The sequence below is a fragment of the Myodes glareolus genome, chromosome 5, assembly GCF_982192425.1.
Source record: "Myodes glareolus chromosome 5, mMyoGla1.1, whole genome shotgun sequence".
Taxonomy (NCBI): domain Eukaryota; kingdom Metazoa; phylum Chordata; class Mammalia; order Rodentia; family Cricetidae; genus Myodes; species Myodes glareolus.
The window spans coordinates 34,474,728-34,686,200 of NC_142030.1; the positions used below are offsets into that span (position 1 = coordinate 34,474,728).

Sequence of the window (211,473 nt, forward strand, 5' to 3'; positions counted from 1 at the left end):
TCTGAGTTTCTATTGAGTTACACGCAGGCAGACCTTTTGAGCCGTGTGCTGTGACTTATCAGCCTTTGTGACTTTTCAAAGATTCCAGAAGATGCTTTTGGGAGAAACTAGTCTTGGACTGTAGACTCTAGAGCAAGAAAGCATGAGAAACAGCCTCAGAGGTAGGTTGAGTGAAGCCTGGGCCTCACTCTACAGCCAACGGAAGTCTAGGGACAAAAACTTGATTCCATACAGTGGAAGATAGAAATCTCCTCCCTGCTTTCATCTCTGCCTGTGACTCTGTTTCCAGTTTCTACACTCCTGAAATAGGTACTGGTCACCTGTGTCACAGGTCTTTCCCAGAGCTGGGGATGCCTCTCTCTAGACTAGGAGCCACCGAGTAGAAGAGTGACCTTCCGTGTGTGTCTGCTTTCCTTCCCATTCATCTAGTGAGTTCTCCACACTGGGCCTGTGATGTGAGCTTTGTATGCATAGTTGGATTTAATTCCCTAAATTACAGAATGCCCTTCCCTTCCTTTCTGTAAAGATGAGGACGCATGGGGGTCGTTTTGACATTAAGGGAATCCCTAGGTGTGTTTACACACCCCTCTCCTTCACAGAAAGATATGAAATCTCACATGGTCTGAGAAGTCAGTAACATTTGCCATATTTGTGACAGGCATTAAATCAATGGGGTAATGGGAAATCAGTTATTGATTGACGAATGACTAGCTCTGGGCCGAAAAGACATTTCTAAAGTAGAGTGAGCACACAATTGAGCCTGGGTACCAAGATCAGACAATAGGGGAAGGCTGGGTTGGAGAACGTGAGGAGGATTGCAGAATGGGCAAGAGCCTAGGAATTCCTGTAGGATGTGGTCCAGGGTCAAAGGCAGCACATGCGTCTGGGGCCTGAACTGTCTGCAGGGCTCGCGTGCTGAGCTAGGAGTTTACTCTAGGCCTCTCCTGCTCTGTGACAGACACTGCTGGGTTGGCCAGACATGAGCTCCTGAGTTCAGTGTGTGCTCACTGTCCTAAAAACGCCCCTTCCTCTTGCCCATAACCTTCAAAAGACACCAATAACCACCACACAGTGCCTCCCACATTCTTCACGGTGATATTTGGTTAGTCTTTAGGCGAGGTAAACTCTCCCAGTCCCACCCAAGACACTACTTCTCTCCTACATCACTTCCTCCTCGCCTGGCCACTGGGTCTGTTCAATCTTAGGTTTCTCTCAGCAAGGAGCTGGTCTGGATGGTTGTCATGTATAAGTGGCCCTGAGTGTTCAAGCCAGGGCTGGAAGTAAGGATTTACTATCTTGAAGAAAGTGAGTAGCTCCGGGAAATGGGAGGACAGTTCCCAAGACTATGAACCTTTTTTTAGGGACACATGAGGAGTGGTTAAACAAATGGCCATACTGGGGAGCAGGAAAGGAGAGCAAGGCAAGGGGATTCCCAAGGGTGTTCACAAGGAGTCTGGATGCTCAGGTGGAACAGGGCAAGCACCAGGCCACCCCAGGACTTGACTTCCCAGATGACCCCCATCAAACCCCTTGGTGCTTCCCCACAGCCCTGCCATGAACAAGCATTCCCACTTCCTACCCAAGGCAAGCACCACACACGTACCTCAGGAAGACAGCAGCAGAGCCGGGCCCTGCAGTCTGCTTCACAGGTCCCAGAAGAGAGAGGTAGCTCAGGTTGTTCCCAGAAGCTCTGGAATTCCCCTAAAAACTAAGTAAGTGGGTCACCCTTGCCTGGAACCTGTTGGGTCGACAGAAACTTTGAAACACTGAGGACTTCCTTTTTCTAATCCCAGGCCATAAAGCGCTCAAGGCTAGCACACACACCTCTGTGGTTTTTGCAACAGCAACTGAACACAGGAACTTTTCATACCCTGCAGAAGGAGCTACTTTTGTATCTTGCTTGGTGTGTGAACCAACTTCCACATTGCAAAAATGGCCAAGGAGTGCTTCCTCTGCCTGAGACCCTAACGCTAAGCTATGGCAAATGCCAGGAACAGCTCAATGACAAGAGGTTCAGCTCCAGCCACACGCCCCTCCACCATGGAAGCTGACATGTGACTTAGCCTCACTGAGACTTAGGAAAGGTTGCCGCAGAAAGCCTGGTCACACATAGACGACATCTTCCAGCAGAGAGACACGTGTTTTCTAAACACAGAAAATCTACTAGCTGAGGGTCATCACTCCCATGTGTGTGATTGGGCCTTGGAAGACTGAGAATCCCAGATCCCAGAGAGGAAGTGATAGACCCAAAACCAAACTGCTAACAAGCATCGGGATCGAGGGCAAACCCTCCCATTCCTCACTGCAGCCTGGCTTGACACCGTGTCAACCGTGGAAAGAATATGACAGAGACCTCCTTGGACGCTCTTGCCAGATGAATTGCAGGGTTTCCCAGACTAAACTTGCTAAGTTTTTACCAAATGCTGTTGACCCCAGATAGCACCACAGTCAACCAGGATCTGAGCAGGAACCCCACCCACCCCAGAGGCACCAGAACATCTAGCATAGGCCCCTGTCTTGCAGCCTAAGTCAATGGACTAAACTCTACTTGCCAGGCCCTGTATTGGATTATTGGTCATAGAAAGAGAACAATCATCTAAATCCACACCATGGACCTCAACACTCGCTGCAGGGAAGTCAGGGAAACAGCTGAACAGATGTTGAGCAAAAAGGTACCTATCTGAGGACATGGAGAGTACCTGTGGCCCAACCTATGGACGGCCTGGGGATCTGGAAAGGCTGCTCTGAGAGCCATGATGGGCACTGTGAGATTGGAGTGAGCAGCTAGGACAAGGAAACCGGCAATCCAGGCAGCATAAGCGTTTGAGGACATATTCTGTTTCTCAAGAGAAACCAGAGCAGAGGAAGCCAAGATTGGAGAGGTTCATGCATGTGACAGGGCTGAGAATGTCTAGTTGACAGGTCCTGGTGACCTAGCTGACCTCCTCTGGGGTGATCTCAGAAGACAATGAGATTCTGGGTTTCTAACAGCAACCTGCTGCTGGCTTCTGTTGGCTTCTCCTGGCTTCTGTTGGTTTCTGCTGGCTTCTGTGGACCCAAGCCTATTCTCCAGTTGCTCACAGCCTCAAGAACAAGAGTCAGGGAAAATGATACTCGAGTACAAAGACTGAAGTAGCCTTGGGAGGAGAACAGAGTCAACTATGGGGAGCCCAGAGAAGGAGTTGTCTGTCTGGGATGATGTGGAGTTGGTAAGACAGTGGGAGATAGCCAGGCGGTGGTGGCTCATGCCTTTAATCCCAGCACTCAGGAGGCAGAGGCAGGTGGATCTCTGTGAGTTCGAAGCCAACCTGGTCTACAAGAGCTCGTTCCAAGACAAGTTCCAAAGCGACAGAGAAATCCTGTCTCAAAACAACAACAACAACAACAAAAAGACAGTGGGAGATAGAAGAAGCTCTGCAGAATCAGGAGCAGAAGTAAGCCACATGGAAGTGTGTCGGGGAAACTGAAGGTGTGTGGGTGGTTTGAAATTGAATGCCCCCATAGGTTTATATGTCTGAATGGTTTCCCTGTTGGTGGAACTGTTTGGGAAAGATTATGAACTGTGGTCTTGTTGGAGGAGGCATGTCCTTGCAAGTGAGCTTTGAGATCTCAAAAGTAATCAGTCTCTCTCTCTCTCTCTCTCTCTCTCTCTCTCTCTCTCTCTCTCTCTCTCTGTGTGTGTGTGTGTGTGTGTGTGTGTGTGTGTGTGTGTGTGTGTGTGTATGTGTGTGTACCGCATGTCTTTCCCTGGCACTCTCAGCTTCTGCCCCAGTGCCATACCTGCCTGCCTGCTGCCACGCTCCCCTCCATGATCATCATGGACCATCACCCTCTAAAACTTTTAGGAAGCCCCAGTTAAATGTTTTCTTTTATACGTTGCCTGGGTCACGGTGTCTCTTTGCAGCACTAGAGCAGTACCTAAGGCATCATGGGACAGGCTGAGCTGAGGCATAGCTGCTTCTGTGCAGCTGGAAGGGTGCTGGGTCTGTGTGGGGCAGAAAGCAGGGGCAGGTCACACAGGTCTCAGGACTCAGCTCCCGCCACCTCGTTTGTCACCTTTATACCTCTGATGTCACTGGATTAGATTAGGAAGATCTGTGACCTTCCTAGACAGCTTGGATGGTTGCACAACCATTCTGTTTAGCTAATTCAATATCTCATATAACTTGTTCAGAATATAGGAAAAAAGATTCAATTGTAAGGCATGTCTGGAAATTCACATGCTTGACCTTTAAAGAATTCAGTACCTCTCAGGGCTGGAAAGATGGCTCAGCAGTTAAGAGCACTGGCTGCTCTTCCAGAATACCTGGGTTCAATTCCCAGCATCCAAATGCCAGCCCCAAACTATTTATAACTTCAGTTCCAAGGGATCTGACACCCTCACACAGACAAGCATGCAGGAAAAGCACCAATGCACAAACAATAAAAATAAGTAAATCTTTTAAAAGAGAGAGAGAAAGAGAGAATTGAGTACCTCTCAATTCTCGGAGATCATGAAACCCTGCAAAATGAGGGCCAAACCACCTTGGAGATCATCAGACGCATCACAAAACAAGAGCCAAGTCCTCAGTCGCTGGGAGTTCTAGTTCCCATGCTGTAAGAGAATTCCTCTTCTCTGCACCAGGGGACTCTGGGCCTGAGAACACTGCTTTTTGAAAAGCTCCACTCTCTCACTGTGGAGAAACAGACCCTTCCTGATGCATCTCTTACCCAAGATGCTTCTCTCGCCATGTAAGAAGGAAATAAGCCTCGGGCAGAGTCTCCCTACCTCTGCAACTCAGGCTCCTACCTACAACCCCGGGTGCTTGAATCGAAGCTCTCTAAGGAGCTATGCAGGTCTGCTTCGCTAAGAAGTTCAATCTGTTCACAGACTATAGCCCTCTCCTCTGAGAGCTGGATGCTTCTTTAACCAGAATGACTTCTCCAGAACTTGTTAATGTGCCAGGGATATTTCTTAAGCCAGACCTAAGCATTCCATGTGTCCAAGAGGGGCGAGAGTGGGACCCATGAGAAACGGGAAGTGCCAAGGGAACCAGTAACGCTATGCAAGCGGGTGAAAGACTGACCGGGTGCCTGTTTTCTCTGGGGCGTCCCCAGGCAGCTGGGGGCAGAGGCCACACTGCCCATCCCTGCTTCACAGCCCTTTGTCCACCTTACCATGGCAAGCCTGGCTGCCTACAGCCTTCCACTCCACCCTACGCTGTCAGACTTAGACACGTGGATCCATAACGCTACTGCCCCTTCTGTCAGATAACTACCCAGCTCCCATATCCTCCGGGGACAGTGCCAAGCTCCAAGCCTAAAGCAATATCGACCCATTGTCTTCCTTGCCTAGTTTCCCACTGCGTCCCCAATGGGATCTGGCCAAGGTGACTGTTCACGTCCTTCCATCTTGACCCTCTGCCCTTACTCAGCCTCTGCAAAGCAGAGACTGCACACACCAAATCGCACAGCCTTCCAGACTGTTCTTAGCAGTCCCCTAGACACCTCCTCAGCCCCCAGTTCCTCAAGTGTGGGGTCCCCTCACGGCCTGTGATACCAGGGGCTCTCTCAATTTCTTCCCTACTTCTCATGACTCATGAACAGAATTCTTTCTAGGGCTCATATTTCCTCAAATAGGTTTCTATTAATTACGAAATGTCACAATGAGTTCATTAACATGTTTTGGGGATGAGTCATATTAAGCCAATCAAAAATCAATCTATTCAGGGATGTTAAATCATGTGAGCAAAGACATATTCTTTAGGTGGGAAAGCCCTGTTTGGGGCACACAATTAGGATAACCTTCTTGCCAGGAGCAGAGGCACAATCATTCCGAAGGGCATAGATCTCTCTTCCCCTCTGCCCTGCACTGCCTGGACACTCAGCTAGAGTAAGTGTCGCAGCCCACTGGCCTATGAAAGGAACAGCCCTGCATTCTGGTAACTGGGGAGTGGCTCTGAAGGCCCTACTCCACCCACTACCCTTGATTGAAGGACATCTTCCATCTGAAGATGGAGGAGCTCCTCATCATTGCTACCCAGGCCCAGGCAGCCCTTCCCACTTTCTTCAGGGCTGCGGCTCAGGCACAGATCCACACACACACACCTTTATTCCCCACTCCTGCCCCGTCCTGAGGGGAAGCCAGTGCTCAGTCAGGACACACTCCAAAGCATCCCTGGCTGGAGCTGCCAAAGGCTATCTTTTTCCTCTTTGAAAAGGCACATAAGACACAGGGGACAGAGCAGTAAAACCTTTGACCCTACCTTGGTCACATCAGTCTCACCTCACCTGCTGCATCTGGGGCCTCTCTCCTAGATTCTATTTACAATTCCAGGGAGCCAGGGGCAGAGATGTCGGCTCTCTGCGACACTATGACACTAACAGACATTTCAGCCAGCCTCCAGGACGGTTTTCTCTCTCTCTCTTTTTTTCATTTATTGTTTACTGAATATCTCAATGTCTTTGCAGATATATTTTAATATATTTTATTAATTCTCTGAGAATTTCATACATGTACTTTTATTATGTTCACACCCCATCTCACTGCAATTGCCTGTCCTTTTATGTTTTTATTACTCTTTCAGTCCAGTTTATGTCGCCCATATGCTCCTGGGTGTGGGACCGCCACTGGAGAGTGACAGGTTTATCAGGAGCCACGCCCTTAAAGAAACTTGACGCTGCTCCTCCCGGAACCATCAGCTGTCCATAGCTACTCGGGTCAGAGCTTGGGGACATCATACACACACACACACACACACACACACACACACCATACTAAACTGTTGACTGCCTCCATCTTGTGCAGACTCCTACACAGCTGCCATGAACTAGTAAGTGCAGCTGTTCTGTTGTTTCAAGAAGACCCTGTTCCGCTCTGGTTCTCCCAGATCTCTGACACTTACGATCTTTCTGCCATGATCCCTGAGCCTAGCAGCAGCAGAGTGGGTGTGTGATGCATTTATGACTGAGCCCTTGAACCAGGTGTGAGTTTCTGCCTTAACCACAATCCACAGCACAAAGAACTTTCTCTAATGAGAGCTTAACGTTTATATAGAAGCATAAAAGACCTCAAATCCCCCCCCAAACAATCCTGAGCAATAAAAGCACTGCTGGACAAACCCTTGTTATCAAGTTGTTCTGCAAAACAATGGTAACATCATAAAAACAAACTCAAAGATCCATGGGATGGAAGAGAGGACCCATACATAGCTCTGTGTAACTACAGATACCAGGAGCTGGCAAAGATGCCAAAAATATGCATGGGAGAAAAGACAGCATCTTCAACAAATGGTGCGGGGAAACCTGGAATTCAACCAGCAGAAAAAATGAAACCAGATCCTTACCTCTCGCCCGGCGCAATTCCAAATGAATCAGAGGTCTCAGTGTGAGACCCGAACCTCTAACACTTCTAGAAAAAAGAGCAGAGAGTGTATTTCAGGATATAAGGTCAGAGGAGGACTCTGGATAAGATCCCAACCGACCAGGAAATGAGACCAGCAATCAGCAAGTGGAACTATAAGGGGTTAAAAGGCTTCCCTGCTAAAACAGTTCACTGCCTGAAAAGGCAGCCTAGAGAGCGTGAGAAAAACTTTGTCAGATACATAGCTGACAATGGATTAGTGTCTAGAATGCACAGGAACGAAAATAGATAGGTAGGTATGTAGGTAGATAGATAGACAGACAGACAGATAAACAAACAACTAAAGAGTGGGCTATGAAACTGAGCAAAGGGTCCTTGGACAAAATATCAATGGCTAAGGAATATTTTTAAATGTTTGCAATCCTTAACAATACACCATGGAAACACAAATTAAAACTACTGTGAGCTTCATCTGACCCTAGTCAGAATGGCTGATATTAAGAAAGCAAAATCCAACAAGTGCTGGCAGAGGTGTGGGGGGAGGGGAACTCATATTCACTGTTGATGGGGATGCAAATTTCTGCGACCATCGTGAAAATCAGTGTGGAAGTTCCCCAAAAACTAGAATAGATCTACCACGTGACCCAGCTGTACAACTTCCGGGCAGATACACAAGACTGCTTCCTGCCACAGAGACACGGGCTCATCCATGTCCGTTACTGCACTGTTCACAGTAGCAAGGATGGGAACACAGCCTAGAAGCCCACCAGCTGACAACTGGATGCCAAAGATGTTGTGCCTACGCACGAGAAAATTTGCTTCAAATGTAATGAAAAACAAAATTCTGAAATTCGCAGGTAAATGATTGAGCTGGAAAACATTACACTAAGCGAAGTCACCCAGACCCAGAAAGACAAACATCATACAGTCTCACTCCTATGTGGACCTCAGGGGCAGGTCCTTCGATTTGGGCATTTGATTTGAAGCATTCGAGAAACCCAAGGAACCAGAAAGGGACCATGGGTGGTGGAGAGAGGACCACAGTAGAGCCCTGCAGGTGCGGGAGGGAAGATGGGTAGTTGAGTGTTGTGTGAGATGTTTTACTCTTTTGGTTTTGGGGGGGCCACAACTGCACTTAAATCACACACGAAGGCTTATTCTTATTTATGATTGCCTGGCCTTAGATTGCCTTGTTTCTTGTCAGCCTTTCTTAACTTAAATTAACCCGATTGTCTTTTGCCTCTGGGCTTTTATCTTTCTCTATTTCTGTATACCTTTCTTTGCTTCTTTCTCCCTGGCTGGGCAACTGAGTGGCTGGCCCCCGATTTCCTCCTCTCCTTGTTCTCTTTCTCCTCCCTTCCTCGGTTCTCCTTCTACTTATGATCACTGCCTGCCAGCCCTACCTACCCTTGCTCCTGCCTCACTATTGACCGTTCAGCTCTTTATTAGACCATCAGGTGTTTTAGACAAGCACAGTACCACAGCTTCACAGCGTTAACAAATGCAGTATAAACAAAAGTCACACCCCTGAAAATAATATTTCCCAACAGAAGAGGGGGGTTTAAGCGGAGGGAGGGATGGGAGAGGAAGGTGGAAGGTGGGGTGAGGAGGAATGACTAGCATCAAGGATGTTTTATATATTTTAAAGCTGGTATTAGAGTATTATTTGGGCAGTTTTTCTAATTTTAAAAAAAATAGTCAATGTGCATTTAGAAAGTTTTCTTATTGTGTTGAATAGGAAACATGACAAAATGTATTTTGCATGCTCTATTCTCATCCAAGCATGCTGTATAATTGATGGATAAGTTGACTTAATTATGTAACCGCCCACATTCTTTCATAAACTTATGGTATGTTGACATTTTTCTTACATTATCAGCCTGAATCACCCTCTTTCTTGACCTGAGTTGCCTCCACCATGGCCCAGTGTCAGTCACCACCATTTTTATGAGGGCTGCTGGCAGAGGACCCTTGCCACAGTGATTCTGTTTCCTTTGCACCGTGTGAGACTGAATTCTGAAGGGATGGTCTAGTTAACCATTTGGCCGAGGTGAAGAGAAACATCGTAGTTCTGCCGCACAGTGACGGTCCTCTGGAGTCCTAGTCCTTTGCCGCCTTAGTGGTTGTGGTGTCCAATGCCTAGGGCATGGTATGACCAGGATCAGCTCCCAGCTCACTCACCATCTGTGAGCCTTTGTAGAATAGGGTGATGCTAGTCTCACCCTGAGGTTTAGATGAACTCCGCCTGGTCACTGTGGGCCCTACTCCATTCTCCTTAGCATCGATACGCCCTTCTTAGAATTAGGTGGGCAAGCAGCCTTTCACTTCTCTGGCTTCTCATCCTTCTTGAATCACGTCCCTCATGGAAATCACCGAACAAAAATGACCCTGCCTCTGACGGACACTATGCAATACAAACATCAATACAAACATAAAGCCAGCCATGAGCTCAAGCTATGGATATAGCCTGTATTGTACGATAGCCGCCCTAAAAGTAAATAGATTAAATCCATTTGAAAATATGTTTCCCAGTAGACTCTCTACATCTTCAGGTTCTATACTTGAAACACAAAATATTACGGGAAAATTTGCATCTGCAAATAGGCTCATATAGACTTCCTGATCATTGATCCCTATCAATACAGCACAACTGCTTCATCTCATTTGCATTGCATTAGATAAGTTAAGTATTTTTAAATCATTTAAAGTATAAGGGAGGTGTGAATAGGTTGTATGCAATATTATGGCATTTTATGTAAATGATTTAAACGTCCTTGGATTTTGGTATGAGCGGTGACTCCTAGGACCTTGCAGATTCTTGGTTCCAGGGGTCTCATGTGCAAAATAGTTCCATTTTATTAGCTACCAATATTTTTAAGTGTTAGTGAAACACTTCAGATTTTAATATTAATTCATAATATCCTTGAACTTTGGTATGCTTTTCAAATTCACAGTGCATCTCAATTTGGACTGCCCAAATTTCAAAGGCTTAGCAATATTGTCTGGAAACATCATTCCATTCCATCTGGACATTTGTGGTGCGAAACACTTGCAGGGAGATAACAAATGCAAAGGCCTCACTGTAAGTGCAATGAGAGATGGCCCCACCATGACGTAGTCAGTGAACCTGGTAGCGTCTTCTTCTTCCCTCCACAGTTGGCCAAACTGCCTTGTTCGCTTAATACAAACTAGGTCTGGGGAAGGGGTGGTACCAACACTTGGTTTTCAGATCCATGTCTATCTCCACCTTCATGACCCTGAACCACCACTTCCCAAATCTGCATCTATGCCCTCAGCCCTGCTCTGTGCATAGCAGCCCAGGAGTCTTGACATTCTGGGCTTGTCATCCGTTTGCCTTTTCTAGAATGTGTTAAAACCCCACTCTCAAAATAGGGTTTAAAGTCTAACCAACCTGCACTATCGCTGACCCTATCTCTTTGTGGCAAGCCACTATCACCCCAGTCTCCATGATGGCACAAGCTCCAAAGCCTTGCTCATATTTTCTTCTTCTTCTTTTTAATTAATCTTTTTTCATTTATTTTACATCCTGACCACAGTTTTCCTTCCCTCCTCTCCTCCCATCCTCCCAACACACACCATCTATTCCTCTTTGCTTCTGTTCAGAATAGGCAGGTCTCCCATGCTTATCAACAAAGCAGGGCATATCAAGTTGAGGTAGGACTAAGCTCCTCTCTTGCTCTTTCTTTTGCTTCCCACAACCTCTTCTCCAGATAAGAACCCAAAGAACCCCATTGTAACAAAGGCTCATCAACAATGATACAAAACTTCTTGTTTAACAAACCTTAAAATGATATAAAATAAAAACCACTTAGAAGTCAATCTGAACAAAATGTATGCTCCTTTTAATGTATGATGCCTTTTTAAAATTTGATAAAGCATCAAATTTTACTGGAATATTTTCAAATACCTGCTTAAATAGGGAGACAAACTGTGTTCATGAACTGGATGAGTTATCTTCATAAAGACAAGACTTCCCCCTGAATTCTCTTTTCATTCAAACATAAGCATTGCTTTTCTGTTGAGCTCAATATGCTGATTCTGAAATCTACATGAAAGAGCAAAGTACTGAAAAAGAAGGAAGAAAATAGCAAGATTCTTTCCAGACACGAAGATTTATAATAAAGTCCAGTGAACAACATTACTTGGTGTTGGCAATGATAGTCAAACGGTAGTGTTGGGAATGGTGGATAAAACAGCCATAAACAGAGCCGTGAGTGGATGGTGACCTAACTTACTGCAGGGCTGTTACGTAATGGTGACCTTCATAATAAATGCAGCTGAGACCCTTGACTATCCGTGTGAGAAAACCAATGATCGTGCATAAATGATCTGAAAGTAGACGTGAGAGAATCTGGAAAAAAAAGAAAATTGTGGGGAAAATGGGGTGGTCTCAGGATGTGGATGTGGTGAAGGTCATGATGGACTTGAAAGAAAGCATCCTTAACACACCATGAAAAGGAGAAAAGGGTACAGGCGCAACACTGCAACACCGAGTAGATGCACATCTAGAATTTTAAATAAAGATAAAAAACAACTAAATGGGCAAGAGAGATGGCTCAGGGGTTAAGAGCATTGCCTGCTCTTCCAAAGGTCCTGAGTTCAATTCCCAGCAACCACATGGTGTCTCACAACCATCTGTAATGAGATCTGGTGCCCTCTTCTGGCCTGCAGGCAGACACACAGACAGAATATTGTATACATAATAAATAAATAAATATTTTTAAAAAAAACGGCTAAACTGCTGTCATTTTCTTGAACCAATATGACTTCTAACTGCATCCTAAATGCTTCTATGTACACACACAGATACGTGCAGTTCTTACCCCTCATCAAGGGAGCTCCTTTTTGCAGCAGAGATCATTATAAAAAAGCCACCCCTGCTCACAATGGAGAGAATAAGGGACTGCGGAGTGCCCCACACAAATGCATGCTTCAGTAATGCAATCCCTACACTGAAGTCTTAGGGAACGTCATGGAAGGAGGTGGGAAGATTGTAAAAGCCAGAGGCCAGGATGCCTGTGCTGAATGAATAGTGTCCCCCAGGCACGACAGGGAAAACACGCTCATGAATTTCAGCAATACAGTTGCCTGGACAAGACCAGAAAAATGGCAACACCAGCTGACATGCCAATATAGACGGAGAAAACTCCACAGGGTTCCAACCCTACAAGAGGAGCAGCAGTGGTCAAAGGCTCTGAGAGAGAACATAAGAGAACAGTTTCTCCCATGGATGAGCTCACTCCTAGGATGTCAGATCCCAAGTCTCAGTACAGGACACATGCACATATGAGCAACATTAAATGGACTAAGCAGGTTGTATATACATGTGTGCATAGTTATATACATATATAAATGCATGTATATGTAGCAATAATAAAGAGGCCATAGATTTGGGGAAGGGAGACCCAGAAGGGGTTTGATGGGAAGATGGGAATGATATAAACATGGCATTCACATACAAAATCTCAGAAGATAAAGTTGAAGAACAAGAACAACCAAAAAAAAAAAAACCATTTTAACTCCTACTTCACAGTGAGTAGGGAAAATTGATTTCCAACTGGATAAAAGACTGAAAAACGAAAGGCTAAAGTACTTTGTAAAACTGTTGCTACCGTCAATTCTTGGCGGGAATGTGGACCAGAGCTGCATTGCTGGTGGTGAGGTAAAATGGGCCACACTGTACATCTGCAGGCTCCAGGCCTATGGATCCAGCCATACATAGGGCAGGAGGAGGGTAATATGGAGGTAACATGCAAATATTGTACAAATTTTCAGAATTGTCTTGAATATCTACAGATCTACATGTGAGGGGAGCTGTGGAAATGATCTTCAAAGTACACACCAAGACTAAAGGTATGCTTACCTATGGTCCATTCCATTTCTAGAATCTACAGGTTAGAGCAATTCTTACATATAACCTAGTATATTTTGTTTCTCACTGTTAAAAATAACAGAAATATGTCACATGCCTGTGAGCAGAATCTCAAAGAACAAAGTTCATAGGATAGAATGCTACACAGAACTAGATATTAACAAATTAAAGAGGTATGCAGCAATACAAACACATTTCAAAAACAGCTTTGAGACAAGTAAGTCTTCAAAATATTTAACTCAGGCTGAAGAGATTGATGGTTCAGAGGGTAAAAGTGACTGCTGTGTAAACAAGCTGACCCAAGTTCAGTTCCCTAGCTCCCATATAAAGGCTATCACAGCAGTAGAGATCTGTACCCTGTATCTGGGAGATAGAGGTAGACAGATCTCCTGGGCTTGCTGGTCAACCAGTCTATTCAAAAGGGCGTCTCTGGTCCGGAGACCTTGTCTTAATGATTGAGATGGAGAGCAATAGAGAAAGACACATGATGTCAAAGTCTTCCCATCATATGTACATGCTCAGGGAAGTGCACCTGCACACATGCGCGCACACACACACACAATATACTTCAGGCTAATGAACTTCAAGAATGTTTAAAACAAAACCACATACTGTCTTTGTTCCTTTTCTGCTGCTCTGATAAAGCACCACGACCAAGGAGACTCATAAAAAAAAGCAGCTAATTTGGGGGTTCCAGTTCCAGAGGGTTACAGTCCATGATGTCAGAGCAAAGGAATGAAGGAATGGCAGCAGGAATAGTGGAGAGCTTAGGATGCATCTTAAGATGCAGCCAGGAGGCAGAGAGAGACACACACACCTGAAACAGAGTGAGACTTTCGAAACCTCAAAATCCACCCCCAGTAACTCACCTCCTCCAACAAGGCCACACCTCCTAATCCTTCCCAAACAGTTCCACTAACTGGGACCAAGTATTAAAATATATGAGCCTATGGAGGGCATTCTCATTCAAACACCACACATTATTAAACAATGCAGAGATTGTGGGAAACCAGAAATAGAAGCAAGGGAACAACGGGACAGTCATGCCCATCCTGGGACAACAGCTGCCTCTGAAGGAAAAGGATGAATGCCCAAAGGGCCTCAAAGAAGTGGTGGCTTTTAAACACAGAACTCAGGGCTCAGAGGTGTTCTTAACCCTCTGGCCTCTAGACTTTGTCTAAGCTGTTCCTCCATCTACTCAATGTTGAAAATGCTCCTAGAGGTGGGGAATGGCTCAGCTGTCAGGAGCACTGGCTGCTCTTCTAGAGGACTAGGATCCGGTTCCTAGCACTGGCATGGTAGCACACAACCATCTGTAACTCGGATCCCAAGAGGTCTAATACTCTCTTCTGACTTCTGTGTGTACTGCATGCAGGTGCTGTACAGACATGCATGCAGTCTGCGCAAAATAGTAAAATATTTTTTAAAAAAATTTTTCCAGGCCCATAGAAGTTCATACCAGACATCCAGGATGGACAGACAGGAAGGTCTTCCCGCACTTGAACCCTGGTTAGTTCCCAGCATGCACCTCACCCCAAGTTGGGCCCAAAGGCTTCTAAGAGCAATTCTCAGAAACCACAGTGCAGGCTTGGGCTCCTCCAGCGTCCTTTCGGCAGGTGTGAGCCCTGCCTGTCCTTCCTGCTCACTGACCTCCAACCTACTTCACATCACTGCACAGAGTACCACAGGCCTCTGTCCGTGAATTGTCGCTTTGCCAGCTTTGAGTGTTCACTGAACAATTAAGTGGATGGAGACACATAGACAATTATATTGACATGCAAATATTCCCTGGAAAGGTAGTACGCAATGCCTTAGTTATCAGTTCAGAGAGACTGGGACAAAGGCCCGAGAAGGCTGGGTTTTGAAGAAGGAGAATCAGTCCTCAATCAGAGAACTGTTCCTGTTTCTACAGAAAAGTTGCCATTCAAAGGTTGGGTGTGACAATTCAGGTGAGGAAATGAGGCCTAAAGGAACTTCTACTTACCAGATCCTGGGGCAGGCGAGGGTAGGGCCAGCTAAGGGCAGGACAGGGTCTGCCCAGCTGTGCTGAAGGCCAGCGTGGATGGTCACAGGGACAAGGAGGGGGAGTGCTGCAGGCAGTGCCCCCCTCTATGTCTTGACACCTGGCACAGGCCAGACCTAGTTTTCCCCAGCTGTGGCAGACTCCCACCCCGCCCCAGCAGACCCCAAAGAGGAGACTTAACCTATGCCCAGAGAGTTAAGAATGAGCTGCTGCCTGGTCAGCTTGGCAAAGCCCACAAGTGACAAAACCAGGGACACAGTCACTGCGTAGAGCTAATCACAGCAGCCTCCCTTGCCACCCACTTCCTGCCACTCAGCTCTCCTCCCCTCTACCACCCCAAACTCAGACTAGGTACCCATGGTCACCCATGTGCCCCACAGTTGGCTTTTCAGGAGGCATTGAGGTACCCACCACAACAAACAGCCCCCAACAGGCTGACCTATCTTGTCCAAGAGCAGGAAGTTATACCTGGATGGATGGCAGTCAACGTCTGCTGATGTCACATGGTGTGGGCCCTTCCATCCCCAGCCTCCAATGGCTCAGCTCAGGGGAAGGGAAGACCTGGCCTCATACGGCAGCCATCAACAGTGTTTCATTATGAATCACTTGGACTGAGTTTCTCTTCATTTCCTGGAGAAAGCAGAAGTGGGAAGTCTGCAGATGCCTGCCCTGCTCGCCCAGCCAATGACAGAGCTGCTTCACTGGTGACGGGCAGAGCAACTTGGGTTTCACAAAAGGGCCCTGTGGGACTGTGTGCTCAGTGGTCAAGCAGAGGCAGGTGAGACTGAAGACCCGAAGGGAAAGGAGAGCTGACTGCCACATCTGGATTCTATCTGTGCCCAGCAGGCTTAGGTCCACGTGGCTCCCAGTCCTAACCCTCACCTCCCTGAGACTCAATTTCAAATCCTAGGAACTGAAGTTGAATAGTTTCCTTTCTCCAAATGGTTACAGTATGGGAGCAGGCATGTGGAGTACCAATATGGAAAAATGGCTTTCTAAGACCCCAGCAGAGCTCTTGGAGTCTCCACTGGAAGGGGAAGACTGGGTTGAAGCAGAGGCTTAGAAAAAAGTCAGTAATACCCCTAAGCTAGGCACTCGGGGAGAAGGAGAGGCAAAGCCAAGGGCTGACAGGGGCAGGAGTGTGAGGTTCAGAACCACACCAGGAGAAAGTGCACATTCTCCTGACAGGGTCTTCACTCGTTTGGTTGATGTTTGCCCAGGTGACCCACAGGATGGTGTGGGTTAGTGGAGAAAGAGCCGAGCCGGGACACTTACAGAGGCTAAGCGGTGTCTTTAATTTTGACGCTGCTGCTTCATGTGCTTAGAATACACAAGCTCTGATAACCCCACCTTTTCCGGGAGGGTGGGGGGGGATGGTTATGCAGTGGTTCACAGCTGTGCTCAGCAAATAACTCAGGCCCAACGCAGAAGCCACCCACTAGGGAGCAGAGTGACTCCTTCCAGAGGTGGACACACGGAAGGAAAACACACTTGGATTCTTCATGGTCAAAGTCCTGAAAGTCAAAAATAACGTCACCAAAAGAGCAATGGGTGAGAAAAGAATCGCTCCAGGGAACAACTTGATCCACCTGAAGCTGAGGTTATAACAGAAACAACAGAGGTCAGAAGACAATGGCGGCTCGCGTGGGCCTCCCCATCTGTGTCGGACTGTTGACCGGCTTGATCTTGGGCAAGTCTTAGACAGGCAGTCACACCTGCCGTGAGCTAAGGAGTAGAGTCCTGTCTTGCCTAAAGGCACTGTTTGACCCCTGTTCTCCATGACCTCTGACTCTTACGATCTTTCTACCCTTCTCCCATGGTGTTCCCTGAGCTATTGACAGTCCATGGTGGCTGCTACAGGAAGTGAGAGTCCGCTTTCCCCGGAGGGAAGGTCCCTGGTAGGTTGGCTGTGCTCTGGTGGATGACCCCACAGCGAGGAGTACACGGGCAGCACTTTCCAATCTCAGGGATTAAAACTGAGACAGAAAGACAAAAGAAAAGGAGAAATGGCGTGACCATGGGAAGAAAACGTGGACTCCAGGAGAAGCTGGAGGGGATGGAGACGATGGAGGTACCTCACATGCACATATGAAATTCTGAAAAGTAAATGTTTTAAATGTAGGAAAATAAAAACTTTGAAGACGGTAGAAGGATATCTTTAACCTCCTTTAAGAAAAATAGCAAGAAAACATTAGTCCATTTACATATTTCTATAGCCAGTGAAGAAAATTGAGCATAAAATAGTTATTTCAGACAAATGAGAGCTGGGACCACTCATATCCAGAAGGCTTTGCAGTAAGAATTCCAAGAACATTCTCGAAGCTAAAGGAAAATGTCTCTACCAAGGGCAGCAACCAGAGCACTGCTGGCCATCAACACGTGAGGGGATTTTGCTCTCTCCCTGATTTCTCTAAAACAGTATGAGCATTTAAAGGAAAAAATTGCATCATGCACTTTAGAGTTTACGTCACGTCTAGATTATGTGTAGATGGTTCTCAACTTTATGCTCCAGCCTACAACTGTGCTGCTTTACAATGATGCAAAACCTCTGTGTGTTCAACAGAAACCTTATAGCAGATTAAGGCTTAAATCCTGTCCCAGACTGGAGATGTGTGCTCCAGTCCTCTCCCATGATTCTGGGCGGCAACAGGAAGTGGAGCTCCCCTCAGTCATGAGGGGGCGACGCAGGTCGGGGTGCATTGTGATACGAGCATTTTCAGATGCAGATACTGGATCACCTCATGAGCTGCTCAGTTCTCCAGTGTCCACAGGCTCTGGGGGCGAGCGCTCCGCACTAATGTTGTGCTCTGAGCCTGGGAAACGGGCCTCCATGCTGGGGGCTGGGGACACGGTGCAGTGGGGTGCTTGGTGTACAAGCATAAGCGTTTGAGCTGGGATCCCCAGAACCCACGTGAAAACTGGGTGCAGCAGAACCCATCTGCAGCCTCAGCTGACTTATAAAATAAAACATGTTAATTCTACACATTATGTAATAATGGAAAGGCTGGGGAATGAGATCTAAAGTTGCTGCCCTGCTGACGGCTGCCAGGTGTCTGAGGGCACTGCAGTACTTTCTCCTGGGTTTGCCATAGCATATGTTTCTGTCTCGTTATTATAGTTTGTGAAAGTCTTGGAGTCACAAAACTTTCTGAAGTGGCGAAAACATGTCTACCTCTCAGTCTCAGAGCCGCTCAGACTCTACACATGAAGCAACTTGCCAAGATCAGAGGCAAGGGCTAGAGGGTGAGAGCTGTGTAGTTCAGCTCCGCCCTGTGAGCGGCCCCTGAGGGAAACCCAGCTGCGGTACACAGACCAGAACACCCAACTGAAAGCTCCAAGAAACCTGGGGGAGGAGGGAGAGGGTAGGCGGCCAGAGCATTTCTCATCAGGGATCCCTTGGGGACCAGAGGCCAGAGTCCTCATGGCAGACCTTGTGTGACATCATCACTCAACGCTCCAGTGACTTGTCTTGCTGACAGTTGAAAGAGACGAATCAGACATTTTGAGTAGCTTGGCTTTGGAGAAAGGTGGAGGGAACCAACAGCCACAGTCAGTGACTCTGGGAGGCGGGAGTTAATAGGGACAAGGTACCCTGTGCGGTCAGCAGCCCTCTCGGGAGCAGCGTGTTGTGGGTGATAGAGCAGAAAGAACAAGTGCATTCCCGGTCTTGGATGTGAGCTTGGTCGAGATTGGAAGCCTCTCTGAGACGACATCTCCCTCGAGACTATGTGAAGGCAGATGAAATGGCCAAAGGAAGGGACTTGCCTATCCCCTGCCTCAGGGGAAACCTCTGTTGCAGGGACAGAATTCGCCTGGGACTTCTGCTGGGCACAACCCTCTGTCCAGGGACATTTGCTAGGAAGGGAAGCTGCGACACCATGGGTGGGGCCAGCTCCAGGGAATATCTCTCGTGCCAACAGCGTAGCTTCCCAACAAGCCTACCCCCAAAATTCTTGCCCCAAGCTCAGCACCGTCAGTTCCTTCCGGATGTCCGGCACCTGTGCTGAAGAGGGTAACAGGAGGCCTGGAGCAGGAGGGACAGGAGCTGGCCCACACCCTCACCCTAGCTTGGGTGAGGTGCGTACTCTCACCAAGGCCTGCGCACTTAACCACACTGAGGCTGTTTCCTCATCTGAAACGGAGGAACTCATCACTGGTCCATACATATTTTGTGTCTGTGCAATCAAAACTAGCGGCTGCCCTGGACCAGGCACCTACTCAGGAGCACATCAGAGACTTTCTGTAGAGCGCATTTCCGGAGCCTACAAGGGCCCAGCAAGAGGGAACCATCTCCCTGGTCCAGGTCCTTTGCTCCAGGCCCTCCCTCTGAACTTCCTGGCCAGACCCTCTGCTCCGTTCAGGTCATCTCGTTCTCCTTTTTATGGTTGCAGCATTCACAAGTGAGAGGACACTTGTGAGACCTGTCTTTGTGTATCCAGCGTGCCTTGACTGACGTGATATCAGCTACCTCCATGGGTGTCTTGCTCGGAGGGAGTGTGGGGTAGTGGGCCACAATGTGCTGGCCAACACTAGTTTATCCCTTTCAACCCTTTACTGCTGAGAAGAGGAAGCTGCCTTCCTGGCTAAGCCACTACACTGCAGGACCCTGACCATCAACTTCACAATCTAAATCTGGAGTCTCAGAGATAAAAATAAGAACAAGGCATATTGCCAAAGGCAGTGTTCAGCACACTGTGTGTGTCTGTGATGCTGACAGGTACCTGGTGTAATCAATCCAGTCCCTCCTGCCTGGTAGGGGGCGGGAGAGGGCCAAGAGACGGATTAATTATTACTTTGAGCCATTCAGAACAACGGTACATGTGGTCAAAGCAAAAGACTCTGTGGATGAGATCAGTGTAAAGCAGACAGGATCCAGGCTGAAGGAAGTAAAAGTTGTTGTTTTAAACAGTGCAGTTTTTCCTGTTTTGCAGTTTTCATGAAGTTATTCCTCCACGTGTCAAACAAAATTCCATTTATGAGAACGTAAGGAAGGGCTTTACCTTGTCCTGTGACCTTTCTCCACTTGGACAAATGGTCACTAGGCATGAATGACTTTAGAGTGTGGTGTTTGCTGTGAGTCTTGTAACCCAATTCTCCTCTAGGGTTTATGCATGTCAAGCAATGCCTTAAATATAAAAGCTAAGGAAACTGGCCTGGAGTGAGGCTTAGTGGGAGAACAGGTTCTTCATGTGTGCAAGGCCTTGGGGCAGATCTTCAACCCTGGAAAGAAGGAATGGGAAGAGAGGGGAATGGAGGGGAAGGGAGGGGAAAAGAGGGGAAAAGAGAAGAGGCAAGGAAAAACGAACCTAAAAACCTTCGGGTTTGCACAGTCTTCTCCCTTTCCCTGGCTCCTGAGTGGTCTGTAATACTTTATTTCACTTTTCTCATAACTGACTTTATGATTTTGTTAGATATATTTATTTGGCTTTTCAGTAATTTTCTCTGTGAAATTAAGTAGTTGCATTCTTTCTTGCAGATACCCAGTTAAGACAACATTTGTTCTATGAAGAGCAAAGACTTCAGCATAGCTGCTCCCCTTCCCTCTTCCCCCTCTCGTCTTACTTTGTTTACTGTGTTTATATCACCATGGTTAAAACTATTTATGTTAACTACTTGTTCTGCATATAGGTCCTTTTTGGGGAACTAGTGTTTTGCCTGCGTGTCCGTACATGCACCAAGTGAGCGCAGTGCCCCCAGAGGCCAGAAGAGGGCATCACATCCCTCGGAACTGGAGTGACAAGCTTCCATGGGGATGCTGGGTTCTCTGGAAGAAGAGCGAGTGCTCTGAACTGTTGGACCATCTCTCCAGCCCATATCCATGGAATTGAATTCTGTATAATTGATCCAATTCCTGTGCCATTCACACTTTAAATTGTGGGAACGTATAACTAAGTGATATAGACTAAAGCAAAGGCAGCGCATAGCAATTATTTATTGGTTAGGTCTAGCCACGGGGGACAAGTTCCAGGTGTTGTCATGAGTCTTCCCTGCTCCGCGTGTGGCGATGTCAGTGGGCAGCTTAAAATTGGCCATGCTGGGAGAATTTACGCTGTAGGAATTGGGAAATGCTGCAAACAAGGGCTTGGTTTATTGTTTTGGTCACTAAACTTTTAAAACATGGATAAAGAATTGGATTCTGTTTGTTTCAGTTCTTTTTCTTCTCATTTTTACCACTTCTTCGAGAATTGTGTGTACAATATATTTCGATCATATTCCCTCTTCCCCCCCTCCCAGATTCCTTCCCTTTCCCAACTCACAAAACTGTGCACACCCTGTTTTTTAAACAAATCAAATTTGTGCCGCTCACATACTCTCCGGTTTGTAGTCTTTGCGGAAGGATGGTCAACCCACCATAGGCCTCTCCCTTCAAAAAGCTAAACAAAGAAAAAAACAAAACAAAACCCTGACCCTCCCTCTCCCAGCAGCTATCATTCACCAAAAACAGCTCCTCAGCTGGGGGTGGAACTTGGTGCCTGCCTTCCCCCTCCACGCTGGTTTTGTCTGGCTCCAGCGCTCCCAAATCTTGTGAAAGCTGTCACAGTTCACAAGCGTAAATGTCCTGCTGTGTCCAGAAAACAAACACCCCAGTCTCTTGCGATCATTTCTCCCCTTCCACAATGATCCCTGAGCCTTGGGGAACAGGGAAGGTAGCAGGAATATGCTAATAAAGTCGATGAAACTCAAATTGCTCTGCATCGATAAACTTTATAATGTGAAAGCCACAGGAAACTGGGGGAGTATTCTCCAGTGTTTGAAACTGTGACCCCAAATCAGCAAAGCAACTTGTACCATGGAGAAACGAGTGAAAACCAACTCACCCAGAGCTGGAGGTGAGAGTGCCTTCCATCTGAGAGCTGTAACGTGTGTGAGAACGCCAGATCATCACCAACAGATTGTAGGTCAGGCTTTATGCCTATGACTATAGTGGGTAAGCTGTGTGGATTGGGATGTAGGCCTATCTGTCAAATCATGGGTAAATTAAGACATAGTTTAACTTAGACACAAGAGTTGGGCAAAAATAAATGAAAGCATTAAGAATCAATCAGCCGTGCAGGATTTCTAATGAGGAGCACCGCATGCTCCATTGTTTGTGGAGAATTGCCGCCTATCTTTTATATTAGCACATTTATTTCAATTTATTTGTATTTATTCTTTTTCTGTCAGGGAATGAGCCCACAGCCTTGTGTGTGCTAGATGATCATTTTACACCCAGCCACATTTCCAGCTCTCTCAGTAAGTTTATGAGAAGCTGAGCTGTTGTGGACACGCAGACAGACAGATTTGTCCCTCGGCTTCCTTGGTGGTTGGATCTGGAAGCCCAAGTCGTCACCACGACCTGCATATGTCATAGTCCCTTCTGAAAGTCACTTGCATAGAACTGTACCCACAGCCTCGGATATTTGAAACCCCCTCCAGACGACTTTCCTACCTAACGCGATGTAAACACGACGTGAATCGTTCCTACGCAGCCTCTCATCTAGAGGAATGCCAAGAAGATTGTGCATCTGTGCTCAGTACAGGCAGGTACACATGCCTCTGGGTACTTTTTATCTGAATAAAGGGTATAAACCTGCAAAAACAGATGGTAAGCTACCACCAAAAATCCTGAGCCCTGACCAGATACCACTTTCTCAGGGACTTCTCCGACCCTCCCATCACATCACCTAAGAAAGCAGAAGGAAGTGAACAGAAATGCCCTTCCTCTTTTTCCCAGAGCCAACATGGTCCAAAGGTGACAGGACCGTCCGAGAGGACTACAGAAGCAGAGGCTGGGAGGCTGGAGCGAGCCACCCCCTACGACCTTCTACCCTCAAAGGACTGGTGCCTGTAGCTCTCTCAGCCTCTCGGCGTGCTTGTGAGACTTAAAACAATATCATAACTGTGGATGAGGAAACACAGGCCCAGAGGAAGGCAGAGTGGTAATAATTCTGCTCCCAAGAGGATTCACCATCCCCACTACCAGTCCGCCATAGAGTAAGTGACTCACGACAATATGGCCACTCATGGGAGGCCGGCCCCATTGGGAGATGCTGGGCCATAGCCAGCCTAAACCCAGTTCTGAAGGATGAGGAGGGGACAGAGACGCAAAGCCACTTCTGCTTTCTGTTCGGGGCCACCGAGGCACCAGCCCAAGGAGCAAATTTGAATTCTCAGACCTCAGCACAGGTTCACTTCAAGTTCTGAGGGGAAATGTGGGTGCTTTCATGGTAGCTGTCTTGACTTTCTGCAAAAAGACCCCTTCACCACTTCCAGAGGAGCTGTGGACTCAGCGTGACCCTGTCACTATCAGCTCGGACACTGATAGCCTTTTGCTTCTAGACATGTCTGAGAAGAAGAAAAAAAAAACCACCCTTATTTTTCCTGGTGTAAATCCATCCTGGCGACATGAGCCAGTAGCAGTGGGGATTTTTGGATATGCCTCAAGCGCTTGTCAGTGGTGGGAAATCGAGGCTACTATTGTATCGGAAAGCAGATTATTCCTATGTGGAGCGGTGTTCTCCAAGTGTGGGAGACAAGCTAAAGGGGACCGGTTCAGGAGACTTTAAAATTGCGCTCCTGGCCGTCATTCGGGCTCCACAGTAGATGTTACAGTCGCAACTCGGTTTGCAGCACTCTGGTACAGAGCGCAGCGTGGCTGTGCGCACGCGCTCTGGGTTCGGAGGGCCAGGTCTGAGTAGCCTCTGTCCCTCCTCAGCTCGGCCCTGGGTGCCTCACTTCAGCTGTTTACCCTCCACCGTCCCCACTGAAACGTGAAGACTACCACATCCTTCTCTCCCAGCTGTTCTGTGGGGAGGACACTGAAGGGCAGGCTACCTGAGACCACAGCTCCCTAGCCCAGGAGCCTTGAGTCCAGAAGTCCTCAGCAGAGAGTTTGTGTCCCTTACACACTGTGACCACAGAGCTGCAAAGAAACCTTCTCATTCGATTCCCCAAGGACCCTAAGCTGGTTCCCATGGGCCGTGCCCTATAGGTGGAGACCAGTGTAAGCAGGACGGACAACCACACTCTTCAGGAACCTCGCATGCTCTCTAGGCATGAACCTGGCAGTGCCTTGCTAGAAATACCGGTGTCTGTTTGGCCCCAGAAGTACTGGAACAAACTGCCACCTGCCCAGGAGAGCAAAGACTGTCCCATCTAAAGCTTCGAGCTGCAGAGGACCATGGGACCCCAACACAGCACACAGGGTGCAATCTTCTGCCCTTCAGGGTGTGGGCCCAGTGCTGCTCTGGCCTAATACAGGCCGCTGACCCAAATGTCTGCATGGTTGACAAGTGTGTCCTTCATCTTGCTCTGTGCGTGCCCTCCAGAGGAGAAATGACTAGATTCTAGTGCTCTGGATTTGGATCAGGTTCAGCAGTGGGAAGCAGGTTCTGCTGCAGGTGGGGCAGTGCTTCTGTCTCCAGGGGAAATTAAATACGGAAGCGAAGCCCTCCAAGCCTTCCTCTCAGATCGGCTGAGTTTCGCAGGCTTTCCACAGGTAAGTCTCACTTTCCGATTACAGTAGACCCCACGTTCGAATTCACATGTGACAGGCATGTACAGCCAACAAGTCTGTGCATGGGACAGGTGCATACATGTCACAGCAGTGTTGACAAGGCTCAGTCCTTCACGGCAGCCTCATTCGACTGAGTGAACAGCTCACTTCCTCTCTCAACAGAGAGGCCCTTTACACTGGCTACTGGAGGGAGAATAATCAGTAGATTAATCCACACCATGTGCATTCATTTTATATTCATTTTATATTTTAAAATAGAAGCTTTATTTTCTTAAAAATAATTTTACTTACATTTTTACATTAACCATCACATATTAGTAATCTTTGATTTATTTGTTTTTATTTCCTGTGTGGGTGTTTGCCCACAGGTACTAATGCACCCCATGTCTATGTGCCCGAGACTTCCAGAAGAGAGCATCAGCTCCCCCAGAAGTGGAGTTAGAGGTGATCATGAGCCACCTAATGTAGGTGCTGGGAGCTTAATCTGGGCCCTCTGTAAAGGCAGGGTCTGTTGTCATGGTGAAACACCAGGGCCAAAGGCAACTGGGGAGCAAATGATTACTTCATTTTCCACTCCCAGTCACACTGCGTCCTGGAGGGAAATCGGGGTGGGAACCCGGAGACCAGCACTGTGGCAGAGACTGTGGAGGGAGGGCGATGCCTACTGGCCTGCTACCCACTAATTGCCAAGCCTGATTCCTTATACCACCTGAGACCACGAGCCCAGGGCGGCACTGTCCACAGTCATCTGGACCCTCCAACATGATCTTTAGGAAAGAAATGCCTGCAGACTTCCCGGACGACATGGTGTGGGCATTTTCTCAGCTGAGGTTCTTCTTTGCAGGCAACTCTGGCCAAGCTGACAGATCAAGAATGAGGACAGGACAGGCAGTAAGTGTTCTCAACTGCTGAACCATCTCCAGTTCCTACATTTACCTTCTGACTTTTGTGGAAATATTTTTAAATATAACAGTAACGGTGGCATGACAGCTCCCCCGACGTGCACACAGTAGGTTAGAGTAGACGGCAGGGCAGCTGGTGAGCATTCACTCTGTAAGATCTGTGCTGAACCCTTGCTTTAAAAGTGTTCATAACTGCCCAGCATGGCAGTAATTACTCTTGTGATCTCGCTACATACGAGGCTAAGGCAGGAGATCGGAAGCCTGTGTATCCCTGTGCACATGTGTTTATGCACATGCTCTCTGTGTGTGAGCATGTCTGTGCACTAGTGTTGGACCCTGGCAGGTCCCACATCGCTGGTGGGGACCGCAGTGGGTGACAGAATACACCGTGCAGGGAGCGCTTGAGTGTGGAGTTTTACTGAGAAGAAGGTATTGAGAGGGGAAAGGGGAGGCAGGGGGGAGGGAAGGAAGGGAAGACACAGAGACAGAGACAAAGAGACAGAGAAAGAGAGGAGGGAGAGAGAGAGAGAGAGAGAGAGAGAGAGAGAGAGAGAGAGAGAGAGGAAGGAAAGAGAAACCAAGATGAGCTAGCTGTCTCTGCAGAAGACAGAGACCAGGAGTGGGCAGAGCTTATCTCTTTAAGAGACCTTTGCACCTGCCTACAGTCGGAACTGCTTGCCATAAGCAGAGGGGTTACTGTGCCAGGTTTCCAAGGGGCGCCAAGATATTAACAAGTATGTCTGTACATTTGTGCACGTCGTTTAGTTGTTTGTTTGTTTTTTTAGCACATATGTAGACTTACTCATGTTTGTCCGGTAACACATACATGCAGTATCCACAGGAGCCAGAAGAGGGCATTGAGTACCCTTGAATTGTAATCACAAGCAATTGTGAGCCTTCCCTGGGCACTGGAACCCAAAACCCGGTCCTGTGCAAGAACAGAGAGCTCTTAACCACTGGGCTGGTTCTCCAACCCCAGACTCGAGTAACTTTGTATGCTTAAAACAAGGGCAAGCCTTCTCTCTCACTTCAAAATCATGTGAGAGCTAATTAGAGATAAGAGATTTTCCATGGAAATTTAGCATACAAATTGAATGAACATAAAATACGCCCCAGAGTTTGAATATGTAGTATACGGATGATATAATACGCCTCAATCAATAGTATTTTTACTAATGACATGTTGAGGTGACATTTTGCAAGTGTTGTGTCACGTGGATCCATTAGGAAACTGAATTCTCCTGCCTCTTTTTACGTGGTTAGTAGCAAGCCTCACCCCCACATGGCACGTATATCTCTATTACAGTTCTCTAGGCACTGTTTGGGGCTTATGGTAAAGCACCTGTCTCCCGTGTGCCAGGCCCCGGGTGCCACCCTCAACCCTTCAAAACGTGAAGCCTGTCTGGGGCACCAGAAGCATCCTGCATCCCATGTCCTGCTCTATGGCCCTAAGCAGCATTGGTCATCGCGGTGTGATTGCGGTTCAGTCTTGTCTGATCACACTTTGTCTCGTCCACATTAAGATGTTTCTGATTTACCAGGCTCACTCGGGACCTCCTGGCACTGTGCAGGTCAGCCTGAGCGGAGACGGGACCATCCAAGGTGTACATCGTTCAGCCTCCACCTCTACCGGCTGCCTGAGATTGGCCATGCCCACCATAACCTCTGAGGCCCAGTGGGAATGGAGACAGGACAGGACAGCTCTTCGCCAGTCCCCCTTGAGTCCCCCCTACCCCAGATGTTCTTCTCATCATCCTACCACAGCCTATTTTAGAGTTTCTGCTGTGAAGCACTACCTGACTACAGCTGAGGCCAAAGTTGCTGCCTGGACCAGGGTGGGACAAGGGAGGAGCTGATTGCGTCTCAAGTGTGCGTCCTCCGTGACTTATCCTGCCCTTAGCCTTTCCCGTGCAGGAATATGGGCTTCACCTAGTTGTTTTTCCAGCTAGTCCCCTGCGCCACTTGGAGAACACGAGCCTGTCCTACTGAGAACTCCTAGTGCCCCTTGTCAAAGCACTGGGGTGGGGGTGGAGGGCACAGAGGGGGGGGGCGGCACGAAAGACCACGTACACCCTAAACAGCGTGCTTAGAGCGCCATCTTGTGGTCATTATTGTCATTACAGTCAGAAATGTTTAGTATGTCCTTTTTCCTCCCCCCTCCCAAATCCATGCACACTTTGTTAGATACCATTATGATGATATTTAATAAAGGTTGCCTTTGTGATTCTTTTCCCCCATCCCTCCACCCCTCTGGAGTCCCTGTTCCCTCGTCATAGGCTCTCTCTGATACTGCCACTTATACGTCCCCTGTGTCCTTTTGTCCCCTCCCATCCTTCACCAAGGAACATCACTCCCTGATGGTCTCGTTTCTGGGTTTTTAGGTTTCACCCAGGCTTACACCTGTTACATACAAACACTTCGTGGGCAAGGATCCTCACACAGGGAGCACATACAGGTTGTTGTTGTTGGTGGTGGTTTTTCTTTCTGAGTTTTGGTCGACTTACACTTTGCAGATCCAACCATTTCCTGAAAATTCATGATTACAATTTTCTTCACAGGTGAATAATACTGCTTTTAGATAGCATGCAAAACCTGATGTCTTATGCATGTATCCATCAAATCTTTTCCTTTCTCATGCCAAATAGCCTCCTTTCCACGCAAGGAGAATAGAAACTACATTATTTGTAGTTAATACACTCGGCACATCAGGGGGGAAAGTGTCATATTTTGCCGCCCCCCCCCCACTTCTCATTCCTTCTTTTGCATTTATACTATGGGTCATATGTAAATGCAATATGAATATGTGAATATTCATATATATACATATGCATAAAAGAGAAAACACGTGCTATTTGTCTGAGTCTGTCTTATACTTAACATGATTTCCAGATCTAACCATTTTCCTGCAATGCTGTAATTTTGGTTTTTATTTTATTATTGTTTATTATCATTATTATTATTATTATTATTATTATTTGTGTGTGAGTGTGTGTGTGTGTGTGTGTGATGTGTAGGGGTGAGACCTGTGTGAGCCATGACTGAACATGTGGAAGTCGGAGGACTCCTTGCTGAAACGGCCTCTCTTGTGCCTGCCATGCTGGTAGCCCAGTTTAGCTGCCCACCATCCCCAGGCTACATTCCCGTCTCCAACCCCATTTTTGACACGGGAGAGCTGAAATTACAGATGAAAACTGAAACCACGGCACCTGACCATAAGTCCCAGAGGTCAAACTCGTGTCTTCAGGCCGCCAGAGCCCTCTCTCCCCAGTCCAGAGTCCCATTTTAGAGCAGAATCAAATTCCATTGTATATACAGACCACATTTTCTTTATTCCTTCGTCTGTTGATGGACATCTAGACTGGCTCCATATTGGACACTTTCCCTATTACTGCCATAAAACGCCAGACAAGGGGCAGTTTAAAGAAAGAAGGACTCATTTTGTCAGCTTGAAAGTCAGGGAGGGGTGAGGCAGCCAGTCACTTTGCACACATCGTTAGGGCGCAGAAAGAGATAAATGCTGGCCCTGAGCAGAAAGAGATAAATGCTGGCCTTCCACTTCTTACTCCTGAGTTAAAACCTCTGGGGATGTCCTCGCTGACAGCTGTGTCTCCTGGGCCTATTCCCAATTCAGTCAGGTGGCAACAAGGCTAACTATGGCCCACATTTTGGCTACAGCGAGCGGTGTCTCAGTTAACACATTTGGGTGTTTCAGGGGAATGGCTGGGCTGGGTGGTACCTTCAGCAGTTTTTGACAGAAAACTCCATGTTGGTTTCCATAGTGACTGCACCACTTTTAGCTCCCGCCAATGGTCAATGGGACTCTTGCTTCCCTGCGTCCTCATCAATAGTTATTTTTGTCAAGTTTTTTTCCTTTTTTTAAAGATTTATTTATTTATTATGTATACAGTGTCCTGTCTGTCTGTATGCTTGCTGGCCAGAAGAGGGCACGAGATCTCATTACAAATGGCTGTGAGCCACCATGTGGTTGCTGGGAATTGAACTCAGGACCTCTGGAAGAACAGTCAGTGTTCTTAACCTCTGAGCCATCTCTCCAGCCCTCAAGTTTTTTTTCTTTCTGATGATGATGATAACTTTCTGACTAAGGTGAATTAGAATCTCAAAACAGGATCTTCTGAAGATTTATTTTATTGATTCTATATAGTGTTCTGTCAGCATGTTTGCTTGCACGCCCTAAAGAGTTCATCAGATCTCGTTAAAATGGTTGAGTCACCATGTGGTTGCTGGGAATTGAACTCAGGACCTCAGGAAGAACAGTTAATGCTCTTAACCACTGAGTCATCTCTCCAGCCCCTTAAAACTGTTTTAATTTGGGTTTCTCTGGTATCTAAGGATGTTGACCATTTTTCAAATGGTTATCAGCTGTTTGCTTTTCTCCTTTTGAAAATTACCTATTGCGTTCACCTGTCCACTTACTGACCGGGTGATTTGGTGTTTTGTTGACTCCCTGCTAAGTGCGTGGCTGGGACGGACTTTCTGCTCTGCAGGCTGTCTCTTTGCTCTGCTGATGACTTCCTCCTCTGTGCAGAAGCTTTAGATAATAAACTCCCGTAGCTCGTCCTCAGCTCTGGGGACCATCTCCTGTGCCGCCGTGTTCCCTATGCTCTGTTTGGAACGCCCTCACCACGCCTACACTGAAATGTTTTCCCTGCTTTCCTCTAGCAGTTTCAGGATTTGGAATGTTTTGAGTGTAGGGCAGGGGATGTATATCTACCTTCATTCTTCTTAGGACCGATGTCCAGGCTTGCTGGTGTCCCTACACGAAAATGCCAGTGGGCGTGGTTTGGGGGAGACACCAGATGACTGGATCATAGTCTTCCCTTCACCAGATGGTCCCTACTACGTCGGCACGTTATATCCACTTGTATTTATAGTTATTATTGAGAGAGTTTGCTTGTTCCTATGACTTTGTTGCTTGGTTTGGGTTGAATTCTGGCTGGGTTATTTGTTGCTTTCTTTCTTTCCTATTCGCGTTAGGGTTTTGCTGGTTTACTGTGTTGGACACAATGAATTCCTTCTTAGTCCATCATCCCGTTCACCATCCCACTTAGGAAGTGTTTTCTTTGTTGGGATTTTCTTCCTCCTCTGTGTTTATAGTTCCGAGATGTCTTCAGCAATGCTGGTTTTGTGGCTGTTAACTGCTTTGTGTCATGTTCATCTTGATATGTCTTGATGTGTACATGAATGCTAAAAGATAACATTGTTCATCCCTGTTGCTGGCTGTCTTCTTGGGGCCATGGGTTGAGTCCTTGCTTCATGTGTCTGCTTATATATATATATTCCCTTTGTAGTCGTTGATTTTTTTTTTATAAGTAACTCTCGAATTCCTCGTCTGGCATCTACAGTAGCTCTGTGTCTTCACACTTGGCAGCTGAGTTATCCTGTGGAGCGGCGACATCGCTGTCCTTTGTCATGTCCCTTACCATCCTTCCCTTTGCCCCTTGTGTTTCCGCATTATAACTCGCACCACTGTTGATTTGGGTCCCTTCCTGGTCTCAAAGGGATCCCCTCAGTGAGTGACCTTCTCTTGGGGGCTTCCTTTTCAGAACCATGGAGAGCGGAAAAGCAGATGCTGTGACAGCCACAAGACAGAGAAACACACTTAAACCTGATGAGAGCCCACGGATGCACCACCAATGCCTGGGGAGAAAAATACGCAACAAAAAAACCCAAACAAACAAACAAAAAAAACAGAATGAGATAAAAGAGAGGCAGCAAAGTGGAAAATGGAGGGAAATCAAGTTCAATAAAGACTGGCGAAGGATGAAAGAACAAGGGATTAAAATAATAATTCATGATTTTGGATAATTAAAAATCATAAACATAAAAATTTCATAAATGAAAAAAGAGTGATGGAATTTAAAAACATGAAGGATGGTAAAAATACAAAGAGAGTCAAACTGTTACAAAGAACATAGGAAAAGCAGAGGCAAGGATCAGAAAAAATGTCTGCCCACCGGGTGGCGGTAGCGCACACCTTTAATCCCAGCACTCAGGAGGCAGAGGCAGGTGGATCTCTGTGAGTTTGAGACCAACCTGGTCTACAAGAGCTGGTTCCATGACAGGCACCAAAGCTACAGAGAAACCCTGTCTTTAAAAAAAAAAAAGCTGCCCAATAATGGAAAATCGTGAAAAGGAAACGATGTAACTACATTATAATCTCAAAAATCAAAAGAAATAGTTTGAAAATAAGGTGAAGTAAAAGTTAAAAATAAAACTGAGGGGATCAGAAGGAATCAGAAAATAAAAGTATAAAGAATCAGAACAAACTCCTGGGCTCTCAAACCTTGAGTTTTCTGTTGAAGAAAACTGATTTTCCCTTTGTCAGTGGGTGTCAGAACATCTTGGTTGGGAGTGAACTAGTCACTTAGCAAACTGCCCGATGTGGCCTTTGGTCCTCTAGAAGATCCACGGGGTTAGTTATATCCCTACCAGCACTTCACAGACAAGGAAGGGGGCTCAGGGAGGCTGGGACACTACCCGGTGCCCACCACGGAAGTCAATTTTGCTTCAGACCCCTCCTCCTTCGGACTGCAACCCCAGCCACCTTTTCCAGCAGGCTGAAAGACTTGAGTTCCTTCCCCAGCGTGCACAAAGGAGACCTGATGTGGGTGTCTTCCAGGGAGGTTCCCAGTAGCGTGGGGGCTGATGAGAGATCCAAGAACAGTGTTTCACATCCTTGCCTTTTAGCATGTTAGCTAAATCAGAGGCTCAGAGGTGATTCCTGGCTGTGCCTTTGCTGAGCCCTGGTGAGTGGGAGGCTGGCACATCAGTGTGAGCATCTCTCCACTTCTTTCCTGGGCCTTGGTTTTTAATCTCCTCTGCTACCCAAGCAAGCTCTTCTTGCTGCAGTTTTTTTTTTTAAATAAAGATTGAGTGATGGATGGATTGATTGATTATGTATACAGTGTTCTGTATGCCTGCAAGCCAGAAGAGGGCACCAGATCTCATTACAGATGGCATGTAGTTTCTGGGGGTTGAACTCAGGACCTCTGGAAGAACAGCCAGTGTGCTCTTAACTGCTGAGCTATCTCTCCGGCCGTTGTTGCAATTCTTAGGGCCTAACCGTGAAGCAAGGCGGAAGGATTGATCTGATGAGAACAAGAATCTAAGCCAGTTCCAGGAACCGCACACAACTCGCTAGCAGTTCCTGGAGGCCACAGGGGAGCACAGACCAGCTCAAGCTGCCTCCAGACCCTGGAAGGAAAGCAAAACTCAGCAGTCAGGAACAAAGCCAGCGTCTCGGTGCATGGGCGACAGCGCCTCAAATGAGCACCAGAGGGCGCTCCAAACCAGCCAACCCAGACCCTCCTCAGCGAGGCACTTCGCAGAGGTCAGCCTTCCGCCAGAACACTTTCCGAACCGCCGCTGAGGCTGCTGCAGCCTTAAGAGGCCAGCCAAGGATTGCCGTCAGAGCATCATCCCCAGAGGCACCGAGGAGACAGGAAACCTGCATCCTGCCTGATGATGTTCAGCCTGGGTTGCATCCCCTGGTCCTGCCAGCGGGCTCATCCCATGGGAGTCCGGGGCAGGGCCAAAGGCAGGGCGCCCACGGGGTGAGAAGAGGGGCCACAATCCGAGTTCTCCCTCCAAGCGCCGAAGAAGTCCCCGGAGGATCAGGCAGAGGCAGATCTGCTCTCCAGATTCAGGTGAACAGAGGTGAGGTCCAGGTGAGCCAGGACTCTCGCACACATAGCAGGGCTCCCACCCAGCGGCGACCCTGAGCAGGTTGAGTGGACAGCCGGGGCTGCACACATTTCCAGACTATGGGGCTGGGAGTTCATACTTTAAAAATAGATTTAAAAGCCCTTTCTAGGCCTCATTAAATTTCTGCGTGGCTCGGAGCACCACACTTCCACAATGAGACCCTTGCCCAGGTGCTGGCGGGTGTCATGTGAATGTCTTTGGTTGGTATACAGTCCTGTGGCAGTTGTAATTAACGCCCACAAGTGGAGCGCTGTAGGCCACAGGGGCCCTGGCCTGAATCCAGGGCAAACTGATTTGTTGTGAGCGTGGTGCAGAGCCATAGCTAGAGCTGAGTCACGTTCAGAGAGGCGTCCAGCACACCCTCTGAAGGCAGGCCTCCTGCTGTACTTGGCTTGGCTGGGTGTGGCCTGCTCTTGACCTAGCTTAGAAAGGTGGGTTGGGGAAGGCTGAGCTGGAGGGTCGAGGGCAGATTCTTTCTCTTTCACAGAGGTGGCCTCTCTCTACCGCATCCCCACAGTAGCATAGGGGTCTTGGAGCCCCACCCCCACCCCATTACCAGGGTCTGTTCTAGCATCCACTGCTCTCCTCTGCAAAGGAAAAGCAGCCCTGCCCAGCCCCTCAACTCCAACCCGAGGCCAGGCTGACTTTAGCCAATCAGCATGTCCCACTGGTTTGGATGACCCTAATCTTAGGTGGGTTGGTTAGTGTCCCTAAACAAGCCCTGAGGGAAGAAAGGTTTAACACTGGTTGGGAGAGGCCCCTTGGTTCTTCTTCTTTCCTTCTGCTGGATGGGAGAGAAAAAAATATCAGCTCCTGAAACTGATCCCACCCAGACGAAGGAGTGGGAGGGAGGAGGAAGGAAGAGGGGAGGAGACCCTAGAAGCAAACAGAAGGGGAGAGAAACCCCCAGGCTTGGTTGACAGAGTCAGCTTGCTGGATTCAGCCATGCCTGCCACCCGGGTTATGAGGATCTTCCTCCTAATGGAGCCAATACGGAAATTTCAACTTTGACTTTAGTCTTTTGTTTCATTTTTTAAAAACAGAGTCTCATGTAGCCCAGGCAGGCTCTGAATTTACTATGTAGCTGAGGGTAGCCTTGAACTTCTGATCCTCTGCCTCTACCTCCTGAGTGCTGGGATTATAGAGATACACCACCCTTGACTTTGTGTCCTGCTAGGGACTACCCAGGTATGGACCCAGAACTTTCATGCTAAGCCTTGCTACAATAGGTTTGGGGGTGCCCCACCCCATCCCAGTCCACTGTGTTTTTAAGCCCTGCATGCTTCTAGGACAGAAGGAAGGTGTCACTTCAGACCCATCAGTGTCTCTGAGATCCGTACCAGCTCCAGGGCCCTTATTTCTCAGCCCCAGCTCTGTCTCTGCCTAACCCTGGAGGCTTCCAGCTCTCGGCTGTGCACTCTGGGCTGTCTGTGCTCCTCGGCCCAAAGTCATGCTGGCATCTTGGGCCTGGGCGGGCCCTTGCAGATTTACTACCTACCCACCCGTTTCCTCCTCCCGGCTATCCCAAAGACAGTCTGCCCTCTCCACTCCAAGAGGAGACCAGTCAGTGACAGGAACTGTGCCCAAATGCTTAAGCATGTGCCAGAGGCACTTTGACCCAGCACAACCCACAGAATGCCAGCCACTAGTCCAGAGCCCCAAGCTCCCGTTGCCTGTGGCGTTGTGATGAACTGATGACAGCCCACATCCCTATCTCCCCCACATTCCGGCATCCCCAGGCCCTGCCTGGAAAGATCTGCCAGGGCTCACTTTGTAACTTCAGGCCTGATACAAGCACAGCTTATAGAGGTTAGCGGAGTAGCGACAAGGTGGGTAGGGGAAGAACGTTCTGGGCTTGTTCTTCCAGGCTCCATCTGCAGGTGCATCAGCTGTACTAAGACAGGTGACATGTGCCTGCCACCTCAGAGCCCAGCTTTGCCTGGGGTGGGCTGCTGTGTGGAGAGTGTTGATGGCTGCACAAACACCACTTGGCTCATTATAACCAAGTTCGTTTGTGTGTTTGTTTTTTTTTATCAGTTTTCCACAGCTTTAAATGATATAAAGATGACAAATTTTCTAAAAATACAATGGGGAAATGGCACCCCTAGCTTTCCTGGGTTCTACCCCTGCACCTGGATCATAAGCCCCAGAAGCCATGGCGCAAACCAGAAGTCGCCCACGTGTTCAGAGAAATTTGCACGTTTCTTTGTGCAAAAGGCTCCTTGGAAAAATCGAATCCAGCTGCTGGAGCCCTCTGGCTCTCAAAGCCCTTGCTTCCGCCGACGCGTCTGGCGTCTGCTCCCTCTGCAAGGCAGTTGTTACTGCTGGTCCCATTTTACAGATTTGAGGAACTGATACTCTGACTTCCCCAAGTTTGCTCTCAGATCCCCCAAGGTACATGCTCCACAGAGAAACTCATCCCTCATAGCAGGCTTCACGCTGGAAATCCAGGCAAATGCCTTAAAGGGCATTCTAAATATATTTCTTTACTATAGATGCTGATCGCCTGCTACTGAAACCAGGAATTAGCTTGTCTGCCTGAGGACGTGGCTGCTGCCTTCGAAAGAAGGCACGGGAGAAATCTACAGACTGCCAGCTGGCCTAGCGATGCTGCCGACGGCTTCCAGCAAAAGAAGAACCTTCGCTGCGAAATACTTCAGTAAGGATTTGATTCTGTGTGGAGAATGACTGTGTGTTTGACTCCTTGCTTGAGGGTGGGGTTGCTCGGGGCCACTGAAAGAGGCTTCTTGGTCCTGTGGGCACCATGCAGTCAGGGCTCAATCTTCCTTCAGCTTTCAGAACTGACTGGTGGCCCAGCACTCAGCCGGGTACCCCAGCATCTGCTCTGTGTCTGCCTGAAAAACGGGCTCCAACGTGACAGAAAGTGTCAGGGGTCCTGGGCTCCAGTGGCTGAGGACTCTAATGACATTTAATGTCCGTGAGGACCACCATGCCCATAGCCTGCTTGGACACTAGGTAAACCCCCACAGGGAGAGCTGTGTGACCCAAGGCTCCCCTGTCTGCACCAAGAAACAACCCAGCCTGGCAGTGAGCTGAAAGATGTGGAGGATGGTTGAGCCTGGAAAGGGGTGGGGGAGGAAGCTATTAGCCACAGTGGGACTATTGTCTGTTTGAGTCACAGGCAGATGCTGGCCGGGTGTGCCCTGAAGGTGCTGGTCCCTCCAAGAGCCAAGCCTTGTAGGTGCTGGGTCACACGGATGCAGGTCCAGACGGTGCTAGGTCATACAAGCGTTGAGCCTAGCAGGTGCTGGGTCGCATAGGTGTTAAGCCTTGCAGGTGCTGGCTAGATGTACCCCTCGGATGCTAAGCCCTTCTCAAAGGGATGCTATGCCCTACTCAAATCTGTGGGCACTGTCTGGACTCCAGACAGGAAGGAGATGGTTGTGTTTGTAACTGGGTGATGTTCTCTGGTTGTAAGAACCTGAGAGCTGGATCCTAGAAACAGGTGCCGTCTGTGGCACCCTCGGGGCCTCTCGTCCTGCGTTAGAAACTGAGGGGGCTCTTCAAACTCCCCAGCCTCCTCTGGAGACGTCTGCAGATGTCTCAGGTGGAACCTCAGGATTCAGGACTTTTTTATGTCGCTGTTAGCCTGGGGAGAAAGTAAGCAGAACCACAGGGCTTGGACTCCAGCTGTGTGGCTGCTGTGCCCCAAGTCGGCATGTGTGGGGTAAGGAGAAAAATTTCTCTTTCACAGAGGCAGGTTTGGGTGGACTGGAAGCCTGGATTGGGCTCTGAGTCTGGGCTAGAGTCTAGGTGGAAGTTCCACCGGAATCAATGCACAGAGATCAGGGAGAAATCGGGCTGGGGTGTTGAGGTCACGGCAGCTGATACTCTCCTCCAACTGGGGTCACAATGTCATTCAGCTCCAAATGAAAACCCCTGGCTTCTGTTTGAGGGTCAGCCGCCAGATCTGTCTGATATGATGGTTTGTACCCCTACCTCCAGAGGGCATGTGCCAACCTACTGAGAAAGGGCAATGGAGATGCTACAAGAGAATTTATTGAATAACATTACATTGATTTTTATATGAAAGTGAAACTCACGTGGCAGAGAGTGAGCCGTTTTGGAGTGTAAAATACAGAGGCAGTCCATGCATGCACCACGCTGTGTGGTACAGCATCAGACTAACTGATACACACTGTCATCGTCCATGGCGTCCTGCACAGGCTAGCAGTCCCTGCGCACAGCCAGTATGTCTGCATGTGGTGACTTAGCTGATGCACAGGTCTGATAAGTGTGCGTGAGTCCCTCTGTGCCAGCCCTTTGCACTCAGCATGCTCTCATCCAGGCTTGTGTGTGATGGAGCAGGTGTCTGTGCTGTCTTCCTCGTGACCACGCTGGTTTTAAGTAATGATCATCTCAGACTTAGACAACTTTGAAGAAAATGTTAATGTCTCTGCACAGAAGGGTTCAGACAGGGACGGTATTATTGGAACAGTGGGGACAACTTCTCTCCCCCCAGCCTTGATCGAGTTATCTGGTTCTGTCTCTCTCTCCTCTTCTCTCCCTCCCTCCATCTCTCCCTCCCTCTCACCCTCTCCCTCCCCACCCTCTCTCTCTGTCTCTCCTGGTTTAGTCAGGGGATTCTTTTGTTTTTATTTTTAAGATTTATTTATTTATTATGTATACAGTGTTCTGCCTGTAGGCCAGAAGAGGGCACCAGATCTCATCATCCATGGTTGTGAGCCACCATGTGGTTGGTTGCTGGGAATTAAACTCAAGAAACTCGGAAAAGCAGACAGTGCTCTTAACTGCTGAACAATCTCTCCAGTTTCCTTAGTCAGGATTTTTTTGCGGGGAGGGGTTTGTTGTTGTTGTTTTAAATTGTTTTATTTCCATCTTTAACACCAGTAAGAGTTCAAAACAGACTGATATTCATAAGCATAATTTAAAAGTAACAAAGAAGGGTTAAACTATATACATTCAGGAAAGAGGAAAGATGTATTTTTTCTATAACAACCTTTTCCTATTAATTCATTTTCTGATTATTAGAACTAAACACATCTTAATTTAATTTAGGATGAAATAATAGAACTTTTAAGATCTACTTCATAAACTGTCTTTAAAAAGAAGAAACCAAAATTTTAAGTGGGTATCACTAGATTCACTGGTGAACTGGCTGCATGGTCACCTGGGCTCCCTGAAGCCTGGCTATCGTTAGAACTAACCAGAGCAAATCCATGAGGCCCACAGGGAACTCAATGGCTGTGATGAGAGCTAATGCTCCTACCCTCTGAGTCCACATAAAAAACATCATTTCTCTCATTCGAACTAACTGGAAGTCAAACAATTTAAAAAGTTAAAATGAAGACTAAACCTATTTTCTTTCACACGAAGGAGGGCTCTCCTTCAGCTCCATTCAAAGTGAGTTCTGTGCTGAGTCCCTGCTCCTGCAGAACAGCAAACTGAAAGTAGCCAGGGTTTTTTTTACAGGAAGAATATATACAGGATTTACTAATGACTTGTAGACTGTGGTCCAGTAGTCCTTCAACACCTGTCTCCCAAAGAAAGGCCAAGACTCTGGTAGTCAGGCAGTCTATGAGTCTGGATGTCTCTGCTGGTTTCTGGAGACATCCCAAAGAAGTGGGTTCTAAACCCAGCAAGGTATCAGAATACTCTCCTGCATGCCCCAGCAGGCGGATGGGAGAACTTGCCAGTGAGGGTGAGGGCAAGCAGGCAAAAAGCAAGAGCTTCCTCCTTGGTCGCCCTTTCGTGTGGACAGCCACCAGAAGGTGTGGCCCAGGTTTAGGGTGGGTCTTCTGACCTCGAATGATCCAGTTAAGAGACCTCTCTCAGAGACACAGACTTGCCCAGCTGCTGGGGTTTAGTTGATTCCAGATGTGGTCGAGCTGGCAGCCAAGATGAGTCATCACACCTGGAGAATATGACTAAGGGACATGAGTTTCCCCTTGGCAGATGTTTGCAGGGATTCGGGACAAATGTGCAGTTCTTGGGGATTAAATCCCTCTGCTGGACCTCACATCCACCTCTTTGGGCATCATTCTGCCAGACGACCTACTGGGACTTCCCTTGTAGTAGGAAGCCAGAGCTACTTGACTCTGCCAGATGCTTTAGTGCCTTGCGGAAGGGTCACATAGCTTATTCCTGGATTCTATTGATGTTAGACGAACAGACATACAGGTCCTGCCTCTCTCAGGTGTCAAACTTAGGTTGAGTTCCTGGAATGAACTCTACTTACAACTGGTTTATGTTTTACATCTTACTGGGATTGACTTTGCTGGCATTGCTGCTAGCACTGTTGTGTGTGTCCCCGGGGAATGGTGGGCAGCAGTCTGTATTTGTAAAATTCTTTGTCTTCTACATAAGCACAGCGGCTTCAAAGAGTGGCTTGGGAAGCAATCCCCTGCCTTTGTCTGCCCTAATGAGGGTGACTCTTGCTGTGGTAAAACACCATGACCCAAAGCAAACTGGGGAGGAAGGGGCTTGAAGCTTACAGTTCCATATCACTGTTCATCATCAAAGGAAGTCAGGACAGGAACTCCTAAAGGCAGGAACTGAGGCAGAAGCCATGGGGAATGCGCTTCCTGACTTGCTCATCATGGCTTGTTCAGCCTGCTTTCTTATTGCACCCAGGACCACCAGCCCAGGGAGGACGCCACCCACACTGGGACCTCTGACACTGATCACTAATTCAGACAATGCCCTACAGTGGGATCTTGTGGAGGCTTCTTCTTAATTGAGATGTCTTCCTTTCAGATGTCTCTAGTTTATGTTGAGTTGACATAAAATGTACGTCCAAGTTTGCTTTCTGTGGCCGTGATAAATGCCATGACCAAAATCAATTTCCTTGGGAAGGAAAGGATTTATTTGGCTCACACTTTGAGTCATAGTTCATCCCTGGGGGAAGTTAGGCCAGGAGCTGAAGCAGAAGTCGTGGAGGAAGGCTGTTTACTGCCTCATCCTCTGCCTCATGTAGAGTGAGTTTTCTTACAGAGCCCAGGACCAACTTCCCACAGATGGCTTGGCCCTGCAAGGGCAATCTAATCTAGGTAATTCTTCAGCTGAGGTTTCTGCTTTCTGGGGGATGCTAGTCCAGTGGTTCTCAACCTGTGGGTTGCGACCCCTTTAGGAGTCACATATTAGGCATCCTGCCTATCAGATATTAACATTAACAGTAGTGAAATTTCAGTTATGAAGTAGCAGCAAAATAATTTTATGGTTGGGGGTCACCACAACATGAGGAACTGTGTTAAAGGGCCACAGCATCAGGAAGGCTGAGACGCAGTTCTAGGCTGTGTCGAGTTTACAGTAAAGCTAACCAGCGCAGTCCTTTAGGACAGACTTTGGGAAGCATCACTGTCCAGGACACCGGATAATTGTCATCCTGGGCTTCTGTCTGCTTTTTAGGGGCCCCACAGCGTTCTCAACATAATTTGCTCCCGGCGTTCCTTTACAAGCCTCTGTACTTCCTGTGGTGTGGATGCAATATTTCCTTTCCAGTCCTGGTACTTCTTATTATTATTGGTCAGTCTGGTTAAAGGTTTGCCGAGTTTTTTAAGTCCTTTGAAAGAATTGGGTTTTTTTGCTTTCTTGTCTTTTTGGTTTTTTGTTTTTGTTTTGTTTTTTTTTTGCTTCATTGATTTTTCTCTCCTGTTTTGCTTTTTCTGTGTTGTTGGGTCTCTGAATATGCTCATCTCTATGAATTCCTCCTCATTTCCTTTGGACATGGCTTGATTTTTACCAGTTTCTCAAGGCAGAAATGTGTGTTATTGAAATCTTAAGGGTGGCACTTGGAGTTAAAGTTGTGCTCCACTTTCAAGTATTTGACAATTTCCCAGTTTTCTTTCTGTTGTTGTTTTTTTTTTAATTTAAGTCCAGTATAGTCCGATCATGTATTTTGTATCATTTCCATTTTCAAGTTCATCAGACTTTCTTTATGGCCCAGCATATAATCCACCCTGAATAACATTCCAAACATCCCTGTGAATAAAACCCCTCCGCATCTGTGTGAGGTGTGTTTTGTGTGCCCATCAACTCACATGGGCGATCTGCCACGCCTTTTATGAAGCTACTGGTGGTTTGTCTAAATATTCCTCAGTTATTGAGACTGGGGCATGAAAACCCTAGTATTTAACTCTCAGGTCTTATCATTTTGTTGCCTTTTCCCAGGAGTGCCAGTGTTTGATTCTTAGACATATATACGGTGATGTCTATTGCCCCTTCTGGGTTAGTCTCCTACCCCTGTAACAAAATGCCTGATTAAATCAACTCGCTAGGGTTTTGGAGATGGTACAGTAGGTAAAGGCTATTGTCTTGCAAGCCCGAGTACCCAAGTTCAAATCCCCAGAAGGTATGTAAAAGCTGGACACATAGCCCAAGCTTCTGAAATCCTAGTGCCGCTATAGGAAGATGGGAGGTGGAGACAGGGACGATCCTCAGATCTTCATCCAACTAGCCTGGTGTCCTCAGTGAGGAAAATAAACAAAGACCCTGTCTGAAACAAAGCGAGGCGGGTGGAGTGGGTGATAGCTAACATCCCAGATTGCCTCTGATCTCCACACTTACATCGTGACACACAGGTACCCACATTGACACACACACACAATACACATGCATGTACATGCTCATGCTTATACACACACACACACACACACAGAGAGAGAGAGAGAGAGAAAGAGAGAGAGAGAGAGAGAGAGAGAGAGAGAGAGAGAGAGTCAGTTTGCAAGCTGGCATGGTGACTCAGTGGGTAAAACCACTTGCTGAATTCATTCCTTAAAACTGACTCCTGAAGCTGGCCTCTGGCACCCACGTGAGCCTGTGATACATCCACACGAGCCCTGTGGCCAGTCCACACTCACATTCACACATAACAATAATAAAGTTTTTAAATCAATTTACTAAAAGAGAAGATCATAGTCGCTTGTCCTTTTCTTGTGAGTCCCTGGCAGCCCAGTACCACTCCAGGAACATAGGACAGAAGGGGGACACCCACTGTCTCCTTCAAAACATGCCCCCAGTGACCCACCTCTTACCAAAGACCCAGTAGCCACGCAGGCTGGAAACTGAGACTTTTGCTCTTTAAGCCTCTGGAGTAGTGGTCCTCAACCTGTGGGTCGTGACCCCTTTCACAGGGGTCACATATCAGATATCCCGCATATCAGATATTTGCATTGTGATTCATAGCAGTGGAAAAGCAATGAAAGGAGCAATGAAAATACTTTTATGGGTCACCACAGCGTGAGGAATGGTACTAAAGGGTCACAGTGTTAGGAGGGTTGAGAAGCACGGGTCCAGAGTCTCCAGAACAAACCGCAGCAGCTTGCTGATGTGCTCAGGGGTTAGTCCCCGTGAACAACCCTGACATAATGGCTCTGCCCTCCGTGTGGCACCTGTTTGTGGAGTGGCATGGTCAGCTCCAGCTCTCTCACCAGCTTTGATGAGACACATCTTCTCCTGTCTTTTTCCTTCCCGTTTGTGACGTTGCACCGTGATTACTCTGTTACAGAGAACAGGTGACTAGATCTCACTGCCGTAACGAAAAATGTAGATTCGCGTCTGCTCTCCCCTGGATTCCCATGGGAGTTTCTCCCCCAAAGTCACACAATAGTGGTGTGAGAAGGTTGCATCTTAATCTGGCTGTGGAAGGAGATGAGTATCTTTAACGTGTAGAACTTTGGTGTATCTGTTAAAATAGAGTAAGAAGAAAATGATACAAAACAAAACCATGGATTTGAAGAATATTCCCACGAATCCTTGTTTCTGTCATCCCTGGTCTTCCTCAGTTCTTCCGGGGCTGCTGTCCTGTGAGTGGACATTTCTTCAGTGTTTCCTTTCACACAGATCCACTGGCCAGGACCTCTCTGTCTCTATACCTCAGAGGATAATGCCATTTTGCCTTTCTCATTTCTGACAGTCAGCATTCACATAGGTTGGCATTGGTTAACAGTTTCCAGTTTCTCTATTTCTAGCTGGCATTGGTGAGAGATGCTGTCAACTGCTAATTACATGGCGCTCCTCCGCGTCACCAGGCTACTCGTTCCCGCTATTTTCAAGCCTTAATTTTTTTCTTCTGTCTTTCAACAGTGTGATTGAAAATTCTCTCATCTCATTTCCCCATAACACCAACCCGGGCACTAAACTGTCCGTCTGTCCACATCCACCTCTGTGCTAGAATGTACTTCTCTTTGTCTTTATCCTCCTTGTATTTATTATATGTGAAAAAGAGGCTTTCCATCCATTGGAAAGTTCCAGTTTTCTTGTTTAGTTCTCCAAATAATGTTTCTGCTCCTGTCTCTCCTGTCTCCATCTGCCTGGGGCGTGCATTACAAGCAATTTGGCAGAAATGATTTCCACTATTTTCCATATCTCTGCCCTCTGTTCCTTTTCCTTCATCTCTTCTGTACCCTCTGAGTCCCCTGCCTCAGCCGAGTACCTGGGGGTGCAGGCCGGCTCCACCAGCCCCAGCCATATTGGATTATGTCCATATCTCTACTTCCAACTACACTTACTCTTCCTTCTATTCCCCTGCACAGGTTTCCGTGCTCGCCCTCCGGCTCGGGGATCTCTGTCCTCTGTTTCTGTCTTGCTGAAATTCTTCCCCCATCACCTTCCCGTCTCCTGCACTTCTTTACATTTTTATTTTAGTTTCTTGAGTTCACCGGTGGGGATTTTCTTTTTTAAGTAGTTATCCGTCAAACCCTGAGGAACTCAGAATTCCTGAGGGTGTAGCATCCTCTCTCCCCCTTGGGTTTTAGACAGCTCTTAGCATCGTTAAGAACCGACATTTTACCTACTTACAATATGACTTTTAGCAAACCCCTGACCAGAAGCAACTTAAGGGAGCTGGGTCTGTCTGCTTCGACATCTCACCACGGAAGGAAGGTGGGAGGCCAGGGGTCTGTCCTGTGAGGTGGGAACTTAACTAGTCTTGTCTCAAACAATCAGGAAGTAGAGCACTTGGGCTAGAAGCAGAGCTAGTCTGGGCACTCAACCTGGCTCCCAATGGTCCAACATCTGCCAGAAACAGTTGCTGTTCGAAAGGCTCCACAGCCTGACAGAGCAGCACCCCCAGCGGCGGAACAACGCTCAAACACTGCACAAATGGGGCCTTTTCATGTTTAACTGTAATGTTTGTTTTTATTAGGTTTTGTTGTTGTTGTTGTTTTGTTTTGTTTTGCTTTAAGACAGGGTCTCACAGGCTGGTCTCCAACTTGTGATCCTCCTGCCTCAGCATCTGGAATGCTGATATTACAGACAGAAGTGAGCCACCACACCTGCTAAAAGTGGACACTTTAGATAAGAGGTTGAATCCTTTGCCTGCTCTGAATCCTTAAATCCTGTCCCTCACATTTGCTGCCTCTAATGTCTCTGTTATGTTTGCATTTTATTCTTGCTTTTACTTTTCAGTGCAGCTTCTAAGATTCACCCTGTTCCAGTGCCATTTAACCGTCAGCTGGTAGTTGGCCCCGCCCTCTGCCAGGAGCTCTGTGAGAGGACAGGGGAGTCTCTCAATTCAAGTAGTCCTTAAGCTCTCTCTAGCTCTACGTTCCCGCTGAGCCTCCATGTCAGCAACTGGTTCAGGCCCAGGACTGGCAAGAGCGCATGGGACCAGGGCCCTCCCTAGCCTCCCCTGTACATGCACGCAGTCCCTGCACAAATGTAAGTCCCAAGCAAGGGTGGTAGTCTTCCTAATCCCGGCTGCCAAGACAACAGAGGCTGCTTGCTTTCCACTGAGTGGGGCTGTTGCTGATTGCTCACAACTGAATGAACCATTCCTGCCTTGTCCCTGGTCTCCATAGTGGCCCCATCCTGACACAACCTCTCTGAGAACTGAGCTGGAGGTCTTGGGCAAAGAGCAGCCCTAAGCAGGAAAACCACAGACTTGTACTGACCTGTCTCAAAAGTCCAGCCGTTAAGTCAATGAGAAGCATTTTCTGGTGTTTTTCCCGTATTTGATCAGCTTCTGAAATTCAAACATAGTTAGGTTTGTCAGTTTTGTTTAGCTTAGTAGTTGCATCTCTCCACTGTAGCTGAGAGTACTTTTGTGTTTCGGGTTTCTTGCAGTCTGTTCTCCCCTTAGGATAGTGGCCCCATCTTCTGGCTTTGTTGCTACCCCTTAGGGGCTCATGAAAGCATTACTTTGAATGAGGAAGGGAGGAGGAAGAGCCGGTTAGAGCTGTTTGCACAGTGATTGGTCACTGAAGTTATACCTGACATATAATGTGTATTTAATTACTCTTGAGTAAATGTGTGACTATATGAATGAATGAATGAATGAATGAATGAATAGCATAAGAAAGACAGTGCAGGTCAGATGACCTTGCAGAGGCCCTGAGTAAGATTAAAAATACTGGGACTAAAAACATTGCACAACGCTTGGCAGTGCTGAACCGGGAGGTGGGGAGGCAAGCATCTGGGGCATCTGGATGGATGATGGAACGGTTCTTTTGAGTGATGCAAGATCATCCTACAGAAGCCAGCACCCTCCATAATGATGGTGAGCAAACACACAGACATGACCACACACGCACGTACACTCGCACACACGGCGTCCCTGGGTTAGAGACACCTCGTGAAGACCCACAGAACTAGAGCAATGCCAGATAACAGGCCTGGCTGCTACTTTATGCTCTTTAGGAGAACTGGCTGCGAGAGAGGGAGAGGAGGTGTCAGTAGCACTTGGCACGCCTTGGGGACAATTAAGCTTGTTTTTTTGAAACAGGGTCTCTCACTGGGAGTGGTACCCAGTAACTAGGCTGGTTGGCTAGTCAGCTCCTGAGAACACCACCAAACTCATGCTACCGTACCCAGCTTTCAAAACAACAAACAAACAAACACTGAGTCTGGGAATCAGCATTAGGTGCAACAGTTTGCTACCTTGGCTGCCTCCCCAGCCTCTGATAACTCTCTATAGGAGACCACACACGTTCTGGGGCTGTGTGGGGAGGTGGACAGGGCAGGGCACTGTCAGTAACCCCTTAGTTCCAGATAATCACCTGGTTAGAAATGAGTCAGAAGGCAATTTTTTTCTCCTTTCCCTTCTTTTCTACATTTTATTCTACAACCAAACTAAAAATGATTAATAATTGCACCGAGATCACCTTGTCCTGTGTCCAGTTCCCTTCAGCAGATGAACTTGGCTCTAAGGTGAAGGAACCAGAGCCCTGGACGGGAAACAGTGAAACTATGTATAAATGTGGGTGCCCCAAAACACATCTTAAACAAGGGTCAAGGTGGAGGTGGAAACTGGGGAGACGAGCCAGGAAGCAGGACTGTGGCTGGAAAATGACAGAAGTGGGGAAGTCCGCCATTGGGGGACGGGGAGCCCACGTCTGCAGCCAACAGTCCCCTTGCAGGGACTCCAGGGAAGACTTGAAAGCCTCTATACAAGGGCCATGGCCACTCAGCGTCTCCTCCCCAGTGTACTGAATCCATTTGCACGGGCTCAGAAGGAGCCGGAAACTGGAAGCCAGCAGTCAGCTCACCCAACAGGGCACTCATAACGGCAGCTGAAGCCAGAAATCACCGAAGGCACAGACATGAATATTTAAGCTTTGCAGAAACTATTCTCTTCACCCAGTGTAGGACACTAGGTGAACTAGATACCCCAGGAAACATTGAAGGAAGGCTCATGGGAACCCTGGCCTGGTGCAAAAGTGAGAGGAAGTGGTGAGCAGAGAGGGGTCCAGAAGCAGGGTAAAGTCTGGCCTAAGCCTGGAAGTCCCTTGTTGGAGGCCAGGAGAGAGATGTAAGAGTGTGCCTGGAGAGGAACTTACTTCCTCACAATTCTGGAAGCTAGAAGTTCACGGTAAAGGTATTGGCAGGCATGTTTGCTCCTTCAGCCCCTCTCCTTGGCTTCAGGTTCCATCCTCTCCCCGTGTCTCATGTGATCATCCCTCTGTCTGTAGCTGTGTTCTCTTTCTTTCCTTTTTTCTTTCTTTCTTTCTTTTTTTTTTCTTTTTTTTTTGAGGCAGTATTTCTCTGTGTAACAGCCCCTGACTGTCCTGGAACTCAGTCTGTAGACCAAGCTGGCCTCAAATTCACAGAGATTCACCTGCCTCTGCCTTCCAAGTGCTGAGATCAAAGGCGTGCGCCCCCACTGCCACCTGGCCTTATGACTGTGTTCTTACATGCTCCTCTTACAAGGACACCAGTATTTAACCACCTCTGCAAAGGCCCAGTCCCCAGCAGACACATTCTGGGACACTGGGGCTCATAGTCCCATCCTGAGCATTTGAAGGGGACTCGGGCCAACACTCTTGTTCGCCTCAGTTCTGAAGAGCCATGAAGAACCTGTGCCCAAGAAACAGTGTGGACAGAGCCCTCAGCAAATGTCTAGACAGATACTGTGCCAGGCACACTGTCCTCTGGGGAGCCAACAGAGGGCTGAGTCAGCAGCTTTCTCAGAGAGCCAGCTTCCTGTGGTAACCTCTGTTCCTGCCCAGCTGGGGAAACAACATCCCTGAGGTGGGTGGAGAATACAAACCACAGCAGGCCCTTGGCCTTCTGCCCTCTACCCTCTGCATCTGCCCCACTTCTGCCGGCTCACTGATGCCTGCTCCATCAACTTATTCTGTCCATTTGGTGTGAACAAGGACTCCACACCAGGCCATTCCTTAGAGGTCTGGGGCAGGACTAGAATACCAAATAAAAAGCAAAGCTTACAGAGGGCTCAGAGTCAGTCCAGAATTCATAGGAGTTTCTTCCCGAGAATAAGACGCTGAGACGATCTCTGAGAACCCTAATGTGGGGTGTGCATGTGCGTGTGTGTGTGTGTGTGTGTGTGTGTACATGTGTGCGTGTACTTGTGTGTGCATGTGTGTGTGCGCATGCATGTGTGAGTGTGTGTGTTGCTCCATGTACAGAACAACCTCTGGTGTCCTTCTTTAAAAGCCACCCACTTTTTTTTGAGGCAAAGTCTCTCTTGTTCCAAATAGGCTAATTTAAATGGCCGGAAAACCCCAAAGATCTGCCTGTCTCCACTTCCCAGCATGCATCACCATGGTCCACTTGATAGTAAGCCAAGCACTTTAAGAGCTGAGCTCCTCCTCCCACCAAGTCCTTTTGCAAATCTAAAAAAAAAAAAGCAGAGTAGAATAGTGGAGCCTTGGACACAGGAAACCCTATCTGGAGCCTGGCATGCCATCTGCCAGCTGTGGTGGGCTCAGGGCAAGAATTCAGGCAGCGTAGAGGAATATCGAGCACTCCAAACTCCCCTCCCAGGAGACAAAAACAGCTCTCACCATCTCCTGAGGACCCTGACCACACATGCTTCTCCTCTTCGACGAGGGACACCAGTGAACGGTGGCGTGCTGGGATGAAGAACCAGCTCAAGCCCTGGGCATGGTATTTGTCACTGTGCCCACTCCTCAGCAGCACCCTGGTGCTAAGCCTGCAGGCTTTTGCAGGGCTGGGCCTTGAAAGTGGACTGAGGTGGGCATCATAGGAGACCGGGCACTGTGCACAGGGAGGAGTTGGATGGAAACGTAGGCATCCAGCGGCCTCAGTTGACCAGTTGTAGCCCTGTGGCCAGATGGGCTTGTCATGACTGTCCTGTGTTGAGGAACGAAGGACAGGGCTCTACAGCCCTGGTAAGACCAGCCATCAGTCTTGAGGATGTATCTTAAGTAAGAATTTCCTATGGAAGAATGTCTCCCCATAGGGTTAGGTCAGCATCATGGAGCCAGAGACCTTGTCCTCCTGGTGGAGACAGACAGGAGCCACCTAGTATTGCTTAAAATGGCAGACTGAGTTTGAGATGCCAGCTTAGCCACCTCCTAGGCAATGATTTCTCATGCAGCATGCCCCTTCCTTGGGCACCATTGTTCTCTATAACATGAAGTATAAAAGCAGTGTGTTACATGTGTAATGAAGGACAGTAGCTCCTACCGTGTGGCATGTACTCAGCAAATACTAACTCCTAACAACTGTGGTATGTGTTAAGGGCAGACACTATTACTCGGGCACAATGCACACCCGGCCGTGTGCAGAGTTAGAAGGCAGGGACGTCATGGGTCTAGGGATAATTAGGAGCTGCTGCCCCAGGACCCTCCAGAATGGCCGGCTTTCCCATTGCAAGGAAGAGAGAAGAACCAATGTCCAGCTGCAGCCCCTGCTCCCTTCCCTGTGTCCCTCCTTTCCCTAAGGCTGACCCTCCACATAATTCACATGCAGGACCTGCACCCCAAGTCTAGACAGTGCCTCTTGTAGGGACAAGGTGCTCTTCTTCCTCCTCCCAGGCTGAGCCAACCTTGTGCCCAGTCCTACAACTTGCTGATCAGTGATACTGGTGGCCTGAATGATGTCCCAGCTACCATCTCAGCTGTTCGCACTGTAGACGGGAACAACAGAATCCACCCCTCACCCACAGTTCATGCTAGTATGTGCTCACAATGGTTAGATCAGAAGTTATCATGTGTCCTTTGGCATATCAGAGGACACTGACACCCAGAATTAAACTTCTGAAGCAGATGGAGCTGCCATGGCAGGAGCCAGCCAGCATGACTCCTCTGCGTCCAGCTCTCCACAGTCCTGCGTTCCTGCTCCACACACAGCGCTTGCTTACTCCAAACCCCGCTGTGGTCCCTGGCTCCATCACCAAGAGCCAGTTTCTTTGAAGCATGGCCGCTGTCTCTGGACCTCTGTCTTGCTCTCTCAGATTCTCCAGTATCGATAGGATATCTCAGCAATTCAGTTCAGTTCTAGCATGAACGGCCCAGAGTGAGCTCACAGCCTACGAGACTGCAGACTGTAGACTCACTCACAAAAGTGCCTCCACTTCAGAGCCCGTCACAAACGGGTGCCTAGGCCACCACCCTTCTGTCCTCTCAGCTCCTTAGTCGAGGTTCCCACTGCTCTCCTCAGATGCAGTAGCTCCCTAGATGACTCACAAACTCAAGAACACACCCAGTTACTGGAAGAGATACACCTCTGAAGAGCCTGACGGAAGAGCAAGGGCTAAGGGACAGGGAGGAGTTGCCACACGGCTCAGGATGTACCCTATACCCAGAACCTCCATGGTTCACCAACTCAAAAACTCCCTGAAGCCCCTCATCGAGGGACTTTATGGCGGCACATGGATGGGCCTGATCGGCCAGAACAAGCCACTCACCATTGGTGGTTCAATGTGATCTCCATCCCCACCCCTCAGCTAGTCACCTGGTTGGTCCATCTGACAACCTGACCCTATTTGCCCAGAATTGCTGCATTAACAGAGACTCGGGTGCTAGGCCACCACACAATCCTGATGACCTGAATTAGGTCCCCAAAGCCCAAATAAAGGTGGACAATGAGAACCAATGCCACAAAGTTGTCCTCTGACCTCTACAGGCTGTGTATCAGCACCCCACACACACCCTCACACACACACTAATAATAATAAACAGAATAAAATTTAAAAGCTCAGAAGCTTTTGAAAAGCAAAAGAGGCTCCTCTCACTCCTCCCACGCGGGAGCCTCTGAGGAACACCGTGCTAGGGATCAAGTGTATAGATTCATCTTGAGCCGCTCCCGGTAGAGCAATCGTTGCCTGGGTAATGATGGGCACAGCTGCTTCCGTTTGATCCTCACGCATGGCGGGTGGTATCTCACCTCCCCATCTTAAAAAAGGACCAGGAGACAGGGACAGGGTCCAGCCATGCTCGGCAGTGACCTCGCTGATATTGGATGTCAGCAATGACTCGGGGTGAGTAACTGAGAGCTACTCACACGGCCCAACGCTGAAACAATCTTGTTTCATGTGGAGAAAGAGAAAAAAAAAAAAAAAACCCGAGCCACTAATAGTTTCAGGAAGTGGTATTTTGCGATCCATTTGACTTCCTCTGAGCAGTATGAGAGATGAGTCCCAGGGTGCTGGCTTCCTCTTCAGGACTAAGTGCCTGTGGACACTGTGGCGGTGGCTGTGTGAAGCCAAACCCACCCTGGTGACAAGGCAAGGATTCCTGTTAACCAGGAATTTATTTTTATGGCCCAGATCTCTTAAACATCCAGGTCACTCCCTTACTTCTAAGTACTGTGAAGGGAGAGAGGTGTCCCGGACTTGAACCCACACACCTGGCATGCTGTATTTGGAGGGGAATACACAGCTATTCAGAGCCACTTCGGTCTCTGACCTCAGTCCAGGCTCCCTTGACGTTCACCTGATGTGATGTAATTGCTCACTTAATCCGTAGGCATTATGGTTATTAAAGACATAGGTGTACAAGAGGCTGCATCTTTTCCTAGGAGATCTTCCTAAGTGGAAGACCTGGGCATACAACGACCGCCCTTAAAGTTGCTCGTTGCCATGCAACACCCCAGGTCTCTGTGCTCCTTGCTAGCTGAGTAGGCAGGAGAGCCACAGCCCCACCCAAACGAGTATCAGAGCATCCATCCACCCAAAGCTGGTTGGGTACAGAAGGGGAATGCCAGACTCATTGCTAGGGACCAAACAGGACCCCAGTCAGTCCCCAGAGGTGATGAGACAATGTCACCCAGTTGGAGGTCCCTTGATCAGGTCACTGAGACACATTTTGTAAGTAGCCACCCGAGGACTAACAACTTTTCTTCTTTTAAAGATGAGGTTAGCTCTTGCCCTCTACTGGAATTTGACCATGGGTCAACATCTCCAAAATGGACTGGAATGGGTCTTTTGTCTCCCTTACTAAAATCAGGAACAAGAAGGATGCTCATTCTCTTCTGTTCAACATGGTGTGTGAAGCCTCTTTATTTTCTCCTTTTCTCAATATGGCCACATTGAGTAAATCTTTCTCTACTTTCTACTTAAAAATTTAATAAAATAAAAACATAGAGAGGGGACTGGCACTTTTGACCTAGGCCAGATTTAGGAAGACATGGATAGTCTGGCAGCATTTCAGCTTCTAGGCCCCAAGTGTATGACATCTTCTGTGTCCCCAGGCACCCTGGGGCCCCAGGGCCTGGGCATGCTAAAGAGTGTTCTACCATAAACTGAATCCCCATGGCCCCATCTTGATTTAGATGAGTCTCTGATCATGTCTTGCCTAAGCCATTCCCACCCTCTTGCTCACCATTCTCTTACCCCCTGTGGAGTCATCTTGCCTGTGTGGGAGCCATGCTGAAATAGGAACTCAGCCTGGGTTGGAAAGATGAAACCCTGTGGCAGGAGAGGGATGCTGACTTCCTCAGAGAGGCGATGAACCAAGTTTGAGAAATGCATTAGAGAGCCATCTCCTGCCCACAGACATACTGACAAAGCTGGGTGTTGTCACTCACATTTACAGCAAGATGGCATCCGTGATGCCATCCGTGATGCCATCCGTGATGCCATCCATGCTCTGTCGCAGCCACCACCTCCCTGTGGCAAGTCAGGAAGTGGGATTTTCCTTTCCCCCCTGGAATTTGTGGATGCTGCTCACTCTAACTGCTCCTGTTCGTTGGTCTCATAGCTTTGCTCAGCAACTTTGGTTACCTACATATTTCTTGTCACGTGTTGAAGTTTACCCTATTATCTCAAAGGCTAGTAGGTAATGGAACAGAGATATTTTTTTTTAGATTTATTTATTTATTATGTATACAGTGTTCTGTCTGTATGTATGCTTGCTAGCCAGAAGAGGGCACCTGATCTCATTACAGATGACTGTGAGCCACCATGTGGTTGCTGGGAATTGAACTCAGGACCTCCAGAAGAGCAGTCAGTGCTCTTAACCTCTGAGCCATCTCTCCAGCCCTTGAACAGAGATTTTAAACACTGCATGGAAAAAAAAATCTCCTAGCCTCTGTGGTGTCTTGTACACGCCTTCCACACTCAGCCCTCCGCTGGCAGCTCTGCCTTGCTCTTTACCTCATGCCGAGAAGAGCTTGAAGACCACAGGGAAGTGAGGGCTCGGGGACTCGTTGAGCGTGTCGTTATGATCCGAGGCATTCTCCACAGGCTTGTTTTCAATGTTTGTTCCCCAGTTCACAGCACTTTCTCGAAGGCCATCATGGCTTTCGAGGGTAGAGTCTGGCAGGTAGGAGTAGGTGGATTTGAAATTATACCTTCGTTCCATCTGTGGTCTCTGCTTCTGGATCCCCTCTATGTGAACATCCACTGCCTCATGCCCCACTGACTTGCCTTCCCCACTGCAGACTGAGATCACTTTGAAACCAGTAGCCAAAATAAACCTTTCTTCCCTTAAGTTGTCTCTATTGGGTATTTTGGTTACAAGGCACAAATACCAATACCGTGGACTTTGTTTCTATTCTTTCTCTCCAGAATATCCCATCTCCAAAGTTTTATGTCAGGCTAATTTTTTTCCCATTATCTACTACCTGGGAGCTCCAGTGACTAAAACATTTGCCTCTGACAGTTTTTGAGGGGAAGCCCCTGCTCCCTGATGTGTGTGGGAGAGCCCTGAGTTAGTGAGATCAAGGCAAGGCCCTGGGCAGAGTTTCAACACTCCCTGCAGCGGCGATGCTGGCATGGAGGCTGAGGTTTCTGTAAGATTTTTGCTGACCTACAGAATTGGGACAGGCCTGAGTGTGGCTGGACCAAGTGTTGCAAAGCCATGATGATCTCTAACTCAGGCTTCTAATTAAAGATTTCCCCCATCTATACTTCGTGTTTCCCCTGCCCCATCAAGGCCAATTTGTGCTGCCCAAATGTTCTGGGATGTGTAAACTTCCCTTGGAGCATGGTAAATTTATCAGAAGCTACATTCTTGAAGATAACTGGCCTTCCCCTCCCAGCGATTAAGACTTGCCATCCTCATGAATTTTTAAAGTTCTAAAATGTGTTATCAGCGCTTGTCAGCTTTTGTTGTTGTTACTGCTGCTGGTGGAAGGGGGAAGGCTTTGGAAACCCCTCTGTCGCTTCATTTCTCCGTCATCTGTTTACTTTCTCTGTTTTAATTGGTTATGGCCATTGTAGAAAGTGATGCTTCCTACATGTAGATCACATGGTTTTATCTTACACCCGCATCGTGACTCCACCTCCACTGTTCATTTTTAAACATGCATTTGTGTATGTTCTATTCAAGAGTTTTAGTTGGAAGTCTTTGTGTCTTGTCTTGATTTGTCCGTGAGATGGCTAAAGAGTAGGAAAGTCATAATATTTCCAGAATTTGAAATTCCTGGTCATTGTAAATTTTCGCCTCCTCCTTCACTCCTACAGGGAATCTGCTCTTGGGTCATACACAGCATCATAGGCCAAATCGCCTGCACGCTGTCCTCTTCCACTGCCAGCCTTTCCTCAGCGACCACACAGTGAGCCATCACACATGAATGCTTGTGACGCCAGCCTCTCCTGCCTGGGATCTCCCACCCACCCCCCGGCTCTGCCTATGCTGTTAGAAGGCTCTTAACTAAACTTCTCTCTTCCTTCTACCAATGTGGAGGTGCTGCGGTTCTTTCTCTGAGTTTGGTTTGGCTTCTTTTACTATTCACGTTCTTAGCAGTGTTCTGTCACAGTTAGGTGCCCAACCAAGACTCTCCTCTGAATGACATTTTTTAAAGATTTATTTTATTATGTATGCAGTGTTCTGCCTGCATGTATGTCTGCAGGCCCGAAGAAGACACCAGATCTCATATAAGATGGCTGTGAGCCACCATGTGGTTGCTGGGAATTGAACTCAAGACCTCTGGAAGAGCATCCAGTGCTCTTAACTACTGAGTCATCTCTCCAGTCCTCTGAATGACATTCTTATATCCATATCTCTAATCAGTGTCTCCACCTAATGTTCCTCTGTGGTTAAGACCAGACCCCACGAACATGACTCTCTGAGACTGGTTTCATTCTAAGGACTAGCAGGAATGATGCTTATATTTGGCTGAAGTTGCCTTATTGCCTCCAATAATGAGAAAATCCGAACAGTTGGGAAAGTGGGTGGGGAACCATGCAGAACTGTGCTGGGCTTGAGTTCAGAGCTAAGGCTATGAACTTACCATTCCAGGAATCTGCTGCTGCAGGTTTTGCTAACAAAATGGGTACTCACAGAACTCATTAGCTAGATGCCTATCGATGACCTGCAAGAAAATCATTGAGTCACATGTCAGTGGTAGCGGTCGCAGACTGTGTAGCGGTGTTGGGTACAAACTATGCCTTGGAGAGAGAATACTGACTGATGACCAGGGAGCCTGATAGTCCCTGGAAGCCAGCTGAGGGGGAGCGGTTTGCAAACCCTGGACTCTGGCAGAGATGAGGGGCAGCTAGCTAAGCCCCAGTTAGGTTTTGAAACAGATTAGGATAAAATAAAGACTGGGAGGAAAGTAGGTTGGTAGTAGGACCTCACCCAGAGGCATCCATTAGGCAAACAGAAGTTGAGTCAGTACTGTCCAGCAAGAACCTCCCGAGGAAACAGGACAAAGCATTGGAGGGGAACCAGGTCTGGAAAGATGACCTTTGGTTTCTAGACCGAGAAGAAGTTGGTAGCACAACCAGGAAAATAGGGAAGGAAATGACTTCAGTTGAGAATGGACAAGGGGGAGACTGTGTGTCTGTGTTGGTTTCGGGAGATAGCAAGGCCAGAGGAATGAGGACCAGTCAAACTTGGGTCGAGGGGTATCACGCAGGTTTCAGTTTCAATGAAAAGGCAACCAAGGCAGCTGAAGGAAATAAGGGGAAATTGCTGGAAGTTTACAAGACTCTTTGGGAGTCGAAACCTGTTTGGAAAATGAACAGAAATGACAGTGCACAGCGGGCCTTCATTCTAGCAGCACAGGCAGGATCCTGCTGCAGGACACCTCCCATTGCTACAGAGTCCTGTTGTCCCTGCAGAACAATGTCTCTGCTGCAGACTGTAAAGTTGACTCTGTCCAGGTTAGCCAGGCCCGAGTTATATAGCCGTGTCTGACTGCCTCCTGGGGATCAAGCAGATCAGTTCTTTATGGTTGCCAGAGAGGCACCTGGGAAGTTTCTCCGAGTCAGCAATGGGCTGGATAGTGTCCAGCAAGCGCCCAAGTTCTAACTAGGAGAGGAAAAGACTGGGCTGTCTGTGGCCTTAGAGAAAAGACCCAGCAAGGGAAGGACAACAAGAGTAAAAGGCAGGGAGATGAACGGGAGCAGGCAGAGATGACAGGTGAGGAGCTTCCTCTTGGAAGATCTGAGTGGGGAGATGGGGCTGTAGGAGGGACGTGAACACAGAAGAGGACACTGGACAATCTACTCTTGCCTTCTGATCGGGGTCTCTCCTCTGCAGGTAAGTGTTTACTAGGGATCAGGCTTGCTAATGGACACTGCAAAACTGACCAGAACAGTGGATCTTTATTTTCTCAAACATAACCTTTGACCTCCTTTTGAAGCCTTTTTTTTTAAATTTATTATTATTATTTTATGTTCATTGGTGTGAGAGCAAATGCCCTGGAACTGGAGTTACAGACAGTTGTGAGTTGCCATGTGGGTACTGGGAATTGAACTCGGGACCTCTGGAAGAGCAGCCAGTGCTCTTAGCCACTGAGCCATCTGTCCAGCCCCTGAAACCTTTACTTTCAGGGAGGAGAAGTCACTTCAGACTGTCACTGAACCCCTGTGAGATCAGAGGTGCTCTTAGCAACTGGGCAGCCCATCTTAATGGCAGCCCTCCCCGATCTCTGCCACACACCGTGCATGGGTGATGACAATACCTGGACACTCGGTGCATCCTTATTCCATGAAGAGGAACACCTTGTTCAGGGGGAAAGATCTTGTGCCCCTCTTTTCTCTCAGACTGATAGAAGCTGAGGACTCTGCTTGACCAATAGTGTAAGCCAGTCATGGGTTCCTACAAAAACAGCCATTCCTTCCCCGCCTTGCTTAGGGACCCAGTCTCATACTTGCTCTGATAGAAGCCTTCTCTCTGCAAAAGAATTTTCAGCTGAATAATTTCATTCTTAATCTGAAGGCTCCTCAGAGCCACCAAGCCCCAGGCACTTGTCCAGGTTAGACAAAGGCTCTTACATGAGCAGTATTTGTCCTGAACTTGACATTGGCCAAGTTTTAAAAGTGACACACATGAGGTCTACAGTAGAGCTCATGTAGAGACAGAGCACCCTTCAAGAAAGAACCTGCTGCCCTGCGAGCAGGAGTTAGGTGAACCAACAGCCACTAGATATTTTCTCTCTTGGGGTGAGCCTCAGAGATTTAGTTACCTTTCTGCTGCTTTAAGAAAGAGTTATTGGGAACTTGAGTTTCAGAGTGAGTCCATGGTCATCATGGTGGAAAGCTGGCAGCAGGCAGGCAGGCATGGGACTGGAGCAGTAGCTGGGAGCTTAGATCCTTACTCACAAGTAGAAGGCAGAGAGAGCTAACTTGGAATGACTGCATTTGAAACCTCCAAACCCTACCCCCACCACCCAACAGTGACACAAACACAAGGCCACATCTACTAATCCTTCCAAAACAGTTTCACTAGCTGAAGACCAGTATTCAAACACATGAGCCTAGGGGTTGTTCAAATTTAAACAACCACACTCAGGTTTCCGGTCAACTTCAGCTTTTCTCTTCTTTGGAGGCCCCAGTCAATGACCGTGCAAAGTTCTAGCAACCAAAGCTACGTATTTCTTGAGGAAGCCCTAGGATATTACAACATGGGGCCATGGAACACAGGACTAACCTCCCTTTCCCAGAGCCAGACCTATCCAATTGCCCAGTTCTTGGAGGTTCCTAGCAGGCAGAGATCTGAAAATGAAGTTGACATATGACAGACTATTGTGTCTCAACTAGACTAATGCACCTACACCTCCTCTCCCAGAGAATAAAGCTACAGGACCCACAAGGACACAGGCCATAGTTACTTCTCAGGGACAAAGTACCTGATGAAAGACAATTTAAGGTAGAGAAGGTTTGTTTTGACTCACAACTTGTAGATATAGTTTATTGTGCCAAGGAAGCCATGATTTTAAGAGGTGGTCTGCTTACATCTGGGGAGGGGGTTCAGGTAGCAGAGACAAATGAATGTTAATGTGTGGCACAAATAATAAAAACCCCAAGACAAATATTGGGGTTCGACCTGAAAACCAGAAAGCAAAGCAGCCAACCACTAGAGAATTCATACATCTACCAAGGCTAGGCAACCACAGACTAAGCAGACTAAGCCTCTCTCTCCTCTCATTTTGTATTCTCTCTAGGGCTGGGATTAAAGGCATATGACTCCCTAGTACTGGGATTAAATGTGTGAGTGACCATCACCGGATTTCTTTCTGCATTGATCTTGTGTAGCTCAGGGTGACATTGAACTCAAAAAGATTCATCTTCCTCTGTCTCCCAAATCTTGAGACTAAAGATGTGTGCCATCACTACCTGATCTCTAGTGACTTAGCTTTGCCCTTCTGATCTTTAGGCGAGCTTTATTTATTAAAGCATAAATAAAATATCACTATGTTTCCCGTTTTGTCTAAAATTTTAAAAGGCTATAATTAATATAAAAAACTATATATAGTAAGTCCAATAACTATATAATATATATATATATATGTAATAAGTACATCAACAATGTCTAGTCTATTTGCATTTGGCAAATTCAAAGAAAACACTCCATCTCTATTCTATCTTGGTGAGTCCAAAGTCTTGTACCTAATTTCCTTTTTATCATAACTTGCTTTCTGCATCTGATAAACAAGGAAAACTATAACTATATAATCTTCAATTCCCTCAGAGACCCAAGAAAGAAATAATATTAACTGAATAAGCAGGAAGTGCAAGCAGGTGACTTCCAAAAAATATGAGAAATGACAGAAACAGCTGGCTGCCTGGACAGTCACCCAAAGTTCCTCTGAAACATTGAGGTATCTTCTTAGGCCTACAGTCTACCATATCCAACAGACTTTTCTGTGAAATAGGATATTCTGAAGGGCTGTCTCTCCTTGTCTTGACAATGTTTAGCAGTCACTTTCTTTTGTGTCCTGCTTGTCCAATTAGGGCAGCATACTGTCAGCACTTGAGGCAAGGGCATCTTCTTGCCCCATGTCTTACTTTTGCCACAAAGAAAGTAAGAAAGTAAACTCCATGTCGAGTTTCTTCGATGCCCATTATCTTCTCTGAAATAGATTGGTGCTGACAGGAGTAGACATGTCTCATTATCAAAAAGAGAGAAAGAGGAGAGAGAGAGAGAGAGAGAGAGAGAGAGAGAGAGAGAGAGAGAGAAGACCCTAGTTTATTAAAATATCTTAAATGCCATGTTCTGTAGATCTCTGACGTGTTTGAAGATGGCCTATCTAAAATATATCTTTGTTTGACCTTGAAAATATACTTAATGTGACTACAAGTTTGATTAAACTAGGTTATTAGCTACTAACCTACATTTACTTATTATCCTAAACAGTTGGTAATAATAATGTTCAAGGACTACAAATTTGTATTACATTGTTAAATGAGTTATATAGATACAATACCTTGAACAAGAGAAGATATGTATGTACAGCATGTTCTAACAAAATTGATCTCAATATACAAAATTTGTATACAATATACAAAAATCCAATCCAATGTAAAACATTTAAGCTAGTAGTTGCATTTTAAAGGTAGATTCAATAATCTACTTTTTTATCTTTTTATATCTATATCTCCCCTTTTTTCTTTTCAGAGTAGAATCAACAATCTACCCTTTTATCCTATCATATCTATATTTCCTTTTTTCTTTTTAAACCAAAACCTTTGAATCTAACTTCCTTTATCTTTTTTCTTGACCATTACCAACAATAACTTGTAACTAATCCCTTAAACAATGACAAATATCCATAATCCATTGAACAACTACCCAACCTACATGTAGATATCACATTCTTAAATTTACTTCCTGTTGTCTGGAGGTGATGGCATTTTTAGGGGATCCTGAAAAGAAAAATTTGGGTTAATTGTCAAGTCCTGGAAGAGGTAGCTGTATCTTTTTGTTGTTGTTGTTCAGTCTCTGTGTAATGGGAAATTGCAGAGCTTGTCTCAAGTCCTAGCTAGAATAGTCTGTTGGGCTGGATCATCTCAGCTAGCCACTTTAACATTATTCTGAGCAGTTTGTAGTCCAAAGTCGATCCTCAGGTGCTGTTTTCCAGCTTAGCAGTGTTATCTTGGTCCTGGAGGAGTTGTTCTTGTGAGACCCGATTCTCCTTATGGAGACTTCAAAGATCGCATTGTTAGATGTGCTGCTGGTTCACTGCAGAAAACCAATAGAGACTCCAACTGAAATCATGTACAGGAAGGTAGATGAAACCTTTTTCTAGAATTAGTTAATACTCTATATGACCATTAATATTGTGACAAAAATTTAAAATATATATGCATATATATACATATATACATAAATCTTATAAGCCTTATACCTTAAGAAAAACTGTCGAGGGTTTGGTCCACCCACTGAGACAGTGTGCCTGATCCAAATCCAGCTGGATCTGGACTGAATGAGCACGTGATCAAACCAGACTCTGAATGTGGCTGCCAATGGGGGCGGTCTGAGAAGCCATCGATAATGGCACTGGGACCTGTTTCAACTGCATGTACTGGCTTTTTGGGACCCTAGTCTATTTGGAGGCTCACCTTCCTAGACCTGAAGGGAGGGGGGAGGGCCTTGGACTTCCCACAGGGCAGGGTATCCTGCCTTCTCTTAAGGAGGGAGGGGGAGAGAGGAGGGGGAGTGGGGGAGTGGAAGGGAAATGGGAGGAGGGGAGGAAGTGTAAATTTTTGAATGGAAAAATAAAAAAAAGAAAAACTGTCAAGGGCTCAATATAAAATCAAAGGATTATGAGATTAGTAGCAATAAAATATTCCTTAAATATTTGTTTTTCCTCTGTCCCATATCAGTGGCTCTTGTGATAGGAGACAGAGATTTTGAATTTCATTTTAATACAGATGCTTGGGTTTAGAGAAGGAGAGAGCCACACTCCAAATCCAAAGCCAGCTTTAATCTTAATTTAATCTTAATTGGACTGGGACTACAAAAAGGCCATTTGCAGTATATGTCTGTAGAGAACAGCAGAAACAAACATTTGGAAACATTTGGAAAGATTTATAAAGTTTTATCCTGTTGGAAATGTGATGCACCAATAGGCCAATTTACTCTTCTTCTAAGACATCTTTTTCTGGTTAATTTTCCTTTTTCTTCAGATGTCTCAGTAGTCTTCAGATTCCTTAGCTGGAATTTTTATTCTCCTGAAAAGACAGAAACAAAGCCCTTCCCCAACCCTAACTTTGGGGAGATTCTGTTTTGGCAAGTTATATCTAATCAAATGAAAAACATTTGTTAGTTTTATAGGTTAGTACAGATTAATAGGCCATGATGTTTGATGAACTATCATCTTTTCTAATTAAGAGGTATCTCTTGCTCAAATCAAATCTTTATCAATTTTGATGGTACCCATAGCTTTTTCCCTCTGGAAACAAAAGCAAAATCCCTTCCCCAATGTAACACATGTCCTAGTTTCCATTCTGAGGTCAGTATGTCTTTAAAGTATACTGGCTGATTTAATTCTGTAATTTTTTTCTACTATCCAGTGTCTCTCTGCAGCTGTTGTTCCTTTCTCATTAGCATTTAGAAAATTTAAAGTTAATAATGCATTATGCAATCTATGAGGGTCTTAATTATCCCTTTCTGTTTATTTAATATATCCTTTAGGGTTTGATTTGCTCTTTCAATAGCTGCCTGTCCTGTAGGATTATGTGGTATACTTATAATATGATTTGTATTACAATAAACAAGAAAACTGTTTCACTTTCTTAGAGACATATGCTGTACCATTGTCTGCCTGTATTTGTGTAGGTATACCCATAATGGCAAGTTTGTTTCCTGAATGTTTGTTTACTGAATCAGCCTCTTCTGAACTCAAAACATTTGCTTATTGAAAACCTGAATAGATATCAATAGTGTGATATACATATTTTAATTGTCCAAATTATACAAAATGGAACACATCCATCTGCCAGATTTCATTCCTTTGAGTACCCTTTGGGTTACTTCTTGCAGGTAGTGGTATTTGCTTGTATAAAGAACAAGCAGGACATTTCCTTATAATCTTCTTGGCTTATTGCCATGTAATAAAAAAGTCCTTTTTTTAACCTTTGCTATTGATGTGATGCTTTTTTATGAAATTCTGAGGCCTTCAGCACATTTCCAATCAATAATTGATCAATTTCTGCATTACCTTGTGCTAGAGGACCTAGTATACACGTATGGGATTGTATGTGTGTTATATTTTGAACCTGAATAAATGATGAAGTCAATTCTGCATCATCTGGTATAAATTAAACAATTTCAATATGCAAAGCAACTCTTTCTGCATATTGTGAATCAGTAACTATGAGAGAGGTTCTTTAAAATCCCTTAGCACCATGAGAATAGCATACAATTCTGACTTTGTTCATACTCATAAGGGCTTTGCTCTATTTCGCTTAATTTTTCTGATTTGTAACCTGCCTTTTCTGATTTATTTACACCAGTTTAGAATGTTGGTGTTCCAGTTATTGGTGTAGTTCTTACAATGTGAAGAAGAATCCAATTAACACTCTTTATAAGTCAAATTTTCTTGCTTTTGGAGAGTTTTTGCTAATTTCTCACAAAGGATTACTGTAAGCTCTTTGCCAGGGTTCACTTTCCTCCCATGATTTGTCAAGTTCATCATTAGTGAACAGTGCTACAATTTCTGCAGGATCTATTCCTATTAATTAACAAAGTCTCAATTTTCTTTTTAGAATTAACTCAGAGACCTTATCTACATAAGTTTTACATTTTTTGCTCAGTTTATGTGGTAAAAAGACTCATTCTAAGATAATATCTTCCTTCTGCATTAAAATTCCTGTAGGGGAATGTTTGGAGGGTAATATGACCAGAATTCAATTAAGATTTGGATCCACATGATCCACATGTGCCTCCTGTAATTTCTCTTCAAGAAAGCCAATTTTCTCTCAGCTTCAGCTGATAATTCCCTGGTCTATTTAAGACCTTGTCAACATCTAAGTTTTCCTTTAATCAGGTCATCAGATTTTATTCCAATAATGGGCTGGGAAATGTCTCCTAGCAATCTTTGGAAGTCATTAAGAATTTGCAATTGATCTCTCATAATTTCTATCTTTTGGGGTCTAATTTTCTATAACCCTATTTTATAACCTAAATAATTAACAGAATTTTCTCTTTGTATTTTTTCATGAGCAAGTTGTAATCCCCAACAAGGCAAAATTTTCTTTACTTCTTCAAAATTCTAAAGGATCAACTTTTGAATTAGATATCAAAATATCATCTATGTAATGTATAGATTCAGGAAATTACTTATGTATCATTTCCAATGGCTGACTTACAAAATATTGGCACAGGGTAGGGCTATTCCATTGATAGATTTTAGCAGGCTGAGAACTATTACAAGTATGCACTGTGAAGACAAATTTCCTGTTCTTTTCTTGTAAAGGTATAGTGAAGAAATAATCTTTTAAATCAATAACTATAAGAGGCTGTCTTTTAGGCAATAGAGAAGGCAAAGAAATGTCAGACCGTAGAGAGCCAATTGGCTGAATCACCTTTTAATAGCTTTTAGATCTCTTACTGTTCTCCATTTTACAGGAAAATGCCAAAGGCTGGCTGATTCTTCAATATGCTGAGTATCTATTCTCTCCTGTACTAGCTGTTCTAAAACCTACAGTTTCTCTGTTGTTAAAGACCATAATCCATACAGGTTTGTCTGTCAGCCGTTTTAAAGGTTGGACTGTTGGTGCCTTTGAAATATCAGCAGCTGTGTGCCCTATTCTTGTGCAACCTGAATGGCTGGTGATTGTTCTTTATAAAAACCTTCTAATATTCTTCCAAGAAACAGACGTTAATTTATGGTTTATTTCTAAGATTGGAGGGATTTTATTCTGAGTATTTCATTGCTGTAACAAATCACATCCCCCAAAACTCATTGCTATGTTAATGAGCTACATATGGTTTTAATGTTAATCTCTGACCTGGTCCTATTCTTTTGACCCATCTCTCACTCTGCTTTACCCGAGATAAAGTTCATATCCCTAAAAACTGAACATTTACATCCTGAAGTGGCAAATTTGGAAGCCAAGATTCTGATGAAATTATTGTTACAATTTCACCTGTGTCTACCAGACCTTCAATGACAATGTCATTTATTCGTATTTTTAATTTTGATCTTTGTTCATTTATAGAAGTTTGCCAAAATACTTACTTTATGGTTTCTCCTGAATTTTTTGTTATCTCTTCTATAGCTGAGCTATTATCCAGAGTAGTATGATTTCTTACAATAGACATTAGATTCTTTAATTGCTCTGGGAAGGAGTTTCCTCTATGATGGTAGGAAATGACTGAACCAGATTTGGCACAGGGGCCTGCAAGAGGTCCCTCACAGAGTTTCCCAATGGCAAAGGATTACCATGAATATTCCTCATTGACCTACATTCATTAGTCCAATGCCTGCCTTTGCTGCATCTTCCAAATAATCCAGAATGTAGGGACATTCTTACTGGATTATTTTTAGAGAGAAAAAAAGCATTGTTTCTAGAAATGCCTTGCCTACAATCCCTTTTAAAATGACTATTTTGCCACAATTATAGTGTTTGATAATAGGATTTTTCCTCAAATCTCTGGAAATCACCTCTCCTATCCATTTATCATCATGTTCACGAGATTCAATATTAATTGTGTCTCTAATTCATTCCTCCAAAGGTGCTGACCTTGCCTTTAATGGCATAATTATCCTTTTGAATAGAGAATTGACATTCTCAAAAGCCAGAGTTTCAACTATTATTTGTCTATCTTCTGAATTTGGTATCATTCTATTTACTGCTGAAATCAATCTTGGTAATAAATCCTTAAAGGCTTTCTTTGGGTCCTGCATGACTTTAGTCAGTGATACAATTTTCTTTCCTATTTCTCCAATCCTATCCCAAGCATTTAAAGCCACTGCATAGCATAAATCCAGGGTGTGGTCTTTGTATACAGTCTGCCTTTCTATAATAGCATAGTCTCCTCCAAGAATTTGATCTTGGGAGATTTCCCTATCTCTAACTCCATTGTTCAATAATTTCAACCTCTTCTCTGAACCAGGTACTCCATTGTAATTGTGGACCAGTCTCTCAAACACCTTTAACCAAATCTTCCCAGTCATTAGGGATAATTCTATTACAAATTGACCACGAGTTTAACATTTATTTCACAAAAGGTGAAAATGTTTCACATGCCATATGAGACTATTGCTTCCTTGAATCTCCTAAAATCTAACAATGGCCCAGGAGTCCAGTTAGCTATAACAGAGCCTCTGCCACTTGGCAATTGCTGTAAGGTTACTGAATATATTAAGGTTGGTTGTCTGAAAACCTTAGGCTGTTCCCCTCTGTTCTTACGATGAAATACTGAAACTGGCTCTCCATTAAGTTCTTCTGTCTGGATTTGAATCTCTCTGTGATCTACTTTATTAGATTTTTCCAAGGCCTGTATCTTAACACTCAGACTAATCAGCTTTTTCAGTAATAAGACAAAAAACGTAATGCTGATAAAGTTTACAATTGACATTACATAAATCCCATATAAATTAGATATACTCTCATTTAATCATTCCATTTTCAAACTGTCTAACATATCGTCATACAAAATCCTTCCATTATAATAGTTTTTCCCATTTTTTAATGTGGGGGGGAAACTCTCTCTTTTAACTAATTCCTCCCTTTAAGAATTCCCAATTCAAAGGACTTATGAAATCTCCCAATGATGTTGATGAAGACATGAGGCTGACTGCTGCTGCAGAAAACAGGAAAAGCCTGACTGGATTTCAAGGCAGCTACCTAGTTTGGCAGCCACCTGAGAAGGGGGTTCAGGGAGAGCCCACAAACCAAGGTGGAGAGAGAGCAAGAGAGAGACAGTCAGAGAGGCAGAGACAGAGAGAGACAGAGAGATAGAGAGACAGGAACAGAGAGAGAGAGAGAGAGAGAGAGAGAGAGAGAGAGAGAGAGAGAGAGAGAGAGAGAAAGCTTAGCCAGTTGGGACTGGATTCCAAGTGCAGCCCTGGCCTGTATTGGTGGTTAAAAAGCCTCAGGCAAACAGCTTTTTCATGAATACATACCTCAAATGTTGAGCACCACATGTAGCAGGGATAATAAAAACCCTGAGACAGATACTGGGGTTCAACCCAAAAACCAGGAAAGCAAAGCATCTAAGCCACTAGAGGAGTCTCATCTCTACCAAGGCTGGGCGGCTGCAGACCAAGCAGACTAAGCCTCTCTCTCCTCTCATTTTATGTTCCCTCTAGGGCTGGGATTAAAAGCATGTGGCTCCCTAGTACTGGGATTAAAGGTGTAGGCCACCACCACCTGGATTTGTTTCTACATTGATCTTGTGTGGCCTTGAACTCACAGAGGCCCATCTGCCTGTTTCTCCCAAATCCTGGGACTAAAGGTGTGTGCCACCACTGTCTGATCTCTAGTGTCTTAGCTTTGCCCTTCTGATCTTTAGGCAAGCTTTATTTGTAAAAGCATAAATAAAATATCACTATAATAACACACAGCTGGCCTCCTACTTTTTCCCTTTTTATTTAGTCTGGGATCCCAGCCTATGGGATAGTGTTGCCCACAATTGGAGGCTGTCTTCCTCTCTCAGGTTTTCCTCTCTTGAAACATAATCATAGGCATGCCCAGAGCTCTGTCTCCTAGGAATTTACAAACTGACAGTATCGACTGACCATCATAATTAGGGGCTCCGTAATCAAACCTCCATGCTTTGGGCTTGTCTCTCTTGTCCTAGTCTAGTGTGTCTGGGTGGTTTTTCAGTGTGTGATTTCGGATATTGCATTTTGTCCTGACTTGGGTACCAAGACACTAAATAGATCACTCCCGGAAAAGTGGGAATCTAAGACCCAGGACCTTTTAAAGCGCCTGGCCATGACAGTGAGTACCATGGGAGGCAACACAGAGACAGCCAACTAAAGGCCAGTGATGACAGAATAAGGGTCAGAGGGAGGAGGCAGGGAGGAAAGCCTGCCCTCAGGAGTCCTGAAGCCTCCACCCTCTCAGTGCTGACACAGACAGAAGACATGCCCATAGCACCAACAAAGCAAGACCACCAAAGCGGCCAAAAGTTCACCCACTCCCACACAATTTTGCAATTTTAAAATCTAGAAAGAGTACTTCAGTCCAACCTGATGATTTATGTGAAATTAGTATTTAAATTATGGGAGTCAACAGGAGCTCATGCTCTCCCCAGTCTCTATCTATCTATCTATCTATCTATCTATCTATCTATCTATCTATCTATCTATCTATCTATCCAGATATAGATCTAGATATAGATATTACTCTCCTTGTAGAAGAAGGTCCCCAGAGTCTCAGGGTTGACTCATTCCAACCATGGAGATGAACAGGGAGCTGACACTGGATGTTACAAAAATCTCACGGGCAGAGGACAGGTGAAACAAGACCCAGTGGAAAGTCAGCTGTGGTGACAAAGAGGACTAGCCATGTAACAAATCTCACCATGTGCATTCATTCTGCTTTTCATATGCACGTAGAGTGCTTCCGGGCTGGCAGGGAGGGCTCAGCTCCACATAGCCATTCAGGACTTAGGCGGCATGGCTCTTACCACCTTAACAAAGGACTTCCAAAGTGTCCCTATCCTAATTGACCATACAGCAGGCTGTCAGGAGCCAGAGTGCTGTATCCCAGGCCTGGGAATGACCACATCCCTTCTACTCATATACTCTGGCCAGAACTCAACCACACTTAACTGTAGGTGGCTGACAATACAGCACATCCATGAGGAAGGAGGGACTGATTCCGATACAGATCTGGCATTCTCTGCTCAGATCAGGAGCTCCACATATTGACTTGGGCACACAGTTAAGGTGGCAGAGAAGGGCATGGAGATGGGCTGGTAAATGGGCAGGAGGAACACATTCCCCTACCTTGTAGAGGGTTCCTGGGGTCTCTGGCATGGGTCAGAGGGAGATGAAAAGAGAGAAGGGGTTCCTATGCTCTGAATTACAGGGTTGCCAGATTTCCACGCTGTGAATTCTCCCAGCGTGATAGCGCTGAACTAGGGGGGATCAGCATGGCAGCGGAAACATATTGTATTTTCCATGTGGATGACTCAAATGGATTAGGAAGTAATGAATTTTGAAACACTGTTTACTCAATTACAGGTTTATATTGTTCAATTTCTGACGGTGCCCGTCATAAACTAGCGGCTTTGCAAACTTACTGAAAATATAACCATCAGCTCCTTAGGGATTAACACCAGCTGGCTGGCGGGGAACCTCACTGGATAGGCAGTGGGAAAGGCAGAAATGATGACCTTGAGGGCCAGGCTAAGGAGAGGGCAGCGGCCTCTTCGCAGCAGGGAACAGTGGTGCTGGTGACTGGGGGCAGGCTCTGGAGAGCCAGGTCAGCGCTGTTTGCACACTGACCTCTGCAAGGATGCGCTTTTATCTAAAATCCAGAAGTGTCTGGAAAAGGGAAGCAGGGATCCACTGTCTATGTGGCATCTTTGTGAAAATAAAAAGTTTTTCATCCTAGGTGCCACTTTCAATGCTTGCTGGTCCAGCCCAAACCCAACCCTCCCACTCCCCTTTGTCTATTTTTCTGCACAGATTATGCAATAGAACCAGTGGCTCTACATTCAATTTTGTTTTTCATTAGAGTTCTTTCTAGCTGGATGAAGGTTTGACACAGACACCTATCCATAAGAAGGCATCTCTCTCGGGATGGCAGCAGGCAAAGGTCACCTCGGGAGCCCTAGCCCCAGGCATGTGAAGCTGTCTTCTAAGGCAGTGGGTCCTTGCCCTGGCTGCATGTAGGTCGCAATTCCACAAGCCCCAGGATGATTGTGTATGTGCACTGGTTAAGAAGAGCTGCAGTATGGTGTGTAGGTACTCTTCTGCAAAGTCTCCAGGGTTCGGCCAAGGGGGAGAGTCACAATAGTGAAAGCACCCTGGCTCTGGGCTGACTGTTGATGGGCAGGTATTCCATCAACAGATGTGTATTTTAACAGGGGACTCTGGAGACTTCTGTCCTTCTCAGTCCCCTCACGCCTTTCAGTGCCTGTTCCTGAGCAGCCCTTAGAAAATGGTGAAGGATGTGAGGCAGGAGAGTAGCAGGTAGAGCAGAGCCACTGGAATTGCAGTGCTGGGGTAGGGGTGAGGGTGAGGGCTACACTGTGAAACAGGCAGAGGAAGTGGGTACTCTCAGTGTCTGCTGCCATACTGACCAGTAACCCCATTTTCTGTTCTTGGTGTTCAACTTACACCTGGAGGAATAGCACAGTTTCTTCAAATACAAGCTATTTGAAGTCTTCACATTCAACAAACTCCATAGCCTTGCTCTTGTCCCCACTGTCACTCGAAAGCTCTGGAAGGATCTGGAGGCTTCCAACATCCACTGCTGCATGGTGGGGGCGTACTATAGCCCTTCGAGGTGCTGCCACAAATCCTGCATCAGAAGGACTAGGAACAGAATCTGGGGCCAGGACAAGAAAACGGAAGAGTCAGTTTGCCCTCCACCCACTGACCCTGTGGTCCCAACCAGATTAGCTCCAGCCCTCTCCAGGCTTGCTTCTGAGACTGAACCCAGAGCCTGTGGTTTTGTTTCTCCTTCTCTAATGGCCAGAAAAGCAGGCAGATGAGAGCAATCACTTCAAGTCCTCGGGAAGCAGCTGCACAGGAACAGCTCCCGGAGGTGGTTTCTGAAGAAAAACAACCGTGAGTAGCGCTAGACCCAGGCTCTGGCACTCACTGGCCCTTAGCTCAGGGGAACACTGGCCAGGCTGCATTACTCACAGATGGTTTCCGGATTGCTCAAGATGCTGTCACCAGCCACGGGACTTGCCCCGTGACCCTGGTGTCAACATGTGAGTTGTCCGGCTTCATATTCTGTCATCCTTCCTGGATGGGCTCTGTCCTAGCCTGGTCTGGATTGTGCTTGGCCTGAAAGGAGAGGGACCATGCAATGGTGTTTCTGATCTGTCCATACAATGTGTTGGTGTGTGTTTAGTGTATATATGTGTGTTCCCATAGATGTGGGTACACATGTATGTACCTGGGTGTGGAGGACAGAGGTTAACGTGGAGCATCGATCCTCTCCACCTAGTATATTGAGGCAGGGTCTCTCACTTGATCCCAGAGCTTGCCAACAGAGCTAGTCTAGCAAAGCAGCTTGCTCGCAGGAGCCCGTTTCCGTCCCCCAAGTATTAGAACTATAGACGAGCTGCCATGTTCACCCAGGATTTATGTGGGCTCTAAGGGTCTGGATTTTTATTCTTGTGATTCCACAGTGGCATTTTACCCACCGGGCCATCTCCCCATCCTCTGTGCACACCGTCCTTCACAGAGCATTTCATGAAGCCCTTTGGGGCTCACAGCTGGGAGGACAAGATTAGGAAAGTGTGTGTGGGCGCTCGGGAAAAGTGCTTAATGTCGCCCCCAACCGGCAGAATCAGGGCAGTTTTCACGACGGCGGTGGGGGAGGGGGGATTAAAAGCATGGCAAGACAAGACCTCTGAAGCTAAAACAATGTAGGGAAGGTTTCCAGAGGCGGGGTACTGTCTGTACAGAGGCACAGGCCATGGGAGCGGGGCCGCATATGAAAGCGAACATACAGGGACCTCGTATATCCTGCAAGGAGAACCACAGGAGCGACAGGCAGGGGACAGAGGGGAAGGAAGGAAGGCCTGAAGAAGGCTTTGGTGTCATGTCAGGATCCCTACTCCTCCATCTGAGGAGGAACCTAAGATCAGAAGTACTGGCTTGAAGCTGAATGAGTCTGCCCTGTGTGTATTCTCCCTCCTGTTGACTGGTTGTGGGGTTTGCTACCTCCTGTAGACCTCCCTCTCACTCTTAGTCCCCCACACACACTGAGGTTGGACTCTCCCACCTTTTCTGGATTGCTTCAGAGGTCTCCCTGCTTCCCTTGCAGCTGCTGAAGTTGATTAAGTGTCAGTGGGACATTTGAGACTCAGCGAACATGAGGTACATAGAAATATTAAAGCGGGGGGGAGGGGTGTCACAATCTTAAAGGTTCATGGGACACTCTCAAAGTGAGAGCTCTTACCGTACAGTGGTCATAACTGGAGTGTTTTGAGAAACAGTCTTCATAGAATAGCGTGAGTTTATAGTCAGGGTATAAAAAGACCCGTGTGTAATTCAGCACTCAAGAGGATGAGGCAGAAGTATCAAAAGTTTAAAACCAGCCTGGGCTACATAGTAAGACTCTGCCCTTCCGCACCCTACCTCCCCCCCACAAAAAAAATGGGCAACAGCAACAACTACCAAAAAAAAAAAAAAGCAACAGGGAAAAGAGTAAAACACATGGTTGTGACTGCATTTGTACAGCAATTTTTAGAGGGTTGAGGTGGGGCCCAATAAAGTGCCCAGTATGCACCTGTTAGAATTATGCTGGTCTTAGGAGAGATCTGTTACTCAACTCGGGCAGTTTTCTGACCCTGTTCAGGCACTGGTTTCTCTCCCCTTGCTACGGAGGTGGTCGATAGCCTCAGCAGGACTCTTTCTGATAGCGGAGTAGCTGAGGATGCGAGCAATGGCAGAATGCCTGCTCCTTCCAAGAAAGGCAGTGAGCTGAGGTGCCTGGCCCCTTGGGCGGGTCTGGAGGGGTCTCACCACTCCCTAATCTGAAGTAGGGCGTGCTAGCCCAGCCAACCGTGGTGCTGTGTGTCCTCCGCCCTCTTAGCTGCAGGCCGGCTGGCGCACTCTAGTGCTTGGGGACCTGTAGCCAGCTGCCAGCTGCAGTCTCCACTGGGCTTCAGATGACCCCACCCACCTGCCCGCCCCTGGAGCCCAAGACTCCGCCTCCTCCTTCAGGAATGGATAGCCCGGAGAACACGATAGCCGGGCGGGCCCCGCCCTGGCCAGTGATTGATTACCAAACATCACTGTGACTTTAATGGTCCGCTTGGATGGAAATTAATTCGGGAATGGATAAATAATGCATCAGGATTTATGTAGTCCAAGGCAAACCGGAGCCAGGAGCGGGAGCCGAAGGGGTGTCGCCAGTGGCCCCCGGGGTCTCGAAGAAGCTAGGCATGAAGGGCTATTGGCCAAAAAGAAGAGCAAAGGAAAACGGATGGCAGCATGATCGGCCCAGCAAGTCTGGCCAGGCGTCTGCAGCATGCTGAGCCCAAAGATCAGACAGGCCAGGCGGGGTGAGTACAAATTCCTGTGGATTTCGGATTTCTAGGCACACAGCGTGTTTCCCCTGGCAAACGCGAGGACACTCAAGGAGCTGTCCTGCCCGGGTACAGGTGGGGGAAGGCACCCTGGGTCTGCGGCACCTGGGCAGTGAGTGTCTGCGGAAGCCTATGTGCCTGTAGTTCTGATGAGATTCGGGGGTAGGGGGTGTGTGTGTCAGACCCGAGATCGTACAGGGCAGTAACTATTTAAAGTGTGTAGGTGGTGAGCACCTCCACCCTACATTTTATGTTTTACAGCCACCCTGTCGTTATGGGTAAACAGGTGGCAACTGGAGGAAAACTTTACTTTTCACTCACAGTAAAAGTTGAAATGACCCTACCAGGGTTAGCCAAACCCAGGCTTCCTCAGTCTGAGGCCAGCCTGCTGGGAGCAGCCCCACCCCCACTTCCACCCCCAGCCAACCGGGAGGCAGAGGTAGAGCGTGTCTCAGGCCCGCCTACCTTCTACTAGAGTAAAACCGAAGGAGCGCACTGTTGGGAAGGCGGTCGGGGTGGGGGTGGGGGTAGGGCGGGTACTAAAGTCAAATAAAGCAAGAGATTACAATCTGTAGTTCAGGACTGGGCCATCAGCTAGTATCCCAGCGATGTAGCCTCCTGATCCAGCCACTAGACGGGAAAAGAGACTAGCATTTTCCCCAGGCAGCAACTGCTTGGCCAGGAATGAGGTTACCTCTGATGGAAATATCTGTCTTTAAAGTGCAAGCAAGGTGGTGGTGGCACATGCCTTTAATCCCAGCACTGGGAGGCAGAGGCAGGCGGATCTCTGTGAGTTCAAGGCCAACCTGGTCTGCACAGTTCTAGGATAGGCTCCAAAGCTACAGAGAAACCTCTTCCTTCCCCTCCCCCAAAATAAACAAACAAACAAAAAGGTGGAACAGCTTTTCAGAGGACCAGCACTTGCTAGTGCTTGGGGGACAACCCGCCTTCTTAGCACAGAGGATAAAGATGGATCTTTGGAGACGGGTGGGGCATGGGAGTGCTTCTTGGAGGCTGTTGTGTGGGGAGGGTGGGGCACTGGGGATCCTTGTACCTCCTCAGGGGTGCCCATTTCTTTAGCAGATTGGAGGCACTTGGTGACTTTGCCAGTGTGTTCAGTGCCATCCAGACTCTCCTGGAGGTTGTTGGGATGTAGGGTAAGTGGGAATCAAATGAGGAAGGACAGACTTGCCTGGCTCTGCTGAGAGGTGAAGGCATGGTCTGAAGATGAGCTGGGCTGGACCCCTCTCAGCAAACCATCTTCTTCTGTCCAAAGATACAGCCAGTAGTCACATGAGGCTCATGAGCACTTGGCATGTGTTGGTCCTAAGAGAAAAATACACACAGGCTTTTGATGACTCCATTAATAATTTTATCGCCTGCTGAAATGACAATGCTTTTGGTGGGTTAGAGAAGCATATTGTTAAAATTAATCTCTGGCTTTGAGAACAGCTATTGGATTAGTTCCGTGACCTACATGTTCATGATAGACCTTTTATCTTTCTGTAGAGTCTTGTTGGTCTGGAAAGAGACCAGTGCTATAGCAAAGGAGCCTGTCTGTGGAATCCCAAACTTCACTACTGCATGTGCGTGTGTGTGTGTGTGTGTGTGCACATGTGCATGCGTACATGCCTGTGGAGGCGAGAGACCGACTTTGGGTGTCTTCTGTTCTTCATTTTATTCTTTGAGACAGAGTCTCCTACTAAACCCAGAACTCTACCGGTTAACCAGAGGTCTGCCTCTTTCCCCCACCCTCAGCACACAGACTGCACCACTGTGGCCAGCTTTGTATACAGTATTAGGGATCTGACCTCAGATCTTGATATCTGCATGGCCAGCACTTTAGTGCCGCCGAGCCACCTCCCAGCCCCGCCAAACCTCTTTTATATATTTGCTTTCAGTGGCTTTCCATGAAGAGCAGCCCTTCCTCCCTTCAGGAACAGGAGTGTCTGGGGCATCTGTTGACCGTTCTAACCAAGGGAGCTACTGACATCCTGTAGGTAGTGGCCAAGGACGCTGCTGAACACCACAGTGCCCAGGATAAGGCCTAGCACACAGAATTATCTGATCTCAAATGCCTGCAGTGCCAAGGTTGAGGATCATGTGACAAGTTTAAATTTCTAGTGTAGTTTTTTTATGATTTATTTATCTTTTTATTTTATGTGCATTGGTGTGAAGGTGTCAGATCCCCTGGAACTGGATTTTCAGACAGTTGTGAGCTGCCCTGTGGGTGCTGGGAATTGAACCCGGGTCCTCTGGAAGACCAGTCAGTGCTCTTAACTGCTGAGCCATTTCTCCAGCCCTCTAGTGTAGTTTTTCAGGCATTAATATAGGAATCACTCGCCTACAACACTGTCTGACCATAAGTCCTGAGAGAGACATTCAGAGAGCATGAGTTACACAGAGGTTGCTGTGCACAGGGTGCCAAGAGGTGCTCAGAGTGAGCTATGATTCTTGATCTGTAAGCTGAGGAATGACAGGGGACTGAGCAGGGACAGAATGACAGAGGGAGGCTGAGCAGCTGCCTGGGAGCATCACATGTAGTTCTCCCAGTGTCATATGTATGGTGTGGTGTGTGTGTGTGTGTGTGTGTGTGTGTGTGTAGTATGTATGCGTGTATGTAGTATGTATGTATGTATGTATTTGTGTATGCATGTATGTATATATGAACCAGGTTAGACTTGCAGCATGTTAGGAAATAAACATCTGTGTGCTTCAAAGAAATTGGACTCTGGCAGATGGAAGAATTTTCATCAAAATTCACCCCTATTTAAAACTTGCAGTTCCAGAACAAGGTCTCCGTGACCACTTGAGAGCCTTCGCATCACAAACCCCAAGCCCTGCTGTCCAGTCTCCATCTGAACTAGACTCTTGCAGGCCACGCCTATGTGGACATATGCCCGAGTGTGTGTCACTTGGAAATGATCAGGCTTCCTCTGTAGAAGAGTTCATAGACTCAGACCTGGACAACAGGCTCCCAGGGCTTTGGGGCCTGACTGAAAAGCAGCTCCCCTGGGATGTTGATACCTCCTGGGCTCCTGGGGTCCCTCCTCAGAAGCCACATTGGCTGCTAACGTTTTAGCAAATTTCAACCAGGCCAACCCTGAAGGAGTAGGTGGAGGTACCCAGGCCCATGGAGAATGTCCTCGTCATCTCTTTATAGGGACAGGAGGAGGTGTGAGGATTAAGAATTTCCCAGAAGCCACACTGTCAGTTACCCACTGCAGAACTGTCTTACTCTGTTGCTATAACAGAATACCTAAGGCTGTAGTGACAATGAAGCAAGGCAGGGATAACAAGTAAAGGCACTTGCTGCCAAGCCTGGCAATCTGAGTTTAACTCCCCAAACACACATGGCAGAAAGGAAGAAGCAGTTTCCTCAAAGCCAATCACTACCCTCTGCATACACCCTTATAAAAAATAAAAATAAATATATTTTAAAGGAGACAATGTTTAAAAGGCTGTTGGACTTACGGCTTGGAAGGCTAAGAACATGGTACTAGCGTGTTCTAGGCTTCCAGTGAGAACTCCATGGCAAAAAGCAGAAGGCTGGAGTGAACGCGTGTGGAAACAGGATGTGAGAGAGAGTCTGAGTGGAGGTGCTAGGTGCGTTGTAACCTGCTTTCACCGGAGCTAACCCACTCTTTGGGAAGCACATCAATCTCTTCACTATGAGATAGCCTCGGCGACTGTTAGCACTTAAAACCATCACCTTTAGAATTGTCACATGGGGAAATTGGGCTTCACCATGTGTTTCGATAGAAACCATATCCAAATCACAGCATGAAGTAGGCCAACTGTCCTTCCCTGGGTGGATTCAACTTCCAAAAAGTTAACGGCAGATGGGGCAGACAGACAGACAGACAGACACACACACACACACACACACACACACACACACACAGGTGAAGCTCTGACCAGTGAAAGCAGGTGGTACTGTCCCTGCATCTAAGCTCCCTGGGAAGAGGGGGTGCCTTTCCTGATACCCTGTCCCCAGCAGACTCATCTCCCCTTGACCCGTGTTCCTGCTACTGCCCTGTTCCCAGGTTAGGAAAGGACGACACAGCTCACCCTGTCTCTGCCAGTTTTCACAGGGGAAAAACCGGTTGCATTTACTAACCCTCCACAGCAGGGCACAGGACCACGCGCTGTTTGGCACAGATAGAATAGCTATTTCTTTTCAAGACAGAAAAACAAAACGCAAGGTAGGGCCCCCTCTCCTCGGAGTTATGGGGTGGTTTCGAACAGTCAGGAGGAAGCTCGGAGACCAGGCTGCACATTCACGCTCACTGTGACACTTGCCACCCTTGTGCCCTTCAGCTTGCACCATGCAAGTACTAGATGCCAGCAGCTCTGGGACCAGGCCCTTCTCTGAGCAAACACCGGGCCTGCTTCACCCCCATCCTCTAGGCCTTGTGGTTCTTGGGCTGATCCCGTTAGGATTACTGCATCTCTACAACCCTGGAGTCATGGGCTTGTCATAATGGTTTTGACAGTCTTGATGCAGCTTCCTCGAGGCCCATGAACACCATCTCACATTAATGGTTACTGCTGTGGCCTGCCCCACTGCACAGGTCTGAAGCAAGCCTTTCAACGCGCTCTCCTCTCTGCACATCCCACTTGTCTCAGGCTAAGTCCCCTGTAGCCATTCTTACCTCTAACCTGGTCAAAACCATCACCCCAAATGTAAATCATACCCTGTACCCTTCTTCATCCGTACCCCCACTTCAACTGGGAATCCTTCAGCAGTCTCCACTGCTTTTATTAATTAAACCCCACACTTCTGACAATGGTTCTGAGTGTCCCTGCACGGCCCAGCTCACTTCCAGCCACTTCTCACACACTACGTCCCAGATATGCTGACCTTCTCCCCGTTTCTCTGTGTTCCACAAGTTCCCTCTGGACTTCCTTTTACATTCCATTTCACATATAAACACACTTCTTTGACTGCTGTTCGCCCTCCAGCCCTCAGCTCCTCCCACCAGGAAAATCCTGCCCCACCCTACTTCGGTTTGGGGCCTTGCCCCACGCTCCGTTCACCTTTGTTCCTCAGTCTTTCCTTCTGGTGGCAGTGACGTATTTCTGAGAGTGGCTTTTAAATATGTCACCTGCACTGGACTATAAGCTCATGAGGGTGGCGACCGTATTTCTTTTTGAACAATATTAGGTATGCCCTTGGTGCCTAGTAAGCACTCCGGACATACTTTTAAATGGATGAATAATCAATCAGTCATGGGGAGGCGTTCTCTTAGGAGGCTTGGCTCTTGTCTCTGTTTTAACTCATTGAGGTTCTTCGGAAAACCTATCCTTACCTTGACCGTATGTTACAAATATTTACCCGTTCTACAATTGTCCTGTTGTTGGTTGGATATTAAAGTTGTTTTTTTTTTTAATTTGAGGCATCTGTAAATTTTTATTTCGTGTCACCAATTCTGCAGTCATTTTCCTATGGAACTTCTGCCTTTGTTTGGAATAGTTCAGAGTAAATTTGTGTCTATTGTGGCGGCTCCTTCGGATGAAATCTACAGAGCGAGGCTGAAGTAGCTGTGGCTCACTTCCCGGGGCCTCCACGAGCGGGGAGCCCTGCTACTGCAGGGCAGCAAGAGAGTCCCGGTGGGTGGGATGGAGTCTTTTCTGTGGCTTTGTTCTTAGGACTTTTCCCCACAAGAGAGTAAACGTCTTTGTTAAATTCCCTCAATGAGGAAGGCATTTTTGCTGTAATTCCTCAATTCTCATGGCTACACTAAAATGAAGCACCTTTGATGTCATTTTGAAAGGTATGAGAAGAAAATCATTGAGTGTCCTGAGCAAACATGGTAGAAGTGACATTCATGTTTGTCTAATGTTAAATCCTTTGCTTGTCCTTAGCCCAAACTACTTACAGATCTCTGTCAATTACCCTGCAGGCCTCCAGCGATAGGGTTACAAAATGCAATGACTGGACAAACATTGAATGGAGGCAATTGGTGCAGTGTTTAAGACTGGAAAAACATCACCTAACAGAGAACTAAGCAAATGGAAAAGCAAGACCAGACCAACTCCAGGAAAACAAAGAGTAGTATCCAAACGGAGAAAAACAGTAATGGCAGAGTACAGTGCTCATAGGGGCCCAGCAATCACATGGCACTAATGATGGGAGTTCTGTATATTGATCTAATGCAACTTACGATATAATTGTATGGGAACGATGAGGAGGATACTTATGTGGGGGAATGTGTGGGTGGGGATCCTCTTCCATAGCTAAAAAGTCAATAGATAGCACTTAAAAAGGAAAAATCGATACATGTCAATACACGAATACTATTTTAACATGTGATAACCACTGGGGGAAAAGTGTAGTCCTGTGTCACCGTGGCAGGGATACGTCCTGAGAAATTCACCATTGGGTGATGCCGTCATTCTGCCAACACCACATACTCACATGCCACTCGGTGGGCATCTACGCTGCATGGCTCGCCCTGCTTCTCCTGGGCTACAATATTATGTCACGTTTTACGTACGATTGAAGGCAATTGCAATACGGAACTCATTTAAACTATAATAAAATATAATGTGAAAGGCAAATATTTACAGCTGTTCGGGGCACTCTCTGTGTCTGCCATGCGGGTTGTCATGACCGGAAGTTGCCCTGGGTGAGTCAGTGAGTGACTGGGGAGACCGTGCAGACACCCAGGACACCACTGCACATCACAGGGCACTAGATTTCAATGAAAAGTGCTTTTCCTTCTTCAACAGTTTGTTAACGTTAACTTGCTGTGACATTTTTACTTTGTCAACCTCTTAAATTTAACCTTTTGCCCCTTGTTTGACAGATTTAAACACAGACACGTTCCGAAACCATACAAATGATCCCTCACACCCTTGTCACGTGAGCTTTTTTCTGGTTTTAGTTTCTGCATACTCTAGATTTTCTCTTAAAAACTAACATACCAGGCTAGAGAGATAGCTGGCCATTAAAGACTAGATTCACGATCAAACACTAATGCAGTCACACACATATCAGCCTACACTGCATGGGCTCATTAACATCACTGACTACCTGATTTACAAAATAGTTTGTACAATACATTGTACATACATGGATCTATGTACAATACATGTGTACATTGCCCGCAGAGGCCAGGAAAGGGTGCTGGATCTCTTGGAAATGTTTCTATAGGTGTTTGTGAGCTGCCATGTGAGTGCTGGGAACTGAACCCAGGTCTTCTGCAAGAGCAGCAAATTCTATCTAGTTAACTGCTTTGAAAAATAAGTTGTAGTATACTCTAAAATAATGTTTAGAAATATGGATACGAATTGCACAAACACAGTGCGTTTTAATGTTTATCAAACATTATGTACCGGACATAGTTGCGTGTTCTATACCTTTATACAACTGATCACAAAGTTGGTTTGTTAATACTGGCATCACTACAAATACATAACCAATGTGTTTTATACAACCTTGTGACCATTACTGTGCCACTAGCTTTGACAATTTTTCATCTTTATAATAATATTATGGCACCATGACTACATTGTAGCCCCTTGTGACCAAACTATTGTTATGCATCACAGGACTGTACAAAGATAAAATGTGGCTTCCTCTAGAGGTAAGGACAGAAAGTGGGGAATGCAGGCTCTGGAGTTACGTCCGAGGCTTGTGGGATTACTTGAGATGTTACCAGGGAATAATAACTCAGAAGCCAGCTGACTCATCCCAGCTGACGAGGGAACTGTTCAGAATCCTGGAGGTTTCTGTTCTTAAGGCATCATGGGCTCCACAGCCTTCTCTGATTGCTTAGTTCAGAGTGGTGTGTCTTTGCAGAATATGCCCGTGGTGACCCGATGTTGCCTATGCCCACAAAGGCCAAATACACTGAGGATTTCCTAGAAGAGATCACATCCAGACTTGAGTGGAGAGCCATAAAGAAATGTAATCAGATAGGTGATGTGTCTTCTGGCTTTGCCTGTATCTCACTCAGAGAGGGGCTCGGAGACAGCAGAGGGTTTCCTAAGCCATGCCAAGGAGGAGTGCATGGTAGCTAAGGCAGGAGCTCGAGGCAGGACCCTGAGGGCACAACTACATGCTATCCCCATGTAGCCTTAGCTCTGACCTGGGAGCCCACTCGCAGGCAAGGGAAATAATGGAAACCATGAGTGAGCTGCTTGGGGGCTCACTCTGACTTGTTCATGCTTAGATAGCTTTCTTATATAGCCCAGGATCACCCACCTACCTTGGGATGCAACTACACACAGTGAGCTAGGACCTCCTTAATAGTAAGTACCCACGACTTTCCCCACAGACTGGCGCACAGGCCCATCTGATCTCGGTAATTCTTCAGTCAGCTTTCCTCTCGGGTGACTCTAGGCTGTGTCAGGTTAAAGCTAAGTAGGACACAGGATACAGGACAGAATTCAGTCAAGTGTAGAAACCTCAAAGCTGGAATCCTAAAGGAAAGAAGGGAACTCACAGGTCTCCTTCACCTGGCTGTGTCCTTACACCAGGCCATGCCCCAGCACTGCTGCTGATAGCTAACTCTACCCTGATGACAGACATGCCCAAGCCTACATGCCTTACGTTGATGCCCAGACCCTCTACCTCACACAGAGAATGCACTGATTCCCAAATGTGCCTTCCAGAACTAATATGAAATTATAGAAGTGCTCAGATCATCAAAGGACTCTGGACAAGCCCAGGGAATCTAATTAGAGGAGATAAAAGCTCCCAATTTGAGGATCTTTGAATGACAGCAGCCTCAAAGTACAAATGGATTTTTAATCTGTTGTTTAGGGTTGTGTTGTTTATTTCTATTTTTTTATTTGTTTCTACTGAGACATAATTTCCATACATGGTTCCCCTTTCTGTGAGATTTCAGTTACCTATGATCTACCATGTTCCAAATTAAATTTTAAAAAATCCAGAAGTCGCCAGGTGTGGCAGTGCATGCCGTTAGTCCCAGCATTGGTAGGCAGAGGTATGTGGATCTCTGTGAGTTCGAGGCCCAGCCTGGTCTACAAAGAGAGCCAGGGCAGTTACAGAGAGCAGCCCTGTCTCGAAAAACAAGACCAAACAAACAAACAAACAAAATCCAGAAGTAAAGAATTGATACATTTTGAATTGTGGCTGCTGTCTGATTCCAACTGTGGCTTCTGATTTCTGGTGTAGCATGGCTCAGTCTCGCAGCTTGTCACTGTGCCCACCTGGGACACGAATCATCCCTCTGCCCGGTGTGTCCACTCTGGATGTACCATCTCGCCACTTGTCACTCAGAAGGCATCTTGGGCATCAGATTGGCGACCATGGGAACACAACAATTGTATTTAAACAATCCTTATTTTGTTTAATAATGACTCCAAGGCACAAGAATACTTACTGATACTGAACAAGTTAGAATGACAGAGAAAGGCTGTGTGAGAAGGTAGACATTACTAACTTTATTGTAGAGATCTGTACATAAAGTAGAAAACAGAGCTTCTCTAGGATTCATAGTACTGATGTTTTAAGGTATCCTCTGGGGGAATCTTAGAGCCATTCCCTGAGGATAAAGAGCCATCAATAGACAATAAAATGTTTATCTTAAATGTCTCCCCATTATCTGCCATCCAGATCAACACACACTGTATTTTCCTTAACTCCAGGAAGTACCTTCCTATGTCCTCCCAAGGTGACTCTATTTTTATCCCTGTGGAGTGTTCCTCTTTAGTCACTTTAAGTTTTGTATGCCTGGCATCATGGGTTTGACTAGCATCATGGGTTTGACTGGCATCACGGGTGTGACTGGCATCATGAGTATGACTGGCATCATGGGTATGCCTGGCATCATGGGTATGACTGGCACCGTGGGTATGATTGGCACCATGGGTATGATTGGCACAATGGATATGACTGGCATCATGGGTATGACTAGCATCATGACTATGCCTGGCATCGTGGGTATGACTGACGTCATGGGTATGACTGGCACCATGAGTATGATTGGCATCATGGGTATGCCTGGCATTGTGGGTGTAACTGGCATCATGGGTATGCCTGGCATCATGGGTATGACTGACGTCATGGGTATGACTGGCACCATGAGTATGATTGGCATCATTGGTATGCCTGGCATTGTGGGTGTAACTGGCATCATGGGTATGCCTGGCATTGTGGGTATGACTAATGTCATGGGCATGACTGGCACCATGAGTATGATTGTCATCGTTGGTATGCCTGGCATTGTGGGTATGACTGGCACCATGGGTATGACTGGCATCATGGGTATGACTGGCATTATGGGTGCCACCCCACTGTCCACACCGCTGCACTCCATCATCTTTCTTCTTTCTTTTATGGAAAGTGGGGAATACTTGGAGGTTTGGAATGCGCTTGGCAGATTTGAGCTTTCCATTCATGTGAAAATCTCTGACTTCACTCCTGTCTCCAGCTGTAGTTAGGAAAGAGAACAAGGAGCTAAGCGCTCAATGTGAAGGCACACAGATCGTCTTGAGCTTCAGTCCAGGAGGTGAAGTCCAAGCAGGTTCTTCCCAAATCCAGCTGTGTCTGTGACTGGTGGGGGTCATCGTCTCTCAGCAGCTGCTGGTTCAAATCCACCAAGCACCCACACCCTCCCATAGGGCCCTAGGATGCCATCAGCAGTGCAGGAAACAAAAGGCTAGGTGAGGTCTATGCCATCCGCTCTGACCTGGCCTTCTCAGCTGGGCTTTACTGGAAGGCACACCCACTGAACCACGGGCTAGGAAGAGCCAGGGTTAGGATTGGTTACTGCTTCCCAGGTAGCAATGAGGGCAGATTCTAGCAGTGTTGGCCATGGGTACAAAAATGTGTACCCTCTGCAAGCAGGCCTGTTGTTGTCTACCTGGTGATGTGGAGGAATTCCAAATTTGGTTCTGTTTTATATTGACTTCCATATTTTGGGAATGTGTGGCTATAGCCTTCTTAGGTGGTACAGACTCAGGAAACTTCCCCTCCTACCTGCATTTGGGGTTGGATACGTCTTTGAGAGTTCCAGCACTTTCAATGCTTACAGTGATAGTAATACCCACTGTTGGTGCTTGGCAAACTTGCATGACTAGAAAGCTGGCATATCTCAGGAAGTGACTTCAGTCATGCCCTCTATGTCCTGGGAATAGGCCTCCCCTGTCCATGCCTGCTAGGCCCCATGCCAACTATGAGCACTCTGGGATAACGAGTTTCCAAAGAACAGGCCACTGTTCCCACTATTTCTTTAAGGAGCAATGGTGCTTTCCATACACAAAGAATGAAGGATCAAAGGGCCACTATCAGAGCAGGCTTGCCCAGAGTCCTCAGCCTTGACCTCAGCTGGCCAGCTTCGTCTTTATCTGGACACTGTCCTGGGTACCACCTGCAGGGCTGGAAGCCACTAACCAGCTCTCCATACACATGCACAGTCTCTAAGGACCAGAGTATTTAAGTACGTAGGTTAAAAACATAAACTCTTCTCTGTTCCCTACCCCAGCCTGTGGCCTTTGGACTACTGCTGCCCAAGGCCCATGTACCAAGAGGGAAGGCTGCTGTTGTATCCAGGAGATAGGCACTGGAGACTCAAGCCCCTCCCCGCTCTTGCTCTCTTTCCGAGATATATCAGTTAGTCTGACAGGCAAAGAGGCTTCTCTCCTACACGGAAGATACCAATGTCTGTAACATCATTAGTCACTCAGGGTATAAGTACTGCCAGACGAGGGCCAGAAGAAAACTGGGCTGGGCTTGAGGTCCCAGACAACCTGATCGCTGGCCATGACCTTGTTTGCAGAGGACAGTAATTGATTTGCAAACTAGGCCTGAACTGGCTCAGGCCTGGTCCAGGATGCTGCCCTGTCTCCCTGACCCAGGCAGCTTGGGACCATGCTCTACATCTGCTGAAATCAACAAGCTCGGCGGTTGCTTAACCAAGGGTAGAGACTGTATTGATTGAAGCTAATGGCTTGTAGGCCGGCAGAAAATGAAATTTATAATTGCTATTGAGTCCCATCGACTCACCGACTGTAGGCTTTTGGTGAATGGGAATATGGGAGCAATCAGCACGGATGGCCCCTGGGCCAGCAGTTCCCGGACCGGGTTCAGGGGAGGGAAGGAAGCTTCAAGAGGCTCGGCCTGCAGAGCAGAGATTCGGCACTAAGCACACCGCTGCTTTGTGCCTTGTGCACATGCTGTTTGCTCCTCCTACGCTTGCCAGTCTAGGAGGTGACCAGTTAGCGTTTGCTCCTTTGTACGAGTGAAAGCCTGGAGCTTCTCATTGAGCTACCGAGCTAGGAGATCCTAGCAAACTGTAGTGCCGTGTCTCTAGGCTCCTGTTGAGTCTCCAGCGGCACGCACATCATCACCAACCTCACTGTGCCCTTGACTTCTATATTGTATGGACAGAGGCTGTTGGTGGAAGTCCAACTGAGAATCCTGATGGGGGCTCAGGAATGGTTTCTCCAAGATCAAGGTTAAGAGCCTTACCCCTGCCCCATGTCAACTCATTCTCCTGCTGGGCAATTCCCTTCGCTCCCTGGCCCTCCCTGGATACAGCTTCTTCATTTCATCCACCTATTCTGCCTTGGCCTCGCTATGGCCTTCCTGCCTCCTCCAACTGCCTCGTCCCCCTAGCCTGACCTCGGCGTTGCCTGCTTCATGCGCCCCTTTCCTCTGTGTGTGCCGAGACCCTGGCTCTGCCTTACAGTCGTCCTCCCCCAGAGTCTCCCAATGCTGAACACAGAGAAGGCCCCTAAATTCAAAGACTGGATAAAATGAAAATGGCGGCTGTATGCAGTTGGATCTTGGGGTGCACTTGCATGGAAGTAAAGAGAAAGAAATCCAAGTATCCCCTAGCCTTTGTATCACACATCCTAGCAAAAAGATAGGCCAAAAAAATAAATAAAATAAAAAAATAGATAGGCCAACTTTTAAGAATGTAAGTTAAGAGGCTAACTTTTAAGAATGTAATCTTTTATATTGACTCTTTAAATCTTTAAAACAATCTTTATGAAAAGCCGCCAGAGTTTTCAGACTACCTCATTACTATTTTAAAAGTTAAGATTTCCATTGATGGGCTTAGATTGTAGGTTTATACATTGTTGCCTTGAAGTTCTCCTGGCAGGGAAGAAGGGAAGACAGTCTTATTCTGAGGGCCCAGCTGGATCTCAGGACCTTGGGTAGATGAAGAACTCAGGGAAGAACAGATGTCCAAACAGAGCTCAGACAGAACACTAACAGTCCAAAAGGAAAAAAAAAAAAAAAACAAAACAGTAGAGGCGCTCAGGGCCACTGTACCATAAATCATCTGCTGCGGCAGCTCACTCCTGGGACAGCACAGGACCTCAGCAGAGCCCCTCAACCTTGCCTACAAATCGCATTAAGTTTCTAAAACATCCCATTGACCCCTCCCCCGTGCCCTTCCATTACCTCACCCCTCTCCTCCCAATCAATCTCTTGACCTCAGTGCTTACCCTTTAAATCAGTTCAGCTCTGAGATTCATCTTGCCATTTCCCCGGCCGCTTTAAAAAGTCACCGACTTTTCATAAATCACTTTCTGCTCCCCTTCTCCTCCTGCCCTGTACTCCGTACTCCGCCGCTGCCGCTCAGACACAGCTGCAGACACAGACAGCCGCAGGCGTGCTGCAGGGCGCCCAACCCCAGCCTGTGGTGCTGAGGGGCAAATGGGTCAGTGGCTGCTGCAGCTGGACTGCCTCAAGCCTTCCCAAAGCTCCTGAAAGTTATTGAACGTGTCCAGTGAGGGTCTCTAAAGTAGACCTTAAAAATAGGACTCCCGCGCACTTTTCCTTAGAGAGGTTCCCTGGCTGGTGGAGAAGTGAGGGGGGTGGGTCAGAGAACAGGACCGATTCTAGAGGAGGTTATGGGACACAAGCCATAAAAGGAGGTCTCTGTCGAAGCCTCAGGGAACTCGGCTCTGACCAAGGGTTACCTGCTGAGGATGACATAAATTCCCAGGCACTCCTGGTTCTCCCAGTTCAGGCTAAACCAGACTCTAGCAGTCAAAGGGCTCTCTGAAACAATCTGGCCATCCTGAGAATCCTCCTGGGAATGAATTGTGTCTAATCTGAAGCCTCCTGGAAGAGAGGGAGCATGAAGATCCGAAAAGGGACCCAAGAGAATCTGGGCAGGGCTGCCGTGCAACACGATTTGAAAAGCGTCTTTGACCATTCTCAGAAGAATTCCTTAGCATCAATAGTGGCCCCAGGTAAGTGATTGTTGGCCCACACTGCACACCTCCACAGGCTGAAGGAAACCCCAGCACACCAAGGATTCACCTACAGGGAGATCCATACAACAGGCAGTCCCTAACTGTGGTCCTTGGAAGGTCTGTAGAGAGGCCAGGCCCAGGCTTCCTCCAGCCCAGCGACGTATGTGATGTTAGCCTGTCCCCTGTCTAGTGCGGCCCACAGACAGGGACTGGGATTTACACTCTTACTTATGGTAGCAACCATCTATGGTGCTTGTCACAGGAAAAGCTCAAACATCTCACAAATTGGCATTATATTTGTTATTGTTTTAGACACCCCAAGGGATTCAGTTCCCTTCCAAGCAGCTTTCAGTTAAAATGCTTCCGTAGGTCTTACCTAAATGGTTTGAATGCATCAGTATCAGAACTCCCTTCTTCCCCTCACACACATGACCCGTTAGGTGGGAGATGTCCCTCACAGACCCTGTTCTGTACAAAATCCTATAGCTACCAAAACCCGATTGTGATGTCTTCTGTTTGAGGCTGGTGTTTTTTTCCCCCTTTCGAGGAGTTTATGTTTCCTGCAATGTTGTACAGCTTGCTTTCCTTGAGGTCCATCACAGTATTTAAACACACATCCCTCCATGTTTATGAGCCCTGTAGCCACAGATACAACCGACGCCAGGCTGAGGAAAATAGCTTTATGTGCGTTGAATGGGTATAAACGTTGTCTTATCATTGTTTCCTAAAGGATGTGGTGTGATAGCTGTTGATGTCACATTGTACCAGGTTCTATGGGTTACTAGGGAAGAAGGAAAGTATCTGGGAGGGTTGTGTAAGCCATGGATAAATATTGTCGTTTTATGTGAGGGGATTGAGCCTCTGAGACTCCGAAGGGTTTGAAATACCCATAGGGGGTGGTCCCAGAATCAGTCCCAGGTGTGACAATAATGTCGCAGGGAAATTGAAAGGTGGAAATGTGAGGTAAGGAGTTTGTGAATAATTGTTGACCTCAGGGGGGAAAAAAGGCATTTATGGGAGAAATGGAGTGAGCTGAGACATTGAGGAAGTTCTAATGGTATCAAGAGAGGACACAGGGCTGAGCACACCCATATCTGCAGAGGACATTGTGGCAGGGGCTGGGCTCTGAGAAGGACTGTAAAGTCACAAGACTGGGTCTCTAAGCCAGCGATGGTGGGATCCTACAGGGTTTCCAATGAGCATCTTGTTCTAACCCCCTCTGTGAAAACTCCCTGCCTGGCCACTGCAAGAGATGACTACAGAATGAGGAGGCATGGTGGACAGGAAAGGATGGACAGCAGTGACTTAGGAGGGATGGTGGGACCCAAGAAATGGGTTTCTACTGACTGAGATGGGGAGCCTATGAAACAGGTGCCAGGACAGGAAAAGACAGAATTTAACTCCCATTTGTGATACTGGAACTGTTGGGACAGTATGACATTTGACCTCAGGTTCAGAGTTGAACTGCACATGGATGGCTTGTAAATCCATGAGACTCTGTAAACAGAAGTGGCAGCACGTGCCACCCAGTGAGGAAAAGGCAAGAGGGTGCTGTTGGGACCCCAGTGGAGCAAGTGCTGTCTGAGAGGGCAGGGTCAACATGACTCCTGTTGCCATCTGGCTTCAGCCCTGGCAGTCACAGACACCTATGCTCACCCTCCTTCTCCTCCCCCCACCCCAGAACTAATCACACATTGGTGTTCTTCTCTCTCCCATCTCAGACAGGCAGGGAGCCTTGTCTCCCCTGTCAACCTCTCAGGAAAACCTGGACCAGAACTAGTATAAGTAGAGTGCCCCATGCTTCCTCACCAGACTGTGGAGTGTGCAGCACAGTCTGTGCCCGGCTTCCCTGGCTTCAGGAAACTCCAGGCAGTCGTGGGATGGGGTACAGTCAGGTCTGAGCACAGAGAACTGTAAAGACACAGGTGGTTGCTGGGACCTTCAAGTGGAGGGCCTGGTCACTGCTGTAAGACTGCCCCGACCCACTGACACTTCTTTGCCTCTGTCACAATCTGGGATGGCTTCCCACTAGCCCAGGCAAACCATCCCCAAGCCTTACCTGAGTTCAGACTCCCATGCTAGTGCTTTTGGAAACTACCTCTCTGAATCCTTAGCCATGCACTTAGCTGAGGGCATATAGATCCTTCCCCTTCTTCCTGTTCATACAAGGAGAATGTCAGAAAGGTTTCCCTATGTTCTTTTAAGACTCACGTGTATTTGTGTGTGTTCATGCATGTACATGTGTGCACATGTGTGTGGGGGAGGTGTATGCATGTATTCATGCATGTGTATGTGTGGACATGTGAGTGCAGTGTGTGTGTGTATGCATGTCTATGTGTGCTATTGTCACATACAGGTCCTACCGTTCTAAACCCTTCAGCCCCTCCATCTTCATCTTGCTCCCTCCTCTCCCACTCCTTCACCCAGGGAGGTCCGTATTTCTCTCTATAGGGTCTTTCTCGCTGCGTCATCCAACAGGAAGCCAGAGGCTTTCATTGAGCTTGTCCTTCCTGCATTCTTCAGCCTTTCCCTCAGGGCTCGAGGGGTACGCCACCTCTCCTGCATACTGCACCACCCCTTCCTTCCACTGTAAGAGTTCTTGGGACTCTGCTCACAGTCCCTTCTTTCCCCCTGCACAGGCTTCCTGGAGAGGTCATCAGGGCCCACAGCAGTTCCTTGAGGAGTTGGGACACTGGCCCTGAAGCCAGCAATTGCAGACTCCAGAGCAAAGTGCATGACCTGCCTGTGCTGGGACTTCAGGCGACTGAGGTCTCAGCCTCTGCAGGCCTCTGCTTGCACACATGCAAAATGGAAGTAGTGAGGAGACTTGTGTAAAAAAAAATAATAATAATCCAGATAGAAAATGAAGGCCCATGCATAGCATGCAATGTCTAAGTCCACGTGAACTGCAGCTATTGCTACTATTATAACAATTATTATTGAACACGTCTTGCATAATCTATAATCTAGTATTTGCAACCTTTCTCCAATCTCTTTGTGTGTTTCTCTATCTCTCTGTCTCTCTGTCTCTATGCCTCTCTGTGTGTCCGTCTCTCTGTCTTTGTCTTTCTGTCTCCCTCTCTCTCTCTCTCTCTCTCTCTTTCTCTCTCCCTCTCCCCCCCCCCACAACACATAAAGCTCCCCATGAGAGTGCTGGATATCTCCTAGCTCCGTTTCTGGTCCCCTCCCTGCTCCCCCCACCCGCTTCCAGCCTACTTCCCTCTGCTCCAGGCCCCATCATTCCTTGGACTGAAAGATATCCTCTGGCCAGCTCCAGGTGCAGAGGTGACTACACCATTCTTGTGCCCCCAGGGAGCAGCTAGCTGAGCAGACAGCAATATCACACGGAAGACAGTTATTCATAGGATGTCAAAGGTGAAGTGGGAAAAGGTGACATTGTGGAGGACCACATGGAGGTCCTGGGGTGGAAGATCAGACCCCTGCAGTGTGATGAGCCCAGGGCAGTAACCATACTGCAGGTACCTTAGCGGCTTGTAAATCCAGATTCGAAACCATTTGCCCAGAAGTTTGGGTTGAGCAGATGAGGAGATGGGTGCCTAAGCACTCGGGTGCATGCACATGTCATGAGACCGTTCAGCAGTTGTTAGCTGAGCAGCTGGGTCTGGTGGTAGATATGTGATCATGTTGGTTGTACTGTGACTCATGGTTCAGGGCAGGAATGGGGCTGACTCTGGGGACCGCAAGATCATAACTGCATTTGGAGAGAGGACAAGACTGTTTCATGACAGGGTTGGTGCTTAGACATGAGGCCAGCCAAACTAAAAATCTCAGACTGTAGCGCTTGCCAGCCTCCAACCACTGTTGTGGTATCCGAAGTCCTCAGTTTGCACATCTGCAAACAGTAAAACGTAACTTGTTAGTGGAAGAATTCAGGATTCAACAGAGCATTTCCTTGGCCGCTGCATAGGCCTTTGGGAAAGGCCTGTATGTAGGTGGTTGCCCAGGCAAGGATGGTTATATCTGAGTCGAGTCAGTAAGGGGGCTGAAAGGAAAGCGGAGAGCACAGGGAAAAATGAGTTTAGAAAGTAACTACTCATGAAGTTGGGGGGCAGTACCTCAGTGTGTGACATTGCTAGCTGTGGAGTCCTTGAAGAAGGACGAGGCTCAGCAGGTTTGGGAGAGCTTCACACGGAGCTTTTCATTCACACCAGAAAGACCCAAGACCCTCTGGGGGAGCATTTGTAGATGGCTTGACACACGAGCCTGCCATTCATAAATGAGGACTCCTGATAGGAGAGGGGGAAGCTGGGACAACCTGGCAACAGTGAGAAAACCTTGCGAGAACTTCTGAGGAGGGACAGAGGGAGTCAAAGCAGGTGGTGAGTCTTGAGTACAGACGTCAGCAGGAAGGCTCTTCAGAGTGGAGGAAATGCCGAAACCATGTTTGGGGGTGTCTGGCTAGAGCAAGGTTTGGAGGGGCCAATGTCCTTCAATGTGTGCAGAGATGAGAAGCAGTGGCGTGGGTTGTCCTGGGAGAGGCCGCGAGAGCAGACACCTGCTGCGCACGCTGAGGTGAGGGTAGGTAGCAGAACGGACACCATGCTTGTGCTGACCTCCCCAAAATCACGAGTCCTGCCTGTCCTGACCTGAGGCGATTCACATTCTGGTCACCCTTCAAAGCCTGGCCCTCTGGCTCTGTGGAGATGTCCCTCCTCTCAGTGACTCTGCAGAGATCTTCGGTCCCATGGTCTACACCTTCGTTTAATTTTTCTTCCTTTTAGCCGTCAGGAACTCCACTGGGAAACCCACCAGCTCAGAATCCTGCCCTGTACTTATCAGGACTCTTTGATTATGAGGGAGGGAGTACAAACGGAGGAAGAGAGAGGCTTGGTATCCTGTTGTGAGTAGAGAGCCCCTAACTTCAGGTTACTATCCTCCCCAGGCCACCTTGCTTCAGGATCGCTTGCCAAAGTCCAGTCAGTTCTGAGGCCTTAGCTTGTCAATACTCCCTGATTCAGGGCCTGGTTTAAATATTTACAGAACTGGATACATTGATTAAAGGAAGTGCTGAGGACAGGAACAGTGGTTATTAATAAAGCATGCCAGTGGCTGTTCTTCATGTGAGAAGCTCCATGGGTCTGATAAGTAATATATGCATGATTGATCATCTCGGGAGAAGAACCTGTGTTGGCGTGGCAGTCAGCATGGCCCGTGCAAGAAGAAGCCCCCTGAGGAATTGCAGGACTGGAGTTGCTTCCCGCCCCCTGGAATGTGGCTTCAGTGAGGCCTGCTTTCCATTACCTGGAGCTCCCGAGAGGGCTGGTGTCTACAGCCTGACAATCAGGGAAAGCCTTTCCCTTTGTGTTGACATGTCAAGGGACATGCATGCCAATAACATGGGCAGCCATCACTTATTGCCTGTATTGCTAAGTATTGCATCCATTGGCCTGGGCCCAGAAAGCTCAGCCTTCCTGGAGAAGTCATCGGGCATCTGTAGACCCCACCCAGTATACTCCAGAGGGCCCATCTATGCTGATTAGTCCCTGAGACTGTCAAGTCCCTGCTGCCAGCTGCCCTGCCCAGTATGTTAGAGGGAGGAAGAAAAGATGTTTGTCTGGTAGGATGAGCAACTATTAGAATCTGTTGTAACAGAGTATAAAAGACAGAGCTATAAATACGGCCCGAAAACAGTCCAGAGCCTCGTGTCCCACTGAAGACACCTGAGGGGTCTATTTCATCTTCGTGGAGTAGGGAAGGTTCTAAGCGCCTCCCTCTTGCAGGTGACCTGAAAAGAAGAATTCAAGAGTGGACAGTGGAGATTAAGCCAACCTACCCACAACAGAGACTCCTCACTCACAGAGCCACCACTGCCTGCCGAGTCTTTAGTTAGACACATCAGGCAATCAAAACACAAAAATCCATGCATTAGATGTCTTAATCTTATTGAACTTGATTTTTTAAAAAAGCTCTGGAGATGTACCCACTGACAAGTAGAAAAGAAACTCAGCAATCAAAGGGGCATGCATGCTCTCATGTGGGCAAGGAAAGAGACCTGAGAAACTAAGACCTTCAGGCATGTGCAGCTCCCCATCAGGAGCAATGAATCAGGTGTCTCCTGTGGGTAGGAGAACCTTAGCAGGGAGTCCCACTTGATCAACCATCTAGAAGAGGAGAACTAATACTGTCCTTTGCACCTCCTGAGTTCTGGAGTGTGACTCCTCAAAGTGTGATCTGCAGCACTCTCAGTCATGAGGAAAGTGGTGTGCCAATCACAGCCATACACGATTTTGAAGAAGCCGTATATAAAGGCACTTAAAGTGCTAATAGCCATAGAAAGACCTCTTCTGCTATGTGGCCCCATTGCTGGCTGCTCAGACTCAGGAAACAAGTTATCCGTGTAAGCATTCACTTTCCTATTCCCTTTATCACAGTTATCATCACCATGGCTACCAGTTGATGTGCCAAGCACTCAGCAGGGCTTGGTGATCGCTCCTCCCCTGGAACAGTTTCTCCTCCTCCTCCTCCTCCTTCTCCTCCTCCTCCTCCTCCTCCTCCTCCTCCTCCTCCTCCTCCCACTTGCTCTGCAGCAGGCATTGTAAACCTATACAGTCTGGAGTTGCTGACCTGTAGACTGAGGAGAAGTTCATATCAACTGTCAACTTGACAAGTTCTAGACTCACCTTGGAGACAAATCTCATGTCTGTAATGGAGTTTCTAGACTGGGTTCTTTGATGTGGGAAGACCCATTCTAAATGTTGACAGAAACATTCCACTGACTAGTGCCCTAGAGTTTGAACATAGAGGAAAAAGTAAGCCCAACCCCATCATCCACCTCCTTCTGTACCGGAAGTGCAGGTGCAATGTGACAGCTGCCTCATGCTACTGTTGCCTTGGCTTCCCTCCACTGGATCCTCAAAGAGTATACTAAAGTAAAACTTTCCTTTAAAAGTTTGTCACAGCAACTTGTCACAGCAACAAAAGAACTTTGTCACAGCAAAGTTCACAAGAACTTTGTCACAGCAACAAAAAAGTAACTAATATAGAAACTTGGTACCAGGAGTGAGGCTGTAATGTAGAAACCTGGTACCAGGAGTGAGGCTGTAATGTAGAAACCTGGTACCAGGAGTGAGGCTGTAATGTAGAAACCTGGTACCAGGAGTGGGGCTGTTGCTGTGATAAACTTTACCATGTGTTTTTTTAGGTGTTTGAACTAGAAAATCCCTAATGTGCTATGAGAAGAGTTTGATGAGTCACTCTGGTGAGTGAGGGGAAGGACAGAATGCTGTGAGAATCATGAACAATGTGTTTTGGAGGAGAATAAGGTCTTTTGGGAGCTGAGCTGGAAGTCATTAAGAACATTCTGGAAAACAATCTAGCTGCAACCTTCCCATATCCTGAGAACATCAGTTATGCTGAATGCAAAAGTGGTGGACTGATTTGTGATTTGGTGAGGAAATTCTAGACAGTATAGCATTCAGGATGTGTCATGGCTACTACTCACTGCTCCTCCCTAGGTTTACAGCGAAAGACAACAAGTGGAGAGAAAACAAGTACAAAAAGATGTGCTGTTTGGCAAGGAAAGGAGAAAATATAAAGTTGCAGACATGATAAGAACTGAAAAAAAAAGTAGCTATAATTGTTGAAGAGATTACCACTATTAAAGAGAAATCTACATCTCTGTAGAAGAACAATATGAAAGGTGCCCTACGGAGAAGAACCTGTAGATCAGAGGCTTTGTTTTTTGAAAATCCAAATTAATTTCAGAGGAGAACCAAAACTGAGAATGTCACTTGAGGGACGATTCCATATGGCCGCTGAAGCCAGACAATGTGTGGTGGCAGTCATAGTTTTTGTAGTGAGGCCCTGAGGGTCCATTGTGTGAAACTATAAAGGTAAAGTCTTGTTGAAATGAGACTCGGGGTTTTGGAGATATTAGGGCCATAAGAAATCGTCCAAGGAAAAAAATGCAAGCGCAGACTGGAGCCGGCCCGAGAGAGCCATGGCAGAGCTCCAGGTGCAATGCTTCCCATGCTCTTTGGTGCCTAGATGATTCGTTTTGAGTCCCAGTGACGGACATGGAGCTGCAGAATCTGATGTTTGCCCCGCTGTTTTGGTCTCGTTATGGTCCAGTTTTTCTTGCCATGTCCTCACGCCCCTCTTTCAGGAATGTTTACTCTGTGCTGTTGTGCATTGGAAGTGTGTAACTTGTTTTGATGTTATAGGCGCTCACAGTTAAGAGATTTCCCAAGTCTCAGAAGATACTCTGTGCTTGCACTTTGATGTATTAGAACTGTTGAAGATTTGTGGAGATGTTTGACGTTGGACTGGATGCATTTTTCACTATGAGATAGCCGTAAGCCTATGATGATGAAGGGTGAAGATTGTAGCTTTAGCACAGTATCTTTGGTATCAGATCGACAAGGGGTGGACTTTGGATGGTTAATATTGATTGTCAATTGACAATCTAGTAGCACATAGATGCCTGTGAAGGAGTTCCTAGGTTGGGTTAACTGGAGTGGAAAGATCCACCTTTGATCTTGGTGGCACCATTCAATGGGCTGTGGTCCTCAACTGGATCCTAAGTGAAAACTGGGCTGAACATGAGCATCCATTTCCTCTGCTTAGCAAGCGAGAACACAGTGTGGCTGACTGGCCCATGCCCCTGCTGCCATGCCTTCCCCACTGTATTAGTGAGGATTCTCTAGAAGAACAGAACTTATAGAATGAGTCTACATATATATAGAAAGGGGTTTATAAGAATGGCTCACAGGCTGTGATCCAGCTACTCCAGCAATGGCTTCCTACCAGCAGAAGGTTCAAGAATCCAGGAGGTTGTCCAGTTCGTGACGTTGCATGTCTCAGGTGGTCTTCAGTATACTGCGGAATCCCAAAGAAGTATACGCTCTAATGCCAGTGAAGGCATGGACTGCGAGCAGGAGGGAGAAAAAGCAGGCAGAGGGAGCAAGCGTCCTTCTTCCAGGCCCTTTATATAGACTGACAGCAGACGGTGTGGCCCTGGTTAAAGGTGGATCTGCCCACCTCAAAGATCCGGCTGAGAGGTGGGTTTTCTCACTGCAAATGATTTAATTAAGAAAAAAAATCCCTCACAGGTGTGCCCAGCCATTTGCATTTTAGCTAATTCCAGATGAAGCCGTTAACAAACAAGAATAGTCATTATAAGTCCACCCTGTGTCAACTTGACATACAATTATATCTCCTTATGACATGATTAATTTCCTAATGAAAACAGTAACCAGCTCACAGAAATGTACTATCACACATACAATTGCAAACAAATTATGTATTTAAGCAGGTTGTAATTATGCTTGACATGATGTAACTATCCCTCAAACAACCACAAATACACTATAAATTTAGAATAGGAGTATTTTCCCTTGAGGGACATTTTGGGGTTAGGGGGTTTCCAAAGTTTCTCTGTATAATAGTCCTGGCTGTCCTAGAACTCACTCTGTAGACCAGGTTGGCTTCAGATTTGCAGGGATTCACCTGTCTCTGCCTCCCAAGTGCTGGGATTAAAAGCCTGTGCCACCCACTGCCAGGCCAAGGGATGTTCTTTTAGTAATTCTTTTTGTAAAACTTATGTATGATTACCACTGATAGTTTCTCTATTGATGTTACAAGATCGAGAAATCAAGGAAAGAAAACAAATAACTGTGCAGACACATTCTTAACAAAATATGGCAGAAGCATGTCAGTTATAATCCTGGCTGGCTTCTGCAACTGGTCACATGGCCCTAGCTGGTGTTTATAACCACCTTTCTCTACTACCCATTCTGTATTTCCTCCATCTTCTGCAAGAACCTCAGCAGGTCTTGGGTCTTTTCCTGAAGGAGTGACCCACACCATCATTCCTTACATATCTGTGCCCTTTGTCATCTGCCCTGGATTGGGCTGTTGTAGTTTTCCGTTGATTTTAATTAAGCACAGGACATGGAAGCGCCAAGAGGTGGCCTAAAGGAGCTCCTGTACTCCAGACATCATCTTTCTTACCTCCATTGTAGAGAAACAATCCAATTTCTGCTTGGTAGTCTAGATTAACTACCCCTCCTAACACTCATTCCTTTCTTAGGCTATTGGCTTAAGGGCATCAGAATCTCAAAGTGGCCAGGGTAAAGTCTGAGTTTCCACTTCAACGGAATGTTATGTCTCCTGGCAGCAGTCTCCCTGTTCTGGGACCAAAACTTCTAGGCCAGCAGAACTTAAGGTCACAGGAACAGGAAGCAAAACTCTTCCTAGTGGGTCACTAGAGGTGATAGTGAGTGGAACCATTCCCTTTTCCACCCCTTGATTCCTGGAGATGGGAGAAATACTATGCTATAATGGATACTGCCTTCCGGAGAGCCCTGCCCTATCCCTCTAGGCTACTGCCACATAACTGGCACTGTTACTGGCTGTTACTGCGTCTTCAAAAGGCCGTTTCATTTTATCTGAGCAGCTGCTTCAGGACGGGAGGAACATGGTCAGACCATGGATCCTATTATCAAGGGTGCACTGCCACGCTTCTCTGGCTATGACTTGAGTTTCTTGGTCCTAAGCAATACCGTGTGGACTATCGTGACTGTGGATAAGGATTTCTATAAGTCCACAGGTGATATGTGGCAGAAACATTACGTGTAGGAAAGGCATAGCCATAACCAGACAGATTAATGTCTTTAAACAGTGATCAGGGTTAAGTGTGTTGATTCTGTATCGTGCAGCATGGGGGCCAGACCCAGCAGCCAGATGGGAGTAGGATGCAGATCCATCTGAAATACAAGCACAACATGGTTCATCCCTGTGCCCGGTGCTGCTGGAAGACAGCGGTGGCTGTGTTGTGGGAAGGAGCAAGGCTGTGCTGCTCCCAAGCACCCTTCCGATTTCTCTTTAGATTCTCTGGAAAAGCACACTGTGTGGGGTCACTGTCTCCCTTTATGTAGGAGGTCAGCATAGGGGTGGCCGCATTCCTTGCTCAGTCAAAGCACTGCTGAGACAAGGCTGGCAAGATCAGTACCAATGGCCAAGAGGTGGCTCTTTTGAATTCAGTCTTAAAGGCTGCATCGGACTTCACCAGCAGCCAGAGCCAAGATCTGAATGGGAGAGAAATGCAAAACAAAATGTCCACTCTAGTAGAATAGTGATGTGAAGGATAAGGACCTTTGGTCCCTGGGTGAGACTTATCCATAAGGAATAAACCCAGAGAAGTGGAGACTTCTGGATCCCAGTGGCAGAGTGAAAATTCATGAAGGAAGGCTGTATACCTCCCTGCAAGTACATAAACCCATGCTGCTTCTGAACTGTTCTGGCATATGCCCCGGAAATCCAAGTGGAAAGTGGATCCAACTTGTCTTGCCATTCTGGACCCCAGGTCTTGGTCCCGGGGTAGCCTGGGGAGCAGATGGGGGCTGCAAGGCTGACCTAGGTTTCTCCACACTCACTGTGTGTTCTTGGCTTCCAGCTCGCTCCAAGAGCCTGGTGATGGGAGAACAGAACCGGAGCCCAGGGAGGCCCCTGGGCCCCCACAAGCTGGGCCCTGTACTCAAGGCCGGCTGGCTGAAGAAGCAGAGGAGCATCATGAAGAACTGGCAGCAGCGATGGTTTGTGCTGCGTGGTGATCAACTCTTCTACTACAAAGACAAAGATGAGAGCAAGCCCCAGGTAAGACATGAAGGTCCTGTGTCCCATGGGCATGGCGCCGGAACAGCAAGGTGGGACGTGGGGGTTTGAGTGTGAGTGCAAGCAAGGACAGTACTCAAGTTTGACTTACCCCTGTGCATGCTCCCATATCACAGCTTGTTTTTCTAAAGCACACTCCCAACTTCTGAGATGAAAATGGTTTCTTTTAACATTGGCAGAGTACATTCCTGCCTAGCTTAAGAAGCAGTACGTCCCATCTTCCGCTCAGCTGCTTAGCGCTTCCGACAAAGACATGTGTGCACATATTTTATTCTCATTATCCAGGAAAATGGGCTCCAGACAAATCTAACCTAACACTGAAATCTGAATCCCTGTGTGTCTCTACGTCTTCAGTCTCTGCCTCAAATAGGGGCATTTATTCCCTGTACTACTGGGGACCTCCCCATTTGGGTGATCCACTCAGACCAGCCTCGGTTTACTCACGGGGAAGGAGGTCTGTGGATAACCAGGTTCAGGTTTAAGCATCCAGCATTCAGTGTGCTAAGACTGGCCCTTAGTTATAGAATTGCTGTGCAATTAGATTCCAGTATCATCTCTGCCATGTAGGTAATATTGTTTCATATTTCAAATAAAACCTAAGTTGAAAAAAAGAGTGACTGACCTGAACCCTACAGGGAGCACGCTAGATGGACTTCCAATCCATTTCAGATCTGCTTGACCGCAGAGTTCCTGTCTGTCTCACTGAACTCACGACTTCACTTTCCTCCCGTGTAAAACTGGACTGATGAGATCAGGAGGTCCCAGTGTGAACTAGAGCCGCCTTCATCCTGTTCGCTGTAGTTTGCTCCACCCTCATGAGTTTGTCCTATGCACTTTCTATTTGTGCTGTTACCTATGTGGCCATCTTCCGAAAGCAGTTCTAATCATTTATATATTTATTCTTACTGTAGAATTTGCATGACATAAATGGCACCATAGTATCCATTGTTAAAGCCTATAATTCAGTGGATTAAGCTCATTCGCATTACTGGGCAATGCTTTTTCATTTTGAGTGCAGATATATTTCAGAAAGGCAAGGTAACGACCACAGAATAGAAACCATGAATGGAGGTAAAGCCATGAGGTGAAGCCACCAAGTGATTGACTTGTAGCCGGCTCCTTGCATCACTGCAGGCTGTGGGACGAAGCCTGCCCTCTGCCCTGTTTTCTATTCAAGCTAGTGTTGGGGACACGGAAAAGATACAAGCAAGCCAAACTGACACGTCTAACGTTCTCAGACTGTTCAACACTGGTGTGACAGAACCCGACAGCCTCCTGCACCCAAATTCACAGCTTGTTTGCACGGACCATTTGGTCTTTCCCCTGCTGCGGGGACCACTGAGACATGCAGTCTCCTGTATACCAAGGCCCTGTGACTTCTGGCTTTGAATGAGGGGTCTGAGTGTTCTTTCCAACTTGGAGCACTGATGGGGGGTGTGGCTTGGCACGGGTTGTTTGTCATCCCTTCTGTATTCTTTCCCCCAGGGAATATAGTAGCTGTCCCACACTATCTTCAGAGATAGTTCCAGAATCCTCCATCGGTGTACAATAATGTATTTGTCCACAGGTAGCCTTTGTATCCCCTTCCATAAACTTGAAACCATCCCTAGGTTGCAGTCTAAATATAAGGAGTTGTTCTGCAGTATTGTCTAGCAGTTCATGACAAGAAGAGACAATTTGCCCATGTTCAGTCTAGATATAATTAGAAATATGAGTGATCTATAGGAGTTCAATGCATGGGTGCAGAGGCCATGGCTGCAGACTCCTGGCTTTACCTCTTGCAAGGATTAGATGGCTCCAGTCCTGCAGGCCCAGCTGTCTGCAGAGCACCCTGCTTTGGTGTCTGTGTGATTCAGCTGTGATGAGGCCATGCCCAACAGATGAAGCCGCTAGCTGCTCTTTATAAGAATTTCACCGTTGTACCCTGAACTCCTGTTGTCACCCTCTGCTTGACTCAGCCTGCCATGCTTCCTTTGGAAGTTGTTCATTGTGATGTCGAATGATGCTAGGTGTTGGCAGCCCTGCGGTCCCTTCACTTGGGTGAAGATCCCTCTACTCCAGGCTCCCCCGTGTGTTCCCTGCTGTATACCCTGTAGTAGACCAGGCATCCCTACCTCCAATCAGACGGCGCTAGAGCCCGTCTCTCCCAGAATTTCCCATTGCTGCCATATTATCCAGACCTTGACAGCTTCTAGTGAGAGCAGCTAATTAAATGACAGTAACCACACCCCACATTCACTGACCTGGATGCATAAGGGTATAGTAGCCTCATACCCACCCCAGGTCAGTGCAGGTCCTTTATCTCCAGGGAGAACGGCACATCTGTGAAAGGAGCCAACATACCCCAACAGACACCAGTCTCTGCTCGAGACTCCTCTTGTGACTTTCTGTGTCTGTTCACCCTTCCAGGGTACTGGGACCTAACCGACGTTCCATAACCAACTCTGACTCCTGAGGCAGCCTTGCTGTACAAGTTCCTAATCTCAAAGCCACTATTAGTCCAATATGACATTTAGCTTCCACAGTGTGATCTCAAACTGCTGTCACAATCAACTCACAGATCCCTATCTAATTTCATGAAGCACGCGTAATAGACTAATTCTCAGTATCTGGTTCCTATAAAATACACCCTGCTCACTGTTCAGAGTGACAGCCCGGCCCGGCAGTCAGTCCCTCTTGGCGGAGAGCCTGAGCCAGCTGTTGTAATTGTCAGGAAAGGGTACATCCTACCGCCTGTGACACTGCCCAGAGCTCAGATAAGCATCAGTCATGGCCCATGTCCTTGTTCCCTCTCAAAGCCTTTATCTCTTCTCTTTTGTCCCACTTAGGCCAGGAGGACCAGCAACTGATTGCACAGAGATGGGGCAGGAGACTCGCATGAGCTCAGACATAAAAGGCCAAACAGGGGTGCCTTCCAGAGCCCGATGTCTGCCCTCATCCCTCCAGCCTTCCCCAGAACATGCTCCGGGGCTTTCTAGTCGGCAGACTCTGCACTTTCTTCAGGGAAGGAGTCCAGGACTTTGTCATTTGTCTTTTTTGGGTTGTAATTTCAACTTCTTCATGAAACGTTTTCTCATGGCATGAAGCTTCTTCATGCACTTTGGTGGCCAGCTCTGTGGATTTCCAACACTTTGAGACTCACTTTAGTGGTCTCTGGCCTTAACCTGTGTGTCTCTGGGCACTGAGTAGCGATGGACCAGAATGGGAATGACAAGTACAAGACAGAAAAACGGTCGCGCCAGAGAAAGAGTCTAAAGCAAGCCACAGGACAGCAAGAGTAGGTGCTGACATTTTAGCACTCATAATAAATAAGAATAAACTAGAATTATCTGCTTCTTAAAAGACAGGAAGTTTGGGGAGAGTGGGCCTAAAAATAGGAAGCAAAAATAAGCAAAAGGATGGGGAAAAGGACAGGGGGTGGTGGCGCACGCCTTAAATCCCAGCACTTGGGAGGCAGAGGCAGAGGCAGATAGATATCTGTGAGTTCAAGGCTTGCTTGGTCTACAAGGTGAGTTCCAGGACAGCTAGGACTGTTACACAGAGAAACCCTGTCTTGAAGAGAAACAAAAAAGAATGGGGGAAGTCTACACCAGGACCTTTGAACAAAAAAGGAAGCAGACCAAGTAGGGTTGCTGGAAACCAGGATCTGAGGTGGGGACACACACTCCAAAATTCCTTCCTAGTTATTGAAAAATGAAGTAAAATCCAACCTTCCAGGTAAGGGCAGCAGATTCAGAAAATCAAATTTGACTGTTTCAACTCTCTAACACCCCTAATAAGTTACCACTATGGTCAGAGTTAAGACGAGGGAGATAGTCTCCGATGCTGGGCAGATTGGCCAGAAGCAGCTGGTGTGTTTGACTGACCTGGATCCCAGGCAGGGCTGAGGGCTGCACAGGAGCCTGAGACTTGCAGAACAGGCCTGTCCCAACCGACTGGAACTGGCAGCACTGGATATAGACCAAGAAGAGCAAAGACCAAGAGCCAAGGTTGAGAATCAGCTTCAAAAGCTGTCAGAGGTTTAGGGTGGCAGCTCAGTCAGGTGCTGTGATGACCTGAGTTCAATCCCCAGCACCCACATAGAAAGCAGGTGGTTCCCAGGATTTGCTAGGCAGCCAGTGTAGCTGAATCAGGCAGCCAGCTCCAGGTTCAGCGAGAGACTGTCTCAAAAACATTAGATTAGAAGTGATAGAGGAGGACGCTTGGACCTCAGCTTCTAACCTGAGTATACACTCCTACACCTGTACACATGCACATACGCATGTACACACGCACGTGCACATGTGCACATATACATAAGTTTATACATATGCAGAAAATACACACACACTTATTAGAGCTAAGATACTGGGATAAACCTAATGTCAACAGATGGCTCCCTCCAGAATGGAACTCAGGTATAAGATTAAAAGTCTGGTCCCTGGAAAAAGTGGTGGGCAGAGCATCACTTCAGACTAAAAGACCCAGCTCTCAATGGGAGCACTGTGTTCCCACGTCCCAGGGTTCACTTCACACTTAGCTTTCAGGCCCCTCGGTTAGGAGCAGCCTCCTCTCTGGTCCAGAGAGGAAAGTGAAGAACTTCCGGGGCTTGCGAGGGCAGTGGTCCAGGTGGAACACATCACACTTCCAGGACTTGAGCCTCTTAGCAATAAAGGCCAAGATGGCAAAAGAAACTCAGATGAAAACAGGAAGAGGGAGGAGGAGGAAGAGGAGGAAGGCTTGGAGAAGGAGAAGGTGTCAGCCATAGAAACAGAAATGCCAGAGGGGAGAAACCCCATATTTAAAATTCTTTACCAGGCCTGGTAGTATAGGCCTGAATTCCTATTTACTCTGGAGGATACGGCCAGTGTATCACAAGTTCAAGACCAGCATGGGCAACTTAGTGAACCCCTTTTCAAGGGGATGCAGCTCAGGGGAGGAATACTAACCAGTCTGTGCCAGGCTCTGAGCTCAATCCCTAGCACATCCAAACAACAGAGAACTGTTCCTCACTTCCTCTATGAAAGACTGCAAACCCTGAGGAGACAGAGAATGAAACCTTCCCTAAGAGGTCAGAAGTGAGACTTCCAACTTGAGACACCAAGAAGAGGAAAGAAATGACAAAAGCGTGACAGACAAGCTACCTGACTCAGGAGCTCTGGAGAGAGAAAAGGGAAAGGATGTGTCCTCAGAGGAAATACTGCCATGAGCTAGCTTCTCACTGCTGGAGTGCGCACAGGGTGGGGCTGAGGAAGCAGACAGCGCTATGGAGGTGCAGGAAGGGAGAAGAGCGGGAGGAGGCTGGACACAGTCTCAGGTCTCAGCTGTGCTTGGAATTCTCCAGATAATGACTAAAATGCTGTGCCAAAATACAGTAGCATAAACATGGTATTTGGGAAAAGAAAGAAAATCCCATTTAAGAGACTCAAAGTGCTGATCCTGACAGTGGCGGGGGAGGAATGAATTGCTGTCTTGTGGCATGGTGGAGAACTATTTTAATCCTTGAGTAACTTTGCTCTTAGAAGTCAGTGAAATAAAACTGAAATAATTAATATGGAGTTTGAAAATACAAATAAGCTAGATTGGTAAGGCTGGGGGTGGAGTTGGGAGGACAGCAGACCTGGGAATGGGAGGACAGCGGACCTGGGCTGGGAGGACAACAGACTTGGGCTGGGAGGACAGTAGATCTGAGCTGGGAGGTCAGCGGACCTGGGCTGGGAAGACAGCGGACCTGGGAGGGAGCTGGAAGGACAGCAGACCTGGGAATGAGAGGACAGCGGACCTGGGCTGGGAGAACAGCGAACCTGGGAATAGGAGAACAGTGGCCACTGAGATTTCTGTGTCATGTTATTTCTCACAGTAGTCTGTCCACTCACATCCACCTTTTTAATGACTTTTAACATAACCAATAGAGAAAATAATGAAAACCAAAGAAAAGAATAGAACAGAGCCACAGGCCTAAGTGATCTTCAGATAATTAGAAAAGGTGTGGTAAGAGACTAGACATGTCACCAGGGCCACCAAGGACCACCGAGTCACACGATGGCCTCTGAAGAGCAGGTCTTGACCTAACGTTGGTGCTCAGAAGTAGTCATGGACAGTATGTGTGTGGCAGCCTATCTCAGGGAGGGCCAGGAGGCCAGAGCGTGAGGTTAGTCACACACAGAACAGAAGCAGCAGCTATTGGCCAGAAATCGGATATGGCTCCACCTGGGAGCAGGGCCTTGGTTCTGTCCCTGTGTTGGGGAATCCACTATGGTTGAGGAGCTCACACTCCGTCATCAGGGAAGTCTTTCTCAGCAGCATAGGCAGGAACTGGAGGATACAGACAGGAGGCAGGGGTGGGGGCAGGAAGCCCTGCTTACCCTGGAGAGAGGGCCTGTGGGTACTGGAAATAGCAGGGCAGGGTGTGGGAGGCTGAGGAGTTTGAGGGACACCAGCGTGGCTCAGGCAGCTGTAGGTTCTGGCTGGGACATCTGAGAAGCCATTTTCAAGCAGGCCGGGTCTCCGTTTTGCCTCTTTGTTTGTTTTGTTTTCTTTCCTCTTTTCCAGGGTAATAAGTGGCAGGAGGCTGAGCAGTAAGGAGCAGTAGAAAATTGATTTAAAGTTTGATTCAATTTAGCATAAAAGCCTGGAGTTGAGAGAAAGAAGGCAAGATGGATGGGAAACGGGGGCTCTAGTGGGAGTGAGCTTTAACACAATCAGAAATCTTTAAGGAAAGTAATAAAACAAAACATGCCAAAATGAAACAGAACTCCCACAACGAGCAAACAAGGAGTTCATTTTGTGCTGGCCAGCGCCATGGAGCCTGCCCTGGAGTGTGGCTGGTATTCCGAATGGTACTCCATTGGAGAAAATTGATTTTCCCTTTTCTAGCAGTATCAGTTGCAAATAGCTTCTTGTCCCGTGTCCACTTTCCCCTCTCAGAGCTGGAACCGCCTCTGGCTTGAGCCTGCTCGGGTCCTGTGTGTGCTGCCACAGTCTCCGTGCTACAAACTCATTTTAAAAGACACAGAAAAGAATCTTAATATTGCAATATTAATTATGTGTTAGGTGTAGTAAACTAAGTATATCATTCAACCAGAGTAAAAAATATTTACAAAACAGGGAACCTTATGCGGGGGTTGTGACGGTCATTCAATTCCATAGCTTGAAAGTAATAAGAAATTTCCAATATATAACCAGTGTCCGGCTTCCCTAGGGCCAACATTGACCAAGCTTTTGGTCATCACAAAGCCTTTGGGAACCCCTCCCTCCCACCTCACCTCGAAAAAGGGAACATTTCTAATTCAGGTGAGGGATGTAGGGGCATGGCATCTTGCCTAGGCTGACTGGTGCCCCAAAAGCATCTAAAAGTCGGAACAACTTCAGTGAGAACTGGGCTTGGCAAAGACGTTTCATCTCAGCCAAAGGCATCCACAGCGGAAGCCAGGGAGGGAGCACATTGCTACCTGACTTGAAGCCAGTTTATACACAGCTCGCTTTCTTATGAAGCTTAGGACCACCTGCTGGGACCTCAGTAGGTTGGGTCCTCCTCCATCAATTAACAGTCAAGACAGTCCCCCACAGACATGCTTACAGATCAGTCTGATCTAGACAGTTGTTCAGCTAAGAGTCTCGTGGCTCTAGGTTGTGTCACCTCAACAGTTGAAGTTGATCGGGACACTTGCCATGGGTGCCTGGTATTTGGGCTTTGGCAAGGCACTTTATTAGTGTCCCACATCTTGGGAGGGGGGGTGCAGAGAAAACAGTAGCTTTCTGAACTTGGGCTTCCAAGCTCACTAGCTCATAACCGGAAAAGACATTTGTTGTTATTTAAATGAAAAAGAAATGTTGGGGGTTGAAGAAATAGTTTCACAGTTAAGAGCACTTGCTGCTCTTCCAGAAGATCTGAGTTCGGTTCCCAGCACTCAAGTCAAGTGGTCAAGAGGCTTACAGCTGCCTGTAACTCCAGCTCCAAGGGATCCCATGCCCTCTTCTGGTCTCTATGGGGACACACGTTTACACATTTGGCACACACACTCTCTCTCTTTCTCTGTTTCTTTATTTGTTTGTTTGTTTGTTTCTCTCTCCCCTCCACCTCCCCTCTCTCACACACATAAAAATATATCTTTTAGTAAAAAATATCCCCCACAGATCTTATATTTGAATATTTGGTGCCCTTGCTAGAGGAAATATGCCTGCTTTGGGGGTTTATACCCTCACTCCACTTCCTGCTCCCCATCTATGCTTCCTGCGAGTGGGTGGAAAATGTGATCAGCCAGCTTCCAGCTCCAACCACTGTACCATACTTCCCTCACCGTGGTAGACTCTCTATCCCTCTGTATCTGTAAGCCCAAAGAAATCCTTTCCTGCCTAAGTGAACTGCATCCAATGAAGCTTTAGCAAGTCAGCCAACAGAAAGGGGTTCGTGACAGGCAGGTGCCTCTGACCTTGCCTCTGTCATGTTATCCATGCGATGGACAGCACTGAAAGCCAGTGACTCTGTGGGTCATCAGGCTTGGTCCCCAGCTGAGCTTTGTCCACTTACTCTGACTTTCCCAGTCCCATGCTCTGTAGCCTCCAAGGCTGACCTCCTGCACTCTTCCCTTCCCTGCTCACATACATGTTCTGTAGTATCCAAGGCAGACCAACTGCATTCATCCCTTCCCTGCTCACATGCATGCTCTGTAGTCTCCAAGGCTGACCACCTGCATTCTCCCCTTCCCTGGATACATGTCCTGCTCCCTGCAGCAAGTTGATGGCATCTCCCCTCCTCTTGAATACAAGCTGGGCTTGTGACTAGTTGGCCACTAGAATGACCCAGAAATGATGCTGCATGCATTCCAGTCCCCACTCCTAATAAGCTAATCTGTGCACTTGTTTGGGCAGATCACAGCAGGACAGGGGCAGTATGGAGGGAGAGAACTCCCAGCCTGTCAGTGCCAGTTGACAGAGATGCCCCTTGCAGCTTTGCAAACTAATTATCCATTCCTTTGGTTTTCATGAGTATCATAAATGGCACACCGCATCAGTGATTGAAAGAGTAAGTTCTAGAAACACACTATTTTCTTGGAGTTGTGGCCCCAACACTTTCCTCCTTGCTCTATGTGATGTCAGTTTTCCCATCTGGCTAGAAGAGGATGTGCAGAATTTGCAGGTCTTGGAAGTGGGCATAATCATTTCTTAACTGCTGTGGTTATTCACTGGTGTAGAACAAAGAACCCTGAAACTTAGTGGCCTGGAAAGAGGGAATGATGATTCTGCAGCAGGGCTCAGGAAAGTTTTGATCCACAGGATGTGGTACAGGGTCACTCACACAGTTGCATAGCAGGCAGCTGCCTGGGGTAGAAGATTCATGGCCAGCCTGAGCTACAGAGTGGGATTATATCTTAGATAGATAGATAGATAGATAGATAGATAGATAGATAGATAGATAGATAGATAGATAAAAAAAAAACAAGGTCAGGGACTGACGAGAGAGCTCAGTGGTTAAGAAAGATTGCTGCTGTAGCAAAAGTCTGGAACGTGGTTCCTAGCACACACATCGGGCAGTGAACAGCTGCCAGTAACTCCAGCTCCAGACTATCAGGCACCGTCATCTGACTCTGAGGGTGTCTGCACCTGTGGCATGCATCCACATCCACAGTCACATTCTTTTTCTTGGTTTTTTGAGACAGAGTTTCTCTGTAACTTTGGCCACTGTCCTGGAGCCCGCTCTGTAGACCAGGCTGACCTCGAACTCCCAGAGATCCACTTGTCTCTGCCTCCTGAGCGCTGGAATTAAAGGCATGCACCATTACCACCCAGCTCACATTTTTAAAAAGTCAAGTGAAGAGTTAAGGGTTTGAATTAATTGAAAGTTCAGTAGAAACTAATAGTGAGATATAGTTGTGAAAACTAATGAAGGCCCAGTCATATTACAAAAGCACACAAATTGTCACAGGAGAGCAGAAGCCCGGATGAGCTTGTCCATGGTCAAACAAAGTCCATCTGGAGAAAGGTGGTCCCTCAAGCCCTGCATCTTCAGCATGGCAGGAACAGGGATCTAGGAAGATGAGGAGCTTGAACTTCCACAGATCAGAGAAACAACTCAGTACATTGCCTGGGGCAAGGAAGTCTTGGAAAGAGTGTTCTATAAGACATTCATCCTCATAGGAAAGCATGAGCAGACCTGCTCGACATCTTTGTGTGGCTTACTGGAGCAGGTGAGCACCAGTCTCTGGGGCTGACGAAGTGGCTCAGAGGGGAGGTTTAAACAGAGATGGTCTTTAAGGGCATTTTTGACTCTCAAAGTCAAAAGGGATGCAAGGAATGAAGACCTGGATTCAGCTAAACTAATATAATTTTCCAAAGCCACATCCTATTTGAGTCAAAACTGGGACCAGAGGAAAAGCTGGTGAGCTCTGGATCTGTCCGGGGCAGGTACTTTTTCCCAGAGTTCCAGTTGTTGGTGACATCATGGTCTTCAGCTGCCATCTTGTGTAGAGTATTTGAACCCTGGGCTCCATGGTAGGCCTGATGAGAATCTCAGAAGAGACAGAGTTGATAGTGGGCACCGTGGGGGCCTTGGAGCTGGCAGTTCCCACAAGTAGCATTTGGCAGTGAACATGACCTTGAGCTAATTGGCTGTCGATAGGCATCTGTTAGCATGGCAGAGAAAAATTAGACTGTGGATTTTTCCTTGTTTAAAATGTCCTTGGAGACAACTTCAAATGTCCCTTTTGTAAAGAATTGCTAGCCCCTTATAAAAAGAGAAGTATCCATTATTTAGGTCTAAATCTGAGAATTTATGTTTTTTTATGAAATTCTTTTATTTTTCCAGCCATTTAAGAACCATAACTCCTGCTGTCTATACATATCAAAAGCCGAGTCCTAGTCAAGCAAGTTAAATCAAAAAAAAGCTGTATTTACTAAACTCAAATTGGCAAGCACAGCAGCTCACTTTTAAACAAATTTTCATTAGAACAAATTTCCCCTGCCTGTACCATGTCAAGGAAAAAACATAAATGAAGTTGCTTTAAGACTTGTCTTGGGCTGGAGAGATGGCTCAGCGGTTAAGAGCACTAATTGCTCTTCCAGAGGTCCTGAGTTCAATTCCCAGCAACCACATGGTGGCTCACAGCCATCTGTAATGAGATCTGGCGCCCTCCTCTGGCGTGCGGACAAACATGAAGGCAGAATGTTGTATACATAATAAATAAATAAAATAAAATAAAAAAAGAATTAAAAAAAAAAACTTGTCTTAGCCAGGCAGTGATGGTGCATGACTTTAATCCCAGAACACAGGAGGCAGAGGCAGGTGAATCTCTGTGAGTCTGAGGCCAACCTGGTCTACCGAATGAAATCCAGGACAGCCAGGGCTACACAGCACAGTGAAACCCTGTCTTGAAAACAAACAGATAAACAAATAAATAACTTTTCTTGCACCTTCCTGAATCTCTGGAGGCAATAGTGGCATTAATCGATGATAATTACTATCATCAATAATTATATGCGAATATGCTGCCACTCCTATAGGAAAGGAAACTGCCACTTCTCAGCCACTTTGTCTTCTAAAACTGACCTCTGTGAACGCTGAGTGGTGTCACATGACTGAGGCAAGTGGAGCAGGGGGCTAGGAGTTCAAGGCTGCATAAGGAGACCTCTCCAGCAAAACCAATCCCCAACTTTTGTGTTTCCTCCAGTGTCCCTGATCATTCATAAAAATGAAGTGCCCTCCTTTTGGTCTGCTAATTTAATTCAGCACGGAGCTTCCAGTGCCTCTTACAGCAGATCAATTCTTTGGCTTTAAGTTGAACCCAGTTGATTTACGGTAATAGCTGGAAGGTTGTCTGGTAAATCATGGGTTTTGTCAATTACGGGGCAGAAAAGTGAATTGAATGGCATTGGGGCCGCAGGGAAGGATACCTTACTCATTGTTTAGCTGAGCTTGACTTATGTTGCATTAGTGTTTAGCCATTCTTTATTGCATTGGTAGAATACTGATCAGCATAATTTAGGTGATTGGAGATGGCTTCTGTCAAGCTGATGCCTTCTCTTGGCTGCCAAGAAAAATAGGTATATTTCCCAAAGAGTGTGCAGTGTTTGCAAAAGTTAGAGAAGACTTCCGTCTGCCCCCACAGAAGACAGCAGGTGCTCTTGGCTGCAGCCAACTCATCAAGTCAGGATGGTACAGCTATTTATACTGTGTGTCTCCAGTTAGCCTGTCCACTGATAGTGTAGTAGCTTTCCTCTCAGCAGCCCAATATACCCCAGGGCATTAGCATTGCTGCTGGGCTTTCCGGAAACCCTGTGGGATGGAACATTTCCAACCAAGAGAGGGTGTGTCCCCATGGGTGCCTCATGGTGAGAGACAAAAGCAAGACAGCACCACCAAGAGCTTCCAGCTCTGGTACCAAACCCAACAGGCTGGGCTTGCAGAAATGAGTAAAGAGAACAGGGGCAGAAATTAACATGGATGTCCACCTGAGTCCTACATCAGAGAAAATTCTGGAAAGCTATAGATGGCCGGCAAAGAGCCTTTCAGTTCCAAAGAAGCCCAGAGCTGATGCCTGAGGATGCTTGTTGTCTCTGAAGTCAGCTGCCTCAGCTGTGACGTTGCCACCACACACCATGGAGGGCAGGGGGGACTAGGCTTAGCCAAGTTTCCCCCAGCTCCTCTACTTGAAACACTAGGCATGTCAGGAAACAAACACCTTCCACCTTATCCAGAGAGTTAAGAAAGAAACAGAGTCACTTCCATACTCCTAGGACCCTACATTACCCTGGCTAGACCATGACAGGCTGGACATTTGGGGAGGGACAGGAGTTGTGTTTGTCTCATGTGTCTCTGACCAACTGCCTACTGATGGGGCAGCAGCATTCCCACCAACAACACCATATTCCCCCGGGCATCAGCATTGCAATAGGCCAGGAGGGCATGACATCTCCTTGAACCTATGTTAACCGTTAGCAGATTTTTTTTCCAATTTTCCAGTTCAAATTTTCAGGCCTTTGAGGACACTCCTGACCATTGAAGGTGGAGCCCAGAGCCGTGCCCTGCAGACCATCAGAGTCAGGCATTGTCCATTTACTCCTGTCCCCAATAGCATACTGCAAATAGGTGGACCAGCCTTCTATTCTTTTTTACTTCCCAATATCCAGTCCTAGGAGCAAAGTAATAATCAATATAGCTGATCCCCTTCACTACAGAAGATGCAGTCTAAGACCCCCAGGACTGCCTGAAACTATAGTCTAAAACCCACATGCACCAGGCATTTTCCTACACGTATAAACATGTGATAAAGTTTGATTTATAAATGAAGCATTGTCATAGGTTAATAGCAATAAACAATAAATTAGAATAATTAAAATATCATGCTGTAATTCAATTTCATGCTTGAGGCCATTATTAAGGAAGGGTTACTATAGCCCAGCTACTGCGCATGTCAGTCAACCTGAGAACTAAGACAGCCACTGGGTTGCTAACAGGGAGTGTTCTGCTCGGTTTCTGTCAACTCGGCATAAACCTAGATATCTGGGAAGTGGGAACGTTAATTGGGAAAATGCCTCCATAAGACTAACCTGTAAGCAGGTCGTCTGGGTGTAGCTGTGATTAGTGCTTGGGGTGCGAGGGCCCAGCTCACGGTGGGTATAGTACCAGCCCTGGGCAGGTGGTCCTGAGGTGTGGAAGGAAACAGGCTGAGAAAGCCATAGCAAACCAGTAAGCAATGTTCCTCCATAGGCTCTCAGCTTCAGTTTCTAACTCCAGGTTCCTGACTGGAGTCCCTGCCCTGACTTCCTTAGTGATTGGCTGATGTGGAAGTGTAAGAGAAAGAAAGCCTCTCCTCCCCGAGTTGCTTTTGGTGACGGTGTTTCATCCCAGCAATAGAAACCCTAACTAAGATGGGAGGGGAGAGCATAGCCCATGGCTATGTTAGAAGGAGACACTAGTCACTTGCTGCCTGGAGCTTGAGAGTTAGTTCATCCAGCTATTTAATTTAATCCCAGCACTTACTTGGAAGGCAGAGGCAAGGCAGGCGGATCTCTTCAGTTTGAGACCAGCCTTGTCTATAGTGAGTTCCAGGACAGCCAGGGCTACACAGAGAAACCCTGACTTGAAAAACCAAAAGGAAAAACCAAAAATTATACACACACACACACACACACACACACACACATATGTATGTACACAAGTTAAAATTTTTACTTCTGGAATGTTCCACTTCATATTTCCAGACTTTGATTGGCCAAGTGTAACTGAAACTGCAGAAAATGAAATGAAATAAGAAGGAATTGTTGTCTTATTAACAATCTTTACCAATATGGAAATGGAAATACAATATTTAATAGTGCTACTGTTCAAAATTGTGTGTGTGTGTGTGTGTGCGTGCGTGTGTGCGTGTGTGGGGGAGGTAAGTAGTTCAAGACAACATCAATATTTATTTTCTCAAAATAGTATCTCATTAGTTAAAATAACCAACACTGATGTCCTCTGAGATCGTCTTGATAAACATACCAAAAGTTTACCTTTTAATGGAGCAACATCAGCTGTGGATGAGGCTTAGGCTTCAGCTGTCTCTATGGCCTCCCAGGTTGACCCAGCAGGGAAGGAAGAGAGAAAGAGAAGGTCACGGTCATGTTTGAAAGGGTGCTTGATGTTGAAGTTACCACCGCTGCCTTCCAGGTCCACTAACCTCATCTCACCGGGCGTTCCCACCCTCAGACCTCTCAAAAACAATGATTGATAGAGATTTCATGGCTCTAGAACCTTCTCCAAGCCTATTACAAAATAGCATGCCCTTTTGCCTCTCCCCTTCCTGGTGGGCAGGATAAACACTAGAGAGTTTAGGCTATTCCTGGTTTAGCATTCCACAACACTAGCCACACAGCACCCTGCGACACAACTCAGCACTCTAATTCAGGCTGCCCCTAAGGACTCTGGGTCCATACAGACTCTTTCCAACATGCAACAGCATCTTAGCTCATGAACATGGCAATAGGCATTAGAATGCCCTCACAGTGACAGACCAAGGAAGGAGGGGGACCTCCCAGGGTACAGTCAATGACCACAGCCAGCAGAATACCCCTATCTGCAGGGAATTCTTCAGAGTGACTTGATGTGAATCAGGGCACACAATTTGGGGAGTCTAGCTTAGAGTTCAGCCTCTGAGCTGTCACATAACTTGCACAACAAGCCAGGACCTTTCCACCTTGGGAAGGGCACATTCTGGGGCCTTGGAAGAGACTGTTATTTGCGATCTGAGGGCCTTCTCTACCCATGCCTCATGCCTAGACTCACCCTATATTCTCAACTGGATTTCCCAGTGGTTCAGAACTGGGCTGGAAATGATCAGTTGGGGAATTATAAGGTATGGGTAACCCAAACCTTACTTCCACAGAAGAGTCTGTTCTTAGGACCCTGATCCTAAGGCACACTCCAACCTGGGTCTAAGATTTTTCTGGATAAAACTGAAGGAGCTCCAACACATCGTGTGGAATACAGTGTTCCCTGGACCAGTTCTGGTATGCAGGTGGGAGAACACCCAGAGTTCGGGTGAAATCTGAACTGTCAAGACGGTGTCTTAGCAAAGACAGACAACTGAATTGCCCCCTCTCCTCAGGGATGTGAGGCCTCACCCAAACACTCATTTGTCTCTGTCCTTTGCCTGGGTTTTGGGGAGGGTGATGGCTCCAGGCCATGAACCTGGATGATAAGGAGGAGGGAGGCTGCTTCCCTACTTGGCAATGAGATTCCTTCGTGTTTGGATTATTTATGTCAAGTTCGGAGAGATCTGGTTCCTGGCTAGGTGTCAGATGGCTAAAACTTTTGAAGATGGATCTGAGGCCCCATCAGAATTACACCAGATAAGGAACCTGAACGATTGCTCTCAAAAACCGGCCCACAGATCTGCAAGACTCCGCCTGTGAGGAGCTTATCTTTCAACTTCATTACAGGGACTTCACACAGTCACGGTGAAAAATGAAGACTTCCCAGAAAGCCCCCCTTTGCTAAGTTTGAGCTGAGTTAGGATCGCAAAGGCTTCAACATTAGGGCAAACCCAGGATACAGGGAAGTGGAGGAGCTGCAGAGACCCTACAGTATATCATAAACTCTAGAGAAGGACCCTATCCTGTCACCTCAGACTCCCCAAATCTGTGTCCTACCTTATTTCATGACACATGAAGCATGGTAATGGGGAACCCACAGAAATATTTTCATGTCTAAAGGTCAGAAAATCAGGCCTGAGCCTGTGAAGTCATCTTCCCAAGACCAATACTACTACATTACAAACCCCAGAACTTTTTCTACAAATTATTTTTGTTGTTTTATATGTGTGGGTGTTTTGCCTGCATAGGTGTCTGTGTGGTGCATGTGTGCATTGATGGCAGAGACCAGAAGAGCTGGTTGGAAACTCCCTGGAACTGGAATCACAGATGGTTGTGAGACACCAGGATGGGTGCTAGGAGTCAAACCTTCATCCTTTGGAAGAGCAGCCATCTCTTAGCTGCTGGGCCATCACCACATCTCTCCTGGTGATGGTTCTTAAGCATTCGTGTGTGTGCATATATTCTGCATCCTACAACATTCGATTGTAAGCAGACTTGACCATGTAGCTCTCACCAATCACAACAGTTTTCTCTCCAGGTGCTGGACCTGAAGACGCCCAAGAGTTAGCTCAGGAAATCCTCATACAGCCCCACATTACTGAGTAGGAAACTGAGACTCTGGGTGACTCAAGCATCCCCTGAAGGCCCAGTGTGACCTCCAAGCCACAGTCATAAGATTGTTCAATACTGTCCTTTTTTTTTTTTTTTTTTTTGAGAGGTCCTGGGTACCTACGTAGCCAGTTCCAACCCAGGTCCTCTGAGTACCCCATCCCATCAGAGGCAACTAGAGGAAAATGCCTCTACAACATTCCACAGAGAGGGAAATGCTAGGGAAAACAAACTTAGCTCCAGTACCTAATATCAATAAACAGTGGGCCAGGACTGAGACCTGACCTCTTTCCTATGAATCCCATCACGGATGTGATGCTTGTCTGTCTTCGCAAGTTAGGTCCTGGGTGTGACATTTGACTAGAGACAGGCAAGCAGAGTCTGCTGTGGTGCAGACTCTGGCCGAAGGATGTGAAGGGAATCACCACTTGATTTTAGTCTGAGGGGAGCTGAGAGACCTGCCCCACTAAATGCTCGCAGAGAACGAGGCTAACAGTCTCTGTCTGGGAGTGACGGATGGACATTCTGGACTGCGGGAAGGTTGAGTAGGCTGGCCTGCTCCCGACGTGAAGGGGGAGGTGCAGTGAATGGGTGATGGGTGATGGGAGGAGACACATGCCAACAGCCCATCACTCAGGCCTGGGCAGCACTGCAATTATCTAACTGTCTTTTTTTGAACTTTAATATTATTTTAATGTTCTTATCTGGGTGCAAGCATTACAGGGTAGAACATGAAAAGGGCCTCACCGTTCCTTCCCAACGTGTAGGTGTTCTGTACCCTCCTGAACACATTTGGCCCTCCATATTTGAAGACTGTGCATGTTTACCTGACTATAGACTAACAACACTGGAGCAGACAAGACTTTATGCCTGTATGAACATGTGGAGCCTTTTTTGTTTTCTTTTCTCCAAACAGTATTATGTCAACTGTTTACATAGCATCTTCGCTGTGTTGGGTTTTATAAGGAGTCTTGAGACAATTTAGTATGTGCTGGAGGATGTATCTAAGTTTTGCAAATCCTACAGTGTGAGCATCCATTCACATTGTATCTGTGGGGGTCCCTCAAGCGCCTTTCCTGAAGCCACTGATCACATTCTGAAGGGCTCCACACTGTTAGCTAATCTCTTCCCAGAGGCCCGCACTTCTTAGTTTTGATACTTGGGACATTCCAACATAGGAATTTGGGGGAGACTCAACACTCAAACCATGGTTACTACGCTATGGATTTCTTTTTATTTTAAAATTTTTTTATTTATTATGTATATGGTAGTCTGTCTGCATGTGTGCCTGCAGGCCAGAAGGGCGGTACCAGATCTCATTACAGATCTTTAGCCTATATTTCTGTTGAGTAGCCTTTTAGTAATAAAGTTTATTTATGCCAACATATCAAAATGCTTTTATTTCAATGTGATAACATATAAAATTATTGGGGTATTTTACATTCTTCATGCTGCCTTTGAAATCTCATTACTGTGTTTTTCAATTTATACACCAGACTTTAATCAAAACTACTTGGTTTGCGGGGGTGAGGGGTATTGCTCGGAAGTACAATACTTGCACAGCATTCTGGTGCCAGAGGCCCTGGGTTTAAGGCCCAGTGTCACAAGAAAAAAAGGAAAGTACTTGAGCTACTGTTAGAGTTCATAAAATACGTATGTGAAGTAGAGTCACAGACCAGTGGTCCAAACAGATGGCTCCCCTCAAAACGTATCTGTGATAATCACCTAAACAAATGAGCATGCTCTGTCCCATGAAGAGGGGTCAGGAGAGCTGCGGATACATTAATGCTGCAGTGTGTGTGTGTGTGTGTGTGTGTGTGTGTGTGTGTGAACACAGACTCCACATGGAGGCTAAAGAGGTGTCCACTTCTGTCACTTTCCACCTGCATGTATGTGCAGAGGTTGACAGTGAGATTTCCCTCAATTGCTCTCACCTTGCTTTGTGACACGGGGTCTCTCCCTAAACCTGAGCTTGCCGATTCAGATAAACTGGCTGGCCATCAAGCCCCAGGGCTCTTCCTGTCTCTACCGCCCCAGCGCTGGGATTGCAGGCACCCATTACCATGCTTGGTTTTGGTTTTTCTAGATGGGTCAAACAGGCTGGCACAGCGAGCGCTTTGCCAAACAAACCACCTCTCTAGCCACTGTGCCATTATCGTAGCATTTCATTGTGGAGGTCTCTCATCTTTTGGCTAAGTTTACTCCTAGGTATTTGTCATTTTTCTTTGAGGAGCTCATATATGAACACAGTGTATTTGTATTTATTTTATGGTTGCTTGGTTTTTGGAGACGGTTTCTCTGAATAGCCTTGGCTGTACTAGAACTCACTCTCTAGACCAGGCCAACCGTTGCCTCCCAAGTGCTGAGATTAAATGGATGTGCTACCACTGCCTGACTTATGTATTTACGTTTTTAAACTATGGCTGAATGGTATGGTTTTACTTTAATTTCTCAGCAAGTTTATTACTTGTATGTAGAAAAACAACTGATTCTGTAAGCTGTGTTTTCTGAACCTTTCCCATAAGTCTTTATTAGATCAGTAAATTTTCTGGAAGCAGAAAGCCAAGTCAACAAGTTATCCTCTGACCTCTCCACACAATAAATACATGTATAAAAATAAAGTAATAACAGACAGGCAGTGGTGGCACACGCCTTTAATCTCAGCACTTGGGAGGCAGAGTCAGGTGGGTTGCTGTGAGTTCAAGGCCAGCCTGGTCTACAGAGCAAGTTTCTGGACAGCCAGAGCTACACAGAGAAACCTTTTCTCGAACAACCGGAAAAAAAAAAAAGTCTAGAGACTGGGTACCTTTCTCATTTTTATCACATACTATTTTCCTGCCAACTGATTGTCTCTAAAAGTTTCTTTCAGTCTTTATATACCTTTTAAAATTTGTTTTTATTTTATATGTATTGGTGTTTTGCCTGTACGTATGTCTTGTGAGGGAGCAGATCCCTGGAACTGGAGTTTCAGAGAGTTGTGGGCTGCCAGATGGGTGCTGGGAATTGAACCCGGGTCCTGTGGAAGAGCCGCCAGTGCTCTTAACCTCTGAGCCTTCTCTCCAGCCCCATGACTTCGTATATTTTTAAAAGGTTTTACTTAACCTACACTTTTGAAGGTCCTTTCCACTAAATTTAGAATGTGAGGTTGGTTGTGTTGTTGTTGCTTTACTGTATTTGCGCATGTACAGAAATACACATCGCTAAGCTGGCTTCTCCACTTGCACTGTTCTGGTGAGAAGTCTGCTGCCGTCCCCCTCCTTGTTCCTCTGAGCATACAATGCCATTTTCTACTGGCTCCTGTTCGTGGTTCCTTTTCATAATTGGTTTTGAGCCTTTTGATTCTGATGTGGCTTCACGTACATTTCAGTTCAGTTTGTTTCTTATACTTGAGGCTTATTGGAGTCCATGAATGTGAGGGTTTGTTTCTGACCATTTCTCTAAACATTTTTCAGTCTTTCCCCTTCTGTAAAGGTGATTACATAACCTGATATTGTGAAATCGACTTACATCTCGTTAACATGCTGCCTTTTGTGCTTTGCTGTTTAAAGACAGATCTCATGTAACGCAAGCTGGCCTGGGTCACGGGTGACCTTGACTTTCTAACCTTCTTGCCTTCACCTCCCAAGGGCTGTAATTACAGGCAAGCACCATCACAGTTAGTGTTAAGAAGTGATGCTAACTTAGCCTTGAGGGTCAAACCAAGGGCCTTGAGTGTGAAAGGCAAGGATTCTGTCAACTCAGTTTAATTCCCAGCCCTTCTGCCCATTTTTAAAAATTATCGTTTCTCTCTGGGGACTGGAGATATGGCTCAGAGGTTAAGAGCACTGGCTGCTCTCCCAGAGGTCCTGAGTTCAATTCCCAGCAACCAATTGGTAGCTCACAGCCATGTAGAATGAGATCTGGTGCCTTCTTCTGACCCGCAGGCATACACGGAGGCGGAACACTGTATACATAATAAATAAACAAATCTTTTTTAAAAAATATTATCTTTTCTCCCGGTTCCTGTTTCCAAACTCTCTAAGTATGTTTTCCTCTGGAGAGCTGAATTATAGATAATCCTCCCAGCTGGGTCTGTCACTCACACACTACTTTGTGCCTCGGGAGGCTGGGTGTGTTTTACTGCTTCCCTTGAGTGTGCCAACTTGAAAACCTACCTCTGGACTTCTTCAGGCTTTCAGGTTTCTGGACTTAACTGTCTCCTTATAAAGTCGCAGACTATCCAACGACTCCACTTCCAAATTCCTGCCCTACAGAAGCTGTCTGACAAAATAGTACCATAGCTGCAGGCTACTAAGTTTTGGGTGTATTGGATAGCAGTAGATAACCAACACGCACAGAACCTGGACTTTCTGCATTCAGACAACCCCCGCACCCCAAGTTACTCACTGTGAGGTTTAGGTGCATGGGATGGGCTGAAGCTCGTCGCTGAACCGCTGTTCTTCAGCCTAGGGAGCTTCTGAGGTTTGCAATTAATATTTTACATAGATGATGGATTTTTATTGTTTGCTTTAAGGCAGGGCCTTTCTGTGTACTCCTGACTGTCCTGGAACTCACTATGTATACCAGGCGGACCTTGAACTAACAGATCTCTGCCTGCCTCTGCCCCCAAAATTCTGGGATAAAAGGCGTGTACCACCCCTGTCTGGGTAGATGATGGATCTTTACGAAAGCATTTTGATTTGCTGCTGTCTTTGAAATATACTCCCTCCCAAAAGCCCCTCAGCTGGGCTTGTCCGACCCGTTTCCCAGAGCTCTGTTCTCTGTATGCAGTTCCTAGAATTTGGTAACTAGGGGAGCTGGGGCAGGCACTATGGTGGAGACAGCAACAGTCCTGGCTGTGGGACCTTGCTGAAGACAGACAGAATGCTGTGTTCTTAGCTCATGAGTCATCTATACCAATAAACTCTGGAGGCCTAGAGCTAGAGATGAGCGAAGTCAGCTGTAACTTCTAGGGATGAGCTCAGACACGCAGGCTGAGCAGATGTACCAACAGCCAGTGCCCATGGGTTCAGACCTGGTGGAAGGAGGAAGGGCCTTAGAGCTGTGTGCTCTCGCTGTGTGCCCCTAGACTTTCATCAGACTGTGCCACTGTAGCACAGACAATGAGCTTAGCTCCTTCCAGAACCAAAGGGTCCGGGCCCTGGCCCCACATGCTTATAAGAAAGCCAGTAGGGCCTTGCGAATGCTTATTTTGAACACTCCCCTCAAGACAATCCCAGGACCTGTATGGTGGGAGCACTGTCTGAGAGGATAGAAGCAGCTACTCATTGGCCATGTGACCTGCATGTTCAGGGCTCAGGATCACAAACACAGTCCCCCCACCCTCCCACCCCCGAGCAGATCACAAGCGATCGCCGTGTCATGATGGCTCCATGGAGTCAATGCAACCGTTCTACAGGGGAGCAAATTTAGGTGAGGACTAAACTCAGAGGGGAAGCACCAACTTTTGACTGCTGTAGGCCAGCAGGTCTCAAATCATATGCCGTGGGGCCACCAACATCAGAAAATTAAGGAGAAATACACATTTGGCTGCTTTCTCCAGAACTGTGGAATTCGAAAGTCCAGGGTGGAGTCCTGTGCTCCCCTGAACAGACAGACCCATGATCAATTCATTCACCCCAGGCCCACAGTTAAATCGGCTCTAGTAAAAGCAAAGGGAAGAACTCAGCTCTCGTCTGCATCTTTTCTCACCTGGCTTCACTGACTGTGCCCTGTCCTCCAAGGTGATGACCTTGTGGCAAACACTATAGTGAGTCTCTTCCCAACTCCACACTCAGTGACATCATGAAACTGGCCATGAAGAAGAGACCTGTGTTCTACAGAGGATGCCAAACATGTAAACTGACGGCTTCGTTATCCTTACTGGAGAAGCCCAGACCTCTGTGTTCCAACAAGCTCTGGGATAGCTTATGAGGCAAGCTCAGGCTTGTATGGATGTTTGGTGATCTCCTAACAAGTACTTTCACTATAGTGTTAACACATATCACACTACCCAATCAGGAGCTAACACACATCACACTACCCAATCAGGAGCTAACACACATCACACTACCCTATCAGAAGCTAACACACATCACACTATACAATCAGGAGTTAACACACTACCCAATCAGGAGTTAACACATATCACACTACCCTATCAGGGGCTAACACACATCACACTACCCAATCAGGAGAGCAGGCTTCTTGGGACCACACCCTGTCCCACCTAATCCCAAATACCCTCTGATCAAAGCTTTGCCTCCGACTTCTGAGAAGGTTGGGGGTTTAGTATTGGGTGAAACCCCAGGTTGGTATCAAGGATTCTTGCAGTGATGGGGCCACACAGGGATTCCCACAGTGACTTCTTAGAAGCAAGCTGAGCTGGTGGGAAGCTACTGTCACAAAAGTGGGGAGCAAGGTGGGCAGGTGGGACCTCATATCCCCACTGACCCTCACTAGCCGCAAAGACAGGAGTCTGCACTTTGCCTCCCCCACCTCTGTCCTCTGGCACAAGGAGATGGCAACAGCGGAACCTGCCCCACAGGACTTCTAGGTCAAATTCAATCATGTAGGTTTAAGAGCCAGGAACACAGCACCAGTTCCCACAATAGAAGCTATTTCTGCCTTTTCCCTTTTGCCTTGTAAAAAGTCATGTCAGTGAAGATAGATATTGTTACTCCTATTGTGTGTGACAGTCGTTGAGGCAGAGGGAAAACACACAGCAAAGCTTCCCATCAGTCAGTTACCGAAGCAGCAAGTGCCGGGACTCAGTGATGAATCTGATGCACGCCCTCTAATGAGCACGTTCCCACATCCTGGGGCTGCTGTCCTAATCTATTCCCTGTAGTTCCAGGTTCTCCAGCAAGAACACAACCAATAATTCAGTTACAGCAATTACCAGCTGGATCCCTGGCTTATTGCTATAATTTCCCTAGAGCAAGCATCTGTGGGTACAGATACCATCCTGCCTTGAGGTTGCTTATATATAGACAAGAGGCATTTCCATACGTCCCCGAAGCACAGATGCCAGCAGACATAAGGCTCCCGTTATCCTGCTGTGGTCAGGGTCTGCCAGAAAAGGCCTGAGTCAGCTGCAGGCTAATGCTTCACCTTTCTGTCCCCCCACCTGACCCCCGGCTTCGTTATCTATGCAACAGGACTATAGTGGGGACGTTGTGAGGACTACAATGTTACTGGTCCAGGAGGAGAATGTCTGCTGGCAGGCATAGGAGTGGGGCTGGGAAGTGGTGAAGCAGACCCTGACCTTTCCAACTGGTCAAATGCAGGCTCATGGATGATGTGGAACCATAATACAGAGATTTATTGAGTTACACACAGTTCTTAGCCCAGCGGCGTGGCGCACACCTTGAATTGTGGCACTCAAGAGACAGAGGCAGATGGGCCTCTATGAATTCAAGATTAACCTAGTCTAAATAGTGAGTTCCACATCAGCTAGGGTTACACGGTGAGACCATGTCTCAAAACAAATCACACACACAGCTGTTCTCACTGTGTGCCAGGACCCATGCTAAGGACATCTCCAGTATTAATTCACGTATGGTCAGAACAGCCCTACAAGGAGCTAGTGTGAGTCCCGACACCCAGATAAGGAAATTGAGGTACAGAGAAATGATACCGCTTATCTGCAGCTGAGCTAGGATTTGAACCTGGAAAGCTGACTGCAGGAATGGAGTTGAGAATGGTTTTCCATAGAGAGGATAGAAGTGTGTGTAGTCTAAGCTACGCAAAGCTGCTCGCGTGACTTGAAGGAACTCTTCCCGAGAGTAAAGAGGGCTCTGGCTAGCCTGTGGGTGAGGGAGGCAGCACCTCAGCTCCTTGGGGAGAACTTACCAAGCAGGAATCTGACTTGTGGAACTCTTCTGAGGTGTGAGGGTCAATGTCCCTTTATACAGACATATAGGCTGAGCTACAGAAAGAGCATTCAAGAGGTCCTAGAGTCAACACACTGTGGATTCCAAGGGACAACTGTTCTTGCCTATGACAGAGGGATGGCACTGTCTAGGCTGGTGACTTTGTACATGTTGTTGACTCCTTTTCTGTAGAAGTAAAATCTCAGGCTGAAAATGCAGCTCGATGAGAGAGCATGTACTTAGAATATGAGAGGGCCTGGGTTCGATCCCCAGCACTGCAATAGAAATCTCTTAATAATTAATTGAACTGGACATGGTGACACATGCGTTTAATCCTAGCACTCCAGAGTCAAAGGCAGGTTGATCTCTTGAGTTTGAGGCCAGCCTGGTCTACAGAGTGGGTTCCAGGACAGCCAGGGATACACAGAAAAACCCTGTCTCAAAATAAAAACCTAAAATAATAATAACAATAACAACAATAATAAATTGAATGCATAAATAAAACCAAGAGAAATGAATGAAATCACATCCTGCCTGGCCATGGCAGATTGTATTCATGCAGCTGTGTGATGCTGTCTATTGCTGATGTCACCTCCATAACTCTGGAACTTGAGCCTTCCTCTCTCTCTCTCTCTCTCTCTTTCTCTCTCTCTCTCTCTCTCTCCACACCTGTGCTCCTATTGGTCCAACAGACCACTGTGAGCCTTTGGAAGGGGGAGGTGAGGGATGGAGGAGCACCCGGTTGTCCTCTTGGCCTCAGCATTGCTTTGCCTTGTCTTGCACTGGGAAGCGCCTCCCACCCTCCAACTGTGTGCGCAGATTGGGGGTGGAGTGTCCTTGGTGCCTGGTCCCCTGTCACAGAAAAGGAGCATGCATTCCTTTCTGGTGCCCAACCTGCCTTGCTAGGTGGAGGACCGACCGAACCCTGTCCTAGCCCCGCCCTCCACTCCGAAGAGCCCTTTCCCAGCCTTCTCAGCTTTCTTGTTTGTCTCCATTTCAGGGATTTATTTCTCTACAAGGGACACAAGTGACCGAACTTCTTCCAGACCCTGAAGATCCAGGGAGGCACCTGTTTGAGATCACTCCAGGTAGGCCCAGGAGGCTGTTGTGTGCTGAAGGGGTCCTGGTGGCCCCATGGGGGCATGACTGTGCTCCTGCCCCCACAATCCTAATTCTTACAGGAAGACTACAAGAAAAAGTACCCAAGCTAAGGCAGAAACTTGGGCCAAGGCTAGAAAAACTAGGGGAAGAATTAAGAAAAAGCCAATCTACTGTTTGGATAACTAGTTCTTGGATAAGAGAAAATGAGCCTCTGACACAGTTCCTGGTGCCGTGGTGATGCCAAACCATAGAATTATGTTTGTTACTCCTTCATAACTGTAATCTTGCTACTTTTGTGAATTGTAATGTAAATATCTGATACGTAGAATATCTGATATGTGACTCCCGAAGGGGTCACAACCCACAGGCTGAGAACTGTCTTAGGGTGAAGATGTAGACATTCACATGGAAATAGGGTCACAGTCCATTGTTAACTGATTCAGAAGACCATCGTAGGCTTATCATGCATCTCAAAGCCGAATTACAGGACCACAGGAGGAACACAGTTCCCCACAGACGCTTTGTCCTGTTAGCAGTGGCAGAGCAGGGTTTTGTGGTCCTTAGTTCGGTCTGTCAGGTGACCCGCTGTCACAGCAGGACATTTCCCTTGACCTCCACCGGAATCAGAGCCTGAGATGGGATCTGGGCAGTGTTTTCTAGAGGTTGTCCCCCCGAGCATGAGGAAGGACACAGGGAAGAACCAGCCGGGATGTCCTAGCCAATGCACTGATGTACTGACACCCAGCTCTGTCTCACTGGGGCAGGGTAATGGGTGGCTAGAGGCATTCCCACCAACTTCCACCAGCCAGCCATTGAAAGGGAACACCCTGGTATTTCTGGCTTGTCTCACTCACGGACTGAAATGTTTGTGGACAGAGGACTTTGAGAACAGTTGCAGATACTTGAAGAAAGAGATCACCAGTTTGATCGCAAGAGTGTTTGCAGGGGTGAGAATGTGAACAAGACTCCTGGGAAGCCCTGAGTGTTTGGGAAGCTCCATGGGGGGGTGGGGTGGATTGTGAAGCAGTAAATTTACAGTTAGAGAGGTGTAGTGGACACCCTCAAACACCATGAGGAAATGACCTGACTCTTGCTTCCTACCAACGGGTAAGCTGAGCCCAGGCTGAGAAATCTGCAGGCCACTATCCTGGGGATTCTGGGAACATAGGCAAAGTGAAAATACAAATATATACTTCTCATCTGGGAGTTGTGTTTAATTTTTTTTCAATATTTGGTTTTTTGAGACAGGGTTTCTCTGTGTAACAGCTATGGCTCTCCTGGAACCCACTCTGTAGGCCAGGCTGGCCTTGAACTCAGGATCCATCTGTTTCTCTGCTTCTGCCTCCTGGGTGCTGGAATTAAAGGGATGTACCACCACCGCCCAACTTGGGAGTGGACATTTATGTGAGCCATTGTTCTGCCTATCACATACTCAAAATGCCCCTCTGTGACAGTGGGCTTGTTTATTGGAGATGAGAGAGAACAGCAGCGTGCGCCATGACACACAGTCAGTTAGTAGTAGTACCGAACGGGTACCCTGACTCTGTTCTCTGTTGCTGCAACCAAATCCCACAGATTGGGAGATTTATAAAGATGAAAAATGAGCTGTCAAGATGCCTCAGTAGATAGAAGTGCTCGTGTGCAGGCCTGGTGACCTGAGGGCCATCTTGAGATCTCACAAGGTGACAGAAGAGAATTGACACTGAGGAGGTGTGCTCTTACCTCCACACATACGCATGCCATCGTGTGTTCATGCCTGAGTTCACACATACACACACACACACACACACAGATGCACACACATACACACACACACACATTTTAGCTAATAAAGATATGTTTAGATCATGGTTCTGGGGAACAGGAGCTTGGTCTCAGGAGGGAAAGCTCAAGGACCCCCTTTTCCTAGCACAGAAGCTGACTGGCTGAGCACAGATTCACGTGACTCCCGGAACTGCCCATAGCTACTCTACTGCCTCTGTCACAGACCCTCCTGAGACCCCAGGTAGAAACAGGGAGGTGCTGAGGCCACTCAGGAGAGGCAGAAGAGGTGTGTTAGGGACCACTCAGGCTCCAAGGGCTGCACAACCATGTGCAGAGAGAATTCAGCACTAGTGCTGGGAGGGGCCCTGGGGTAGCTCAGCTCCTCCAACCTCCTTCCAGGGGTTCTGCAATCTTGGGATTTCCTACCAGCCTGATCCCAAGGGTCTCAAGATGTTCTGATGACAGCTGGAAATATTCTACTCCCTTTATAGCCCATGAAAATGCAGCAGCCCAGAGATGCTAGGTCAACCTCCCTGAGGTCACACAGCTGGCCAAGGGGAACCTGGACCTCCTAGGTCAGCCTGCCCTAGGCTAAGCTCTATGTGACCAAGTTCCCAACAAAGCACTGGGCCTCACTGTGGATAGAAAAGGAATAATTGTGATAGTAATAAGGGTGGGGCCCAGAATGACAGTAAGTACTATAATCTCAACTACTACAAAGCTGAGGCAGGAGAATTACAATTTTGAGGCCACTATGGACAAGAAAGGAAGGAGTAAAAGAAGGGGGGTGAGTGACCCCACCTTAAACCACAACAGCAACCAGAAGCTCAATGAGCCTTCTCACTCAAGACTCAGTAGCCCCTGGTATGTCCCTGATCTTGAGCTGACCTCCAGGTCCCCTGGGGAGAGCAGGGCACAACCTTTGCCCTGAAAGAATCAGAGGGAATTGCCATCCTGAGCTCAAGACAAGGTAAATAGTGTACTCGCTAGGTTAAGGCCAGTTACCTGGGGGCAGAGCCAGGAAGTGGGGCTGCTAGGGTCCACGATGGTGTCTCCCAGAATTGAAGTAGATGAACAAAAGACCAGATAAGAGAGGGGTTGTCCATTGTGTAATGTTTACTCTCTTTGCTTTGGGGGGGGGCACCAGCCAGCTCACACACAAAAAAACACACACACACACATGGAGATTTATTCTTAGTTATGAATACCCAGCTTTAGCTTGGCTTGTTTCTGGACAGCTTGTCTTATTCTAAATTATCCCGTCTACTTTTTGCCTCTGGGCTTTTATCTTTCTCTATTTCTGTATACCCGACTTTACTCCTTTCTCCATGGCTTGCTGTTTAGCTGAGTGGCTGGGCCCTGTGTCCTCCTCCTCTTTTTCCTCCCAGATTTTGCCTTCTATTTATTCTCCCTGCCTGCCAGCCCCGCCTATCCTTTCCCCTGCCTCGCTATTGGCCATTCAGCTCTTTATTAGACCATCAGGTGTTTTAGACAGGCAAAGAATCATAGCATCACAGAGTTAAGCAAATGCAGCGTAAACAAAAGTCACACATCTTAAAATAATTTTCCACAACAGTGGTCTGTACAGGTAGGGCTTGCCAGCCATTCTGAGGGTGCCGGAGTGGTGGGTCTCAGGTATAGAAAACTGTAAAGAACCAAAAGACATCTAATAGTGAAGCCTGGGTTCAGTGCCTCTGGAGCCAATGGCAGGACAGGAGGAGAAAGGAAGGACTGGTTGACAATGTTCTGTCACAGAGCACTGGCAGAACAGGACCCTGAAACCATGCCTCATTCTCCACGGGGAACTCTCACCCTCTAAGAAGGAAAATTTAACAGCCCTGGGGAATGTGATCACTCTTAGCAAGATTATACATTGCATCATCTACTTAAGTTTAATTCATAGATCCTGTTGTGGCCTTCGACCCTATAGAAAGTGACAATTGTGTAAAAAAATTTAATAAGAAAAAAATGCTGTTAGCGCCATCTAGTGGAGGAACCTGCCAATGCTAAAATCACTGTGCTGCTGACTTCTCCAAGCAGCCCTTTCCTCTGGGCTTCCCCTCTAGTGACAAAGAGCCCGGGAACCACGGATGCAGCCACTGAGCAAAGCATAGGACAGTGTAACTGGGGGCATGAGTGTCAGCAGGACTTTTCTTGTCTAACTGTGGTTCATGGCTCCATGTTTACCTACTCAGTATACAGAACATGCAGGTGACTGGTTACTGAATTCGAGAGAGCTGAAAAACAAGGTTTCCAGCATTTTGTGTCTTCTTTAGATTGTTTATTACGTAGCTTTTGTGTGTTGTATGTGTGTGTGTGGGGGGGTGATGTAGGGTGTTCAACAATGAATGCTTCTGACTGGCAGGCAGTTGGTCCCCACGCATCTCCCTGCCTTATGGTTTTGTCCCAGCATTAAAGTTGTCTCCAAACTAGGCACCACTCCTCAGAGAGGCACTGGTTCTATCCTAGAAATAGCTGTATTATTTTTCCCAGCTGGTGGCCAGAAGGAAGTCACATGACCTCACATCAGTGCAAGGGATTCTGTGAAGTGTAGTTCACCTGTGCTGGATACAATGACAAGACTGGTTTTAGGAGAACTGGTAGATCTGCCATGCTGCTTAAAGAGGTACCTATCTAAGAGTCACAGGGTCACATTCTCATTCCCACAGCAACACAGAGAGTGTGATAACAGGACCCGTGTTTGATCCAAGATAAACTTCTGCACGATGGGAAAAAAGGACCAACTTCTGAAAGTTGTCCTTTGACTTCTGCTTGAAAGCCGTGGAATGTGCGCATGTGACTGTCCGTACACATTCATGAATAATGGTGTTTTAAAATACAGAATATGATAAGGACGTTCCCTCCCCTACACCCAACTATCTCTTTATTCCAAAGTGCTCAGTGAGTGGATAATGGAATGTGAAACAAGTATTGAAACCCACAGGGGTCAAGCTCATAGCCAGATTAGAAACCAGTTCCCTGTGGTGACTCTCAAACCTCAGCAGGGGAACTTCTGACTGCTGAAATGGCCATGAGCAGAGGTGGGTAGGTGGCCCTAATGTGATGACCTAGAGACCTAGAATCTTCAAGAGAGGACCGAGGAAGGACTAACTGGTAATGAGCAAGAGGAGGCCATGGTAATGGGGTAATTAAAGCTGTGGTTCGTGTTATAATTATTAATAACAGAGGAAGAGGCAGGTGGCTGTCTAGTGAGGGTGGCCTGTTCTGTGGTCACCCTGACCTTTTCCTTTACCACGCTAGAAGCAAAACGCTTCCCCGGGCCCCTTGCCTCAGAGGGCACTGATAGTTGTACCCTTCTCCCAGTGGAATCTGTAGTGGCAAAGAAAAGAGGGAGTAGTTACCCATCTCTTGGCAGTGCCCCAGGAAGATGACGTATCCCAAGATGGCAGACCAAGGAATGCCGCAAAGGAAGTTGGCTGACAGGAAGTTAGCAGGGCAGGCCCCTAGGTCCTGACCCAGACAGACGCACTACAGTCAAGCAGGTAAGGGGAGTGACAGCAGGTGAGACCAGCAGATGGCCACCAGGGTCCAAAAACCCTAGTCCTTTTCTGGGACCCATCTGTCAGTACTGACCTGGGAGGGTAGAGCTCAGAAGAAGAATTAGCAGGACTTCTTCCTTATTAATAAATGCTCGTTGTTGGGTTTCTGGGTTGCAGAGCAGGATATGGGTGCCAGAGAGCTAAATATTTACTGTGTCCAGTCTTTATCTGGAGGTCCACCCAGGACTGCCATCCAATCTCACCAGTGCTAAGCACTCCACAGGTGTGTTCAGGACCCTCCATGCCCAAAAGCCTAATTTGCTAGAATCCCAGACCCAGAGAGCAGAAAAGAACTACACCTTGAGCTAGCTCTGGGCCAGAGCCTGGCCTCTGATCAGCTCTCTGAGACCTGAAAGAGTCAAGTCCCCCTTACAGAGACTGTACTCGGGGGCTCTGTATCTTCTGCCTAGATTTTTCTCTCACATTAACAATATCCTGGTAAACCCTATACTGCCCATCCTTGCTTACTTGATCCTATGAGGACTTTTTGGCATCCCCCGTGTCTGGCCCTAAGCCCAGTTTAGGCCTCCCTCTAAACCCACAAGAAAGGGCTGAGTGAGAGGCCTGGCTTGACAGCCACTGGGCAGGCCAAGCTTCATGTGATGCTCATGAATTAAATAGTAAAGCCCTGTAGCTGCTCGCTAACCCCTATTCACCTGACGCTTCCGCAGGGAGGCCTGTGTGTTGAGGGATGTAGACCAGAACCCTGGGGTTTCAGCCAAGTGACTGGGCTAAGTCTCCATTGCTCAGCATGCTTCCTAGGGATCCTGGGCAGGTACCAGAAGCTAGCTCTAGGTAACGCCTGCAAAGGGAGAATTGAGAAGAAAGCAACCAGACCACACAGAATCAACCAGGCATTGTGAGCTGTAAGGAAGGATCAGGCAGCAGGGCTGTTCAGGCGGTCAGAAGCTGTGTTGGGGTCATGGAGGTGGATGCCCTATACGGGGGAGGTCGAATGCTGCGGAGTTGCCTTGCAGCCTGGAGTTTACAGCTGCCTGTCCTGATGCAGTCTGCAGTTTGGAACAGACAGGAGGGCTGGAATCCGCTATCTCTAACACCTGACCTTGAAAGGGAGCCAGCGTGGGGATTACTCTGTAGGAGAGAGATACAGTGTGTCTGACATGCCAGGAACAGCCTGGATCGCTGCAGCCGGTTGGGGGGCAGGGGGTGCTGATATGCTCCTATCTCCACACCTGGTACCAGCCAGCCTGCATCCCAGCTTGACTCTGCAGTCCCACGGAGTTTGGCTGCAGAGCACCAGAAGCTGGTTCATTTCTAAAAATGAAACTCCCACCAGCAAGTGTGAAGAATCAGCAAATTCTAGAGTGGCTGCTTACAGTTTGCTGCCTCTCTGTCTGGCCTCCTACTTGCTGTCTGAGACTCAAGCATCTCAGCTACACACGGGACCTGATGGAGGAGACCCCCACTGGTGTCCACTGGGGAAATGTGCCGGAAGTGGCAGTGCCTGAAGTGGCCGAGCCTGCACCTGACTCCTTTGGCTCAATTCGTGTTCTAGGGCGGCGGTTCCCAACTTTCCTAATGCTGCGACCCTTTAATACAGTTCCTTGTGTTGTAGAGACCTCCCAACCGTAAAATTATTTTCATTGCTACTTCATAACTGTAATTTTGCTACTTTATAAATTGTAATGTAGACCAGGTGGTAGTGGCTCATACCTTTAATCCCAGCACTCAGGAGACAGAAGCAGGTGGATCTCTGTGAGTTCAAGGCCAGCCTGGTCTACAGAGCGAGTTCCAGGACAGTCAGGACTGTTGCACAGAAAAACCCTGTCTTGGGAAAAAAATAATAATAATAAAATAAATAAATAAATATAAATCGTAATGTAAATATCTGTGTTTTCCGATGGTCTTAGGTGATCCCTCTGGATGGGTTGTTCAACCCCAGAGGGTTGCAACCCACAGGTTGAAAAACACTTACCTGGCCCAACACTCAACAGTTAGTTGCGGTTGTCACTAACTTGCTTGCTAGTAGTCACCATCACCAAAAGAAGAAACTGAATGATATCAGGTGAAAGAACTTGAGTAACATTTTATCCAGCCCATGAGGTCCTAAGCATTACTACTTCAACCTTGGTAAAATGCTGGGGCGGGCCTCAGAGCCTGGGGGTTGAGCCCAGAGCCGCGGGCCTGCCTACTTGTTGTCTATCAAACCTCTAGACCCCACTGAAATAATTTCATTTTCTTTCTAAATTAGTGAGTGGTTTTTACTTTGGGCACTTCTCAATTTAGACACTAACATTTCTGTTTTTCTTTCCTTTTTATATATTTTTGTTCTTCAAAAGTTTCCTATGCTGTTATAGTTCATTTTAATAGTTTTCACTATTCCCCGTTCCCCTCTCTCAACAAGTCCCTCTTCTTCCTCTGAAACCCTTCTTCTTGCCAATGAGTCCCCACCTGCTTTCTTATCTGTTCTCTGTGTGTAACCCGCTGAGTTTAACTGGGGGTGGGGGCGGAAAGCTGTTCCCTGAGACATGGCCGACATGAGACAGCGGCTACACCAGTGAAGAAAATGACACCCCTCCCCAGCAAGCGTTAACTACCAATGTCTTGGGGAGGGCTTGGGAACCCACTGATGGCATGTTGTCAGGTCCAGTCTGTGCAGGAGACCGTAGCGGCGATGAGTCCATGAATGAGTCACGGTGTACCCAGTTAGTGTTCTTCCCAGCCTCTGCTATTATGGTCTTTCTCTCCCCCTCTTCCCTGTTGTCCCCTGAGCCTCGGAGGGAGGGATATAGATGTCTCATTTAGGGCTAAACACTTTATCATCGATTTAAACAATCATTTTCATCAGAAGTACTTGCTCTAGATTTGGATTTCATAGATATGTGATTCAATTAGCACACACATGTCTAAGTTACTCCAAACATACTTGGAGATTTTTAACTACTGAATTGAATGTCAGATGTTTTTACAGAAATGTAAACAAATTAATTTGAATAATATTTTGATTGCTTCCTTGAACCAGCCACACTAAGGTGCTGGCAACTATAAATCTTAAGAAGCCTTGCTGGGGAGGTCGGAGCTGATGAGGAGGAGCCCAGGGTGCCTTCTGGTAGAAGCTAGACTCTCAAAACAACCCTCATAAAGAGAAGGCCGGAAGCAGGAAGCAGGACAGTATGTGCTGAGGGCCTGGGCTTTAAAGTCAGACAGGCCTGATTCCCATCAGAGGTCTCTCTCCAGTCATTAGCCATTCACTAATTGGGAGAACTTGGACCAATAACTTCAGCTCTGGTTCTCCCACTGAGAGCATTGCTCAGCACGAGCTGCAGGGATGATTCCCCAAGGGTCTCAGCTCCCACCAAATCCCACTGAAGTGCATGGAAGACCTTCTGCTAGAACCTTCGAGTGCCCTTGAAAGTGGTCTTCACCCTCATCTGTTAAACTTGAGAATCATGAGAAAAAGACCAATTCCACAATTTTTGAGCCAAATTTAAAGCAAGCTTTCATTAAATACTGGCGTTGTGAGGGTGGGATCCCAGTATGGCATCAGGGACTTCAGGGAAGAAGGCCAGATCCAGCAGATGAGCCATTGGACAGCACATTGACAGTTCCCTCGTTACCCCTGTAGAGGAAGGATGGAGCACTCTGTCGTGCTGGGAAGTCGGGCCTCTCACAAAGTTCTGTGGTCATACTAGAGCTTGGGGGGTCAGGAGAGGCAGACCTGCAGTCAGCCAGTGGATTATCCCCCCCCCACCATGTCATCACCAGCCCCCCAGTTCCCATCCCCCTCCCTGATCTCCATACCTGTGAACTGTCAGGAGCACCAGGAGGGTCTCTGGTCTGAGAGCTCCCATGTCTGGTGCAAAGTCATTTTCCACAGTAACTGGAGCAGGAAGAGTCGTGGGAGAGGCAGAGGGCAGCCCCCCAGATGTGTCCAGAAACAGCCTTCTGTGAGGGTCTGCGCTGCAGGAATGTGGAGAGCAGAGAGTACCTTTCTTCCCTTAAGCCGGGAGATGCTGATCTTTGTCCTCTGAAGGGCCTCTTAAGTGGCCCTCTTGGATATGCAAATGCAAGACCAGTCAACAGCCAGTGTCCTCAGATTCCTGTATAGAAAGCCTTTTGTGGCCATAGGTGGCGGGCTTGTTTTTTTTTTATTTTTAAGTGGTTGACAACTGTTGGGAGAATTTCCCTTGCAGGCAGAATAAGGACTGATCTGCTGGGAGAGCTGGGGAGAAGGAACCGTCTGAGGGTTGATTTACACAGAGTTTTCTTCTGGAAATAATGAGACACACCAATACAATATTTTTATGGTTTTTTTGATAAGAAATAAACATTACCTGTATCCCAAAACAAGGCATACACTGTCAAGGGTCTGGCAAAACAGTTCTAGGTTTCATGCCTTCCAAATTCTCTCTCTCTCTCTTTCGTGTGTGTGTGTGTGTGTGTGTGTGTGTGTTTATACATATGTGCTAAGGGAATTAAACTGAAGGCATATGCTATGGCCAGAACTCTACCACCAAGCAAACCTCACTTCCGATTTCATTTTTGTTTAACGTTCTAGAGAATTGATTTTACGCCTCCCTAGAGGCCCACAGTCTGGGGTCTAAAGAATGCTTTTTGGGTTTGGTACTCAAGAGGGTTATGGTACGGATAGGCTGTGGAAAATGAACCCTTGCCGAGTGAACCCCCCTGATGCTGATGAACCGGAGGTGGGGGATGGTGAAAATAGGGTGGGATTCAGACACCGAGCATGGAGAGTTCTGGAAACCCTGTCCCTCAGGGGAAGCTGCTGTTCTGTTCCCACCAACTTTCCTTCACATCACTACCAAGGATGGCTTGGGAAGGACCTTGCTTCGTGCTCATCAGCCCAACACCGATGTCTTTCAAAGTGAGGAAACTGTTAAGGTATTCCCAGAGAGCAGGGTGCACACTTGAGCCTCACTACTTCCAAGGAAAACCCCAGGGAGCAGAGCCTTTTCCCAGTGGTGCACCTGTGCGCGGGTTACACAGCAGAGGGCAGCTCTGCCAGGCAGCCTCCTGGGCATCAGACAAATTGCCTGAGACTCCTACCCTGGAACGTTGCCCCTGGGTTTATCCTCTTCCACCACGAGGTGGCAGCAGGGAGCACAGTGCACCGAGGGCTCTTTCCCAGCCCTGCCCTCCATCCTCTCTCCTAACTATGGCCGCTGTTCTGCTAAGAAAGCAAAGGGTACTCCTGGCTGTGCAAGTGTCAGCCTCTTTAGTCCATCCTCAGGACCTTCTGTCCCATTCATTGTCCAGATAAAGAGACAATCGGATATCAGTTTTGGCGTCAGCTTTGGTCAGGGCAAAGTGATTTCAAACCCTGTGCTTGGGCATCAGGTGGCCCCCTTCCCTCTACACCAGTGCTCACTTGAACTGCCATGGTCGCTGACAGCACTGGTCCCTAAAATCTCCCGGGGGCCTCCCTGGACAAAGGTAGAGACATCCAGAAGGGGACAGTGTGGCCCCGGGAAGGAGCCTGAATTCTGAGCGCCTGGAGCAGTACTGTCCTCCTCTCCTCGGAGTGACTCATTGAGAGATGGTGACCTGAGCAGGATGTAGTCTTTATGGGACGAAGCCAGTGAGGTTGGTGCCAGGGTGCTTGTCACAGCAGTGCGTATCAGTCACCTTGAAAATGTGCTCAGGGACCTGCCCTGTCGATGGCATGCTGTCAACTGGTCTCAGGGTTTCCCCGTCTCCGCAGTAGGCAAGGTACCAACCACAGAGCTGACACATGACCAAGACCCCTCCTATAGCATCAGAAGCAAGGCTTACTAGTGACACCCCCCTTCACAGTCCTGGGGCCCCGATCCGTGGACCTTACACTAGGTAGGACTAGTTTACAGTGATGGATGCCATAGCCTGTGTCTGCCCTGGGAGCATCACTGAAACCTTGAAAGGCACACAAGTCCTGTGTGTGAAATGGAGACACCTGCTGTTAGGGTGACCCCAGTCCACAGAAGGCCTGCAGAGTTGAGGACCACAGGTCCTAGCAGTGAATGGGGAGTCAGGTGCCTGGGTGCTGTGTGCCTGACTCCCGCTTTGTAAATCAGGGCCAGAATAGGGTTCTTGTGGATATTAATAAGGTCACACACGCAGAAGTCTCAGGATAGTGGCTGGCTCCCTGGAGGTGCTTCTTATGTGTCCCCTTGATTACTAAGGCACACGGGCCACTGAGTGACTCCTGCCCATACCACCTTCCATCCCCTAGTACACAGGAAGGTCGGAGACATGCTAAATACCTGGACGGGCGAAAGCCGTCGCGAAAGCCGTCCACGGGAAGCAAACACCCTCTCGCAGAGGCCATGACAGTGGCCTGCCTTTTTCCAAACTGCATTTGTTCTAGGAGCAGGGAAGGAAAGAAAGTGAGAAACCCAGAAACAGCAGGCGAGGGCAGAAGCGGGCGAGGCTGAGACTTGGAAAAGGGACAGCGAGCTTCGGAAGAGCCCTCCCATACAGTCTGGCCAACTGTTGTGGCTTCAGGCCGCAGGAACAGGGGGAAAATGTAGCCTAGGAATTTCTCTGCCACCATTGCCTTGGTCTTTCTCCATGGGAACTTGGAGCTGCAGCCATTCCTTCCATAACCAGCCCCTGCCCATTGCAGCTGAAGCGCCCTTGGTTGGGACTGGTGAACCTCGCTGGCCCAGCTATGCCAGGACCCTGCTCCCACATGTCTCTTCTCTGTCGGTGGGCACTACAGATGTGCCAAGAATGATCCTGTGCTGGCAGAGCTCATGGCCCCCTCTCAGGGTCAGCCCCACTATGACACACCTTCTTCTCTCCAGAGCCGACCCACGGTTTCCACAGCAGCTTCTTGCCAGATGTCAGCAGTAGATGGACATCTTAGATAGAATGCCCATCATCTTGGAGATGGGAGCTTTTTCTAAGCCAAGTACTTCCCGATTCCAGAGGAAACAATTTCCCAGATACTCTGCAATTCTTTTAAAGCACTGGGAAGCGCTAGTTGGCAGGCCAGATCTAGTTTGCCACCTGTCTTTGAACAGAATTTTATTGGAACATGGGCACACACTCTCATGTATACCTTGTCCGTGGCTGACTTCATGCTACATTGCTAGACTCTACTACCTGCTGTCTGTTCCTTACAGAAAACCCACCGATGACTTCTTGGTCCTACTACATTTGGCTACTAAGTGACGCTCAGATAGGATGAGATATTGTGATGTGAGTTGAAGTGTAGCTCAGTGGTAGAGCATGTGCCTAGCAAGTGAACCCTTCTGGGTTCAGAAGGAAGAGAGGGAGAGAGATAGAGAAAGAGGGAGAAAGGAGAAGGGAGGGAGAGAGGGAAGGAGGGAATTTTCCGGGATTTTGTTGATCAGTAGTGTACCCATACATAATCATAATTTGCTCATTTTAAAAGCTAGGATTTTGAAAGTCTTTAGCATTAAGAACTGATATGGGGCTATGTTTAACTTGAGTTGGGTGTGCATGACTAGGATCCTAGTGCTTGGGGGTGCTGAGGTAGGAGAATCTCTAACTAGAAGCCATACTAGGTTACATAGAACATTCAAAACAGACTTGACCTACATTGTGAGACCCTGTCTCTAAAGTACATTTAATTTGGGGGAAAAAAAAAAGTTTGATTTAAACCTTACATAATATATGTGTGTGTGTGTGTGTGTGTGTGTGTACACCCCATTTGCATACTTCTTATGGTTTTGTATATTAATTATAAAATTTTCTGTTGTTTTCTGGGACAGGATGTCTTGTATCCCAGGCTGGCCTTGGACTTGTTTTGCTGAGGATGACCTTGAACTTATGATTCTCCTGCCTCCACCCCAGTACTGAGATTTCAGGTGTGGGAAACCATACACATTTTTAAAAAATGAATGTTTTCATTGTTGCATAAAATAATCCATTTACTGCAGTCTAGGGATGTTTCAAACAGCAGTGTTTCTACAGGTCTTCCTGTTCCTTCAGTCTTTCTGTGGCTTGACTGTGACAGCAGAAATGGTGTTGTCATTCAGGCCCTGTCAATCACTCTTTTCACAGTGCCACAGGGAACAGGAACCACAGTGGCAGAGGCCCATAGTCTATCTCTTTATCTTGGTCCTGCCACACTCCATGTGCTGGCTGAGTTCCAGTCCATCACTGTTTTCCAGTGGGTAGGGGAACACCATACAAGCTTCTATGTTTACCACAATTCCATCCTTCTTGGTGCACTTAACTGTGCCACTGTGGCCTAGGCCCTCACCTGACGAGAACTGAAATAACTGGTAAAGGAAAGACTCACAGTGCATTACATATTCACGGTGTTCCGTACCCTCAAGGGGTTTGCGACCACTCCTGCTGGAAACTTTCTTTATAAAACAGTGAAAACACAGTAATAACAGAACAATTTAGAACCTGGGAAAGAGAAGATAAAAGTTAAAAAAACAAAACCAGGAACCATAGCATAAACACAAAGATATATTTAGGATTGTCATGCTTGCCAAAGACAAACTTTTAGTATCCCCCTAACTTCCAAAAGCTGGAAGAGGAAAAATCAGAATGAAAACTTATTAAGAGAAAGTCTTACTAAGCACAGTTCTGATAGACCCCATGACCTTTCGTTTTGTTTGTTTTTACCGTGAATCTGAATGAGACTTGCTTCAGACAAGCATGGCCCCTCTCTTCCCTAGAGTCATGCTTAGGTGGAAACAAGATTGAACCTGAACAGAGGGTGAAATGAACGGTAATTGTGTGTGGTTGATAGGGGCACCCTGGGGAGAGAGGTTCAGGTCAATATCTCCAATCAAGCATTTAGCCAGCCTTGCTAACCTCAGGATGTAATTCTCTGGTACTTATGTGTACACAGATGTACACAATGTGTAAATGTACAGTGTGTACCAGTGCAGGGAAGTTACACTTCTACCACGATGGAAAACCATGGGGGGAGAGGGTAAGGCATAGGAGGTAGGGCCCGGATGGCCTTTGCCCTAAGGCAAGAGGAAGTGGCGTGGTAGCTTGTGGCTTCAGATCTCACCCACCTTCCCTGGCCCTGTGTCTGTATCATCACCTGTAGAACCCATGTGATGACCAGTCACCATGCCAGAGAGGCAGGGAAAGCCAATCAGAATACTCCTGCTGTCAGGTGTCAGTGTCCCCAGAGGTGTGACTTAAAATAAACTGTCAGAGGTGTCTCCCTCAGGCCCATCTTCTAGAAACTACCAAAGCTGGCAGGACACAGGCATGACGCAGAAATGACGCGTCTATGTGGCCCACCTATGAGACCGACTCAGCTCTCCTGGGACAGCACTGTGTCCAAAGGCTCCACCACGGACTGCACGCCACAGCGCCAGAACACCAAATTCAACACCCTGCACTGTCCCCTTTCCCTGCAAAGCGTGGCTCAGAAAAGTCCTGGAGAGCGCCAAATGGGCTGGACTCCAGTGTGAACCCAGCCTCTGAATAGCTATGTGATCCTGTACAAATGATTTCCTCTTTCCGGTCCCCTTTCCCTACTGTTTAAGGCAGACATAATAATGAAGCCAGGTCTAATGTTGCTCTGAATTCTATGAAGATGACTTCATGCTGGCCCACGGTCTGGCAAGGCAGTGTTTAGTCTTGAACATGGTGTTTCTAGCCTTGTTTCAATTAGGTGCTACTGTGTGACAAACTGTCCCAAAGGTCGGAGGTGTCTCTGCTGTCCTGCAGTTTCAGCATGCTTGGCAGGGCAGCACTTCCTGCCCTCTCTGGTATCTCTAGGGGATACACATCCAGGTGGCCTCACTCTTAAGCATGTGAGTTGTTCTGACTCAGTTCTAGGCAGGGCTCCTTGCATAGGCAGAGTGATATTCCTCACAAGGGATGGTTTCCCAGAATCGGCCACCAGACCACTCCGGCTTTAAGCAAGGTGTGGAATGATTTTTGTCTGGCATCAGGGGTTTGAGGTTGCAGTCATCTTAGAAACAACTGTGCATGCTCACCACTGCACTGTGGATTCTTGAGGAAAATGGAACATGGCAGTAAGTAGGAGGCACTCTGGGTAGAAGGGCAACTCCTACTCTACTCTTGGACGCCGCCTTCCGCTGCTTACTCTCAGGATGCCGCATTACCTTCTTCTGCTGTCATCTGGTCTTCTTCCTAGAGTCCCCAGCCTTAGCGGAGCTGCCTGTGCCCTGTGGTGTGTTTAGGAGCTCCTGCCACCTTCACCCCTACCCAGAGTGGAGCAGTTTGTGTTCAGCTGGAGCATTACAGACTTGAATGGTCCTGATACTTGCTCATTTCCAGAGAGTTTAGGATCACAATCAATTTGGGGTGCAGAGCTATGTTCAGTAGACTGTATTTCTTAACCAAACTCCCTGCTTAGTATGTGACTTTTTTTTTCAGTTGTAGCCCAAGACCCTCGGCCAAACTTGGAAAATACCATCCGTCCGTCTGTCCATCCATCCATCCATCCATCCATCCATCCATCCATCCATCTCTTGTAAATAAACATTGACCAACTCACATCTATCTGTTCACTTCCATTTACATCCACATAGCCATTCATCTACCTATTAATCTACCCATCCATCCATCCATCCATCCATCCATCCATCATCAGTTTTCCTATCCACATATCCAGCTAGCCAGCTAGTTAGTCTCTATCCACCTAACCTTCTATTTAACTATTTGTCCATTCAACCATCTGTTCATTTATCTATGCATCTATTCATAAAGCCATCTAGTCATCTATCCATTAATTCCCCTATCTACATGTCCATCTGCCTATCCACCCACCTGTCCACATCCATCTGCCCATCTCTCCGTTTATCTCCCTCCACCAACCTATCCACGCATATGTCCATCCACCCACTTGTCTGATCACTTCTTTCTCAACTCGCTGGCTATAGGCAAGTTTCTTCACCTCCCCAAATTTTGTATTTTTTTCCTGTAAAATGAATATTATAGCATGTGCCTAATGGGGTTATTTTGTGGCTAACAGACAATAACATCTGTGAATTGCGTGGCACAGGGTGGGAAGCACGTAGTGAATGCTATTTTCCTTTTCCCCTTGAGAATGACATACAACAGGAAAACTATAAAAACCACAATATATACCCAGGAATTATGGGGTGTGAAACCAAAGGCAGAAATGAGAGAAGCGCCTGCCTTCCTATTTGCCTGCTCAACTGCCTAGGAGCTAGTATTTAAAATCACTTCGAAAAATCGAGTATCCCAAAATATATTTGAATGGTTCAATGGGGACGGGACGTTGACCCTCAGTAATAGGCTCATTTGAATGATGCGGCTTTGCTGCTTCCTCTTAGGATAAACAAGCGATCTACAATGGCCACTATGATGTTTTCTTTTAAATCCTGCTTTCCAAACGTAGAACTTGGCCGTTGGACAGCTCCCCCTGGGGGTTGCTCTCCCACACACTCCCCCCTCCACTGCTTCGAGGATGCTCTCTCTGAATGCAGGGAGCTCCAGCCTGGAATTCCTAGGGCCTCATTAAGCCGTCTGTGACGAAGTGATCTTGCCTGGTGCTAACACTGTCTAAAGTGACTTGGCAGCAACCAGAAGTCAGGGCTGGCTGCCTTTTCTCTGTTACTCTCTTTGTGAGCTTGCCTCCATATCCTGAGTGAACACATTCTTTCTCCATCTGCTGCCGGACACCCTGTCTCCCAAAGCCCCACCCGGGGAGTCAAAGGAGAAGGGGGCCGAGTTCTGCCTGCTACTTTTAATCTCCCTTTTGAATGAAGACTTGGGAAAACTTTCCCCTGGCTTGCCTCAGTCAGGAATCCTCCCCTGTCCCCTTACCTCTTCTGCTCCCAGACCACCTCACTACTTGGAGATGAAAGGAGAGGCCCCAGTCTAGCCTAAGGCTACTACTGCCCTGCACCAGAACTAGGCAGGGGCAGAAGCTAGGGACTGCAAGAGGAAACAACTGAGAATTCTTGGCGGGGTGGGGGATGGGGAGGGCGGGATGGGGGATGGGTGATGGGGAGGGGTGGGTGGGGGATGGGCTTTTGGTCCTGGGTTCCATCCCCATCACCACAGAAAAGTAAGCAAAGAATCTGGACCTGTGCCAAACAAAAACATGAGAGACTATGACTTCTCTTACTTGAGTGTTACACAGCTCACAAATATACCTTCCTTTAGGAAACAAAGCCACCATAAGAACACTCTTGACATCCACATTGCCCCTTCTAGGGTTTTCTCCCCCAAAGGACTCATGCCTGGTGCCTCCTCCCAAGTGCTTAGCATGGAGCCCGGTGGTGTTTTTACACCTCAGCTGATCAATCCCACCACCACACTGCACTTTATCACCACGTGGGAGAAAATTCTTTTACTGAGAAACATTTTGCTGGCTCTAGTGTTAAGTGTTGCCAATAGGGTTGCAATGAATAGTTTTCCTAGCCATGTGGACAAAAATTCTTGTGGGGCACATACTGGGGCGTGGAGTTGCTGGGTCCCGTGGTTTTTCAAGACAGGGTTTCTCTGTGTAGTCCTGGAACTGGCTCTGTAGAGCAGGCTAGCCTCAAACTCACAGAAATTCACCTGCCTTTATGCCTCCTGAGTGATGGGATTAAAGGGCTGTAATATCCAGCAGGTATTAGAGTTCTTATATTGATTCTATTCTCCACCCCCACCCCCGCATGTGGATGTCAACTTTCAGGAATTGGTTCTCTGCAACGTGGATCCCCGAGGACCCCGCGGTCTTGGTGGAAAACATCAATATCATTTGTTTTTTAAGATTTAAATATTTATTATGTATTCAGTGTTCTGTCTGCATGTATGTCTGCACGCCAGAAGAGGGCACTAAATCGCATTCTAGATGGTTGTGAGTGACCATGTGCTTGTTGGGAATTGAACTCAGGACCTCTGGAAGAGCAGCCAGAGTGCTCTTAACCTCTGAGTCATCTCTCCAGCCCCAGTTCTTAATTTTGTTGAGTGAGACCCATGCTACCTTCCAGTGATTACCTTTCCCCATCCCATGGTAAAAACACCCTTCTGCCCAAATCCTTGTTGCCAATGATTTCCATTATTCCATTCCTATACAGATGTGTGTGGGTGAGGTGGGGTGGGGGCTGGCATTTACAATAAGCCAAGTGATCTTCCAGACGGCAAAACAGTCCCAGAGGGATAAGTGATCAACTCAGTCATAGGGTTTATAGGTAGCTCAGCCAGATTTGAGGGGTGTCTGTACAAACTTTTCTGACTGCTGCCCCAAAGTTCAGGTGAACCGAAAAAACAGAGCCAAGTGACTTTGGACCACGCCCCCTCCCAGTCTTGCAGAAGGTTGAGGTGACTATTCAAAGGATGCTGGAGGAGGGGGAGGAGCCGCCTTGTCCCTGAGGACTCTTCTTCCTCTTGCGCGCAGCGGTCTAACTTCGGAGGTCACGCCGCCCTCGGTGGGCTCGGAGGCAGACAAGGGAGAGTGCGGTGATCTGCTCAGCGCCCCCTGGCGGCCGCTGCTTGCACGCTGCTCCGTGCCCAGGGAGAGTAACGGGCCGTGGGGAGGGCGCCGCCCGGGCAGCGCATAAAAGCGGCGCGCGGCGTGATCTGCGCGTTCGCGAGGACCAGGGAGGGAGCTGAGGTCCCGTCGCTCCCCAAACTCAGCCGTCTAGTGCACGCCAGCTCCGGGGGTGCGGGCCGTGGCGGGGAGCGGAGGCGAGCGGCGGTGCCATGGGGTTGTGCTGCTGCAAGGATTGGAGAGGACACCTGCGAGCGCCCAAAGGTAACTCCGGGCGCGCACGTGTGCCGCGCTGCAGCCACGGGCCCAATCCCTGCGGGGGTCCTCAGTCTCTGAGGCCACCCGCACCTGCCCATCTTTGCCGCGGGTCCCGGCCTCTAACTCTCGCCGGGGCCTCCCCTAACTCCGGGACGCGGGGAGGGAGCCAGGGATACGCGCGGAGCGGCGGAGCAGCGCAGCGTGGGGATCCGGACGGTCGGTGGGCACGGGGGCAGGTTCGTCAAGTCCACTGCTGCATTGGGCCGGGTAGGGGGTGGGGGACCGAGGAGCACAGCAGTAGCCGGCGGGTCCCAGACACCGCCAGCCAGACCAGCGCCCGGGACGCCTCTGCGGCTTAACCGCCGGGAGGGGGCTGGGCCATTCATTCTCACCCGCCTCTGTCACAGACTTGGACTAAGGGGGCCTGACTCAGAGTTTTCCAAAGTCGCTGCGGAACCTGCGATCAGAGCTGCTTTTGGAATGCAGCCGGCTTGGAGAGGGCCCAAAGCTGAACGCTCGGGACAGCGGCAGCTACCCGAGGTCCGGCCTCCCTAGGCAGTGGCCGTGGCCGTCTGATTTAACCCTTCCCTCGCCAAAAGGAGCCTTTCTGGACACAGGGTACAATCCTTTCTTCATGTCCCAAACTTGCCTGACCCTAACTCTCATCCACCCTGCCTATTGAAATCGCCCCAGGGCTAGTGTTTGAGGAGTGTCCCTAAGTGACTTAAGTGCCCCACCGAGCTCAGCAAATAAGACTTGTTGATCGCTCTCAGAATAAGCAACACGTCCTATTCGTCTACAAAGCATATTCTAGACCCAGATAAAGGAAAAGCATGGATCTGTCAAACAGCGTGAAGGACTCTTGCTCAAGTGATCCTTATTCCACTGAAGTCCTTCCAGGAAGGGTGTAAGGTGTCCCACAGTATTACTAAATACACCTAATCGCAGTTTAGACAGGACCAAGCATCCAGACATGCAACCAGAACCAAAAGGAACCCCTCATGGACTTTGATGTGTTATGTGTTATGGCTGTCCCGCCGCAACTGTCTTCTTAGCGTTTTATTTTTAAAAGAAAAATGAAAGAATGTTGCTTGTGGGGCTTCATGCTTGGGGGCCCAGGCAGAGAGCCAACTTAGCCAGGGCAACAATGGGATTCCAGGGGAGGGGCTTACAGCGTGTTTTCTGCGGGCAGGTCAGAGTCCAAAGGCAAGGACTTTTGTGAGGGCGGGGTCAAGTAGGTTGCTTTGGTCTTTTCTGAGCCCTCCTCGGTAAACAAGGCTCCTGTGAGTCTGTCTGAGGGGCATGGGTAGATCTGCAAAGACTTGCTTAGGGCAAACATGTGTTCAGCAAGTAATCTAGAAAGAACCTCGAACCCTTGGCTATGCCCATCAAAGTGAGGGGCAGCCTGGCTTGGCAGTATTATCCTGCTTGCTTGCCTCCACCACAAGAGACAAGCAACAGCTGGAAGCAGGGACCCAATGAGGAATGCATACATGAAGATTCTGCAGCCTACGGAAATAAGCAGGGCTGGTTAAGTTTAGAGTTAGTGGGAAGCAGGCAACCTATGCAGCTAGAGGGCCACGGCTCCAGAAAGGCAGATATTTATTTATTTGGCTGCTTCTTCTTCTTCTTCTTCTTCTTCTTCTTCTTCTTCTTCTTCTTCTTCTTCTTCTTCTTCTTCTTCTCCTTCTCCTTCTCCTTCTCCTTCTCCTTCTCCTTCTCCTTCTCCTTCTCCTTCTCCTCCTCCTCCTTCTCCTCCTCCTCCTCCTCCTTCCCCTTTTCATATTTGGCTTCTTCATGTAAAAATCTCCAAATGTTTTTACATGCTTGTGACTCATTTACTACATTTGATTGTATGTGGTCAGGCTAGGTGGCAGGCAGTTTGGCTCATTATTTGCAATGAATTCTGCAGTCAATGAAAGAAGTGGAATGTTATGCGGTCAAATAACCTGAGACATCACCATTTATCAAAGTTTGGAAGGTTTCTTCTGGCTGGCCTTCTCAGGGTTTTGGGCACAGTTGTGCAGCAGTGTGTTGGGTGGACTGTGGGTCTGGCTTCTAGGCTTGTGTCCAAGGAAACTGCTTTGCGCAGAAGCTCCTGGTGCACATACCGTTGGATAGACTTTTAAAATCTCTGCTTTAGATATTAAGCTCAGTTGCCATAGCAGTAACTCAGCAAGTTGGTTTCCATGGCTGTGTGTGCCTGTTAGTCACCTGAGAAGATTCAGACTCTTAGTTCAAAATGTATGTGTATTTGCTGCTTAGAAAAGACTTAAAAAAGAAGAAGCCGGGCATGAGGCTTAAATCTGTGATCCCAGAATTTGGGAAGCCGAGGCAGGAGGGCTGCTATAAATTCAAGGGCAGTCTGATTCAAGGGCAGTCTGGATTACATAGTGAAACCCTGTCTATACACACACACACACACACACACACACACACACACACACAATTCATTTCACTCAGAAAAGTCCTTTAGTTACTCATATTCACTGGACCAACAGCTAAAGCAGCCGCTGTTCTGGCTGATTTCATTCCTGGATGTTCCTGAACATAAATTTTTACAACAGAACATTTTAGCTGATTGTTTGTGTGAGAGAGTGTGTCTGAAGAAGTAGAAAAATTCCAATAATCTGAATGGAATCTGGTGAAGAGAGCCTCAAAACCTCCCCTAGTGCCCGACACTGGTTTAGCAGCAACATCCTTGTGGCTTTAAAACCCAGTGCTGGGGTTCGTCCAGAGACCATCGGCTGGCTGAACTTGACTGCAAGCCAAACTCAGGGCAGTGGTGGTGTCCTCTGTATGAGTGGTTGCTGCAGAGGCGGAACTGGGCCCCGGGTGCTCCCAGAGAAATAAGTGGTCCTGCCCCAGTGTCTGTTCTATAGAGGCTGTTTACGCCTGAGCAGAGAGGGCTGAGGTACTTGCTCTGAACCCTGAGGCACCTGTCTGACATCATTCTTTCTACGAGTGTTTCTAGCTACATCTGTGTGTAAGGCTATGGGACATATTCATCTAGTTTCTCAGTATTGCATGGTTGCCCGGGACTGGGGCTGGAAGAAGGAAAGGTCCCTGAGCCCGGCACTGAGTAGAAGTTGGATCCAGTGGGAAGCAGCAAGAGCAGAGGGCAGGCCCTAAGACCCCGCTGCTGCTGCATCGCCTGCTCTCTCTGGGGTTTTTGATCCTCACTCTTCCTGCTGGTCAGAAGGCCTCCCTGCTCCCAGAAACCCCCACTTCCTTCTCCTTGTGCTTCCTTATGTCTTTAGAAGCCTAAGTCCCTTATCAGAAAGTATAGTCTGCCCACCACCACTGCCAGTCTTGTGCCCACTTGGTGCCCCGTTAGCCATAATTCTGTCTTCCATCCTAGCACCCATGGCCTGTCTGCCCTGGCTGCCTCCTTTTATGCCCACTTAACCTCCACGCTCTTAGCAGCCTCTGCCCTTGCTGGACCAATGAGCCATTCTGGTGCTCTGAGTGCCTGATGACCCCAGGCCCTTTCTGTCCTCCCTCATTGCTGGTGGCTGCACCTATCTAGCCTTTCCTCTATGTGTATTTGATTGGTCCCTTTGCCTGGTTTCACTCCATTTGCTGTGACTTCCCCTCCTTTCTGAGTTCTGTCTCTCCAGGACCCCGAGGACTGAGCAGAAGCAGACCTGCGCCCTCCAACTCTCCTCTGAAGCATCTGTCTCAGCCAGCAGGAGAAGCCACTGCTTAGCTTGGCTCTCAGCTGGAGCCCTAATATACCTTCCTGCCCCTCTACAGAGGTGCTGGCTCTCCACTGTCTTCTTCCCTTCTGATACTGAAAAGCTGGGTGCTCTGTGATCCAGTTTCCTGGATCCAGTTTCCTGGATCACCTTCCTACCTGTCACATGCACTGGCTTCCACGCTGGCCATCCCATGCCTGTTCTAGTCCCAGGCACACATGTCCCTCCTCAGGCCTACCTCACAGTCTCTGTATACAGAGAAAGCTCAGCTTCTTTGTCCGGTGACACTTCTCTCCAGTGCCTGGCCAGCCTGTCCCCCCACACTGCCTAAACCCTGCTGGTCCTACACATTGCTCTGTATATCTACAGCCAGGCCCAGAGTGATTGAGCCTGGCGGGGGGCCTGCACCCACTGCTGTCTCTGAGTCCCTGGCCTGTGGGCCCCATTCACTTCATTCTTCAAGGGAGAGGTTGGTCTGATTGGCTGCCACCAGTGGTCATCTCTTGTCACCTCTGTAAAGTCACTGTACCTGTGTGTTTTGCAAATACTGGAAAGCAGAGTGTAGGAAGGCAGGGTGACCCTTTGTCTCCCCACTGGTAGGGCCCAATGTGTGACTCTGGCCACCCAGCAAATCCCAGCGGCAGACAGTTTGAAAGGATCTAGCCCACACTGCCAGCAGTGAATTCTAGGGATGGACATTGTGAGGCCAGCGACTGGGGCAGCTTGCGTTCAGTTTAGCTTCAGAAGCCATGGAACAGGATGTGGGTGGAGCACAGACTGTGACTGATGGCCAGGAGGTCAGTGCCCCCATGGTTCTGGTGGCGGTGTAGAGGACAAGGCCCCAGAGCATCCCGCCTGTGGCTCAGGGTCTGTGCAGGTTCCACTGTGTTTCTGAGAAATATCCTCCCGCAGTCACCTCTTCCCCATTCAAATGTACCAGGCAGCAGCCTTGTGGGTTTCTTAAAACAGGAACTGGTCTCAGGTAGAGATTTAGTTCCATTTCCTAGCCAGGCCAGCCCTCCCCTCCCCTCCCCAAGCTTCTCCATTGCCACCTACATTTTAGACATGCACGCCAATCTCAAGAGGCTTCAGAAATGTTTCAGGAAGCGCAGTGATTTTCTTAGCTCTTTCCTTTTCTGGCTACAGCTCCGGACTTCAGCCCATGCATCTAAAAAGAGGAATAAGCAGGCTCTGGTGATCTCCCAGGCCCATGGCAGCTTGAGCTCAGAACTGCTCTGCTCTTAGCAATGGCCAACAATAGGCCTGGTACTTCCTTCCTTACGTAGAGCTGGCAGCTGTCTGGCTAGGATGCCAGTGCTAAGATACTAGTTGGGTCAGTAGCACTCCTTTGGCCATGCTTAAAAGCAGGTCTACTTACACATCACACGGTCGAGGTCAACACTGCAGGCCTTCAGGTTGGTGAGGGGTGGGGGTTCTTGTCCCAGAAAGGAGCCAACCTTCTTAAGGATGTCTGATCTTCCTTTAAAAGCCTCCCAGACACCTTCAGACTTTTGAGCTGCCTGTAAATATATTCTCACATCCTGCTAGCTTGTGGGTCCTTGTGCGGATAGAAGAGCCACCGCTGGGGATCTTGGGACCAAAGTAGGGAGCACTCAGATGAACCAACCCCATAAAATAACTCTCCACGGCGCCCCTAACTCCATGACTGGAGTTTATGTATTTGTCGGGCTCTTTCACCATACACTCCGTCACTAAACCCTTGAACATCTTTATAGACCCCGTCCATTAAAGTACACCGCAACTCAGCAGTTATAATGTGGTCGTGGAACTGCGTGGCCATAACCCTAATTTAAACATTTTCAACACTCCCAGGACAAACTTCATGCCCAGCTGCACTTCTAGTTCTGACACAATTGTCCCTCACCATGTCCTTGCCTAACAGCCACAGAATGGCTAAACTTCTTTCCTGCCGGTGGGTTTTGGGGACTGACTTCTTTCTGACTGCCTTTAAGACTTTTTAGTTTTAAGTAGTTTCTTCATTCCTTTTTATGGCAAAATAATATTCCTTGGTGTGGATATTCCTTAGTATACATTTTGTTTATCCATTCATCAGGTGATTTAGATTGTATTTTACTGGCTTCCTTTTTTTTTTTTTTGAGGAATTTTTTTTGTTCATTTGAGATGGGATTTCTCTTTGTAGTCCTGGCTGTCCTGGAACTCACTCTGTAGACCAGGATGGCCTCGACCTCAGTGATTCACACGCCTCTGCCTTTAATCTCAGCATTCTTCCTTAGTGCTGGGATTAAAAGTGTGTGGACCATGCCTGGCCTTTTAAAGTCTGCATCCATAAGGGATATTGACTGAAAGTTTTCTCAGGATACGTGTATGTTCAGTATCTCAGGAATACTGGCTATGTAGAAGGGATTGAGAAGTATACCTTTTCTATTTATTTGAAGTCTATGAGTAGTGGGCGTTAATTTTTCTTTATATGCCTGATAGAATCCATCATCCTTTAAAGGAAGCATCTTTTTGTTAATCTCCACTGCTGTCTCCCTAATCATTTATTTCCATTGTAATTTCATCTCATCTGTCCATCTTGTTTGGCTTGTCCCTGCCCAGCACCTTCATGTGCAGGATTAAGTTGCTGAGCTCTCTCTTCTTTTCCCATATAGACATTTAGGGCTGTGTCTTCTACGTTCACAGCCGCAACCCATAAATTTTGGTGTGTTGTGTTTTCAGTTTCCTCCGCTTCAAAGTGTTTTTGTTTGGCTTTGTTGGATTTTTAGTTTTGAGACAAAAATCTCACAATATATACCCAGTCTGGAAGTTAAAATTCTCCTGCCTCTGCCTCCTCAGAACTGGGACCACAGGCATGCGCCATCACACTTGGCTCTTAGGCTTTCAGAATGTTGTTTGTGTCTTCTCTGAGTATTGCAGAGTTCTATTTAGTCCCCTCATCATTGTCTATCCCCCCCCCCCAAACTTCCTTTTTATTCATTTCTAATTTGATAAGTCAGTACACATACTTCAGAATGTCTGAGGCTTGCTTCCAGCTTAGTCTGTTGTATATTCTGGAATGTATCCTATGTTGACTTGAGAGGAGTGTGTGGTCTGCTATTGCTGGGTTGTGCGTTCTATAGATGCCTTTGGTCCAATTGATTCCTCTTTGTGATTGAGCTAAGTACACATTTTTGCTGACTTATATTCCTGATTCTATAGGTGTTCTTGATTTCTTCGTGTAGTGTAGGAGATGATCTAATGTTTCCTCTGATGTTCATTTATTTTGTTAAAAAATATGTTCACTTACCTTTGCTTTTTGTTTAAGTAGTCAATCTTTACAAAGTTTATAGTGAATGTAATTGCTACTATGGTAGCTTTGTTATTTTATTTGTTTGTTTTTGGGGAACAGGATTTTCATGCTGTAGCCCAGGCTGGCCTGGAATTGTATAGCCTAGACTGTCCTTGAACTCATGGCAATTCTGAGAATATAATCAACCAACCACCATCAACCATGGCAAGGTATATATATATATATATATATATATATATATATATATATATAGTTTTGCTATTTTTTTCCATTCCTCTCACTTGTTTTCATTATTGTTTGTTGTGTTTTATTCATGCATTACTGGCTTTTTCTTTGTTATACAGAAACTTTCTAGTGTACTGTTTCCTTCTAGCGTTTTATTTTAGTTATCTTAAAAGCTGTTACTGATACTAAAATTAGCCGCCTCTTCAAATTCTGATTAGTAGTCTTCACTTCAGTAGCATAAACTCATTTGTACCATGTATCTCTCCTCCCTTCTCGGCCTTTGTGTCATTATTGTGGTATTAATTACATCTCTGTAATTATCACAGTTTTGTAGGCAATGCACAAAGTAAATCCACAAAGTGGAGTTACTTTTTTAGACAAAAATATACATTTAAACTGTCTTTTATATGTCTAGCTATATGGGTGTTATTTCTTCAAGTGGGTTGGGTGAACGTCTAATGCCTTCTTATTTCACAGAGGTCTCAAATTAGTATTTCCTACAGGACCGTTCTGCTGGGTGGGGAACTGGAGTCCTTGTCCATCTGGGGCAGTCTCCATTTTTCCCTCATAGTTCCAGAATGGTTTTCCTGGATATACAGTTCTCGGTTGATGGCTTCCCGGTTTCTGTATTTTGGAATAAAATCCTACTTCTTCCAGGCTTTGTTGGTTTCCTGAGAAGACAGCGGCTAGCTTCACTAAGAATCGTGTATGGAATCACTTACTTTTTTTTTTAATATTTTTTTATGATTTTTATTTAACTTTTTATTTTATGTGCATTGGTGTGAAGGTGTCAGATCCCCTGGAACTGGATCATCAGACAGTTTTGAGCTGCCATGTGGGTGCTGGGAATTGAACCCGGGTCCTCTGGAAGAGCAGTTAGTGCTCTTAACCACGGAGCCATCTTTCCAGCCCCTCACTTACTTTTTTTGCGTCTTTCAAGGTTCTCTGGATTCAGACTGCTTGCCTGCGCATTTGTAGGATGTGAAGCCAAGTTCATCATCCTTACAGTACTGGGATTCTTAGATCCTTTGCCGTAACTCACGTTATGTGGATGTTGGTACCCTTAATCGTGTACCATCAGGTTCTAAAGTTTGTTTGTTCATTTTTCTCAAGGTTTTAAAAATATTTCCCTCAGACTAGATACTTTCAGTTTCCCTCAGTTCTGTTGTTGAGGTCTTATACTAAGTTATCGTGTTTTTAAACCACAGAATTTCTTTTGATTCTTTTTATAATTTGCATCTTTTTATCAGTGTTATACAATTAGTGAGATACCAGTATACCCGATTCCCTTTTGTTTTTCTTTCTTTAGGCAGGGTCTCACTATGTAACTCTGGCTGCTGGCCTTGAACTCAGAGAGCTCTGCCTGTCTGCTGGGATTGAAGTTGTTTGGGGAGCCCAGTGGTGTCCTTCATTTCTCTGAACATATTCACAATGGTTGACTTGCAGTCTTTGTCAAGTTTGGAGTTAGTTGAGGGCACCTTCTGTAGATTAATTTCTGTGCATGGTCCTTACTTTGTTTTTTTTTTTTGTGTGTGTGTGTGTGCTCTTACTGTAATCTTTAATGAAAATTAAATACAATGGCAGATCCACATCCTCGGTCTCGGAGTTCGCGACGCTTATCTTAGCCTCCATGTTTTGTTTGGGAAGAGACCCAAAGTCAGTGAGAGACAGGACACTGACCCTTGCCAGGCTCGCCTGTGCAAGAGCACACACGTGATCCTCTAGAGCTCCAGGAATAAGCGGTTCTCCGTCGATATTTCTTTCCCCTGGATGGTCTTTTTTTTTCCCCACTGCAGACCGAGCCTTTACCTTTATTTTAAAAAGCTGCGTATTTATTTCACCTTCTACGTCTGTGCTTCTGCCTTCCACACAAGCACGAAAATTGACAACAATTTTCGGCTCCTCAATAAGGAAAGCCTGCTTGGTCCTGTCACGGACACACTTGGCGCACATAAAGCTACCATAGACCCTACACCACCGTAGGCCCTGCTGACCTGTTTCTTTGTCTTAGACGAGCTCATAAGGACTCACAGTTCGGTCTCCCAGCACGAACCCCTTGAAGTCTGCCTGGGCACACATCACATGATGATTTAGGTGCTTTCCCAGCTTTCTTGGTATAAAGGTAAACAATCGTGTTGCCAGGGGTTCAAGACAGCCTAGTGTTGTTAGAGGCTGTATCATAGGAAAGCCTATGACGGTATGTCAAATGCTGGACCATTCTGAGTGCCTCAAAGTGCCATCCCCAGAAGCTCCCTGGATAATCTTAAAACTTAAAAAAATATACAACTTACTTTCTAGCTTTGGCTGAGTGTGTTTGCTCAGTTTGTATCACAGCTCTAACGGGAAAGAATTGCTTCTGATTTTTTTTTTCAATTTATTTTTCAAGACAGGGTTTCTTTGTGTAGCCCTGGCTGTCCCAGAACTCACTCTGTAGACCAGGCTAGCCTCGAACTGAGAGATCCGCTTGCCCCTGCCTCCCGAGTGCTGGGATTAAAGGTGTTCACCATCACTGCCCGGGACTTCAGAGTTTTCTGGACAAATGCCCTGGAAGCAGGGTAAAGCAGGAGTCGGGTGAAAGGATGTACCTCCCTGTCAAGGGGATTTCTTAGGGAACTCAGACCAGGTCAGATGGTGACAGTGCTTTGGGGACGGGGACTTTTGGAGAAGCTAATTCCTACCTACCCAGGTATGTGAGCAAGTACTCTCTCCTCTGGGCAGGGTCTTGCCCCTCTTACTTAAGCCTTACTCAGAGGTGTCAAGGGTGTAGCAAGCCAAGGGCTTGGGCTCAAGGAGGTCGGGAACCACTGGAAGATCATGCAGTCAGCAATGGGACAGGCAGGGCTCTGGATCCAGCCTGCCAGCAGCCAGCATAATTCTCTGCGCCAAAGAGGAATAGCTTTGTCTGTAAGCAGAGGAGGTCCCAGAAGTCTCACCAAATTCATTGAGATCCGAATGAGCATCTGTATAACTGCGGTGTTGGCCCCTGGAAGATGCCCAGTAATGGAAATGATTTTTACCCGACGTACCTTAGCTTCCAGGATAGCCTTCATAACCCAGAGAGCACTGTGTGCCAGGCTCTGACCTAGCTACCTCATCTATAGGAAGTGACTCACTCCCTGTGAAACCCTGAAGTCCCTTCTTCATTTCCCGCTAGAGATGAGGAAGCAGGTGCAGCCTCCCACCAGCGGCCAGTCACGCGTGGGCTCCCATCCAGCTGCTTGTCTCCCCCCCCCCCCCCCCCCCGTGTACCTGTCACTGTAGCTTGGACCAGCAGCGGTGAGGTCTGGAACTAGGGCTGGGTTGTCCCTGGTCATATTGGTTTGGAAGGCGTTGACAGTCAGGTAGAGACCATCCAGGTCTCCTTTGTGGCTCCAGCAGCCAGGTTCTTCTCTGCAGGTCTGTTGCCTGCAGGGCCTGTTTCGGATGGTTGCGGTGTTGAGCGCAGCCAGTCCCCAGCCTGCACAAGCTGATGACTGGACGGGACTCTATGGCTGCTGCTGTGCTTCCGGACCTCGACAGTCCAGGTAGACCCTAGGAGCCGCAGCACCAACAGTGTGCAACGTGTGCAACTCAGAGTTGTGCCAGGGCTACGCAGATACAGTACCTTTACACGGGGCTCCATCAGGTTGCTAATGACTTTGACAGACTTGATTGTTATCAGTGATGTCACAGTGGCCTCTACGATGTGGAACTTTTATAGGTTCAGAGTAGGTGGTACCTGTCCCCTGGCTGGTCAGCCTCGCATATTTTGGAGTTGGGGGTGGGTGACTGTAAAATAATTAAACTTAAAAAAATTATCTAGTTTATTATTTTATGTGTATGTATATTTTGCCTGTGTGTATGTATGTGCACCATGTGTGTGCCTGATGCTCATGGAGGGCAGAGGAGAATGGAGCCCATGCCTCTCTGCAAGAGCAACAAGTGCTTGAACCTCCGAGTCATCCCCATCCCCTTGAGAGAGGTTCTTATTTCAGACCTTTTCCAAATCTGAACTTAGGCCAAAGCCTCCACTTTGCCTCTGGCCAAGTCTACCCTTGTCATCCCTTGCAGGCTCCCCACGACCTGCCCGCTGGACCGCCACAGCTTGAGGTGTGTAGACTCAATGGTGTCACAAGGAATTCCCGTGATGCCTGCCAGTCCTCAGCAGTTCAGGCATGCTTGGGGCATGCTTCAGGCATGGGAGATGAATGGTCTCACCTGGGAAGGGGCGAGGCTACATCTGCTGAGTGCAGGCTGTGCCTGAGTGCACATTGAGCCTCCTTGCTCAGCCTCCCCGGTCTGGGAAGGGTTCTGTGAAGGGGTGAGACTCCAAGGTTCTAGGGGGTGACTAACTGAACCCCAGCCTTGCAGATAGTCTCAGGAATGCAACCTGTGACCCTCCTGCCTGTTTCTAAGCTTCTAGATCGTTACTGTTTATCCAAAGCTCCTGAATAAATTTCTGGAAAGATTGCGGTTTAATAGCCTTTGTCTGCCTGGACAGTGGGTCTTTGAGGTTTCTCTGGCTACCTAATAAAGCGTTGTCTGAGGAAATCTCCAGGCACTCTTCCTTCCAGTACCCCGCCCCCATCACTGTGACCCACACAGATAGCTTCAGAGCCTGCAACCCTGGAGATCCTGAGAGGTGGTGCTGAAGGGATGTTACCCAGACAGGGAGCCACACCTCCCAATAAACTCCTGGGCAGCCACTGGGAGGACCGGGAAGTGTGGCTGGGTCACCCAGCATCCTCCAACTCCCTGTGAGGCCCTATTGTCCAGCTAGAGCTCCCTGCGGCTGCCCTGGTGGGGGGCATTCATGAGCTGGGTTCTGAAGTCCATTCTGAGTGAGCGCTATTTGTAGAATCTTCTTAAAATACCACAACAGTGCCATTCACAGAGCGTCTGCCCAAGCATGAACTGTGAAGGCCAGAACAAAGCGCCCCTGTGCCGGCATCCTCCAGGACCCCCGCCAGGGCGCACACCCCCTATCCTGGGTGCTTTGAGGCCAGGCCCCAGGGTCCACTGAGGGACCCTGGCCGGGAATGCATCCTGGGCAAAACCCATGGCTAAGGGAGCCACCGGAGTGGCGTGTTGTTCTGTTTAGGAAGAACTCTGGGTTCCCTTGGTGTTCTCAGAAGACACCTTATCTATCCCCTCATGCTCAGTCCTCAGTGACATCAGGCCTAAAATGTAGCCGGCACAAGTTACAGTGACAGGTGGCCAGGGACTCAGGAGGACAAAGTCCTTAGCCTCCATCATCCAAGGCCCTGCCCTGGCTCCTGGTGCCTCATGAGTGCCAGGGTCCAGTTTCATCATTAGACAGACAGTTAGTGTCCCCACCAGAGGCCTCTCCTCTGTCTCAGCGGCTCCACCAGAGTGCTTGCGCTTATGGCAGTGACATTAGGCACTCACAGGTAGGTGCCCGCCGTCACCAGGCACGCTATTAGCGAGTCTTGGGCTGATACAAGCTCAGCAGAGCTAATGGGTAGAGCCTTTCTATGCAAATAGGCCGTGTGCGGGTCACTCCCACGTGGCTCAGGATCCAGGTCTGTCCTCTTTCAGCTGCCTGCTGGGCCTTCTGCACTCCTATAAGTGCTTAACACTGCTAGATGTTAAGGCTGGAGCCCCAGGCCGTGTGACCATCAGGGCAGGTTACCTGATGTTTTTGTCCCTTCCAGGGAGATCCTAAGTTGCACTGAAAACCACCACTAAGGGAGCTGCTTTAGGTCTCTGGAGGATAAGAACCTGAAGTATGTGCAGGAGGGCAAGCGAGCCTCTCTCTCTGGCAACCAGGACCCAAAAGCAGCCAAGACCACTGTAGAGTCCTTGAGTAGTGCGTTTGCCTTTGGCAGGCCCCTGACTCAGCCCCAGTAATAGGTAGTCAGGAAGTACACGGGCTCTCCCTGGCTAGTGGTGGGGCATTGACACACACAGGGCCACCCGAGGAGACACCCTGCCTGGCAGTGCTTGTCTGTTGGGGCTAGGAGCAGCAAGAGTTAGACAACAGGGATGGTTTGGGGATTCTCAACAGCAACAACAACAAAAGCCAACATAAACATGAAAAGGAGCCCTAGCCTTTGAATCTCACACCCACCTAGAGGGAAGCAGGCTCGTTTTGAAACAGGCAGGACCACACCGCTTACTTGCCACATGTTTTCAGCTAGTCCTGTCTCTGCGGCTGTTTCCCCATCACTACAGTGGGATCCCTGATGCCTCGGCTCAGGACTGCTGCGGGAATCTGATGAGCCTTGTGATGAGTGTGTCTAACTGAGCAGGGCCTGTCCCTGAATTAATGGGAATTTCTGTGACTTCCTTCCATCTTGTCTCACGCCTCTTGAGGTCCCGCTCTCAGCTGGACCACGTATCATCCTGGTATCTTCAGAACAGCTACATCCACGAGGTGGCTGCCCTATATGAGGATATGCAGAAGGCTACTCCTCGTGGCCTTTTTGTGGTCGAAGAGCTGGCACGCCAAGGCACACTTTGAACAGTAGGTGTCTGTTGGCAGTGGCGTACAGAAAGGTGTACCTTTCTGAGCTCTGGGCCCCCCTTTCTTCCCTTGGTACCAGTTGTTGCGTCTGTGGTGGTCAGCATGCAGCCTGCATGTGTGATTGTGTGTGCATCTGTGCACTAACCCTGGCTAATGTAGCTAGCCAGCTTGCCCTGGGGATCCCTGACCTCTGCCTCCCAAGTTCTGGGGCTGCATCCCCAGCCCATCCAGCCTTTATGTGTGTTCAGGGGATCCGAACTCCAGTCCTCACGTTGCTTCCCAGGCACACTCGGTCCATTTTGATGATCTGGTCTAATCCAGTGTATTCCAGGGAGCCGGTAAAGCCTGCATAACACGAGAGTGTGTAACATGAGAGGAAATGCACCCAGAAACTCCCTGGACTCGACATATTGCCTGTTTCTTTTTTCCTCCCTCCCATTCATTGCTCCTCTATCCCCAACAACAGATAATTATAATTGGGGGAGCCACTCCTGGATAATATGGGGTTGCTGTGATATCTGTCCATGGAGGGACAGGTGATTGACTCTGCTAGTCATGGCCTCACACTGAGGATGGCTAAGGTGATAGAGAGCGTTGGGAATCAGGTCACAGCTGGAACCTTCCCCAAGGCCAGTACCCAGCCTTGCCTATGCCTGGGCCTGAGGAGGACAGGACTGAAGGGGTGGAGTTTTTCTCTCAACCCCCTGAGTCTTGCTGAAGACCACTGGACAGATAGTCCTATTGTTGGAACAACGTTAGCAGTTTCCTTCTGTAGAAAGCAGAAAGATAAGACCATGTAAGACCATCTAGGATACCATTCATAGAGCCTATGGTTGCCCCTAGGGGGCGCTATATTCATGTGGACTACAAGGTGAATGACAGCTTTTTGGAGTAGTGCTGGGGACTGGTACTCGATAGTAGAATGTGTTAAACCTATAAGCTGCACTAGCAAAGAGACTTCCTACTTGTTTTGTGTAGCTGGCCAACAGGCAGAAGAGAAACTAGAGAAGCTATACAGAAACAGAACTATTTGGCTTAAAAATGAAATGTGGGAAATGTGCCAGGTAAAGCCCCAGGGCCCCTCACAGCTGTGGGGGTGGAATGCATCCATCCTGAAACAGGGCTTTGTTGAGAGATGTGTGGTGACACTATCGAGCCAGGGAGCAGTGTCTGTGTGCCCAGCCAGAGAGGGGCAGGACTGGGGTGACCTGTCTGCAGAACCCCTCGGGCCTGGCTGTGTGGCATGTCATCATCCCCTGGAACTGTATCCACTGGACTCTCTTCTCCAGCCGGCTGAACTTCTCACAGGACTTTAACTGTGTCTCATCTCTTTCCCCTTGCAGCCCACTTGGCCCGCTCCCTTTGCACCTTGGGCTGGGAGACGACGCCAAAGTCAGGTGCATGGAGTTTAGTCTGCAATTCCCTCCCCCAACCCCAGGTTTTCTGGAAGAAATTGGCTAGGCCAGCCAGTTCTCTTCCTCCAGGGGTCCAAGGTTTAGTGTTGTGGGACTGGGCTGGGGTCTGGGCTGGGGGTCAGCTGTGTCATCATAATAAAGGACGGGCTGGACAGAACTTTAGTCCTTTGGTCCTGTGCCTTCCCGCCGGGTACTGAAGAACTGACGTCTGCTACCTACCTTTAATTTGGCTTCTTTTGTTTTTAAATTGTTTTTATTGAGTTACATATTTTTCTCTGCTCCCTCCCTCCCCCTTCTTCTCCTTTTACCCTGTCCCATGATCCCCACACTCCCAATTTACCCAGGAGATCTTGTCTTTTTCTACTTCCCATGTAGATTAGATCCACGTGTGTCTCTCTTAGAGTCCTCTTTGTTGTCTAGGTTCTCTGCGGTTGTGAATTGTGAGCTGGTTTTCTTTGCTTTATGTCTAAAAGCCACTTATGAGTGAGTACATGTGATATTTGTCTTTCTGGATCTGGGTTACCTCATTCAATATGATGTTTTCTGGATCCATCCATTTGCCAGCAAATTTCAAGATGTCATTAATTTTTTTTCCCACTGTGTAGTACTCCATTGTGTAAATGTACATCTTCTTTATCCACTCTTCAGTGGAGGGGCATTTTGGGGTATATACCCAAAGAATGCTCAATCATACCACAAGGACATGTGCTCAACTGTGTTCATAGCAGCATTATTTGTCATAGCCAGAACCTGGAAACAACCTAATTTGGCTTCTTAAGCAAGCTCTCCGTCTGCAGCCTGTTTGTTTATCATTGATGGTCTGCTGAAGACTCCAGGTGGGGTCTTGCCATTTTTTGTATCCCCGGGTCTAGTGTAGCACCCGTCTATCTGGACAACAGGTCTCAAACACTACCATGAAGGCGTGCATCAGCCACAGGGGCGAAACTGAGCAGACATGGGTGGTACCCGGTACACCAGGCTCTGGCTTTGATTCCTTAGGATGATGATGCTCAGCATCAGAGCCTAAGGCCAGACCGTTGTAGGAAGGAGCACAGGGAATCTGTGGGTAGGGTTAGGTTTGGGGCAATGGTTAGTAAGCTGCTAGATCTGTGCCCAGTTTTGGGGTCAATGAAGGTCACAGGGTGAGGAGCATTTCCAGAATTTTTAAGTGTTCGATGCCTCAGAGTGGTTTTTATTTACTCTCACACGTAGTTTCTAGAAACAAAATTCGTGGAGCACAGCGAGGCTTGGAGCCCTCTTCTCACTCACAGGGCCCTTCTGCCTATCTAGGTTTCCTCATACTCAGGCCTGGAGTTCCTCTCTGCTCAGGCTGATCTGGGCTCCTGGGCTGCTTCCCCATCACCATCCAGACCCTTTTTACCCCTATTCATGGCCAGGTTCTGTGATTTCCATCAAGAGAGCCACCCTGCCCTTCTAGCCTGGGTACCTACAGAATGTCCTATCTACCTCTCAACCCCCAGTGACCTTCTTGCTCATTCTCCTCAGTTCAGAGGATCGGAAGTATTTCTGTCAGATCTCCCTGCCTCACAGACCTTTCCCAGAAAGGCGCCCCCTGTGTTGCCTCTGAAAGGATAAAAAGGCAGTGACGTGGGTTCCTGTGGCGTGGTATTCCCTGCCAAGGTATGTCACAGAGAAAATGCTCCACGTGCAGCAGAGTTAGCACAAGGGGTTCACTGGGGGTGGGAGAGCAAAAGAGTGAAAGGCTGTTTCAGGGAGTGGGGACATGAGAGAGGCAGACATACAGACAGACAGACAGATCAGACAAGAGAGAAAGAAGGCGGCAAAAGAAGCAAGAGGAGCAAGTGAGAGAACTGATATTGGCTAATGGACATTTTCCCATGGTTGACCATGGAAAGGCACCTGGCTGCAGGTGATGATGTAACCACCTCAGCCACTGTGGCGGGAACTAACAGCCTCCTTTTCAGCTTAGGGCCCCTTCCCTGGCAGTGGTGTTCCTGGGCCTCCTCCACTTGAGAAGCAGTGTTCCCAGTTCCCCACCTAAATCTTGTGCACCTGTGCACCCCTTTTCTTGGTTCTGTAGCAGGGGCCTCATGCGCTGTGTGCATCAGTCATACCCTGCAGACCTCTCTGAGCGCCCCACGGCACTTCTGACTGGGCCAGCTCTCCAGAGAGGGGCACTCAGAACTTCAGGAGCACCCTTGGTGATAGATGATGTGCCAGCAGGACAGTGCTTAGTCACCACAGCAGTGGCTAGTCTGTCCCCTGAGGGACAGCTTCCACGTGGGTGTACTTGCTCAGGCTTTGAGATAGGGACCTCAGATCAAGGTGAGTAATGGGGGAGGTGTCTTTCTCGGTTGCAATAGGAGTAGTTGTGAGTTCTTCTTGAATAGGCCTTCCTGGGCACCCACATGAAACCAAGTTCTCTAGGTGTGTATGGAGAGGATTAGGATTAATTGTCCAGTTCAATCCCGGAAACCCAGACAGAGCCTCAGAGAGGACCTGTGGCACCATTAGACTGAAGAGGGTACTCAGAGCTCGCTTGCTCCCCTGGACCTGGGAAACTCACGCCTGGGCACTGAGGCTAATGGCAGCATGCTTACAGAATGACTGAGCAGGAAATGCTGCATGAGCAGGTTGGTGGCTTGGTGGTATGGTTGTCGTGGCAACCACAGCCCTCGGGGGCCTAGTTAGTCTCTCTGAGGCTGACATCAGTTTATGTCCCTAGCACATGACACAATGTCCGTCATACACTAGAGCTTCAGTAACCACACGTAGAAGAAAAAGGGGAGGGGTGGGAGGGTTGGCTCTGCTCTTCCAGAGGGTCTGGGTTTGAGTCCCAGCATCTTCATGGTGGCTCACAACTGAATCTCCAGTGCCAGGGGTATCTAATGCCCTCTTCTGGCCGCCACAGGTACTGCATGCACCATGCACATGGTGGTGCACAGACATACAGGCGAGCAAAAACACCCATACACAGAAAATAAAAGCAAAACAAATTTTAAAAAAAAAACCCAACTTTTTTAAAGGGGTGAGGATGGGGTGGGTGCGGAGGAAATTTAAAGGAAGCTGAAGGAGAAGTGAAACCATTTGACCTGGATCTGGACTGAGCAGGAGTTGACTGGGTGAGCAGATGGGAATTCGGTCTGTTTGACAGAGAAAGATGAACTGAGCAGGGGCTGGAAGTGCAGGGAACATCTCAGGCACAAGCACACACAGGGTGAGATGGGGAGTTGAGGTTGCGGCTGCAAAGGTGGTCGCAGTTCAAACAGGATCTGTGGTGAAAGCAGGGTTAGGACGGAGGGCATCTCTGGACTTCCCACTGGGTGGGGAAGCTCTGACTTACATTTCAGGGACTACTACTGAGCCAGGCCCCTGTACCACTTCTGTAATTGCCCCTGGGAAGGCCACTGCAGATTTCTTGCAGAGTCAAATGTCCCCTCAGCCCTGAGGAAACCCCCAGGGAGATGCCTGAAGGAGTGAGATGGCCTTGTTGATTGGCAGGGAGCCTCCTGGGAGCTCCTTGGCCTTTGCAAGAGCAAGGCTGGCCCAGCTTCCCCAGACCAAGCCTTTTACCAGGAAGAGAAAGTACTAACACATGGGGACCCTTTACAGTCTCTGGAGAGGTCAGTCTCTCTGCCCGTGTTCCTGGGCCTCTCCCTCTTGTCCTGAAGCAGACCTAGGCCCCTGTGTCCTGCTGTCCTGGTAGAAGTAAGCAGGCTTACTCTCCACTGGTAGCAAGTCACCCTCCCAGGCAGGTGGCGGTCTGCTTCTCACCCTGGACCATTCTACACCCCTGGAGGAACTTCACCACCTTGTATTGTTTGGATGTGTGTACATGATGTAGTTAAGCAACATGTTTGAGTCTGCAGGTTCCCTGCCTCTGGATTCAAACAGCTATAGGCTGAAATATTCCCATGATAGATCCATTCCTACTAGAACATGGACAGCCATCCCTAAATAATGGCTATGTTCAGCGTGTTGCCATGGATTTGGTACTACAGTAGTGTGGAGAGGATGTGTGCAAGTTGCATGCAAGTGTCAGGTCATTTTATAAGGGGGGCTTGAGCCAGCACAGCCTGGACCCAGACCCCCTCAGGTAGGGAGGGCCCACTGTTCTACTCACTCCACCAGAGAGTAGGGCTACGTCTGTTTTCAGAAGATGGACCGCCCCTCAGCAGACCTGCAATAACCACGCGTACAAAGCTAGAAGTCTCTTTCCCGTGGAGTAAACTGTGAAGAGGAGAGTGGTGTAGTTCGCAGGAGGCGACTCCTGCGGGGAGGCCCTGAGGGGAAAGGGAGGAAGGCAGAAGGGTTGGTGACAGGCCGGTGGAGGAGAGCTGGTTCTGAAGGAGTGGGTGATGCCATAAGGAACTGGGCAAATAAATGGCTTTGTGTTGTGTCCCTCTTCACCAAAACATAGTGCATGTCTTCCTGCCACAACCATTTGGGAAGTTTCTCTAGAGCTGCCCAATGCCACAGGCTCGGCTGGATAGTTTTGCCCAGTTAGATTTCTGGTAGGAGGAAACTTCAATTAAGAAGATTCTTCAGTAAGATGGGGCTGCAGGCAAGCCTATAGGGCACTGGTGATTGATGGAGGAGGGCCCAGCTCATTGTGGGCGGGACCATCCCTGGGCTGGTGGGTCTGGGTCCTCTAAGCAAGCACTCTGAGTGCGTCAGTAAGCAGCTCCCCTCCATGGCCTCTACATCAGCTCCTGCCTCCAGGTTCCTGTCCGGTTTGAGTTCCTGTCTTGTCGTCTTCAGTGATGAACAGACAAGTGGAAGTCAGATAAACTGTTTCCTCCCTAACTTGCTTTTAGTCATGGTGCTTCACTATAACACTGATAACCCTAAGACACAGGTTCTGACCCCATGTCCTGGGAGAGAGAATGATACTGGGGGGAGGCAGGCAAGGCTGGACCAGCCAGCTGGCTTTGTTTCAGGGATGCGGGAAACATCACCAGTGTGGTGACTTCTTTCTTGGGAAGCATTCAGTTAGGTTCAGGTCCTGACTCTGCGCTTCCCAGAGATGGAGCATTCCTGGCACTTTGGCTTTCTTGCTTGTGACAAAGCGGGAAGATGTCTACCTCAGAGGAAGGAGGACATCTTCTAAGCATTCTTATAGTCTCCACCTGAACCCCAAGAGGTAGGCTCAGTCATTGGCCACATTTTGCTCACAAAGAGGAGACAGCCTGAAGTGGGAGGCCAAGGTGGGAGGATGACAAGTTTGAAGACAGCCTGGACAACTCAGTGAGTTCGAGGCCAGTCTAGATAAATGACATAATGTGACCCTTTCTCAAAAAAACTTAGAGAAACCAAACCAAAAGAGCACAGCAACAACAAACAAACAAACAACCTAAAAGGAGACAAATACGAAGTACGTAGCTCACACCTGGGCTGCAGTAAGCTCTGTGTGGTGCAGCTTTTACCCCGTGCTCATTCACCGGCAAACACTGCCAGGGACAGCAGCCCTCAGCTTGGAGACCCGTTCCTAGCACAACTTTCTGGGCAGACTCAAAAATGGTGGATGCTTGGCCCTGCAGCTGACCAAAGTCAGGAACTGACTGAGCTCTGGGCTAGGATGCAGGACAGGACCCCAGATATAGACCAGCCTGCGGTGTGATTTCCACGGTGCCTCCCTCCATTTCACCCCAGTAGCTGGGTACTCTGGGAAGTGCTCACGGGGATCCCCGCCTTGGACAGTCCCAGCTTTCAGGTCCTGCAAAATGCAGAAGTCCCTCCCTTAGCAAGCGAGAGACGAAAGACCCTACCTTAGTCCCCACAGCTTATACCACTCTACAGCTAGACAGAGCAGCCGCCGGCTTCGCTGCCTGCTGTATGGGCACCTGGCTGCCGCTCCAGGTTCAGCCGTGCCCAGACATCCTTTCCTCATTGGTCCCTCACTCACCTCACCATGCCTTTCTGCCTCTCCAAGTATCTGAAGAGGAGCAGGCGCCTGCCCAGGGGTAAGTGGACAACCAGAGTCCTAGGCAGATTGTGAGGCCAGCAGCCCGGGAACCTGGAAAGCCGCCCTTGCAGGGCAAGTAATATTTGCTGCCCCCGAGCCAGTAAAGAGAGCTGAACAAGAAGGGCAAGTTCAGCCTGGTCAGCCTGGCAGGATGGATTCTGTGTGGATGCCTCAGCTGCGTCACTGTCCACAACTGGCCACATGCACGTTGGCAGATTGCCTGTCTGTCTGCAGTGGGACTGTGAGCATTTCTGTCACTTGATCTTGTCCTCCATTGTTGTTCATCTATTGTCTTCTGTGTGTTCTGTGTGTACGCGCTCTAGGCCAGACTCCTCTCATACATGGCGCTAGATATGGACAAAGGTGGGCTGGGAAGCAGCACAAGTTTCTCACGTCAGCATACTCTGTGTGCTCGAATGTATTGGGACAGTGATGGCTGATAAGGAGCATGGTTGGAGATGAGAGGTCAGGAAAGAGTCTCCAAGGTGACATGCAAAGAGAGACATGAATGAAGTGAGGGGCAAGCCATGCTAGTTCTGGAAGAGCAGTTTTCTGGGCACTAGATAGGGAACGAGCAGATACAAACCATGAAACAAGAGACCGTGCTTGATAATGCTACTTTCAGAAAGGAGGCAACCAGGGACAAAAGGGCAGGAGTGGGGCCCAGACCCTGATGATGTTAGCAGGGCTATGACTGGTATGGGGGCTCCTGGGAGGACCGAACAAGGTGTCGGGTGCTTTCAGTCTTCACCGGGTCACTGTGGCTTCTGTACTGGGGACAGATTTATGGAGTCAGAAGAGAGATGCCTGGACATGCCAGCCCTGCAGCTGAGCAATGACTGTGATCTCAACCAGGTAGACCGGGAAAAGCAGTCCAGTTCTGGAGATATTCTGAAAGATGAGCAAATAGGTTTTGCTGACACACTACGAGATGTGAGATTAGAAAGGAGGCTATGCCTGTTTCCAGCCTGAGTCCCTGAAAGCCGGAGTTGCCCTCAGCCGAGAGGATGGCCAAGCCATGCCCAGAGATGTGATTGGTTCAGTTCTGAAGGGCAGGACAATGGTCAGTTTGGAAGTCAAGACCATACAGCCAGCACTGAAGCTTTGTATGAGGCCAGTGAGTACCCCCCCATCCCGCGCCACCCTAAGGAATCTATGTAAGGGCAGGGAGAGGAGGATCCAGGTTCCCCCCAGCTCTCTGCCTTGGCTGCCTGACACTGAACGGGAACCAGGTTTGATAGGATGGTAGGGGTCTCTCGTGGACCTGCCACATTATGCCTGTGCCGTATCACATGGCTGTGGAATTAAAGTCAGTCAGATTCACAGACATTGTAGGTTGGATAGGTCTCTGTCAATGGCAGTTCTGTCTCCCTCCCCCGCAAGGAGCATCTGTCAATGTGTGGAGGTGTTTGTTGTCATCACAGCCTCCGAGGTGGGAGAGGTTGCTGCTAGTCTGTCTAATGGGTAGAGCCCAGGGGCTCACTTTAAACATCCTGCTTATTGTGCACAAAATGGAATCTACCCACCCTAAAGAACCACCTGGCCCCAAGTGCCGTTAGTGTTGGGACTGAGCCCGCTCTCCTTGTGTTTAACTGAATGTGGTAATAAAAGTGGACGCAAGGCCTTGCTGGCTGGCCTAGGTGCTAAGCCAAGCTGATGTTCCGTTACATCCTAACAAGATGGCACCTTAACTTTCTCCCCAAGGCGTGGGACTTGGATGCTTTGTGGATTAAGTCCATATGCTCCTCACACATTGTTATGCCCAAGTTACTGATCCCCAAATGAATTCACGGAGCCCCATTTCTGATGCAAATTACATAAGGGTCTTTAATATACAAACTTGAGTTTGGACCACGCCTTTCTAACACCTTAGCACAGTGGATGAGGAAAGTGTGTGGTGGAGAATCCGTGGAGGGGAGAACTTTGAAAAGGGAAACACCGTGATCAGGGGAGTTCATGTCCTTTTGAAAAGGGATTGGGTAAGGAGGGCATAGGGTAAGGTAGTTTCTGAAACCATTGGTCAGATTTTGGGTACGAAACCCCAACAAAGAACCATAAATTACTGACAGGGTATCTTCAAAGACAGGATGCCTCTCAAGAACATTTGGACCTCGTTAAATTTTATGGTCCCGCTCCTTAATTGGTGATTTCTTAGGGTATCCACTCAAATTCCGCACATTTCTGGAGCTGACATCGCCTCGCCCCCCTCATTACATGGCTCAAGATGAAGCCCCTTCTTTAAAACGGAGTTTGCAAAGTCAGGTCCTCACAACATGGGGTTGATCTGAGCTAAGCTGAGGGTTGATCTCCTAGGAGGAGGGCTACCAATGTCCAGGATGCATGGTAGGCAGTATAGTGACCACACGGACTTGTTTAGAAAGAAGAGCAAGGCAGAAGAATGGCTCAGCTCAGGGGGACAAACATTTGCTGCATGAGTCTGACAATGTGAGTTCAACCCCCGGAACTCACGTGGTGGGAGAGCTGAATCTCACAAGTTGTCCTTTGACCCCACATGAACATCCATGTGCATGCGTGAATATACATGCACACATGCACACACATACACACACACACACACACACACACACACACACTATAATAGAAGGACTTTAAAGATGGCTCAGTGTTTGTGAGCATCTGTTGTTCTTGTGGAGGACCCAGGTTCTGTTCCCAACACCTACATGGCAGCTTATGACTGTCTTAGTTAGGGTTACGGTTGTAATAAACACCATGAAAGCACCTTGGGGGAGCAGAGGGTTTATTTATTTGGCTTACACTTCATGGTCATCCTGCATCACTGAGGGAAGTCAGGGCAGGACCTCCAAGCAGAAACCTGGAGGCAGGAACTGAAGCAGAGGCCATAGAGGGACACAACTCACTGGCTTTCTCATGGCTTGCTTAGCCTGTTTTCTGTTTGTTTGCTTGGGATATATATATTAGGACCACCTGCCTAGGAGTTGGCATACCCCTCATGAGGGCCCCTTCATGAGCCCTCCCACATCAATCGTTACTCAAAACGATGCCCTACAGACAACCTGGGTGGAGGCATTTTCTCTACTGAAGTTCTTCTTTCCAGATGACGATAGTTTATGTCAAGTCGACTAAAAACTACCCTGGACAGGGAGCATCGTAATTCCAAATCCAGGGGATCAGGCCCCCTCTTCTGATCTCTGGACACTGCATGCACACAGTGCACATACGTACATGCAAGCGAAACACTCACAGAATAAGAGTTAAAAAAAAGATTTTTAAAATGTAACAAAAATGTTGAAAAATAAGAGGGAAGGAGCAGGAACAACAGCTATAGGCTGTCGCCTTCCCGATGCATTTATTCTTGAAATACTCGCTGTCACAATTTAAGGTCGGCGTAAACAGTTGGGTGCTATAAAGGGCCCTACAATTTGTTTCAGCAACCATTTGATCCTCCTTGCGCTCCACTCAGTTACTACAAAGGTTTCGTACTGAGAAGAAAAAAAACAGCCACACACACACACACACACACACACACACATACACACAGGTGAATGAACCTGTGGTTGCCCTGGGCTCTCCACTTGTTTGTTCATGTGTCCAGTATTTAATGTCCCTGGTTTCTGCATGTGTAAAATGCTCTTAGTAATCTTCCTTCCTGTGGTGTCAGTGAGGACTGTGTATGGCTGTGGATGTCGATACCTCCTATGTATGTCACATGTAATGAGTCCCTTAGATACAGGGATGTGACTGTCACTTCTGAACAGCTTGAAGCAAGAGGGGCCCATTCCCTAGCTATGAACACAACTTTGCACCAACACATGTATGTTTGAAGCCATGTCGTCAAGACATCGGACATTAGATAATGAAAGACCTTTGCGCCAGCGTTGAGAAATAGTGAGCCCTACATATGTCTTAGTTGGCTACTTTAAGGAAGTTTCCAGGCTGTGATATGGGAAAGGGACACAAGTGGAGGACACTGGCCTCCACGGTAGAGACAGCACAGCTGGAGTCTGGGCGATCAAAACATGAGGGCTTGCAGGGTGGTGCGTGCAAAGATGGAAGGGCTGTAAAGGGACAGAGCGTCCATGACAAACCTGTGGACCTGTGACCACAGGCATTTGAGGAACCCCTGAGACTGAGGAAGGAAGGGTTTGAAGTCGTCATGTCCACCCTGACACAGGATGGAGCGGTGCCTGTTCCCACCTGCCAGACCGGAGAGCCAGGCAGCCATGGCACAGACAGTGGGCATGACACACAGGGCTTTTCCCTCCATGGGGAACCATGAGCTCTGCCCCGAGCCCTCTAGGTCCACCACGAACCTAACTTCATCTCAGAGGAAGGCTCAAGAGTACTCACAGGAAGATAAAGTCCCCAGCACTCAGCCACTGAGAAACCACAGTGCCTGGCACCTACTCAAAAACATCAGGAATGCGAAGAGGCAGGAAAGTAAGGCCCAGAATGAGAGGACAAGTCAGACAGTTGGAAACAGAGGAAATGACACGCATTTTAAAATGAACAGACTGAGACATTAAAGCAGTTTTGTTTTAGCCGAATTCACTGTGTCCTAAGAGCTCAGTTGAGACATGAAAGATACATAAAAATCATAATGACGATGAAAGCCCAAATCACAGTTCTGGAGTGCAAATCGTCAGTGTATGAACTGAAAAAAACAGCTCACACGAACACAGAAGACAAAAGGTTGGTGAGCTAGAAGCAGTAGAAACTACACGTGTTTGCTATTATTTGGGGGTTTTGTTTGCTTAGGAGAACAGGCTCTCCCCAGGCTGAAAATGTGTAGCCCGGGCCAGCTTCACACCTGTGAGCCTCCTACCTCTGCCTCCAGAGTACTGGGTTTACAGATGTGTACCACCGTGCCTGCCTCTGTAGACATTTTCTGTGACAGGTCACCACGAAATCCGTGGCTTAGATAACAGCTCAATCTGTGTGATGTCTGTGGTTCTCGAGGTTACAGATCTGGTTTAAGTAAAGGGGTCACAGTGCTGAGCATATAGCTTCTCACCCGTTCCTAGATGCTACCCAGGTTCCTAAACTCCTGACTTCCCTATACCTTCAAGGCCGCCATGATTGATCAAGTCTTTTTAGTGTGTCATTTTTGGTTTGTATGCACCTGTTTTGTATCTGCTTTCTCCTTTGCTTTGAAAGGCCACGAGGTCTACACTGGACCAATTAGCCATTTTGATTCCATCGGCAAAGTTGCCACTCTTCTTTGATACAGCCTAACCTGTGCATGGGTTCCAGATATTAGGATGGAAGTACCTTAGACAGGGGGCATTATTCTGCTGTAATGCTGCCCAAAAATAAATGTATAGAGGAGAAGTTCTCAGCACAAACATCTCTCATCAGTGAACCGTGGGAGGAGCTCCATGATGTCTGGTGCACAAGCAATTGGAGTCACCGAGGGGCAGAGGAGAGGATGGACAAGTGTATTTGCGGCACTAAAGAACAAAGGGCCTGAGCTTTGTGAACTTGACAAACTCATAAATCCAAGCAATCCAGTAAACCGCATTCACGAGGAACAGGAGGAGCCCACATGGAGGCACGCCAGAGTCAAACAGCTCGAAGTCAGTGAAGCAGAAATAGAAAACAAGGGTGCCAGCAAGCTGAAGCATGGGCAGCTGAGTGGGCTGTGCAGAGACATCCAGAAAACAGGCAGAGGGAACCAATCAACCTGATGTCTTACCCTGTGAGATTGCCTTTCAGAGATGAGACCATGACTCCTTCCCACTGTAAAGATCCAGAGTTAGTCGCCAGTAGCTGCACAGAACTAGGAAATCCAGCAGAGGGGTTACAGGCAGAGGCAACATCATGCCATACAGGACCCGGATTCTGTGGAGAGACGCGAGTACAGATAAATGTCCTTCCCTTACCACTAAAATCTTTCCAAATCATGCTGGCTTGTTAAGTGGAAACAGTGCCACAAATTGGTGTAGCGATGTCCTTGAGCAGCAAATTCTAAGACCGGTGTAGCAAGAAAGTCAGAAATGGTGATGGTGGAAATACTCCTGAAAGGCCGCACATGTCCAACCTTGTGCCCTGTGATAGGAAGTTGCTGTGGGCATCCATAGCTTCCCTTGGATATACACATGGGTTACACGCCTGCAAAGGGTGTAATACCCTTCGGTGTAGACAGTGGTAAGAAAGAGGTATACTGTAGCCTCTGAGGCTGCACTGCTGCGTGGTGGGAGAAGGGGAGGGGTTTTGTTAACGGCAACAGGAGAGCTAGAATGGAATCCTAAAAACAGGAAAGTGGAGGCTGGAGGGCTGACTCTGTGACCAAGAGAGATTGCGGTTTATCCCACAGGACCCCAGTGTGGTTCCTGTGGGATACCTTGGAGTACTCGCAAACTGCAGCAATCCCAACCCCATGGACTCTAACACCTTTTGGACCCTAAGGACACCTGTGGTCATGTTCACATGCACACAGAGAGACAGACAGACAGACAACCCCACACCATAAACAAAACGACTTTTAAAATGATGAAGCAGCTGGATGAAGTGGCACACGTCTGTAATTCCGGAACCTAGGAGGTAGACACAGGAGAATCAAGAAAGTCTGGGCTACATAACGAGACACTGTCACAAGTACCTCAAAAGAAAGAAGTATAAAAAGAGGGTCAAGGGACACCGAGCCCATTAAACAGAAGAGGGACTTAAACACAAGCACACAAACAATCATGAATAAATCTTCCTGGGTGAGACTAGAAAAAGCATGTGCCCATCATTCGCCTGACAAGAAATGCATGTGGAGATACCAGATAAGTTGTTTAAAAATGGGAAATGTCTTACCCGATTGACAACAATCGCAAAGAAGGTAGGAAATTATACATCAGATAGAAATCTAGAGAGAAATAGACAAAACCAAGATTGCAGCAGAGATTTTAATGGCTCAGCCCAATAATCGATAGAACAAGTGAACAGAGAGCCAACGCAGGGGTCAGAGACCTGAACAGACTCCCCATGCAGATCTGACTGATGTCAGCAGACACCTCACCCCATGCTACAGCCAGCAGGACCATTTTAATTGGTTCGCAGAATAGCTACCAAGACAAATCGTGGTCTGAGCCAAAATCAAATTTTAAGAAGTACAAAATGCCTCAGGTCTTACACATATGTTCTCTTACTGCAGTAGAGTTAAGTCAGAAATCAATAACAGAAATGGTCCAGAGAAATCTGAACCGCGAATTTGGAAACTTACGCATTTCTAAAAACTGGTAGTTCGAAGTGAAGTGGGAAGTGTTCTGAACTGAATCACAGTGAAAATATACCCCAAATTGGGGACCAGCTCTAAAGCAGAATTTGGGGTAACAACAGCACCAGACAGGGTAAGAAATGAAGAACAAATAAACAAATCCAGAATAAGCAAAGGAAAACAAACACGGGAAAGCACCTCACAGCACGGCGGCAAACTACAGCCTGGCTGGCATGTTCTGTGACCAGGTCTCACTCACAAGCATGCCCAGGCCTTCCTGCTCCCATCCTGGCCCTGCTGGCTAGTTCTCTTTTCAGTTTGGCAGAGTGGAGGAGTTGGGGCAGAGACTGTCTGTCCTAAAATCCTAAACTATTTACCATCTAACCTTTAAATAAAGCTTATTAATGAGCAAAACAGTGGTCACAGTCAGTCCAACAAAAGGCTGTTTGTTCGAGGTCAGTAACAGGAGCTTTGGTCTGGCAAGATGGACTTGAAGGAAGAGGCGGGGTGGCCATCCTCTCAAGGCCGCGGAGAAGGAGCATGTGTGTAAGCAGAGACCCTCAGGCACTAAAATGACCATGGACTATGACAAACAACTTTATGCTGGCTTGTTTAGTAACACAGATGAAGCAAATTCTCTATAAGACATAAACACTTGCAGGTTAGGATAGAAAAAAATATATATGTATTAAAGTGATTTTTTTTTTTTTTGAGACAGGGTTTCTCTGTGTAGCCTTGGCTGTCCTGGGACTTGTTTTGTAGACAAGGCTGGCCTTGAACTCAGAGGTCTGTCTGCTTCTGCCTCCAAGTGCTGGGTTTAAAGGCGTGCGCCACCACTGCCTAGCTCTTAAAGTGACTTTTAAACCCCCTTCCTGTAAAGAAAGTGTCTGGGATAGGAGATGGCACGCTTGAAGTCTACAAACACTAAGCAGTAAATAGTAAAAATTCTACACGAAGTCTCCCCCATGAAGTTGAAAAGGAGAGACTCCTTAAGGATCCTCTTAGGCCTGTGTTGCCTGGAAGCCAATGCTGGACAAAGACATCTGCGCTGGCTGGTTTTGTGTATCCACTTGACACAGCTAGAGTTATCAGAGAGGAAGGAGCCTCAATTGAGGAAATGCTTCCGTGAGACCCAGCTGTAAGATGTTTTCTCAATTACTGATCAGTAGGGGAGGACCCAGCCCATGGTAGGTGGTGCTATCCCTGGGTTCATAAGAAAGCAGGCTGAGCAAGCCAGGGGAAGCAAACCAGTAAGCAGCACCCTCCGTGCCCTCTGCATCAGCTCCTGCCCTGTTTGAGTTTTTGTCCTGACTTCTTTCAGTGATGATTAGCATGTATACAAACAGATTAATGCAAAATTAGCCAGGAGAAGATGTTCCAGGAGTATAAGTCTGGTTTAGCATTCGAAAAATCCACGAGCCTGCTTTATTAACACAATTAATAAATTAACAGGTTCATTTCAACAGATGCCCTAAAGAGCACTTTTAAACAAGAAGAGTGTCCATCATTGCTTAAAAGCTCTCCACAAACTAGGAATAGAAGCGTCCCACCCAATATGGCGTGTCTACAAAAACACATCCGCAGATGAAGATAAAAACCCGAGTGTCTTTCCTACATCATCAGAAGAAAGACAAGGCTATGTACTCTCCCCACTTCTAGTCAGCCTTCAAGTGCTATTCTGTGCAAACTGACTGAAAGACAAATACTCAGGAGTTAAGACTTCTTTACTCGGGGATAGTGCATCGACCACCAAAGGAGCCTGGCAAAGCAATGGGGTGGGGGCAAGAGACTTCAGCAGCAGCAGGGCCATAGAAGCAGACTGCTGTGTACAGAAGTTAGCTCTAACTCGTAGGCCTAAATGTTGACCCCTAAACCATAAAACTGCTGGAAGAAAGCTTAGAAAAAGGCTTTAAACCACGAGTTCTTAGCTACAATAAAGAAACCTAAGTGATAAAAGGGGCAGGGGGGAAGATAAATTGGAGTTTGCAAAATTAAAACCTTTTATTCTTATTCTTAGAAGTAAATTGCAAGAGGTTTGCAACACACAAATCTAATGAACTTGCATTGAGAATATGCAAAAAAAAAAAACCTTTAAAACTAAACACGGTCATGGAAACAACTCCTCTAGAAAGTGGATGAGGGGCTGAGTTAGCAGTTAAGAGCACTGGCTTCTCTTGCAGAGGACCTAGATTCAATTCCCAGCACCCGCATGGCAGTTACAACCAACTGTAACTCACGTTCCAGGGGCTCTGACACTCTCTTCTGGCTTCCATGGACTCCAAACACACATGTGTTCAGGCCTAAATGCAGGCAAAACACCTATGCATATGATACAAAATAAATCATCTTGAGGCTGAAGAGATGACTCAGTAGTTAAGAGCACTGGCTGCTCTTCTAGAGGACTTTGGTTTACGTCCCGGCACCCATATGAAAGTACATAACCTTCTGTAATATCAGTTCCAGGGCATCTAAACACCCTCTTCTGGACATCATAGGTACCAGGTATGCAAGTGGCGCGCATATACACATTTGGGCACATGCATAAAATAAAGGTAATATAAATATAAAAAGTAAATAATCTTAAAAAATGGGTGAAAAGCCTGAACAGATGCTTTTTTTTTTTTTTAACAAGAGAAGGTCCATGGGTGCCAATTAAGTAAATAAAATGATATCCAAAATATTCAACACAGTCAGTCATTCGGGAGCTGCTCAGTCAAATAGCTGTCCACCTGCACACTTACTAGAATGGCTAAACACAAGAAAACATTGGTGAGGACACAGGAACTGGAATGGTGTGGGCTGGATTGGAAATAAATGGTGGAACCACTTTGGAAAACAATTATGGGCTGTTTCCTGAAAAGGAATGCACGCTGAAGGATACATGTAAATGAACATACATGAAGAAATACATAAACTGTATACCATGCAGACTCATGACACTCTGGGACAGGTCCCTAGTCAGGCATACAGTTCTGCACAAGGACGTCTGCCTACTTCTGAGATGGGCGGGCGCACACTTTGTAGAATGGGAAATGTATTGCATGGATGGCCTTCTTTAGGAAAAAATGGATTTTAAAAAGAGAAATTCACAATTAGGCATGAAAGCGACATGCTGATCAATTGCTGGATCCGTGGATTTCTGGGTCCCCTTCTTCGGGTCTGTGCTGTGATGCTGAGGTCATATAGAAAGCTTCTGGTGGCCTCAGGTTCTCCCCACCAAGGACCCTCACAGTCTGCGTGGCCCAAATGATGGGTAGCAGCTTCTATCAAGCTGCTCTGAGCTGGCAGCTCACTGTCAGTGCCGCGTCCATGTTTAAGGCCATCACCACAGGAGCAGAGATGGGCCTCCAGTTCCTTGCTCCCCACCGCGACGACTCTTAAGTCTGGTCACGTTGGAAGCCCCAGCGAGCAGGACTCGTCTGTCTGTACCTGGAAGGGTCTTGCTCGAGACCCTCCTGAGCTTCGGGGTCCTTCTGTCCACTGCAGTGTCTGTTGTCCCATGCTCCATGCTCATAACACGCACAGCAAGGTTCATGTACAGCTCTTATAGGAGTCTGCTCACCTCCCTCGGGCTGCTTGCTGTGGCCCTAACACGCTGACAGTCTCTCAGGAGGTGGTGAGAAGCAGAGGTTGGTGGCCGAGCACCAGGACCTGGAATCTATGTCTCCAGCTCTTAGGAACTATGAGCGCAGGCGAGATACTGAGTTGGGCTGTGCTTCAGTTTCTCTGTCTATAAAATAAGAAGGGTGGGCTAAGGGTATAGCTAGCTCGGGGGTAAAGTGGTAAGAGACCCTGTCCCCTCAACATATACTCGGTAACTGCTTTCAGTTCTTGTGAAGATGGGCCAAGGGTGGTTGTGTGCTCAGCAGAAATGTTCTGGAACTTTCCAGTGCTCAGAAGCATCTGTTTCCATCTGGGCTCTTTCCCTGGACTGTAGTCCAGCAAGGGACAGTCGGGCTGGGTGATGATCCCTGTCTACCTTCTCTCCCTTGGGCACAAAGTTGTTTCTGGGACTCATCCCCAGAACATTGTCCTGGGTGGGATCCTACCCTACACAAGGAACAATGTTTGGGGATGTGGAGGGTGAGGAAAACAATCTTAGAAATCCCTTAAATTGCCCACAGAGCTCAGCATAAAGTGATTTTTAGAACATCTGAGGGATAAAACTCACTTGCAAGGGGAACCTGGGAGCCAGTAGAGTTGCTGAGTGGAGAGTTAGCTCCAAGGAGCCAAGCTCTCCTCCGCCCCTCCTGCCTTTTAGCCTCCAGTAGATGACTCCTGATCAGTGGCTTACGATCCAGCCTCTGTAACCTGCGTGGAACAGGGAATCTGGTGTGTGGGGTGGTCAGCTGCACTAAGGGTAAATAAAGCACGCAGTGAGTGTCAAACACAGTGGCTGACTTCACACAAAGCACAGTGAAGCCGCCTGAGGGACTGAAGCTCTCTGAGCTGCCCTGAGACAGGCATTTTCCCCCAGCAGTGTCTGGTTAGACTTTTAATGATTTCTGTTTTGCTATGGAAGCAAATGAACAAACACAAATAAACCAAAGTGAGAGCAAGGGAGAAAAAGAAAAACCAGAAAAGATTCCCATGTGAGGTGTAGAAAGGGACTGGGCCCAAACTGGAAGCAAGAGCTGAGTTCACAGGTGTCTGGAGGGGATCTTCTATCCTGCATAGGGACCCTGCCGTAAACCTTCTCTGTCTGTCTTGCAGGTGGTGCCGGGGAGCGGGAGAAGGTGCCAGCCAACCCCGAGGCGCTCCTGCTCATGGCCAGCTCCCAGCGTGATATGGAGGACTGGGTGCAGGCCATTCGCCGTGTCATCTGGGCCCCGCTGGGCGGAGGTACTTCCCGTAGCTCGCATGCCCACCCTGTAGAACCCTTGTCTACAGGTAATCTTGTTCTCTTGCCCTGAACTCACAAGTTCTTTCTCACTTGGGACTTGCTGACTGCATCCTGCATGTCTGATGGCAGCCTGCTCCTTCTGCTACTATCCTTGAAATCATGCCTCCCACTAGTACGTGGCCCCTTGGCAGGGGACACAAGCCTCCAAATAGAGGTCTGTGGCCTTTACATGCTCCTTCCATCTAGATACCCTGCTGAGTGCTGAGTGCTCTTCCCCCAGACTGCAGGTGGGCTCCACACCACCCTGTGTTCGTATCCAATTCCTCAGTCTTCACCAGTCCCTTTTCCTAGGCCTCCATGCAACACTGGAACCCAACCCTGCCCCCCGTGTCCACTTCCTGTCCTTAATCGCTGTTTGCTTGCTTGTTCATTCAAAGCGTTCAGTCAGTGGCGAAAGACACCTGGTCTATTCCAGGCACTGGGGAATTCAGCACTGAGCAAAGTCAAGCGTTGCCCCTGACCCCCACACCTTGCTGTCTGCCACAGTCTCTAGAGAAGACAGACAAGTACACATATCTGAAGGCATTCATGAGCGAGAGACGCAAGGGGGCAGAGGGACCGAGAGAGTGAAGATGAGGACAGTGGAGGGCCTAGGTGAGCGAGGTGGGTAGGCAGTGGGGCCATGGAAGGCAGTGATTGGATGTCGTCATGAGTGCAACAGGGCACCGGATAGTGTAAGCAAGCGGGAGACGGACGGGACCGAACTTAGACTGAAGGCCTCTCAGTCATCCTGTAAGCGGAGGACCAGGAGACAAGAGTGGCCATAGCAGGCGGGGGCAGAATGAAACAAGCAGAGATTGGGAGACAACTAGGGTGACTAGCTGCAGATGAATCCTAACGGGAAGCTTTGCCCAGGTGTAGCCCCAGAAGAAAAGAAGGAAGTGCTGACTCCAGACACTCTTAGTAGGTTGTTATCCTAGAAGTAATTGTCAAAGAGTTCATAGTGTCACCACTGACGGGGAGAACACAAATCCTTGCAGAACATGATAACCTCGAACCTTCCAACAGGTTGCTTCTCTCTCCCTGTGATGTTTGTCAGGCAGGGACAGTCCTCACCTTTGGGAGTTCCAAGTCCTTATCCAATCTTCCAAGCCCTGTGCCCGCCACCTTCTACCTCACCAGCTCTCCTCTTTTATTGCTGGCTATGTCTGCCTGGTCTCCATCACTAAGCCTTGTGTAGAAGAGCACATGCAAAGTCAGAAGTTAAGATTGTTCTCCTGGGTTTCAGTGGAGCAACCTCATGATCACGGCTGAGTTGACCCGCAGACCATTTAATGGCCTAGGAAGACCGGAGCCACCCAGAGATGACCTCTGTAGCCCCAAAGGACCTCTCGTGGTGCCAGGACATTGAAAGAGAAGCCAAGGAAGAGGGCAGAGTCCAGGCAGACATCGAGTACTTGGACTGTGACTCCCAAGAGGCTATGCATCAAAGGGAGTTACAGAGAGAAAAAGGACTGAAAACATTACCGAGTCAACCAACGGGGAGGTGTTCTAGAAAAGTCAGTTAAGAGCTGGAAAGGGAAGCAGCAAAGTAAGGAGCTGCTTGTAACGTGAACCCACTGTGGTTCTCAACCCAGGAAGGCCAAGGTGAGCCAATAGAAACACGGGCATGGCTTGAATGGGCACTTTGCAAAGAAGCAGTTCTCTTTCCTGTGGACATGGTGAGTGGGCTCAAGCTCATTGGTCACCAAAGAAATGTGAATTAGGTTCCATGACTGCTTGTCACCCAAGTCTTGCATATATCTATAGCTTTTTCTTTTTTTCACTCTTTGGCTCTTTTCGGGGCCCACCACCCAGCTCCCACATAAATCACATGGAGGCATGGAGGCTTGTTCTTTGTTATGAATGCCCAGCCTTAGTGTGGCTTGTTTCTTAAACTATCCCATCTATCTTTTGCTTCTGGGCTTTTACCTTTCTATAGACCTTTCTTTCCTTCTTACTCATGGCTTGCTGTGTAGCCGGGCTGCTGGCCCGTGGAGTCTTCTTTCCTTCTCCTTTCGCTCCTCCTTCTTCTCGTTTTCTCCTTCTGTTATTCTCTCTGCCTGCCAATTCTCTCTGCCTGCTATTCTCTCTCTTATTAGACTAACCAGGTGTTTTCAACAAGCACAGTAACACACCTTCAGAGAATTAAACAAATGCAACATAAAAGAACGCAACACATCTTTGTATCATTAAACAGATGTTCCACAGCACAAACAAGTATAACACATCTTTAAGTAACATTCTACATTTATCAGCAGGGAGGCTGCTTGGAGGTATCTGACAGTCACTGTTGTGGCACACAGAATTCAGCCGTGCCCATGGGAAGCAGGTCCCGTATAGAGATGTGTGCGCCATCCTAGGAGACTTGGACACAGCAGGGTTTCACAGCCCCGTGTTTATGACAGTCCCAAACTAATTCTAGTACTTAGCTACAATATGGGTAAACAACCACTGAACCTTGTTCCCTCCATCCCCAACATAGTGTTGCGTATAGAAAGTCCTCAGAAATCTACCAAAAAGCTATTAGAACCATAAAACAAAAACAACAACAGAAAACCCAGCCAGTTAGTTTAATCCTAGCTCTCATGAGGCAGAGGTACGTGGATCTCTGTGAATTCAAGGTCAGCCTGGTCTGCAGAGAGAGTTCCAGGACAGTCAGGGCTACATGGAGAAACCCTATCTTGAAAAAAAAAATCTTAGTAGGTTTGCAGATCAATGTATAATAATCAATTATATTTGTATGAAGTAGCAGTAATATAATAGAAAATGAAGTTAGGAATATTTCATTTGCAGTAGCAACCAAAAGAATAAAATACTTGAAAATACATTTAACATTTACCCTAAAAACAACAAAACATTGTTGGAATTGAAGACTCACGTCAATGGGCAGATAGCGTATGTTTGTGCATTAAATGCTTTTCATTAAGAAGAGGGAGTATTTGGGGCTTGGGAGGTGGTCAAGAGTGCTTGCTGTGAGTCCTGAGTTCAGTAATCAGCACTCACACCAGGCAGCTCACAACTGCCTCAACTCCAGTTCTTTGGATCCAATGCCCTCTTTGGACCTCCGCAAGCCCCTGGACTCAGGTGTACATACATACATACATACATACATACATACATACATACATACATACACATAGATACACTCATGCACATATCAAAATAAAATCCCCAGCCCAGCCATTGAACTTCTGCACCAAGTTAAAGGGGCACACACTGGCTAATAATCAGTGGGGAAGGACGTGCCAGCACTCTGTAAGGAGAGATAACAGTTAGAGATGTCCCTTGGGCTATCTCAGGATCTGAAGGGTGGCCAGCCCCTTGAAGCCTGGGATTCATGTGCACATGAAAGGTGCTTAGGAAAGTTGACTGTGACAGGCAGAGTGGGACGAAGACCTGGCATCAGCTCTGCTGCTCTGAACCCTTAACAGCTCTCTGGAACTCTGTGATAGCTGCAACCTACAGGGTCCCCCACCCCACCCCTGGGCTCCATACAGCCTTTTTTTTTTTTTTATCAGCTCTGTGTTCTCTGGTCGTCTTTGCTTATCCTTCCCTTCTTGTTGTGCACCGGTCACACTAAACTCTTCAGCTGTCCCCTCTGTTGTTAGTGGCACCCACGAGAAAGACTGGGGTACCTTTGTAAGGACAGCATTCATCACTGGATGATGGTAGAAGAATAGGGGATAGGGTTACTTGGGTACAGGTGTCGCCTCACACCAGGGTGTGATTGACATAGGCCCAGCATCCTGGATTGGTATAGTGTGTAGGGCATGTGATCATGGGATCAAGCTGCCAGTGAGATGCAGCTGCTGAGATCTTACAGCAGAGCAGAGGCAGCAAAGGGATGGGTCCTCCAACCAACTCTGAGCTCTAGCAGCCTGCTTACACAGCCCAAGAAGGGGCATATGGACCATTGCTTCAGTCCATCAACTCTGAGCACTAGCAACCTGCTTTCACATCCCAAGGAAGGGCATGTGGTCCATGCTTTGGTCCATTAACTCTGAGCTCTAGCAGCCTGCTGATACAGACCAAGAAGGGGCATGTGGACCGTTGCTTTGGCCCATCGCATCCTGCTTCTAGCATTACCCACAGGCATTGAACCTTATGTTTGGATCAATCATGGCTTAGCTGCCAGCCACAATTTTCCCTTCACCAAGGGAAGTGCCAAGGCGGAAATGGTTTCTGAAGGTTCCTGGTTGCAAAAGCCCAGTCACACTGTCTCACTGCATGGGGCTGGGCCTCGGGGGCTGAGAGAATGAGCTCCAGTTGTGGCACAGCTGGCTCAGTGCGCTCATCGACAGCCAGCAGCTGGTGCTGGCGTGAGTGGTTGCTCCAGCAGTGTGACCTGTTGTCCTCTTGATCAGGCAGCAAGGACAACACAAGAGCCTAGCAGTTACTAGTTAGTGAGATTCCTTATTCCTGGTGCCTTTGCTTATTTACAGGAAAGTGAACATCAGAAGGAATGCTTGCAACCCAAGCCCCAGAACTTATCATTAGTGCCATTGATTGTAACGGTGTTTGTACCTGCTGGGTGCCCAGGGAGAATCAGTCCTCCTGCCTCTTAGAAGCTTTTGTTTTGGGTTTGCTAATAGCCACCTTGGTGGGTGTGAAGTGGTGTTTCATTGTTGAAACAAAGTGTTGCAAGAAGGCTAGAGGCAGCCGGGAGGATGTCTGGTGGGAAGCTGCCAGAACCCGCCAGCCCTGACTGGCACAGGGGAGCATTGTTGTGGGCTGGAGGAAGCTCTGGCTGAGAGTCAGGTGGTGGGTGAGCGCCTCCTGGTCCCCCTCCGGAGATGGGCTTTAACTCCTCAGGGAGATGGGGAGAGAACACTGGAGAGTTCTGAGGCAGAGAATGTGGTGATCTGGCATGCAGTTTGGAGGGGACCTCTGTCTGCTCCCAGGATAGGCAGGAGGGGAGGGGAGGTCCAGAATCTGGACTCTCCGTGCAGGAGTGCAGCTCTTCTCGTGGGCCTGGCTGCTGAACTGAGCAGATTGCAACCCTGGTCAAGAACTAGGGGTGATGAGATTTCCAGGATTGAGTGTGAGGAAAGGAGGTGTGAAAACTGACTCCAGGAGTAATGCTGAGCATCTTGCAAGGGTGGAGGTCACTGGTGGTGAAAGAGGAGCCAGCATGGAGCAGACTGGGGGTGCAGGAGGGGGCGGGGATCCTGAGAGTACGGCTCTGGGCACATTTGGGTGTGGGCTGTCTGTGAATCTATCTAGGCAGCTAAGATGGGAGTCAGAGGGCTGAAGATCACTTCTCCCCAGCACCATTTGCTCCATGTCTCAGTCTTACTGGAAGACTCACCAAGACAGTCTTACTTCCCGTTCACTGCCAAGCCAGTGAGTCCGAGACTGGGCTTCGGTCGCTTGAACCTGCTTCTGATGCTGGGTGACCGCTCTAGTGAGACATGAAGGTTCAGACTCCAGGTGGAGACTTCCCTGTGGGCTTAGGAACAGGTGGACAGGTTCACAGCGTCCTCGGATCTCCTTCCATGAAGCACTTAAAGTCCCTCCCCTAAAAGAGCTTCAGGAGCCCATGATCTGGGATCCTCAAGTCAGGGGAGACAGGTGGCAGTCATCGCTCCAGGCGCCAGCCCCGGGCTTTGAACTGTCTGCCAGGAAAGCCAGGGCCAAAGCAACTGCTTTATCCGGCAGCTCCCCGCAGCAACCCCTGCTCAGCCACCTTTAACTCCCTCTCTGCTTTCCGCCACCCTGTCTGTCTTCCCTTCTTCCTCTGGCAGCCATTAACCAGCCTCCGCTACACGTTACGTGGAGCTCTGCATTCTTGCACACACCGCTCGGAGACGCCATCCAAGCTGGAGAATAGGAAGGTGCCCCCACCCTTCCCACCTTCAGACTGACCTGAGAAGAGAGACCGGACACTTTGGATTATACACACATTTGGATGGAGGACTTTAGCTCCACGCTCAGGTTCAGGGACTGCACTAATGCTAGTCTCAGTGTCCCACAACTCAAGACTTTGGGAGCCTGTGCTTTCCCCAGGGACGCACTTCCTGGACTAAGTCCCCTTATCTCCTCTTCCTCTTGTAGTTCAAGCACCTTGCAGTTACCCTGATAGTTCATGACAGCTCATACCTAACCAAGCTCCTCTGGCTGTGTAAGGCAAGGAAGTCACCAGTAAGGCATGGACATCAAAATACACCATTTGAAATAAAGGCAGGACGTGATTGAGACTCGTTCACCCTGCCTTTATTTACCACTTTGATACTTTGATCGTTATGGATCTTTTTGCATTAAGGTTTATCTTTTATTTTATTTTGGTTTTGTTTTGAGACAGGGTCTATTTACATAGGCCTGGCTGTCCTGGATCTCAGTCTGTAGACCAGGCTGGCCTCAAACTCAGGGAGATCCACCCACCTCTGCCTCCTGAGTGCTCAGATTAAAAGCATGGGGCACTAATGCCTGGCTCAAGGTGTGTTCTTAAAATTATTGTAATGATTTATCTTGGTTCTTAGAGAAGCTCTAAAGTTTCCCTTGATGGTCCATACTCCTACCTAAGTCCTATTAAACCTGAGCAGGTGAAGTGACCCTATGCCTACCTAGCTTGAGGAGGGGCCCCATTCCCCCGAATTCAGGGCTTTCTTCCTCCCTCTCTCTATCTCTTCATTCTCTGCTTCTGTCCACCTGCCTCCTGGTGTAGGCTGACCCTGCACACCACCCCGAACACACGATTGTGAGCTCTTCTAGACCAACCCGGAGAGGTTAGGCTTTGGAATGATCTGTTGGTTCTCAGCTAGGAGACTCCAGGCAAATTGCATATCCTATCTGAGGCTTCACAGCTTCTTGTAAAAATGGGTTGTTAATTATCTTTTAGATCTGTTGAGAGGAGACAAGGTCAAATCCAAACCTGGTTTCAAGAAGGTAGGAGACCTGGAAAGCCTGGAGTATGGGATCCCCTTTAGGTCAGGCATTAAGGCTCTGCTGGCAGGGTGATTCAGAACCAGTTGCCCAATCCTCTCTGGCCTCCCTTGCACCGCCTGAGACTCATGCCTCTGGGCCCTTGGTCTGCTTGGGTGCTTCTGACGCAGGTCCCCAGCTAGCAAGTGGGTCTGCTTGGGTGCTCCTGACGCAGGTCCCCAGCTAGCAAGTGATTGCATGGGGAGCTGCTGCCAACTCAGGGCTCCTGATACAGCGGTGCAGAAAAGGGGGTTTGCACCGGGAGCTTCCAGCGCGGGGAGGCATCTCAGGCACTCGATCCTCCCTCCCTCGCCCCTGGTCCGGCCCCGGGCGGCTCTGGCCGGGCAGGCGGCGGACAAGACGCTACCTGTGCGCGTGCCGGGCATTCCTGCTGCTGCCGCCGCGCCGCCGCGCCCGGGTGCGCCATGGGCCTGATGCCGGCTGCTCGGGCCTTCTCCAGCTGCCGCGCCTGCCCACGGTCGCCCTGCCGCCTGCCCTCCTGCTGCGCGCCCGCCGCCCCAGGTAGGGGCTCGACGGGACGCGGGGCTTGGGGGGTGGGGGCTGAGAAAGGGTGGCTGCATCGCGGAGCCCGGGGATCCTAGATTGGTCCCAGGGGGCTGCGGCAGTGTATGTGTATGTGCATGTGCGTGACGGGGAAGAGGAACTGGGGATTCCCTATCCCTTCCGTTGGGGGTGAAAGCTGTTTGGAGAGATGGGAAACTACGTCTAGGAATTTAATATCTTCCCTCATCTCCGATGAGGCTTAGACACCTAGCAGGAGATGGGTCAAAGGCTCGGATTCCATGGCCTGTTGCTAGCCTCTGGAAGGCCACCAACCAGAGGAGGGAATAGGTTTGCCTTGGGGCCTGGCTGGCCTTGGACAACCCCACCCTTTAGTGTCTTAACCTGGTGGTTTTCCAGCCGCTCTGAGAGCAAGTTAGAAGGGTTTTCAGCCTCTTCTCAATCAGAGACTGTCTCAGAAAGCAGGGCCTGAAATAGGGACAGTTGGTGGTCCAATCAAAGGGGGGGTGGGGTGGATGTTCCAGGAGTCGGTGCAGGGCAGGTTGCAGGTGGGAGTGGACCAAAGACCAAGAAAAGTTTGTAGCCCACAGGGAGACTGTAGGTTTCCCCAAAGTTTGCAAACCTCTGGAGAATTGTTTCCTCTTTGTCCTCCTGCCACCCCCACCCCGACTGTGGCCCTCTCTCCACTGGGGAGACAAAGGCTGATAGACAGTGGCCAAGCCGACCTGCTGCCTCAGCTCTGGGACCAGATCCAGAGGGAATCCCAGGGGCCTCCCTTTCTTGCTGTGGCAGGACGCCCGCCCCCTCCCGCACCACCACCACCACTTCCCTTGAGGGTAAGGAGAAGGGCACTAGGTGCCCTGTGCTGGTATTGCGTGTTCACCCGTGGGCATAGCTCCAGGATTCGGCAGGGAGGTTGAGGGCCGCTTCCAGGGTGTTTTAGAATGAGCTCTGAGCAGCAGCTGTGACTGTGGCTTCCACTCCTGCTTGAGATTCTGAGAGATACTTACCGGAGGCACGTAGGCCAGGCTGGAAGGAACAGCTGGCCAGGCAGAAGCTGTGACTGCAGGTCCACCTGGAGGAAAGCCATCCCCGACAGCTTCCTCTCAGCTGGCAGAGTGGGCACTTTGTGACGTCCATGGGCCAGGACCTCTAGGAACCACATACTGACTGGGTTTCCAGCAACATGACAAACATACTGGAACTGATTCTTGGCATATTTCCCCTCTGAGACTTGCCAGGAGGGCTTTGGGAGTTCAACAGGTGGGGCCAGGCCACACAGGGTCTGCCAGAGAGACGGAGTGTGGTAAGAAAAGCAGTGGGCAGGGCCACTGGAAAGGGAGGCTGCCTGAGGTCTGATAATGGCTTGCCTAACGCGGGGGCAGCTGGCAAGGAAGAATCAGGAGGCTGAATGAGGTCTGGTCTTTTCCTTTCTAGAGTACAGTGGAAGAGGGGATAGCCTGGGAATGTGGGGCCATCCTGGGCCTTGGGGCACCCTGTGAACATAGATGCTACTTCACTCTGTAGATGGAGACAGAGGCCTGTGGTCCACTGGTTTAGCCAAATGTACGTCCAGAACCTGTGTCTCTTTGGTGTTATTACTTGCCCCCTCTGTGCCCTGACCTCCTGGCATCTGGGGCCGGTGCTCATGTAACCTCTTGTCTCCTCTCCAGGCGTCCTTCCTCATTCCGCTCTCCAGCACCAGGTGTTCTCCATCACAGCTACTCCACTGACCCCCTAGTCCCCTTCCTCCCACTTGCTTGTTTCCTCTGTCACCTCCGTCCCCAAACCTCTTTTGAAGTGCTGAGACCTTGTGACTTTCCCGTTGCCCCTATCTGGGGCCAATGAGAATGTTCAGGAAGGCTTCGGTGGGAGGCAGGGGTTGAGAGGGGCTGTCACAGACAGACCTGTCAAAACTGGGTGCCGTGTGGACAGATGGGCTCGTCTAAGTCTTGTGCCTAGGGGCTGGTGGAGGCCAGCGGGGCAGAGCTTGCCTGGCAGCCTGGTTAGTAAAGTGAAGATCACAGCGGGTGGGGCGGCGAGCATGCTCACAGCCCGGGGTGACTCTGAGACTCATGGTGTCGCTCACACACCCACGGCTTTTACTTTCCGGGGTTCTAGCTGCCAGGGGCCACCTGCAACCTGAAAGTACTAGGTGGAAAATTCCAGAAGCAGACAGCTCATAAGTTTTAAATTGTGGGTTGGGATGAAATCTTGAACCCTCCCACTCTACGGTGTCTGGAATATGAGTCATTGTTTTGGGGTGTTTGTTCTGTTTATGTCACCTGCCAATCAGATCCGTTGTCATGGTACTGTAGCGCTGGTATTCACACTGCCTTTATCTTGTTCCACAATGGCCCAAGCACAAGAGTAGCACTGGCCATTTGAGGAGCTGCTACTTTAAGTGAAAATGCTGAAGTACGAGAAGATGAGTTCAGAGATGGGGTGCGGGGAGCAGGGCATCCACGGACCTTCTGTTCTGTGGATTGTTAAAATTGTTCTGTTTTGCCAGCTCCTTAGTTCAGGTCCAAAAGAGACAGATGGCTATCAGTGGTACCTGTTAGCACACCAAAGCAGTGTGTGCCCCCTCCAGGCTTCCTCAGTACCACAAGAAGGCGGCATCCTAGCTCTCCTCGCCCTGCGCTCCACCCTAAATGTCTCCAACTCACGGGCTTCCTTCCCCAAGCGCCTCACTCATCCCTTGTAACTCTGCTGTTCAGGTATGCCCTTTCTTTTATCCCCCTCTTGCCCCCTCCCTCCTGCCCCTCCTTGGTTCCCTTTGCCTTCCCCCTCCCTCTCCTTCCCTCTCTTCCCCTCTCTCTCCTCTTGCGGCCAAGTGCAGTCTATTGACTATGTCTACTTTGTCTCCCTGTTCTGAACTCTTCCGGATGCCTCTGGCTGTTCTCTCTCTTATACCCACAATAAAAATCTTCCCCTCAAGCATACCATGGAGCAGTCGTGATCTCCTCTTCTATGTCTGGTGCCGAAATCCTCCTTTTACCCTTAGATCATGCTTGCTTTACTCAGGGAATGGTGTTGTCTACAGTTTCCCTGGGGATCTGGGTTTGCCTTCCCTGAGAATAGGGGGCCTTTGGCTCTTAGAACAGGGCCAAGCATGGATATACACAGTGAGAGGCGGGTGCCTAGGACCGGGGGAGCAAGGAGGCTGGTTGGACTCACCTGAGCTTTGTGAGTCTGTGGAGAGAATTTGGCAAGTCTTCTGTCTTCCTGACTGGTCTCCAGTCGGTGGGAGCTGAGGTCAGGAGCTGAGTCCAGTGACTTGGGACAGGCAAAAGCACTGCATTGTGTTTGTCCTTCCCATAATCTCAGTCCTCCACCTCTGCCCGTGGCCCTGCAGAAATGAGTGCCTTCGCACTGCTATGGCCCTGGGGGTGGGAGAAGCGATGGAAACAGAAGGCCCTGCGTGTGCACGGGTGCTGTGGAGTTTTAGCTGAAGTCGTGTTACAATCGTTTGTGCCGCGGAGCATTTGTTTACCGATGCAAAGGTGTGTTGCACCCTTTGATGTTGCATTGTGTAATTTTGTAAAGCTGAGTTACTTTGCCTGCTGAAAACACCTGATTGGTCTACTAAAGAGCTGAATTCAGTAGCTAGACGGGAGAGGGATAGGCGGGGCTGCCAGGCAAAGAGAATAAAATTGGAGGAGAAATCTAGAAAGGGAGAATGGAGAACAGGAGGAGAGGAGGATACCAGGGGCCAGTCACCCAGCCACATGCCGTGGAGTAAGAAGGAAAGAAAGATATATAGACTAAAGGGAGGCTAAGAGCCCAGAGGTACTTAAAGAAATGTACTTAAAGAGAAATGGGATAATTTAAGTTAGAAAAACTAGCTAGAAATAAGCCAAGCTAAGGATGGACATTCAGAAGTAAAAATAAGTCCCCTTGTATTTATTTGGGAGCTGTGGCAGGCTCCCAAAGAATAAAAAATAAAGCAAAGCAAAACAAAACAAAAAACCAGCTAGACATGGGCATGGCTGTGTGGAAGCTAACATGGGCGAGGTTGAGCGTGGGCAAAGCTGAAGGAAAGGTCCATATGAGTGGTGGGGAGGAGGCGGGTGCCATGCCACACTAGCCGCTGCCCCACCTGGGGACACTATTCATGGGCTCTTCCTGTCTGTGTTCCATGCCTGCTCATTTGACGTAATGGTCCTCCTGGTTACAACAGACATGACTTCCGGTGGCTTCCTTCTGTGGGCTGGGACCCCTTCCCCACTTATCCAGACTCTAATGTCATTTGGGGAGGTCTGCAGTCACAAGTGCCTCAAAGCATGAAGCAGCCGAGGTGGGTGGGAGGCGACAGGGAATGCAGAGGACAGCAGTGGGTTTCTGTCAACTTCTGTCTTGCTTGCCTTGTGGAAACTTAGGCCTGTTGCTGCCCTAAGCACAGATATTTCAAGAGAAACTCAAGAGCTGGGGTACAGCTCAGTGACAGAAAGCTTGCCTAGCGTGTGTACTTCGAAACAGAGAGGGAGAAAAAAAAACCTAATTTTAAAAATGTTCCACCCCCCTCAAAAAAAAAAAACCCAGGTGGTGGTGGTGGCACACGCCTTTAATCCCAGCACTCCGAAGGCAGAGGCGGTGGATCTCTGTGAGTTCGAGTCCAGTCTGGTCTACAGAGTGAACCCCAGAACAGCTGGGACTGTTTCACAGAGAAACCCTGTCCTGAAACACCCCCTACCCCAAAAAACAAAACTTTTCAACGTGACAGGAGGAGGTAAACTTGTGCAGCCTAGGCCCTGAGCATGGGTCACTGAGTCCTGAGAGAGAAAGAGCAGGGTCTCTGTGTCCTTGGACCAACCAGCTCTGACTGCAAAGGCTAGGACACTGTTAAGCCTGAGTCTGGCCTGCTTTGAGCTGCCCAAGTAGCCAGCTTGTCCTGGGCTCCAGGCTTCAGCCTTCCCCAAAGTCACAGTCAGGGAACTAGCTAGCCCGCCAAGTCCCGGAAGAGGGAGGCTTCCATCTTTTCCAGCACCACTTCCTCTGCTGTGACCTGATGGTCCCTGTCCATGGGACCTACCGCTTGGCGCCTCCATCCATGGTGGTGGCAGAAGAGCTGGGATGTTTACAGCATCCAGAGCCACACTGAATGGGCTCCACTTGGACCCTGCCACAGGCACACACAAGCTGACATGTTCACATGTTCACATGCACAAAGAAAATCCCAAACTGTGTGTGCATACAGTGCACACCTTTCCCTGAGAAGGCATGCGGGGCAGGGGCATCTTCCTCACCAGCTCTGAGTGCTTCATTTCCAGATCGTGCAGTTTAAGGCTCAGCATTTGCAGTGCCATTCTGTGACAGGGTTTCTCTGTGTAGCCCTGGCTGTCCTGGTAGCTCTGTAGACCAGGCTGGCCTCGAACTCACAGAGATTCGCCTGTCTCTGCCTCCCGTGTGCTGGGGTTAAAGGCGAGCGCCACCACTCCTCGACTGCTTCATCCTTCTTAAAGCTCAGATAGCGATGGAACCATCCTTCTCTATCTTTGAAGCTGTACCCCTGAACAGTTACGTCCACCTCCCTCCCAGTCCCCAGCAACCACTATTCTATCTCCTTTCTCTGAGTGACAATGTAGGAATCTCTTAGCAGTTTGGTCACACAGCTTTTGTCCCTTTGGGAGAGCCTTCTTTTGCAGTGTCTTCTGGATTCGTCCATGTCGCAGCCTCTCAGGATTTCTTGATTTTGCAGAACGGAGCCATGTCTCATTGTGCAGGCACAGCACGTTGCGTGTGCTGATGGCCGGCCCAGTGCCCCCCCCCACCTTGCGTTGCTGTTTGCAAAGCTGCTGTGCACGTACACCCCCCCCCCCCTCATCTAACCAGCATTGGAATTGCTTGCACAGTAATTCAGTTCTCATTTCACTGAACTGAGATACCACACTGCATGTATATCCCAGCGGTACCATCTCCTGTCCCTGCTAGTGGTGCACAGTGCTTCATTCCCCTACCCCGAGCAGTGCGTAGACTTTTGGTTCCTCTTCCTCCCTGCCCGCTCTCCCCAGTTTCTCTTCTGACGACAGTAGCCTCTGAGGGGTGTGAAGCAGTGTCTTGTTGTGTTGTTGTTCTCCTCCTCCTCTCTGGTGTGTGTGTGTGTGTGTATGTGTGTGTGTATGTGTGTGTATGTGAGGACAGAAGGCAACCTTGGTGGTCTCTCCTTGTTGGGGACAGGGTTTTTTCTTCACTACTGTGTATGACAACATAGCTGGCCAAAGTTTTTAGGACTCCTCCTATCTCACTGTAGGAACACTGGGATTACACGTGGGTGCTAATGTGTCCAGAGTTACACGAGTCTGAACTAAGGTCCTCATACTTACATGTAAAAGGTTTACCCACTGAGCTGAGCTATTGCATCACTTTGATGAATGATGTTGATTGGGATGATGTTTTCATGAATGATGTTGAATGGGATGATGCTTTGATGAATGATGTTGAATGGGATGTTTTTCACATCAGTGTGTCAACAGTCTTGTCCCGTGAGCTATCCTGTGCCTCCCTTCTACAACAGTGCCCAAGGAACTGACCCAAGAGGGATCCACTCATTTTCATGTGCCTGGGCATGGCATGGTTTCCCATCTGGAGTGAGTTCCAAATCCATGAACACAATTCAAATACACGCTCCCTGAGGCCATATTCTCCTGGCTTGAACAAGCTCCACAAGCCAGGCTAGCCGCGCTCAGAGCCCTGCCTAGCCACCTGGGGGTGCCCTCCCGGCGTCTAATCTGTACCCTTGGAAAGAGCCTCCTTGGGTACCCACGGCCTTCTCTGCCTTCAGTTGTCCCTTCACCCGCCATTGAGCGGAGTGGCAGAGGAATCTAAACAGTCTCTGTCTGTGTCCAGGGATCTTTGGGCAGCGGCTGGAGGACACAGTGCACCATGAGCGGAAGTATGGCCCTCGCCTGGCACCTCTGCTGGTGGAACAGTGTGTGGATTTCATCCGGGAGCGAGGACTCGGTGAAGAAGGGCTCTTCCGTATGCCGGGTCAGGCCAACCTGGTGAGGGACCTGCAGGATTCCTTCGACTGTGGGGAGAAGCCTCTGTTTGACAGGTGAGCTCTGGGAGACAGGGCAGGAGAGGTGGGACCAGTTGGTAAGCCTGCTGTAGTTTCCCCCTTGACACCAGCTTCTCTGGGCAGGGCCTGCCTGGTATGTTGGCGGCCCCTATGACTCATGCGCGTTTAGCCAGTCTGCTCAGAGGACGGAGTGCCAGTGCACAGAGTCACACTGGTCCCCTGGTCTTCCTGAGGTTGTCTGCCACAAACAAGGTCAGCCATGTGGTAGTGTTGGCAGCTCTTCCCTGACCCCGGTAGAGGGAGGAAGGCCTCAGCTGGCTGCCAGGCCGGCATGGCTTAGACACAGCTGCATCTCGGAGTCCAGGTTCCCTGCAGTGTGCCTCCTAGCTCTGCCTCTTCTTAGTGACCCAGCCCAAGCTTCCATGGTGGTATGGTGGCCTAGCAGCTGAGTTCCATCGCAGTCGGGTTTTGGGACAGGAAGACAGTTGTTTCTGCCTGCCTTGGATGTGTGTTCATCACTGAGACTTTCCTATGGCTACTACATGGAAACTACATCCACTTCCCTGGGCCTCAGAGTGGGGGGAGTGGGGCTTGCCTCTCTCCGTGGGGTTGTGTGGGCTCGCTTCTCTCTGCCAGCATCCCACTCGATACAGATCAGTTTTGCATAGAGTTCTTGTATCAAGCCATCAAACCAAACCAGACATCCATAAAGCTGCCTTTTCTGACATCTCCCCTCAGCCAAGGATCCTACTACCGCAGTACAAACCAGCCCTGCAGTGCCCACAGCCCTGGGCTTTCCTGGTCTTACAGAGTGTAACACCCATTCATCCAGTTTCTTCCCAGAACCATGGCCATAGCCAGAGCTGTGACATTTCTTTCCTTATCTGTGGCACTCAGGACTAACCACGGGGCATTGGAGTCCCTTTACCCGGAGCCTTTGAATGCCTGTCCACAGCTTGTAGAAGCTTGTGGTTTATTCTCCATCTCTGCCAGACAGTCCTTGTCTCTCCTGTAGGCATCAAGGTTAGAGACGGCTTCCAGCAATCGCGGTCTTGGTAGGACCTGGGCGCGGGGGCTTTTAGACACTTCCCAGGGTCAGACACCCTGCTGCAGCGTTAGACACTGGAAAGACATCAGACCTCGCACCACCATATTCAAACTCCCTGGAGTTTCCTGGCAAGTTACCAAGCCTTTGGGCCTAACCCACTCTCCAGTGTCATCATCTTGTCATGACTCCTGTTTTAATGCATGGTGCCAGCCGGGCTCAGTTTGGCGCCCATGCCTGAATTCAGTTCCATAGACCTGCATCTATCTCAGCGTTGGCAGCGTGACGAGGCCCTTGCTCCAGGCCCTGGCTCCTGGCTGCCCCTTCATTATGGTACCTTTCTTCCTGCAGCTTTAACGGTTCCTCCTCCCAGGCAGGCATCTCAGCAGTGTCCCTCCAGCAGGGCAGCGCTTCAGAAACTCCTCCATGTTTCCAAAACCATTCTGCTCCAGTTTCTGCTATTCACATAGCAGCTGTGTCCACCAACTCACAGGGCCCCAGGGATCTGCAGCCCTGTCCGGCCCATTCAAAGTGTGCCCTGGGGCTCTGTTCCCCCAGCTCACTCACTGGGACATCTCAGGGCTTTATTGCCCTCAATCATAGAGGCCCAAGGGCTCTGCTCCCCTGCCCACCTGCCCACAGCACTGGAGCTGTGCCGACAACTCCGTCTCAAGGAGTCCTCCTAGAACTCCCTCAGAGTCCTCCTAGAACTCCCTCAGAGTCCTCCTAGAACTCCCTCAGAGTCCTCCTAAAACTCCCTCAGGGAGTCCTCCTTCTACCAGCCAACTGAGCTTGCACCATGGGGCTTCCCCTCCCAGACTTACTCTATCTTGTGCTATAGCCCCCTCCCCCGCCCCCTTGTACTAACCTGCCTATAGGTGTTGCTTCTGGCCTTGGTCTTTCTCTACAAAAACAGTCAGCCCTAGGGGTGGGTGGGTGTGAGTATATGTGTGTGTGTGTGTGTGTGTGTGTGTGTGTGTGTGTTCTCCAAGATTGGAGACAAATAAGACCTTCATTCTGGACGGATGCTGTTGTTGACATGGGCAAGAGGGTGACTCTGAGAATGCAGAGAGGATGGGAAGCCGCAGGTGGAGGCGTGGTAGGTGGAGACGGCTCAGTGGACTGGAGCAGTCTGCTGATCCCCTGGGTCTTGCTGTGGCCTTGCCTCAGCCCACTAGCCGCATGTAGCATGTCCTGTGAGACTCCCAGGCTGATGAGCCCAGACATTGGCCTGGAATGTTAGTACTGGTGAGCATGTGATGGGTGTGCAGCGGATTCACAGTGGTGTGGGAACGGAATTCAGAGACACTGGAGCCAAGCGTTAAAGAAAAGACCAGCAGTGAGTGGGGGAGGGAAGGCTGCAGAGGAAACCAAGAGTGTGAGGAACAGTGGCCATGGGTACAGCTGAGCTGCAGGTCTCCGTGGGCAGAGTGTGGGAGGGGCTTTGAGCAGGAATGAAGACAGGAAGTCTGTGGACTGGAAGGGGCTAGCATGTAACCAGTCCTACTTCCTGTCTCTGAGGCGGCAGCAGCTGCCAACCCAGAAGAGTCCCACCTGGGAAGGGCACTGGCTTCCAGCGTGGAGAGAGAAAGTGGCCCAGGAGGAGGCAGTGGGCAGTGGGCAGTGAGCAGCAGCAGCTTGACTTGCGGAAGGAGGTCAGGAAGATGAAGCCCACATGTGTGGATCTTGGGGATGTGTGGTCATATGGAGGCCATAATATCAAATGTCTGCCGAAAGGACCCAGGGCATTATGATGCCAGTATGGTACATGGCCAAGTGTCACCTTATTAGGCAGCCAAGACCTGCTGGCCCCAGGCCATCTTTGAGTTCCTCCTATGAGAAGCCGGGGGCTAGAAAAGTCTCATGGGGCCCAGGTGTAGTTTGAAGTGCCAGCTTGGAAGGGGTGCCAGCTGTGGCCAGAACTGTCCCACAGAGTCAAGGCAGATAGGAAAAGAGAGAGCGAGCCTGGGCAGGGAATACCCTTGAATACCCCGGCCCCAGCACATGCACACTTCAGCCTAGGCGTCTCTGAGCCCATAGTGGAGACTAAGTCCACTTGTGGCCATCCACGGCCCTAGAGATGGAGCGAGGCGCTGAGACCAGAGGCAGGGACCTGCCTGACCTGTCACCTGTCCAGCCAGTGCTGGGTGCTACTCTCTGCAGGAAGGTCAGCCTTAATGTGTTCCCTCTGATACAGACTACCCAATTCAGCCAGGGTTCATCCCGGGAACTAAGCAAGCTCAAGCAAAGACTTGACTGTACCCCATGAGAGCTTCCTGTGAGCTGATCCGGGTCACAGGTGATTCCTTCTACCTTGAGCAGCTGTTGTGAGAGGACCAGCCATGCGCTGTGGCTTCTGCAGCAGAACATCTGCCAAGTCCCACACATGAACACAAAACCGAATTCTCTTCACCCCTTAGACACTGGACTAGATTTGAGCCAGTGATGTGAGGCTGGTGAGTAGATCCAAGTTGAAACTTCCGGTCTCTCTGTCACCCCTCCCCACCCCCCCCCCCCGTGCAGGGGTCCTGCCTTCTGTGCTTGCAGGCAGCCTGGGTCTGCAGCTGGCTATATACACACACCTCGACCTGAGACCGGGTACTGTCCTGGTCTTGTGGGAGGTCACAGCGTACGTGTTAGTCCTGCAGCTTCCTGGGGTCGTGTTCTCACTCATATCCCCCTTTTCACCCCAGCACCACAGACGTGCACACAGTGGCCTCCCTGCTGAAGCTCTACCTTCGGGAGCTCCCAGAGCCCGTCATCCCTTTCGCCAGGTATGAGGACTTCCTCAGCTGCGCCCAGCTGCTCACCAAGGACGAGGGGGAGGTCAGTGCCTCCCGGGACACATCCTGGGGGTGGGCTGGGGGGGGGCAGCAGGCTTGTGGAGTCAAGATTTATCAATGGCACAGGGGTCCTGACTGCAAGGCTACTGTGTGGGGGAAGGAGGGCCCCCAAGTGCTGTGAAGTCTGTGTAGGACTCCAGTTCTCCTCTGATATTCATCGCAGATGTAGAAGAGGGGTGGGGTGGAAGGCAGACCCCTCTTAACACAGCGTACTCAGTTCTAGCCACCGCACAGCACACACTTCTGTTTCCCCCTGGCCTCCCACACTTGGCTGAGACTCCCAGGCTCTCATGGTGTTAAGACCAGGGAGTCTGTTACCTGTTTTCTGAGACAGCCGCCAGGACAGATCTCAGTCCCCCCCCCCCCCCCCCACCTCCATGCTCTGCCCTCCTGGCCTTGCTGGAGCCATCTGCAGCTCTGGGCTGCTGCAGCAGACAGACTGTTTGCCTTCTCCGTGACTGCCTGGGTGAGAGTTGTTATCTGGCAAATATTTGTGCCCTGATAAGTGAGCCGAGACATTCCTCTGTGGCCTTGCAGAGGCCACCCCTCACTCCAGCTCCCAGAAATGAAATCAGTCTCCTCAAGAGGTCACAGCCACACTTTGGAGGGACGGAGGAGGTCATCTGGGACTGGCCATGCATCCCTCCCCCCTCCCGTCCTGCCTTTCTCCAGTTAGGGGAGGCTACACTGCTCGTGTCTGAAATTCGCTGTTCTCTTTCTTCACAAGGGGACTCTGGAGTTAGCTAAACACGTGAGCAACCTTCCTCAGGCCAACTACAACCTGCTCAGGTACATCTGCAGGTGAGTGGCCTGTTTGGGGCGGGCCTCTTCTAGCTCTGTGCTCATTCCCTCCACCCCTGGAGAGACCAAACTGTACAGAGGGTCCATTCACCCCCTCAACGCTGCCTCAGCAAGCATCGGGATGGCAAGGAGGGCGGAAGAACACAGAGATGCAGAAGGTGGTCGGTCGTGAATCATTTCAGAAGGACCCTGCCAGGCCCTGCCTTTCTGGGTACCTCTCACTTCCCTTCCCCACATGCCAGGTGCTGGCAGGGACCTGCTGGGATGACACTCACCCAGTGCCAGGCGGGATCTGAGCTTATGGCGCATTTGCCTTCTACACTAAGGATGGCCATATCTTGTTCCTTGGCCTTTGTTTCTCAGGATAGTCTTAGATCTCAGGAGCAGTCTTCCTTGATCACATACAGGTGTAGCTGACTGTACCCAGCAGCCATAGAAAGCCTGAGAGGCTTGGCTGAGCGTGGGGATGGAAGGGGGCCTGAGGGCACAAAGAGGGGGCCATGTGGTGGGGTTGGAGGTAGACGGCATGGCTAGAAGGCATGACTATGAAGTTGAGGTTGGGAGGTTATGGATTATGCATGCGTTTTGGAAGTAGCATGATAGTGTAGTGAGTGGTCGGGTATAGGGTAGCTGAGTGGGTATGGCTGGGGTGGGTTTTGTGTGGATATGGCTGGGGTTTGGCTGTTCATAGCTGTGACAGATGCAGGTGCATGAAGCATAGGTATGTAAGGTGTGGCATGGTAGATTGATGGGGCATGTGGAAGAGCATTTAGTAATGCGGATGGCTGACTAGTATGGGGTGGGCATCAGCAGCATGGTATGGTGGGTATATCTGCAGGGTGCAGCTTGGAGTGTTAGTGTGGTGGGTGGGTGGTGGTGCAGGGTGGAAGAGGTGAAGTCGGTGTGGGCTGGGCTTGGCGGGGTATGGTATGGTGGCCATGGCCATGCTGGGCTCAGAGTGCTGCTTTGCTAATGGCGTTTTCTCTTTTGCAGGTTTCTGGATGAAGTGCAGGCCCACTCAGATGTCAACAAGATGAGTGTCCAGAACTTGGCAACAGTCTTTGGCCCTAACATCCTTCGGCCACAGATAGAGGATCCAGTAACCATCATGGAAGGTAAAAGGGAGGTGGCTTGGCAGTGCCCAAAGCTGGGAGAGTTGGGCTTGTGTTAGTCGCCAGCACATCGTTAGTATCTGCACAGCTTAGAGCCTGGCCAGGCGGACAATAGCGTAAATGTCCTGTCTCCATCCTTAGGGACACACCCCCCTTCCCTCTGTGACTGGCAGCAACCAGTTATTGGAAACAATGAAAATGATCAGTGGTTAGAGAGGGCAGAGCATCTGGGGAGCAGGAGTCCTTGTCCTTGAACCCACACAAATATTTTCTGCTTTAACGCTACAGTGAAGTGATTGTCTTTGGATCCTAGAGGATAGACCTGGGCAAGCACCAGGGATTTTTTTTCTCTTGTGATAAGTAATAATAAAATGATGTTTCAAAAGAGCAACATGGTAAAGCTAAGGTGGGAGAATCACGTTAAGTCCAGGAATTTGAGGTCAGCCTGGACAACATGAGACACGGTCTCAGAAAAAGGAAGCGAGGAAGAGGTGAATAAGGAACCAGACAGTCACTGCTTTGCAGCTCACCTGTGCCATTCAGGTAGAGTCCTCACACCGGCCTGTGTGTGATTATAGTCCTTAAGTCCCAGATGATGAAATGGAGGCCACGTGAGGTGCGATGACTCACCAGGGGCCTGTCAGCTGAGCTTGCAGAGGGCTCACGTAGAGAGAGGCCAGTGTGGAAACGAGAGCCTGTATGCACAAGCCTTTGGGAAGCCTGTCCCCAACAAAGCCAGTGTAGGGACCTTGCTGCCCGGGATGTTCACATCTAGTTGGTGAGGACACTCCTGAAGTCCTGGTTTAGACCTGAGGGCATGGGCCCAAACTTGGATGCCAGCAGCAGCCCCAAAGCCCAGTCTGGGAGGACTGAGTTTTCTGGCTAAGAAGCACCTTCTGTGATTTCTCCTGGACCACTGGGTTTCCATGGGAACTCCACCCAGGCCATGGTCTCTCTTCCCAACTCTGCTGAAGGGAGCACGGCTGTAGACACAGTTGTGTCAGACACAGTTGACCTTTGGATGACCCTATCCTTACTGCTGAGCCACATACCACCACATGGGAGCCTGGCATCTCAGGGATGATGAAGGGGGTGGCCAACACTGTGCATATGTGCTTTTACGTGTATACATATCTCCATACACATTAAGAAGACTTTATCAGGGCCTGAGCCATGGCTTTGTGGTTGAGTACGTTTGCTACTCTGGCAGATGACCCAGGTGTGGTTGCTAGTACCCACGTGGCAACTCGCAACACTTTGTAACTCTGGTTCCAGAGGATCTGACTTTCTCTTCTGATCTCCACAGGCACTAGGCACATGTGTGCTGCACATAAATACATGTAGGCAAAATACTCACATACATGAAATAAGTACTTTTTAAAAGATTTATTTATTGCATTTTTTATGTGTATCAGTGTTTGGTCTGCATGTATGTCTGTGTGCCATGTGCATGTCTGGTGCCTGCTGAGGTCAGGAAGAGGCATTGGATCTGTAGGAACTCCAATTATAAATGGTTGTGAGCCACTCTCTTGATGCTGGGAATTGAACCCCGGTCCTCTGGAAGAACAAAAAGTGCTCTTAACTGCTGAACCGTCTTCCCAGACCCTAAATAAGTAATTTTTTTAAAAGGATGCATACATGTGCACATGTGTGTGTGTATGTGCATGTGTGTGTGTGTGTGTGCGAGAGAGAGAGAGAGAGAGAGAGAGAGAGAGAGAGAGAGAGAGAGAGAGCCCTGTTCCAGAGCCCTGTATCCTCAGGGGGTCTTCATTAAGGCATAGTCAGTAGCAGCAATAGCACAGGAGGAACTGAGTTATTGATGTGCTCTGAGAACCTGCTAGGTTCTGATTTCCAGTTCCATCATCCTGTGACCTTGATGAGCATCGTGTCTGCATGGCACCTCCCTCCTCCTAGGTGCGCAGTGCTATGCTTTCTCCATGCTCAAGGGATTTGTGGGCACAGCCCTGTCTGTGCCTGGTTCTGGGTGGTGTGACAGTCCTCTCTCAGACCCAGGTGAAGGTGCCCTGCAGGAACGGCATCCTGTGTCTGAGCCGTAGCTGATCCAGTCTTTCCTGTCTCTTTCTCATAGGCACTTCCTTGGTTCAGCATCTGATGACTGTCCTCATCCGCAAACACGGACAGCTCTTTGCCGCAACCTCCCTGGAAGAACCTGCTTCGCCACGTGGTACTGTCCAGGGCACAGTAGAGTGGGGCTCTGAGGAGGTCACCCAGGACCATCAGGGTGAGCCTGGCAGCCCTGGCTTGCCCACACACAGGACCTCATCTCTGGATGGGCCAGCCGCAGCAGTACTCTCTAGAACTTCTCCCCCACGTCTTGGCAGCCAGACTGGTCCTGCAACCACCAGCTCTGGGAAGAGGATGCACACTTTGCCTGGCTGGAAGTCCTCCTTTCGGCAGGGGTCACGGTCGGAGAGCCCAAAGGGGGGCAGTTCATCCTTAGAGGTGCCCATCATCTCTGGTGGGAACTGGCTCATAAACGGGCTATCCTCTCTGCGTGGCCACCGGCGGGCTTCATCAGGGGACCGGCTCAAGGATACAGGCTCATCACAGAGACTCTCCACCTATGACAATGTGCCCCCATCCAGCCATTTTCCTAGCACTGCCAGCATGGCCAGCATGGCATGGTCTGCAGCCTCATCCTCCCGAGAGGCATCTGTCAGCAGCTGCACAGCCTGCCGGGCCAGCGACTCTTCTGCCTGCAGCTCCTTACACACTGAGTGGGCTCTTGAGCCCTCTCCCCTCCCCAGCAGCAGTGAGGACCACAGGTCACCAGACCTGGGCCACAGCCTGGAGGAGACATGTGTGGGCAGTGGCAACAGTGAGCCCAATGACCCAGACAGCCCCACACAGGCTCATGGCCGCCGCTGTCGGGCTCTCCAGGGCCAGGTAGCCGAGCTCAGGGCAGAGCTGAGTCAACAGAAGACTGAGTACGAGAGGAGCCTGAAAAGGTAAGGGCCTTTGTTAGCATAAGCTGCAAGGGGCGGGGCTCAGAGCAGCCATCCTCCAGGTTGCCTGCTAGGATGTTCAGGGTTGGGGGAGTGGGTCAGCCGGTAGGCCTCCACAGATGCCTGCCGAGGGCATCAGGACAAGGGAAATGTCAGCTGGTCAGTAGAACAGGAGCCAGGAGCCAGGTGGCTGCTCTCCAGGATGCGGTGGGTAAGAACAGGCCTTGAATGACTGTATCATTGGGGATGGCCACACTGCCCAATGTTCAAACCGGCCTACTCCCGGTGCTTGTAGCAAGCCTCGATATCTCTGTTCCTTACCTATACAGGCCCCTCTTTGGGAAGAATTGTGGGAGCACGGTGGAGACCCTTTTAATACTCTGACAGAGTGGCTTGGGCTGCTTGGAAGGAGTTTAGAATGAGGTGGTCTTTAGCACAGGAAGGAAGAGGACATTGTACCATGTCCCATCCCTTAGGCTTCTGGAAATATGCCTCTATTGGCATACATGGAGCCCCATTCTGCTTCCCGAAATCCAGTCTCTCCTGTTCCAGTATGTCCCTAAGAGAATCTTTTGTTTGAAAATATGGATGCTGCTCTGGATGCTGGGGGCACAGCTATGTTCCAAACTCCCCAGAATTCTCTGCCTCACTCATGTTTGGGGTGTCAGGATGAAGCCATGCACAATATTCATTAGAAATACATGGCATGCTTGAAAGTGGATAAAGGACAATGATACTGGGAATGGAAGGGGACCCTCCTTAGAAGAGAATAGGAGGCTTGGGGTGGGTTAGGGGGGCACACCTTGGAGCTGTGCCAGCCTTGAGCAGGGTCGTAAGGCAGGGCCTTTAACCAGGGTGATGCTGGTCTTATTCAGAGGGCAGGTGTGAAAAAGTTGATGGACCATCTGTCTCAAGGACTTTGGCTCCTCAGATAAGAAAGCTTACTGGAGGTCCACTAGGAATCAGTTAAGAGAGTGTAGGAGTTCAGGCCCATGGGAGTGACATGGGCCACAGGGTCAGTAGGGGAGATGGGAGAAACAGGAGTCTCTGGCGCATGTTCTGACGATGGATTGGATGGGCCTTGCTCACGGATGGGTGGGAACAGCTCACCTGGCATAAAGGTTTTAGAGTTGAAGGGAGGAGCTATAAGCGGGTGCTTCTTGGGCAGAACTAGAAAGGATAGGGCATGTCTTGAGGAAGCTCTCAGGAGCTCCATGCTGGACTGTTCAGTTGGAGATGCTCATGAACAGGCCAGAAGCTTAGTAGAAGGTCTTGATAAGGTCACTGTAGCATAACAGACAGAGAGGGACGGCCCAAACAAGGAGAGGGTAGCAAAGAAGGGCTGGGGAACTCGGAAGGCAGAGGCAGGTGGATCTCTGTGAGTTTGAGGCCAACCTGGTCTACAAGAGCTAGTTCCAGGACAGGCTTCAAAGCTACAGAAAATCCTGTCTCGAAATACAAAAACAAAAAAAAGAAAAAGAAAAAGAAAAAAGAAAAAAACAATAAACAAAACAAACAAAAAACCAAGAACTGGGGACGGGACAGAAGGCAAGCGAGAACTCAGTACCATTCTCCATAATGAGGCCCCTTTCTGATGGCATTGCCTGTTGCTATGGTGAAGGGAGGTCACTTTTCTCTAAGCATTGTGCTCAGTGTCTGGGGGCAGAGGGGGCTGATACCCAGTTCACAGACTCACTGTAGGCAGTGCTGCATGCATGTTGTCCCGTGTGGTAACAGTGCTCTGGGGAGTATGTGTGTGTGTGTGGGGGGGGTTCACCTCTGCATTTCAGAGGATGCTAGGCCCATTGTCATCTGTCTTTTCAATGCCATGGAGCTCGGGCTGTTGTGTAGGCTCTGGTATGGCTAGACTTACAGGGTGGTCATGGGAGGTGACCCCAAGGAGGACATGCAGGGCAGACAGGAATTTCCTCCAGATTTATGTTCCTCTGGAGCACTGCGTAGACAGCAGCAGGAGCTGTGGGTATGAGCACATGAAGAAAGGTCAGGGGACCTCTGCTCCCCTTGCCAGTGGCAGGGATCCCTCACCAGGACAGTTGACCGGGCTGGAGGGAAGAAGGCTATATCTAGTGCTCAGTGCTAAGACAGGAATCCTTAGGGTGGCTTTTCTGGGTCCCTCCCCACAGGCCTCTGTCCTCCCTGCCTTGGCGAGACCCAGGGCCATTCCCTGCTGTGACAGAGCTCCAGTAGCTGGAGTCTGAAACTCCCTCTTCTTTATTTTTAAGCATCGAGGAGGGCAGTGCTGACTTGCGGAAGCAGATGTCTCGGCTGGAAGAGGAGCTGGACCAGGAGAAGAAGAAGTACGCCATGCTGGAGATAAAGCTCCGGAACTCAGAGCGGGCACGCGAGGACGCAGAGCGCAGGAACCAGCTGCTGCAGAAGGAGATGGAGGAGTTCTTTGCCACCCTAGGAAGCTTGACTGTCGGGACCAAAGGGACCAGAGCCCCAGAATGAAAGGAGCAGAGTATATGTCTGTATATGTCTGCTCACTCTCCCTCAAGGTCTGGCCACAGGCTGCAGAGAAGCCAGAAGCTTCAAGTTGGGGCCAGGCCACCAGCAGGGCCATCTGACCCCAAGCGCCAGATAGAAAGAGCCTGACACTCCACAGGGGCTGTCAGGACCCCAGATAGTCCAGGCAGGATCTGGATGCTTCTCCAAACCTATGGGTCCCAGCAGGTGTCAGAGGGGACAGTGCCAAGATCAGCATTAGCCTCTCATCCAGGAAAAGTTCCCAATGGCCACCCCAAAGGATGGCACCTAAGAGCAGGGCCACCGCCAAGAACCTCAGTCTTTATTAAATGTGCTCTGAAAACATAGCACCTGTCACCAGCCTCATTCTTCATGTCTATGCCAAGTGGAGTTTATCAAGTCATTCCAGAAAGGTTGAGCGTCCCCAGGGGGAAGCTCTCTGAGGGTCCCAGCACTGTGGTTGGGGACGCCATATCCACCCCTTCAAATATCCCACCTCAGAGCCTCTGTGGCTCCTTCTTGCCCTGCAGGGTCCTCTGGGCTGCCCTCTGTAGCATGCTCTTCTCTGCAGGGGCCCAGCTCAGCTCCAGAGGCCTGGGCCTGCAGGAGAGCAGAGCTCGTGGGTCCTCTGGGTGTCTCCTAGTCTATACTGGGCCTGGTCCACCTTCCAGATCTGGGAGTGAGAACAGTCACATAATTTCCATGTCTACTCATTCCTTTAGACATCCTCAGACCTCATGTGTCCCCCACCCACCCCAGCTTACAGGCAGCTCAGACACATTTTGGTTGCCACATTGAAATACCTAACCATCTAGGAAGGCCCTCAGCTGGTGTGGCACAAGAGCTGATCTACCTGGAGCAACCGAAGCCCGAGACAGCTGGCCACAATAGATCCACTGGCCTGTTTCTAAATCTAGTCAAGCAGACAATACAAATTGATCTGCAGGGCTGGCTGAGGACTAGCCTTACAGGCAGCAGTGTTGCCACTGCTCCTACTCAGTATCACCGTGTGCAGCTTTGTTTCCCTCTTAAGCAGTAACCTAGGATGATTGGAGTGGGGGTGGGGCTCAAGAGGTCATCGAAGTATCCCGGTTTCTGATTACTCCGTGAAAAAGTCCTTATGTCCCTAATGTCTCAGGTACCATGTCTGACAACACTTGGCAGTAGAATGGCCAGGGTCACAGTGCTACCAGGCCATATGCTCCCACCCCAGTGGTAAGGCAGACTGGTATCTGACCTCTTCCTGTCCTTAGGAAGGTGACTGGAGATTTCTACAACTAGGATGCTTGCCAAGGTCAGGGGTGAGAGTGTCCCTGGGAAAGCCAAGGTGCCATTGGAGATGTTAATTTATGCTATGGCACGCTGTTGCAACCAGCTTGCATTTCTTGCCAAGCGATAACCACCACCCTCCCTATGCTCAGAGAAGAAAGGCTAAAGCGACAGATTCCTCAGAACCTCCCACATGACACTTGAGAGACTGGTCCTCTCTCCCCGTGAGAGGGCAAACAGCCTGAGGGAAGTGAGGAGGAACCACTGTGTTCCCTCACCACAGTTGTAGAATTCTGCTGAGTTTGTCTCAAGCGAAAAAATGCCACCAGCTCACCAAAAGAACTTCTGGGATCAAAGTCTCAAAAGGAAAAGCCTTCTGACCGCAGTTAAGCCAGCTGCCTGCCAGCCCCGGACAGGGTTGACAGTTAGCAAGCCAAGGCTGCCACCTGCTGGCAAGACGAATCTAGGCACCTACAATCTTTATGGGAAACAACGGACTGCAGCTCGCAGTCTTCTGTGTAAAGCACACTTCCCACCTGTCTACACATCTGACTTCTGAGTGTGAAGCACTGAGCACCTGAGATTCATCCATGACGGGCCTTTGTCCTGGAACTTCTCACCCTTCCCTATCCTTTAGTTTATATTTATACAAACTATTCCAAGCCTCAAGATTCCTGCCGTACTCATACTAGAATAGCTTCACTTAATATTAAGTCAAATAATGAATTATGAACATGAGCAGATGAGGAATGAGGGTTTTTTTTTAAGTCTGGTGAAGTTCTCTATAATGCAGTAGGAGGCGCTTATTTATTCCCAGATGTTCAGCCCTGAAATAACCATGCAGAAACTGTCTTAATTAAATTACTGCTTGGTCTACTAGTTTTAGCTTCTTATTGGCTAGCACTTACATCTTAATTTAACTCATTTCTATTAATCTGTGTATTGTCACGAGGCTGTGGCTTACTAGCAAGATTCCATCTGGCATCTGTCTCTGGTGGGGCTACATGGCTTCTCTTTGACTCCGCCTACTCTCTCTATATCTTTTCCAGTCTGGCTATGTTCTGTTAAGCCACTGGCCGAGAGCAATGTCTTTATTCATTAACCAATAAAAGCAACACATATATGGAAGGACCTCCCACACCAATGAAAGACCAGAGGCCGTTACTGAAAACATCACCAGGGATGAATCATGGTGAAGCGAAACCTGGTTAAAAAGATCACAGGTTACTTCAGACATGTTTTAAAATTTGGTTTTGGGGGCTGAAGAGAGGACTCATTGGTTAGGAGCACTTACTGCTCTTTCAGAAGACCAGGGGTCATTTTCCAGCACCTACAGGTGGCTCATAATGGTCTGTAACTTCAGTTTAGTGGGATCTATCCTCTGCTTCTGGCCTCCTCTGGTAGTGCACTTACATACACTTACATATATGTAGCCTACACACACATAAAATTAAAAAATAAAATCTTGTTTGGGGTTTGTGTGATGACTCATTGGGTAGAGGTGCTTACTGTCAAGTCTATCAGGCACTAGTTCAATATCTTGGATCCACATGGCAGAAGGAACAAGCCAACTTCTTAGCATGCATATACACACTTACACATGTAACAGATGCATGCACACATGCTCACATGCATGCATGCGTGCACACACGCAAATAAAGGTAAAACTTGAGTTTGACTTTAAAGAGGATACTGAAAATTGTAGGTAGGGGCTAGGGAATCACCCCAGGGCTGGAGTGCGTGGCTAGCAGGTGCAAGGCCCTAGGTTCCTGGGAGGGGAAACAGAAAACTAGAAACTTTACATGGAAAAGTAAAAGGTTGGCTTATACACTAAGTTTGACAAATGGGTTTGATGCCCAGCACCCCACCCAGGAAAGAGAAATCTGTATTTTTTAAAAGACTACCATTGTAATGGATATGAACCAGAAAAGTGAGCCCTTCTTTAACTGCTTAAATGATAAACCAGTATAGTAAGGTTTGGGAATGGAATCCATGTGTTCATGTCAGTCCTGCTTGTTGAGCCTTTAACAGCATGTTTTACTGCCTCTGCTACCACTGCCACCTATCCCTGTGCCCACCCTGCCCCAGGGGTCCCAGCCTTTCCAGTCAGGCCTATAACAGTTGAACCCATGCCATCTCAGGACATGTTGGAAGACATGGCCATAGAAATCTTTGACAGCTACAAGTCTGGGCTTGTCCTCCCCATGCTGTAAGACAGTGAGGAAACTGTGCCCTGAATCTTCCTCCTTTGCTCTTAAAAGACGATGGTATTACAGAGGGCAGCCATTCCAGGTCCCAGGACCTTGCACACATATCTTATTTGCTCTTTAGGGGTGCAGACAATGTGAACTGAAGAAGAGGAAACATTGAGAAGTTAAGGACATGGTCTAATCACACACAGGCAGTGAAGTTAAGTCAGAAGCTGATCTCAGCCTGCATCCCTCCTACTGGTCTGTGTGGAGATGCTAGCTTGATAGTAGTATGCAAGCTCTGATAGGTTATGTATGAGATCATAAGGAAACATGGAGAACACAAAACACATCAGATTAGAACATGCTCTGAGTAGGAGACCTGGGGCAGCTTGACCAGGAAGCCTTTCCGAGATAACACGTGAATGGAGATTGCAAAGATGGGCACAGACAACATGCAGGTATACAAGACAGTGCCCAGTCCAAGAGAAACATCTGGGAAGGAGTGCTTGTCCCCCCAAGCAAGAAGAGCTTGGGATGCTTTGATAGTTTGGATACTGACTATCCCTGACGGCCAGGTTCCCTTGAAGGATATTTGGGAACTCTGGTCCCTTCTACTTTCTTTGCTTCACGGAGTTGTTTTTGTTCACCATGTCTTCTATTATTATGTGCTACCTTGCCATAGGCCCAAAGCATCCTAGTTTGCTTAACCTCCTTCCCCCCACTGTGAGCCTAAATAAATATGCTAATTATCCAGGGTATTTCATTATAGTGAGGCAGAGTTGACCAAGGCAGGTAGAAGAATGCAGTTGGTGGTGGGTAGACCTGCTGGGGGACAGATGGAGCAAGCAAGAAGGCATTCACTCCACTGACATGAACTGGCTTGCATTTAAACAAAGCTTGCATTTTTGGCCACTGCACAGAGTGGGTAAGCGGATGCAGGTACATTAGTCAAAGACATCTGACGCTGGGAGGCTGGCAGAAGGCTGAAGGGGAGGAAGATGGGGGTGAAATGCCAGCACATCCTTCTACATTCTGATGTAGATAATGCAGAGAAGCAGGGGCTTTTAAAGGCAGACATTAACAGGGCCTGGTGACATACTGACTTAAGAGCAGTAAGGGTGAACCTGGGACAGACCTTATGGGGAGTCAGTAAATGGTAGAACTGAGCAACTGGCCTGAGCAGACACAGGAGCCAGAAGACAGGGGTCCTGGCAAAGGAGGTAGCCACTTATCTCAGCATCCTAAAGAGGAAATATGTGACCACAGCACCTTTTCAGATGGAAGGCCTGCCCTCAGAGCAGAGCCTGACATCAGTGGGTATAATCAGCTCTCAGCTGCTGCTTCTGGCACAAATCAGTATGTCTGTGATGGCATCTGATACCTCTCTCTAGAAAACTAGGAATTGCATTTTGGAGTCAGTTTTGAAACATCACAGCCCAGTCCTATCAGTCCTGAAGCTGTGAATCACGACTACGGCCCTACCCCACGTCAGCCAGCAGCAGCTATAAGATGCCCTGCAGAGTTGAGAGATTCCTATCAGCATCCTCTTCTCTTCCTTCAGTTATTTTCTGGTGTCTGTTGGTCCAGTGTTAGAGAGAAACAAGGGGCAGGACCCAAGCGATGTGGAGGTTGAGGATGCCTAGTCTACTGGCTCTGCTGCACCGCTAGGTTGAGTTCCAGATGTTAGAATCACTTCCCAGAACACCAAAGGGAAGTAGTGTTTGCTGTGCATCAGATTCTTTTGGTATGTATTTACTTTAAGACCTGACTACTGTTCAAACGAGAGTGAAAATGATGAGTTGAACTGTAGAGACCTCTAGAGACTGAACCTCTAGCTGAAAGTTACAAAGACAACTATTTGCCAAAGGTGTTCTATATACTGCTCAACTTTGTGTGGATGCTGAGCCTTCACAGTGATTTGTGACTCTGTTTTATGAAAAAACAATGAATACCATGGAGTGGGTAAGGTCATACACTCTTTGACTAGAGGCCAGGATTCAAGTCTGGAGTATTACACTTCTATTGCTGCAATAATTTCACATTGTATGCAGTCTTGTGCCACAAGCTGAAGACTATGCTGTATGGTCAGAAGTCTGTCATGGGCTTACACAGCACTTGCATGCTAACTATCATCCAACACCATTATCTGTGGCCAGGCTCTGTTCACCCAAGGCACTGTAGGGTAAGGAATCAGTAGCAGAACATGGGATATCATCAAAGATCAGGTGAACATGCTGCCTTACTCAGTCATCTTTACAGGAGGAGAATAAAGTGAGCAAGCATGAGGGCAAACATGCAGACGGGGTAGTTACCAGCTGTAACCCAAGCATGCCTACAGTAAGATGGGAGGCGGTGGGTGACTGGACAATCACCCAGAAGCTCTCAAGCCAGGTAGGCTGGGGCAGGCAGCACAGCTCAGGAACAAGAGGTTCTGTTCTGCAAGGTGAAAGGTAAGAACTGACTCCTGAAAGTTGTCCTCTGACCAAACACACACAAACTTCTTTGGCTTTGTTTTAAAGTGAGCAAGAATTATGCAATTATGTTGCATGACTTCCTAGGGAAGACATGAACAAACATCCACTTATTACATATAATGCACCTCCAGATCAAAGAATTAACTTCACCCAAGTCTAGCTCACTGACCCAGTGATCTTAACTGAGGTAACTTAGAGGCAGCTGAAGTATACTCCACTTGCCCAGCAACCATGCTCCACCTTGTGAGGATCTTAGGTTATTGTTGCTGGGATATAGAGATGGCAAGAGCCACACCATTCCCGGAGGGCAGATTTCCACACGGGATAATCAGAGGGTTACAGAGGCAGAATGACTGCCCCTGGGCAAGTGTGGGTGTACAGGGCACACACTCAGAGTACAATAGCGTATATACAACAGGGTGGTTTAGCTGACAGGATCTGGTGGGAATGACACAAAAAAGCACCAGAATATAGCACGCTCCAAATCTCCAGGAAAACTCAAAGTTGACCTTGTGGTACATCTTTCAAGGACATCTTACCAGCCACATGTTTGGGACTGTGGGGCATGGAGAAGGCAGCTCAGGGTTTGGGATACAGTCGTTCTGAAGTGGGACCGCATAAAATGCTCTCCTTTCAGGGCAGCTTTCTGCTACACCACTATGATTCTTTCCAGGTTATACTGGCTTACATTGCCTTTCATAAAAGTACACACAATCAGCAGACACCTTGAGAGCACACCACTTTCGGGTGACAGATGCAGAAGCACAGCACATTACAGTGCCACCGAGACTTGCCTGAGGGCACTCAACTGTCCTTCTTCAAGCAAACCCTTCGCACACCTTGCTTGGACTTCACCTTGCCAGGGGGCACATGCGAGTTGGCTTTTCCCTTTTCAGTCCATGCTAATCTGTACGACTCTTTCCATTTCCTAGCCCGTTTCTGAAGTGCTTTTTATGATCAATCCAGCATTCGCAGCAATCAGATAACCTCTCCTCCAGATAACCTGGGTGTTCTCAGGCATGCTACTCACTAGGCAGTGTCTCCCTTTCCCACTGTCCACCAAGTGGTACAAAATGGTGTGGGGCAGGGATAAGTAGATGTCACAGGCCTCATGCAGGAAACCATAAAATTAGAGAAACCCAGAGATTATTTAGGGTGCAAATCACCCGTCCCCTTTCTAAGACAAACAGAAAGCTGACGCCATACCTGCCACGCCCTCTATCATAGACCCTGTAAAGAGGGTGAGGTACAAGTCCTAAGATGCACTGGGTACAGACCCACTGTAATGAATGGTCCCCAAACAATAAAGGGCTCAACACATCTCTCAGTTCCCCATGCTAAGCTTGGAAACAGGCTTAAATGAGCCCTCTTTTCCATCTCACTGCTCTCTCAACAAGGTATCTGGTTTCCAGGCCCATATTCATACCTCCAGCTGAACTGGATCTGTCCTTATAAGTGACCCTAAGATAAAGGTCTCATCTCACATCTGCAATGGGTTCTGACTATGGAGAATGAAAGTAAGTCCTGGTGTTCTGTCCTTGCTCAGTGTTCCAATTCTGAACCTCAGCTTCCAGTCTTATTATCTTTGAACACCTAAGCCTTGCCCATCAGCCCTCATTTCACAGAACGGCTCACCTCCTTTGCACAATACTCTCTTCCTCTCGTCAGAACCTGTCCATTCCCTTGACACAGACTTTGCTCTCCATACATTTTTTTGACTCCTCTCACTCCAATTTCCAGCAGTTTCACAGTATGTTTTCATTAACCGATGAAATAAAACTTGTGTTGGAAACTTAACATTTTCAAAGTATATTTGAAGAATCTCATTTTCAAATGAGGTTAAAATACTGGTATATAACCTTAAAAATGTAAAATATTTTTAACCACAAAATCAGTACAAGTAAACCATCCTCACTTAGATATATCTGACAGATTTTAAAACAATACTTTAAAATATGTAATACCTATATTAGCCAAACAAAGAACTACATTTTATGACTGGGTGGAAACCTTGATCATTCATCTAAAAATAAGCCTGCAGCTAACAGTCTGATGTCAAATTCTATAGGCTGTTTTGCACTCAGGAAGAGACCATGTCCACCTACATGCCACTCACCCATCAGCAATGCTGAGACCCTGTGCACACAACAGACACAGGCTCCAAGCTCAAATCTCCTGCTTGCTTTGACAGACACAGATGATACTGACTTTTGCAAAGCGGCCACAATGGCAGCTGTTTTATGCAGTTACTAGATCAAGGGCACTGAAGCAAGTTCCTTTCTTAAAGTTTCTCTAGTGATTTCAAACACAAGAACAGCAAACTTCGATCAAACTATACACCAGCAGTGATGACCATGATAACAATGTGTGTACAATCCAAACCTAAGACACTTGCCCTACTGATAATCTTACCGCAATCCACAGGAAACCCTAAAACCACCTGGAAAAACCACAAGTTTGTTTTGCTTTCAATGAAAAACTCTTACTTCCATACCACTTTTTTTTTATTTAAAATATTATAACCAATTGACATACTAGATAACACTGTTTACATCCAGTGGTGCATGTATAATGACTAGGGCATGAACACGTAAACCACAATAATGATCTCAGCATTCCCTACAAAGTGCCCCATTTTGTTTTGTCTAGAGAGGAGAGGGAGAAGAAAACAAACACGGAAAAGGAGAAGGACGAAGAAGTAATGACATGGACAGGGAGAGAGAGAGAAAGAAATTCTAATTATCACCCTTAGGTTCGCAGGTTTAAAACCTTATTAACAGGATAAACTGCAATGAGAAAATAGATGTCACAGTCCGGGCAGACAGCTACTTCAGTTTAACTTTATCGTTCAGCTATAAGATTAACAGCTTCTCAAAAATATACCAAATATTGGGCCTACAAAAGTAATTTATTTCTTCGTAAAATTTACTAAGATTTACTCCTTTTGTAAAATGTAAAGCATGGACTGATATCTTGAGCAGGTTCCTTACAAAAACAGTGATAATGTCAATAAGCACAGCTAGCACGATTCCCCAGACACAGTGGAAGACTACTACACAGGACTGTCTCTTACTGATGCAAGGCATGCACTTCACATACTTACTGTATTTTGTCAGCAGTGATCATAAAGTATGCGACACACATTTATAATTCACACTCAGTGAAGGATCTAACATTAAGGGCAACAGCTTACTTGGGAAAGCATAGAAATCAGTGTGAGGTAGTTCAATAAAAACCTAGTTTAATTTTAAGTCATTGTGAGAATAGGACATTGTGCAAAACTAATCCACAGGTACTATTTCTCAGAAGTTTTGTAACGAGAATCTAACCCAGAAATGCCCAGAAGGTTACTCTTACTAGACTCCCCTTAAGAGCACTTTGACTAAGAGCAGTTACTTTGAAATTAATTAGGGCACAAATTTTCCTATCTTACCCCAACTACACATTTCTGCTTCAATGCCCTTTATTTCATCCATCTGTCGTGCTATGAAGACAAATTTGCTTCCTGTGGTCCAGGAAAAGCCTAAGAGATCAGTAGAAACACAATGCACACTAAAATCTAACAGGCCAGGGAGCAATGCTGAAGAGGGCTACGGATGAGACGGTGCTGGGTCCACTACTCACTGGGAACAATTAGTGGGGTCCTGGGGCATCATGCATCCACCCTACAGCTAATGTGTGACTAATGGGCAACACTCACAAACTACAATAGCTCTGAAAATATACTATGCTTTTATCTCAAAATGCTGTGCAGGCTAGTGCCTAGGCAACACTGACGGTTGTCTTCATGTGTGTGGCAGAAACTGGCCAATAGTGTAAACCAAGTTCTATTTCTAACTCAGGAAACAGCTTCACTTGCCTGCTGCTCATTTTGTCAGTAGGCCTCTCTGCCTCCATGTCTTGAGGTCAACAGAGTG

The 211,473-nt window shown here is 48.2% G+C and overlaps 2 protein-coding genes and 1 long non-coding RNA gene across 15 annotated transcripts in view; 1 reads left to right on the forward strand and 2 right to left on the reverse strand.

Annotated features, from left to right (window-relative positions):
• The window catches only part of Wdfy4 (WDFY family member 4), a 236,893-nt gene extending 221,021 nt beyond the window's left edge, over positions 1–15,872 (reverse strand). For 4 of the 8 annotated variants that reach the window (XM_087906246.1, XM_087906242.1, XM_087906245.1 and 1 more), the window contains exons 1-2: positions 15,727–15,872; positions 7,326–7,390 (exon numbers count right to left, since the gene is read on the reverse strand). The gene's annotated coding sequence lies outside the window, so the exon portion shown is untranslated. Of the gene's footprint in view, positions 1–1,603; positions 1,718–7,325; positions 7,391–15,726 lie in introns of those variants that run through there. The other 4 variants (XM_087906241.1, XM_087906247.1, XM_087906244.1 and 1 more) reach the window with 4 other exon arrangements.
• Positions 15,873–35,820: 19,948 nt separating this feature from the next.
• Positions 35,821–201,968, forward strand: Arhgap22 (Rho GTPase activating protein 22). 6 transcript variants are annotated; one of them, XM_087906248.1, is made up of 10 exons: positions 35,821–36,040; positions 98,020–98,219; positions 123,750–123,837; positions 175,732–175,908; positions 190,196–190,403; positions 194,106–194,238; positions 194,983–195,056; positions 196,050–196,171; positions 198,258–199,137; positions 201,378–201,968. In XM_087906248.1, exons 1-10 carry the CDS (start codon positions 35,989–35,991, stop codon positions 201,604–201,606), a joined length of 2,163 nt encoding a protein of 720 aa, XP_087762374.1. In that variant the 5' UTR covers positions 35,821–35,988; the 3' UTR covers positions 201,607–201,968. The 6 variants fall into 6 exon arrangements, with proteins under 6 accessions (XP_087762374.1, XP_087762376.1, XP_087762375.1 ...); XM_087906250.1 differs by having other exon boundaries at positions 35,823–36,040; positions 175,732–175,860; XM_087906249.1 differs by lacking the exon at positions 35,821–36,040 and adding an exon at positions 72,070–72,392.
• Positions 42,561–45,501, reverse strand: LOC146894876 (uncharacterized). The gene is made up of 2 exons (XR_015001121.2): positions 45,255–45,501; positions 42,561–43,045 (listed from the first exon to the last, which is right to left on the reverse strand). It is a non-coding gene; the product is annotated as an uncharacterized LOC146894876 (long non-coding RNA).
• Positions 201,969–211,473: the final 9,505 nt, after the last annotated feature.

Coding starts and splice junctions, on each gene's coding strand:
- Arhgap22 (XM_087906248.1), top strand. CDS start 35,989: ATGCTGCCGACGGCTTCCAGCAAAAGAAGAACCTTCGCTGCGAAATAC. Junction 98,220..123,749: donor AAGATGAGAGCAAGCCCCAG/GTAAGACATGAA, acceptor TCTCCATTTCAG/GGATTTATTTCTCTACAAGG. Junction 190,404..194,105: donor GAGAAGCCTCTGTTTGACAG/GTGAGCTCTGGG, acceptor TTTTCACCCCAG/CACCACAGACGTGCACACAG.